Source organism: Pseudophryne corroboree, chromosome 5 (genome assembly GCF_028390025.1).
Source record: "Pseudophryne corroboree isolate aPseCor3 chromosome 5, aPseCor3.hap2, whole genome shotgun sequence".
NCBI classification, from domain to species: Eukaryota; Metazoa; Chordata; class Amphibia; order Anura; family Myobatrachidae; genus Pseudophryne; species Pseudophryne corroboree.
In genome coordinates, this window is record NC_086448.1 from 319,408,549 (window position 1) to 319,696,906 (window position 288,358).

General features: G+C 46.9%; 1 protein-coding gene and 3 long non-coding RNA genes across 10 annotated transcripts in view; 3 read left to right on the forward strand and 1 right to left on the reverse strand.

The window, feature by feature from the left end:
• Window positions 1–11,528: 11,528 nt before the first annotated feature.
• Window positions 11,529–13,737, reverse strand: LOC134929020 (uncharacterized). Of its 3 annotated transcripts, none has more exons than XR_010178213.1 (5): window positions 13,689–13,737; window positions 13,433–13,537; window positions 12,806–12,909; window positions 11,917–12,012; window positions 11,529–11,807 (listed from the first exon to the last, which is right to left on the reverse strand). It is a non-coding gene; the product is annotated as an uncharacterized LOC134929020 (long non-coding RNA). The 3 variants fall into 3 exon arrangements; XR_010178214.1 differs by lacking the exons at window positions 13,433–13,537; window positions 13,689–13,737 and adding exons at window positions 12,334–12,394; window positions 13,061–13,095; XR_010178212.1 differs by lacking the exons at window positions 13,433–13,537; window positions 13,689–13,737 and adding an exon at window positions 13,061–13,095.
• A 3,988-nt stretch (window positions 13,738–17,725) lies between these two features.
• LOC134929021 (uncharacterized) lies at window positions 17,726–19,721 on the forward strand. Of its 3 annotated transcripts, none has more exons than XR_010178217.1 (5): window positions 17,726–17,805; window positions 18,329–18,432; window positions 18,844–18,905; window positions 19,227–19,322; window positions 19,432–19,721. It is a non-coding gene; the product is annotated as an uncharacterized LOC134929021 (long non-coding RNA). The 3 variants fall into 3 exon arrangements; XR_010178215.1 differs by lacking the exon at window positions 17,726–17,805 and adding an exon at window positions 18,143–18,177; XR_010178216.1 differs by lacking the exons at window positions 17,726–17,805; window positions 18,844–18,905 and adding an exon at window positions 18,143–18,177.
• A 7,003-nt stretch (window positions 19,722–26,724) lies between these two features.
• LOC134929022 (uncharacterized) lies at window positions 26,725–131,466 on the forward strand. The gene is made up of 3 exons (XR_010178218.1): window positions 26,725–26,794; window positions 86,003–86,153; window positions 130,704–131,466. It is a non-coding gene; the product is annotated as an uncharacterized LOC134929022 (long non-coding RNA).
• Window positions 131,467–216,979: 85,513 nt separating this feature from the next.
• Window positions 216,980–288,358, forward strand: part of SEPTIN7 (septin 7) — a 265,639-nt gene continuing 194,260 nt past the window's right edge. For 2 of the 3 annotated variants that reach the window (XM_063922500.1, XM_063922501.1), the window contains exons 1-2: window positions 225,526–225,572; window positions 268,756–268,858. In XM_063922500.1, coding sequence (XP_063778570.1) covers window positions 225,567–225,572; window positions 268,756–268,858 — 109 coding nt within the window. In that variant the 5' untranslated portion in view covers window positions 225,526–225,566. Of the gene's footprint in view, window positions 217,053–225,525; window positions 225,573–268,755; window positions 268,859–288,358 lie in introns of those variants that run through there. The other variant, XM_063922502.1, reaches the window with a different exon arrangement.

Here is a 288,358-nt window from a genome sequence, read left to right on the forward strand (position 1 = left end):
CCAAAGATGCAGTGGGCCGCCCAAGTCCCCCGGGTACGGAGGATAACAAGGGAGCCACCGCCGACACCACAGCAGCACAAATGGCGGACAAGACGGTGGCGTCAACCAAGGGTGCAGCCGCAGTGGCAGGCGAAGGAAGAACAGACCCGCCACGCGAGTCGCGCGCCCCGCCGGAGGTACGCAAACCTCCCGTCGGGAGCAAGGACCCGGAGGATCCATCACTATCGGGAATCATGGCACAACCGTCCTGCTGCGCTAAACCGCGGCCAAACCGCCAGCGCCGCGACCGTCTACTAACCCGAGCGTTGGCCACAGGAGGAGAAATCAGAGAGTCGTCACTACTAGAAGGGGGCAGCGCGACGTCGGACTGAGAGCTGACCGCAGTAGCGTCGGCAGGAGACGCCTGGACGCGGGGAGATGGAGATGGTTCGTGAGCCATATGCGAACGCCGCCCCCTTATGGAGTGAGTGACCGGCAGCCGAGACCCCGGCCGGGGTCCGGCAGGAGCCGCGCGGCCACGGGCAGCGGCGGCAGAACTACCAGTCAAACGTGACGCCATGGAAGGGACCAGCGCCCCGGACCCATTGACAGCCAGAGAGATCGGGCGGGCCACCCCACCGCGGACAGACGCGGCACGCCCCCGCATGACAGGCCCGTACTAACAGTAACCGGTAAGGCCCCCCCGCAGCCGCGGAGCGGGGGCGACGCCCCACCCCGACGCGGGAGGGCGCTGACAGAACAGACAATGGTAAGGGAGGGATCACAGAGGGGGTAGGCCTCATCTGGGCCCCCCTGCTGTGAGGTTGATCTGCAGCACGCGCGCGCTGCCCAGACTGCCTGCATCCGGCAGCCGCGCGACCCCCCACCCGCCCACTGCTGACAGCCAGTTGAACTCCCAGGCCGCCATCCACCACAAGACTGTCCCCCCTGGCGGGGGAGATCTGCCGGGCCGCAGGGCAGGAGCTCCGTCTCCGCCCCACGTGACTCGTGCGGTCATCCGCCGCACCAAGCAGCGGGGTCAGGGACGGCAGAACGCCGTCCCTGGCAGGCAGCCTAAGATGCCCCCGCTCCCTGGCGCTCCATCCACCGCCGCTGACAGCAGCGGGGATGGAGACGGAGAGCGCGAACGCGGGGGAGCGCAGGCGAGCGGCCGAGCCCGGCCGCGCACGGCCCTCGTCTCCCGAACGGCAGCCGCAGCAGGGCTACCCCGGGCCGACAGGAGAGTAGAGGAGTCCAAAAGCTGGGTGGGGAGGCCAGCGCTGCGGGTAGGACGGGAACGGGCCGCCATAACACACAAGGGAGTGGGGCTAAGGGGTTAGCAGCACAGAATAAGACACAGAGGAGAGGAGAGGCACAGTAGGAATAAAAGTTAGGAATAGGAGAGTGAATGCAGCAGTAGTAATAGGAAAGTAGAAGTGGTAGAAAGAGAAAGGAAATGAAACTGTGAATTACTGAATTGGAATGGGAATACTTGCAGCCTCACGTGAAGAACTGAAAGAGACAGGAAGTACTAGGTCAGCAACTTATATGCATGGTAGTACAGCCCCTATCCACAATCCAGCCAATAGCCTCCCGGTCCTTCCATCTACGTACCTCCCACCACAAAACGTTAACCCCTTCCAAGCCAAGGTGATGCCTCGAGAGGCGCTCCGGAAGCCCAGACGGTGCGTTTATGCTGCTATGGTCACATTATATTCCCTACGCAGTCTTTCATGTAGTTACAAGACACCCATATAATTAATCAGGAATACTGTACACATTTAAATCTGCTACATCTGCACTACACTTCTTCAGTTGATATCAAACTTATTGCATGCACTCACAGGGCCTGAACAATTCGTCTTAATTGCTCCTGCATTGTGTGCACAAAACTAAGGAGGTAATTCAGACTGGGAGCGATCGCAGTCTGAATTACTATGCGCAGTGCAGCCAGTGAGATGCTATCAGCATCTCACTGGTGCGATCGCTTCTGCCTGCTTGACAGGCAGAGGCGATTGCGGGGCGGGAGGGGGCATACCAACGGTGTTAGAACGCCGTTGGCGGGGTGTGGTTCGGACAATGGAGGCGTGGCAGGACCATTGGGGGTCGCAGCATCTGCGTGTGACGTGCCGCAACCCGGGATGCGACAAGTAGCTCCCTGTTTTTTGGATTTTACATGCTCTCTACTATGACATTGAGCATCGGCCTTGGCAGACGACGTTGATGGCATTTCATCGTCTCGGCCATGACTAGTGGCAGCAGCTTCAGCACGAGGTGGAAGTGGATCTTGATCTTTCCCTATTTTAACCTCCACATTTTTGTTCTCCATTTTTTAAGGTGTGGAATTATATGCCAGTATCAATAGCAATGGCCTACTACTATATATATTGCGCACAACTGAAATGCACCACAGGTATGGATGGATAGTATACTTGACGAATGACGACACAGAGGTAGGTAGAGCAGTGGCCTACTGTACCGTAATGCTATATATTATATACTGGTGGTCAGCAAACTGTGCAAAACTTAAATGCACCACAGGTATGGATGGATTGTATACTTAACGACACAGAGGTAGGTACAGCAGTGGCCTACTGTACCATAATGCTATATATTATATACTGGTGGTCAGCAAACTGTGCAAAACTTAAATGCACCACAGGTATGGATGGATAGTATACTTGACGACACAGAGGTAGGTACAGCAGTGGCCTACTGTACCATAATGCTATATATTATATACTGGTGGTCAGTAAACTGTGCAAAACTGAAATGCACCACAGGTATGGATGGATAGTATACTTGACGACACAGAGGTAGGTACAGCAGTGGCCTACTGTACCGTAATGCTATATATTATATACTGGTGGTCAGCAAACTGTGCAAAACTTAAATGCACCACAGGTATGGATGGATAGTATACTTGACGACACAGAGGTAGGTACAGCAGTGGCCTTCTGTACCGTACTCCTATATATTATATACTGGTGGTCAGCAAAATTATGCACTGTACTCCTACTATATACTACAATGCAGCACAGATATGGAGTGTTTTTCAGGCAGACAACGTATACTGGTGGTCACTGGTCAGCAAAACTCTGCACTGTACTCCTCCTATATAATATACTGGTGGTCCCCAGTCCCCACAATAAAGCAGTGTGAGCACAGATATATGCAGCACACTGAGCACAGATATGGAGTGTTTTTCAGGCAGACAACGTATACTGGTGGTCACTGTCAGCAAAACTCTGCACTGTACTCCTCCTATATAATACAGCTGCTCCCCAGTCCCCACAATTAAGCAGTGTGAGCACAGATATATGAGGCACACTGAGCACAGATATGGAGTGTTTTTCAGGCAGACAACGTATACTGGTGGTCACTGTCAGCAAAACTCTGCACTGTACTCCTCCTATATAATATACTGGTGGTCCCCAGTCCCCACAATAAAGCAGTGTGAGCACAGATATATGCAGCACACTGAGCACAGATATGGAGTGTTTTTCAGGCAGACAACGTATACTGGTGGTCACTGTCAGCAAAACTCTGCACTGTACTCCTCCTATATAATACAGCTGCTCCCCAGTCCCCACAATTAAGCAGTGTGAGCACAGATATATGCAGCACACTGAGCACAGATAAGGAGCATTTTTTTTCAGGCAGAGAACGGATAAAACTGGTGGTCACTGATCAGCAAAACTCTGCACTGTACTCCTCCTATATTATTAATATACAGCTGCTCCCTAGTCCCCACAATTAAGCAATAAGCAAGCACAAATATTTGCATCAACAATACACGGAGAGGACACCAGCCACATCCTCTCACTAACATTTCCAATGCACGAGTGAAAATGGCGGCGACGCGCGGCTGCTTATATAGAATCCGAATCTCGCGAGAATCCGACAGCGGGATGATGACGTTCGGGCGCGCTCGGGTTAACCGAGCCATACGGGAGAATCCGAGTATGCCTCTGACCCGTGCTAAATGGGTGAAGTTCGGGGGGGTTCGGTTTCCGAGGAACCGAACCCGCTCATCACTATAACAGACGCCCGCGAAATCCCGTCGGAGTACAAAACCCAAATGTAGTCTAAAAGTAAATCATGGGAGGTCTTACCACACTGGCCTCTCTCCAGGAGGAAGCGACTCCACCGCTCCCAGGCGGCCCGACAGGCCGCAAAAGTTGCAGGGGGCAATGACCTGTGGGCTAATTCCTCCAATCCGGGTGGATGACCTGCCACACATAAGCAGGACATGATTCCCCATGGATTAGAGCTGCAGGAGCCAAGTGCCTAAACCGCTGAAAATCGCCGCGAGACAGGGCATCTGCAATTCCGTTACGCACGCCAGGGACATGCTTGGCTCGCAACGTAATGTTGTTCACCAAACATAGCTGGACTATCTGCGCAATGACCCGCAGGACCGGTAAGGACGTGGATTTTTGGCGGTTTATGGCAAAAACCACGCCCAAATTGTCGCACCAGAAGACAACATGTTTGTTACGCAGGGAATCGCACCATAATTCCAAAGCGACCAGAATAGGAAAAATTTCCAGCAACAGCATGTTCGTAGTGAGACCCTTGCTAAGCCAGGCACGCGGCCAAGGAGACGCGCACCAACGGCCTGCGAAATAAGCTCCGAACCCGAAAGCGCCAGAGGCGTCCGTGAAAAGCTCCAGGGACGGGCTAGACACGACCACCTCCTGCCAAATACGGATGCCGTTGAAACGAACAAGAAAGTCGTCCCAAATACGTAAATCCCGTCGGATTTCGAGGGACAACCTAAGGAAATGGTGCGGGCGTCTAACCCCCACGGTAGCCCGTTCCAATTTTCTACAGAAAACCCTGCCCATGGGGATCACCTTGCAAGCAAAGTTAAACAGGCCCAATAAGGATTGAGCCTGCTTGAGAGTGAGCTTGCCCGCAGCCAGCGCATATAGGATACCGTCATGTAAACGCAACACCTTGTCCGCAGGGAGCCTACATAGACCACCGACCGTATCAATCTGAATCCCGAGCTAAACCAGGGAGGCGGAGGGACCCTCCGTCTTTTCTGGTGCAACCGGAACCCCAAAGCATGCAAAGAGGGCCAGAGCTCCCTGCAGCAAGTTGACGCAGCGAGGTGAGTCTGAGGGGCCGATAAAAAGAAAATCGTCCAAGTAGTGCGAAATTCCCCTTTCGCCCGTTGCTTGCTCGAGACACCAGTGGAGAAAAGAACTGAATCTCTCGAAGTAGGCGCAAGAGATAGAACAGCCCATAGGGAGGCACCGATCGATGTAATAGCCCTCGTCCAACTTAAAACCCATAAACCGGAAGGCGGAAGGGTGCAGCGGAAGGAGACGAAACGCTGACTGGATGTCCAATTTACACATCACTGCCCCCGGGCCAAAAGACCGGATGGTGTCTATGGCCGAATCAAAGGATAGGTAAACAACCCTACACTGGTCAGAAGGGATAGCATCATTAACTGAGGACCCCAGAGGACAGGAAAGATGTTGGATGAGGCAAAATTTGCCCACGGTCTTTTTGGGGACTATGCCTACGGGGGACAAGACCAAATCTGGCAAGGGGGGTTCACGGAAAGGGCCTATCATTCTCCCTAACGCCACCTCTGCCTCCACCTTCTGCCGGAGCACGTCCGGAAACTCCCGAGCCGAGCGTAGGTTCGTACCCGCCCCGGGACCCACCCGTCCATGTATCGGCAAGGGGAAACCCGACGCGAAACCTGAGTGTAAAAATTGGGCGTCCACCGGCCGCGGGTACCGTCGCAGCCAGGGAATGAGCGCCTGAAGTCTAATTGGGGTGGGGGCTGTGGCCAACGCCGGTGGCCGCGGGAGCGCGACTCTGCCGGGTCTGCGAGCCAGAAGCTCCATGGGCTGGGGCAGTCCTTAATCCCGTGGCCCCCGCCACATCTGATACAGGAGTGACAAAAACGACACCGCCCCCCCAAGTCGCATTGGGCATTATTAAAAGCGAAGCATTTTCCATGCCCCGCGCGCCCTGCACCGCCGCGACAGCCGGCAGAACGAGAGACAGGTCGTTTTGCCCATCGTCTTGCCGTGCCGCCTTCATCAGTGCCGGCCAAACCCTGGGTCAGTTCAGAGCACAATTCCACATCTTTTTTACCGAAGTTATAGATCAGCCGCTCATGTTGTTTGCGGCGGAAATCCTCGTCATAACGCCGCCAGGCCGACCCTTTGTACTTATGGTACAAAACGTGTATGAGAAATTGATAGCGCACCACGTTCATGTGTTCGTCCGGGCGCGTCTCTAGGTAACACGCCGCAAAGATCAACATGCAGCGTACCCAATTCGGGTAGGACCGCAAAGCGTCCTCGCTACCGTGCCCCTTTTTCTTAGCTGAAAGCAAGGCTTTACGATCGTCGCTAGTAAGAGCAAAAATATTGACATATTGGCCCTTACGAATACGGTCCCGGACCCGGGGCCTGAGTCCACGTTGCACAGCCGTATTAGCGCAGTGAACGGTGTCCGATTCCACCGATACTTGGGAGGCGCACGAGGTGGAATACCGACGCTCGCGCCGTCTGCGACGCTTAACCCTGTGCAAGCCACCATCCGAGGAGGACAGATCCTCCGAGGACGTGGAGGAGAGGGAAGAATCCGTGCCGCGACGCCTGCGCCTGCTGCGCTTGCCGGAAATCCCACCCGCACTGCTGCCTATGCTAGAGGAGCTGGAGCGAGTACCCGAACCCAAGCTGCTAAGAGGTGTAACCGCGCTCCCCCTGGACCAGTCGGGGTCCGAGGAAGACTCACCTGCACGAGAGGGAACACCGTCCGTCCCACCGGCCACCGGACGACTCGTGGATGCACCAGCTGACTCCATTGCTGACCCGACGTCCGCGGCTGGGGAGACAAAAGAGACATTGTTCCCCTGCTCCACCACCGGACCCGCAGCCGCCGGGAGCGGGGCAGGAGGGGGGACCGTCGCGCCAGAGGACAGAAGCGGGATAAGAGATTGCGCGATGCTATCCGCCAAAGATGCAGTGGGTACGGAGGAAAACAAGGGAGCCACCGCCGACACCACAGCGGCACAAATGGCGGACAAGACGGTGGCGTCCACCAAGGGTGCAGCCGCAGTGGCAGGCGAAGGAAGAACAGACCTGCCACGCGAGTCGCGCGCCCCGCCGGATGTACGCAAACCTCCCGTCGGGAGCAAGGACCCGGAGGATCCATCACTATCGGGAATCACGGCACAACCGTCCTGCTGCGCTAAACCGCTGCCAAACCGCCGGCGCCGCGACCGTCTACTAACCCGAGCGTCGGCCACAGGAGGAGAAATCAGAGAGTCGTCACTACTAGAAGGGGGCAGCGCGACGTCGGACTGAGAGCTGACCGCAGAAGCGTCGGCAGGAGACGCCCGGACGCGGGGAGATGGAGATGGTTCGTGAGCCATATGCGAACGCCGCCCCCTTATGGAGTGAGTGACCGGCAGCCGAGACCCCGGCCGGGGTCCGGCAGGAGCCGCGCGGCCACGGGCGGCGGCGGCAGAACTACCAGGCAAGCGTGGCACCATGGAAGGGACCGGCGCCCCGGGCCCATTCACGGCAGGAGAGATCGGGCGGGCCGCCCCACCGCGGCGGACGCGGCATGCCCCCGCATGACAGGCCCGCACTAACAGTAACCGGTAAGGCCCCCTTCCGCAGCCGCGGAGCGGGGGCGACGCTCCACCCCGACGCGGGAGGGCGCTGACAGAACAGACAATGGTAAGGGAGGGATCACAGAGGGGGTAGGCCTCATCTGGGCCCCCCTGCTGTGAGGTTGATCTGCGGCACGCGCGCGCTGCCCAGACTGCCTGCGTCCGGCAGCCGCGCGACCCCCCACCCGCCCACTGCTGACAGCCGGTTGAACTCCCAGGCCGCCATCCACCACAAGACTGTCCTCCTTGGCGGGGGAGAGCTGCCGGGCCGCAGGGCAGGAGCTCCGTCCCCGCCCCACGTGACTCGTACGGCCATCCGCCACACCAAGCGGCGGGGTCAGGGACGGCAGAACGCCGTCTCTGGCAGGCAGCCTAAGACGCCCCCGGCTCCCTGGCGCTCCATCCACCGCCGCGGGGATGGAGACGGAGAGCGCGAACGCGGGGGAGCGCGGGCGGCCGAGCGCGGGCGGCCGAGCCCGGCCGCGCACGGCCCTCGTCTCCCGAACGGCAGCCGCAGCAGGGCTACCCCGGGCCGGCAGGAGAGTAGAGGAGTCCAAAAGCCGGGCGGGGAGGCCATCGCTGCGGGTAGGACGGGAACGGGCCGCCATAACACACAAGGGAGGGGGGCTAAGGGGTTAGCAGCACAGAATAAGACACAGAGGAGAGGAGAGGCACAGTACGAATAAAAGTTAGGAATAGGAGAGTGAATGCAGCAGTAGTAATAGGAAAGTAGAAGTGGTAGAAAGAGAAAGGAAATGAAACTGTGAATTACTGAATTGGAATGGGAATACTTGCAGCCTCACGTGAAGAACTGAAAGAGACAGGAAGTACTAGGTCAGCAACTTATATGCATGGCAGTACAGCCCCTAGCCACAATCCAGCCAATAGCCTCCCGGTCCTTCCATCTACGTTCCTCCCACCACAAAACGTTAACCCCTTCCAAGCCAAGGTGATGCCTCGAGAGGCGCTCCGGAAGCCCAGACTGCGTTTATGCTGCTATGGTCACATTATATTCCCTACGCAGTCTTTCATGCAGTTATAAGACACCCATATAATTAATCAGGAATACTGTACACATTTAAATCTGCTACATCTGCACTACACTTCTTCAGTTGATATCAAACTTATTGCATGCACTCACAGGGCCTGAACAATTCATCTTAATTGCTCCTGCATTGTGTGCACAAAACTAAGGAGGTAATTCAGACTGGGAGCGATCGCAGTCTGAATTACTATGCGCAGTGCAGCCAGTGAGGTGCTATCAGCATCTCACTGGTGCGATCGCTTCTGCCTGCTTGACAGGCAGAGGCGATTGCGGGGCGGGAGGGGGCATACCAACAGTGTTAGAACGCCGTTGGCGGGGCGTGGTTCGGACAATGGAGGCGTGGCAGGACCATTGGGGGTTGCAGCATCTGCGTGTGACGTGCCGCGACTCGGGATGCGACAAGTAGCTCCCTGCCAGCGTGCAGAAGCTGCGCAGGTAGGGAGCTACTTGTCCGTACAAAAGCATCGCCGCTGTGCGATGCTTTTGTACTTCTGGCGGGGAAGGTGGTGGTGGTGGGGGGGGTTTAGGGCCTGACATGCATGTCAGAATAAATGATCGTAGATGTGCTAAATTTAGCACATCTACGATCAACTCTGAATTACCCCCTAAGAGCCTGATTCAGGTTTGTAAGTAAAGCATTAAAGCAAGCAACTGGGCAAAACCACGTTGCACTGCAGGTTGGGCAGATGTAACATGTACAGAGAGATTTAGATTTGGGTGGGGTGTGTTCAAACTGAAATCTAAACTGCAGTGTAAAAATAAAGCTAACACTTGTGAGCTACATGCAAAAGCAGCCCGTATTTACTCTGCACAGAAAAAAATATAAATGCATTGCTCCTCTTGCATGGCAACATGGGGCCCTATTCAGACCTGATTGCTGCTGTGCGTTTTCGCACAGCGGGCGATTATCAAACTACTGTGCACGCGTATGCACTGCAATGCGCACGTACGTTGCCAAACAGTGACAGGATGGTGCAAAAATGTTGATCACACGGCTGTTCGCAAGGTGATTGACAAGAAGAGGACATTTGTGGGTGGTAACTGACTGTTTTCTGGGAGTGTCAGGAAAAATGTAGGCATTCCCAAGTGTTTTCAGGGCGGGTGTGTGACGTCAGTTCCGGACCCGATCAGCCTGATTTCTTTGCACTGGAAGAGTAAGTATTGAGCTGCGCACAGACTGCACACATTGCACAGAATGGGGAAAACATTTGATGGTGAGTGTGATGCGAATGGTTTTGCAGCTGTCCGCTGACTGAGGGGAATTTTTGTACAGCGTAGACATGTATTCGCACACTTGCACGAAGCGAATTTTCACTCCCCCTTGGGCTACGACAGTCTGATCACAGGGCAGTGTAATTTGCAGCCCAGCGATCAGGTCTGAATTAGGTCCATGGTTTGTTCCAGAAACAAAGTTACTTGCTTTTTTGCTTTACTTACAAATATGACTTAGACCTTAAATGCATTTATTTACCCATATGCAGAGTTGTACGTGCCAATGTGGTGCATCCGCATCCTATCCGTATAATAAGCCTGATATTTGTCATTATCTTCAGGGCGCACTTCCACCAGCCTATACTTGGTACAAATATTATGCTTGGAACCTCCAATGTCCAACTCTACATAGTCTGTAATTCTGTCAACATACCCTTAACAAGCCTTGCCTATGTAAGAGTATCCCAGAGCCATAACTAAACTATTTGGGGCCCTACCCCCATTTTTCCAATAGGGACATAAGGTGCATGTCTTGTGGGGAAGGAACATGGCAAACTTGATCCCAGAGAAAGCCCGTGCTATAATGCCCCTTACCACACACACACACACACACACACACACACACACACACACACACACGTACAGCAAGGAAAGCGGCACTCAGAGACAATATTAGTAGCAAAAGAGAAGATGTATTATCAAATATCAGTCAACATTTCGGGGCGCGTAGCCCCGTTGTCAGGACTTCACAACAAACAGGTACCTAATATTGTCTCCGAGTGCCGCTTTCCTTGCTGGACGTGTATAACTTTTTCATAGCGAGCACCGGAGCAAGCTGGATTTTGTGTGAGTGCCGGCTGCTGCTGGAAGGATATATATATATATATATATATATATATATATATATATACACAGAGGCAGAACTCTGGGAGGCAACGGCGTCATCTGCCGCCGGGCTCCTGCTCTGAAGGGGGGCACTTCTCCTCCCATTGAATTAAGTTAATTGATAGCTGCCGCTGTCTTTTCAGTGGCCAACTTCCTCACTGGTCCCTGCACCTTACAGATCACACCCTCTTTATTATACTGTAGATACACATTTTACAAGTGTCATACCAAGGATTAGAACCCACGACCTATTACACAGGAAGCAGACACCTTACTGATGAACCTGTATAGGAAATATGAGAATTCTAACTATATGAAGTTACTTCTCTGACAATTACATGTAACTTCATATAGTTAGAATTCTCATGCTTCCTGTACAGGAGTAAATAGCTCCATCAGTAAAGTGTCTGCTATCAGTGTAACAGGTCATGGGTCCTAATCCTGGGTATGACTGCTCAGAAATGTGTGATTTAAAATAAACACTACACACACACATACATGTATATTTATCTTAATATAGGAAATAGGGGGGCACCAATATTTATCTTGCCTCCGGGCAACTGGGACGAACTTACGCCACTGTATGTGTGTATATATATATATATATATATATATATTACAAAACAAAAAATCAACCCTAATATCTTGCGCTATACCTCTAGTCTCAAACCAACAAGAAATACCCTCTGTCAGATAAGGTATTAAAAGTAGATTACAAATAGAAATGAATTCTCGTGGGAGCCAATATGCCTTTTGTATGACAATAATTAAAAGTTTTTATTGTACAGAAACAAACGATATTTATCCTAAGCGTTCGTTATTGACACAACCTTCTAAAAATTCATATAAAACAATATTACAATCTTATACATAAATTACAGTTGGATGTGAGGATTTTACAGCCAGGTGATCACAGTCAGAACTCGAAATGGATGTATCTCCAACCAGATGCTTGTGATAAGGACTTTGTTAACCAGACGTTGCAAAACCCAACGCGTTTCGTCCGTTAGGACTTCATCACGGGTTTGGAATCTGGATAGTTACAAATGGAAATATATAAATCATATAGTCTTCATTAATAAGACATATTATTATCCAGGTAAGTATTCCATTGAAATCTATTGTGGATTAACATACATACCAGTTCTTATAGTAGGAGTGATTACCATTGATTAGAAAGGTTTAGAATATCCAATGATTACATCCAATCACATATTCAATTCGATAAATATAATATCTGAAACATTATCGTTATAATAATCAATAAACATTATCCTTATACAAATGATAAAAGGAAGAGGGAGGGAGAGTCAAAAGAAGGGAAAAGGGAGGGAAAGTCGAAAGAATATTACGAATGTCAATATAAATCAAATAGCTCCGTATTTATCCACATAATCAACATCAATTCAGCTGATGGAAATGATACAAAGGGCAGGGTCTACAAGTATCAGAAACTACCAATAGTTATAGAACACCCCAATTAAAGTCCACATAAAACTTCAAATTCACAATATACACACAATTATATCCACATTACAACTCATTGTACAATACATACCTAGATAGACTTAAAAAAAAATATATATAAATTTGGTTGAAATTAGATGATGTTACGTTCCCTAAAAGGGATAAAGATAAAATAGTTTTTTGTCACTCAAATGATTGTTAATAGGAAATGTTCCTGTAACATCCTGTTTACCATTAAAATAACATAGATGCTACCAACAAATCAGAGAAGATATAACAACAACTTCCTCAATTGATTATAAGAAACCATGCTGATGTCAGTATTTAATGTAAGGTATTTAAGGTGATTCAAATAGAAGAACTTTTTTATCACAAACTAATTAATAAATGATGTCTTTAATCTAACATGCAATGGGGAGTGGTATATTCAATCAATCATTAGAGAGCCAATTAAGTTCACAGCTGTAATTTATAACCAGCAAGAAGAACTTTTTAACATCTGAAATACTAATCTTAACATCATATGGTATTTAATATTTGCACTAAATTAGTCTGGTTCTTACCTATTTTCAATCAAGAATGGTGGAACCTTATAGTATACCTCTGTTTATACATGTCACCAAACAGAGAACTTAGGAAAATTTCAAATCCTGAACGAAACTATTCCCTGTGGACAAGTGAATCTAAATCAGTATATTACAATCATACTAAAATTAAGTAGTTACTCTTAAATTAAGGAATCCATTCATCTAATAAATTTTCAAAAAGACCATCCAATAACTAAGTTCCAAATATACAATTATAGTACTCAAACTTACTTTTTACAGGAACAAGTGCAACCTCACTGAATCCCAACTACAGAATGAGAGGCAATATAAGGACATCCCTTTATAGCTCCCTTGATATTACATCACTTCCTGCTGGCTGATTAATTAATTTATTATTAGTTAGTGATGTGTTAAGACCTCATAGTACTATGTGGAATGCCATTCTTACTGGTTACCTAACAGATCCCCTAAATGATGTCTTTAATCTAACATGCAATGGGGAGTGGTATATTCAATCAATCATTAGAGAGCCAATTAAGTTCACAGCTGTAATTTATAACCAGCAAGAAGAACTTTTTAACATCTGAAATACTTAACCTCATATGGTATTCAATATTTGCACTAAATTAGTCTGGTTCTTACCTATTTTCAATCAAGAATGGTGGAACCTTATAGTCTACCTCTGTTTATACATGTCACCAAAAAGAGGACTTAGGAAAAATTTCAAATCCTGAATGATACTATTCCCTGTGGACAAGTAAATCTAAATCAGTATAGTACAATCATATTAAAATTAAGTAGTTACTCTTCAATTAAGGAATCCATTCATCTAATAAATTTTCAAAAAGACCATCCAATAACTAAGTTCCAAAAATACCAATATAGTACTCAAACTTACTTTTTACAGGAACAAGTGCAACCTCACTGAATACCAACTACAGAATGAGAGGCAATATAGGGGCATCCCTTTATAGCTCCCTTGATATTACATCACTTCCTGCTGGCTGATTAATTAATTTATTATTAGTTAGTAATGTGTTAAGACCTCATAGTACTATGTGGAATGCCATTCTTACTGGTTAACTAACATCAATTCTGCTTCCTGACATTATAAAAATAAGAGGGGACAAAATCTGAACGCTACATGCGTTCCACTCTCGCGTGCGTGTCAACGCACCGCACTTCCGGTTCAGGCGGAAGTACGCACCGCGTGCGTGTCACAGTCATGCACTTCCGGCGGAAGTACATCACATGCGAGTCACGATCGCTGTTTGCGTGCCATGGTCCCGTAGTTCGATGGAGATGTGTCAGCGGATGTTAAATTTTGTGGTTAGCTTTAGGGATTCTTTCTATGATGAATAAAGATTAAACAAAAATTCTTTATAAGGTCTACTATTAAAGAGTTCTTTGGTCATTAAAGTCAAACTCTTTTTTCACAGTTAGAATTGTAACATTAATATTGAATTCTAAATAGTAATAAAGTGCTGTTATCTCATCAATTAAATAAAGGTATTAATAGTGCTATTTATTAAATAAGTGTTAATCAATATAAGTGACCAATTTGTGATAAATAATATTAATTATAAACTATTTGATAAAAAATATACTTAAAGTGACTTATTGCAATAATAACTAATAGTATTGATACGACATGTTTCAAATTTAAAGTTTAGTGTTTAATTGTCGGGTTCAAATTACACCGACAATATTAATATAACCAACATCAACATGATTTCCCATTTACAGAAAGATTCACCACATATTACATTTCATAAGAGTTATATATTGATAGACCATGAACATACTATATATACTTAAATCATCCCTAAGTTGTATATTCCTTTTATCAAACTTAAACTAAAAAAACTATAAACATAGGGGGAGGGGGGGGGGAACTGTAAGATGGCCGGACTAATAATAGGAATGGTTAAATACTATTCACTTCTCTTTTATTATGAAGACTATTATAGGAAAGACACAATATCAATATCTTCGTTTAAGCCACCAGGAGTGAGAGTGTTCAAAGAGTAGATCCAAAATGTCTCCTGTTTGGATAAAGTTAGATCTCTACTTTTTCCTCTAGGATCTGATGGAATGTATTCGAGAATGGTAAAGGAGAAATTCTCCTTAGTCACAACTGAATTGTGTTTATCCATAAAGTGTCTGGGGAGACTATGGGACGTCAGTTTGTTTTTCACGTTCCTCATATGTTCTTGTACTCTGATTTTAATCATTCTCTTAGTTTTGCCTATATACGATAGGCCACAGCTGCAAGTGATCCGATAGATAACATATTCAGTGTTACAGTTCACAAGGTGTCCTAATTTGTACCATTTCCCTGTTTCCATTTTAATATTAATGGATTTACGTTCCATAAATTTACAACAGATACACTTTGAACATGGATAACAACCCTTTGTAGGTATAATGGAGTCTGGACAGCTTCTGTGTTGCACTAAGTCAGATAGTCTACTTGGTGCTATTATACTTTTCAGATTGGTGGATTTCTGGAAGACCAGGTTAGGTTTATTTGGAAGCGTAGGGTCCAAAATTGGGTCCTTCAAAAGTAAACCCCAATGGCGTTCCAGAATTTTTCTAATTGAATGATTTTCACGGTTAAATTGTGTAATAAAAGGTCTTAACTGTTGTCTTGCTGGTTCAATCTTATCCTTAGGGAGAAACATCTTATCTCTTTCTTGTAGAGATGCTTTTATTTTGACCTTAGAGATCATATCAACAGTATAGCCCCTTTCTTCAAATCTCTTTTGTATGACTGCTGCCTGATCCCAGTAGTCTTCAATGCTGGTACAATTACGTCTTAAACTGAGAAATTGAGCGTATGGCACATTGTACCAGCATTGAAGACTACTGGGATCAGGCAGCAGTCATACAAAAGAGATTTGAAGAAAGGGGCTATACTGTTGATATGATCTCTAAGGTCAAAATAAAAGCATCTCTACAAGAAAGAGATAAGATGTTACTCCCTAAGGATAAGATTGAACCAGCAAGACAACAGTTAAGACCTTTTATTACACAATTTAACCGTGAAAATCATTCAATTAGAAAAATTCTGGAACGCCATTGGGGTTTACTTTTGAAGGACCCAATTTTGGGCCCTACGCTTCCAAATAAACCTAACCTGGTCTTCCAGAAATCCACCAATCTGAAAAGTATAATAGCACCAAGTAGACTATCTGATTTAGTGCAACACAGAAGCTGTCCAGACTCCATTATACCTACAAAGGGTTGTTATCCATGTTCAAAGTGTATCTGTTGTAAATTTATGGAACGTAAATCCATTAATATTAAAATGGAAACAGGGAAATGGTACAAATTAGGACACCTTGTGAACTGTAACACTGAATATGTTATCTATCGGATCACTTGCAGCTGTGGCCTATCGTATATAGGCAAAACTAAGAGAATGATTAAAATCAGAGTACAAGAACATATGAGGAACGTGAAAAACAAACTGACGTCCCATAGTCTCCCCAGACACTTTATGGATAAACACAATTCAGTTGTGACTAAGGAGAATTTCTCCTTTACCATTCTCGAATACATTCCATCAGATCCTAGAGGAAAAAGTAGAGATCTAACTTTATCCAAACAGGAGACATTTTGGATCTACTCTTTGAACACTCTCACTCCTGGTGGCTTAAACGAAGATATTGATATTGTGTCTTTCCTATAATAGTCTTCATAATAAAAGAGAAGTGAATAGTATTTAACCATTCCTATTATTAGTCCGGCCATCTTACAGTTCCCCCCCCCTCCCCCTATGTTTATAGTTTTTTTAGTTTAAGTTTGATAAAAGGAATATACAACTTAGGGATGATTTAAGTATATATAGTATGTTCATGGTCTATCAATATATAACTCTTATGAAATGTAATATGTGGTGAATCTTTCTGTAAATGGGAAATCATGTTGATGTTGGATATATTAATATTGTCGGTGTAATTTGAACCCGACAATTAAACACTAAACTTTAAATTTAAAACTTGTCGTATCAATACTATTAGTTATTATTGCAATAAGTCACTTTAAGTATATTTTTTATCAAATAGTTTATAATTAATATTATTTATCACAAATTGGTCACTTATATTGATTAACACTTATTTAATAAATAGCACTATTAATACCTTTATTTAATTGATGAGATAACAGCACTTTATTACTATTTAGAATTCAATATTAATGTTACAATTCTAACTGTGAAAAAAGAGTTTGACTTTAATGACCAAAGAACTCTTTAATAGTAGACCTTATAAAGAATTTTTGTTTAATCTTTATTCATCATAGAAAGAATCCCTAAAGCTAACCACAAAATTTAACATCCGCTGACACATCTCCATCGAACTACGGGACCATGGCACGCAAACAGCGATCGTGACTCGCATGTGATGTACTTCCGCCGGAAGTGCATGACTGTGACACGCACGCGGTGCGTACTTCCGCCTGAACCGGAAGTGCGGTGCGTTGACACGCACGCGAGAGTGGAACGCATGTAGCGTTCAGATTTTGTCCCCTCTTATTTTTATAATGTCAGGAAGCAGAATTGATGTTAGTTAACCAGTAAGAATGGCATTCCACATAGTACTATGAGGTCTTAACACATTACTAACTAATAATAAATTAATTAATCAGCCAGCAGGAAGTGATGTAATATCAAGGGAGCTATAAAGGGATGCCCCTATATTGCCTCTCATTCTGTAGTTGGTATTCAGTGAGGTTGCACTTGTTCCTGTAAAAAGTAAGTTTGAGTACTATATTGGTATTTTTGGAACTTAGTTATTGGATGGTCTTTTTGAAAATTTATTAGATGAATGGATTCCTTAATTGAAGAGTAACTACTTAATTTTAATATGATTGTAATATACTGATTTAGATTTACTTGTCCACAGGGAATAGTATCATTCAGGATTTAAAATTTTTCCTAAGTCCTCTTTTTGGTGACATGTATAAACAGAGGTAGACTATAAGGTTCCACCATTCTTGATTGAAAATAGGTAAGAACCAGACTAATTTAGTGCAAATATTGAATACCATATGAGGTTAAGTATTTCAGATGTTAAAAAGTTCTTCTTGCTGGTTATAAATTACAGCTGTGAACTTAATTGGCTCTCTAATGATTGATTGAATATACCACTCCCCATTGCATGTTAGATTAAAGACATCATTTAGGGGATCTGTTAGGTAACCAGTAAGAATGGCATTCCACATAGTACTATGAGGTCTTAACACATCACTAACTAATAATAAATTAATTAATCAGCCAGCAGGAAGTGATGTAATATCAAGGGAGCTATAAAGGGATGTCCTTATATTGCCTCTCATTCTGTAGTTGGGATTCAGTGAGGTTGCACTTGTTCCTGTAAAAAGTAAGTTTGAGTACTATAATTGTATATTTGGAACTTAGTTATTGGATGGTCTTTTTGAAAATTTATTAGATGAATGGATTCCTTAATTTAAGAGTAACTACTTAATTTTAGTATGATTGTAATATACTGATTTAGATTCACTTGTCCACAGGGAATAGTTTCGTTCAGGATTTGAAATTTTCCTAAGTTCTCTGTTTGGTGACATGTATAAACAGAGGTATACTATAAGGTTCCACCATTCTTGATTGAAAATAGGTAAGAACCAGACTAATTTAGTGCAAATATTAAATACCATATGATGTTAAGATTAGTATTTCAGATGTTAAAAAGTTCTTCTTGCTGGTTATAAATTACAGCTGTGAACTAAATTGGCTCTCTAATGATTGATTGAATATACCACTCCCCATTGCATGTTAGATTAAAGACATCATTTATTAATTAGTTTGTGATAAAAAAGTTCTTCTATTTGAATCACCTTAAATACCTTACATTAAATACTGACATCAGCATGGTTTCTTATAATCAATTGAGGAAGTTGTTGTTATATCTTCTCTGATTTGTTGGTAGCATCTATGTTATTTTAATGGTAAACAGGATGTTACAGGAACATTTCCTATTAACAATCATTTGAGTGACAAAAAACTATTTTATCTTTATCCCTTTTAGGGAACGTAACATCATCTAATTACAACCAAATTTATATTTATTTTTTTTTGAAGTCTATCTAGGTATGTATTGTACAATGAGTTGTAATGTGGATATAATTGTGTGTATATTGTGAATTTGAAGTTTTATGTGGACTTTAATTGGGGTGTTCTATAACTATTGGTAGTTTCTGATACTTGTAGACCCTGCCCTTTGTATCATTTCCATCAGCTAAATTGATGTTGATTATGTGGATAAATACGGAGCTATTTGATTTATATTGACATTCATAATATTCTTTCGACTTTCCCTCCCTTTTCCCTTCTTTTGACTCTCCCTCCCTCTTCCTTTTATCATTTGTATAAGGATAATGTTTATTGATTATTATAACGATAATGTTTCAGATATTATATTTATCGAATTGAATATGTGATTGGATGTAATCATTGGATATTCTAAACCTTTCTAATCAATGGTAATCACTCCTACTATAAGAACTGGTATGTATGTTAATCCACAATAGATTTCAATGGAATACTTACCTGGATAATAATATGTCTTATTAATGAAGACTATATGATTTATATATTTCCATTTGTAACTATCCAGATTCCAAACCCGTGATGAAGTCCTAACGGACGAAACGCGTTTGGTTTTGCAACGTCTGGTTAACAAAGTCCTTATCACAAGCATCTGGTTGGAGATACATCCATTTCGAGTTCTGACTGTGATCACCTGGCTGTAAAATCCTCACATCCAACTGTAATTTATGTATAAGATTGTAATATTGTTTTATATGAATTTTTAGAAGGTTGTGTCAATAACGAACGCTTAGGATAAATATCGTTTGTTTCTGTACAATAAAAACTTTTAATTATTGTCATACAAAAGGCATATTGGCTCCCACGAGAATCCATTTCTATTTGTGATATATATATATATATATATATATATATATATATATATATATATATATATTCATAGTAGTGATGTGCACCGGAAATTTTTCGCGTTTTGTGTTTTGGGTTCGGTTCCGCGGCCCTGTTTTGGATTCGGACGCGTTTTGGCAAAACCTCACCGAAAAAATTTTGTCGGATTCGGGTGTGTTTTGGATTTGGGTGTTTTTTTCAAAAAACCCTAAAAAACAGCTTAAATCATAGAATTTGGGGGTCATTTTGATCCCATAGTATTATTAACCTCAATAACCATAATTTCCACTCATTTCCAGTCTATTCTGAACACCTCACAATATTATTTTTAGTCCTAAAATTTGCACCGAGGTCGCTGGATGGCTAAGCTAAGCGACACAAGTGGCCGACACAAACACCTGGCCCATCTAGGTGTGGCACTGCAGTGTTTGGCAGGATGGCCTTTCAAAAAAATAGTCCCCAAACAGCACATGATGCAAAGAAAAAAAGAGGCGCACCAAGGTAGCTGTGTGACTAAGCTAAGCGACACAAGTGGCCGACACAAACACCTGGCCCATCTAGGAGTGGCACTGCAGTGTCAATCAAGACAGGATGGCCCTTCCAAAAAATTGTCCCCAAACAGCACATGATGCAAAGAAAAAAAGAGGCGCACCAAGGTGGCTGTGTGACTAAGCTAAGCGACACAAGTGGCCGACACAAACACCTGGCCCATCTAGGAGTGGCACTGCAGTGTCAGGCAGGATGGCCCTTCCAAAAAATTGTCCCCAAACAGCACATGATGCAAAGAAAAATGAAAGAAAAAAGAGGTGCAAGATGGAATTGTCCTTGGGCCCTCCCACCCACCCTTATGTTGTATAAACAGGACATGCACACTTTAACGAACCCATCATTTCAGTGACAGGGTCTGCCACACGACTGTGACTGAAATGACTGGTTGGTTTGGGCCCCCACCAAAAAAGAAGCAATCAATCTCTCCTTGCACAAACTGGCTCTACAGAGGCAAGATGTCCACCTCATCATCATCCTCCGATTCCTCACCCCTTTCACTGTGTACATCCCCCTCCTCACAGATTATTAATTCGTCCCCACTGGAATCCACCATCTCAGGTCCCCGTGTACTTTCTGGAGGCAATTGCTGCTGGTGAATGTCTCCACGGAGGAATTGATTATAATTCATTTTAATGAACATCATCTTCTCCACATTTTCTGGAAGTAACCTCGTACGCCGATTGCTGACAAGGTGAGCGGCTGCACTAAACACTCTTTCGGAGTACACACTGGAAGGAGGGCAACTTAGGTAGAATAAAGCCAGTTTCTGCAAGGGCCCTCAAATTGCCTCTTTTTCTTGGATGCGGTCACTCATATAATCCTCCACCATTCTTTCAATGGTGACAGAATCATATGCAGTGACAGTAGACGACATGTCAGTAATCGTTGCCAGGTCCTTCAGTCCGGACCAGATGTCAGCACTCGCTCCAGACTGCCCTGCATCACCGCCAGCGGGTGGGCTCGGAATTCTTAGCCTTTTCCTCGCACCCCCAGTTGCGGGAGAATGTGAAGGAGGAGATGGTGACGGGTCACGTTCCGCTTGACTTGACAATTTTCTCACCAGCAGGTCTTTGAACCTCTGCAGACTTGTGTCTGCCGGAAAGAGAGATACAACGTAGGTTTTAAATCTAGGATCGAGCACGGTGGCCAAAATGTAGTGCTCTGATTTCAACAGATTGACCACCCGTGAATCCTGGTTAAGCGAATTAAGGGCTCCATCCACAAGTCCCACATGCCTAGCGGAATCGCTCTGTTTTAGCTCCTCCTTCAATGTCTCCAGCTTCTTCTGCAAAAGCCTGATGAGGGGAATGACCTGACTCAGGCTGGCAGTGTCTGAACTGACTTCACGTGTGGCAAGTTCAAAGGGTTGCAGAACCTTGCACAACGTTGAAATCATTGCGCTTGAGTCAGGTGCATTCCACCTCCTTTGCCTATATCGTGGCCAGATGTATAGGCTTGAATGGCCTTTTGCTGCTCCTCCATCCTCTGAAGCATATAGAGGGTTGAATTCCACCTCGTTACCACCTCTTGCTTCAGATGATGGCAGGGCAGGTTCAGGAATGTTTGGTGGTGCTCCAGTCTTCTGTACGCGGTGCCTGAATGCCGAAAGTGGCCCGCAATTCTTCGGGCCACCGACAGCATCTCTTGCACGCCCCTGTCGTTTTTTAAATAATTCTGCACCACCAAATTCAAGGTATATTGCTGGCATTGTCAGATGTCACAAATCCCCAGGAGAGTCCAATTGGGGTAAGCCATTCTGCGATGATCTTCCTCAGTTGCCGTAAGAGGTTTTCAGCTGTGTGCCTATTCTGGAAAGCGGTGATACAAAGCGTAGCCTGCCTAGGAACGAGTTGGCGTTTGCGAGATGCTGCTACTGGTGCCGCTGCTGCTGTTCTTGCTGCAGGAGGCAATACATCTACCCAGTGGGCTGTCACAGTCATATAGTCCTGAGTCTGCCCTGCTCCACTTGTCCACATGTCCGTGGTTAAGTGGACATTGGGTACAACTGCATTTTTTAGGACACTGGTGAGTCTTTTTCTGAGGTCTGTGTACATTTTCGGTATCACCTGCCTAGAGAAATGGAACCTAGATGGTATTTGGTACCGGGGACACAGTACCTCAATCAAGTCTCTAGTTGGCTCTGAATTAACGATGGATACCGGAACCACGTTTCTCACCGCCCAGGCTGCCAAGGCCTCAGTTATCCGCTTTGCAGCAGGATGACTGCTGTGATATTTAATCTTCCTCGCAAAGGACTGTTGGACAGTCAATTGCTTACTGGAAGTAGTACAAGTGGTCTTCCGACTTCCCCTCTGGGATGACGATCGACTCCCAGCAGCAGCAACAACAGCAGCGCCAGCAGCAGTAGGCGTTACACTCAAGGATGCATCGGAGGAATCCCAGGCAGGAGAGGACTCGTCAGACTTGACAGTGACATGGCCTGCAGGACTATTGGCTTTCCTGGGTAAGGAGGAAATTGACACTGAGGGAGTTGGTGGTGTGGTTTGCAGGAGCTTGGTTACAAGAGGAAGGGATTTAGTGGTCAGTGGACTGCTTCCGCTGTCACCCAAAGTTTTTGAACTTGTCACTGACTTATGATGAATGCGCTGCAGGTGACGTATAAGGGAGGATGTTCCGAGGTGGTTAACGTCCTTACCCCTACTTATTACAGCTTGACAAAGGCAACACACGGCTTGACACCTGTTGTCCGCATTTGTGTTGAAATAATTCCACACCGAAGAGCTGATTTTTTTTGTATTTTGACCAGGCATGTCAAGGGACATATTCCTCCCACGGACAACAGGTGTCTCCCCAGGTGCCTGACTTAAACAAACCACCTCACCATCAGAATCCTCCTTGTCAATTTCCTCCCCAGCGCCAGCAACACCCATATCCTCATCCTGGTGTACTTCAACAGTGACATCTTCAATTTGACTATCAGGAACTGGACTGCAGGTGCTCCTTCCAGCACTTGCAGGGGGCGTGCAAATGGTGGAAGGCGCAAGCTCTTCCCGTCCAGTGTTGGGAAGGTCAGGCATCGCAACCGACACAATTGGACTCTCCTTGGGGATTTGTGATTTAGAAGAACGCACAGTTCTTTGCTGTGCTTTTGCCAGCTTAAGTCTTTTCATTTTTCTAGCGAGAGGATGAGTGCTTCCATCCTCATTTGAAGCTGAACCACTAGCAATGAACATAGGCCAGGGCCTCAGCCGTTCCTTGCCACTCCATGTCGTAAATGGCATATTGGCAAGTTTACGCTTCTCCTCAGACGCTTTTAATTTAGATTTTTGGGTCATTTTACTGAACTTTTGTTTTTTGGATTTTACATGCTCTCTACTATGACATTGGGCATCGGCCTTGGCAGACGACGTTGATGGCATTTCATCGTCTCGGCCATGACTAGTGGCAGCAGCTTCAGCACGAGGTGGAAGTGGATCTTGATCTTTCCCTTTAACCTCCACATTTTTGTTCTCCATTTTTTAATGTGTGGAATTATATGCCAGTATCAATAGCAATGGCCTACTACTATATTTACTGCGCAAAACTAAAATGCACCACAGGTATAGAATGTAGATGGATAGTATACTTAATGGATGACGAGTGACGACACAGAGGGACGGCCATGTTCTCTGGCCAGGAGATAGCAGGGTAGAGGGGAAGGGGGCGGGTCATGGGAATGAAGGGAATGGGTCTGGTCTAATGAATATGTTTCAGTGCCAGGGATGGTCATAAGATTCCTGTCATCCCCAGCAGCAAGAGCAGGACCGCCTGCCCCTTAATGGCAACAGTAACTCAAGAGGCAGAGAGGAGAAGCCAGGGAGAAATAAGTGGAGGGCCCCCATGCCCCTCCCTCTCCTCCGGCCAGACCACATTCGCATCCTCTTTGTCACTACCCACGGGGCAGTGCCATGGTCATGGCGGCATAGAAATGAGTCAGTATGACTCATTATAATGCAGATGGCTGTGGGCCACATCATAGCGGCGGGCAAAAGTGCAATGCATCGGCTACACTGCTGCAAGGTCCAACTCTGGTTTGAACTACATAACAGTATGAGAGAAATTATGCTACAGTGTGCATTCAAATCAATGTCGTTAGTGATGTTGCCACAGTTTATATGCTCAATGCTAATCTTCAATAGAATCTTTCTAAATCTGCTATATTTTACAATTTCCCATAGTTACCAGTGCCAGGTGATATCTTTAGAATTATTTTACACTGATGAGTTTACGGTGTGCATAGAGATTTAGCGGTAAATTTACTAAGGTGGGAGGTTTTTTTAGAACTGGTGATGTTGCTCATAGCAACCAATCAGATTCTACTTAACATTTATCTAAATGCCTTTAGAAGATAATAGATAGAATCTGATTGCATCAAAAGTTCTAAAAAAAAACTCCCACCCTAGTAAATTTACCCCTAGATTTCAATGAGGTGTGTCCAAACTTAAATCTACATTGCAGTGTAAAAATAAATCTGTCTTAACATTTGTGGGCTAAATGTAAAATCAGACAGTATTTACCCTGCGCAGAAAAAAATATAAATGTATTCACTCTACTTCACATTGCAAGATAGTTTGTTACCGATACAAAGTGAATTGCTTTTGTTGCTTTGTTCCAAAACAGAATCAGGCCCTCAGTCACAATGGCCAGTCAGCAGAAAACAAATTATACAGTACATGAATACTCAATATTTTAATTAAGCAAGCAGATGTGGGTGATATTTAAGTAAAAACTATAGACTCAACTTTTTTTATATTTCTTTCAGACTTTTCTTATGTCGTTTCCTTTGGTCTTGTTCTGTCCTAAGATACTAACTGCATGCTATAATCACTGCTTATTCCTCTAACCAATTCAGTGTCAACAAAATGTGGACTAGTCTGGACAGGTCATTTCCTTTCTAAAACGTTTTATTTCCTTCTACACACTGACCCATTTCCTTTCTCTATGTTTACCTAATTAACTTTTACATGCCAATTACTCATGTATGTACAACTTCTTTATCTGCTTCCTGCTTAGGTCATTGATCAGTGTATAATGCACAGAAATAGTTCAGTAATGACCTCTTAAAACAAAAATATGATCATTACTGAAAAAACAAACTTAGTTGTAAGATAAGACATCATTTTTAAAAGGTCAAATTTAATTAAGTTTCAAATTGTACACTAGTGGTCTCATTTAGAGTTAGGCACAAATTCAGGTCTTAGATGTAAAATTCCACTTTGTTTTATTGTTGTGCAATAAACCAACGCAAAAGACTCTAGCTCCATCTTGCTGGACCCGACGCTGTCCCTTCATCTACTGTGGTGCTCCGGCTGGCCACTACAGTGTACATAAACATATTTAGTATGGTTAGCCACTGGTGATTTGGACATATTCCTGGGTTTTGCATTGCATGGGAGCCGCCATGTTGGATTGATCAGCTGACTCCAGTTTCTTCCAATCACAGAGGAGCTAGCCGGTCTGCTAACCTATTTGACGATCGGTAAGTACATACACACTTACCAATTGTAGGCCCAATGTGTTGTGTCTGATGTCACAACTGGGCGAGCAATTATACGTGAATGCCCAGTTGTGCTGCCGGTCACTGGCTGCCTCTGCCGCAAGTGTGTGGGCGGTCTGCAGACCACCCGTACACATAGCACGATGCACCGATATACTGTATCTGCAGATATATCGTCAATTGGCTATGCTTAAATGCTGATGTGATATGTCTGTGAATGACGTTGTTCACTGATATACTGGGGGTACACATCTGCCGACACGTCCATATTATATCGGACAATCAATTGAACGGCCGCTATATCAGCCAGAATGTACCCAGCATAAGACTAGGTCCTGTGATATTACTTTTACGAGGAAGAACATAACGCCTCCTATAATTCACTCATTCATTCACTGTAGCCCTGACCAGTCTTACCCAATGTTCCTAGTTCAGAACCCAAACATGAAACAGATCCTGATCCCACCGGTCAGTATACCGACGCTGGAATCCTGACCGCTGGAAATCCCAACAGTCAGCATGCCGACTAACAGGAACTATTTGTCCACATGGTGAATGCAGCAAGGGGCTTCGTTGCGCTCAAACCCCCCCCCCCCCCCTCCTTCCCCCGGCGGCAGTCTGGTGGCCGTGATCCCAGTGTTGGTATGCTGACCGCCGGGCTCCCGACCGCCAGTCACCCGATCCCAACCAATTATATTAGTAGTCCCCCATGACTGGAGATGGATTGGGGGAGCACAACTAGGTATATTTCAGTGGTTAATAAATGACTGACTCAACAGAGGGGATTTCAGATGCTGCATCCAATTAGACGCAAGTTGCTCTGACTGGCTAGCCATGGACTGGCCTCCTCTCATTTATTTATATTGCTGCTTCGCTAGACGCTAGTCTTGCATCAATTCACAGTGTGTTAATCTTTTCCAGTTGGATTCATCATGGACTACTATATCAGTACAGAAGATAAGAATTAACCAATGGATTTAGGAATGCCATGAAGATGGTAAATAGGGATTTGGGGAGTGCTTATTTATAATAAATTATATTTTCTATGGGGTCACTGCCTTTATTTATTATTTAGTTTTCTGATCTAACAGTCATCAGCATACTGACACTTGTAGTTCTAAGCCCAACCACATATTACCACAGCAAACTAATATTTTCTACATTTAACATATTACCCCACTCCTCTATTCATAACACAATTCACGCTGCCCAGTCTGAGGTTATCTCTCACTATGGGGGTCATTCCGAGTTGATCGCTCGCTAGCTGTTTTTAGCAGCCGTGCGAACGCATAGTCGCTGCCCACAGGGGAGTGTATTTTAGCTGTGCAAGTGTACGAACGCTTGTGCAGCCGAGTAGTAAAAAATAGTTTGTGCAGTTTCTGAGTAGGTCGGAACTTAATCAGCCGCTGTGATCACTTCAGCCTGTCAGGTCCCAAAATTGACGTCAGACACCCGCCCTGCAAACGCTTGGACACGGATTGGCCCACCATGACACCATGACAGATTCCGATGGGCTTGGCCCATATCCCCCTCAGTCAGGCCGATTCACACTCAGGCTGGGCTGGCTCACACTGCTTCTAGTACTTGAGGTTCATTGGAATGTAATCCGGAAGTTAGGCTAGTGGGCACTTCCAGGTGCCGCTAGCCGTGAAAAGTGGTGATGCTGTTCTACCAATGGGGGACCTTGAGAAAGTTAACCAGCCCAGCAGCATCCTCTTCCTGGCCCTAGGTCTCTTCAATGAGCCCGGCCCAGAAGCAGCAGCAAAGCGATGGTCGGAGCCGTGTTCACTATACCCGCTGCCACCGCAGCTCCCGCACTCTCACTGAACTGGCCAGAGCAGTGACTGAGCACTGAAGGGGACCCGGCAGAGAGGTTATTTTTAATTACATTATTTGCATTATCATGTTAGTGTAAGGGTTAGGGCGTCCCTGGTCACAGTGTATGGTTTGGGGACTGGACAGGAGCAGGATGTACTTTGTTCTCAGGATGCCAGCTGACCAGGCAGCACTCACAGCCAGCCCTGAGACAATCTCTAATGCAATGTCCTTCAGCCCTATAGCTGACCAATGTCTGTCCATGATGATGGGCCTATTTATGCGGTGTCTACGTATGTAATGCAGTGGCTATATATGTAATGCGGTGGCTATGTATATAATGTGGTGCTAGTCATATAATGCGGTGCTATATGTGTAGTGCGGTGCTATACCTGTAATGTTGATCTATTCGTGTTATGTGTGCTATTTGTGTAATGCAGTGCTATACGTGTAGTGCTATACGTGTAATGCGGTGCTATACGTGTAATGTGGTGCTATACGTGTAATGCAGTGCTATACGTGTAGTGCTATACGTGTAATGCGGTGCTATACGTGTAATGTGGTGCTATACGTGTAATGCGGTGCTATTTGTGTAATGTGGTGCTATTCATGTAATAATGTGGTGGCTATGTATGTAATATGGTGGCTATTATGTAATCAGGGGCGGATTGGCCACTGGGACAGATTCTGCTGCGCTGGTCCCCTGTGTCTGTGTTTCACTACTTGTGTGTGCTCCCAGGGCCGGTGCAAGGTTTCTCAGCACCCTAGGCTAATCGACAGCACAACCCCCCCCCCTCCCCCACCAAAATACTAAGCCCCTCAGCTGAAAATGTTTATCACATATATAAAATTTGGACCCATCCTACACGCCACATTATTGGTTCCCCAAATGACATAGAGAGCAGTCAGGTGTGTTTCAGGGACATAGGCAGTAGTCCGAGGCATAGGGAGTAGTCAGGGGTGTATCAGGGACATAGGAGCAGTCAGGGGCATAGGGAGCAGTCAGGGGTGTATCAGGGACATAGGGAACAGTCAGGGGCATAGGGAGTAGTCAGGGGTGTATCAGGGACATAGGGAGCAGTCAGGGGCATAGGGAGTAGTCAGGTGTGTTTCAGGGACATAGGGAGCAGTCAGGGGCATAGGGAGTAGTCAGGTGTGTTTCAGGGACATATGGAGCAGTCAGGGGCATAGGGAGTAGTCAGGGGTGTATCAGGGACATAGGAGCAGTCAGGGACATAGAGAGCAGTCAGGGGTGTATCAGGGACATAGGAGCAGTCAGGGACATAGAGAGCAGTCAGGGGTGTATCAGGGACATAGGGAGCAGTCAGGGGCATAGGGAGTAGTCAGGTGTGTTTCAGGGACATAGGGAGCAGTCAGGGGCATAGGGAGTAAGGTGTGTTTCAGGGACATAGGGAGCAGTCAGGGGCATAGGGAGTACTCAGGGGTGTATCAGGGACATAGGAGCAGTCATGGACATAGAGAGCAGTCAGGTGTGTTTCAGGGACATAGGGAGCAGTCAGGGGCATAGGGAGTAGTCAGGGGTGTATCAGGGACATAGGAGCAGTCAGGGACATAGAGAGCAGTCAGGTGTGTTTCAGGGACATAGGAGCAGTCAGTGACATAGAGAGCAGTCAGGTGTGTTTCAGGGACATAGGGAGCAGTCAGGGGCATAGGGAGTAGTCAGGGGTGTATCAGTGACATAGGAGCAGTCAGGGGCATAGGGAGTAGTCAGGGGTGTATCAGGGACATAGGGAGCAGTCAGGGGCATAGGGAGTAGTCAGGTGTGTTTCAGGGACATAGGGAGCAGTCAGGGGCATAGGGAGTAGTCAGGGGTGTATCAGGGACATAGGAGCAGTCAGGGACATAGAGAGCAGTCAGGTGTGTTTCAGGGACATAGGGAGCAGTCAGGGGCATAGGGAGTAGTCAGGGGTGTATCAGGGACATAGGAGCAGTCAGGGACATATAGAGCAGTCAGGTGTGTTTCAGGGACATAGGAGCAGTCAGGGACATAGAGAGCAGTCAGGTGTGTTTCAGGGACATAGGGAGCAGTCAGGGGCATAGGGAGTAGTCAGGGGTGTATCAGTGACATAGGAGCAGTCAGGGGCATAGGGAGCAGTCAGGGGTGTATCAGGGACATAGGGAGCAGTCAGGGGCATAGGGAGTACTCAGGGGTGTATCAGGGACATAGGGAGCAGTCAGGGACATAGGGAGCAGTCAGGGGCATAGGGAGTAGTCAGGGGTGTATCAGGGACATAGGGAACAGTCAGCGGTGTAACAGGGACATAGGGAGCAGTCAGCGATGTATCAGGGACATAGGGAGCAGTCAGCGTTCTATCAGGGACATAGGGAGCAGTCAGCGGTCTATCAGGGACATAGGGAGCAGTCAGCGGTCTATCAGGGACATAGGGGGCAGTCAGCGGTCTATCGGGGACATAGGGAGCAGTCAGCGGTGTATCAGGGGCATCGGGAGCAGTCAGGGGCATAGGGAGTAGTCAGCGGTGTATCAAGGACATAGGGTGCAGTAAGGGGCATAGAGAGCAGTCAGCAGTGTATCAGGGGCATAGGGAGCAGTCGGCGGTGTATCCGGGACATAGGGAACACTCAGGGGCATAGGGACCAGTCAAGGGCGTATCCGGGGCATAGGGAACACTCAGGGACATAGGCAGCAGTCAGGGGTGTATCAGGTGCATAGGGAGAAGTAAGGGGCATAGGGAGCAGTCACGGGTGTATCAGGTGCATAGGGAGCAGTAAGGGGCATAGGGAGCAATCAGGGGTGTATCAGGTGCATAGGGAGCAGTAAGGGGCATAGGGAGCAGTCAGGGGTGCAGAATGCTGTAGGACATGGGGCTGTACTAGTGAACTGCTGCGAGTGTACATCAGGCAAGCAGAGTCAGTGACAGTCACTGACTGACCTGAAGTAGCAGCTCCAGTCCCGGTGTCCTGGCCTCCTGTGTCCAATGCTGAGGCTCCTGTAATGTCCACTCCCTGTGGATGGTCCTGACTTCCGCACCAACCTCGGATGATCAGGGTCAGAGGAGCTTTATCATAGAGGCGGCCACTGGTTCCTGGGGAGGGGTCAGCCAGCGACCCGGATGTGCATTGTAAGCTTAGCCGGCCCCAGCGATGTGCACTCACTGGAGCTGGCTTAGAGTCAGGAGCACCCTGCCTGCGCATCAGCCTCTAAGAAAAGTTCCGTCTCTGGATGCTGGGGGCTCCTACAGGCGGGTGCTGGGCGGCAAATAAATACGTTTCTATACACCACTGGCACCCGGCTTCCAGCAGCGCTGTGGCCGGATTGTGGTTCCACCGGAGGGAGAAAATCTAAAAATCTACATTGTCGTCGGGTGGGGGAGGGAGAGTGGGGGGAGTGAGCGAGCAACGACGGAGGGGCAAGTGGCTCTAACCCAGCTAATCTGACACCGGGTTAGCAGGGAACGGGTCCCCCTCACATCCCTCATGTCGAGCAGAGTCACTTACTTAATTTTTTTTTTTTTTTGCATCAGCGCCGCCCTTCAAGTGCCGGCGCCCATAGGCAGCTGCCTAAAGCTGCCTAATGGTAGCGCCGGCTCTGTGTGCTCCCTCCCTGTACTGTGCTGTATGTAGTGTGTGTACTCCCTCCTTGTACTGTGCTGTATGTAGTGTGTGTGCTCCCTCCCTGTACTGTGCTGTATGTAGTGTGTGCTCCTCCTCCCTGTACTGTGCTGTATGTAGTGTGCGCTCCCTCCATGTACTGTGCTGTATGTAGTGTGTGCTCCCCCTCCCTGTACTGTGCTGTATGTAGTGTGCGCTCCCTCCATGTACTGTGCTGTATGTAGTGTGTGCTCCCTCCCTGTACTGTGCTGTATGTAGTGTGTGCTCCCTCCCTGTACTGTGCTGTATGTAGTGTGTGCTCCCTCCCTGTACTGTGCTGTATGTAGTGTGTGCTCCCTCCCTGTACTGTGCTGTATGTAGTGTGTGCTCCTCCTCCCTGTACTGTGCTGTATGTAGTGTGCGCTCCCTCCATGTACTGTGCTGTATGTAGTGTGTGCTCCCTCCCTGTACTGTGCTGTATGTAGTGTGTGCTCCCTCCATGTACTGTGCTGTATGTAGTGTGTGCTCCCTCCCTGTACTGTGCTGTATGTAGTGTGTGCTCCCTCCCTGTACTGTGCTGTATGTAGTGTGTGCTCCCTCCCTGTACTGTGCTGTATGTAGTGTGTGCTCCCTCCCTGTACTGTGCTGTATGTAGTGTGTGCTCCCTCCCTGTACTGTGCTGTATGTAGTGTGTGCTCCCTCCCTGTACTGTGCTGTATGTAGTGTGTGCTCCCTCCCTGTACTGTGTTGTATGTAGTGTGTGCTCCCTCCCTGTACTGTGCTGTATGTAGTGTGTGCTCCCTCCCAGTACTGTGCTGTATGTAGTGTGTGCTCCTCCTCCCTGTACTGTGCTGTATGTAGTGTGTGCTCCCTCCCTGTACTGTGCTGTATGTAGTGTGTACTCCCTCTCTGTACTGTGCTGTATGTAGTGTGTGCTCCCTCCCTGTACTGTGCTGTATGTAGTGTGTGCTCCTCCTCCCTGTACTTTGAAGCATATAAGGTAAAAAAAAGGGGTTTGTAGAATGAAAAATCAATAAAATCAGAAGTAGATTAAAGGCATGACTGCAGTGTCAGTAGACACTGGAAGTGGGCATATCAGTCCTTGTATATTCAGACGTACAGATGTGCATCAGGGAAGAGCATTGTAGCAGCATATGCATAAAGGGGGTCATTCCAAGTTGATCGCTGCCGATTTTCGCAGCGATGCGATCAGGTAAAAAATGGCAAAACTGCGCATGCGTATGCGCCGCAATGCGCATGTGCATCGTACGGGTGCAAAGAACATTGTTGTTGTGCAATGCTATTAGCGACTAATCCATTGCCCAAGGAGATTGACAGGAAGAGGGCGTTTGTGGGTGGCAACTGACCGTTTTCTGGGAGTGTTTGGAAAAACGCAGGCGTGTCCAGGCATTTGCAGGGCGGGTATCTGATGTCAATTCCGGGACCTCCGTCACTAGAATCATCGCACAGGATTAGTAACGACAGGACTGGTCTTGTTTTGCACAAAATGTGTTCGTGTCGCTCGGTTGCAAATGCGATCGCACACTTGCAAACTGAAAATACATTCCCCCGTGGGTGGCGACAATGCATTTGCACGGCTGCTAAAAGTAGCTAGCGAGCGATCAACTCGGAATAAGGGCCACAGTAACAGGTAAACATTAGCATAACGTAAAGCAAAGGAGGCCCCAACTGTGTCTATCCCAGAATCAGGACCTCTGAGGAGTGACCCCGCCCTCTTGACAGGCCCCTCCTCCTCAATAGACTCCGCCCCCATTAGGGCTGATTCCATAAATTTCCCGGGCTGGTGTTCGATCCTAATCCGCCCCTGGCAGTTACTATGGGGCCCAGAGCTGAGAGAGGCCACCTTCCCTGTCACTGTTACATGTGTTATATATATAGGGGTATAGCTACCATAGGTACTGTGACTGCCTACCAGTGCAATGCCTCACCTACTGGTGTGATCTCCACCTCCTATGACACAACCCTCCTGCTGGTGCTGTGACTGCCTACCAGTGTAATGCCTCACCTACTGGTGTGATCTCCACCTCCTGTGACACGATCCTCCTGCTGGTGCTGTGACTGCCTACCAGTGTAATGCCTCACCTACTGGTGTGATCTCCACCTCCTGTGACAAGATCCTCCTGTTGGTGATGTGACTGCCTACCAGTACAATGCCTCAGCTACTGGTGTAATCTCCACCTCCTGTGACTTGATTCTCCTGCAGGTGATGTGACTGCCTACCATGCTGCATTAGCCTTGCTTACTACCACTGTGGGTAATGCTAACAATTTGCTTAAGCCCAATTTGTGTTGGGCCCCGCTTATAGCTGACTTACTCCAACCTACATGAGGCCACTTTTCATATATTTCCAGGGCCACTTTACGTTCCCAATCCGCCCCTGTCTGGCATGGAAGAAATGTGAATGATAAATTAATGTAAATGTACCAGGAGGTATTGACAAGCCTTTATAACATTATCTTATACTGTGAATTTCTTACCCTGTTTTCAAGCCAAATAATTAATTTAACTTGTTAATTAAGTGAAAGGAAGACATGATATTTTCCGGGAGATGTATCAAGCCGTGAAGAGAGATAAAGTTGTGTATTTGCCCAAATCAAATGAAGCTTCTAACTACAGGTATCATTTCATGTACTGTGCTAGATAAGTGACAGAAGATGATTGGGTGGTTTGGACATCTGCACTTTATCTCTTTCCAAGGCTTGATACATCTCCCCAAGAGTGCTGTATATAAAATATATGTCTGGCTGCTATACAGCAGGCCAGGAGCACCAGCAGGACAGTAGAGTAACAGTCATATCAGTAATAATTTGCGGACCCTGTGAAATTAGCATTCAGTAAAGACAGGAGACTCCGTCAATGAATACAGAATTTTTTTAGTTTATGTTAAAATATAAAAAGTTTATTAAGTGGAATATTTAATAAATAATATTTGCGAAGCATCTCCAAAAACAGTCGGTTTTGGGGGCTGCCCACAAATATTAACCAGCCCCTGAATGTACAGTATGTATTGGGGACTGCAATGGATATTTGAGATATCTATTGCGTTCTTCCTATTTTGAACACAAAAGCAGCCACCAGAAGTTTCTACGGCAGATGGTAAACTGTGAAACTCACCGAGCTCCAGAATGAAAGCATTTCTGAGCTTGGCCCGGCAGCTAATGCCATTTCTAAATGGCTTTTGTAGCCTGTGGGCTACATTTTGCAATAAATCCCCGGAGAAGGATCCTTGGGATCCCTCTGCATTACTGTCTGCTCTCACATACGCAGTCTGACGATGGGTTCACTACGATCTGCCGGCGGCCGGCCTCCTGGCGACCAGCATACCGGCGCCGGGAGGCCGGCCGCCGGCTTACCGACAGTGTGGCGAGCGCAAATGAGCCCCTTGCGGGCTCGCTGCGCTCGCCACGGGCACGGTGGCGCGCTACGCACGCCACACTATTTTATTCTCCCTCCAGGGGGGTCGTGGACCCCCACGAGGGAGAATAAGTGTTGGTATGCCGGCTGTCGGGCACCCGGCGCCGGTATGCTGGTCGCCGGGAGCCCGACCGCCGGCATACTGAAGACCACCCCTGACGATAGCACATGTGAACTAGCGCAGCCGGGGTCTAAACCCAGAAGTAAAGTGATCGCATTAGCAATTATTTTAATTCTTATACACTGCAGGGACGGGCATGAAATTGGTACTCATTATGGCATAAAAGCTACACCTCTGGACTCATGAAGAGTCATCCTTCAGCACTCAGGAGAGGAAAAACCCCTTGGGGGGAAACCTCTGGGGAACCATGGCCTCAGGATTGCCCTTCCCTCTGGGCATTAAGAGGTGTACTAATAGAGGGGTCAGTATGCTATCCCAGCGCATGGGATCCCGGTGGTTGTCATACCGATGCCTAGATCCCAGTACAGAAAAGACCTACAGGGGTGAGTAAGGGGTGTTCTCCCTTCTCCCCACCCCCTAACCCTGCATGTCTGCAGTCTAACCCTAACTTCCCCCCTTTGTGCCTAACCCTCCCGCAGAGGTGCCTAATCCTAACCACTGTCCCTGCTGCCTAAACCTAACCCTCCCTTCCCCACAGCCTAGCCACTCCCGGAGGTGCCTAACCCACCCTACCCACAGCCTAACCCTAACTTATCCCAACACACAGCCTAACCCTATCCTCCCCCTACCCGCAGCCTAATCCTAACCCCCAACCTGATGCCTAAACCTTACCCCCCGCCTGATGCCTAAACCTAACCCTCCCTTCCCCGCAGCCTAACCAGTCCCGGGGGTGTCTAACCCACCCTACCCACAGCCTAACCCTAACTTATCCCAACACACAGCCTAACCCTATCCTCCCCCTACCCGCAGCCTAAACCTAACCCCCCCACCTGATGCCTAAACCTAACCCTCCCTTCCCCGCAGCCTAAACACCCCCGGGGGTGCCTAACCCTAACCAACCCTACCCGCTGCCTAACCCTAACCTCCCCCCACCCATAGCCTAAACCTAACCCCCGCCTGATGCCTAAACCTAATCTCCCCACCTGATGCTAAACCTAACCCTCCCTCCCCTGCAGCCTATCTACCCCCGGGGGTCCTTAACCCTAACCCACACTACCCGCAGCCTAACCCTATCCTCCCCCCACCCACAGCCTAACCCCTCTGCCTGATGCCTAACCCTCTCCCACTCCCCACCCCCCTAATCCTGCCTGTCCGCAGTCTAACCCTAACCTCCTCCTTTGGGCCTAACCCTCCCGCAGAGGTGTCTAATCCTAACCTCCATCCCTGCTGCCTAAACCTAACCCTCCCACTCCTGCAGCCTAACCACCTCCCCCTCCATCCCTGCTGCCTAAACCTAACCCTCCCCCCTTGAAGCCTAACCACTCCCGGGGATGCCTAACCCTAACCCACCCTACCCGCAGCCTAATGCTAACCTCCCCCCACACGCAGCCTAAACCTAACCCAGCACCTGACACCTAAACCTAACCCCCGCCTGATGCCTAAACCTAACCCTCCCACCCCCGCTGCCTAACCACCCCCGGGGGTGCCTAACCCACCCTCGCCTGACGGCTAAACCTAAACCTCTCTCCCCCACAGCCTAACCACCCCCCCTCCCCCCGTGCCTGATGCCTAAACCTAACCCTCCTTGCCCAGTCCTAAACCTATGATCGTGGGGATACGGGCGTCGGTATCCTTGCCCATTTGGAGTTCCAACGTCGGGATTCTGAAGAGTGTCGGGATCCCAGTGTCAGTATTCTGACTGCCGTAAACCTGACAGCCGACATCTTTACCGCATCTCCTACTAGGTAATACATATGTCCCAACATTTGGAGCATGTGTCCGCAGCTCTCCTCCCAGGGCAGCTATTCAGGGATCACCCACTGCGTGTAGATGAAGAGGAAGAGATGAAAAATCATTGTTAGTGGATGAACAAGCAGAGAGACAAACTGCAAACAGTGGTGTGGTTGTGTAGAGAGAAAAATCTCTCTATGTAAATATGTTACTCTAACTACTAAGGACATGGAAAATACCTAAAATAAGGACAATTATCCGAAAGGGCCAATTGTTTTTATACAATACACACATTGGGGGGAATAAGTTCTCTCTTATAGTAATTAGTGGGTACCTTCAGAAAAGAAATTTGACCAGTAAATAATAAAAACTATATATTGCTAATATTTAGGGGTCAATCCAATTAGGTACGAGCTACCATTCCTGCGATGCTTCAACAGCATCCAAACGCACACCCTTCGTGGCCAGATTCAGCCTATGGGGCTACCGTAAAGTGCGGCTGTTGTAAGACAAACTCGCACCTAATTAAACTGACCCCTTAGTTGTTAAATGTGATAAAATAGTAAAATATAATGGTGTAATTGTGGGCCTGATTCAGTTGTGGTTGTTGAAGCGGTCGCTGCTGCAATCTTGCCGCTTACAATTGCATCGTGAGTCTGAGCAGTCGTAGGCTGAGCAAGTCTCCTAGACACAGGGGGCTCTCCAGCAGCAACACAGGTCGCAATGGGTAATTTATGCACACACATTGAATGGCATTTGAACGGACCTGACACGCCTGTATACAGTTAGCCACCCCAGTTACCACCTCAAGCGCTGACTTCCTGTCAATCACTTTGAGATGAGATCCTCTATGTGAGCTTGATTTCATTTTGTGCGCAGTGCAGCTTACACGCATGCACAGTGAAAAAGCATTCATCCACTTGGTGCAACAGCAGCTCTGCGTCCGCATCCGCATTAGGCCCCCTGAGCGTTAAAGAGAAGGACTCTAGGGAAAGGACTATGTCACCTTTATTATATGTAAACATAGGGAAACAGTCACTTGTTACAGCTCCAATTCACATCATTTATACCATTCTGTACCATTTCATCATTTGGTTATTCTATGGGGGAGATGTATTAAGCCCTGCAGAGTGATAAAGTGGAGAGAGGTAAAGTACCATCCAGTCAGCTCCTAACTGCCATGTTACCGGCTGTGTTTGAAAAATGACAACTAGGAGCTGATTGGTTATTAGTTTATCTCTCTCCACTTTATCACTCTCCCAGGCTTTGTACACCTGCCCCCAGTTCATTGCTATACTGTAAATGTCAGCCATTTCACTATCTCCCCCGATCTGTATTGTTCTTCCCCCGATCTGTATGTTCTGTATCATGCTCTACCCACCCTTCCTGTTTTTCTGTATTACAGTATGTTCTACATCTCGCAACCCCCAAAAGTGTATGTCCTTCCTCTATATGTCCTATAGCAGAGGTTCTCAAACTCAGTCCTCGGGAGCCCACACAGTGCATGTTTTGCAGGTAACCCAGCAAGTGCACAGGTGTATTAATTACTCACTGACACATTTTAAAAGGTCCACAGGTGGAGCTAATTATTTTACTTGTGATTCTGTGAGGAGACCTGCAAAACATGCACTGTGTGGGCCCCCGAGGACCGAATTTGAGAACCTCTGTCCTATAGAGTACGCCACAATTTCTATGTTTTTGTATTGTGCCCCCACACCATCTGTATGTGCTATACCAAGTTGCCCCCTTCTGCATGTTTTGTATTGTCCGTTCTCCCCCACCATAGATCCTATGTTTTGTACTGTGCTCTTAATACCCCCCACCACACACACAATTACACAAGTATGGTAACTTACCTCCTGCATGCTATTCTCCAGTCACTAATTCCTCTGCGACCCCTCCCGTCGTCTTCAACTGACACTTTGCAGATCTCTTTGCCAGTCACCCGACACTCTGCAAATCGCTTTGCCAGAACTTTGCCAAATGATGATCTAAATAACCAGAATTTCCTGGTCAAACATACTATGCGTATAATTATTCTACTACATATTGTTACGTACTTTCATTTTTATTCATTTGCAATTTATCTAATTTATTGACTTTTTATCCAAAATGCAAGATCCTTTCTCATAGAGACCCAAGTTATCTGCTCTAGGTCTTCCATAGTGCTAGGACCATGGGGGTAATTCCAAGTTGATCGCAGCAGGAATTCTGTTAGCAATTGGGCAAAACCATGTGCACTGCAGGGGAGGCAGATATAACATGTGCAGAGAGAGTTAGATTTGGGTGGGTTATTTTATTTCTGTGCAGGGTAAACACTGGCTGCTTTATTTTTACACTGCAAATTAGATTGCAGATTGAACACACCACACCCAAATTGAACTCTCTCTGCACATGTTAAATCTGCCTCCCCTGCAGTGCACATGGTTTTGCCCAACTGCTAAAAAAATTCCTGCTGCGATCAACTTGGAATTACCCCCCATGTTAGTATCATACACTGGGCCTAATTCAGACCTGATTGCAGCAGCAAATTTGTTCTCTAATGGACAATACCATATGCACTGCAGGTGGGGCAGATGTAACATGTGAAGAGAGAGTATGGTAACTTACCTCCTTCATGTTATACTCCAGTCGTTGCTACCTCTGCGACCCCTCCCGTCGTCTTCAACTGACACTTTGCAGATCTCTTTGCCGGTCACCCGACGCTCTACAAATCTCTTTGCCAGATAATCTAAAAAACAAAAAAGACTATCATTAAGCATAGTAATAGTTTAAGTACAATAACATTTCCATGAGTCAACCAGTTTCCCAATTTTCTTTGAACCAAACAAGATACTTTCAAAGTTATCCCATTTATCTATTTTATTATCTTTTTCATCCCAAAGCCACGATCCTGCCTCATAGAGACCCAGGTTATCTGCATCCCCTGTATGTGTGCTTATCCTCCATACTGCCCTCTTTATTCCTGTAATGCTACATTTTTATTCCTAAATATGTCGTTCCTTCCTGCGCTCCTCCTATTTATGTGTCCTTGTACCTGTATTCCATGTTCTGTCTATCTTGTCTTGCCTTTCAGCTGACTGTACTGCACTCTGTCTTCCTTACCCCTCTCCATCATACCCTGCTATGTAAGACTCACCTACTCCTACCTGTCTTCCTGCATGGAAGCTGGAAACGTCAGCAGCTGTAGATAGGAATTTACAGGAAGAAGCATTGTGATGTCACGGGCTAGTGATGTCACAGGCTAGGTGTGATGTCACAGTAACCAGCAGCAAAGCTACAGAGTTACAGCTATCTTACATATTCATTTTCTACATCAATTACAACTGGATATAGACTAGTGTAGAAAATGAAGTACAAGGAAATAAAGCTCTTTATCTAAAAGGCTGAATTAATCATTGTGTGTGTGTGTGTGTGTGTGTGTGTGTGTGTGTGTGTGTGTGTGTGTGTGTATTGTGTATATATATATATATATATATAGAGAGAGAGAGAGAGAGAGAGCTACTATCACATTAAACCAGGAAACTCACGAATTATACAGTTTCTGTGGCTGGCTGACCTCAAGTCTGCATTTCACCTGGTTTAATCAGCCACAGAACCTGTGTAACCCATGAGTGCATAAAGAGGAGAAGAAATAAGAGTTGTCTTTTTTGTGGTGCACTAGAAATGTATTATTCAACACCAGCGTATATAAAACGATAAGGTGGGCCCACAAGGTGATATTCACAGGGAATAGGTAATGACATCCACTCGACTTGTTCACACCCGCTGGATGTGTTGGAAAGAGGTTGAGTGGACAGTGAGTGCGGCTGTGCTCTGTGGCACCACGTGGCACCATTGTACCGACTGCTGAAATCGGAACCCGGAGGGTACATAACTTTTTGGTTTTCATTTCATCTCATGACACTACACCCAAAGCTAATCTTCTGGTTATCCTATCAACTAGGACAACAATGAAGGTGACTCCATAACATTTCTTCCATTTTTTTTCCATGTCACAGAAACATTGCATGTGTGTTACAGGTGACCATCCTAATCATCTCTCCTTCACTTCACAGTAATGTCATTGTTAAGGCCAGTACTCACTGGCCGATGCGGGAGAGATGTGTGCTGAGCGAACCGCTCAGCACACATCTCTCCCGCCGCTCAGCATAGCGCGTTGTGTGCTGAGCGTGCGGGGGAGACATGGGGCCGCTCATTTCACCCAGCGGGTGAAATGAGCGACCTGCTAGATTGGCCTGCATGCAGGCCAATCTAGCACTATCACTGTGAGGGGTACACACGGAGCGATCGTGCTTAAAATCTAAGCAATCTAGTCAGATTGCTTAGATTTTATGCAGCGATCGCTCCGTGAGTACCCACATTTAGTGATACATTATTTGGATCAAGCATCAAAAGGAAACTTAGGTATAAGAGTCTGGCCGACATATCACGTATTGCATGACGACCTTGTACCTGCGCTGTACTGTATGTAGACAGAGCATTTGATTTTGCTAATGACTTACATAGACTCCATAAGAGGGCATGCCGAGATAGCATATTGTTGAATGTTAACATGTATGATCTAAACTCCATCTATAAATGTTCTGTTGCGAGACTTCCAATATGCTCAGAATATTGCTACTGTGACAGATGATTTAGTATATACTAGCTGGAGTACCCGGCGTTACCCCGGATTTTAAGAATGTCTGTTTACAAAAATAAATGGACATATTAACCACACAGTATAAATAACGTTGTAGATAGCTGAATACTCATGCTTTGGTACGGGATGAGGATGGTAAATTAGAATGATAGTTTGTTAATTTACGTTGATTGGAGATCTAGTGCATACCCTCCAACATTTTACACATAAAAATCAGTACAAAGTAGGAAAGGGGGCGTAGCCACGTGTAAAGGGGGCGTGGTCACACCCCTTTTCCTATACTTTTAATGGAAGTTTGGAGAGCCAAAAATCGGTACAGACCATAAAAAAAGGCACTGTACCTGACAAAAAGGTACAGTTGGAGGGTATGCTAGTATATAGGAATATCTTGCTTCCCTGATACACTTTGTGTAGTAGCTGCACCCCTTTTTGGTCCCCCAAGGGACCCTGTTCTTCCCACTATACAACTCTCAGTCTGTGGCTTCCTGCTGCCTCCATTCCCCTCCTCACATCATGTCACTGGACCTGTCACATGCAGCCCTGTCATCACTGAGATATCATGCATGTCCTGATATAGTGTGTGCTGCTAGCCCACCCCTAGGGGTGCTAGTGGTGTGTTACCCTCAGTGTTTGTTCCCAGAGTGTAAGCATATGTGTAGCAAGTTTGGTGTAAATTGCTCCAGGCATTCCAGAGTTATGGTGACTGCTGAAAAACTCTGTGCTGCTGCCTCACTCCTAGGGGTGCTAAGGGGTGTCTTACCCCAACAGTGTGTGTTCCCAGCTCGCAAGTTATATGTGAACCAAATTTGTTGTAAATTGGTCCAGGCATTCAGGAGTTATGCTGTCTCCTGACATACTCTGTGCTGCTGTCCCACCCCCAGGGGTGTCTAACCCCCACAGAGTTTGTTTGCAGATTGTAAGTCAGATGTGTGCCAAGTTTGGTGCAAATTGCTCCAGGCCTTCCACAGTTATGTTGTCTGCTGACATACTCTGTGCTGCTGTCCCACCCCTAGGGGTGCTAGGGGTGTCTAACCCCCACAGAGTTTGTTTGCAGATTGTAAGTCAGATGTGTGCCAAGTTTGGTGCAAATTGCTCCAGGCCTTCCACAGTTATGTTGTCTGCTGACATACTCTGTGCTGCTGCCTCACCCCTAGGAGTGCTAAGGGTGTCTTCCTCCCACAGTGTTTTTTCTCAGATTGTAAGGCATATGTGTACCAAGTTTTGAGTACATTGCTCCAGCAATTCCGGAGTTATGCTGTCTCCTGATATACTCTGTGCTGCTGTCTGCCCCCCTAGGGGTGCTCTGGATTTCTAATTGTTTTAGTTGCCTCCGCTGTGTTTTAATATGCTCGTATGTAACATTTCACGATCGTCACTTGTAAACTGTGGATTTGTATAGAAAGACAGAAGGACGGATTTTTGCTTTTATATAGTAGATACACTTAGAGTTTACTTTAATATGTGACTGTCATACTTGGCAACATTTTATAACAAGTTCCAGGGATGCTTGGTGGCTGAGCCCAGTGCATGGTGGAATGTCATGTGCGGATCTGTCTAGGAGGACCTTTGTGCACTACAACTCCCATCGTATCATGTTTACTGGACTTCATTATAATGTGATGATTTGTTTTTAATTCATGTTAATTACTCATGTTCCATACATTTTCATTTATACCACTTAATGTGCACATAACACAGTGTTTATAGGGCCTAATTCAGACCTAGCGTTTTTTGCAGCGCTGCCATCAGGTCAGAACTGCGCATGCGTATGCACCGCAATGTGCAGGTACGTGGCACAGGTACAAAGCGGTTTGTTGCTCTGCGATGGGTTTGTGCAAAGAATCCATTCGCATAGGCGATCGCAAGGAGATTGACAGGAAGAAGGCATTTGTGGGTGTCAACTGACCGTTTTCTGGGAGTGGTTGGAAAAACGCAGGCGTTCCCAAGCGTTTGCAGGGCAGGTGTCTGACGTGAATTCTGGTCCCGGACAGGTTGAAGTGATCGCAGCGGCTGAGTAAGTCCTGGGCTACTCAGAAACTGCACAAAATCTTTTTGTACCGCTCGGCTGCACATGCGATCGCACACTTGCTCAGCTAAAATACACTCCCCGGTGGGCGGTGACTATGTGAACGCAGGACTGCAAAATACAGCTAGCGAGCGATCAGGTCTGAATTGACCCCATAGATCCTCCAGAAACCCCATGGGGCTGTTTTACTGGTCCATGTCAGGTTTGGCCATCCAAGTGTGAGGTCGAATTGATGAATAATCCTGGGCCGCAGCTCCAGAGGCAGGATGGGCCTGTGTGTGGCCAGCTGTACAGTGGAGACATCGGATAACAGCCCATGTCCTCTCATGCTTTACAGTGTTTAGTTGCAAAATTGGTGGTGGTGGGTGTTTGGTAGGCTAAAGCACTGGGGCTCGTTACAAATACTGGAGTCTATTTACTAAGCCTTGGAGAGAGATAAAGTGGACAGAGGTAAGTACCAGCCAATCAGCTGCTGTCCTATTATAGGCTGGGTTTGAAAAATGACAGGAGCTGATTGGCTGGTACTTTATCTCCATCAACTTTATCTCTCTCCAAGGCTTAGTACATAGACCCCATTGTATGCAGTGGAAGTGGGGGTGATGAAATGGTTAAAAAATAGATACTTTTTTGCTGGTGAGCTACAGGGCCCAGATATCACACACTTACCAAGTTCTTGGCTGCCAGTTGGGAGGGGTATAACGTAACCATGTGGGCAGTGCAGGGGCATGATAGCAGAATCGCATCATCAAGGCACAGTATATAAAGCCACAATTACATCATTGTAAAGCGGGGGAAGGGGCCATGATGATGGGATTCAGCAGGAATAGCGTCATCAGCACGCCTGGACTGGTCACTTCACACGGGAAGTGGGCATCAGCGTGTGGAACTGAGGTGTTACTGAAGATATGCCTACACCTTGGTGCCTGCTATCCTGGAGTCTCCAAGACATTGCGGGAGAATAGACAAGTACCATATGCTCTATCATGCGTTGGGATCGTGTAACCGCCGGTTGGGATCCCAGCAGTCAGCATCCTGATGCCATAGGTGCAGGGAGTGCAGCTGCTATGGGACCCAGAGCTGAGATGGGCCACCTTCCCTGTCACAGTTACATATGTTATATACAGGGTGTAGCTAGGGGTGGATTGGCCCACCATGACACCATGACATGGTGTAGCCGGCTGGTCCCATATCCCCCTCAGTCAGGCCGATTCACACTCAGGCTGGGCTGGCTCACACTGCTTCCAGTACTTGTGGTTCATTGGAATGTAATCCGGAAGTTAGGCTAGTGGGCACTTCCAGGTGCCGCTAGCCGTGAAAAGTGGTGAAGCTGTTCTACCAATGGGGGGACCTTGAGAAAGTTAACCAGCCCAGCAGCATCCTCTCCCTGGCCCTGGCCAAAGGTCTCTTCAACGAGCCTGGCTCAGGAGCAGCAGCAAAGCGATGGTCGGAGCTGGGTTCACTATACCCGCTGCCACCCCAGCTCCCGCACTCTCACTGAACTGGCCAGAGCGGTGACTGAGCACTGAAGGGGACCCGGCAGAGAGATTATTTTTAATTACATTATTTGCATCATGTTAGTGTAAGGGTTAGGGCATCCCCGGTCACAGTGTATGGTTTGGGGACTGGATAGGAGCAGGATGTACTTTGTTCTCATGATGCCAGCTGACGAGGCAGCACCCACAGCCAGCCCTGGGACAATCTCTAATGCAACGTCCTTCAGCCCTATAGCTGCCCAATGTCTTTCCATGATGATGGGCCTATTTATGCGGTATCTACGTATGTAATGCAGTGGCTACGTATGTAATGCGGTGGCTATGTATGTGATGCGGTGGCTATGTATGTAATGTGGTGCTAGTCATATAATGCGGTGCTATATGTGTAGTGCGGTGCTATATCTGTAATGTTGGTCTATTCGTGTTATGTGGTGCTATTTGTGTAATGCAGTGCTATACGTGTAGTGCTATACATGTAAAGCCAGAGCCGGCCCTAGGCATAGGCAAACTAGGCAAATGTCTAGGGCATTTGGTATTCCCAGGGGCATAAGCAGATTCTGCTGATTAAAATGATATGCAGCATGCCTATATTCTGTGTGTGACTGCAGCTGTATCTGCATACAAAATGCTACATTACAGTGTATTCCTGGAAACCACTTTAACGCAGTCACACACAGAATATAGACATGCTGCATATCATTTTAATCAGCAAAAGCTGCTTGTGCAGTACATCCTAGCCACATAGTGATGGAAATAAGACGCATTTTCATCCAAAAAAGGTGCCTGACGTTAGCAGATCTGCCAGCTGACTCACACCAGGCATCTCCTGTTGCATGGTGTATTGAGGCAAGATGTGTGAGGACACGTCTGTATCCAAGCAGAGGCAGAGGTCACAGTGTTAGCAGCCATGTGAGTGCTGTGTGCGGGTGGGTTGGTTGTGCAATAGTGTTCGGGATATATGTAAGGGGCATTATGTGTGTCATGTGTGTAAATGCATTAATAATATGCAGCAAATGTGTAAGGGACATTATGTGTGTCATTATGTGTATAAGGGCATTAATAATGTGCGGCAAACATGTAAGAAGCACTATTTGTGTCATTATGTGTAATAATGTGCAGCATATGTGTATAAGGTGCACTACTGTGGCATGACGTATAGAAAGGGCATACTGTGTGGTCTAATGTGAATAAAGAGCAATATGGTGTGGTGTAATGTAAATAAAGAGCAATTCAGTGTGATGTAATGTGAATAAGGGGCACTACGGTGAGGAGTAACGTTTAAAAGGTAAAGTGGTACTACTGTGTGATGTAACATGAATAAGAGACACTATCGTATGATAAAATGTAAATAAAGTTGCACTACTGTGCGGCGTAATTTGAATTGGGTGTACTATTGTGTGACCATGTCCCTTCCCAGCAAGAAAAAAACCCATTTTGAGGGGTTTGTAGAATGAAAAATCAATAAAATCAGAAGTAGATTAAAGGCATGACTGCAGTGTCAGTAGACACTGGAAGTGGGCATATCAGTCCTTGTATATTCAGACGTACAGATGTGCATCAGGGAAGAGCATTGTAGCAGCATATGCATAAAGGGGGTCATTCCAAGTTGATCGTTCGCTGCTGATTTTCACAGCGATGCGATCAGGTAAAAAAATGCGCACGTGCGTCGTACAGGTACAAAGAACATTGTTGTTGTGCAATGCTTTTAGCGACTAATCTATTTGCACAGCCTATCCCAAGGAGATTGACAGAAAGAGGGCATTTGTGGGTAGCAACTGACCGTTTTCTGGGAGTGTTTGGGGAAAAGCAGGCGTGTCCGGGCATTTGCAGGGCGGGTATCTGACGTCAATTCCGGGATCACCGTCGCTAGAATCATCCCACAGGATAAGTAACGACAGGGCTGATCTTGTTTTGCACAAAATGTGTTCGTGTCGCTCAGCTGCAAATGCGATCGCACACTTGCAAACTGAAAATACACTCCCCCGTGGGTGGCGACAATGCATATGCACGGCTGCTAAAAGTAGCTAGCGAGCGATCAACTCGGAATGAGGGCCACAGTAACAGGTAAACATTAGCATAACATAAAGCAAAGGAGGCCCCAGCTGTGTCTATCTCAGAATCAGGACCTCTGAGGAGTGACCCCGCCCTCTTAACAGGCCCCTCCCCCTCAATAGACTCTGCCTCCATTAGAGCTGCTTCCATAAATTTCCCGGGCTGGTGTTCGATCCCAATCCGCCCCTGGACACACCTGCATTTTTGCAAACACTCCCAGAAAACGGTCAGTTGACACCCATAAACGCCTTCTTCCTGTCAATCTCCTTGCGATTCTTCGTGCAATCCATCGCCCAGCAACGATCCGCTTTGTACCCCTGCAACTCGCCTACGCATTGTGGTGCATACGCATGCGCAGTAGTGACCTGATCACTGCGCTGCTAAAAATGGCAGCGTACGATCACGTCGGAATGACCCCCTATAATAGCAGGACCGGGGACCGCAGCTTTCCCTGTTATAGAGTCAGCTGCCCAGGCAGCCATCATGATCAAATTGCTGAAGGCAATTCATTTTGTTTGTTTCTACAATATATGGACTTGGTTTCTGCAAGGGAAAGCACCAAAGGGTGCTTATTAGGATATAATATAGATATATTTATTAAGACAGAATTATAGCAAACCCCTTGCTCTATAATACAGCTCTCTTTTTCAGTCTTCTATGTCAATTTTTCATTCACAATTGCCAGCATAATGCCTACTTCAATACTGTACTAGATTAGTCGACAATTTAGCTATAACAAACCCACCAATGGGCATTAAACATAAAAATATAGGGAAGATACATCAGGATCTCTAAGGTGTAAAATGTACTTTAATGTAATTGCTGTAGTGGAAAATATCTATGGAACATATTATTATGGTTGCAATACAATGCATCCTACTCTGGTTGCAGTTGCTGATTTGAATGTGGCCGAATGTTGCCAGATGTTCTGAGAATTGATAATATGTTGCTGTTGTGCTAGGATTTCATAACTGCGGATGTCTGCAGTGAGAGTTATGTAAACTATTTTATGTGACCCCTCTCCTACTGAAGAGTAGAGTCTTCAGATTCAGCCTAGTACTGTAACCAATGAAAACATTCAGCAAGGAACTACTTTGGGTCTGAAATGTCACAGGTCAACAAAACTGGGTGTATTCTTCTGGAACCCAGACCGTCAGACCGGACCAGTTCCCTGCAACAAACTCCATAATTCTGGAACTTGTAGTGCTTGTCCACGTAAGGCCAGTGTCCCATCTGTGGGAGTGCCTAGGACAGCTGTCACCGGGGAGGCAGGAAGGGAGAGATTACAGCCTCACCATATGGTCTGGGGATGGAGTGATAACTGGAACTGTCCAGACCATACTGGGAGGCTGTAATCTCTCCCTCTCCACCACCTAGGTGACAGCTGTCACAGGGGAGGCGGGGAGAGAGAGATTACAACCTCCCCATATGGTCTGGGGATGGGGTAATAACGGGAACTGTCCGGACCATATTGGGAGGCTGTAATCTCTCCCTCTCCACCACCTAGATGACAGCTGTCACAGGGGAGGGAAAGATTACAGTATCCCCATATGCAGAGCCAGATTAAGAGAGGGGCCCCGGGGGTAAGTACCCCGGTCCCCCTTTTTCCAATGGGCGCCCTGCCGCAGATCAGATCTCTGGTCTGATCTGCGGTGCAGCGTTTCCAGCACAGCTGCTTCACACGCAGGGCAGCAGCTGAGCTATGTCCCCCGGTGGCTTACGGTTCACCAAAGCATTAAAATGCCGGCGCCGCACACAGGGAGTGTGAACAGGAAGGACAGCTGAGCGACGGCTCAGCTGTCCAATAATCTGTGGAGCAGCATTCTGCGGCTCAGTCATTGGCTGGGCACGCAGGCTATCGGGATCAAGGAGGATGGTGTGTGGACTGTGGAGCCAGCCTGTGCCCAGCCAGCATTCTTATTGTACAGTAGAGCCGACCAGTAGCAGAGTGAGAAAGAAAAAAAAAACAGTAAGGCCAGCTGTATTAGGTTCTAGGTTATCTCATTCATATATGTGTGTGTATGTATGTATGTATGTATATGTATATATATATATATATATATATATATATATATATATATATATATATACATACAGTGCTCAAAGTGGGCCGGTATAAGCCGGTATGGCATACCGCCACTTCGAGGGCAGATTTGATATTGCGGCGGTCGGGCAGACCAGAGCCGCCCCAAAGGCCACCACATAATGTGAATTTTGGCTCATTCCATGTGGCATAATGTGAATTTTGGCTCATTCCATGTGAATTTTGGTTCATAATGTGTGGAGAAATGTGAATTTCGTCTCATTCTATGTGAATTTTGACTCATTCCATGTTGCATAATGTGAATTTTGGCTCATTCTGTGTGAATTTTGGCTCATTCCATGTGGCATAATGTGTGTTTTTGCTCATTCCATGAGAATTTTGGCTCATTCCATGTGGCATAATCTGTAATGTGTAAGGAGCACAATTACTAGATAGTATAAGGGGTCCTACTATTGTGGTGCATAATGTGTATAAGGGGTATATGGTGTGGTACACTACACTTAAGGACACACCCCTTTTGAGTGGCCACACCCCCTTTTCATAGTGCAGATCATTCCGGTTTTTACCTAATCCCTCATGACATCAATGAGACGTGAATAAAATGAACTTGTGCTATTAGAACATTCAGGCAGTCCAACCTCTACTTATTTAAATGCGAGTAATACTACTAAAATGTATTTGTCATGTCCTTTGTTGTAAATCCGAACCACATAACAGTATGCTGAGACATGATGCTACTATGCACATCCACATCTCAAGTGGTAATGCCACTGCTTATGTACGCAATACTTGTTTACATTAGAATATCTTTAAATCTGCTATACTGTATTTTACAGGTTCTCATAGTTATCAGTGCCATGCGACATCTGTACAAACATTTTCCACTAATGTTTATGATTATTACGCTTTCTTCTAATGAAATGCTTTTTAAGTATTTTGGTTTGACTTGACTGGTTGACGTAACAACCCATAGATTTCATGAGTTGTTTGTAGGTGGGTGTTTGTAAGGGTCCTGATGATACCCTTTCATACATGAAATGTGTAGATTGGCTACATTGCTACAAGTAACCTATTGGATTATAAATACCAAGATGTGTGTGCTCCTGCTCTTCTCTTGTACACCTTTTTAAATCAGCACATGAATATTTTGTGACTTTGGGGGACATGTACTAAGCAGTGCTAAAAGTGGAGAAGTGAGCCAGTGGAGAAGTTGCCCATGGCAACCAATCAGCACTGATGTAACATTTATAATTTGCATACTATAAACATATACAGAGCAGCTGACTGGTTGCCATGGGCAGCTTCTCCACTGGCTCACTTCACTTTTATCACTGCTTAGTACATGTCCCCCTCAGAGTGCGATGAGATACATTTTTCATTTACATTTTCTAAACCAACACCTCACTGTGGAATACATCTCTAATGACAGAAATACAACATATCCATTGAAAACTATTAGACATACATACGGTTTCAACTGACATGGTATACATGGCAAATAGAGAAAGCATAGGAAGGATTCCTGCTAGAACATGGGTGCTGATTCAGCCCTGGACGCAGTCCCAATTTCATCCCAATTGACCGATAGTTTCTGGACTGCGCATGTGCTTGAGATGTAGTGTACACGTCCTGAGATGGTACTGTTGCTTCAGCCACAGTGCCTTGTTAGCTGCTGCCTGATGGACAGGCTGCAGATGTGTCGGGGCAATGACAGGGAGCATTGCAAAAAATGTGGGGGGGGGGGCGACGGTCCCGTTTTCTGGGCCTGTCGAAGCCTATAGCCCAGGTAGCATCATTTTGGAGTAATCTGAGGGTTACTCAGAGGTCTGATGCTGAAACAGATGGTTGTGACGTTGATCTGATGCTGCGTCTCTGAATGCAGCTGCGGATCAGAGAAGCCGGCAGTGGGCAACGTTTTACAGAAGATTTATGTCCACCTCTGAATCAGGCCCATAGATGCTACATGTGTTTTTTTGCTCTACATGCACATACCTTAAAGCCAGAAGCAGATTAATGACCCCCTTATGCCAATGTCACAAAAGACCCTTGATATTGGTAACAAAGCAACCAGACGTAGATGTCCACCTAGAAATCAGAATTTTGACTTCTTATACAATCTACAACCTGCTTGTACCAATCATGGGCATGTTACAGTATTCCTGGAAGACCAACAGATTTTAGTTGTGCTGGGCAGTCTGACCTGTATTAAGGAAGTGCAATTTCTTTATGTAATCCAGGCATCTTTGAGGGTTGAAAACCTAAAATGACTAGGAGAGGAGATTATGAAGTACACAGTGCACGATCTAAGCTACAGGAAGACGAGAAAGCCATTTGTCCTTTAAAGAAGAGCTGAAGCAATGGAGGTGTTGTTCTATGTTACAAGTGTTCTAAAAACAGAAGCACAGGTGTGCGCAGTCACAGGGTAAAAAGGGTGCCAAGGTACACTGTATTATTAGATAACAGTGTGTAAGTCAACTCAATGCAGTAAGTTGTACATGTACTAAATAAATATATTGTTCAGCTCTATTTGGCATAATAAGAATTGGGGACACTAGTGTGGGCATAATAAGGTTATGTGTAAGTGAAGTGATGGAGTTGGGGTATTGATTGGGTATATTATGAATTGGGGGGGAGGTAGATGAGACATGATAGTGTTTGTGGAGGGGGGTGGGGGGAGTTGGGGATGCATGATAATGAGAGGGGGATTCTAGATTTCCTTAGGTGCATACCCCAAAGAAATGTGTTGCGCAAGCCAATTATCAGAGGGAAAATTCTACTTCTTAGCACGGGCAGTTAAACAAATTAGGATTACAAGAAATAACTAAGGAGAAGTGTTGTTAAGAATGTCAACACAATAGTCATATGACATCATTAAAAATACATAAAGTAAATCCTGCAATATGTTCCAGCTCAGTAACAGGAAGACTACTGCCTGGGGATCTAGTTATATCCCTTTCAGACCGCAAATGGCGAGTTGCACCCGGGACCCGTATGCGGTGCTTCCCGGGTGCGACCCACCTCGGCTCCTTTCACAGTGGCATTCCCAGCCTGGCATATTGGAGCGTGGTGACACGCGCGGAGGCGGTGCTTGGAGATCAGATGATCTTCAAGCACCGCCAGTCCATACAGTGTGAACAGGAAACAGGTTGCATCGACCCGGCAACCCATTCTCACAGCACAGCGACCAGGGTTGAAACCGTGTTCAACCTTGGTTGCTACCAGGGTTGAAATACTGCATCGCTCGACCCAGGATATTTCCCTGGGCCCTTTCAGACTGCACAGCAACCCGGGTTATGCGCGCTCAGGGGCAATAACCTGGGTTACAAGCTGGTAGTCTGAAAGGGGTATATCTCTATCTTTGGAACCCACATTCAGCCAGAGGAGGTGATAAGGTCCCCCAACAGAATCCTGGAAGTTTGGAGGGATCACCTTCCAGGCACTCAGGAGCAACCACTTCCCATTGTCAGTTATGAACAGTGTTAAATGTCTAAGCTAAGGGCCTTATTTGGGTTGCATTGCGCAATTTAAGCGAAGGCGCCACGTACACATGCACAGGTCTCATCCTGCACATGCGCCTGCAGTTAATGCAGTCAGCCCACATTAACTGCGAATGCCTCTGCCTGATTGACAAGCAGAGTCATTCACGGGGTACAGCGATCGAGCATTTTTGTGGCGGCGTTAGGGAAACAGGGGCGTGTCAGCAGCATTTTCGGGTGGCTGTGTGTCGTCACGTGCAGCCGCTCCGATCAAAGAAATGGTTGCAGGACTTCTGCCGTCGCAGCCAGGTACACGACTCGCTAATGAGACCAGGGCGGGTGTACCCCCTGTGGTATTGTGCATTTGAACTAAATAATAAGTGGCTCCTGAGGAGTGTACATCTGTATACTGTGTATACTTATTTGAGGCTTTATTAACGACTACCTGATTCGATGCTGGCACCTACTGTACTTACATCCTGTGACCACCTGATTAGCACAAAATGTTATTCCTTTCTACGGCTGTACTGGGCTGAGCCCAGTGTCTTACAGCTCAAGCACTCTGCCTGCTACCTGTCAGGATTCATACGGGATTTTTCCTGTATAGACATACTCACAGGAAACAACTTATATTCAAGGTGCAACAGCTGGTTTATTTCATACAGGGCAATGCAGTATTCAGGTGACAAACGACACCAGGGATCAAAGTCCAGTCACAAATATGGTATAAGTCCAAATACAGTATCTTACAGATTATGCATTGAAATACCACAGTCTGAAGACACTGACTAATAAACAGGTGTAAGAAATAATGGTGGTCATTCCGAGTTGATCGGTCGTTATTTTTTTTTCACAACGGAGCGATTAGTTGCTAATGCGCATGCGCAATGTCCGCAGTGCGACTGTGCCAAGTAAATTTGCTATGCAGTTAGGTATTTCACTCACGGCATTACGAGGTTTTTTCTTCGGTCTGGTGATCGTAATGTGATTGACATGAAGTGGGTGTTTCTGGGCGGAAACAGGCCGTTTTATGGGTGTGTTTGAAAAAATGCTGCCGTTTCTGGGAAAAACGCGGGAGTGTCTGAAGAAACGGCGGAGTGTCTGGGCGAACGCTGGGAGTGTTTGTGACGTCAAACCAGGAACGAAACTGACTGAACTGATCGCAGTGGCAGAGTAAGTCTGGAGCTACTCAGAAACTGCTAAGAAGTGTCTATTCGCAATTGTGCTAATCTTTCGTTCGCAATTTTACTATGCTAAGATTCACTCCCAGTAGGCGGCGGCTTAGCGTGTGCAAAGCTGCTAAAAGCAGCTTGCGAGCGAACAACTCGGAATGACCACCATTGTGCAGGAGATTACTTAGAAGACAGGATACTTGATAAATGTGGTTAAAGAACACAGTGGAATGGATGCTTGATAAAAGTGGCTGAAGTACACTGAAGAATGAACACTTGATTAACAATATCCAGATAGAACTGAGAAGTGAAGGTTTTAGGCAGTAAAAATAAGATTTTAAACCTACCGGTAAATCTTTTTCTTGTAGTCCGTAGAGGATGCTGGGGACTCCGTAAGGACCATGGGGATAGACGGGCTCCGCAGGAGACATGGGCACTTTAAGAAAGACTTTAGGTATGGGTGTGCACTGGCTCCTCCCTGTATGCCCCTCCTCCAGACCTCAGTTAGAGAAACTGTGCACAGAGGAGACGGACAGTACGAGGAAAGGATTTTTTTTTTTTTAAACCAAGGTCAAGATTCATACCAGCCCACACCATTCACACTGTATAACTTGTGTATAAACTAACCAGTTAACAGTATGAAAAAACAACATAGCATCAGTCGGAGACAGATGAAAACTATAACATAACCCTTATGTAAGCAAAACTATATACAAGTCTTGCAGAAGTAGTCCGCACTTGGGACGGGCGCCCAGCATCCTCTACGGACTACGAGAAAAAGATATACCGGTAAGTTTTAAATCTTATTTTCTCTTACGTCCTAGAGGATGCTGGGGACTCCGTAAGGACCATGGGGATTATACCAAAGCTCCCAAACTGGCGGGAGAGTGCGGATGACTCTGCAGCACCGATTGAGCAAACAGGAGGTCCTCCTCAGCCAGGGTATCAAACTTATAGAACTTTGCAAATGTGTTTGAACCCGGCCAAGTAGCAGCTCGGTACAGCTGTAGTGCCGAGACCCCTCGGGCAGCCGCCCAAGACGAGCCCACCTTCCTAGTGGAATGGGCCTTGACCAATTTTGGTAACGGCAATCCAGCCGTCGCATGTGCCTGCTGAATCGTGTTACAGATCCAGCGAGCAATAGTCTGCTTTGAAGCAGGAGCGCCAACCTTGTTGGCTGCATACAGGACAAACAGTGCTTCTGTTTTTCTGACTCTAGCCATTCTGGCCACGTAAATTTTCTAAGCCCTGACCACATCAAAGGACTCGGAATCCTCCAAGTCTCGTGTAGCCACAGGCACCACAATAGGTTGGTTCATATGAAAAGACGACACCACCTTAGGCAAAAATTGAGGACGGGTCCGCAATTCCGCTCTATCCATATGGAAAACTAGATAGGGGCTTTTATGAGACAAAGCCGCCAATTCCGACACTCGCCTAGCCGAAGCCAAGGCTAACAACATGACCACTTTCCAAGTGAGATATTTTAACTCCACTGTTTTAAGTGGTTCAAACCAGTGCGACTTAAGGAAACTCAACACCACGTTAAGGTCCCAAGGCGCCACCGGAGGTACAAAAGGAGGCTGAATATGCAGCACTCCCTTCACAAAAGTCTATACTTCTGGGAGAGAAGCCAATTCTTTTTGAAAGAAAATGGATAAGGCCGAAATCTGAACCTTAATAGAGCCTAATTTTAGGCCCAAATTCACTCCAGTTTGTAGGAAGTGAAGGAAACGGCCCAGATGGAATTCTTCCGTAGGAGCATTCCTGGCCTCACACCAAGAAACATATTTTCGCCATATACAGTGATAATGTTTAGCTGTCACGTCCTTCCTAGCCTTTATCAGAGTAGGAATGACCTCATCCGGAATGCCCTTTTCCGCTAGGATCCGGCGTTCAACCGCCATGCCGTCAAACGCAGCCGCGGTAAGTCTTGGAACAGACAGGGCCCCTGTTGCAAAAAGTCCTGTCATAGAGGAAGAGGCCACGGATCTTCCGTGAGCATCTCCCTCAGATCCGGATACCAGGCCCTTCGTGTCCAATCTGGAACAATGAGAATTGTCTGTACTCCTCTTTTTCTTATTATTCTCAACACCTTTGGGATGAGAGGAAGAGGAGGAAACACATAGACCGACTGGAACACCCATGGTGTCACTAGGGCGTCCCCAGCTACCGCCTGAGGGTCTCTTGACCTGGCGCAATACCTCTACAGCTTTTTGTTGAGGCGGGACGCCATCATGTCTATCTGGGCAGTCCCCACTGACTTGCAATCTGTGCGAAGACTTCGTGATGAAGTCCCCACTCTCCTGGATGCAGGTCGTGTCTGCTGAGGAAATCTGCTTCCCAGTTGTCCACTCCCGGAATGAACACTGCTGACAGTGCGCTTACATGATTTTCCGCCCAGCGAAGAATCCTGGTGGCTTCCGCCATTGCCATTCTGCTCCTTGTGCCGCCCCGGCGGTGTACATGAGCCACTGCGGTGATGTTGTCTGACTGGATCAGAACTGGTAAGTCGCGAAGCAAGGTCTCCGCTTGACGAAGGGCGTTGTATATGGCCCTCAGCTCCAGGACGTTGATGTGAAGACAAGTCTCTTGACTTGACCAAAGACCCTGGAAGTTTCTTCCTTGTGTGACTGCTCCCCAACCTCGGAGGCTCGCGTCCGTGGTCACCAGAACCGAGTCCTGAATGCCGAACCTGCGGCCCTCTAGAAGGTGAGCACTCTGCAGCCACCACCGGAGAGATACCCTGGCCCTGGGGGACAGTGTGATCAACTGATGCATCTGTAGATGTGACCTGGACCACTTGTGCAGTAGGTCCCATTGGAAGGTCCTCGCATGGAACCTGCCGAACGGAATGGCCTCGTAAGATGCCACCATCTTTCCCAGGACTCGAGTGCAGTGATGCACTGACACCTGTTTTGGTTTCAATTGGTCCCTGACCAGAGTCATGAGTTCTTGAGCCTTTTCCGTTGGAAAATAAACCCTTTTCTGGTCCGTATCCAGAATCATGCCCAAGAAGATCAGATGAGTCGTAGGAACCAGCTGTGACTTCGGGATATTGAGAATCCAGCCGTGTTGCTGTAACACCTTCAGTGAAAGTGACACGCTGTTCAGTAACTGCTCTCGTGATCTCGCTTTTATGAGGAGATCGTCCAAGTACGGGATAATTGTGACACCCTGCTTGCGCAGGAGCACCATCATTTCCGCCATTACCTTGGTGAAAATTCTCGGGGCCGTGGAAAGCCCAAACGGCAACGTCTGAAATTGGTAATGACAATCCTGTACCGCAAATCTCAGGTACGCCTGATGAGGTGGATATATGGGAACATGAAGGTACGCATCCTTTATGTCCAGAGATACCATAAAATCCCCCCTCTTCCAGGCTGGCGATGACCGCCCTGAGCGATTCCATCTTGAACTTGAACCTTTTCAAGTATAGGTTCAGGGATTTTAAATTTAAAATGGGTCTGACCGAACCGTCCGGTTTCGGGACTACAAACAGGGTTGAGTAATATCCCCTCCCTTGTTGAAGTAGGGAAACCTTGACCACCACCTGTTGAAGATACCATTTGTGAATTGCATTTACCACTATCTCCCTTTCTGGGGAAGAAGTCAGCAGGGCCGATTTGAAAAACCGGCGAGGAGGCACCTCTTTGAATTCCAGCTTGTAACCCTGAGAAACAATTTCTATTGCCCAGGGATCCACCTGTGAGTGAACCCAGATGTGGCTGAAAATTCGAAGACGTGCCCCCACTGGGGCGGACTCCCTTAGCAGAGCCCCAGCGTCATGCGGTGGATTTTGTAGAGGCCGGGGAGGACTTCTGTTCCTGGGAACTAGCTGTGTTGTGCAGCTTTTTCCCTCTGCCCTTACCTCTGGCAAGAAAGAACGCACCTCATACTCTCTTGTTTCTTGTGACAGAAAGGACTACATTTGATAATGTGGTGCTTTCTTAGGCTGTGAGGGAATATAAAGCAAAAATTTTGATTTACCAGCTGTAGCTGTGGAGACCAGGTCCGAGAGACCTTCCCCAAACAATTCCTCACACTTGTAAGGTAAAACCTCCATATGCCTCTTTGAGTCGGCATCACCTGTCCATTGCCGGGTCCATAGGACTCGTCTAGCAAAAATCGACATAGCGTTGATTCTAGAACCCAGTAGGCCAATGTCTCTTTGAGCATCTCTCATATATAAGACAGCATCGTTAATATGACCCCGGGTCAATAAAATGCTACCCTTATCCAGGGTATCAATTTCCGTCGATAAGGTACCTATCCACGCTGCTACAGCGCTACAAACTCCAGCCGACACTATTGCCGGTCTGAGTAAGGTACTAGAATGTGTGTAAATGGACTTTAAGGTAGCCTGCTGTTTGTGATCAGCAGGATCCCTGAGGGTAGCCATATCTTAGGATGGCAGCTTACTCTTTTGGATAAGCGTGGGGAAGATTCTCACCGTATCCTGTCCTTAGTCGGGAAAGGATACACCCTAAGAATCCTTTTGGGAATCTGCAGTTTCTTGTCTGGAGATTCCCAAGCCTTTTCAATAACTCGTTCATGAGATGGGGGAAAGGTTACCTCAGGTTTCTTTACCCTATACATGTGTACCCTCGTGTCAGGGACACGGGGTTTCTCTGTGATATGCAAAACATCTTTTATTACAATAATCATATATTGAATACTATTTGCCAATTCTGGCTGTAACTTTGCATCATCGTAGTCGACACTGGAGTCAGAATCCGCGTCGGCGTCGGTGTCTACTATTTTGGATAGTGGGCGCTTTTGAGACCCCAGAGGTCCCTGTGACATACGGGAAAGGCAGGGTTTGACGCCTGTACATTCCCTAGACTCAGTGCAATAAATTCACATTAGCACTAAAACATTCCACATATCCAACCAGTCAGGTGTCGGTGTTGCCGATGGAGACACCACAGTCATTAACTCCACCTCCTCCCTATGAGAGCCTTTTACCTCAGACATGCCGACACACGCGTACCGACACACCACACACTCAGGGAATCCTCTTATCTGAAGACAGTTCCCCCACAAGGCCCTTTGGACAGAGAGAGAGTATGCCAGCACACACCCAGCGCTATATGACCCAGGAAAAAAACCACACACTATGTTTACCCAGATAGCGCTGTAATCTTTATTTTTGCGCCAAATTATGTGGCCCCCCTTCTTTAATACCCTCTTCACTGTGGATAAGCAGGGGAGGGTCCGGGGAGCTTCCTCTCAGCGCTGTGCTGTGGAGAAAATGGCGCTGGTAAGTGCTGAGGAAGAAGCCCCGCTCCCTCAGCGGCGGGCTTCTGTCCCGCTAAAATATATAAAAAACTGGCGGGGGCTCTTTATATATACAGTGCCTAGCTGTATATATCTACTTTTGCCAGAAAATGAGGTTTTATTGCTGCCCAGGGCGCCCCCCCCCCCCCCCCCCCCACACCCTTACAGTGACTGCCATTTGTGTGTGCTGTGTGGGAGCAATGGCGCACAGCTTAACTGCTGTGCGTTACCTCAGTGAAGATCTGGAGTCTTCTGCCGCCTCTGAAGTCTTCTTTCTTCTCATACTGATAAAGCTGATTATCTTTACAGGAATGAAAGCTATACCTTAAACACACCTTAAATACACTTTAAACCTTTAGCCGCTGTGGCCGCTATACTTAATACACACTACGCACCTTTTACGCTATTAGCGTAAAAGGGTTCCTTAGTGTACGGACTTTGCATACACACGCCGCGCTGACGGTACAAAGTACTCGCAGCGCATACACACCCAGAGATACACTTTAAACCTTCTACAGCAATGCTATGCAATAATAGTAATAATACACTTTAAACCTTAGCAGGGCAATGAGCACACAACACCAATTGTGATTAACCGCTGGGTTCCGACACCACAGTGGATTATTTCTGAAAGGGGGTTTACAATACAAATTATACACTACAATACAAGACAATATATATAACAGAATAATGGCTACAGTCAATGTACATATGTGAGAAAATTCGCGTGCGCTTCCTGGTCCAGTCCTCCGTAATGAAATAGATAACGTTGTGAGTCTTGTGACTGGCCGCTCTGCAGCAGGCTTTATTTATACAAGTCTTCCAAAAGCAATACAATGGATACTGTAATCCCTTTGTCCATTGGACACAGGGATGCACCGTTACAGTACAGGAGAGGTCATAGGTTGATTTGAAAAGGTAGGCGATGTCTTTCTCAACTGTTCTTGTGGGTGGTCTCCTCTGGATTCCCGCCGCATACATAATATACAGTACATACAATTTATATATATATATTCTGCTTCTGCACATAACTATCCGCAGGAACATGCGATATTCCGCAGACCACTACCGGAATGTTACCCTTAAAATACCCTACAGCTGGATACCAAATATCACCTTATAACCTTAGTCTGTCCCCTCCTATCCTGTAAAGGTGAATCCCCCCTGTTCTGCAACCATTTAAACAGCTATAACTTTCTGATGTGGTGTAAGGAGACTATGTGTACATTGTGCACTATTTGGATTAAATATGTAATGTGTTTTGATGGCTCTCTATGCGTACACAAACTCTGCCGTAAATACCCATACCAAGCGCCGATGCGCAGGTCACGCGGGAGCGACCATACGCAAATTGCAGATATGTGCACCCACGGCAGAACAAGTGCACGCGCAGTGGGCATGTGTGTGTAGTTTATACGTGCTGTGTGTTCTTCAATATTTTTCGACTTTGACAATACTCACCCGGCTTCTATCTTCCGGCTCTGTGAGGAGGACGGCGGCGCGGCTCCGGGACGAACTCCACGGTGAGACCTGTGTTCCGACTCCCTCTGGAGCTAATAGTGTTCAGTAGCCTAAGAAGCAGAGCCTTGAAACTCACAGAAGTAGGTCTGCTTCTCTCTCCTCAGTCCCACGATGCAGGGAGTCTGTTGCCAGTAGGCTCCCTGAAAATAAAAAACCTAACAAAATACTTTCTTTCAGGAAACTCAGGAGAGCTCCCTGTAATGCACCCAGTCTCCTCTGGGCACAGAAGTAAACTGAGGTCTGGAGGAGGGGCATAGAGGGAGGAGCCAGTGCACACCCATACCTAAAGTCTTTCTTAAAGTGCCCATGTCTCCTGCGGAGCCCGTCTATCCCCATGGTCCTTACGGAGTCCCCATCATCCTCTAGGACGTAAGAGAAATAAACATGTAGCAAATCCAGGTAGTTAAAGGCAATAATAACAATAAAGCATTCCCAAATAGTAAGTACATGCAGAAAGTGATTGTCACGAACCGATCACTCACCACTGCGGGTTCTGGGGTCCGTCCGTTGCTGGCGCGGTTGCTTGCGGTGCTGTGTGGGGATGTGGCGTGGTCAGCGGCAGAGGTGATGCAGGTTCTGGGAGCCAGGAGTGCGGGGACCAAATGGCCGAAGACACAGCTGTGTATCTGCAGTATAGAAGGCCCTGCTGGAGACTAAATGAGCACCTGTGAGCACTTGTGAAACACCTGTGGGTAAGTGTTAGCCAATCCCGTACTTGTGCTGCCTTTTAAGTAGGCTGGGATTATGTTATTCTGAGCCAGTGCTTAATTGTATCTACTCTATGCCCTAGCTCTGTGCTGTCTCCGTCATATCCTGTGTAGTTCCAGTGGTCCTGATATCGCCTCACCTCCGAAGGGTCTGCCTGCAGCCTTCACCATAAGAGATCCACCAGCTCCCTGCTGTGCTGTCAGTTAATCGCGCTCCAAGTGGCAAACAAGTGGATTCCCGGAGTCCTGTGAGCGTTTTCTTTGTTCAGTGACTGTCTGCTGTAATCACACAGCCTGTGGAGGCTTCTATTTAATCCTGGTTCTTGTTCTTCATCATCCAGTTTAACTCATTCTTCACCATTGTTGTCTGCTGCAGATACACAGTGCTTCAAGTGTTATCTTAAATCTGCAAGTATTTATTGTATCTTCATTGTTGCTTCATTTAAGGACAATTCATCACAGCCTTCCAGTTTAACCTTTAAGCTTCAGTACAAGTCTCTACAGTTATTCATTTTTGTCTACAATATACAGTTAACACTCCTTACCATTTGGCACCAATCACTGCTTCATTTGGACAATTCTTTATTCATTCTCAAGCCTGCTAAAACTCAGTTGTATGAACATTTCTTCAATGCATCTATAATACTGTTCCTGCTTCTGCTTATAATTATGCCATTCATTGCAGTACGTCAGTTTACATACGGTGACTAATGATTGTAATTTAACTCATTATTGGAATTGTCGTCCTCCCTGTTTTCACCATACTCCAGCACCTACACCTTCGGTTGGTCCATGGTTAACGGATTCCCAAAAACAGTCGGCCCTGACAGTAAGCACTGGCCCCATTGTCAGGTCCGGGTGTTTTTGTGAATCCGTTAACCCAGGACCAACCACAGGTGTAGGTGCTGGGGTATGAAGAAAGCAGGGAGGACGAAGAAAGTTCCGTTTCATATATTTATTAAAAATAACAATTCAGTAAAGAGTTAAATGACAAGTTGTTAATCATCATATTATACTGAAGTATTGCAGGAATGGTAGAAATAATATGCAGGATAAATCTCAAAAACAAATAAAAGAAATGTTCATGGAACTGTATATAAAACAAGCTGATGAATAAATGTTGAATTGTCCAAATATAAACAAGCTTTGATGCTGAACTGCAGAATGTGTTAACTGGGTAATGCAGACATGAAGAAATAACTGTAAGGATTTGCAATGAAGTTTTGAGAGTTAACTGAGAGGCTGTGAAGAATTATCCTTGTTATGGTAACAGAGAAAATAATAGTACTGAATTGGGTTACTTGCGGGTTCCGGAGATCACTGTGAAAACTGTAGCAGATGACAAGGTGATGAACGGGTTAAATGCAGAGTAGAACAAACGAACAGGTGAGGGTAGTGGAATCTTCCAAACTTTGCATGGTTGAAGGCAGGCAGACAAGGTAACCTCATGCAAGACTCTGGGAATCCAACTGTTTCCAGTAGGTGTGCAATTAACTGACAGCACAGCGGAGAGCCGGGGGATCTTTAGCAGTGAAGGCTGCAGACGGACCTCTGGGAACGGAGGCGATACCTGGACCATGGGAATCACACAGGAATGCACGGAGAGAGCTCAGAGCTAGAGCACAGCGTTGATACAACAAAGCACTGGCCCAGAGTAACATAATCCCAGCCTACTTAAAGGCAGCACAAGCACGGGATTGGCTTACACCTGCCCACAGGTGTTTTCACAAGTGCTCTGTATTACCTATTTGGTCTCCAATATGGCCGCCTCCTATACAGCAGACACACCACAGTGCCTTAGGCCATTTGGTCCCCGCACTCCCAGTTCCCAAACTCTGCATTACCTGTGCCACTGATCACGCCGCGTCCCCACAGGGGCGCACAGCACCGCGAGCAACCGCACTGGCAACGGACGAACCCCAGAACCCGCAGAGGTGAGAGGCCGGTTCGTGACAGTACCCCCTCTTCTAAGGGTGGTCTCCGAACACCTTTGAACCTTATCAGGATTTTTGGAGAAGTATTTCTGTACCTGTCTAGGAGCATGAACATCTTCAGAAAAAACCCAGGATCTCTCCTCCGGACCGTAACCCTTCCAGTTGACCAAAAACTGTAAACGTCCATATCGGGAACGTGAGTCCACAATCTCTTTAACTTCAAATTCCTCATCTTGCAAAGAGTGAACTTTAGGAGATTTGGACTGGGTAGTACGGAATTTATTGAGAATCAAAGGTTTCAATAAAGATGTATGAAAGGCGTTAGGAATTCTCAAAGACGGTGGCAACTTGACTTTGTATGACACAGGATTGAGTACCTTTACAATGGGAAATGGACCAATAAACTTGGGAGCAAATTTCTTAGAAGGAACTTTGAACCTGAGATTGCGCGTAGAAATCCAAACTTGGTCTCCCACCTTGTAATTCGGTACAGCTTTACGTTTTCTATCTGCAAAAGATTTATAACGAGCGGAAGTTTTGACCAACGACTTACGCACACAACTCCAGATTCTAGATAGACGTTGAAGCTCTTGATCTGCTGCTGGAACCTCTAGGGCTGGCAATGGATGGAACTCTGGCTCACGAGGATGAAAGCCGAAGTTAATATAAAAGGGCGTAGATTCTGAAGACGAATGGAAGAGATTATTATGAGCAAATTCTGCCAATGGAAGGTAGTCAACCCAGTCATCCTGTGAGGACGATATATATAGCCGGAGAAATGTTTCAAGGTCTTGGTTTACTCTCTCAGTTTGTCCATCTGTCTTAGGATGATATGCAGAAGAAAAATTCAACTTGACATTTAAAGATGAACAAAGCGACCTCCAGAACTTGGCCACAAACTGTGTTCCCCGATCAGAGATGATCTCTCGAGGAAGGCCATGCAACTTGAAGATTTCAGAGATGAACAATCTGGCTAGTAAAGGGGCTGATGGTAATCCAGTTAATGGAATGAAATGTGTCATTTTCGAAAATCGATCCACTATCACCCAAATGGTATTTCGCCCTTTTGATGGAGGTAGATCGGTCACGAAATCCATTGAGATATGAGTCCATGGTTGTTTGGGTATGGATAATGGATGTAATAAACCTGGTGGAGAACTTCTTGGACTCTTATGTTGGGCACATTTAGGACATGCTGCTATAAACTCTTGGACATCGGCTTTGAGACGTGGCCACCAATAAGACTGTTGAATAAATTTGAGAGTCTTTAGAACCCCAGGATGACCCATGAAGGAAGAGGAGTAAGCCCAGGTAAGCAGCCGTTTTCAAAGATTTGTGGCGACAAAGGTCTTGCCAGGCGGAGGAACTGGAGAGGTTCGAGTCATTAAAAAGGACGTAGGATTCACAATGGCTTGATTCGTGGTAGCATCATTTAAATCAGAAGAAGCAAAAGACCGAGAAAGGGCATCTGCCTTTTTGTTCTGAGACCCTGGTCGATAGGTGAGCTTGAAATTGAATCGTGTGAAGAAAAGCGCCCATCTAGCTTGTCGTGGATTCAAGCACTGAGCTGACTGCAGATATAGAAGATTCTTATGATCAGTATAAACTGTAATGCGATGTTGTGCTCCATCTAGAAGGTATCTCCACTCCTCAAATGCCAACTTGATGGCAAGCAATTCTTGCTCACCGATTGCATAATTACGTTCGGCCGGGAGGAACTTACGGGAGAAATATCCGCAGGGATGGACCTTTTTATCTTCAAAGACTTGTGACAACACAGCTCCTACTGCTTCTGTAGATGCATCCACCTCTAGTAGAAAGGGACGATTCAAATCAGGCTGTCGAAGAATGGGGGCTGACACAAAGGCTTGATTTAAATCAGAGAAGGCTTTGATTGCTTCAGAAGACCAGTTCGTAGGATTTGCTCCCTTGCGAGTTAGGGCTGTAATGGGAGCAGCTAACGTAGAATAATTCTTAATGAATCTCCTATAGAAATTAGCAAAGCCAAGAAATCGCTGAATCCCCTTGAGAGTTGTAGGAGTGGACCAATCTCGGATAGCTTGTACCTTACCGGGATCCATACATAGCTCTGATCCAGAAATGATGTAACCAAGGAACGGTATGGAAGATACTTCAAAAGTGCACTTCTCTAACTTACAATAAAGTTGATTTTTCCTCAGACGTGTCAGTACCTCTTTAACTTGGTGACGGTGAGACTTTAGATCCTTAGAGAATATTAGGATATCATCCAGGTACACTACTAGACACTTGTAGAGAAGATCACGAAAAAGTTCATTCACATAGCTTTGAAAAACTGCAGGTGCATTACAAAGACCAAAAGGCATTACAAGGTATTCGTAATGCCCACCCCGGGTATTAAAAGCAGTCTTCCACTCGTCCCCTGCCCGGATGCGGATTAAATTGTAGGCCCCTCGGAGATCCAATTTTGTAAACACAGTAGCTCCCTTTACCCGATCAAATAATTCTGGAATTAAGGGTAATGGGTACTTGTTTTTCACAGTGATCTCATTGAGTCCACGGTAATCTATGCATGGTCGTAACCCACCGTCCTTCTTCTTAACGAAAAAGAATCCGGCTCCTGCAGGTGAAGAAGATGGTCTGATAAATCCTTTGGTTAGATTTTCCTGTATATAATCAGACATAGCTTGCGTCTCTGGGATGGATAGCGGATAAATTCGTCCCCTAGGAGGGGTTTTGCCCGGAACAGGACGATTGGGCAGTCCCATTCGCGATGAGGAGGTAGAGAGTCTGCTGCTTGTTTACTGAAAACATCCGCAAAGGATTGATACACCGGAGGTAGGTCGGGAAGGCTAATTGACCGGAGAGGTACAATTGAGGCTAAACAGTCCTTGGTACAAGATTTACCCCACGAAAGGACTTCCATGGTTTGCCAATTAAGTTGAGGATTATGTTTCTGCAGCCAAGGTAAACCAAGTATCACATCTTGAGAGGCTTTGGGAATCACGTAGAAGGAGATGTATTCGGAATGGAGCACACCAACTTTCATCTTGAGACATACGGTTCGATGAGTAATTATACCATCTGGAATTCAACTTCCATCCACTGCTGTAACAGCAACTGCTGCTTCCAGAGGCATAGTTTGAACTTTAAACCGTAAGACAAAGGCTGAGGAGATGAAGTTCTCGGCTGCCCCGGAATCTAGGAGAGCTGAAACTTTCACTGTAGAACTTGGAACTTCTAATTGAATAGACAAGGTTGGCTCTTTCCCAGAACGTGATTCTAAAGTAACTCCTAGCTTAACCTCTCTTGAATAAGCTAGGAGCGAGAGTTTCCCGGTCGGAGTTTGCAGAATTTAACTAAATGTTCGGAGGACCCACAGTACATGCAGAGGTTACCCTGTCGATGACGAAGTCGTTCCTCCTCTGTGAGGCGAGAGCGCCCAATCTGCATAGGCTCTTCTGTAGTTACCGGAGACTGTGATGAAGAATCTTGTCGAGGCCTAGGATGATAACGTGGACTGGATCGCTCTGCCCTGGATTTCTCTAAACATCGCTCCCTGTAGCGTAGGTCAAGTTTGTTACAGAGAGAAATCAATTCATCCAGTTTAGTTGGCACATCCCGGATAGTTAAATCATCCTTGAGTCTCTCTGAAAGTCCATTCCAAAACGCAGCGATCAGGGCCTCCTCATTCCAGTTTAACTCTGAAGACAACGTGCGAAACTGAATAATATATTGACTGACAGGACGTAAACCTTGACGTAGACGGAGAATCTCCAAAGATGCTGAGGTGGTCCTGCCTGGTTCGTCAAAGATTCTCCGGAAGGATGATACGAACTCCTTGTAATTAGAGAGGATAGGATCACCTCTTTCCCATAATGGTGATGCCCACTCCAGAGCCTGACCGGAGAGGAGGGCAATAATATATGCAACCTTAGAACGAGCTGATGGGAAACTGGCGGACAACAGTTCGAACTGGATCTCGCATTGATTCAGGAATCCTCTGCAAAGTTTTGGAGTTCCGTCAAACTTACTCGGAGAGGGTAACTGCAAGCGGGACGTAGGCAGCGTCACAGGAGAAGCTGTAGTGGTAACTGGGACAACCGGAGTTGGAATCTGGACTTGAGACGTTTTAATAGCCATATGAAGAGTCTCTAAATGGTCTGCCATAGTTTGCATAAACTGCACTAATTGTGTCTGTATAGACTCCTGGTTTTCCAGACGGGAAAGGATATCTGACGTAGCACCGCCTCCTGCGAATTGGTCACTTGACGGATCCATGTGGCCAGTGCTTACTGTCAGGTCCGGGTGTTTTTGTGAATCCGTTAACCCGGGACCAACCACAGGTGTAGGTGCTGGGGTATGAAGAAAGCAGGGAGGACGAAGAAAGTTCCGTTTCATATATTTATTAAAAATAACAATTCAGTAAAGAGTTAAATGACAAGTTGTTAATCATCATATTATACTGAAGTATTTCAGGAATGGCAGAAATAATATGCAGGATAAATCTCAAAAACATAAGAAATGTTCATGGAACTGTATATAAAACAAGCTGATGAATAAATGTTGAATTGTCCAAATATAAAACAAGCTTTGATGCTGAACTGCAGAATGTGTTTAACTGGGTAATGCAGACATGAAGAAATAACTGTAAGGATTTGCAATGAAGTTTTGAGAGTTAACTGAGAGGCTGTGAAGAATTATCCTTGTTATGGTAACATAGAAAATAATAGTACTGAATTGGGTTACTTGCGGGTTCCGGAGATCACTGTGAAAACTGTAGCAGATGACAAGGTGATGAACGGGTTAAATGCAGAGTAGAACAAACGAACAGGTGAGGGTAGTGGAATCCTCCAAACTTTGTATGGTTGAAGGCAGGCAGACAAGGTAACCTCATGCAAGACTCTGGGAATCCAACTGTTTCCAGTAGGTGTGCAATTAACTGACAGCACAGCGGAGAGCCGGTGGATCTTTAGCAGTGAAGGCTGCAGACGGACCTCTGGGAACGGAGGCGATATCTGGACCACGGGAATCACACAGGAATGCACGGAGAGAGCTCAGAGCTAGAGCACAGCGTTGATACAACAAAGCACTGGCCCAGAGTAACATAATCCCAGCCTACTTAAAGGCAGCACAAGCACGGGATTGGCTTACACCTGCCCACAGGTGTTTTCACAAGTGCTCTGTATTACCTATTTGGTCTCCAATATGGCCGCCTCCTATACAGCAGACACACCGCAGTGCCTTAGGCCATTTGGTCCCCGCACTCCCAGTTCCCAGACTCTGCATTACCTGTGCCACTGATCACGCCGCGTCCCCACACGGGCGCACAGCACCGCGAGCAACCGCACTGGCAACGGACGAACCCCAGAACCCGCAGAGGTGAGAGGCCGGTTCGTGACACCCATGGATCCATCGGGTGACCAATTTGCAGGAGGCGGTGCTACAGCAAACATCCTTTCCCGTCTGGAAAATCAGGATTCCATGTAGACACAAAGTTCAGTTTATGCAAACTATGGCAGATCATTTGGAGGTTCCTCATACGGCTATAAAGACACCACAAGTTCAAGTTCCAGCTCCGGTGGTCTCGGCATCCACAGTGGTTTCTCCAGTGACGGTGCCTATGTCTCGTTTGCAGTTACCTACGCCAAGTAAGTTTGACAGGACCCCAAAGCTTTGCAGAGGATTTCTGAACCAATGCGAGATCCAGTTCGAACTGTTGTCTGCTAGTTTTCCATCAGCCCGTTCTTGGAGTGGGCGTCACCACTGTGGGAGAGGGGAGATCCTATTCTCTCTACTTATAAAGAGTTCATATCATTCTTCCGGAAAATCTTCAATAAAACAGGTAGAACCACCTCTGCATCTTTGGAGATTCTTCATCTACGTCAAGGTTTACGTCCTCTTAGTCAATATATTATTCAGTTTTGCACGTTGTCTTCAGAGTTAAACTGGAATGAGGAGGCCCTGGTCGCGGCATTTTGGAATGGACTCTCAGAAAGAATCAAGGATGATTTAACCATTTGTGATGTGCCAACTAAGATGGATGGATTAATTTCCATCTGGAATAAACTTTATCTACGCTACAGAGAGTGATGTTTAGAGAAATCCAAGGCCAAGCGATCTAGTCTGCGCTATCGTCCCAGACCTCGACAAGATTCTTCTTTATCTCAGTCTCCTGTGACGACAGAAGAGCCTATGCATATTGGGTGCTCTTGCCTCACGGAGGAGGAACAAATTTGTCGTCGACAGGGTAACCTCTGCATGTACTGCGGGTCCTCCGAACATTTCATTAAGGCTTGCAAACTCTGTCCGGGAAACTCCCAATCCTAGATTATTCAAGAGAGGTTAAGCTAGGAGTTACCTTGGAATCACATTCCTGGAAGGAGCCAACTTTGCCTATTCATTTAGAAGTTTTAAGTTCTACAGTTAAAGTTTCTGCTCTCCTAGATTCTGGTGCAACCGAGAACTTCATCACCTCAGCATTTGTCATACAATGTAAAGTTCAAACCGTGCCTCTAAAAGGAGCAGTTTCTGTTACTGCAGTAGATGGAAGTCGAATTCCAGACGGCATAATTACTCATCGGACCGTATGTCTCAAGATGAAAGTTGGTGTGCTCCATTCCAAATATATTTCCTTCCTCGTGATTCCCAAAGTCTCTCATGATGTGTTACTTTGATTACCTTGGCTGCAGAAACATAATCCACAATTCAACTGGCAAACCATGGAAATTCTTTTGTGGGGTGAATCTTGTACCAAGGACTGTTTAGCTGCAGTTAAACCCCTCCGGTCAGTCGGTCTTCCTGAGTTACCTTCAGTCTATCAATCCTTTGTGGATGTCTTCAGTAAACAAGCGGCTGGCTCCTTGCCCCCTCATCGCGAATGGGACTGCCCAATCGATTTGGTGCCGGGCAAAACACCTCCTAGGGGGCGAATTTATCCGCTGTCCATTCCAGAGACTTAAACTATGTCTGATTATATACAAGAGAATTTATCCAAAGGAGTTATTAGACCATCTTCTTCACCTGCAGGGGCCGGATTCTTCTTCGTTAAGAAGACAGTGTCTTACGACCATGCATAGATTATCGCGGACTTAATGAGATCACTGTGAAGAACAGGTACCCACTGCCGTTAATTCCAGAATTATTCGACCGGGAAAAGGGAGCTACAGTGTTTACGAAATTAGATCTTCGTGGAGCCTACAATTGAATTCGTATCCGTGCAGGGGATGAATGGAGGACTGTCTTTAATACCCGGGATGGGCATTACGAATATCCTGTAATGCCTTTTGGTCTTTGTAATGCTCCTGCAGTTTTCCAGAGCTATGTGAATGAACTTTTTTAACATCTTCTCTACAAGTGTTTAGTAGTGTACTTGGATGTCCTAATATTTTCCAAAGATCTAAAGTCTCACCGCCTCTAAGTTACAGAAGTACTGACCCGTCTGAGGAAAAATCGACTATATTGTAAGTTGGAGAAGTGTACATTTGAAGTATCTTCTATACCATTCCTTGGATACATCATTTCCGGATCCTGTAAAGGTACAAGCTATCAGAGACTGGTCCACTCCTACGACTCTCAAGGGGATTCAGCGATTTCTTGGCTTTGCTAATTTTTATAGGAAATTCATTAAGAATTACTCTACGTTGGCCGCTCCCATCACAGCCCTGACTCGTAAGGGAGCAAATCCTACAAACTGGTCTTCCGATGCAATCAAAGCCCTCTCCGATTTGAATCAAGCTTTTGTGTCAGCTCCCATTCTTCGACAGCCAGATTTGAACCGTCCCTTTCTAGTGGAAGTAGACGCATCTACGGAAGCAGTGGGAGCTGTGTTGTCAGTCACAAGTCTTTGAAGATAAAAAAAGTCCATCCATGCGGATATTTCTCCCATAAGTTTCTACCAGCTGAACGTAATTATGCTATTGGGGAGCAGGAATTACTTGCCATCAAATGAGTGGAGATACCTTCTAGAAGGAGCACAACACCCCATCACAGTATATACTGATCGTATGAATCTTCTTTATCTGCAGTCGGCTCAGTGTTTGAATCCACGACAAGTTCGATGGGTTCTTTTCTTCACCCGATTTAATTTTAAGCTCACCTATCGTCCAGGGTCTCAAAACAAAAAGCAGATGCCCTTTCTCAGTCCTTCAATTCTTCCAAATCAAATGATGCTACCACGAATCAAGCCATTGTGAGTCCTACGTCCTTTTTAACGACTCAAACTTCTCCGGTTCCTCCACCTGGTAAAACCTTTGTCGCCACAAATCTTTGAAAACGACTACTTACTTGGGCTCACTCTTCATCCTTCATGGGTCATCCTGGGGTCCTAAAGATTCTCAAATTTATTCAACAGTCTTACTGGTGGCCACGTCTTAAAGCCGATGTTGAAGAGTTTATAGCAGCATGTCCTAAATGTGCCCAACATAAGAGTCCAAGGAGTTCTCCCCCAGGTTTGTTACATCCGTTATCTATACCCAAACAACCATGGACTCATATCTCAATGGATTTCGTAACCGATTTACCTCCATCAAAAGGGTGCAATACCATTTGGGTGATAGTGGATCGATTTTCGAAAATGGCGCATTTCATTCCGTTAACTTGATTACCATCAGCCCCTTCACTAGCCATATTATTCATTGCTGAGATCTTTAAGTTGCATGGCCTTCCTCAAGAGATCATCTCTGATCGGGGAACACAGTTTGTAGCCAAGTTTTGGAGGTCAATTTGTTCATCTTTAAACTTTAAGTTGAATTTTTCTTTGGCATATCATCCCCAGACAGATGGGCAAACTGAGAGTAAATCAAGATCTTGAAACCGATCTCCAGTTATACATATCTATCTCACAGGATGATTGGATTGACTACCTTCCATTGGCAGAATTCGCTCATAATAATCTCTTTCATTCATCTTCAGAATCTACGCTGTTTTATACTAACTTTGGTTATCATCATCGTGTGCCAGAGTTCCATCCGTTGCCAGCTCAAGAGGTTCCAGCAGCAGATCAAGTGCTTCAACGTTTGTCTAAAATCTGGAGTTGAGTGCACAAGCCGTTGATTAAATCTTCTGCTCATTATAAATCTTTTGCAGATAGAAAACGTAAGGTTGTACCAAACTATAAGGTAGGAAACCAAGTTTGGATTTCTACTCGCAATATTAAGTTCAAAGTTCCTTCTAAGACGTTTGCTCCCAAGTTTATTGGTCCATTTCCTATAGAAAAGGTACTCAGTCCCGTGGCATACAAAGTCAAGTTGCCACCTTCTTTTAAAATTCCTAACGCTTTTCATACATCGTTGTTGAAACCTTTAATTCTCAATAAGTTTTGTACTGCCCTGTCCAAACCTCCTAAAGTTCACTCTTTGCAGGATGAGGAATTTGATGTTAAGGAGATATGGACGTCTGCAGTTTCTTGTTGATTGGAAGGGGTATGGTCCGGATTAGAGGTCCTGGGTTTTTGCTGAAGATGTTCATGCTCCAAGACTGGTGCAAAAATTCTACTCCAAGAATCCTGACAAAGCTCAAAGGTGTCCGGAGTCCACCCTTAACGGGAAAGGTACTGTCACGAACCGATCACTCACCACTGCGGGTTCTAGGGTCCATCCATTGCTGGTGCGCTTGCTTGTGGTCCTGTGTGGCCGTGCGGGGATGCGGCGTGGTCAGCGGCAGAGGTGATGCAGGTTCTGGGGACCCGGGAGTGCGGGGACCAAATGGCCAAAGGCACCGCTGTGTCTGCAGTATAGCAGGCCATGTTGGAGACCAAATGAGCACCTGTGAAACACCTGTGGGCAAGTGTTAGCCAATCCCATGCTTGTGTTGCCTTTAAGTAGGCTGGGATTATGTTATTCTGAGCCAGTGCTTAGTTGTATCTACTCTATGTCCTAGCTCTGTGCTCTCTCCGTGATATTCTGTGTGGTTCTAGTCGTCCTGATATCGCCTCCACTACCAGGGATCTGCCTGCAGCCTTCACCATAAGAGATCCACCATATCCCTGCTGTGCTGTCAGTTAATCGCGCTCCAAGTGGCAAACAAGTGGATTCCCGGAGTTCTGTAAAAGGTTTCTCTGTTCAGTGACTGCTGTAATCACACAGCCTGTGGAGGCTTCTACTTAACCCTGGTTCTCATTCTCTCATCATCCAGTTTAACTCATTCTACACCACTGTTGTCTGCTGCAGCTACACAGTGCTTCAAGTGTTATCTTCAATCTGCAAGTATTATTGTATCTTCATTGTTGCTTCATTTAAGGACAATACATCACAACCTTCCAGTTTAACCTTTAAGCTTCAGTACAAGTCTCTACAGTTATTCATTTTTGTCCACAATATCCAGTTAACACTCCTTACAATTTGGCACCAATCATTGCTTCATTTGGACAATTCTTTATTCATTCTCAAGCCTGCTTAAACTCAGTTGTATGAACATTTCTTCAATGCATCTATAATACTGTTCCTGCTTATCATAATGCCATTCATTGCAGTACGTCAGTTTACATATGCTGACTAATGATTGTCATTTAACTCATTATTGGAATTGTTGTCCTTAATAAATATATGAAACTGAACTTTCTTTGTCCTCCCTGTTTTCACCATACCCCAGCACCTACACCTTTGGTTGGTCCAGGGTTAACGGATTCACAAAAACAGTCGGCCCTGACAGTGATTACTGGTAGCAAGGTCCAGACAAACTAATATAAACTTACATGACGATGAATGAAGTCCCAAATATCAAAAAATAAGATTTTACTTACCGATAAATCTATTTCTCGTAGTCCGTAGTGGATGCTGGGACTCCGTCAGGACCATGGAGAATAGCGGCTCCGCAGGAGACAGGGCACAAAATTTAAAAGTTTGACCACTAGTTGGTGTGTACTGGCTCCTCCCCCCATGACCCTCCTCCAAGCCTCAGTTAGGATACTGTGCCCGGACGAGCGTACACAATAAGGAAGGATTTTGAATCCCGGGTAAGACTCATACCAGCCACACCAATCACACCGTACAACCAGGGCCGGCGCTTCCATTAGGCAGCTTTAGGCAGCTGCCTATGGGCGCCAGGACCTGAGGGGGCGGTATGCTGAGGCTGTCAGGAGCCCTGGTCGTTTTGACTGTTAGCCGCCAACCCGCTCTCCCCCCTTCGCCCTTTACTAGCCCCCATGAAATAGCAGCAGCAAGGCACCCGGCGGCATGGATTGGAGACACATAGCAGCGCTGCGGGTAGTCCTGCAACGATGCTAAGCTGACTGACAGGCAGCTAGACAATTTACTGCCGCACCGCTATGCAGTGGGAGCAGAGAGTTGGTTTCCCCCTCGGCCAGTCCCGTGTCCCCCACCTGCCGGGCCGGCTCCATAGCCTGCTGCTTGATGGGGTTTTTTTGGTGGGTTTTTTTTTATAAAAGGGGCGTGGCCACACCTCCGTGATTAGGCCACGCCCCCCGAGTATGCTAGGTCCTCGGCGGTCTTTCTATGGCTCTGCTGCCTGTTCTTTCAGACTTGCTCCTGTGATATACTGTAAGCTGGAGGTAACTACTGTGTGTGTGTGTGTGTGTGTGTGTGTGTGTGTGTGTGTGTGTGTGTGTGTCTCTCAGTATCAGTGTGTGTGTGTGTGTGTGCCTCAGTATCAGTGTGTGCCTCAGTATGAGTTTGTCGTCTCAGTATGTGTCTCAGTATGAGTGTGTGTGTGTCTCAGTATCAGTGTGTGTCTCAGTATGAGTGTGTCTCAGTATCAGTGTGTGTGTGTGTCTCTGACTTAGTATTAGTGTCATCATACGCAGATTCAGGGGGGGGGGGGGGGCACCAAGGCACGTGCTCCCCCTGTCATTTAGGAGGTGTTTTTTTTTTTAATGCTGCACTGCACAATGAGGCCGCCGGCTGTCGGTCCCTCCTTCCTGTAGCAGCTTACCTAGGAACGAGCCCAGCTCCGCCTCCTGCATTCTGATTCGCGGGCTGGGCCTAATTCGGACTTTAGTGTCACCCTCTCCCTGGCTGCACTGGTACACGGGGGAGGAGGGGCTCCGCGGTACGCTGATTGCGGGGGAGTGAGAGCCGTCAATGCCGCCACCTGTTAGATGGAGCAAGCTGCCGCCTGATGGAGCCAGCCGGACCCGCCACCAGGAGACAGATCCCTGCACAGAGTTGGCAGTGCAGGGGTGATTGAGGTGAGCTGGGGACCGAGGAAGCAGGTAGGGTGCAGGGACACGGGAAGGGCTACTGAGTGAGTGTGCGGTGCTGCACTCGCATGTGCAGGGCCAGACAGAAACAGTGCTCTCTCAGTGTCTGCCCCCTTCTCCAGCCTGGTGCCCCCACCTTTACTGCCCCTAGCCCCAGTGTCTCCCATCCTGCCAGCCCAATGTTTCCCCTTCCCTCCCCAACCAGCCCACTGTTCCCATCTCACTGCTCTCCCATTTAGAACCCCCCAGTGAGTCTAGACATACTGATCCCTCCTCACCAGCCCAGTGTTACCCCTTTCACTGTCCCTTCCCATCCTGCCAAGTGCCTCCCCACTCATAGTGCCCTGGGCCCCCCAATCCAGCCCAGTGTCCCCCACCATCTCACTAACTCCCTTATCCCAGTATCTACCACCCTGTCTGCCCAGTGTCTCCCCTCTCCCAGCCCCCTGCCCCCATCTCACTGCCCCTCAGCAAGGACATCCCCTCATTCAGCCCAGTGTATCCCCTTCTACAGCCTAGTGTTTCCCCCTCCCACCACCATCTCTCTGCCCCATTTCCATCTAGGCCGGTGTCCCATATATAGATCCCACTGCCTGTCACCTACTGCCTTTCTGACTCCAGCTATCTCTCCCCATCACTTTTCTCCCGTTACCCATTGCCTTCTACTCTCTACCTGACATCACCCACTGCCTCTCCCCGTCACATTCTCCCTGTCACCTACTGCCTTTCTGTCTCCAACTATCTCTCCCCATCACTTTTCTCTCCTATCACCCATTGCCTTTTACTCTCTACCTGACATCACCCACTACCTCTCCCCGTCACATTCTCCCTGTCACCCACTGCCTTTCTTTCACCCACTATTTCACCCCATCACTTCTCCCTCCTGTCTGCCTCTCCCTGTCACCCACTATCTCTCCCCGTCATCCACTATGTCACAAACAATCTCACATTCTGTGGCGTCACCCACTGCCTCATGGATATGGCATTCTCTTTGAAGCCACAACCATTGTTGCAAGGCCAAACCCACTTTTCTGGAGCACGTGCGTCTTATGTGCGCACTAAAGTACCTCCCCCTCATTTCCTCTGTCATGGTGCCCCCCCGTCATTTTGTTCTGGATCCGCCCCTGAGTGTCATTGTGTTTCTCAGTATGAGTGTACATGTGCCTCTACCTCAGTATGAGTGTCAGTGTGTGTGTCTCAGTGTGAGTGTCACTGTGTGTCTCAGTATGAGTGCCACTGTGTGTCCGTCCCAGTATGAGTGTCAGTGTGTGTGTGTCTCAGTATGAGTGTCACTGTGTGTGTGTCTCAGTATGAGTGTCAGTGTGTGTGTGTGTGTGTGTGTCTCAGTATGAGTGTGTGTGGGCCTCAGTGTGAGTAGTTGTGTATGTGTTACAGGGCTCACTGGGAAACATGCAGTACCTGTAATGCTATACCTCACACTCTGTTAAAGGTGTGGCATTTGATATGCCGGCTGTCGGGATCCCAGCGCTCAGCATACCGACGCCGGAATCCCGACAGCCGGCATACCGACAACTATTTTCCCTCTTGGGGTGTCCACGATCCCCCTGGAGGGAGAATAACAAGCGCCACTGTGCCCGCAAGGGGCTCTTTTGTGCTCGCCCCACTGCCGGTATACCAGCGGTCAGGATCCCAGCGACGGTATGCTGGGCGCTGGGATCCCTAGCACTGTCATACCGTAGTACACCCAGTTAAAGAAGTTCCCTGCACACATACTGTATCACAAAAGGCCTGCAGTTGCTGAGAGTATAGGCAGATTCAGTGGCAGCACCGAGCACTGAGCCCCCCCCACCCCACCCCCCCACCCCTCACAGCAACAGGCGTGCTGCACTGGAGGGAGGGGGGGGGGATATGCCCCAGGCCGCTCCGTCATTTATGTCCTGGTCCGCCTCATCTGCAGAAAGTGGACCAGTGGTTTATGCATCTGCAGCCTGATCCAACTGTCACTGTGGGACCAGCACCAGCATGTGATACTACTATAGACTTTTTTTTACTTTGTCCTACAGACCTACGGAAGACCTGTAGGTCCATAGGCTGTGATGGATGCCGACTGATTGCTTCTCCGTCTGACGGTTTCTCCTCCTTGCAAGTAAGTAGTGGAGTTTTTTTTCCATGCGTCAGCTGTAGCTGGTTTGAAACTACATTGTCCAGTATGCCCTGCTTCTTTTTTGGCAGGATATGCTGGGACTTGCAGTTCCACATTGGCTGGGGGTGCCACATTTCACCTATATTTGCAACATAAAAACTGTCAATGAACCAACATAGTATATCACAAGATATATAGTGTATGGCTGAACAAGACATCCGTACCTGCTGCTCAGAAAACGTATTTGTCAGTTTGTCGTGTTCTATTTTTTTTACCATTTATTAGTACTGAAATCTAACTGCACACACTAAAAATAAGCTGCCCAACAACGATCAGAATCCCGATGCCGGAATCCCAAGAGTCAGCATACTGAATGTAAGTATGCCGGGGAGGGTTACAGTTAGGCTGTGGGGGGAGGGGGTTAGGGTTAGGCACCAGGGTAGGGTTAGGTTGCAGGGGGGGGAATTAAAGTTAGACTGCAGGAAGGGAGGGTTAGGCGGCAGGTAGGGGAGGGAAGGGGGTTAGCATACTTTCCTACGAGGGGTTGGGATTATGGGGGTCATTCCGAGTTGATCGCTAGATTAAAATGTTCACTGCGCTGCGATTAAGTGAAAAAACAGCACTTCTGCGCATGCGTATGCACAAAGTACTTTCACAATGGCCGATGTAGTTTCACACAAGGTCTAGCGTTGCTTTTCAGTCGCAATGGCGGCCTCAGAGTGATTGACATGAAGTGGGCGTTTCTGGGTGTCAACTGACTGTTTCCAGGTAGTGTTCAAAAAAACGCAGGCGTTCCAGGAAAAACGCAGGCGTGGCTGGGAGAACGCAGGGTGTGTTTGTGACGTCAAATCCGGAACTGAATGGTCTGAAGTGATCGCAAGCGCTGAGTAGGTCTGAAGCTACTCTGAAACTGCACAATTTGTTTTTGCTGCCGCTCTGCGATCCTTTAGTTCGCACTTCTGCTAAGCTAAAATACACTCCCAGTGGGCGGCGGCATAGCGTTTGCACGGCTGCTAAAAACTGCTAGCGAGCGATCAACTCGGAATGACCACCTATAAGCAGCAGGATGCTGCTGTCATTCTTCTGACTACCGGCATCCTAAGCGTCAGGATCCCTTTCCCAAACTGCTGTAGGGTGTATTCTCCATACAGCCTGCAACATTTTTGATACGTTATTATCCAATTGGCGGAACAGTAGCATAGGGTAAGCATTACTGCCTCACAGCACTCAGGTCATGAGTTCAATTCCTGGTCATGGCCTGTCTGTGTAGAGTTTGCATGTTCTTTTTATGTTTCTATGGGTTTCCTCTGGGTATTCCTGTTTCCTCCCACACTCCAAAAACATATGGTCAGGTTATGTGGATTTGTCTGTGTGTGTTTGCATTTTAGAGAGTATCACTCCCATTCCAGTGGAACAGGGAGAGATATGAATTCTGATGTTCTGTGTACAAATTAGTGGCACTATATAAGTAAATAATAATAATAATTTTGATACTAAGATAGGGCCTTGCACATATGTTGGAGAAGCCATCACGTTTTCCCTTTGTACTTAGCAGGAGCACATTAATTTGCTGTTCTGACAATAATAAAGGGCTATATGCAAGTTATGTACTGGGGAGCATTGTGTTTTGGTTTTTCCTGTCAGGGCAAATGTGTGTTTCTTTTACCCTGTGGAAGCCAATGTGTTTTTTTCTTTTTTTCCTGAAAGGGGTCATTGTGTTTGTTATTATTTGTTCCTGTGGATGCCAATGTGTTTTATTTTATCCTGTGGTGGCTGATAGGTGTGATGGTGGGGGGAGGCTGAAGTCTTGCCTAGGGTGCCGAGAAACCTTGCACCGGCCCTGCGTACAACTTGTGATCTGAACCCAGTTAACAGTATGACAAACGTAGGAGCCTCTGAACAGACGGCTCACAACAATAACAACCCGATTTTTTTGTAACAATAACTATGTACAAGTATTGCAGACAATCCGCACTTGGGATGGGCGCCCAGCATCCACTACGGACTACGAGAAATAGATTTATCGGTAAGTAAAATCTTATTTTCTCTGACGTCCTAGTGGATGCTGGGACTCCGTCAGGACCATGGGGATTATACCAAAGCTCCCAAACGGGCGGGAGAGTGCGGATGACTCTGCAGCACCGAATGAGAGAACTCCAGGTCCTCCTTAGCCAGGGTATCAAATTTGTAGAATTTTACAAACGTGTTCTCCCCTGACCACGTAGCTGCTCGGCAGAGTTGTAATGCCGAGACCCCTCGGGCAGCCGCCCAAGATGAGCCCACCTTCCTTGTGGAATGGGCCTTGACAGATTTAGGCTGTGGCAGGCCTGCCACAGAATGTGCAAGTTGAATTGTGCTACAAATCCAACGAGCAATCGTCTGCTTAGAAGCAGGAGCACCCAGCTTGTTGGGTGCATACAGTATAAACAGCGAGTCAGATTTTCTGACTCCAGCCGTCCTTGAAATATATATTTTCAATGCTCTGACAACGTCCAGCAACTTGGAATCCTCCAAATCGCTAGTAGCCGCAGGCACCACAATAGGCTGGTTCAGGTGAAACGCTGAAACCACCTTAGGCAGAAAGTGAGGACGCGTCCGCAGTTCTGCCCTGTCCGAATGGAAAATCAGATATGGGCTTTTATACGATAAAGCCGCCAATTCTGACACTCTCCTGGCTGAAGCCAGGGCCAGTAGCATGGTTACTTTCCATGTAAGATATTTCAAATCCACCGATTTGAGTGGCTCAAACCAATGGGATTTGAGAAAATCCAAAACTACATTAAGATCCCACGGTGCCACTGGGGGCACAACCGGGGGCTGTATATGTAGTACTCCTTTTACAAAAGTCTGGACTTCAGGAACTGAAGCCAATTCTTTCTGGAAGAAAATCGACAGGGCCGAAATTTGAACCTTAATGGACCCTAATTTGAGGCCCATAGACAATCCTGTTTGCAGGAAATGTAGGAATCGACCCAGTTGAAATTCCTCCGTCGGGGCCTTCCTGGCCTCACACCACGCAACATATTTTCTCCAAATGCGGTGATAATGTTGTGCAGTCACCTCCTTCCTGGCTTTTACCAGGGTAGGGATGACCTCTTCCGGAATGCCTTTTTCCCTTAGGATTCGGCGTTCAACCGCCATGCCGTCAAACGCAGCCGCGGTAAGTCTTGGAATAGACACGGTCCCTGCTGAAGCAGGTCCCGTCTTAGAGGTAGAGGCCACGGATCTTCCGTGAGCATCTCCTGAAGTTCCGGGTACCAAGTTCTTCTTGGCCAATCCGGAGCCACGAGTATCGTTCTTACTCCCCTTTGCTGTATAATTCTCAGTACTTTTGGTATGAGAGGCAGAGGAGGAAACACATACACTGACTGGTACACCCATGGTGTTACCAGAGCGTCTACAGCTATTGCCTGAGGGTCTCTTGACCTGGCGCAATACCTGTCCAGTTTTTTGTTGAGGCGGGACGCCATCATGTCCACCATTGGTCTTTCCCAATGGACCACAATCATGTGGAAAACTTCTGGATGAAGTCCCCACTCTCCCGGGTGCAGATCGTGTCTGCTGAGGAAGTCTGCTTCCCAGTTGTCCACTCCCGGGATGAACACAGCTGACAGTGCTAACACATGATTTTCTGCCCAGCGGAGAATCCTTGCAGCTTCTGCCATTGCCCTCCTGCTTCTTGTGCCGCCCTGTCTGTTTACGTGGGCGACTGCCGTGATGTTGTCCGACTGAATCAACACCGGCTGACCCTGAAGCAGAGGTTTTGCCAGGCTTAGAGCATTGTAGATTGCTCTTAGCTCCAGTATATTTATGTGAAGAGACGTCTCCAGGCTTGACCACGCCCTGGAAGTTTCTTCCCTGTGTGACCGCTCCCCAGCCTCTCAGGCTGGCATCCGTGGTCACTAGGACCCAGTTCTGTATGCCGAATCTGCGGCCCTCTAACAGATGAGCACTCTGCAACCACCATAGCAGAGACACTCTTGTCCTTGTGGACAATTTTATCCGCTGATGCATCTGCAGATGCGATCCGGACCATTTGTCCAGCAGATCCCACTGAAAAGTTCGTGCATGGAATCTGCCGAATGGAATCGCTTCGTAAGAAGCTACCATTTTTCCCAGGACTCTTGTGCATTGATGCACAGATACTTTTCCTGGTTTTAGGAGGTTCCTGACTAGATCGGATAACTCCCTGGCTTTCTCCTCCGGAAGAAATACCTTTTTCTGAACAGTGTCCAGAATCATCCCTAGGAACAACAGACGTGTCGTCTGGATCAGTTGGGATTTTGGAAAATTCAGAATCCACCCGTGTTGTTGGAGCACTACTTGGGTTAGTGCTACTCCGACCTCCAGCTGTTCTCTGGATCTTGCCCTTATCAGGAGATCGTCCAAGTAAGGGATAATTAAGACGCCTTCTCTTCGAAGAAGGATCATCATTTCGGCCATTACCTTGGTAAAGACCCGGGGTGCCGTGGACAATCCAAACGGCAGCGTCTGAAACTGATAATGACAGTTTTGGACCACGAACCTGAGGTACCCTTGGTGTGAAGGACAAATTGGAACATGAAGGTAAGCATCCTTGATGTCCAAGGACACCATAAAATCCCCTTCTTCCAGATTCGCTATCACTGCTCTGAGTGACTCCATCTTGAACTTGAATTTTTGTATGTACAGGTTCAGAGATTTTAGATTTAGAATCGGTCTTACCGAGCCGTCCGGCTTCGGTACCACAAATAGCGTGGAGTAATACCCCTGTCCCTGTTGTAGGAGGGGTACCTTGACTATCACCTGCTGAGAATACAGCTTGTGAATGGCCTCCAATACCGTCGCCCTGTCGGAGGGAGACGTTGGCAAAGCAGACTTTAGGAAACGGCGAGGAGGGGACTTCTCGAATTCCAACCTGTAACCCTGAGATACTACCTGCAGGATCCAGGGGTCCACCTGCGAGTGAGCCCACTGTGCGCTGAAATGTTTGAGGCGACCCCCCACCGCCCCTGAGTCTGCTTGTAAGGTCCCAGCGTCATGCTGACGCCTTTGTAGAAGCCGGGGAGGGCTTCTGCTCCTGGGAAGGAGCTGCTTGTTGCAGTCTCTTACCCTTTCCTTTGCCTCGGGGCAAATAGGAATGTCCTTTTGCTCGTTTGTTCTTATAGGAACGAAAGGACTGCGGCTTTTTCTGCTGGGAGGTGACCTGGGGTAAAAAGGTGGATTTTCCGGCCGTTGCCGTGGCCACCAGATCCGATAGACCGACCCCAAATAATTCCTCCCCCTTATACGGCAATACTTCCATATGTCGTTTGGAATCCGCATCACCTGACCACTGGCGCGTCCATAAACTTCTTCTAGCAGATATGGACATCGCACTTACTCTTGATGCCAGAGTGCAAATATCTCTCTGTGCATCTCGCATATAAAGAAATGCATCCTTTAACTGCTCTATAGTCAGTAAAATACTGTCCCTATCCAGGGTATCAATATTTTCAGACAGTGACTCCGACCAAGCCACGCCAGCACTGCACATCCAGGCTGAGGCGATTGCTGGTCTCAGTATAACACCCGTATGTGTGTATATACTTTTTAATGTATTCTCCAGCCTCCTATCAGCTGGATCCTTGAGGGCGGCCGTATCAGGAGACGGTAACGCCACTTGCTTTGATAAGCGTGTGAGCGCCTTATCCACCCTAGGAGGTGTTTCCCAGCGCGCCCTAACCTCTGGCGGGAAAGGGTATAATGCCAATAACTTCTTTGAAATTAGCAGTTTTCTATCTGGGGTAACCCACGCTTCATCACACACTTCATTCAGTTCCTCTGATTCAGGAAAAACTATCGGTAGTTTTTTCACACCCCACATAATACCCCTTTTTGTGGTACTTGCAGTATCAGAGATATGCAAAGCCTCCTTCATTGCCGTGATCTTATAACGTGTGGCCCTACTGGAAAATACGTTTGTTTCTTCACCGTCGACACTGGATTCAGTGTCAGTGTCTGGGTCTGTGTCGACCGACTGAGGTAAAGGGCGTTTTACAGCCCCTGACGGTGTCTGAGACGCCTGGACAGGTACTAACTGGTTTGCCGGCTGTCTCATGTCGTCAACCGACTTTTGTAGCGTGCTGACACTATCCCGTAATTCCATAAACAAAGCCATCCATTCTGGTGTCGACTCCCTAGGGGGTGACATCACCATTACAGGCAATTGCTCCGCCCCCACGCCAACATCGTCCTCATACATGTCGACACACACGTACCGACACACAGCAGACACACAGGGAATGCTCTGATAGAAGACAGGACCCCACTAGCCCTTTGGGGAGACAGAGGGAGAGTTTGCCAGCACACACCCAAGCGCTATAAATATATATAGGGACAACCTTAATAAGTGTGTTCCCTTTATAGCAGCTCAAATATTATAAATATCGCCAATAAGTGCCCCCCCTCTCTGTTTTTACCCTGTTTCTGTAGTGCAGTGCAGGGGAGAGTCCTGGGAGCCTTCCTCGCAGCGGAGCTGGGCAGGAAAATGGCGCTGTGTGCTGAGGAGAATAGGCCCCGCCCCCTTTTCGGCGGGCTTCTTCTCCCGTTTTTTTTGGAACCTGGCAGGGGTTAAATACATCCATATAGCCCCAGGGGCTATATGTGATATATTTTAGCCAGAATAGGTATATTACATTGCTGCCCAGGGCGCCCCCCCCAGCGCCCTGCACCCTCAGTGATTGCTGGTGTGAAGTGTGCGGAGAGCAATGGCGCACAGCTGCAGTGCTGTGCGCTACCTCATGAAGACTGAGACGTCTTCTGCCGCCGGTTTCTGGACCTCTTCTCTATTCGGCATCTGCAAGGGGGTCGGCGGCGCGGCTCCGGTGACCCATCCAGGCTGTACCTGTGATCGTCCCTCTGGAGCTAGTGTCCAGTAGCCTAAGAAGCAAATCCATCCTGCACGCAGGTGAGTTCACTTCTTCTCCCCTAAGTCCCTCGTTGCAGTGAGCCTGTTGCCAGCAGGACTCACTGAAAATAAAAAACCTAACAAACTTTTTCTAAGCAGCTCTTTAGGAGAGCCACCTAGATTGCACCCTGCTCGGACGGGCACAAAAACCTAACTGAGGCTTGGAGGAGGGTCATGGGGGGAGGAGCCAGTACACACCACCTAGTGGTCAAACTTTTAAATTTTGTGCCCTGTCTCCTGCGGAGCCGCTATTCTCCATGGTCCTGACGGAGTCCCAGCATCCACTAGGACGTCAGAGAAATACGACATGCAATGGTTAGCAGGATACTGGAAGTGAATACTAATGGCAAGGTAAAAGTCCAGGCAAACATAGACTTGTGCGAAGGCAATGAACAAAGTCCCAATTAGCGAATATAATACACACCGAGTAGTGACCAAGATATCTCCTATGAGGAGCATGAGGATAGCAGGCTGCAGAAGACCAGGACCTAGAGTTATCCAGAAAGCACAGGTATAGTAACTAGTAGCATGATCCAAAGTACAGACTCTGAGGCAGACGGTAACAGCTAATTACCAAGCTACAGATACTCAGGCCAGAGTGCTGAAGAACCAGAGCAGAGAGCGACACCCCAGGCACGGAAGATAAACTGCACGGATTATGACACTACCAAAAGTAGACTTGTGGACTAGTAGGAATTAGCGGGCAACCAGGAGATGATGCAGAAGCATGACTACACATACCCAGAAATAAGCGGTTTCGGGCGCCACTGTAGGAGCCTGGGTGGAACAAATTGTTCCAAGTGTCAAAGCCTGGTGTTGGCAGTGAAGTACCCCCTCATGATGCAGTGGGAGGAGTCAATTACAGGTCATTATTGATGGTAAGAAGGAATCACTAGGAGTAGTGAGGTGAGCCCAATCAGGTTGTTCAAGGATGAGTAACCTCTTCTACCTACAAGAAATCTGTGACTAACTGGCGGAGTGGGGTCATCAGCTCACAACTGAATTCTTTTAAGTAATTTTTTTTAAATGTGTTGCCAGGAAAAAAAAATATATAAAATGTCATTCCGAAGAGCAGTGATGAAAACCATTCCGTTTTCCTATAAACACATGTAAAATATCAACATTTATCTGGTAAAAGTAGAGCAAATTCAAATAATCCTTATTCTAGAAACAATACGTGTTTCTAATAATCTTGATTAAAACAATTGTTCATATACTTAGATAAAGTTCTTGGTGTGCACTGCATCTATGTCTTTCATATTAGAAATCATGGATCCCATGCCACAGTGTTAACTGAATAGACACCATGGTTGTATACAGTATGATATTTCTATAGTACATGACTGAAAGCTGTTCCTAGTAACAAAGCCTGAGGTAAAGCGTTGACGATAAATACAGTAATTGTAGTATTTTCAGGTGTGTAAAGCACTATAAGGTCAGATGTCTGTAGGTGCTGTAACAGAATTCCTGTAAGCTGCTGTCCCTAGGGGCATAGATATAAGTTATTTATGCATATCGTATGACACGATTACGACAGGAATGTTTGTGATTTATTTTTTTATGGCATACAATTTGGTAAAGCAAAGTTCCCTTTAATTCCCTTACAGATTTTTTTTTTATGTAAACAATTATAACCAAGAAAATAAAAATGCTAAAATAATTGTAAACATATCTCCATGGGTATATAATTCTATGTGATTTGGAACATCGCAACTTTATTTGGTAAAATGTGATCAAATTATGTAAAATACTCAAACCCATTACAACTGATTTTGAATATAACATAGGAAGTTTATTTAATGTGTAAACCATCTTAATTGCAAAAAAAAGTAGTGCTATCCCTGAGCTGTCAATGTATTACTATTATTTTTATTGTTTACTTGCGTGGATGTCTGTTATTGCTCAGCGGAACTAATTTTATAAAACAATAGTGCCAGCTAATATTGTGATGTATATTTTATATTGTACACATTGATCACCAAATTTCTTTGTAAACAATATTTGTTTTCCTTCAGGGATTAACACAAAAGATGCTTGGGGCTACTAACTCATAAGTAAGCCACGTAACGCTGACCATGGGAGAAACAGCTGGTCCCGAGATTTACACCTGCAGCCGTGATTGCCCCTTCGACTTTGAGCATCATAGCGAAGTGCTGGTGATAAGGGGTATATGTGGCATAAACACAGTCTCACCTGCACCACATCCCATTAGAAACTCTGCGTCAATTAGGTTCCTCTGCAAAGCAGCCACTATAAGTCAGGTTCTGTTCCAAAACTTGGACGGAGTCAAGTTCTGCAGAAGCATAAACATCAACTTTCAGTGTGCTAAGCGTCTGCTTTTTCCTTTATTGTTCTTCTCCCTGAGTTCAGATAGAGATCATACACAGCTCAGTTTTTTTTATAGGTCACTAAGCTACATAACAGTGAAAAGGCAATCCAAATTCATCCAGTAGCGTTTGCGTGATGTTGGAACAGACAGAGGGACAAAAATTCTTTTTTTTTCTCGTCTCCATAGCAAACAATCCCTAGAAGTACATAACCCTTACATTTTTATTATATGTATAGATTTAGAAGGTGACAAACTTAATTAAGAACTGTAGCAAAGTACATAAAACAAAGTTAAACTAGGAAAATACAGAACATTCAAGACACATACATCCAATGATATCAAAAAGTAAGCATTATTTAGGGTGTTATAGGGGGTTGGGTATGGTATTCCAGCAGTTAGGATGCTGGTGGTCAGAATCCTGACCCTGGCATTCCGACTGGCTGAAATCCCGTCAGGGGAGCTTAGGTAAGGGAACCCTAACCCTCCCGCAGCCTAAACGTAACCTCCCTGGGATACTTACGTTCGGGATCCCACCTGTCAGGAGGTCGGCGTCAGCATTCTGACAGGTGTAGGGATTCCGGTGCCAGCATTCTCACCGGCAGGATGCCTAACATTGGGATCCCAACTACATACCGTTATAGGTAATGTAATAAAAAAGCATTAAGCCTAGCACAGAATATATAAAAGGCATAAAACAAGGGCACACAGGTGGAAGAGGTGGGAGTGGACAATGATGTAGGAGAGAGGAACTTTCTGAGATCTTACAATCTAATGTATTGCTATTGAATTATGCTTACCACACATTCCACTTGACATATATATAATATACAGAACCAAGGGGGTAGATGCTACAAGCTGCAACTATGAGTAACTTTCTCCACTCTTTAGAACTCTTCATACATTTCCCCCTAAATCATGGCTGCCATCACCTATTATGGATTTACTACACATCAGAAAATACGTCACTGTGTAAATATAACATTCCTGTGACTAAACCAAGATGCCAGAGAAAAAGGTTCTTTTCCAATGTTTTATATGTAAAGGATGACAGAAAATTAAATTAATTCTTTGTGAACTTCTGGAGGAGCACCCATTTTCTGCAATTGCTGAAATGCACATATGAGCATTTGCCCAAATGCTGAGTTGCATGAATCTCTGTGGCAGGAACACACCTGTCCATATGCTTGGTTTCATAGCCTGAAAACAGACTAATTAAGCAGCAGCCATTTTCCAAGTGATTTGTGCCTGCACTGCAGGGCCGCTGCGGGACTCCAGAGGGGTAAGCATACTGTATGGGTGCAGGATGTGCCGTGTGGGCTGCTGGCATGCCCCCAGTTCCTCCCATCTCCCATGAATAGAATTATAATGTGGACAAACCTATAGGGATACTGTGATTTGCCATGACAAAGTCAATTAAAGTTTGTTTCTTGCGGTCTGGTCAAAAAGCGGTCGGACAAATACCGACATAGGGCCTGATTCAGGTTTGTTAGCAAACCAAAACAAATCATGTGTAACATGTGCAGAGAGAGTTAGATTTGGGTGGGATGTGTTCAAACTGAAATCTAAATTGCAGTGTAAAATAAAGCAGCCAGTATTTACCCTGCACAGAAATATAACCCACCCAAATCTAAATCTCTCTGCACATGTTACATCTTCCCCACCTGCAGTGCAACATGGTTTTGCCCAGTTGTGTGCTTTTTTCCTTTGCTAACAAACCTGAATCAGGCCCACTGTTCTGTTATCTTATTTGCCAGTATTTTGTTATTTTGGGGTTCAAGATGATCTCTCCATCGCACACTGCAGAAAAAACATGCAACATCCACAACTTGCTGTTTCCAGTTGAACTGGAAGGAAATCAGGAGCGTGCTTCATGAAATAGATACCTTCCAATATGACCGATTACATTAGGTACAAAATGCTCTGTTTCTGGACTTCTTTGCCAGTGGCAGTTACAGAGGTGGGGCTGCAGCACAGTCCAAAATTCAACTAGGGGAGCCACACCAACTGCCAGACTTTACCGGCCACGACTCAATGGCAGTTGGTGTGGCGCCCCTATTTGAATTTTGGACTGTGGTGCAGCCCCACCTCTGTAACTGCCACTGGCAAAGAAGTCCAGGAACAGAGCATTTTGTACCTAATGGAACAGGTCATTTTGGAGGGTATGTGAAATATCCCATGAAATACATGTAAGATTATTCAGCAAACACAGGACATGGAATTGAATCAGCCCCATGGTGACTGTTATATAAGTAATATGATACCAGATGATATCATCTGCAAACAAGTGCATTAAATCTTTGACAACAGAAAACAGTAATAACACCACTTTAAATATAAGGATGACTCAACAAGTGTTCCATGCTTTGGGAATTTGCATATTACATAACAATAAGGAGGCAGACAATTGCCAATGGCAGACAAACCTCAATCACAACATGTCCAGCAATCTCGTCTAGACTAAATGTAAATTAAAATCTGAAATAAATTTTGGAAAGGAAGCTTGGATACAATTTAATCTGAATTAGATTGGTGGTAACACATTTACCATAACATTCATTAAAATATATTCATTCTTTATTGTACTGGGGGGTAAATATTGATTTTTAGATATTTCAAATCTTGTAGGAGCTGGAGGGTATACGGATGACAGGCAAACAGTACTAAGGTCGACAGTCAATAGGTCAACTACTACTGGTCAAATTGGACAAAAGGATGACATGGCAATGGCCGAAACAGCATTTAATCGACTTGAGTTTTTTACAATTTTTTTATTTTTGACTTTTTCGTACTTCACTAGGACTAGGAATAATAACCCATGCAAGGGGACGCAGTGCAGTAATTGTGGTTCCTGGTCATTTTACGGAATAAATACCACCAACCAATAGAAAAAAACAAAACCCCACGTTGACCTTTTGTGTATATCAACCTTTTCCCCATGTTTTCAGGCCGAGCGAATGAGGGCTGGGCAACAAGATGCAGATGATGATGGCAGTCACTACAGATGGAGTCTCCATTATCATTGCTCCGTGTGACTAAGCGCGCCCGCCTGGGCGCACCTACTCACTGTGAGCTCAGAGATGCTTACAATTAGGAGCAGCTCTGTGCACTCCCGGCGTGACTAGGCGGACGGATCGCCTAGTCACGCCGGGAGTGCACGCCTGCGACTAGGCAGGCATAGATAACAGAAGCTCCATCTGTAGTTAGCAGCTTCTGATTGCCAAATGACCCCTCAAGCTGGTATGACTTCATCGATTAGAATGGCTGCTATTTATATGAAGCCTGGCCATTAGTTTGCTTTACTTTATTGATATCTCCATCTGGACTACGTCATGAAAGAAGATTGACAAAGGAAAATTGCAAATGTTTGTATTTAAATGTTTTTAACATATCTTTGTACAGATGGAGCCTCGGACGGAGACGCTCTCCATTCAAGTGAATGGGGAGCATCTCCGTATGGGTGCACGTGCCCGTCCAGACTGAGACACTCACAGTGTCTAGTTTCACTTACACTTACCCCATGACGGGTAAAAAAGGATTCAAAACAGGTATACCAAAGGGTATCAACACAGCACGGAGGTCTGGCTACAAAGCCACGATATGGCTCTCTTGCATGTGTTCGTTAAAGTCCCTTTCACATCTCCAATGCTGGATCCCACCCAGGAATTGGAAACGGGTCCTTCCCGAATGGGACCCGGCGTTGGACCCCAACAGCAGGCTTCCCTTGCCGGGTCAGTTGCCATAGCGGTGGGGGGGGGGGGGGGGGGGGGGGGCGGAGCCGGCGCTGGGAGATAAGGTAATTTCCACGCCACCTGTCCCTATGTAGTGAATGGATCCTGAACCCATTTACACTGCCACTGACACAGTATTCAGCCTGGGAATAACCCTTCTTATAACTTGGGTTCAATTACCGGGTCAGGCGACCCGGGAATTCTCCATGGCTCCTTTTACATCGCACACTGACCCACAATATGCCCAGATCGTTACCGGGTTATTATTTGCGATGTGAAAGGGGTGTTAGTAGCCAAACTGACACTCAGAAATGCTCATTCCACAACAGCATCTCTGCATATCTCCTCCGTCATGGTGAGGCGCATGTGAAGTTTGCGTAAAAACCACTAGATGCATTCACTTTTGAAGTTGCATGCAACTCAGAACAGGGCCAGCGTGAGACAACAGCATAAAGAGGAAAGGTTCTGCAAACACAGGATTGTGGCTATGACTACAGCAGTAGCAATGTCTGTGCCTGTGACTTACAATGGTTGGCTCCAAACCAAAGCATTAAGGCCCTCATTCCGAGTTCATCGCTCGCTGCCGTTTTTCGCAGCGCAGTGATCAGGTTACTACTGCACATGCACCGCATTGTGGGGGTCATCGCGAGTTGTTCGCTGGTTGCCGATTTTCGCTATACTGCGATTAGTTGCTTACTACGCATGCGCAAGGTTCGCAGTGTGCATGCGCTTAGTTATTTTACACAAAAGTTAGGTATTTTACTCACGGCATAAAGAAGCTTTTTCATCGCTGTGCTGATCGTAGTGTGATTGACAGGAAGTGGGTGTTTCTGGGCGGAAACTAGCCGTTTTATGGGAGTGTGCGGAAAAACGCAGGCGTTCGAGTTGCAAAACGCAGGAGTGGCTGGAGAAACGGGGGAGTGGTTGGGTAAACGCTGGGTGTGTTTGTGACGTCAAACCAGGAACGAAAAGGACTGAGCTGGTCGCAATGGCTGAGTAAGTCTGGAGCAACTCAGAAACTGCTAAGAAATTTCTATTCGTAATTCTGCTAATCTTTCGTTCGCAATTCTGCTAAGCTAAGATACACTCCCAGAGGGCGGCGACTTAGCGTGTGCAATGCTGCTAAAAGCAGCTAGCGAGCGAACAACTCGGAATCACCCCCTGTGCACGCACGTCGTACGGGTACACAGAGAATTGTTGCTGTGCAATGTTTCTAGCGACAAATCCATTCGCACAACCGATTGCAAGGAGATTGACAGGAAGAAGGCGTTTATGGGTGTCAACTGACCGTTTTCTGGAAGTGGTAGGGAAAACGCAGGCGTGTCCAGGCATTTGCAGGGCGGGTACATATATTGGTAGATGCTCAATTAGCTTAGTGATATCATTCAGGTGCTCGAAAGGGAGGGGTATTTCTAAGCAAGAAAAAAAGCCATTTGTTTCCCCCAGCACCCTGAATCATAACCATAACCAGATATAAATTCCACATGATAACAGAATTCAGAGATCTTCGTTACACATATTTGCGCAGATGTGTGAATAAGCCCCAAAGCCGCATCAAGGCGTCTCTGTATATTTGGGGTCCCTAGCGCTATATCTAGGTGCATGGTGTGGCACCCCAAAACACCAGCATAAGCCAGAAAGCCCAGCGTGGCATACCAGTGAAAAAACTATAGTGTTAATAAATTAGTATTTAGGAAGCCGAAGCTATAGAGAAAGTGATACAAAATGAAATGCAATTAAAATAGAGAAATAGTGTTGAGAAATTAATAAGTGAAAAGTGTTAAAAGAATGTAAAGGTATGCCACACTAAGGCCATCCAGCTCAGCCAGTCCAGAGGCACCACACCTCACACCTCCATTACCCCAATCTGGGTCTAAGATTAACCAGCAAGGAGCCACATGATAATGGCTCCTTACTACAATATGTCTAAGCTAAGAGCTACCTACCTTGGAGCAACCCCATAATGCTCCCTGTGGCATGTCAGGGCCTGCACCTCCTCCTAATGCAGGAACCTCTCTGCCTCTCACAACAAACACATATATTGGTAGATGCTCAATTAGCTTAGTGATATCATTCAGGTGCTCGAAAGGGAGGGGTATTTCTAAGCAAGAAAAAAAGCCATTTGTTTCCCCCAGCACCCTGAATCATAACCGTAACCAGATATAAATTCCACATGATAACAGAATTCAGAGATCTTCGTTACACATATTTGCGCAAATGTGTGAATAAGCCCCAAAGCCGCATCAAGGCGTCTCTGTATATTTGGGGTCCCTAGCGCTATATCTAGGGTGTCTGACGTCAATTCCGGGACCGGACAGGCTGAAGTGATCGCAGCGGCTGAGTAAGTTCAGACCTACTCAAACTGCAAAAAAACGTTTTCGTACCGCTCGGCTGCACATGCGATCGCACACTGGCAAAGCGAAAATACACTCCCCCGTGGGTGGTGACTATACGTTTGCACGGCTGCAAAAAGTAGCTAGGGAGCAATCAACTCGGAATGAGGGCCAAAGTTGCTTAACATAAGTCTGTGGGCACTGCGTATTTGTGTGGTGACAGGCATGGGGTACTCTGTATGCAGTGGTACACACTACCATACTATGTATTTAGTGAAAAAATAAGATTTTACTTACCGATAAATCTATTTCTCGTAGTCCGTAGTGGATGCTGGGACTCCGTCAGGACCATGGGGAATAGCGGCTCCGCAGGAGACAGGGCACAAAATTTAAAAGTTTGACCACTAGGTGGTGTGTACTGGCTCCTCCCCCTATGACCCTCCTCCAAGCCTCAGTTAGGATACTGTGCCCGGACGAGCGTACACAATAAGGAAGGATTTTGAATCCCGGGTAAGACTCATACCAGCCACACCAATCACACCGTACAACTTGTGATCTGAACCCAGTTAACAGTATGACAAACGTAGGAGCCTCTGAACAGACGGCTCACAACAATAACAACCCGATTTTTTTGTAACAATAACTATGTACAAGTATTGCAGACAATCCGCACTTGGGATAGGCGCCCAGCATCCACTACGGACTACGAGAAATAGATTTATCGGTAAGTAAAATCTTATTTTCTCTGACGTCCTAGTGGATGCTGGGACTCCGTCAGGACCATGGGGATTATACCAAAGCTCCCAAACGGGCGGGAGAGTGCGGATGACTCTGCAGCACCGAATGAGAGAACTCCAGGTCCTCCTTAGCCAGGGTATCAAATTTGTAGAATTTTACAAACGTGTTCTCCCCTGACCACGTAGCTGCTCGGCAGAGTTGTAATGCCGAGACCCCTCGGGCAGCCGCCCAAGATGAGCCCACCTTCCTTGTGGAATGGGCCTTGACAGATTTAGGCTGTGGCAGGCCTGCCACAGAATGTGCAAGTTGAATTGTGCTACAAATCCAACGAGCAATCGTCTGCTTAGAAGCAGGAGCACCCAGCTTGTTGGGTGCATACAGTATAAACAGCGAGTCAGATTTTCTGACTCCAGCCGTCCTTGAAATATATATTTTCAATGCTCTGACAACGTCCAGCAACTTGGAATCCTCCAAATCGCTAGTAGCCGCAGGCACCACAATAGGCTGGTTCAGGTGAAACGCTGAAACCACCTTAGGCAGAAAGTGAGGACGCGTCCGCAGTTCTGCCCTGTCCGAATGGAAAATCAGATATGGGCTTTTATACGATAAAGCCGCCAATTCTGACACTCTCCTGGCTGAAGCCAGGGCCAGTAGCATGGTTACTTTCCATGTAAGATATTTCAAATCCACCGATTTGAGTGGCTCAAACCAATGGGATTTGAGAAAATCCAAAACTACATTAAGATCCCACGGTGCCACTGGGGGCACAACCGGGGGCTGTATATGTAGTACTCCTTTTACAAAAGTCTGGACTTCAGGAACTGAAGCCAATTCTTTCTGGAAGAAAATCGACAGGGCCGAAATTTGAACCTTAATGGACCCTAATTTGAGGCCCATAGACAATCCTGTTTGCAGGAAATGTAGGAATCGACCCAGTTGAAATTCCTCCGTCGGGGCCTTCCTGGCCTCACACCACGCAACATATTTTCTCCAAATGCGGTGATAATGTTGTGCAGTCACCTCCTTCCTGGCTTTTACCAGGGTAGGGATGACCTCTTCCGGAATGCCTTTTTCCCTTAGGATTCGGGGTTCAACCGCCATGCTGTCAAACGCAGCCGCGGTAAGTCTTGGAATAGACACGGTCCCTGCTGAAGCAGGTCCCGTCTTAGAGGTAGAGGCCACGGATCTTCCGTGAGCATCTCCTGAAGTTCCGGGTACCAAGTTCTTCTTGGCCAATCCGGAGCCACAAGTATCGTTCTTACTCCCCTTTGCCGTATAATTCTCAGTACTTTTGGTATGAGAGGCAGAGGAGGAAACACATACACTGACTGGTACACCCATGGTGTCACCAGAGCGTCTACAGCTATTGCCTGAGGGTCTCTTGACCTGGCGCAATACCTGTCCAGTTTTTTGTTGAGGCGGGACGCCATCATGTCCACCATTGGTCTTTCCCAATGGACCACAATCATGTGGAAGACTTCTGGATGAAGTCCCCACTCTCCCGGGTGCAGATCGTGTCTGCTGAGGAAGTCTGCTTCCCAGTTGTCCACTCCCGGGATGAACACAGCTGACAGTGCTAACACATGATTTTCTGCCCAGCGGAGAATCCTTGCAGCTTCTGCCATTGCCCTCCTGCTTCTTGTGCCGCCCTGTCTGTTTACGTGGGCGACTGCCGTGATGTTGTCCGACTGAATCAACACCGGCTGACCCTGAAGCAGAGGTTTTGCCAGGCTTAGAGCATTGTAGATTGCTCTTAGCTCCAGTATATTTATGTGAAGAGACGTCTCCAGGCTTGACCACACGCCCTGGAAGTTTCTTCCCTGTGTGACCGCTCCTCAGACTCTCAGGCTGGCATCCGTGGTCACTAGGACCCAGTTCTGTATGCCGAATCTGCGGCCCTCTACCAGATGAGCACTCTGCAACCACCATAGCAGAGACACTCTTGTCCTTGTGGACAATTTTATCCGCTGATGCATCTGCAGATGCGATCCGGACCATTTGTCCAGCAGATCCCACTGAAAAGTTCGTGCATGGAATCTGCCGAATGGAATCGCTTCGTAAGAAGCTACCATTTTTCCCAGGACTCTTGTGCATTGATGCACAGATACTTTTCCTGGTTTTAGGAGGTTCCTGACTAGATCGGATAACTCCCTGGCTTTCTCCTCCGGAAGAAATACCTTTTTCTGAACAGTGTCCAGAATCATCCCTAGGAACAACAGACGTGTCGTCGGGATCAGTTGGGATTTTGGAAAATTCAGAATCCACCCGTGTTGTTGGAGCACTACTTGGGTTAGTGCTACTCCGACCTCCAGCTGTTCTCTGGATCTTGCCCTTATCAGGAGATCGTCCAAGTAAGGGATAATTAAGACGCCTTCTCTTCGAAGAAGGATCATCATTTCGGCCATTACCTTGGTAAAGACCCGGGGTGCCGTGGACAATCCAAACGGCAGCGTCTGAAACTGATAATGACAGTTTTGGACCACGAACCTGAGGTACCCTTGGTGTGAAGGACAAATTGGAACATGAAGGTAAGCATCCTTGATGTCCAAGAACACCATAAAATCCCCTTCTTCCAGATTCGCTATCACTGCTCTGAGTGACTCCATCTTGAACTTGAATTTTTGTATGTACAGGTTCAGAGATTTTAGATTTAGAATCGGTCTTACCGAGCCGTCCGGCTTCGGTACCACAAATAGCGTGGAGTAATACCCCTGTCCCTGTTGTAGGAGGGGTACCTTGACTATCACCTGCTGAGAATACAGCTTGTGAATGGCCTCCAATACCGTCGCCCTGTCGGAGGGAGACGTTGGCAAAGCAGACTTTAGGAAACGGCAAGGAGGGGACTTCTCGAATTCCAACCTGTAACCCTGAGATACTACATGCAGGATCCAGGGGTCCACCTGCGAGTGAGCCCACTGTGCGTCTATAGTCAGTAAAATACTGTCCCTATCCAGGGTATCAATATTTTCAGACAGTGACTCCGACCAAGCCACGCCAGCACTGCACATCCAGGCTGAGGCGATTGCTGGTCTCAGTATAACACCCGTATGTGTGTATATACTTTTTAATGTATTCTCCAGCCTCCTATCAGCTGGATCCTTGAAGGCGGCCGTATCAGGAGACGGTAACGCCACTTGCTTTGATAAGCGTGTGAGCGCCTTATCCACCCTAGGAGGTGTTTCCCAGCGCGCCCTAACCTCTGGCGGGAAAGGGTATAATGCCAATAACTTCTTTGAAATTAGCAGTTTTCTATCTGGGGTAACCCACGCTTCATCACACACTTCATTCAGTTCCTCTGATTCAGGAAAAACTATCGGTAGTTTTTTCACACCCCACATAATACCCCTTTTTGTGGTACTTGCAGTATCAGAGATATGCAAAGCCTCCTTCATTGCCGTGATCATATAACGTGTGGCCCTACTGGAAAATACGTTTGTTTCTTCACCGTCGACACTGGATTCAGTGTCAGTGTCTGGGTCTGTGTCGACCGACTGAGGTAAAGGGCGTTTTACAGCCCCTGACGGTGTCTGAGACGCCTGAACAGGTACTAACTGGTTTGCCGGCTGTCTCATGTCGTCAACCGACTTTTGTAGCGTGCTGACACTATCCCGTAATTCCATAAACAAAGCCATCCATTCTGGTGTCGACTCCCTAGGGGGTGACATCACCATTACAGGCAATTGCTCCGCCTCCACGCCAACATCGTCCTCATACATGTCGACACACACGTACCGACACACAGCAGACACACAGGGAATGCTCTGATAGAAGACAGGACCCCACTAGCCCTTTGGGGAGACAGAGGGAGAGTTTGCCAGCACACACCCAAGCGCTATAAATATATATAGGGACAACCTTAATAAGTGTGTTCCCTTTATAGCAGCTCAAATATTATAAATATCGCCAATAAGTGCCCCCCCTCTCTGTTTTTACCCTGTTTCTGTAGTGCAGTGCAGGGGAGAGTCCTGGGAGCATTCCTCGCAGCGGAGCTGGGCAGGAAAATGGCGCTGTGTGCTGAGGAGAATAGGCCCCGCCCCCTTTTCGGCGGGCTTCTTCTCCCGGTTTTTTTGGAACCTGGCAGGGGTTAAATACATCCATATAGCCCCAGGGGCTATATGTGATATATTTTAGCCAGAATAGGTATATTACATTGCTGCCCAGTGCGCCCCCCCCAGCGCCCTGCACCCTCAGTGACCGCTGGTGTGAAGTGTGCGGAGAGCAATGGTGCACAGCTGCAGTGCTGTGCGCTACCTCATGAAGACTGAGACGTCTTCTGCCGCCGGTTTCTGGACCTCTTCTCTATTCGGCATCTGCAAGGGGGTCGGCGGCGCGGCTCCGGTGACCCATCCAGGCTGTACCTGTGATCGTCCCTCTGGAGCTAGTGTCCAGTAGCCTAAGAAGCAAATCCATCCTGCACGCAGGTGAGTTCACTTCTTCTCACCTAAGTCCCTCGTTGCAGTGAGCCTGTTGCCAGCAGGACTCACTGAAAATAAAAAACCTAACAAACTTTTTCTAAGCAGCTCTTTAGGAGAGCCACCTAGATTGCACCCTGCTCGGACGGGCACAAAAACCTAACTGAGGCTTGGAGGAGGGTCATAGGGGGAGGAGCCAGTACACACCACCTAGTGGTCAAACTTTTAAATTTTGTGCCCTGTCTCCTGCGGAGCCGCTATTCCCCATGGTCCTGACGGAGTCCCAGCATCCACTAGGACGTCAGAGAAACATGGCTGGTACGCTGTGTGTTGGGTGATCATGGCAGCGTATTGTCTGTAGCCGCACATTAACATACAGTACTGTGGGCCTAAATCCGAGTCAGACTCTATTGGCTGTATTTATGCTAAGGCGAGAATCCATAGGGCTTCTAGTGGGAACCAGCAGTGATTACTGTTTTTCATTAGTATCGGCACTTGTGCCTGACCTATGCTAGGTGCAAGAGATCCGTCAGAAACAGGCTTTCCTTCTCTGTGTGCACACCTCAGAATAGGGATGTAGTTATGATCCCGGCAGTCAGCAAACATACGCCGGGATCCCGGCCGCCAGAATGCCGGCAGGGGACCCAGGACTAATCCCACTCGTGGATGTCCATGACACCCATAGAGTGGGAATAGAACCTGTGGTGAGCGCAGCGAGACTGCAAGGGGCTTCGTTGTACTCACCCGCCTGTCTGCATTCTGGCGGCCTAGATCCCATACCTAACCCCTCAGAATAATCCAGACGTAAAGCTACACGCTTACGACACACCCATGCAGTACCGCGCATATATCACTTGTGCGCAGCATGCTATTATTCGCTATTTCTGCATTCCTATCGAGCTGCGTAGTGTACAGGTTTTTAAACGTTAGGTTATGCTATGCATAGAATTACTATCAGTTTTATCATGTATATTTTGTGGGATAGGAAGCTGATCATTGTTTGCTAGAAATCTGTTCCCCACTCTGGGCCATAATTGCTCATCTTGGGGCTCACGATGTGTTGGCAGCAAAATGGTTGTAAGTTACAAAAAAAGTTCACACAAAACTAACATATTTCCATACACGTAGTGAGATGTACATGCCTCTGCAGCTTACAAGTCATCATCCGTGTGTACTGTTTTTCTTCTCTTTTTAGGATCACGATTTTATACCACTCTTGCAAACGTCTGACCCACTTGGAGCAGTAACCCAATCTGTGTCAGGGCCTGAATCATGTTTTTGCAGCTGAACAATTATCTAAGTCGCACTGCACACATGCAGTAATGATCTTGCGACGGCAGCCTTCGCACATTGATTGACAGTCAGGCACCATTTGGGGGAAGTAACTGGGAGTTGGTGGCAAAAATAAGATTTTACTTACCGGTAAATCTATTTCTCGTAGTCCGTAGTGGATGCTGGGGACTGCGTAAGTATCATGGGGAATAGACGGGCTCCGCAGGAGACAGGGCACTTTAAGAAAGAATTTAGATTCTGGTGTGCTCTGGCTCCTCCCTCTATGTCCCTCCTCCAGACCTCAGTTAGAGAAACTGTGCCCGGAAGAGCTGACAGTACAAGGAAAGGATTTTGGGAATCCAGGGTAAGACTCATACCAGCCACACCAATCACACCGTATAACTTGTGATAACTTTACCCAGTTAACAGTATGAACAATCACAGAGCATCAGATAAACTCTGATGTAACTATAACATAACCCTTATTTAAGCAATAACTATATACAAACATTGCAGAAGAAGTCCGCACATGGGACGGGCGCCCAGCATCCACTACGGACTACGAGAAATAGATTTACCGGTAAGTAAAATCTTATTTTCTCTAACGTCCTAGTGGATGCTGGGGACTCCGTAAGGACCATGGGGATTATACCAAAGCTCCCAAACGGGCGGGAGAGTGCGGATGACTCTGCAGCACCGAATGAGCAAACACAAGGTCCTCCTCAGCCAGGGTATCAAACTTGTAGAACTTTGCAAAGGTGTTTGAACCTGACCAAGTAGCCGCTCGGCAAAGCTGTAATGCCGAGACCCCTCGGGCAGCCGCCCAAAAAGAGCCCACCTTCCTTGTGGAATGGGCCTTAACTGATTTAGGCAGCGGCAACCCAGCCGCAGAATGAGCCTGCTGAATCGTGTTACAGATCCAGCGAGCAATAGTTTGTTTTGAAGCAGGCGCCCCAAGCTTGTTGGAAGCATACAGGATAAACAAAGATTCTGTTTTCCTGACCCTAGCCGTTCTGGCTACATAAACCTTCAAAGCCCCGACCACATCCAGTGACTCGGAATCCTCCAAGTCAGTAGTAGCCACAGGCACCACAATAGGTTGGTTTATATGAAAGGATGAAACCACTTTCGGCAGAAATTGTGGGCGGGTCCGCAATTCTGCTCTATCCACATGGAAAACCAGATAAGGGCTTTTATGTGACAAAGCCGCCAATTCTGACACACGCCTAGCCGAAGCCAAGGCTAATAGCATGACCACCTTCCACGTGAGATATTTTACTTCCACCGTTTTGAGTGGTTCAAACCAGTGTGATTTCAGGAAACTCAACACCACGTTAAGATCCCAAGGTGCCACTGGAGGCACAAAAGGGGCTGAATATGCTGCACTCCCTTTACAAACGTCTGAACTTCAGGCAGAGAAGCCAGTTCTTTTTTAAAGAAAATGGATAAGGCCGAAATCTGAACCTTAATGGAACCCAATTTAAGGCCCACAGTCACTCCCGACTGTAGGAAGTGAAGGAAACGGCCCAGCTGGAATTCCTCCGTAGGGGCCTTCCTGGCCTCACACCAAGCCACATATTTTCGCCATATACGGTGATAATGTTGAGCCGTCACATCCTTCCTAGCCTCTATCAGCGTAGGAATGACCTCATCCGGAATGCGTTTTTCTGCTAGGATCCGGCGTTCAACCGCCATGCCGTCAAACGCAGCCGCGGTAAGTCTTGGAACAGACAGGGCCCCTGTTGCACAAGTCCTGTCTTAGAGGCAGAGGCCACGGGTCCTCTGTGAGCATTTCTTGCAGATCTGGATACCAAGTCCTTCTTGGCCAATCCGGAACAATGAGTATTGTTCTCACTCCTCTTTTTCTTATGATTCTCAGCACCTTGGGTATGAGAGGAAGAGGAGGAAACACATAGACCGACTGGAACACCCACGGTGTCACCAGTGCGTCCACAGCTATCGCCTGAGGGTCTCTTGACCTGGCGCAATATCTCTGCAGCTTTTTGTTGAGGCGGGATGCCATCATGTCCACCTGTGGCAGTTCCCACCGACTTGCAATCTGCGTGAAGACTTCTTGATGAAGTCCCCACTCTCCCGGGTGGAGGTCGTGCCTGCTGAGGAAGTCTGCTTCCCAATTGTCCACTCCCTGAATGAACACTGCTGACAGTGCGCTTACGTGATTCTCCGCCCAGCGAAGAATTCTGGTGGCTTCTACCATCGCCACCCTGCTCCTTGTGCCGCCTTGGCGGTTTACATGAGCCACTGCGGTGATGTTGTCTGACTGAATCAGAACCGGTTGGTCGCGAAGCAGGGACTCCGCTTGACGTAGGGCATTGTATATGGCCCTTAGTTCCAGGATGTTGATGTGAAGGCAAGTCTCCTGACTTGACCATAGCCCTTGGAAATTTCTTCCCTGTGTGACTGCCCCCCACCCTCGGAGGCTTGCATCCGTGGTCACCAGGACCCAGTCCTGAATGCCGAATCTGCGACCTTCGAGAAGATGAGCACTCTGCAGCCACCACAGGAGAGACACCCTGGCCCTGGGGGATAGGGTGATTAACCGATGCATCTGAAGATGTGATCCGGACCACTTGTCCAGTAAGTCCCATTGGAAGGTCCTCGCATGGAACCTGCCGAAGGGAATGGCCTCGTATGATGCCACCATCCTTCCCAGGACTCGAGTGCAGTGATGCACTAACACCTGTTTTGGTTTTAATAGATTCCTGACCAGTGTCATGAGCTCCTGAGCTCTCTCTATCGGGAGATAAACCCTTTTCTGGTCTGTGTCTAGGATCATGCCTAGGAGAGGCAGATGAGCTGTAGGAACCAACTGCGACTTTGGAATATATAGAATCCTGCCGTGTTGCCGTTACACTTCCAGAGAAAGTGATACGCTGTTCAGCAACTGCTCTCTTGATCTCGCTTTTATGAGGAGATCGTCCAAGTACGTGATAATAGTGACACCTTGCTTCCGCAGGAGCACCATCATTTCCGCCATTACCTTGGTGAATATTCTCGGGGCCGTGGAGAGACCTAACGGCAACGTCTGAAATTGGTAATGACAATCCCGTACCGCAATTCTGAGGTACGCCTGATGAGGTGGATAAATGGGGACATGAAGTCACCATAAAATCTCCCCCTTTCAGGCTTGCAATGACCGCTCTTAGCGATTCCATCTTGAAATTGAACATTTTCAGGTATATGTTCAGGGATTTTAAATTCAATATGGGTCTGACCGAACCGTCTGGTTTCGGGACTACAACATGGTCGAATAATAACCCCCTCCTTGTTGAAGGAGGGGAACCTTGACCACCACCTGTTGAAGATACAATTTGTGAATTGCAGTTAACACTGTTTCCCTCTCGTGGGGGGAAGCCGGAAGGGCCGTCGGTGAGGGGGCATCTCCTCAAATTCCAGCTTGTATCCCTGAGACACAATATCTATTGCCCAGGGATCTAACAGGGAGTGAACCCACTTGCTGAACTTACGAAGGCGTGCCCCCACCGGGCCTAGCTCCGCCTGTGGAGCCCCAGCGACATGCGGTGGATTTTGTAGAGGCCGGGGAGGACTTCTGTTCCTGGGAACTAGCTGTGTTGTGCAGCTTCTTTCCTCTGCCCCCGCCTCTGGCAAGAAAGGATGCACCTCGGACTTTCTTGTTTCTTTGTTCGAAAGGCTGCATTTGATAATGTCGTGCTTTCCTAGGCTGTGCAGGAATAGAAGGCAAATTATCAGAATTACCAGCTATAGCTGTGGAGACCAGGGGGGTAATTCCAAGATGATCGCAGCAGGATTTTTGATAGCAATTGGGCAAAACCATGTGCACTGCAGGGGGGGCAGATATAACATGTGCAGAGAGAGTTAGATTTGGTTGGGTTATATTGTTTCTGTGCAGGGTAAATACTGGCTGCTTTATTTTTACACTGCAAATTAGATTGCAGATTGAACATACCCACCCAAATCTAACTCTCTCTGCACATGTTATATCTGCCTCCCCTGCAGTGCACATGCTTTTGCCCAATTGCTAACAAAAATCCTGCTGCGATCAACTTGGAATTACCCCTCAGGTCCGAGTACACTTCTCCACACAATCCTCAGCCTTCCATATGCCTCTTAAGTCGGCATCATCTGTCCATTGCATATTCTACAGGACACGTCAAGCAGAAATCGACATAGCTTTGACTCTAGGACCCAGTATACTCATGTCTCTTTGGGCATGTTTTATATATCTTAAGACAGCATTTTTAATATATATATATATATATATATATATATATATATATATATATATACACACACACACACATACATACATACTAGGGTCTCAATCTCTGCTGATAAGGTACCTGTCCACGCTGTCACAGTGCTATAAACCCATGCCGACACAATCGCCGGTCTGAGTAGTGTAACCGGAATGTGCACGCTATCTGCAGGATCCCTGAGAATAGCTGTTACGTCAGGGCTACCTTTTGGGCAAACGTGACACCCTAGGGGAAGATTCCCATCGTATCCTGGCCCTAGTGGGGAAAGGATACTCCCTGAGAATACTTTGTGGGAAACTGCAGTCTCTTGTCTGGAGATTCCCGCTCTTTTTCATCATGAGAGGAGGGAAATTTACCTCAGCTTTCTTCCCCTTAAACATGTGTACCCTTGTGTCAGGGACAGATGAGTCATCAGTGATATGCAAATCATCTTGTGCAGCACGCCTTTCACCCATCTTCAAGGGGAACAAGAATACTAACTGAACAGTTTGGATGCTTCATCAAGAACTATTTAAACTAACAAAGGGGGGCAGTGAACCAAACAGGAATAAAGAAATCTGCTCCCCCAACACAGAGGTATTGTTTCTGCAGGCAAAGGGAATAGGAAGCATATCCACAGCAACAGAAGATAATTCAGATCAAAACCAAATAAAAATAGGCAGAGAGAAGAACATAGCTAGGAACAGAAAAAAGCACAAACAAAACTCTAAAAGCTATGTGTGCAAATGCTAGGAGCTAAGGAAATAAAATCCCAGAACTAACTGTAATAATGACAAGGGATGATCTAGACATTGTGGCAATTACAGAGTCATGGTACAATGAAAATCATGACTGGGACATAGCTATACCGGGATATACTTTATTTAGGAAGGACAGAATTGGAAAAATCGGAGGAGGGGTAGCAATGTATGTAAAAAATGCCATAAATACTACATTAATACAAAGTATTGAAGAAAAAACTGAGTCCCTTTGGGTGACCATAGAAACAGGGGAAAAGTTGATTATTCGTATTGGCGTGATATACAGGCCACCAGGTCAGGAAGAGAAACTTGACAAGAACCTATTGCAGGACATAACTAAAATGGCATTAAAAGGAGAGGTAATAATCATGGGAGACTTTAATCTTCCTGATGTAAACTGGGAGGTGTGTCTGTTGCTAGTTCCACCAGAAGTAGGAACATTTTAAATTCCCTTCAGGGAGCATCCCTCCACCAATTGGTGAGGGAGCCCACTCGGAAAGACGCAATATTAGACTTAATACTTACAAATGGAGACAGATTATCGGACGTAAAAGTGGGTGAAAACCTGGGATCCAGTGATCATCAAGCAGTATGGTTCAGCATTAAGACAGAGACTGACTCGTCCCATACAAAAACAAAGGTGTTGGATTTTAGGAAGGCTGATTTTGTAGGGATGGGAAAATGTGTAAGCGATTCTTTGGCAGAGTGGAGGAACTTGGAAACAGTGTAGGAGAGGTGGGAAACATTAAAATGTGCAATATTGAAGGCAACAGACCTTTGTATCAAAACTGTTAGGAAAAACACAAGGAAAAGGAAGCCAGTGTGGTTTGCAAAAGAAGTAGCAAATATTGTGAGAGCAAAAAAGATGGCTTTTAGGAAATATAAGCAGACACAAAATAATGAAGACAAAAAGATATATCTTGTTAGACAGAAGGAGACCAAGAAGGTAATCAGATGTGCAAAGGCACAAGCTGAGGAGAAAATGGCCCAGTCAGTGGGTAAAGGAGGCAAAACTTTTTTTAGGTATATAAGCGAAAGGTGAAAAACAAAAGGCGGAATTATAAAACTAAAGACGGACACTGGGGGGGAAATTTACTAAGCTCCCGATTTTGACCGAGATGCCGTTTTTTCATCAAAGTGTCATCTCGGTAATTTACTAAACACTAATCACGGCAGAGATGAGGGCATTCGTAATTTTTTGCAAGTCCAAGTAAAAAATTACGAATGAATACACCATCGGTCAAAACGCGGCTGTTTAAGTATGAATCTCGGTCATTTACTAAGAAGTGCAAAGCAAAAAACAAACAAACACTGCCGTGAAAAATTACAACTCGTAAAAAAGTGCTAAAAAAAAAACAGACCTTTTTTTTTTATTCGTGATTGGATAGGCATGCACGGATCCATGAGATCCGTGCATGTATATCAGTGGGAAGGGGTGGGAAAGTGCTTATTTTTTCAAAAAAAATTGCGTGGGGTCCCCCCTCCTAAGCATAACCAGCCTCGGGCTCTTTGAGCCGATCCTGGTTGCAGAAATATGGGAAAAAAAATGACAGGGGTTCCCCCATATTTAAGCAACCAGCATCGGGCTCTGCGCCTGGTCCTGGTCCCAAAAATACGGGGGACAAAAAGAGTAGGGGTCCCCCGTATTTTTAAAACCAGCACCGGGCTCCACTAGCTGGACAGATAATGCCACAGCCGGGGGTCACTTTTATATAGTGCCCTGCGGCCGTGGCATCAAAAATCCAACTAGTCACTCCTGGCCGGGGTACCCTGGGGGAGTGGGGACCCCTTCAATCAAGGGGTCCCCCCCCCCCAGCCACCCAAGGGCCAGGGGTGAAGCCCGAGGCTGTCCCCCCCCCATCCAATGGGCTGCGGATGGGGAGGCTGATAGCCTTTGTTGTAAAAGAAAAGATATTGTTTTTAGTAGCAGTACTACAAGGCCCAGCAAGCCTCCCCCGCATGCTGGTACTTGGAGAACCACAAGTACCAGCATGCGACGGAAAAACGGGCCCGCTGGTACCTGTAGTACTACTACTAAAAAAATACCCAAAAAAAGACAAGACACACACACCGTGAAAGTATAATTTTATTACATACATACACACATACATACATACTTACCTTAAGTTCCCACGCAGGTCGGTCCTCTTCTCCAGTAGAATCCAAGGGGTACCTGTTGAAGAAATTATACTCACGAGATCCAGGGGTCCAGGCTCCTCGGGAAATCCAGGGGTAATCCACGTACTTGAAAAAAATAACAAAACGGACACTCGAGCCACGCACTAAAAGGGGACCCATGTTTGCACATGGATCCCCTTTTCCCGACTGCCAGAAACCCAATCTGACTGATGTCTAAGTGGGTTTCTACAGCCAATCAGGGAGTGCCACGTTGTAGCACTCTCCTGATCAGCTGTGTGCTCCTGTCCTCACTGACAGGCAGCACACGGCAGTGTTACAATGTAGCGCCTATGCGCTACATTGTAACCAATGATGGGAACTTTCTGCCCTGCGGTTGACCTAAAGTGACGTCACCGCTGAGCAAGAAAGTTCCCATCATTGGTTACAATGTAGCGCATAGGCGCTACATTGTAACACTGCCGTGTGCTGCCTGTCAGTGAGGACAGGAGCACACAGCTGATCAGGAGAGTGCTACAACGTGGCACTCCCTGATTGGCTGTAGAAACCCACTTAGACATCAGTCAGATTGGGTTTCTGGCAGTCGGGAAAAGGGGATCCATGTGCAAACATGGGTCCCCTTTTAGTGCGTGGCTCGAGTGTCCGTTTTGTTATTTTTTTCAAGTACGTGGATTACCCCTGGATTTCCCGAGGAGCCTGGACCCCTGGATCTCGTGAGTATAATTTCTTCAACAGGTACCCCTTGGATTCTACTGGAGAAGAGGACCGACCTGCGTGGGAACTTAAGGTAAGTATGTATGTATGTGTGTATGTATGTAATAAAATTATACTTTCACGGTGTGTGTGTCTTGTGTTTTTTTGGGTATTTTTTTAGTAGTAGTACTACAGGTACCAGCGGGCCCGTTTTTCCGTCGCATGCTGGTACTTGTGGTTCTCCAAGTACCAGCATGCGGGGGAGGTTTGCTGGGCCTTGTAGTACTGCTACTAAAAACAATATCTTTTCGTTTACAACAAAGGCTATCAGCCTCCCCATCCGCAGCCCATTGGATGGGGGGGACAGCCTCGGGCTTCACCCCTGGCCCTTGGGTGGCTGGGGGGGGACGACCCCTTGATTGAAGGGGTCCCCACCCCCCAGGGTACCCCGGCCAGGAGTGACTAGTTGGATTTTTGATGCCACGGCCGCAGGGCACTATATAAAAGTGACCCCCGGCTGTGGCATTATCTGTCCAGCTAGTGGAGCCCGGTGCTGGTTTTAAAAATACGGGGGACCCCTACTCTTTTTGTCCCCCGTATTTTTGGGACCAGGACCAGGCGCAGAGCCCGATGCTGGTTGCTTAAATATGGGGGAACCCCTGTCATTTTTCCCCCCATATTTTTGCAACCAGGATCGGCTCAAAGAGCCCGAGGCTGGTTATGCTTAGGAGGGGGGACCCCACGCATTTTTTTTAATTATTTTACAGTGTTTAATTAAAAAAAAAAAATAATAAACCCCAGCACGGATCACACAGATCCGGCCGAGATTGATTGTAAAAAAAGTCGGCAGTGTTTTGCTAATCACTGCCGTAAAAATAGAAAAAAAACCACGAATGACATCGACATCGGAACAAAAGAAAAACCCGAATACGACAGCTTAGTAAATTAGTCGTAATCAATTCAAAAAGTTGCAGTTTTACACTTTCGATGTCATTCGTGATTGAACTTTGACCTGAAACGGGAAAATACGAATCTTAGTAAATTTCCCCCTGGGAGTCTTGTTGAAGGAGACAATTTAATAGCAGATCATCTTAATGATTATTTTTGCTCAGTATTTACTACTGAAAGAGAGGGGAAGGGGCCACAGTTAAGTTGCAGGGATATTCAGGAAAATGAAACAAGTACATTTACAGAGGAGAAGGTCCTAACAGAACTCTCAAAGCTGAAAGTGGACAAATCTATGGGGCCAGATGGGATACATCCAAGGATACTAAAAGAACTTAAAGAGGTGCTGGTAGCACCATTGACAGAATTATTCAACCAGTCATTAGCTACAGGAGTAATTCCAGGGGACTGGAAAAGAGCAAACGTAGTCCCACTGCACAAAAGTGGAAGCAAGGAAGAGGCAAACAACTACAGACCAGTGAGTCTTACATCAGTAGTAGGGAAATTGATGGAAACACTCTTAAAAGAAAGAGTTGTAGATTATCTCAAATCCGGCAATTTACTGGATCCCAAACAGCATGGATTCACTGGGGGGAGATCATGTCAAACAAATCTTATTGACTTTTTTTTTGATTGTGTGACTAAAGTGATGGATAAAGGTGGAGCCATGGATATAGCTTATCTAGACTTTAGTAAGGCTTTTGACACAGTTCCACATCGCAGACTGCTAAATAAACTTGAAAGTTTGGGATTGGATATTAGGATTATTGAATGGATAAGATCTTGGTTGAAGGATAGAAAACAGAGAGTTGTGGTAAATGGAGTGCATTCACAGGAGGGAAATGTTACCAGTGGAGTACCCCAGGGATCTGTACTTGGACCAGTGCTTTTTAATATCTTTATTGGTGACATTGCAAATGGCATTAAAGGGAAAGTATGCCTTTTTGCAGATGACACAAAAGGTATGCAACAGGGTAGACACACCAGGTGGGGTAAAACAAATGATTGAGGATCTAGGTAGACTAGAGGAATGGTCAAGAGTCTGGCAATCACAGTTTAATGCCAAAAAATGCAAAATCATGCACTTGGGTCTCAAAAATCCTAAAGCTAAATACAGTATTAATGGCACTATACTGGAAACTACTGAGGAGGAAAGGGATCTAGGAGTCACTATTTCAGATGACTTAAAGGCAGGTAAGCAATGTAACAAGGCAATGAGGAAGGCTAGTCAGATGCTTGGCTGCATTGGGAGAGGAATCAGCAGCAGAAAGAAAATAAGAATTTACTTACCGATAATTCTATTTCTCATAGTCCGTAGTGGATGCTGGGAACTCCGTAAGGACCATGGGGAATAGCGGCTCCGCAGGAGACTGGGCACAAATAGAAAGCTTTAGTACTACCTGGTGTGCACTGGCTCCTCCCCCCATGACCCTCCTCCAAGCCTCAGTTAGGATACTGTGCCCGGACGAGCGTACACAATAAGGAAGGATTTTGAATCCCGGGTAAGACTCATACCAGCCACACCAATCACACCGTATAACTTGTGATCTGAACCCAGTTAACAGTATGATAAACAGAGGAGCCTCTAGAAAAGATGGCTCACTACAACAATAACCCGATTTAGTTAACAATAACTATGTACAAGTATTGCAGACAATCCGCACTTGGGATGGGCGCCCAGCATCCACTACGGACTATGAGAAATAGAATTATCGGTAAGTAAATTCTTATTTTCTCTGACGTCCTAGTGGATGCTGGGAACTCCGTAAGGACCATGGGGATTATACCAAAGCTCCCAAACGGGCGGGAGAGTGCGGATGACTCTGCAGCACCGAATGAGAGAACTCCAGGTCCTCTTCAGCCAGGGTATCAAATTTGTAGAATTTAGCAAACGTGTTTGCCCCTGACCAAGTAGCTGCTCGGCAAAGTTGTAAAGCCGAGACCCCTCGGGCGGCCGCCCAAGATGAGCCCACTTTCCGTGTGGAATGGGCTTTTACAGATTTTGGCTGTGGCAGGCCTGCCACAGAATGTGCAAGTTGAATTGTACTACAAATCCAACGAGCAATAGTCTGCTTAGAAGCAGGAGCACCCAGCTTGTTGGGTGCATACAGGATAAACAGCGAGTCAGATTTTCTGACTCCAGCCGTCCTGGAAACGTATATTTTCAGGGCCCTGACTACGTCCAGCAACTTGGAGTCCTCCAAGTCCCTAGTAGCCGCAGGTACCACAATAGGTTGGTTCACATGAAAAAACTGCTACCACCTTAGGAAGGAATTGGGAACGAGTCCTCAATTCCGCCTTATCCATATAAAATACAGATAAGAGCTTTTGACAAAGCCGCCAATTCTGATTCACGCCTGGCCGACGCCAAGGCCCACAGCATGAACACTTTCCACGTGAGGTATTATAGCTCCATGGATTTAAGTGGCTCAACTCAATGCGACTTCAGGAAATCCAACACTACGTTGAGATCCCACGATGCCACTGGAGGCACAAACGGGGGCTGACTATGCAACACTCCCTTAACAAAAATCTGAACTTCAGGCAGTGAAGCCAGTTCTATTTTGGAAGAAATTCGATAGAGCCGAAATCAGGACCTTAATGGAACCCAATTTTAGGCCCATAGTCACCTCTGACTTGTAGGAAGTGCAGAAATTAACCTAGCTGAAATTCCTCCTTTGGGGCCGTACTGGCCTCACAGCACGCAACATATTTCCGCCATATGCGGTGATAATGGTTTGCGTTCACTTCTTTTCCCGCTTTAAATAGCGTAGGGATAACTTCCTCCGGAATGCCTTTTTCCTTCAGGATCCGGCGTTCAACCGCCATGCCGTCAAATGCAGCCGCGGTAAGTCTTGGAACAGACAGGGCCCCTGCTGCAGCAGGTCCTGTCTGAGCTGCAGAGGCCATGGGTCCTCTGAGATCATTTCTTGGAGTTCTGGGTACCAAGCTCTTCTGAGTATAGTTCTTATTCCTCTCCTTCTTATTATTCTCATTACCCTGGGTATGAGAGGCAGAGAAAGGAACACATACACCGACTGGTACACCCACGGTGTTACCAGAGCGTCCACAGCTATCGCCTGAGGGTCCCTTGACCTGGCGCAATATATTTGTAGCTTTTTGTTGAGGCGGGACGCCCTCCTGTCCACCTGTGGCCTTTCCCCACGGTGTACAATCATTTGGAAAACTTCTGGATGAAGTCCCCACTCTCCCGGGTGGAGGTTATATCTGCTGAGAAAGTCTGCTTCTCAGTTGTCCACTCCAGGAATGAACACTGCTGACAGTGCTAACACATGATTTTCCGCTCATCGGCGAATCCTTGTGGCTTCTGTCATCGCCATCCTGCTTCTTGTGCCGCCCTGTCGGTTTACATGAGCGACCGCCGTGATGTTGTCTGACTGGATCAGCACCGGCCGGTGTTGAAGCAGGGGTCTAGCCTGACTTATGGCATTGTAAATGGCCCATAGTTCCAGAACATTTATGTGTAGGGAAGTCTCCTGACTTTTCCATAGGCCTTGGAAGTTTCTTCCCTGTGTGACTGCCCCTTCTGCAGTCACCACCACAGCGATACCCTGGCCCTTGGAGACAGGGTTATCCGCCGATGCATCTGAGGATGCGACCCGGACCACTTGTCCAACAGATCCCTAGCATGGGAATTGACGAATGGAAATTCTTCGTAAGAAGCTACCATCTTTTCCAAGGCTCGCGTGCATTGATGCACCGATACCTGTATTTGTATTAGGAGGTCTCCGTCTAGAGACGCCAACTCCTTGGACTTCTCCTCCGGGAGAAACCCATTTTAACCTGTTCTGTGTGCAGAACCATATCCAGGAACAGTAGACGCGTCGTAGGAACCAGCTGCGACTTTGGAATATTCAGAATCCAGCCGTGCTGTTGTAGCACTTCCCGAGATAGTGCTATTCCGACGAACAACTGCTCCCTGGACCTCGCCTTTATAAAGGAGATCGTCCAAGTACGGAATAAGTACTTCGGCCATTACCTTGGTAAATACCCTCAGTGCCGGGGACAGACCAACGGCAACGTCTGGAATTGGTAATGACAATCCTGTACCACAATTTTGAGGTACACCTGGTGAAGAGGGTAAATAGGGACATGCAGGTAAGTATCCTTGATGTCCAGTGATACCCTGAAATTTTCCAGGCTTGCAATAATCGCCCTGAGCGATTCCATTTTGAACTTGAACCTTCGTATATAAGTGTTCAAGGATTTCAATTTTAGAATGGGTCTCACCGAACCGTCTGGTTTCGGTACCACAACATTTTGGAATAGTAACCCCGGCCTTGTTGAAGGAGGGGTACCTTGATTTCACCTGCTGGAAGTACAGCTTGTGAATTTCCGCCAGTACTACCTTTCCGAGGGCAGCAGGCAAGGCTGATGTGAAGGCAACGGCGAGGGGGAGTCGTCTCGAACTCCAGCCTGTATCCCTGTGATACTACTTGCAGAACCTAGGGATCCACCTGTGGGCAAGCCCACTGGTCCCTGCAGTTCCCGAGACGCGCCCCCACCGCACCTGTCTCCACCTGTGGAGCCCCAGCGTCATGCGGTGGACTCAGAGGAAGCGAGGGAAGAGATTTGATCCTGGGAACTGGCTGACTGGTGCAGCTTTTTCCTTCTTCCCTTGTCTCTGTGTAGAAAGGAAGCGCCTTTGACCCGCTTGCTTTTCTGACGCCGAAAGGACTGTACCTGAAAATACGGTGCTTTCTTAGGCTTTTGTGAGGAAACCTGAGGTAAAAATTTTTCTTCCCAGCTGTTGCTGTGGATACGAGGTCCCAGAGACCATCCCCAAACAATTCCTCGCCCTTATAAGGCAGAATCTCCATGTGCCTTTTAAATGCAGCATCACCTGTCGACTGTCAGGTTTCTAATACCCTCCTGGCAGAATGGACATTGCATTAATTTTGGATGCCAGCCGGCAAATATCCCTCTGTGCATCCTTTATATATATGACAACGTCTTAAATATGCTCAATGTTAGCAAAACATTATCCCTGTCTTAGCTATTATCTGACAGGGTATCAGACCACGTTGCAGCAGCACTATTTATGCTGAGGTAATAGCAGGCTTCAGTGTATAACCTGAGTGTGTAATTACAGACTTCAGGATCGCCTCCTGCTGTTTATCAGCAGGTTCCTTCAAGGTGGCCGTATCCTAAGACGGCAGTGCCACCTTTTGACAAACGTGTGAGCGCCTTATCCACCCCAAGGGATATCTCCCAACGTGACCTATCCTCTGGCGGGAAAGGGTACGCCATCAGTAACTTTTTAGAAATCACCAGTTTCTTATTGGGGGAAACCACGCTTCTTTACACACTTCATTCATTCATCTGATGGGGGAACAAAACACTGGCTGCTTTTTCTCCCCAAAAATAAAACCCTTTTTATGTGGTACTTGGGTTCATGTCAGAAAATGCGTAACACATTTTTAATTGCCGAAATCATGTAACGGATGTTCCTAGTGGATTGTGCATATGTCTCAACCTCGTCGACACTGGAGTCAGACTCCGTGTCGACATCTGTGTCTGCCATCTGAGGTAACGGGCGTTGTTTGAGCCCTTGATGGCCTTTGAGACGCCTGGGCAGGCGCGGACTGAGCAGCCGGCTGTCCCACAGCTGTTACGTCATCCAGCCTTTTATGTAAGGAGTTGACACTGTCGGTTAATATCTTCCACCTATCCATCCACTCTGGTGTCGGCCCCACAGGGGGCGACATCCCATTTATCGGCCTCCGCTCCGCCTCCACGTATCCAACATGTCGACACAGCCGTACCGACACACACCACACACACCGGGAATGCTCTGATAGAGGACAGGACCCCACTAGCCCTTTGGGGAGACAGAGGGAGAGTATGCCAGCACACACCAGAGCGCTATATATATATACAGGGATAACCTTATATAAGTGTTTTTCCCTTTATAGCTGCTGTATTGTTATACTGCGCCTAATTAGTGCCCCCCTCTCTTTTTTAACCCCTTTCTGTAGTGTAGTAACTGCAGGGGAGAGCCAGGGAGCTTCCCTCCAACGGAGCTGTGAGAGAAAATGGCGCCTGTGTGCTGAGGAGATAGGCTCCGCCCCCTTCTCGGCGGCCTTTCTCCCGCTTTTTGTGAAAATCTGGCAGGGGTTAAAATTCATCCATATAGCCCAGGAGCTATATGTGATGTATTTTTAGCCAGCCAAGGTGTTTCTATTGCTGCTCAGGGCGCCCCCCCCTAGCGCCCTGCACCCTCAGTGACCGGAGTGTGAAGTGTGCTGAGAAGCAATGGCGCACAGCTGCAGTGCTGTGCGCTACCTTGTGGAAGACAGGATGTCTTCTGCCGCCGATTTTGCCGGACTCTTCTTGCTTCTGGCTCTGTAAGGGGGCCGGCGGCGCGGCTCTGGGACCGAGCTCCAAGTCTGGGCCTGTGAGCGGTCCCTCTGGAGCTAATGGTGTCCAGCAGCCAAGAAGCCCAATCCACTCTGCACGCAGGTGAGTTCGCTTCTTCTCCCCTTAGTCCCTCGATGCAGTGAGCCTGTTGCCAGCAGGTCTCACTGAAAATAAAAAACCTAAACTAAAACTTTCACTAAGAAGCTCAGGAGAGCCCCTAGTGTGCACCCTTCTCGTTCGGGCACAAAAATCTAACTGAGGCTTGGAGGAGGGTCATGGGGGAGGAGCCAGTGCACACCAGGTAGTACTAAAGCTTTCTATTTGTGCCCAGTCTCCTGCGGAGCCGCTATTCCCCATGGTCCTTACGGAGTTCCCAGCATCCACTAGGACGTCAGAGAAAGAAGTAATAATGCCACTGTATAGGTCATTGGTACGGCCTCATCTAGAATACTGTGTGCAGTTCTGGAGGCCATATCTTCAAAAGGATACTGATACATTAGAGACTGTGCAAAGGAGGGCAACTAGGATGGTGCATGGCCTACATCACAAAACATACCCAGAAAGACTAAGAAATCTCAATATGTATAGTTTGGAGCAGAGAAGGGAAAGGGGGGACATGATAGAAACTTTCAAATATATCAAGGGTTTTAACAAAGTCCAGGAGGGAAACATTCTCCAAATGAAGAGAAGCAATAGGACACGAGGACATGCACTGAGACTGGAGGGGGGGAGGTTCAGGGGAAATTTGCGGAAAAATTATTTCACAGAAAGGGTAGTGGACAAGTGGAATAGCCTCCCATCAGAGGTGGTAGAGGCTAAGACAGTAGAGCAATTTAAACATGCATGGGATAGACATAAGGATATCCTTACAAAGACATAAGGATCAAATAAGGTTAGAGATAAAAATAATATAAAAAAAAAAAAAAAAGGGGCAGACTAGATGGGCCAAGTGGTTCCTATCTGCCGACAAATTCTATGTTTCTATGTTACAATAATCATATATTGAATACTTTTCTGCCATTTTGGCTGTAACTTTGCATTATCGTAGTCGACACTGGAGTCAGACTCCGTGTCGATATCAGTGTCTATTATTTTGGATAGTGATCATTGAGAGACTCTGAAGGTCTCTGCGCAATAGGGACAGACATGGGTAGATTTCCTGTCTGTTCTCTAATCTTTTGTGCAATAAATTCACCTTAGCACTTAATTACACATATCCAAACAGGTGTCGGCGTTGTCGACGGAGACACCCTCTCACACACATTTGCTCCATCTCCTCCTTAGGGGAGCCTTTTACCTCAGACATGTCGACACACACGTACCGACACACCACACACTCAGGGAATGCTCATCTGACGACAATTCCCCCATAAGGCCCTTTGGAGAGACAGAGAGAGAGAAAGTATGCCAGCACACTTTCGGCAGAAATTGCTGACGAGTTCTCAACTCCGCTCTATCTTCATGGAAGATCAAATAGGGGCTCTTGTGAGACAAAGCCGCTAATTCAGACACCCGCCTTGCAGAGGCCAAGGCCAACAGCATGATCACTTTCCAAGTGACGAATTTCAACTCTACCTTACGTAAAGGTTCAAACCAATGAGATTACAGGAACTGCAACACCACATTAAGATCCCATGGTGCCACCAGGGGCACAAAGGGAGGTTGGATGTGCAGCACGCCTTTCACGAAAGTCTGAACTTCCGGAAGGAAGGCCAATTCTTTTTGAAAGAAAATTGACAAGGCCGAAATTTGTACTTTAATTGAGCCTAATTTTAAGCCCGCATACACACCTGCTTGCAGAAAATTTAGAAAACGGCCCAGCTGAAATTCTTCCGTAGGAGCCTTCTTGGATTCACACCAAGACACATATTTTCTCCAAATACGGTGATAATGTTTCGCCGTTACTTCTATTCTAGCCTGAAGAAGTGTGGGAATGACTTCACTGGGAATACCCTTTCGGGCTAGGATCTGGCGTTCAACCTCCAAGCCATCAAACGAAGCAGCGGTAAGTCTTGGTACACGCAAGGCCCCTGCTGTAACAGATCCTCTTGTAGAGGAAGAGGCCAGGGATCTCCTACGAGCAATTCCTGAAGATCTGGATACCAGGCCCTCCTTGGCTAGTCTTGAATAATGAGGATTGCATGAACCCTTGTTCTTCTTATGATCTTTATCACTTTTGGAATGAGTGGAATCGGAGGGAACACATATACCGACTGAAACACCCACGGTGTCACTAGGGCGTCCAACGCTATTGCTTGAGGGTCCCTCGACCTGGAACAATATCTCGGAAGTTTATTGTTGAGGCGAGACGCCTATTTGAGGAATTCCCCAATGACTTGTCACTTCTGCAAAGACCTCTTGATGAAGACCCCACTCTCCTGGATGGAGATCGTGTCTGCTGAGGAAGTCTGTTTCCCAGTTGTCCACACCTGGAATGAAGAGTGCTGACAAAGCGCTTACATGCCTTTCCGCCCAGCGGAAAACTTTTGTGGCATCTGCCATTGCCACTCTGCTCTTCGTTCCGCCCTGGCAGTTTATGTACCTCACTGCTATGTTGTCCGACTGAATCAGGACGGGCAGATCGCGAAGAAGATGTTCCGCTTGTAGAAGACCGTTGTAAATGGCCCTTAATTACAGAATGTTTATGTGTAGACAAGTTTCCTGGCTTGACCTTTTTCCCTGGAAATTTTCCCCCTGTGTGACTGCACCCCAGCCTCGGAGACTCGCATCCGTGGTCACCAGGATCCAGTCCTGGATCCCGAACCTGCGTCCCCCTAGGAGATGAGAGCTGTGCAGCCACCACAGGAGTGAGATTCTGGTCTTGGGAGACAGGATTATCTGTCGGTGCATGTGCAGATGGGACCCGGACCACTTGTCCAACAGGTCCCACTGAAATACTCTGGCATGGAATCTGCCAAATTGAATGGCCTCGTAGGCCGCCACCATCTTCCCCGGCAACCAAGTGCATTGATGAATCGACACTCTTGCTGGTTTCAGAATCTGTTTGACCAGGTTCTGAATTTCTAGAGCCTTTTCTACTAGAAGAAAAACTCTCTGTAATTCCGTGTCCAGAATTATACCCAAGAACGACAGACGTATCGTTGGAACCAACTGCGATTTTGGCAAGTTTAGGAGCCAACCATGTTGTTGCAGAATTGTCAGGGAGAGCGTAATGTTCTGCAGTAATTGTTCCTTGGACCTCGCTTTTATCAGGAGATCGTCCAAGTACGGGATAATTGTGACTCCCTGCTTGCGCAGGAGAATCATAATTTCCGCCATTACTTTGGTGAAAATTCTCGGAGCCGTGGACAGACCAAACGGCAACGTCTGAAACTGATAATGGCAATCCTGCACTGCAAACCTCAGGTAAGCCTGATGTGGAGGAAAAATGGGAACATGCAAGTAGGCATCCTTTATGTCTACCGACACCATAAAATCCCCCTCCTCCAGACTGGATCTCACTGCCCGGAGAGATTCCATCCTGAATTTGAATTTCCATAGGTAGAAAATAAGATTTTAAACCTACCGGTAAAACTTTTTCTCCTAGTCCGTAGAGGATGCTGGGGACTCCGTAAGGACCATGGGGTATAGACAGGCTCCACAGAAGACATGGGCACTCTAAGACTTTAGAATGGGTGTGCACTGGCTCCTCCCTCTATGCCTCTCCTCCAGACCTCAGTTAAAGATCTGTGCCCAGAGGAGACGGACAGTACGAGGAAAGGATTTCTGTTAATCTAAGGGTGAGATACATACCGGCCCACACCATACAACCTGGCATACCCTAAACCAGTTAACAGCATGAACAAAACAGCATCAGCCAGAGACTGATCACAACTGTAACATAACCCGAATGTAAGCAACAACTATATACAAGCCTTACAGAAATAGTCCGCACTGGGACGGGCGCCCAGCATCCTCTACGGACTAGGAGAAAAAGATTTACCAGTAGGTTTAAAATCTTATTTTCTCTTACGTCCTAGAGGATGCTGGGGACTCCGTAAGGACCATGGGGATTATACCAAAGCTCCAGACCGGGCGGGAGAGTGCAGATGACTCTGCAGCACCGATTGAGCAAACATGAGGTCCTCATTAGCCAGGGTATCAAACTTGTAGAATTTTGCAAAAGTGTTTGAACTAGAGATGAGCGCCTGAAATTTTTCGGGTTTTGTGTTTTGGTTTTGGGTTCGGTTCCGCGGCCGTGTTTTGGGTTCGAACGCGTTTTGGCAAAACCTCACCGAATTTTTTTTGTCGGATTCGGGTGTGTTTTGGATTCGGGTGTTTTTTTCAAAAAACACTAAAAAACAGCTTAAATCATAGAATTTGGGGGTCATTTTGATCCCAAAGTATTATTAACCTCAAAAACCATAATTTACACTCATTTTCAGTCTATTCTGAATACCTCACACCTCACAATATTATTTTTAGTCCTAAAATTTGCACCGAGGTCGCTGTGTGAGTAAGATAAGCGACCCTAGTGGCCGACACAAACACCGGGCCCATCTAGGAGTGGCACTGCAGTGTCACGCAGGATGGCCCTTCCAAAAAACCCTCCCCAAACAGCACATGACGCAAAGAAAAAAAGAGGCGCAATGAGGTAGCTGTGTGAGTAAGATTAGCGACCCTAGTGGCCGACACAAACACCGGGCCCATCTAGGAGTGGCACTGCAGTGTCACGCAGGATGGCCCTTCCAAAAAACCCTCCCCAAACAGCACATGACGCAAAGAAAAAAAGAGGCGCAATGAGGTAGCTGTGTGAGTAAGATTAGCGACCCTAGTGGCCGACACAAACACCGGGCCCATCTAGGAGTGGCACTGCAGTGTCACGCAGGATGTCCCTTCCAAAAAACCCTCCCCAAACAGCACATGACGCAAAGAAAAAAAGAGGCTTTTTACTGATATTTGGTGTTTTGGATTTGACATGCTCTGTACTATGACATTGGGCATCGGCCTTGGCAGACGACGTTGCTGGCATTTCATCGTCTCGGCCATGACTAGTGGCAGCAGCTTCAGCACGAGGTGGAAGTGGATCTTGATCTTTCCCTAATTTTGGAACCTCAACATTTTTGTTCTCCATATTTTAATAGGCACAACTAAAAGGCACCTCAGGTAAACAATGGAGATGGATGGATTGGATACTAGTATACAATTATGGACGGGCTGCCGAGTGCCGACACAGAGGTAGCCACAGCCGTGAACTACCGCACTGTACTGTGTCTGCTGCTAATATATAGACTGGTTGATAAAGAGATAGTATACTCGTAACTAGTATGTATGTATAAAGAAAGAAAAAAAAACCACGGTTAGGTGGTATATACAATTATGGACGGGCTGCCGAGTGCCGACACAGAGGTAGCCACAGCCGTGAACTACCGCACTGTACTGTGTCTGCTGCTAATATAGACTGGTTGATAAAGAGATAGTATACTACTAATATTATATATACTGGTGGTCAGGTCACTGGTCACTAGTCACACTGGCAGTGGCACTCCTGCAGCAAAAGTGTGCACTGTTTAATTTTAATATAATATTATGTACTCCTGGCTCCTGCTATAACCTATAACTGGCACTGCAGTAGTGCTCCCCAGTCTCCCCCACAATTATAAGCTGTGTGAGCTGAGCAGTCAGACAGATATATATAATATTATATATAGATAATAGATGATGCAGCACACTGGCCTGAGCCTGAGCAGTGCACACAGATATGGTATGTGACTGAGTCACTGTGTGCTGTGTATCGCTTTTTTCAGGCAGAGAACGGATTATAAAGTAAACTGCACTGTCCTCACTAGTAAACTCTCTCCACTCAGTCTCTACACTTCTACAGTAACAGTACTCCTCCTAGTCAGCTCCAGTAAATCTCTCTCAGTCTCTTATAATCTAAATGGAGAGGACGCCAGCCACGTCCTCTCCCTATCAATCTCAATGCACGTGTGAAAATGGCGGCGACGCGCGGCTCCTTATATAGAATCCGAGTCTCGCGATAGAATCCGAGCCTCGCGAGAATCCGACAGCGTCATGATGACGTTCGGGCGCGCTCGGGTTAACCGAGCAAGGCGGGAAGATCCGAGTCGCTCGGACCCGTGAAAAAAAACATGAAGTTCTGGCGGGTTCGGATTCAGAGAAACCGAACCCGCTCATCTCTAGTTTGAACCCGACCAAGTAGCTGCCCGGCAAAGCTGTAATGCCGAGACGCCTCGGGCCGCCGTCCAAGAAGAGCCCACCTTCCTAGTGGAATGGGCCTTTACCGAATCAGGTAACGGCAATCCAGCCGTAGAATGAGCCTGCTGAATCGTGTTACAGATCCAGCGAGCAATAGTCTGCTTAGAAGCAGGAGCACCAACCTTGTTGGCCGCATATAGGACAAACAGGGCCTCTGTTTTCCTAACTCGAGCCGTCCTGGCTACATAAATTTTTAAGGCCCTGACTACATCAAGGGATTTGGAATCCTCCAAGTCACCCGTAGCCACAGGAACCACAATAGGTTGGTTCATGTGAAACGACGAAACCACCTTAGGTAGAAATTGAGGACGAGTTCTCTACTTCGCTCGATCCACATGGAAAATCAGATAGGGGCTCTTGTGAGACAAGGCCAATTCGGACACCCGCCTCGCAGATGCCAAGGCCAACAACATGACCACTTTCCAAGTGAGAAATTTTAATTCAACCGTTTGAAGAGGTTCAAACCAATGTGACTTAAGGAACTGTAACACCACGTTAAGGTCCAACAGTGCCACTGGGGGCACAAAAGGAGGTTGGATGTGCAGCACTCCCTTGACAAAAGTCTGGACTTCTGGGAGAGAAGCCAATTCCTTCTGAAAGAATATAGATAAGGCCGAAATCTGCACCTTAATGGAGCCTAACTTTAGGCCCATATCCACTCCTGTCTGAAGAAAGTGGAGAAAACGACCCAGCTGAAAATCTTCCGTCGGAACATTCTTGGCTTCACACCAAGACACATATTTCCTCCAGATACGGTGATAATGCCTCGCCGTTACCTCCTTCCTAGCTTTGATCAGAGTAGGGATGACTTCCCCTGGAATACCTTTCCTAGCTAGGATTTGTTGTTCAACCGCCATGCCGTCAAACGTAACCGCGGTAAGTCTTGGAACACACCGGGCCCCTGTTGCAACAGGTCCTCCCTGAGAGGAAGAGGCCATGAATCTTCTGCAATAATTTCCTGAAGATCTGAATACCAGGCCCTTCGAGGCCAATCTGGAACAATAACTATTGTCTGCACTCTTGTTCGTCTTATGATTCTTCATATTTTTGAGATGAGCGGAAGAGGAGGGAACACATATACCGACTGAAAAACCCATGGTGTCACCAGGGCGTCCACCGCTACTGCCTGAGGATCCCTCGACCTGGAACAATACATCCGAAGTTTCTTGTTGAGGCGTGACGCCATCATGTCTATTTGGGGAAGTCCCCAACGACTTGTTATCTTTGCGAAAACTTCTTGATGAAGACCCCACTCTCCTGGATGGAGATCGTGTCTGCTGAGAAAGTCTGCTTCCCAGTTGTCCACTCCCAGAATGAAGACTGCTGACAAGAGCGCTTACGTGATTTTCCGCTCAGCGAAGAATCCTGGTGGCTTCCGCCATTGCCACTCTGCTCCTTGTCCTGCCCTGGCGGTTTACATGCGCCACGGCTGCGACATTGTCTGACTGAATCAGAACGGGTAGGTCGCGAAGAAGATTCTCAGCTTGTCGTAGGCCGTTGTAAATGGCCCTTAATTCCAGCACGTTGATGTGTAGACAAGCCTCCTGGCTTGACCACAATCCCTGAAAATTTCTTCCTTGTGTGACTGCTCCCCATCCTCGGAGGCTCGCGTCCGTGGTCACTAGAACCCAGTCTTGAATGCCGAACCTGCGACCCTCTAGGAGGTGAGCACTCTGAAGCCACCACAGGAAAGAGAAAAACCCTCTTCATTTCCGCGTCCAGAATCATACCCAAAAATGATAGCCAAGTTGTCGGTAACAACTGAGACTTTGGTAGATTCAGGATCCAGCCGTGTTGCTGCAGCACTCTCAGGGAGAGCGACACGCTTTTCAGTAATTGATCTCTCGATCTCGCTTTTATCAGGAGATCGTCCAAGTATGGGATAACTGTGACTCCATGCCTGTGCAGGAGCACCATCATTTCCGCCATTACCTTGGTGAAAATCCTCGGGGCCGCGGAAAGCCCAAACGGCAACGTCTGAAACTGGTAATGACAATCCTGTACAGCGAATCGCAGGTACGCCTGATGAGGGGGATAAATGGGGACATGAAGGTATGCATCCTTTATGTCTAGTGATACCATAAAATCCCCCCCTTCCAGGCTGGAGATCACTGCACGGAGAGATTCCATCTTGAATATGAACCTTTTTAAATACAGGTTCAGGGATTTTAGATTCGGAATGGGTCTGACCGAGCCATCCGGCTTCGGGACCACAAACAGGGTTGAATAGTACCCTTTTCCCTGTTGCATTAGGGGAACTTTGATAATCACTTGCTGTTGACACAGCTTTTGAATGGCAGCTGAAACTATTTCCCTCTCTGGGGGAGAAGCTGGCAAAGCCGATTTTAAAAATCGGCGAGGAGGCACTTCTTTGAACTCCAGCTTGTAGCCTTGGGATACAATTTTGATCGCCCAAGGATCCAAATCCGACTGAACCCAGACCTGGCTGAAGAGTCGAAGACGTGCCCCCACCGGTGCGGTCTCCCTCAGCGGAGCCCCAGCGTCATGCGGTGGATTTTGTAGAGGTCGGGGAGGACTTTTGTTCCTGGGAACTAGCCGTAGCAGGCGTTCTTTTCCCTCTACCTTTACCTCTGGCGATGAAGGAAGAGCCCCGACCCTTTCTGAACTTATGCGACCGAAAGGACTGCATCTGATATTGAGGTGTTTTCTTTTGCTGTGGCGGAACATAAGGCAAAAAAGAAGATTACCCGCGGTAGCCGTGGAAACCAGGTCCGCGAGGCCCTCCCCAAATAAAACCTCACCTTTGTAAGGTAAAGTTTCCATATGTCTTTTTGAATCGGCATCACCCGTCCATTGGCGGGTCCACAGGGACCGTCTATCAGAAATTGCCATGGCATTGGCTCTTGAACCCAACAGCCCTCGCAGCCTCTCTCATATATAACGCTGCGTCTTTAATGTGACCCAAGGTCAATAAAATGCTATCCTTATCTAGGGTGTCAATGTAAGATGACAAGTTATCTGCCCATGCAGCAATTGCGCTACCCACCCATGCCGACGCTACTGCCGGTCTGACCAAGGCACCCGTATGCGTATAAATTGATTTTAAGGTAGTTTCCTGTCTGCGATCAGCAGGATCCTTGAGGGCTGCCGTGTCTGGAGAAGGTAGCGCCACCTTTTTGGACAAGCGCGTTAAAGCTTTGTCCACCGTGGGTGAGGATTCCCATCGTAACCTGTTCTGTGCGGGGAAAGGATACGCCATAATAATTCTCTTGGGAATCTGCAGTTTCTTGTCTGGAGTTTCCCAAGCTTTTTCAAATAAGGCGTTCAGCTCATGAGATGGGGGAAACGTTACCTCAGGTTTCTTTTCCTTAAACATGCAGACTCTTGTGTCAGGGACAGGGGGGTCCTCTGTGATATGCAAAACATCTTTTATTGCAATAATCATATAATGAATGCTCTTGGCCACCCTTGGGTGCAACCTCCCATCATCATAGTCGACAATGGAGTCAGAATCCGTGTCGGTATCAGTGTCTGCTATCACAGTCAAAGCCATGGATTGACTCCCAGCTTTTTCCCTGGACTCTGCTTTGTCCAATCTTTTATGTAATAAAGTCACATTTGCATTTAAAACATTCCACATATCCACCCAATCAGGTGTCAGCGGTGCCGACGGAGACACCACAATCATCTACTCTGCCTCTTCCCTAGACGAGCCTTCCGCTTCAGACATGCCGACACACAAGTACTGACACCCCCACACACACTGGGATATACAAAATATGGGGACAGCCCCCCAATAAGGCCCCTTGGAGAGACAGAGAGAGTAAGCCAGCACACACCCAGCGCCACTGGAACAAAGTCCCAGTCTGTACAGCGCTTTTATAGATACATAATACACTTACTGCGCCAATTGAATGTGCCCCCCCCCCCCTCGTTTTTGCCCTCTGTACTTGTGTTCAGCAGGGGAGAGTCCGGGGAGCAGCTTCTTTGCAGCTTGCTGTGGAGAAAATGGCGCTGGTTAGTGCCGGAGGATCAAGCTCCGCCCCCTCAACGGCGGGCTTCGGTCCCGCTCAAATTCTTTATACTGGCGGGGGTTTTGTAATATACTGCCTCCGCAGTATCTATTATGCTGGCCAGTGTCTGTCACTGACCTAGGTTGGGGGTGTTGTGAACTCGGGGGTTCTCCCGATGGTAGGGGAGAGGAACCACAGTTGGGTCGGAACAGGGATGGCTTGATATAGGTCTTCCTCATACAGGACTCGGACAGTAAAGCTTGGTGAAAATATTAAAGGGCTTTATTGCAGGAAGGGAGCAACACAATGTCACATAACAGAGAAGGAGCGTATGGAGAAATGTCCAGGAAGTACTTGTGAGTGATGGTAAAAGATACTGGTGACTGAAGAACTTGAGAGCGGTGGTTAAAGACACTGATGATTTGAAGAACTTGAGAGCGATGGTTAGACACTGATGATTTGAAGAACTTGAGAGCGGTGGTTAAAGACACTAATGATTTGAAGAACTTGAGAGCGGTGGTTAAAGACACTGATGATTGGAAGAACTTGAGAGCGGTGGTTAAAGACACTGATGATTGGAAGAACTTGAGAGCGATGGTTAAAGACACTGAGGATTTGTATAACTGGAGAGCGAGGGTTAAAGACACTGAGGACTTGTATAACTTGAGAGAGAGGGTTAAAGACACAGAGGACTTGTATAACTTGAGAGCGACGTTTAACCTGCAGCCCATGCTGACTCCAAGAAGCACTGGTGACTGGAGCGCAGTGGAACCCAGCAGCGGCTGGGAACGCTGGAAGCTGTGCAACGACTGACACCTGGAAATGCCGGAGACACTGGGGTATGCTGCAGAGAGATCCGCCGAGAACAGAAGCACTGGCATCCACTTCAGGGGAAAAGACGATACTCAGGCGCCGAGGCTCTGCCCGGCGTCTGCCTTTGAATCTCCCGCCTCCGCTGGATTGGCGGAACAGTCCGATGACGTCACCTGCTCCCCGCCCACGTGATGCCGGGTGTCATGGCGGCGCCCCTGCCCCGGGGAACCGCCGGGAGCCGCGCCAGCCAGACGCCGGAGCCCGTGGACCACCGAAGGCCGCAACACAGACCAGCAGGCACGCAGGGGTAAGCGCGGTGAACGCCGCCTATGGCGTGTGACAGTGTCCCTTGGGGTTATTATTGCTGCCCAGGGCGCCTCCCCAGCGCCCTGCACCCTTACAGTGCCTTATGTGTGTGTGAGTGTGGGAGCAATGGCGCGCAGCGTGACCGCTGCGCGGTACCTCAGTGAAGATCTGAAGTCTTCTGCAGCCTGTGAAGTCTTCTTTCTTCTTATACTCACCCGGCTTCTATCTTCCGGCTCTGTGAGGAGGACGGCGGCGCGGCTCCGGGACGAACAGCAAGGATGACACCTGTGTTCCGACCCTCTGGAGCTAATGGTGTCCAGTAGCCTAAGAAGCAGAGCCTATCATTTAAGTAGGTCTGCTTCTCTCCCCTCAGTCCCACGAGCAGGGAGCCTGTTGCCAGCAGTGATCCATGAAAATAAAAAACCTAACAAATGTCTTTTCAGAGAAACTCAGTAGAGCTCCCCTGCAGTGCATCCAGTCTCCTCTGGGCACAGGATCTAACTGAGGTCTGGAGGAGGGGCATAGAGGAGGAGCCAGTGCACACCCATTCTAAAGTCTTAAGAGTGCCCATGTCTCCTGCGGAGCCCCTCTATACCCTATGGTCCTTACGGAGTCCCCAGCATCCTCTAGGACATAAGAGAAATTGAGGGATTTGAGGTTCAGGATCTGTCTGACTGAGCCGTCTGGCTTCGGGACCACGAACAGGCTCGAATAGAAGCATTCTCCCTGTTGCGACAAAGGAACCCTGACAATGACTTGATTTTTTTTTTTTTTAACATCAATAATTTTTATTCAGATTTTTTGTTATGCAAAACAGGGATACAGAAAGAAGAAAAGAGGAGGGGGGGGGGGGGGGGGAAGGGGGAGAAGTAAATACATAGGAGAGACAATTTGTATACTTATACATACATTTCAAAATCGATCAAACATGTGTATCAGAAGGAGTACAATGGATGTAATGTAGTGAGGGGTACATAATTAAAGAAAAAGAAACTCCATCTAGGGGAAGGGTGTGAGAGTGAATGTCCGGGGAGGAGGATCGCCGTACTAAGTTGGCTCCCTCACCCTCCAAGGTAAAAAGCAACCAAGGCTTCCAGCGCACTAGAGGGGACTTGGCAGAAAGGGAGCAAGGCATATACTCTGTCTCCATCAAGAATTGCTTCTGAATTTTATGTATGACTTTCATTAAGGGGGAGGGGGTATGGATTGTTTCCAATTCTGAGCTAAGGCCGCACAGGCTGCAAGGCAAATATGACCTAAACATATTGTAAATTAGCACCTACGGTGCGCGGGTAGACATTTAGTAAAGCAATGAGGGGGGTGGGGGACAGAGTGAGTCCAAGTACTTTATTAATCAGCCCAAACACCTCGACCCAGTACAACTTAATAGAGGGGCAGGTCCAAAAAATATGTAAAAGATGGCCCACCTCACCGCAGAGACGCCAGCAAAACTTCAAGCATGCAGGCCAAATCGCGTGCAACCTATCGGGTGTGAGATATAATCTATGCAATAACTTGACGTGCATCTCGGAATGATTTAGGCATTTAGACATAGTAAAGGATGACATAAAAATGTGTTGCCGTTCGGTAAGGGTACAGCCAATATCCACCTCCCACCTGATTTGGGCTCTAGTTTTAGGAACGGGAACTAATGCTAGTAGTGTCTTGTACCAAAAGGAGATCTCACCTGCAGAAGCATCCTTAGAAAGACGACCCAGGACCTGAGACATAGTAGGGTGCAATGGGGAGGGGGTTAGGTGGAGGCTGTTCCACCAATGTTGTATTTGATAGTATCTGAGCCTCTCAGATTCAGGTAAAGCAAAGCGTTCTTGGATGGTAGAGAAGGAGCTAAGCATGGGCCCGTTGAACAGGTCTCCCAGTAGACCGATCCCCCTAGTACGCCAACCTGTCAAATTAAGATTAGGGATTAGGGCGGTTACTGTGCGAAGGGAAATTCGAGGCAAGGTATGAAAGGGAGAAGATGAGCCGATGGTCAGTTTATCCCAGACCTGTAGAGTGGCTCGGGTTGAAGGGAGAAGGCGTAGATCCGAAGGTCGCATAGATTTAGGTAGCCAAAAAAGATCCCTCAAGGGGAACCTGGGGCAGGTTAGTCCCTCCAAACACGTCCACTCCGAATGGGCATCGCTAGTAAGAGCTTTAATCTGAGCCCAGAGGCAAGCTTCTTGGTATAGAGAAAGGTTAGGCATGTCGAGGCCACCAACTCTCCTAGGTAATGACATCCTGGCGCGGGACAATTTAGGCGGTCGCAAAGACCAGACATATTTTGTGAGGATAGTAGTAGCCTTATCTAAATATTTCTTGGGGAAGACAAAGGGGATTGTGCGAAACAGAAACATTAATTTGGGAAGCAACAACATTTTAAAGGCGGCCAGGCGTCCCAGCCATGATATCTCATAATTGAGCCATGATTTGGTGGACAATTGTAGCGCAGTCAGTAAAGGGGGGAGGTTAACGTCAAATACAGAAGAGGAGGATGGGGGGATATGGATACCCAAATACTTTAACGAGGTTGCTTGCCAATTGTAGGGGTATTTAGTACGCAAAGGGGCCATGAAATGAGTGAGATTAATAGGCAGGGCGTCAGTTTTAGTTGTGTTTAATTTGTAGTAGGACGCTGCAGAGTACCTATCTAAAATATTGTGTAAATGAGGGAGTGAGGTGCAGGGGTCGATTACAAATAAAAGATCATCATCTGCAAATAAACATAGTTTATGGGGGACGGTGCCGAGTTGGAGTCCTGGAAACTGTGGGTCCGCCCGAATCTTAGCTGCCAAAGGTTCAATCGCCAGGACAAAAATGAGAGGGGAGAGGGGGCAGCCCTGATGCGTGCCATTGTAAATTGGGAAGGGGGAAGACAGAAAACCATTACTAAAGACCCGGGCCGAGGGCGAGCTATACAAGGCTAGTATGGATGACAGGATACGGTCGTGGAAGCCAAATTTCAATAATACTTCCCATATGTAGGTCCAGTTTATGCGGTCGAAAGCCTTCTCCGCATCTAAGGATAACAGGAGGAGGCCCTGTTCACGGGCTATGGAGTCTAAGAGGTTAAATACCCTACGAGTATTATCAGACGCTTGTCGACCAGGGATAAATCCGACCTGATCGGGGTGTATCAAGGAGGGAAGGAGGGCGTTCAGTCGGTAAGCTATTAATTTAGCATATATTTTATTGTCTCCGTTTAATAGCGTGATGGGGCGGTAGTTCTGGCAAGAAGTCAAGTTCTTACCTGGTTTAGGGATCGTGACAATGTGAGCCTCCAGCATCTCCGTTGGGAGAGTGCCCTGAGAAGTGATTTCATTATAAACTGTTACCAGGGATGGAGCCAGGAGGTCCTGGAGTGAAACATAAAAATCATTTATTAAGCCATCTGGGCCTGGCGCTTTATCTTTAGGGAGGGATTTAATCGCCCTTAACGTGTCCGTGGTGGACCAGGGGGCATTCAGCACTTTTAATTGGTCATCGGTAATGGAAGGAAGTTTCAAATCAGCGAGGAAGGAGTTGATAGAGGGGAGAGTGGGCTGAGGGGTAGAAGGATCAGTCGAGAGATTATAAAGTTGGGAATAGAAGTCAGCAAACTGATTTGATATCTCCAAAGGGTTAGATATTTTGGCGCCTGTTGGAGACATAATAAGCTTAATTCTATTCCTAGCTTGTTGCGCTCTAAGCTTACGAGCAAGCAATTTTCCCGGTCTATTCCCCGCCAGGTAAAATTTCTGACGCATCCTGTTTAATGAGGCCTGGGTGCGCACCATAAGCAATGTCTGAAGCTGGGACCTAATATCAGCTAACTCTTTCTGGAGGGATCTCGAGGGTCGAGCTTGGTTTTTCTCCTCCAGTTCCTTTAATTTACGCTCCAAATCATTCAAGCGTTGTTGATGTAGTTTCTTAAGGTGGGCTCCTGCCTGTATCGCCGCCCCTCTAGCAACGGCTTTCAGCGCGCACCAGAAGTTCAGAGTGGACGTGTCCGAAGGAGAATTAAATTCCAAGTAGGACATGATGCTGTCTACTATCATTTTTTTAGATACGGGGTTGGCCAGTAAGTAAGGGGAGAGTCTCCAAGGTCGGGGCATGCTGACTATTAAGATCTCATTTAAGAAACAGTGGGGCGTGATCTGACCAGGTTATTGGAAGGATATCCGCGGATCTAGTAAATTGGAGGGTCCATTTATCAGAAAACAAAAAATCAATGCGGGAATAGGAGTTGAGAACGGGAGAATAGTATGTGTACTCACGGCCCGTAGGGTTTTGCACTCGCCAAATATCGTAGAGGTCAAATTCAGCCAGGAGATTGCGGAAGGCTAAGCATGGGGCGTTAGAGGAGGCTAATGGGGAAGGGGAGGGCCTGGGAGACCTGTCCAACCTAGGGTCAAGGACCAGATTGAAGTCCCCCATGAGAAGGAGCGAGCCTGTATGGTTCCTTTGGATAACTAAACATAGTTTACGTAAAAAGGCCACTTGGTTTGAGTTAGGGGCATAAGCTGAAACCAAGGTAACCGGTGTGTCATTTAAAAGGCCACTCAAGATAAGATAGCGGCCATTTTTATCGGCAACCTGGTAGTGTAAAGTGAAGGAGACAGAGTTTTTAAACAATATAGCTACACCATTCCTCTTAAAAGGGCCGTTTGCAAAGTAACCGATAGGGAACCTGTGGTCTTTAAATGTAGGGGGGCGCTAAGGACGAAAAGTGCGTCTCCTGCAGCGCAATAACATCTGCCTTGTGCCTAGCAAAATAGTCCAATGCTAACCTTCGCTTATTACGGGAGTTTAACCCCTTAATGTTCATGGACAGAACCTGGAGCATCGAGACGGTCTAAAGCACGCCATGAGTGGTGAGATATTTCGGTATACATATAAGAAGTGGTTGTGTCTCATACAGTTAGTTAGAGTGTTGCGAGAGGGGGGGGGAGGGAATAACGGGGGAAGAAAGGGTAAGAACAAACCAAAACGACCCAGTGCATCGGGTCGGTATAACTACTGCAAGGAAAGCAAAAAAATGCAGTAGTACATTAACGGGGGGGAACATGTGGCCTAACGCCACCACCACCACCTATGAACCTAGATGAGGAGAAAAAAAAAAAAAAAAGAGAGACATGTACAGATACAAATATGCCTACCAACCATGTAAAGACAACAGAGAACATATACGCATGAACTAATGAACTAAACCATGAGCACGGAGCCGGGACTCCAGCAGTACAACTACTAACAGGGTGACTCACGTGACCGCGTCAAGACGAATAGCTAAGACCCATCCGTTAGAACGGTACAGCGTAAAAAAGTAACAATCAGAGTTCCATTCTTTCAACTCTCTAATTGACCTCATGTGTATTTTTAGAATAAACACACATTTATTTATTATGGTGTTTTATCTTTGCACTGTTGCCGTTTATTGATTGTTACTTTTTATGTTTAAGTTATTTAGGATTTATGGACATTGGAATATCAACTGTACTGTTTGTATGACGTCACCAGAAGTGACGTTACGCATCATCTGAAGCAGAATCCCAACTGTGTCTAATTATTAAATGGACCATTGGATACAGGGGTATACACAGCAGCCCTGATGGATAATGTGCAGCGGGTGTGTAACTTGAATGGAGTGACCTGAGGTGACGCGCTATACGGCGCCGATATATGTGGAGTCCGGGACACTGATCTTCATAACAATAGGACCGGAAGTGACGTCGCGCCGTAAGGGCGGACGAACAGGTAACCGCGGTAACGAGCCCGTCTGCACGAACCAGCCTCTGGCCAGGGATTGGAGTTACTATAGCAACACAGATGCCTCCAGCAGGAGTCATGGGACTTGTAGTGTGAAATTATGTATAGGATCCAGCTGGGCGTCCTGGACTTTCATCGGCACTTTCAGTATTCAAATAGCAGCACGATTGGAAGGGGCAGTATTCAGACTCCAAACCTTGACAAAGACCCCAGCTAGGGGTGGAAACGCGTAGGTTATTTTCCCGACAAGCCGGGGGACGGACTGAAGGACCAGTATCCAGTAAGAGCTATTGCCTGCATGGTGGTAATATCCGGAAATCCCTAATACCATCTTTCATGCGCTTTCAGAACTGTTTAGCCGCAGTTCTGAAGTATCTGGTAATTAGCCTGTCTTCCTATTGCTTAAAAGGGACTCGTGCAATATCTGATCATTCATTTTATTCTGTATTTTACTGTTGTGTGTGTTATATGTTTTACTATTAAAAATTGTATTTCACTATATGCACCTTTTATCTCTATCTATGTGAAACTCACTTGCAAGTGACGGAGTCTTGCGGGAAACGAGTACCGGCAGAAATTAAGAAGCGCTAGTTAAGTCTCAGTTTCCATTACTTTTTTCTTGTTGCACGTTTTATTGGTGAGGGGTGAAGGAAACCTCTAGGATTCTTTGAGACACTACCAGCTGCTTCATTGCGCACAAATTATTCCTATATTCTTGTTCAGTGTCGTATTGACTTTTCAAAAAGAGCGTTCAGTTCATGAGAGGGAGGAGACGTTACCTGAGGTTCTTTCCTTTAAACATACAGACCCTTGTATCAGGAACAACAGGGTCCTCCGTGATATGTAACACGTATTTTATCGCCACAATCATGTACTGAATGCTTTTAGCCAGTTTTGGATTTAATCTGGCATCACTATAGTCGACACTGGAGTCAGAATCCGTGTCGGTATCGTATCTGCTAACTGGGTAAATGAACGCTTTTGTGACCCCGAGGGGGTCTGAACTTGTGACAAAACATCCTCCACGGATTTTTTCCATGCCTGACTCTGAGACTCAGATTTATCTAATCTCTTATTTAACAAAGCCACATTCGCATTCAAAGCACTCAAAACATTTACCCAATCAGGAGTCGGCGGTGCCGACAGGGTCCCTACCACAGCCGTTTCTTTCCCTAATCCAGTCTCCTCCTGGGAAGAGCACTCAGCCTCAGACATGCCGACACACGTGTACCGACACCCACAAACACACTGGGCATATAGGGGACAGACCCACAGTAAAGCCTGTCAGAGAAACACAGAGGGAATTTGCCAGTTCACAACCCAGCGCTTATCCCGGTTCTGAAATCCCTTATATAAAGCCTCAGACCCGTTAGCGCTTTTATAATTACATATACAGCACCAAAATAACTGTGCCCCCCCAGTTTTGCACCCTGTTACTTGTACAGCAGTGTAGAGGAAGGACCAGCGTCTCTGCAGCTCTGTGAAGAGAAAATAAGATTTTAAACCTACCGCTAAATCTTTTTCTCCTAGTCCGTAGAGGATGCTGGGGACTCTGTAAGGACCATGTGGTATAGACGGGCTCCGAAGGAGACATGGGCACTCTAAAGACTTTAGAATGGGTGTGCACTGGCTCCTCCCTCTATGCCCCTCCTCCAGACCTCAGTTATGAGAACTGTGTCCAGAGGAGACGGACAGTACGAGGAAAGGATTTTTTGTTAACCCAAGGGCAAGATACATACCAGCCCACACCATCCACACCGTACAACTTGGAACATACGAACCAGTTAACAGTATGACACAAAACAGCATCAGCCAGAGACCGATCAAAACTGTAACATAACCCTTATGTAAGCAATACTATATACAAGTCTTGCAGAACTTCGTCCGCACTGGGACGGGCGCCCAGCATCCTCTACGGACTAGGAGAAAAAGATTTACCGGTAGGTTTAAAATCTTATTTTCTCTTACGCCCTAGAGGATGCTGGGTACTCCGTAAGGACCATGGGGATTATACCAAAGCTCCAGACCGGGCGGGAGAGTGCGGATGACTCTGCAGCACCGATTGAGCAAACATGAGTCCTCCTCAGCCAAGGTATCAAACTTGTAGAATTTAGCAAAAGTATTTGACACCGACCAAGTCGCCGCTCGGCAAAGCTGCAATGCCGAGACGCCTCGGGCAGCCGCCCAAGAAGAGCCCACCTTCCTAGTGGAATGGGCCTTTACCGAATTTGGTATCGGCAATCCAGCCGTAGAATGAGCCTGCTGAATCGTATTACAGATCCAGCGAGCAATAGTCTGTTTAGAAGCAGGAGCGCCAACCTTGTTGGCTGCATACAGGACAAACAGTGCCTCTATTTTCCTAACCCGAGCCTTCCTGGTTACATAAATTTTTAAGGCCCTGACTACATCAAGGGACTTGGAATCCTCCAAGTCACCCGTAGCCACAGTAACCACAATAGGTTGGTTCATATGAAAAGATGAAACCACCTTTGGCAAAAATTGACGAGTCCTCAATTCTGCTCTATCTACATGGAAAATCAGATAGGGGCTCTTGTGAGATAAAGCCGCCAATTCAGACACCCGCCTTGCAGTTGCCAAGGCCAACAACATGACCACCTTCCAAGTGAGAAATTTTAATTCAACTGTTTGAAGAGGCTCAAACCAATGAGATTTTAGGAACTGTAACACCACGTTAAGGTCCCATGGTGCCACTGGGGGCACAAAAGGAGGCTGGATATGCAGCACTCCCTTTACAAAAGTCTGGACTTCTGGGAGAGAAGCCAATTCCTTCTGAAAGAAAATTGATAGGGCCGAAATCTGTACCTTAATGGAGCCTAACTTTAGGCCCATATCCACTCCTGTTTGTAGAAAGTGGAGAAAACGGCCCAGATGGAAATCCTCAGTAGGAGCATTCTTTGCTTCACACCAAGATACATACTTCCTCCAGATGCGGTGTTAATGTTTCGCCGTCACCTCCTTCCTAGCCTTAATCAGAGTAGGGATGACTTCCTCCGGAATACCCTTCCTAGCTAGGATTTGGTGTTCAACCGCCATGCCGTCAAACGTAACCGCGGTAAGTCTTGGAACACGCAGGGCCCCTGCTGCAACAGGTCTTCCCTGAGAGGAAGAGGCCACGGATCTTCTGTGAGCATTTCCTGAAGATCTGAATACCAGGCCCTTCGAGGCCAATCTGGAACAATGAGTATTGTCTGCACTCTTTGTCGTCTTATGATTCTCAGTATTTTTGAGATAAGCGGAAGAGGAGGGAACACATAGACCGACTGGAACACCCATGGTGTCACCAGGGCGTCCACTGCTACTGCCTGAGGGTCCCTTGACCTGGCACAATACCTCCGAAGCTTCTTGTTGAGGCGTGACGCCATCATGTCTATTTGAGGAATTCCCCAAAGACTTGTTATCTCTGCAAAAACTTCTTGATGAAGTCCCCACTCTCCTGGATGGAGATCAAGTCTGCTTCCCAGTTGTCCTCTCCCGGAATGAAGACTGCTGACAGAGCGCTTACGTGATTTTCCGCCCAGCGAAGAATCCCAGTGGCTTCCGCCATTGCCACTCTGCTCCTTGTCCCGCCTTGGCGGTTTACATGAGTCACGGCTGTGACATTGTCTGATTGAATCAGAACCGGTAGGTCGTGAAGAAGATTCTCTGCTTGTCGTAGGCCGTTGTATATGGCCATTAATTCCAGTATGTTGATGTGTAGACAAGCCTCCTGGCTTGACCATAGTCCCTGAAAATTTCTTCCTTGCATGACTGCTCCCCATCTTCGGAGGCTCGCGTCCGTGGTCACCAGAATCTAGTTCTGAATGCCGAACCTGCGACCCTCTAGAAGGTGAGCACTCTGCAGCCACCACAGGAGAGACACCCTGGCCCTGGGGGACAGGCTTATTTTCTAATGTATTTGTAGATGGGACCCGGACCACTTGTCCAGAAGGTCCCACTGAAATGTCCTCGCATGAAACCTGCCGAATGGGATGGCCTCGTAGGCTGCCACCATTTTCCCCAGAAGTCGAGTGCATTGATGAACAGACACTCTTTTTGGTTTTAACAGGTCTCTGACCATGTTCTGGAGGTCCTGGGCTTTTTCCATCAGGAGAAAAACCCTCTACTGTTCCGTGTCCAGAATCATGCCTAGGAATGATAGTCGAGTCGTTGGAATTAATTGCGACTTTGGTAGATTTAGAATCCAACCGTGCTGTTCGAGTACTCTCAGGGAGAGCGACACGCTTTTCAGCAATTGATCTCTCGATCTCGCTTTTATCAGATCGTCCAAGTACGGGATAATTGTGACTCCCTGCCTGTGCAGGAGCACCATCATCTCCGCCATCACCTTGGTGAAAATCCTCGGGGCCGTGGAAAGCCCAAACGGCAACGTCTGAAACTGGTAATGACAGTCCTGTACAGCGAATCCTAGGTACTCCTGTTGAGGAGGATATATTGGAACATGAAGGTATGCATCCTTTATGTCTAGCGACACCATAAAATCCCCCCCCCTCTAGACTGGAGATCACTGCCCGGAGCGATTCCATCTTGAATTTGAACTTTTTCAAGTACTGGTTTAGGGATTTTAGATTTAAAATCGGTCTGACCGAGCCATCCGGCTTTGGGACCATGGACAGCGTTGAATAGTACCCTTTTCCCTGTTGGACTAGGGGAACCTTGATAATCACGTGCTGTTGACACAGCTTTTGAATTGCAGCTAACACTACTGCCCTCTCTGGGGAAGAAGCTGGCAAGGCCGACTTGAAAAATCGGCGAGGGGGCACCTCTTCGAATTCCAGTTTGTAGCCTTGGGATACAGTTTCTATCGCCCAAGGATCCACGTCTGATAGAGCCCAGACCTGGCTGAAGAGGCGAAAACGTGCCCCCACCGGTGCGGACTCCCCCAGTGGAGCCCCAGCGTCATGCGGTGGATTTTGTAGAAGTCGGGGAGGACTTCTGTTCCTGGGAACTAGCCGAAGCAGGCGTTCTTTTCCCTCTACCCTTACCTCTGGCGAGGAAGGATGAGCCCCAACCTCTTCTGGACTTATGCGACCGAAAGAACTGCATCTGATATTGTGGAGTTTTTTTTCCCTTAAAATCCCAGTTAGTACAAGCGCTTTTATATAAATATATCTAATTACACTCACTGCGCCAATTAAATGTGCCCCCCCTCCTTTTTTGCCCTCTGTAACCGTGTTCAGCAGGGGAGAGTCCAGGGAGCCAGCTTCTCTGCCGTGTGCCGTGGAGAAAATGGCGCTGGTTAGTGCTGGAGGATCAAGCTCCGCCCCCTCAGCGGCGGGCTTCGGTTCCGCTCAAATTATTTATACTGGCGGGGGGTTTATTAATATACCGCCTCCGCAGTATCTAATCAATATGCCAGTGTCCCTTGAGGTTAATAATGCTGCCCAGGTCGCCCCCCCCCCCTACGCCCTGCACCCTTACAGTGCCCGCTGTGTGTTTATGTGTGGGAGCAATGCAGGGCCGGCTCCAGGCCTACTAGCACCCTGAGCGAGAAAATGTAAAAGCGCCCCCCCCCCCCCCCCTATGCGCGCGCCGCAGGCGCGCGCTCTCGGAAAAGTGGGTGTGGCCTCTGGAAAAGTGGGCGTGGCCTCATAACTTCATATCATCAAACTATAAACACATTTTCACACAATTAGCCGCCTTACACATAGCCACAGTAGTGTTCCTTACACACAATGTCTCCAGTATAGTGCCAGATACACATAATGTGCAGTGCCAGATAGACATGACATGCCCCGCAGCAGTGCCAGCTACACATGACATGCCCCGCAGCAGTGCCAGCTAGCCAGCTACACATGACATGCCCCGCAGCAGTGCCAGCTAGCCAGCTACACATAACATGCCCCGCAGCAGTGCCAGCTACACATGACATGCCCCCCAGCAGTGCCAGCTACACATGATAGTGTTCACTTTTTAGGGCATGGTGCTGATCACAGGGAGGGCACTTTTTTAAGTTAGGAGGGCAAAATGATGTACATACTGCTTGTTGTTCCCATACCTATATGCCAAAGAATGGACAGTGCGCGCCGAAGGCGCGCAGCAAAAATTAAGGGGAGTTACTTCGTGGGGAAGGTACGTGGCCACATAATAGTGGCAATTTGCATTACACCACACAGTAGTGCAGCTAATACACACTGCACCAGGTAGAACCTCCTATACACTTTGCGTCAGGCACAGCACTGAGACACATTGCACCAGGGAGAGCACTGAGACACATTGCCTAGCCACAGACGCCTAGCGGGAACACTACATGACATGCCCCCCAGCAGTGCCAGCTACACGTGACATGCCCCCCAGCAGTGCCAGCTACACGTGACATGCCCCCAAGCAGTGCCAGCTACACGTGACATGCCCCCCAGCAGTGCCAGCTACATAAATGGCCACACAGTGCCAGATATGCACCCACAGTTCAGATACATAAATGCCCCCAAAGTGCCAGATACATAAATGCCTCCACAGTGTAGATATGGCCCCCACAGTGCCAGATACATAAGTGCCCCCACAGTGCCAGATACATAAATGCCCCCACAGTGCCAGATATAAAAATGCCCACACAGTGCCAGATATGTCCCCACAGTGCCATATATAAAATTGCCCCCACAGTGCCAGATATGCCCCCACAGGGCTAGATATGCCCCCAGTGCCAGATACATAAATGCCCACATTGCCAGATGCATAAGTGCCCCCACAGTGCCAGAAATGCCCCCACAGTTCCAGAAATGCCCCCACAGTGCCAGAAATGCCCCCACAGTGCCAGAAATGCCCCCACACAGGGCCAGATAAATGCCCCCACACAGGGCCAGATAAATGCCCCCACACAGGGCCAGATAAATGCCCCCACACAGGGCCAGATAAATGCCCCCACACAGGGCCAGATAAATGCCCCCACAGAGCCAGATATGCCCCCACACAGGGCCAGATAAATGCCCCCACAGAGCCAGATATGCCCCCACAGGGCTAGATATGCCCCCAGTGCCAGATACATAAATGCCCACATTGCCAGATGCATAAGTGCCCCCACAGTGCCAGAAATGCCCCCACAGTTCCAGAAATGCCCCCACAGTGCCAGAAATGCCCCCACAGTGCCAGAAATGCCCCCACAGTGCCAGAAATGCCCCCACACAGGGCCAGATAAATGCCCCCACACAGGGCCAGATAAATGCCCCCACACAGGGCCAGATAAATGCCCCCACACAGGGCCAGATAAATGCCCCCACACAGGGCCAGATAAATGCCCCCACACAGGGCCAGATATGCCCCCACACAGGGCCAGATATGCCCCCACACAGGGCCAGATATGCCCCCACACAGGGCCAGATAAATGCCCCCACAGAGCCAGATATGCCCCCACAGTGCCAGATATGCCCCCAGTGTGCCAGATAAATGCCCCCACACAGGGCCAGATAAATGCCCCCACACAGGGCCAGATATGCCCCCAGTGTGCCAGATATGCCCCCAGTGTGCCAGATATGCCCCCAGTGTGCCAGATATGCCCCCAGTGTGCCAGATATGCCCCCAGTGTGCCAGATATGCCCCCAGTGTGCCAGATATGTCCCCAGTGTGCCAGATATGCCCCCACACAGGGCCAGATAAATGCCCCCACAGAGCCAGATATGCCCCCAGTGTGCCAAATATGCCCCCAGTGTGCCAGATATGCCCCCAGTGTGCCAGAAATGCCCCCAGTGTGCCAGATAATCCCCCCCAGTGTGCCAGATAATCCCCCCAGTGTGCCAGATAATCCCCCCAGTGTGCCAGATAATCCCCCCAGTGTGCCAGATAATCCCCCCAGCGTGCCAGAAATGCCCCCACATTGCCAGAAATGCCCCCACATTGCCAGAAATGCCCCCACACAGGGCCAGATAAATGCCCCCACATAGCCAGATATGCCCCCAGTGTGCCAGATATGCCCCCAGTGTGCCAGATATGCCCCCAGTGTGCCAGATATGCCCCCAATGAGCCAGATATGCCCCCCACAGTGCCAGAAATGCCCCCAGTGTGCCAGATATGCCCCCAGTGTGCCAGATATGCCCCCAGTGTGCCAGATATGCCCCCAGTGTGCCAGATATGCCCCCAGTAGAGCCAGATATGCCCCCAGTAGAGCCAGATATGCCCCCAGTAGAGCCAGATATGCCCCCAGTGTGCCAGATATGCCCCCAGTGTGCCAGATATGCCCCCAGTGTGCCAGATATGCCCCCCACAGTGCCAGAAATGCCCCCACAGAGCCAGATATGCCCCCAGTGTGCCAGATATGCCCCCAGTGTGCCAGATATGCCCCCAGTGTGCCAGATATGCCCCCAGTGTGCCAGATATGCCCCCAGTGTGCCAGATAATCCCCCCAGTGTGCCAGATAATCCCCCCAGTGTGCCAGATATGCCCCCACGGTGCCAGAAATGCCCCCACATTGCCAGAAATGCCCCCACACAGGGCCAGATAAATGCCCCCACAGAGCCAGATATGCCCCCAGTGTGCCAGATATGCCCCCAGTGAGCCAGATATGCCCCCAATGAGCCAGATATGCCCCCCACAGTGCCAGAAATGCCCCCACAGAGCCAGATATGCCCCCAGTGTGCCAGATAAATGCCCCCACAGTGCGATCCATAAATGTTTGACCCCCCCCACCAAATACCTGAGGCGCTGAGTCTGAGAGAGGGAGGAGGAGTGCTGGCGTGAGTGCTGGCGGGCGGGAGAGTGAGGATCCGAGTGCGGGTGGGCGGGCGGCCACTTGTGTGCGCTATGCGCGGCGCCGGCGTCTGACGTTAGACACCGGCGCCGCGCAGCGCACGCCGCACACACGGACGGCGGGGACAACGCGCTGCACACACACACAGGGCCGGCTCGCTTCGAATATGGCGGCGCCAGCGCGCGGCGCCCATTAAGGGTGGCGCCCTGCGCGGCCGCTCTATTCGAACATGCCTAGAGCCGGCCCTGGAGCAATGCTCACCCGGCTTTCATCTTCCGGCTCTGTGAGGGACGAACGGCGAGGGTGAGACCTGCGTTCCGACCCTCTGGAGCTAATGGTGTCCAGTTGCCTAAGAAGCAGAGCCTATCATTTAAGTAGGTCTGCTTCTCTCCCCTCAGTCCCACGATGCAGGGAGCCTGTTGCCAGCAGTGCTCCCTGAAAACAAAAAACCTAACAAAAGTAATTTTCAGAGAAACTCAGGAGAGCTCCCCTGCAGTGCACCCAGTCTCCTCTGGGCACAGGATCTAACTGAGGTCTGGAGGAGGGGCATAGAGGGAGGAGCCAGTGCACACCCATTCTAAAGTCTTTAGCGTGCCCATGTCTCCTGCGGAGCCCGTCTATACCCCATGGTCCTTACGGAGTCCCCAGCATCCTCTAGGACGTAAGAGAAAATGGCGCTGATGTGAGCTGTGAGGGCTAAGCACCGCCCCCTTAATGGCGCGCTTCAGCCCCGCTATTTTTTTAAATATTTATACTGGCGGGGTTCGGATTTATTGCCTAGGCACTTAAAAACCACATTGCCAGTCCATATTGAGGATTTTTTTGCTGCCCAGGGCACCCCCCCCCCCCTGCGCCCTGTACTCTGTAGTGCCGTCTGTGTGTGGGAACATGGCGCGCAGCGTGGCCGCTGTGCGGTACCTCAAAGCAGTCATTGAAGTCTTCAGATCTTCTTCTACTCACCCGTCTTCTGACTTTTGGCTCTGTAACGGGGGTGACTGCGGGCTCTGGGAACGAGCATTTAGGCGTACCTAGCGTTCAGACCCTCAGGAGCTAATGGTGTCCTGTAGCCAAAGAAGCAGTGCCTTGAAACTCACTGAAGTAGGTCTGCTTCTCGCCCCCACAAAGCAGGGAGACTGTTGCCAGCAGTTCTCCCTGAAAATAATAAACCTAACAAAAGTATTTTTCAGAGAAACTCAGGAGAGCTACTCAGTGTGCATCCAGTCTCACTGGGCACAGAATCTAACTGGAGTCTGGAGGAGGGGCATAGAGGGAGGAGCCAGTTCACACCCCTTTTAAAGTCTTGGAGTGCCCATGTCTCCTGCGGATCCCGTCTATACCTCATGGTTCTTGAAGTGTCCCCAGCATCCTCTAGGACGTAGGAGAAAATAAGATTTTAAACCTACCGGTAAAGCTATTTGTCCTAGTCCGTAGAGGATGCTGGGGACTCCGTAAGGACCATGGGGGGTATAGACGGGCTCCGCAGGAGATAGGGCACCTAAAAAGAACTTTGACTATGGGTGTGCACTGGCTCCTCCCTCTATGCCCCTCCTCCAGGCCTCAGTTAGAGAACTGTGCCCAGAGGAGATGGACAATATAAGGCAGGATTTAGCAATCCAAGGGCAAGATTCATACCAGCCCACACCAATCATACCATGTAACCTGGAACATACATAACCAGTTAACAGTATGAACAAACGACAGTAACGGTCCAAGACCGATCAAAACTGTAACATAACCCTTATGTAAGCAACAACTATATACAAGTCTTGCAGAGTTTCCGCACTGGGACGGGCGCCCAGCATCCTCTACGGGCTAGGAGAAATAGATTTACCGGTAGGTTTAAAATCTTATTTTCTCTTACGTCCTAGAGGATGCTGGGGACTCCGTAAGGACCATGGGGTTTATACCAAAGCATCCAATCGGGCGGGAGAGTGCGTATGACTCTGCAGCACCGACTGAGCAAACGCTAGGTCCTCATCAGCCAGGGTATCAAACTTGTAGAATTTAGCAAAAGTGTTTGACCCCGACCAAGTCGCCGCTCGGCAAAGTTGTAATGCCGAGACGCCTCGGGCAGCCGCCCAAGAAGAGCCCACCTTCCTAGTGGAATGGGCCTTAACCGAATTTGGTACCGGCAATCCAGCCGTAGAGTGAGCCTGCTGAATCGTATTACAGATCCAGTGAGCAATAGTCTGCTTCGAAGCAGGAGCGCCAATCTTATTGGCCGCATACAGAACAAACAGAGCCTCTGTTTTCCTAATTCTAGCCGTCCTGGCTACATAAATTTTTAAGGCCCTGACTACGTCCAGGTCACTTGTAGCCACAGGCACCACAATAGGTTGATTCATATGGAACGAAGAAACCACTTTAGGCAAAAATTGCGGACGTGTCCTCAATTCAGCTCGATCCACATGAAAAATCAAGTAGGGGCTCTTGTGTGACAAAGCCGCCAATTCTGACACTCGCCTTGCTGATGCTAAGGCCAACAACATGACCACCTTCCAGGTAAGAAATTTCAACTCAACCTTGTCAAGCGGTTCAAACCAGTGTGATTTTAGGAACTGCAACACCACGTTCAGGTCCCATGGTGCCACTGGAGGCACAAAAGGGGGCTGGATGTGCAGTACTCCCTTTACAAACGTCTGGAATTCTGGAAGAGAAGCCAATTCCTTCTGAAAGAAAATCGAGAGGGCCGAAACCTGTACCTTAACAGAGCCTAATTTCAGGCCCATATCCACTCCTGTCTGTAGGAAGTGGAGAAGACGACCCAGATGAAAATCTTCCGTAGGTGCATTCTTGGTCTCACACCAAGACACATACTTTCGCCAGATACGGTGATAATGTTTTATCGTCACCTCCTTCCTAGCCTTTATTAAAGTAGGGATGACCTCTTCCGGAATCCCCTTTTTCGCTAGGATTCGGCGTTCAACCGCCATGCCGTCAAACGTAACCGCGGTAAGTCTTGAAATACACAGGGCCCCTGTTGCAACAGGTCTTCCCTCAGAGGAAGAGGCCAGGGAACTCCTGTGAGCATCTCTTATAGATCCGAGTACCAGGCCCTTCGAGGCCAGTCTGGGACAACGAGTATCGTCTGTACTCTTCTTCGTCATATGATCCTCAACACTTTTGTGATGAGAGGAAGAGGAGGAAACACGTAGACTGATTTGAACACCCACGGTGTTACCAGAGCGTCTACTGCTACTGCCTGAGGGTCCCGAGACCTGGCGCAATACCTCCGAAGTTTTTTGTTGAGGCGTGACGCCATCATGTCTATTTGAGGAGTTCCCCAAAGACGTGTTACGTCTGCAAAGACTTCTTGATGAAGTCCCCACTCTCCTGGATGGAGATCGTGTCTCCTGAGGAAGTCTGCTTCCCAGTTGTCCACTCCCGGAATGAAGACAGCCGACAGAGCGCTTACATGATTTTCCGCCCAGCGAAGGATCCTTGTGGCTTCCGCCATCGCGACTCTGCTTCTTGTCCCGCCTTGGCGGTTCACATGAGCCACTGCTGTGACATTGTCTGATTGAATCAGAACCGGTAGGTTTTGAAGAAAACTCTCCGCTTGTCGAAGGCAGTTGTAAATGGCCCTGAGTTCCAACACATTGATGTGTAGACAGGACTCCTGGTCTGACCAAAGACCCTGAAATTTTTTCCCCCTGTGTGACCGCTCCCCATCCTCAGAGGCTCGCGTCCGTGGTAACCAGGATCCAATCCTGAATTCCAAACTTGCGACCCTCCAGGAGGTGAGCACTTTGCAACCACCACAGGAGGGACACTCTGGTCCCTGGGGACAGAGTTATTTTTCGATGTAAGTGCAGATGGGACCCGGACCACTTGTCCAGAAGGTCCCATTGAAAAGTCCTTGCATGGAACCTTCCGAAAGGAATGGCCTCGTAGGCCGCCACCATTTTCCCCGGAACTCGAGTGCATTGGTGAACTGACACCCTTTTCGGTTTTAGCAGGTCTCTGACCATGTTCTGGATGTCTTGGGCTTTCTCTATTGGGAGGAAGACCTTCATTTGTTCCATATCCAGTATCATAACTAGGAACAGTAGTCGAGTTGTCGGAATCAACTGTGACTTCGGTAGATTTAGAATCCAACCGTGTTGCTGGAGCACTCTCAGAGAGAGCGCCACACTGCTCAGCAATTTCTCCCTTGATCTCGCTTTTATCAGGAGATCGTCCAAGTATGGGATAATTGTGACTCCATGCTTGCGCAGGACCACCATCATTTCCGCCATTATCTTGGTGAAAATCCTCGGGGCCGTGGAGAGTCCAAACGGCAACGTCTGAAATTGGTAATGACAATCCTGTAGAGCGAATCTCAGGTATTCCTGATGGGGGGCATATATGGGGACATGAAGGTACACATCCTTTATGTCCAGAGACACCATAAACTCCCCCTCCTCCATGTTGGCTATTATCGCTCTGAGAGATTCCATTTTGAATTTGAATCTTTTTATGTACAGGTTTAGGGATTTCAGATTCAAAATAGGTCTGACCGAACCGTCCGGTTTCGGGACCACAAATAGGGTTGAGTAGTAACCTCTTCCCTGCTGGTGCAGGGGAACCTTGATTATCACTTGCTGTATACACAGCGTTTGATTTGCAGCTAACACTATATCCCTTTCCGATGTGGAAGCTGGTAGGGCTGATTTGAAAAATCGGCGCGGGGGCACCTCCTCGAATTCCAATTTGTAAACCTGGGAAACTATTTCCAACACCCAGGGATTCAGGTCCGAACTGACCCAGGCCTGACTGAAAAGTCGAAGACGTGCCCCCACCGGTGCGGACTCCCTCAGGGGAGCCCCAGCGTCATGCTGTGGGTTTTGGAGTAGCCGGGGAGGACTTTTGTTCCTGGGCACCTGCCGAAGCAGGTGCTCTCTTGCCTCTGCCCTTACCTCTGGCGAGGAAAGACGGTCCCCGACCTCTTTTGGACTTGTGCGACCGAAAGGACTGCATCTGATAGGGTGTTACTTTCTTTTGCTGTTGGGGAATATATGGTAAAAAATTTGATTTACCTGCTGTAGCTGTATAAACCAGGTCCGTCAGCCCATCCCCAAACAATACATCACCCTTATAAGGTAGTACTTCCATATGTTTTTGGAATCCGCATCACCTGTCCATTGGCGAGTCCATAAGGATCTTCTCGCTGAGACAGACATGGCATTGGCCCTAGAAGCTAGCAATTCAATGTCCCTTTGAGCATCCCTCATAAATAAGACTGCGTCTTTAATATGGGCTAGAGTTAAGAATATAGTATCCTTATCCATATTATCAAATTGATCTGTCAGCTCATCTGTCCAAGCTGCAATTGCGCTACACACCCATGCCGACGCAATTGTCGGTCGTAGCACAGCCCCCGTATGAGAATAAATACACTTTAAGGTAGTTTCTTGCCTGCGATCTGCAGGGTCCTTAAGGGCTGCTATGTCAGGAGACGGTAGCGCCACTTTCTTGGACAAGCGCGTCAGGGCCTTGTCCACATTGGGGGGTGATTCTTTTGGGGATCTGCGGTCTCTTATCCGGAGTCTCCCAAGCTTATCCAAAGAATTCATTTAATTCATGAGATGTGGGAAAGTTAATAATCTGTTTTCTTTTCCTTAAACATGTGTACCCTTGTGTCGGGGACCGAGGGTTCATCCACAATATGCAACACATCCCTTATTGCCACAATCATACCCTGAATGGTTTTAGTCACCCTAGGGTGCAATTTAACTTCGTCATAGTCGACACTGGAATCAGAATCTGTGTCGGTAGTAGTGTCTTGTGTTAAGGGACGCTTTTGAGACCCCGACGGGCCCTGTGAGTCGGTCCAATCCGAGGATTGACCCCCTGATGTCCCCCCTAAATCAGCCTTATCAAGCCCTTTATGTAAAGATGCCACACTTGCATTCAACATATGCCACAAGTCCATCCAATCTGGAGTCGGCACAACCGACGGGGACACACCACTCATTTGCTCCACCTCCTCCTTGGAGAAGCCTTCCGCCTCAGACATGTCGACACACACGTACCGACACCCCACACACACAGGGATTAACCTGTAAGGGGACAAAACCCCAACCAGGTCCTAAGGAGAGACAGAGAGAGAGTATGCCAGCACACACCAGCGCTTAAAACCACTGGAAAAAATATGTCCAGATAGCGCTTTTTTATATATAATATGCCAATTCCCACTCACTGCGTCACTAATGTGCCCCCCTCCTCTTTTTCAAGCCTGTGAAGTTCAGCAGGGGAGAGACAAGGGAGCCAGCGTTTTCCTCATGCAGCTTCTGTGGAGAAAATGGCGCTGGTTAGTGCTGAGGATCAAGCCCCGCCCAACCGATGGCGGGCTTCGGTCCCAGTGATTTTTCAATAAAATGGCGGGGGGGGGATCATAGATTTACTGCCTCTGCAGCCTAATCAAACTGTTTTTAGCCAAAATGTGAGGTTTATTGCTACCCAGGGCACCCCCCCACCCCACCCCACGCCCTGCACCTTTCAGTGCTGCTCTGTGTGTGTGAGACTGGGAGCAATGGCTTACCTCATGAAGATCTGATGTCTTCTGCCTTCTCTATCCGGCTTCTATCTTCGGCATCTGAGGAGGACGGCGGCGCGGCTCCGGGACGAACCCCAGGTGAGAACTGTGTTCCGACTCCCTCTGGAGCTAATGGTGTCCAGTAGCCTTAGAAGCAGTGCCCAACTTGACAAGCCAGCTCTGCTTCTCTCTCCTCAGTCCCACGATGCAGGGATCCTGTTGCCAACAGGACTCCCTGAAAATAAAAAACCTAACAAAATTCTTTTTCCACAGAAAACTCTGGAGAGCTCTCTGCAGTGCACCCATTCTCCTCTGGGCACAAGATCTAACTGAGGTCTGGAGGAGGGGCATAGAGGGAGGAGCCAGTGCACACCCACAGTCAAAGTTCTTTTTAGGTGCCATATCTCCTGCGGAGCCCGTCTATACCCCCCATGGTCCTTACGGAGTCCCCAGCATTCTCTAGGACGTAAGAGAAATAATAAGAATTTACTCACCGGTAATTCTATTTCTCATAGTCCGTAGTGGATGCTGGGAACTCCGTAAGGACCATGGGGAATAGCGGGCTCCGAAGGAGGCTGGGCACTCTAGAAAGATTTCAGACTACCTGGTGTGCACTGGCTCCTCCCACTATGACCCTCCTCCAAGCCTCAGTTAGGATACTGTGCCCGGACGAGCGTACACAATAAGGAAGGATTTTGAATCCCGGGTAAGACTCATACCAGCCACACCAATCACACCGTACAACTCGTGATATGAAACCCAGTTAACAGTATGAAACAACTGAGCCTCTCAACAGATGGCTCAACAATAACCCGATTTAGTTAACAATAACTATGTACAAGTATTGCAGATAAACCGCACTTGGGATGGGCGCCCAGCATCCACTACGGACTATGAGAAATAGAATTACCGGTGAGTAAATTCTTATTTTCTCTGACGTCCTAGTGGATGCTGGGAACTCCGTAAGGACCATGGGGATTATACCAAAGCTCCCAAACGGGCGGGAGAGTGCGGATGACTCTGCAACACCGAATGAGAGAACTCCAGGTCCTCCTCAGCCAGGGTATCAAATTTATAGAATTTTGCAAACGTGTTTGCCCCTGACCAAGTAGCAGCTCGGCAAAGTTGTAAAGCCGAGACCCCCTCGGGCAGCCGCCCAAGATGAGCCCACCTTCCTTGTGGAATGGGCATTGACAGATTTTGGCTGTGGCAGGCCTGCCACAGAATGTGCAAGTTGAATTGTACTACAAATCCAACGAGCAATAGTCTGCTTAGAAGCAGGAGCACCCAGCTTGTTGGGTGCATATAAGATAAACAGCGAGTCAGATTTTCTGACTCCAGCCGTCCTGGAAACATATATTTTTAGGGCCCTGACCACGTCTAACAACTTGGAGTCCTCCAAGTCCCTAGTGGCCGCAGGCACCACAATAGGCTGGTTCAAATGAAACGCTGACACCACCTTAGGGAGAAACTGGGGACGAGTCCTCAATTCTGCCCTATCCATATGGAAAATCAGATAAGGGCTTTTATAAGACAAAGCCGCCAATTCTGATACTCGCCTGGCAGAAGCCAAGGCCAATAACATGACCACCTTCCACGTGAGATATTTCAGATCCACGGTTTTTAGTGGTTCAAACCAATGTGATTTTAAGAAACTCAACACCACGTTGAGATCCCAAGGTGCCACAGGAGGCACATATGGGGGCTGAATATGCAGCACTCCCTTTACAAATGTCTGAACTTCAGGTACTGAAGCTAGTTCTTTCTGAAAGAAAATCGATAGAGCCGAGATCTGTACCTTAATGGAACCCAGTTTTAGGCCCATATTCACTCCTGCTTGCAGGAAATGCAGAAATCGACCTAGTTGAAATTCCTCAGTTGGGGCCTTTTCGGCCTCACACCATGCAACATATTTCCGCCATATGCGGTGATAATGATTTGCTGTAACCTCTTTCCTGGCTTTAATAAGCGTAGGAATGACTTCCTCCGGAATGCCCTTTTCTTTCAGGATCCGGCGTTCAACCGCCATGCCGTCAAACGCAGCCGCGGTAAGTCTTGGAACAGACAGGGCCCCTGCTGTAGCAGGTCTTGTCTTAGCGGCAGAGGCCACGGGTCCTCTGAGATCATCTCTTGAAGTTCCGGGTACCATGTTCTTCTTGGCCAATCCGGAACCACGAGAATTGTGTTTACTCCTCGCTTTCTTATTATTCTCAATACCTTTGGTATGAGAGGCAGCGGAGGGAACACATAAACTGACTGGTACACCCACGGTGTCACCAGAGCGTCCACAGCTATCGCTTGAGGGTCTCTTGACCTGGCGCAATACCTCTCTAGTTTTTTGTTTAGGCGGGACGCCATCATGTCCACCTGTGGACGACCCCACTGATGTACAATCATTTGGAAGACTTCTGGATGAAGTCCCCACTCTCCCGGGTGGAGGTCGTGTCTGCTGAGGAAGTCTGCTTCCCAGTTGTCCACTCCCGGAATGAACACTGCTGACAGTGCTAGTACATGATTTTCCGCCCATCGGAGAATTCTTGTGGCTTCTGTCATTGCCATGCTGCTTCTTGTGCCGCCCTGTCGATTCACATGGGCGACTGCCGTGATGTTGTCTGACTGGATCAGCACCGGCTGGTGTAGGAGCAGGGATTTTGCTTGACTTAGGGCATTGTAGATGGCCCTTAGTTCCAGAATATTTATGTGAAGGGAAGTCTCCTGACTTGTCCATAGTCTTGGAAGTTTCTTCCCTTTGTGACTGCCCCCCAGCCTCGCAAGCTGGCGTCCGTGGTCACCAGGACCCAGTCCTGAATGCCGAATCTGTGACCCTCCAGAAGATGAGCACTCTGCAGCCACCACAGAAGAGACACCCTGGTTCTTGCAGACAGGGTTATCAAGCGATGCATCTGAAGATGCGATCCGGACCACTTGTCCAACAGGTCCCACTGAAAGATTCTGGCATGGAACCTGCCGAATGGAATTGCTTCGTAAGAAGCTACCATCTTTCCCAGGACCCGCGTGCAGTGATGCACCGATACCTGTTTTGGTTTCAGGAGGTCTCTGACTAGAGAAGACAACTCCCTGGCTTTCTCCTCCGGGAGAAACACTTTTTTCTGGACTGTGTCCAGAATCATCCCCAGGAACAGTAGACGTGTCGTCGGGACCAGCTGTGACTTTGGGATATTCAGAATCCAGCCGTGCTGGTTCAGCACTTCCTGAGATAGTGCTACTCCCACCAACAACTGTTCTTTGGACCGTGCCTTTATTAGGAGATCGTCCAAGTACGGGATAATTAAAACTCCCTTTCTTCGAAGGAGTATCATTTCCGCCATAACCTTGGTAAATACCCTTGGTGCCGTGGAGAGTCCAAACGGCAGCGTCTGGAATTGGTAATGGCAATCCTGTACCACAAATCTGAGGTACTCCTGGTGAGGATGGTAAATGGGGACATGCAGGTAAGCATCCTTGATGTCCAGGGAAACCATGTAATCCCCCTCGTCCAGGCTTGCAATAACCGCCCTGAGCGATTCCATCTTGAACTTGAATTTTTTTATGTACATGTTCAAGGACTTCAAATTTAAAATGGGTCTCACCGAACCGTCCGGCTTCGGTACCACAAATAGTGTGGAATAGTAACCCCGGCCTTGTTGAAGTAGGGGTACCTTGATCATCACCTGCTGGGAATACAGCTTGTGAATTGCCGCTAGCACCGCCTCCCTGTCTGAGGGAGCAATCGGCAAGGCAGATTTTAGGAACCGGTGGGGTGGAGCCGCCTCGAATTCCAGCATGTATCCCTGAGATACTACTTGAAGGATCCAGGGATCCACCTGTGAGCGAGCCCACTGATCGCTGAAATTTCTGAGGCGGGCCCCCACCGTACCTGGCTCCACCTGTGGAGCCCCACCGTCATGCGGCGGACTTGGAAGAGGAAGCGGGGGAGGACTTTTGTTCCTGGGAACCTGCTGTCTGTTGCAGCCTTTTTCCCCTACCTCTGCCTCTAGACAGAAAAGACCCTCCTTTTCCACGCTTGCTTTTCTGGGTCCGAAAGGACTGAACCTGATAAAAATGGCGCCTTCTTAGGCTGTGAGGGAACATGGGGTAAAAATGCTGACTTCCCAGACGTTGCTGTGGAAACTAGGTCGGAGAGACCATCCCCAAATAATTCCTCCCCTTTATAAGGCAAAACTTCCATGTGCCTCTTGGAATCTGCATCTCCCGTCCACTGACGAGTCCATAAGCATCTCCTAGCAGAGATAGACAATGCACTTACTTTAGATGGCAGCCGGCAAATTTCCCTCTGTGCATCTCTCATATATAAGACTGAATCTTTTATATGGTCAATCGTTAGCAGAATAGTGTCTCTGTCTAGTGTGTCAATATTTTCTGACAGTTTTTCTGACCATGCAGCGGCAGCACTGCACATCCAAGCTGACGCAATAGCTGGTCTAAGTATAATGCCTGAGTGTGTGTATACAGACTTCAGGATTGCCTCCTGCTTTCTATCAGCAGGCTCCTTAAGGGCGGCCGTATCCCGAGAGGGTAGTGCCACCTTTTTTGACAAACGTGTGAGCGCTTTATCCACCCTAGGTGGTGTTTCCCAACGTGACCTATCCTCTGGCGGGAAAGGGAACGCCATTAGTACCTTCTTAGGAATTACAAATTTTTTATCAGGGAAAAGCCACGCTTCTTCACACACTTCATTTAGTTCATCTGATGGGGGAAAAACTACGGGTAGTTTTTTCTCCCCAAACATAATACCCTTTTTTGTGGTACCTGGATGTAAATCAGAAATGTTTAACACCTCTTTCATTGCCTCAATCATGCAGTGAATGGCCCTGACAGGCATTAGGTTTGACTCATCGTCGTCGACACTGTTATCAGTATCCGTGTCGACATCCGGGTCTGCAAACTGAGGTAGCGGGCGTTTTAGAGCCCCTGACGACCCCTGAGGCACCTGGACAGGCACGAGCTGAGATCCCGGCTGTCCCACATTTGGCATGTCGTCAAATTTCTTATGTAAAGAATCTATACGTGCACTCATTTCTTTCCATAAGTTCATCCACTCGGGTGTCTGCCCCGCAGGGGGTGACGTCCCTTCAAAATGCATCTGCTCCGCCTCCACCTCATTATCCTCATCAAACATGTCGACACAGCCGTACCGACACACCCCACACACAGGGAATGCTCAACAGAGGACAGGACCCACAAAAAGCCCTTTGGGGGGACAGAGTGAGAGTATGCCAGCACACACCAGAGCGCTATATATATACACAGGGACTAACTGAGTTATGTCCCTAATAGCTGCTTTTCATATAATATATGTATATATACTGCCAAATTTAATGCCCCCCCTCTCTTTTCCCTCTTACTGTTACTGTATATTGCAGGGAAGAGCCAGGGAGCTTCCTTCCAGCCGAGCTGTGAGGGAAAAATGGCGCCAGTGTGCTGAGGAGATAGGCTCCGCCCCTTTTTCGCGGCCTATTCTCACACTTTTTATGGAATTCTGGCAGGGGTATTTACCTCATATATAGCCTCTGGGGTTATATATTGAGGTATTTTAGCCAGCCAAGGTGTTATTATTGCTGCCTCAGGGCGCCCCCCCCCAGCGCCCTGCACCCTCAGTGACCGGAGTGTGAAGTGTGAGAGGAGCAATGGCGCACAGCTGCAGTGCTGTGCGCTACCTTGGTGAAGACAGAGTCTTCATGCCGCCGATTTTCTGGACCATCTTCTTGCTTCTGGCTCTGTAAGGGGGACGGCGGCGCGGCTCCGGGACCGAACACCAAGGACTGGGCCTGCGGTCGATCCCTCTGGAGCTAATGGTGTCCAGTAGCCTAAGAAGCCCAATCCGGCTGCAAGCAGGCGAGTTCGCTTCTTCTCCCCTTAGTCCCTCGCTGCAGTGAGCCTGTTGCCAGCAGGTCTCACTGAAAATAAAAAACCTAAGTCTATTCTTTCTAAGAGCTCAAGAGAGCCCCTAGTGTGCATCCAACCTCGGCCGGGCACGAATTCTAACTGAGGCTTGGAGGAGGGTCATAGTGGGAGGAGCCAGTGCACACCAGGTAGTCTGAAATCTTTCTAGAGTGCCCAGCCTCCTTCGGAGCCCGCTATTCCCCATGGTCCTTACGGAGTTCCCAGCATCCACTAGGACGTCAGAGAAATGCTAACGCTGCAGCTACCTGAATGGAATGTGTAGTGAGACGCCCACCTGTGGTTTTGCTAGTCCCTGCCGCTGCGTCCACAGACACAGCGCCGGTCACCAGATCAGCCGCCTGCCTATACCGATGGCATGCACAGCTGCCTCCCTACACCTACGCCATGCACAGCCACCTACCTATACCTATGGCATGTACAGCCGCCTCCCTATACCTATTGCATGCCCAGCCACCTCCCCATACCTACTGTATGGCATGCACAGCCACCTCCCTATACCTACTGTATGGCATCCACAGTCACCTCCCCATACCTACTGTATGGCATGCACAGCAACCTCCCTATACCTACTGTATGGCAAGCACAGCCACCTCCCCATACCTACTGTATGGCAAACACAGCCACCTCCCCATACCTACTGTATGGCATGCACAGACGCCTCCCTATACCTACTGTATGGCAAGCACAGCCACCTCCCTATACCTACTGTATGGCATGCACAGCCACCTCCCAATACCTACTGTATGGCATGCACAGCCACCTCCCTATACCTACTGTATGGCATGCACAGCCACCTCCCAATACCTACTGTATGGCATGCACAGACGCCTCCCAATACCTACTGTATGGCATGCACAGACGCCTCCCTATACCTACTGTATGGCATGCACAGCCACCTCCCTATACCTACTGTATGGCATGCACAGCCACCTCCCCATACCTACTGTATGGCATGCACAGCCACCTCCCCATACCTACTGTATGGCATGCACAGCCACCTCCCTATACCTACTGTATGGCATGCACAGTCACCTCCCCATACCTACTGTATGGCATGCACAGTCACCGCCCCATACCTACTGTATGGCATGCACAGTCACCTCCCCATACCTACTGTATGACAAACACAGCCACCTCCCTATACCTACTGTATGGCATGCACAGACGCCTCCCCATACCTACTGTATGGCATGCACAGACGCCTCCCAATACCTACTGTATGGCATGCACAGACGCCTCCCAATACCTACTGTATGGCATGCACAGACGCCTCCCAATACCTACTGTATGGCATGCACAGCCACCTCCCTATACCTACTGTATGGGATGCACAGCCACCTCCCCATACCTACTGTATGGCATGCACAGCCACCTCCCCATACCTACTGTATGGCATGCACAGCCACCTCCCCATACCTACTGTATGGCATGCACAGCCACCTCCCCATACCTACATTATGCACAGCCGCCTCCCTATACCTACTAAATGGCATGCACAACCACCTCCCTATGCCTATGGCATGCACAGCCACCTCCCTATACCTACTGTATGACATGCACAGCCGCCTCCCTATACCTACTGTAAGGCATGCACAGCCACCTCCCCATACCTACTGTATGGCATGCACAGCCACCTCCCCATACCTACTGTATGGCATGCACAGCCACCTCCCCATACCTACATTATGCACAGCCGCCTCCCTATACCTACTAAATGGCATGCACAACCACCTCCCTATGCCTATGACATGCACAGCCACCTCCCTATACCTACTGTATGACATGCACAGCCGCCTCCCTATACCTACTGTATGGCATGCACAGCCACCTCCCCATACCTATGACATGCACAGCCGCCTCCCCATACCTACTGTATGGTATGCACAGCCACCTCCCCATACCTACTGTATGGCATGCACAGCCACCTCCCCATACCTACTGTATGGCATGCACAGCCACCTCCCCATACCTACTGTATGGCATGCACAGCCACCTCCCCATACCTACATTATGCACAGCCGCCTCCCTATACCTACTAAATGGCATGCACAACCACCTCTCTATGCCTATGACATGCACAGCCACCTCCCTATACCTACTGTATGACATGCACAGCCGCCTCCCTATACCTACTGTATGGCATGCACAGCCACCTCCCCATACCTATGACATGCACAGCCGCCTCCCCATACCTACTGTATGGCATGCACAGCCACCTCCCCATACCTACTGTATGGCATGCACAGCCACCTCCCCATACCTACATTATGCACAGCCGCCTCCCTATATCTACTAAATGGCATGCACAACCACCTCCCTATGCCTATGGCATGCACAGCCACCTCCCTATACCTACTGTATGACATGCACAGCCGCCTCCATATACCTACTGTATGGTATGCACAGCCGCTTCCCTATACCTACTGTATGGCAAACACAGCCGCCTCCCTATACCTACTGTATGGCAAACACAGCCACCTCCCTATAGGGCATGTGCATCCACCTATCTATACCTACTATATGGTATGCACAGCCTCCCCCCTATACCTACGGCATGTACATCCAGTTCCCTATACCTATGGCATACACAGCCACCTACTCTGACCTCTACATGCACTACTGCCTCCCTGGACCTATGGCGTGCACAGCCGCCTCCCTGGATGTGTGGCATGCACAGCCGCCTCTGGGGGCCTCGCTGGACCTACGGCGTAAAAAGCCACCTTCCTAGACCTATGCCGTATATAGCCGCTTCTACTAGCATCCCTGATCCTAAGGTGTGCACAGCCGTCTCCCTGAATCTATAGCAGGTAGAACCACCTTTATTAGTCTCTATGGTCAGAGGAATTGGCAACAAACTCCTCGGACACGACGGAGTGGGCGACACATTCCCTAAACTTATGGTGTAAACGGCAGCCACTAGTATCCTCCCTGGAACTGTGGCATGTGCAGGAGCCTCTAGTGACCCAAAGCGGTCATAGATCTACAGCAGCCACTACTATTCTCCCAGTCCTACAGCACGCACAGCAGCCACTACTATTCTCCCTGTCCTACAGCACGCACAGCAGCCACTACTATTCTCCCTGTCCTACAGCACGCACAGCAGCCACTACTAATCTCCCTGTCCTACAGCACGCACAGCAGCCACTACTATTCTCCCAGTCCTACAGCACGCACAGCAGCCACTACTATTCTCCCTGTCCTACAGCACGCACAGCAGCCACTACTATTCTCCCTGTCCTACAGCACGCACAGCAGCCACTACTATTCTCCCTGTCCTACAGCACGCACAGCAGCCACTACTATTCTCCCTGTCCTACAGCACGCACAGCAGCCACTACTATTCTCCCTGTCCTACAGCACGCACAGCAGCCACTACTAATCTCCCTGTCCTACAGCACGCACAGCAGCCACTACTATTCTCCCTGTCCTACAGCACGCACAGCAGCCACTACTATTCTCCCTGTCCTACAGCACGCACAGCAGCCACTACTATTCTCCCTGTCCTACAGCACGCACAGCAGCCACTACTAATCTCCCTGTCCTACAGCACGCACAGCAGCCACTACTATTCTCCCAGTCCTACAGCACGCACAGCAGCCACTACTATTCTCCCTGTCCTACAGCACGCACAGCAGCCACTACTATTCTCCCTGTCCTACAGCACGCACAGCAGCCACTACTATTCTCTCTGTCCTACAGCACGCACAGCAGCCACTACTATTCTCCCTGTCCTACAGCACGCACAGCAGCCACTACTATTCTCCCTGTCCTACAGCACGCACAGCAGCCACTACTATTCTCCCTGTCCTACAGCACGCACAGCAGCCACTACTATTCTCCCTGTCCTACAGCACGCACAGCAGCCACTACTATTCTCCCTGTCCTACAGCACGCACAGCAGCCACTACTATTCTCCCTGTCCTACAGCACGCACAGCAGCCACTACTATTCTCCCTGTCCTACAGCACGCACAGCAGCCACTACTATTCTCCCTGTCCTACAGCACGCACAGCAGCCACTACTATTCTCCCTGTCCTACAGCACGCACAGCAGCCACTACTATTCTCCCTGTCCTACAGCACGCACAGCAGCCACTACTAGTCTCCGTCCTACAGCACGCACAGCAGCCACTACCAGTCTCCCTAGTCTTACAATGCGCACAGCAGCCACTACCAGTCTCCCTAGTCTTACAGTGCGCACAGCAGCTACTACCAGTCTCCCTAGTCTTACAGTGCGCACAGCAGCTACTACTAGTCTCCCTAGTCTTACAGTGCGCACAGCAGCCACTACCAGTCTCCCTAGTCTTACAGCATGCACAGTGGGAAGCGGCTAAAATACCGCTAGTCGGGATCCCGGCGGTCACTGTGCCAATGCCGGAATCCTGACTACCGATGAAATACAGACGCTGAAATATTGGCGCCACAGGCTATTCTCCCTCTGTGGGTGTCCAGGACAGCGAGCCCGCAAGGGGCTTTCTATCGCTTGCCCCGCTGCCGGCATACTGGTGGATGGGATGCCGCTGTCGGTATACTGACGGCCGGCATCCCGCCCGCCAGTAATTGATACTGATCCCTGCAAAGCAGCAACTACTATTCTCTCTAGTCCTACAGCGCGCACAGCAGCCACTACTAGTTTCCCTAGTCCTATAGCACGCACAGCAGCCACTATAAGTATCCCTAGTCCTACAGCACACACAGCAGCAATTGATAGTCTGCCTGTACCTACAGCGTGCACAGCAGCCACTACTAGTCTCCCTAGTCCTACAGCGCACACAGCAGCCACTACCAGTCTCCTGTCCCTAGTCCTACAGTGCACACAGCAGCCACTACAAGTCTCCTGACCCTAGTCCTACAGCGCACACAGCAGCCACTACAAGTCTCCTGTCCCTAATCCTACAGCGCACACAGCAGCCACTACAAATCTCGTCCCTAGTCCTACAGCGCACACAGCAGCCACTACAAGTCTCTTGTCCTACAGCGCACACAATAGCCTCTGTAGTCCTAGAGCGCACAAAGCAGCCACTACTGGTCTCCCTAGTCCTACAGTGCATACAACAGCCACTATTGGTCTCCGTAGCCTACATCATGTACAGCAGCCACTACTAGGGGTTTATTCATGAAGCAGTGAAAAGTGTGGAGAAGTGAGCCATTGGCAAGCAATCAGCATTGAAGTAACATTTATAATTTGCATACTATACAATTGTACGGAGCAGCTGATTGGTTGCCATGGCAACTTCTCCACAGGCTCACTTCGCCACACTTTTCACTTCTTCATGAATAGACCCCTTAGTCCTACATCGCGCACAGCAGCCACTACTGGTCCCCGTTGTCCTACAGCGCACACAGCAGCAATTGCTAGCCTCCCTTGACAGTGCGTATTGCAGTCTCCCTAGTTCTACAGCTGGAGGGTACGGGAAGCATCCTGTCTTCTACATAAAGGCAAAGCACCATCTCCCGTCCACCATTCCCCGAACTGCGAACACTTAGCGCCTGTATGTCGGTTGAACTGTGAAGAACCTGCTATTTCAGTAGTTGCCCTGAGCACTACCACTGACTCTGTAACCAGCTGGAAAGCAGCACCATACAGGGCAGGCTGGGGTTTGTAGTTATACCATGATCTCGGAAAGAGCAGCAGTAACCACCAAACACGAATATATGCCACTGTAATCCGCAGGGAGCGCTCTCATCCTCAGGCTCCATGAGTGAAAACATGTTACCCGCCCTGTAAATGTACAGCATGAGCGGCAGGATGTGTCCACGTCACACGGCGCAGCCTCCACTTTGTTAGAGTCTGGAAGACTGTATGTTACCGCGTCTCGTGCGACGCTGCAGTGTGGGCGGAAGAGTCACGCCATCGCCTCTCCCTCTCTGAAAGTGAGGCGCGAGCACCCAGGGCCAGATCGCCACTCCCACAGCGTGACGTCAGAGTGTGGGCAGAAGCAACCGCTTCCTCCTGGCTGTCCGTAGACGTAGCGCGCACGGCAGCGTCCCGGGGCTGTGTCAGTGATACAGATAGAGAACACGGAGACGCGCACACAGCGAGGAACGGCTGCACAGTACCACAGGCAACATGGGTGAGTCTCACATCCAGCCCGAGCGGTGGCGGCTGCGCGCTGTGTGTACTAGCGGGGGGCAGAGACTGATGGACGGGGGCCCCGCGGAGTGAGAGGAGGGGGAGGCTGGGCACCAGCAGGGATGGCAGAGGGCTGCTGGGTGTGAGGGAGGCCGCACTGTATGAATGAGCGCTGCAGACTGTGTGCAGGATAGCTGGGCAGGGTGACAGTACTGGAGTATATAGGCTTTGCAGAGGAGTTATCAGGTTCCCCCCATAGTACTTCATATGTTATTCCATATGGGGAGGGCTATGGCAGCCCAGTGTGATGTATAATGGGGTTATGGCAGGGTTGGTTCTCAGTGTGATGTGTACATGAGTTTGAATGGCACATATGCTGGGAGGGTTGGCACTGCAGACTTGTCCTGGTGCATGCAACATACTTTGGGGGGGGGGGGATTCAATTGTTTGAAAAGTCAGTTGGCTGTCTGTTTTTTTTTCTTTTTCCTATCTAATAATAGACAGGAAAAAACAGACACCCAACAAACTTTTCAAACAATTGAAATCCCCCCAATGGGGTCAATTCTATTCGGCAACTTAAGAATAGCGCCGGGAATTAGCTCCCGACGCTATTCAATTCAGCTGCTAGTGACCCGCAATTGTCGGGAATTCTTCTCTCATCCCCGGTGGATGAGAGAAGAAACCCGACAAAAGTGCTGCCTCGCGGCCAGCGCGAGGCTGATTCTGTCGGGAATCAGCCTCGCGCCGGGGAGTTAAGTCGGAGAATGCCCGTTCTCCCGACAATTCAACCTGTTTAGTCGGCGAGAACAGGACATCGCCGACTTAACTGGAGCTGAATTGAATAGCGTCGGGAGCTAATTCCCGGCGCTATTCTTAAGTTGCCGAATAGAATTGACCCCATTGTGTGCTTACTCTTCCCAATACTTTTGAATTAAATAAGTACTGAACGTATGTAACAAAATAGCAGCTTTTTATACTTAGCTGTTACTTTAATGTGTTTCTGACACTATATATAGATGCAGGCACAAGGTGGTATGTTGTGTGCTAGTGACTTCTATATTTTTAGTGTGTGATGTTATTTTGTGGGTTGTTTAGCCGTCCAGTAAATGGTATTTTCATATTCTACACATTTCTGCAGTGTATTAAATAATATTTCTATCACTTTGTCTTGTGCAGAAAGAAAGCATTTCCAGAGTAAAATTATATTGTTTTGGACATGAACATAGTTAGACTCTAGTCTGGACCTAAAATGGTCCTTGTTGGTATTCTGATGCTGGACCAGTGGTTCACAAACTTTTTTGAATCACGGCGCCCTAGAGTATGAGATTTTTTTCCATGGCACCCCTAGGCCAAAAGTTTCTTACAGAGAAATGTAAAAGAAAAAAATGTAATGAAGTAAATTGTGTTGGTCATCCTTAGGTTCAGTTTTGTGGTAAGGGGCAGGATTTGTTTGTTTGTTCACATATTTTATGATTGGCAGCCACCAGCATTGGTTTTGCCTATTACAACATTTTTTAATTGCTTCTGGACCACCAATCCAAGGCACCCCTGCAAGTGTCCCGAGCCACCCCTTCAAGTGTCCCGAGTCACCCCATGGTGCCACAGCACACAGTTTGAGAACCCCTGTGCTGGACACTGTCTTGCAGTGCATAGGAGATGACCGCTCTGTAAGAATAGACCGTGTCAGACAAGCATCCTTACAGGATACTCAGGATTGTGAGGTTGTCTAACATAACCATGCTTGATTTAATGGCTAGTTGTAATAAACGCTGGTGTCTAGCAGTGTTGTTACCTGTTTTTAGGCTTATGGTTCACTTAGAGCCTAGGTTTTGTAAAGTGTATTTTATAGTTACAAATTATGATATGTACATTTACTCTTAGCATGAGAAAAGAATTGGACCTTATAGATTATTACACGCAATGAAGGTGGGTTAAAGCTATCTCTACACCTACAGTGATATGATCTTGCCGTGTGTTGCACTTATGTGATTGACAATTATGTGTGTTGCAATCCAAGTGAAATTAAGCCAATGTTTTTGGCCTCATGTACAGTACCTCTGGTGGCAACTTCCACAGCATGGTGGATGCAACTAGAATGTCTTTATCATGAATAAGTATATTTATATTTCTGGCCTGATGAAGAGTTGGAAGTAAATTGGATGTATACTATGGGCGATATTCTATTGTTTTGCGCGTCCTATCTCCCGTCTAAAGTGATATGAGATTGCAGGGCACAATTCAATATTTTTTTTCCGCACTGATTTCTTCTATAGAGGTCAGGATTAGCTGCGTAAAGCCAAAACAGGTAACTTTTTGCCCATTCCAGCTCACCACCCCCAGGTGGTGCGAGCTGAAATGCAGACACCATCTGCCATCGTGCCCGTAAGGAACCATGGGGTCAATTCAATTCGGCAACTTATGAATAGCGCCGGGAATTATCTCCCGACGCTATTCAATTCAGCTCCAGTTAAGTCGGCGATGTCCCGTTCTCGCCGGCTAAACAGGTTGAATTGTCGGGAGAACGGGCATTCTCCGACTTAACTCCCCGGCACGAGGCTGATTCCCGACAGAATCAGCCTCGCGCCGGCCGCGAGGCAGCACTTTTGTCGGGTTTCTTCTCTCATCCCCCGGGGATGAGAGAAGAATTCCCGACAATTGCGGGTAACTAGCAGCTGAATTGAATAGCGTCGGGAGCTAATTCCCGGCGCTATTCATAAGTTGCCGAATTGAATTGACCCCCCATGAGTGAATTGCTCTGTTGGGTGCCATCTAGTGGCTGCCGGTATGTCGCCTTATATTTTGCTCCCAAATGGCGTGTGCTCAAACTCCACATATGAGCTTTTGGCTCATATGTGGAGTTGTATGCATCTTGCCCTTTATGTATACACTTTGCTGCTAATCTCGATCATTAGTGCGTTTTTGTACTTATCCTATGTTAGGTTAAAAAGATACACCTGGAAAAAATGTTGTATACGTCCAACTCTGTATAGCCCACCGTTCTATCAAAGCTTAGTGTTCCTGCTAGGATGAGGGCAGGATGCAGTGGTGCGGGGACATTATCGCATTTGAAAAAGGGGCGTGGATCAGCTGCCATCATTATTGGGTGTGGTGTGGCCCTGTCAGTGTCACTAATTGGGGCGTGCCCAGCACAAGTTCTCATCTTAATGTGAATAAATGCTACGTGGAGGCAGCACGGCACTATGCAGGCTGTTTAGCTGGGCTCCGCTGAAAGGGCAGGGTGCATTTTGCGGTTTAAAAATCGGGCAGGGCGTGGTGCTCTGCTGAAGTAGCCCAGCGTAAAGATTGGCTAAGTGCCCGGGAGCTATTCTGTTGATTTTCACGATCAGACCTAAGGCTGCACTTACCACGGATTTCTATTCGCACCCTCTTGAAATCCACGTAAAGTAGGCTTAGGGGCTGTTTGTGAGTGCCGGGCGCATGGCATAACTGCAGCGTGTCTGGCACTTAACATGGGAGACGCAGTTGAACGCAAGTAATCCCTTACATTCTTGTATGCGAAAGGGGCCTTTGCCAGAATTAATTGAATAGCTCCTGAGCACTTAGCCTGGGAGCTAAATTCCTGACCAGCATCGCACGCTTTGTCTCCCTTTAGAATAATGCACGTTTTGGAAAATGCTATGGATGAGTGAAAAGTTAAGGGAAATGTACAAACGGGTTTGGGAAAATAATTTTTTTCCTTTTTTTTTTTTTTTTTATAAATTTCTCTGTGCTGGGCAGGATCTAGGGAAGAGGCTCCTCCTTAGCATTATCAGGGATGTCTGCTTCTGCAAAGGCTGCCAGAGACAGGCATTATCTAATTTATGTCCGGGGGGCCGGATAGCTGGTCTTCTGCCGGAAAGGCAGAAGAAGAGACCTTCGTGTGGAAGGAAATGGAAGAACAGGGTTTAGAAGGTGAACTTTTATTTTTTTCTCTCAATGAAATGTGATCGCTGTTTACGTTTGTGTAGTGTTCTTGTTTTGACTGCTTTTCAGTCTGTTTTTAATTTAAATAAGGTTTCATGTAATTACTGGTAGTAGAGAATAAATAAAACCATAATCTTTTCTTAGATGCGCTGTTAATATGCCTGGCTGTGAATTACATAGAAGTACCTTCATTCGCACTTTTTTTGTTGTTGCAATATTGGCTTTTGAAAACTGTTAGTGCTTTCACTTCGAATACGATGAAACTATGGCAACAAATTCCTGCAATAACCAAATGACTGCTAAAGGCAAGTTGTTCTGAAAGTGATGCAGACTTAGATGGCTGCAGATTATACAACTTTTTTTGTTGTTGTAATTTTACTTCTTTGAAGCAGTTTATTAGGTGGGTTTTATGTATTTGCAATAACAGTCTAAACTAGTAAAAACTTGAACGGAGTGATTGGTTTTTATGTAATGTTTAGCTGCATGATCTGAAGAGATTAATCTCAGGATGGCGGTCATATGTTTTGTAAGGTTTGTTCCTATGTACTCCCTACAGAAGTGTTTTCTAATGGATTTGTAGTTCATGATCTCCTGTACCACAGTTTTGTCACTTGCCTTGAGCTTCATATGATTGTTCTCCTCCAGAGTATAATGGGATGAACGATTAATTGGTGATTCTGCGCAGGAGATGCTTATTTAAATATAGCATACAAGAATGATAGTTTTCCCCATTGGGTGATACATGTCATAAAATCCTTTATGGTGGCATTGTGTCTTATTTAAAAGTTAATTTCTTTAGATTCAGTGGCCGAGACTGAAAAACGCTTAAACTTCAAAATACAGGTTGAGTATCCCATATCCATATATTCCGAAATACGGAATATTCCGAAATACGGACTTTTTTGAGTGAGACTGAGATAGTGAAACCTTTGTTTTTTGATGGCTCAATGTACACAAACTTTGTTTAATACACAAAGTTATTAATAATATTGTATTAAATGACCTTCAGGCTGTGTATATAAGGTGTATATGAAACATAAATGAATTGTGTGTATGTACACACACTTTGTTTAATGCACAAAGTTATAAAAAATATTGGCTAAAATTACCTTCAGGCTGTTTGTATAAGGTGTATATGTAACATAAATGCATTCTGTGCTTAGATTTAGGTCCCATCACCATGATATCTCATTATGGTATCTAATTATTTCAAAATACGGAAAAATCCCATATATTTAAAATACCTCTGGTCCCAAGCATTTTGGATAAGGGATACTCAACCTGTAATACACTTTTTGAATGATTTTGAAGAATACTTTTATATAAGAATTAGAGCTAAATTTACTAAGATACGAGTTCTATTTAAGATGGGATGTTGCCCATAGCAACCAGATTCTACTTCTCTTATCTAGCACCTTCTAGAAGATACCTGGAATCTGGTAGCTATGGGCAACATCCCATCCTAAATAGAATTCTCATTTTAGTAAATTTGTTCCTGAACATACACATATATATGTATGTGGGTAGGTGTGTGTGTGTGTATGTATGTATATATGTGTGTGTCTATCTATCTATCTCTATCTATCTATCTAAAATATATATATATATATATATATATATATATAAAAAAATCTCTATCAGAGGTATTGAAACATGCATAAGGATTGACCTTTAGGTAAATGGGCTTCAGAACTTGAGCAATCTAAATTGAATTATTGTAGGGAGTTCTCTCATAACCCGTTCACGCTGCCAATGCCGGATCCCACCTGGGAATTGGAAACGGGTCCTTCCCGGGTGGGATTCAGCATTGGCAGCTGCTTCAGGCTTCCCCGACCCGGCAATATGCAGGGTGGGTTGCCATAGCAGCGGGGGGCAGAGCCGGCAGCAGGGCGGAGGTGGAGGCGGCACTGGGAGATGAGATCATCTCCGCACCGCCTCTCCCTGCTGTAGTAAACAGGTCCCGGGACGCATCGACCCGGGAGACCGTTAAGGCAGCCACTGACCCGGTATTCAACCCGGGTATAACACTGCTTTATTCCCGGTTTGAATTGCCGGGTCAGGCGACCCGCGATTTTGGCTATGCCCCTTTCACACCGCACGCTGATCCGGCAATATGCCGGGTCGATGCCGGGTTATTTGTGCAGTGTGAAAGGGGTATCGGCTAAACTCCTCATTGCTAAATATGACTGACTGTATGTTAGATTCATCATAGTAAAACAGATGACTGCTCCCCTAATGTTATGGAAATAAAGTAAACGGAACAGCTAGACATGGAATCATATTGTTAATATTACAGCAAGACTTTTTACGCCTCACTCATTCACTATAGTGTGACACTCAGCTGCCTTGTTCTTTGACTATGTGCATTCGTTGAACAAGGAGCATTACAAGCAGGTCTGTTTTGAGCGTGGCTTATTACCTTCCTTTGTGTAACTGTCTCTTGTGACTGCATCTCTTTGTAGTGAACCATTAGAGGCCAAGCATCCCACAGCTGTCCTACATGGAGCATGACTTCCTAATGGAACCCACAGACTATAATAATTGGCATTTCCAAGTTTTGTATGTAGTTAAAAGCAATTATTCCTCCAGTATCAAAAGAAAAAATGCACTTGTGTCCTACAGATGCATCTATAAATGTATTTTAGGTTGTTTGTTGGACAGAAGTGTCCTGGAGTTGATACTAGGGTTATGTAAGTCGCCATGTACAGAACAGCAGTATTTCATTTCACTTTTCCTGTAGGAAATGGCTTTTTTGTTACATTGGTTCTTCCTATGAGTGGAGGAGGGAGCTCTTGTGCAGAAATACTGTAGCAGAAGCCTGTTTCTCTTCATGACTGCCCAGCCCTGAAACTTGAGTTGTTACTGATAGATGAGTTCATGTGATTCTCATGCATTCTTCCTCTCATCTTGGTCTGAAATAAAGGAGGCGGCCCGATTGTTCACACATCTGGGATAAATGAAAGCACCAGTGTACATTATGTTTGGATTTAACCATGTAATACTACACTTTCTTCCTCTGCTAGTTACCTGTGAAATTGTTCTCCGCTGTTACTATGTTACCATATTAGGCATTTTACATGCACATCACGTAGCAGGAAGTCTGCGTATCAACCACGGTAGCTTTCTTTCCACTAGTATTTAGTTATTAAGCAGCAGCTTTGAAATATGCAACTTTTGTATAGAACTGCATATATGGTTAGTCTGAAATTAGTTGTAAGATGAAATCTATTAAAGACCCATGTACAGTATGCTCTTTACTTGTGAGAATTCCTTTAGGAATGTTATGTTCTCACCTTTACTCAAATGTGTATGGTAGAGTACCGTGGTGTACAGTGCTACTTTTATTTAAGTATAGCACAGTACTGGTAATCATTTTACTATGCTTAATCCTATTCGCCACCCCCTCTAATCCCCTCTTCTCTGTATGTTAGGAGGGTGTCCAGTCATGCTTCTGGCATTTCCTATTTGATTTTCCTGTTTAACCATTCTTCTTTAGTCTGCACAGTGTCACCTACTCAGGTCTTCACATAGCACTGAAGACAAAAACTAGTTTCTGCTTTACCTCCCTTAAATCATGGGTGCAGAAACAGCCTTCAGAGGTGTGGTCTATCAGCCCACAAGCATGCTCTCTTAACTAGTTCCTTGCCAAGTTAGATTTAGTAGTATTTCCTGACTAATCTACTTCTTTTTAGTGACTAGAATTACTTGAGTTTAAGGGGATATCTTTTTACGTATGTATTTTTTCTCCTTTCAAATACAGAAATTGTGCGCTTTGTAAATATAGTTAATTCTGGTTTTTGAAACCACTCTTTGTGCTGGAGAAACAATCAGAGCTTGTTTTGCCAGATGTCCACATGCAGAGGAACCAGCACAGAGCTAGCTGGAGCTGTGTGACAAGCTAGTAACTGAGAGGGTGGGGGGAAAGGCATGCATTCCTTACATTTTATGGTATCCTGCTTCTATTAAAGAATGTATACATGTGTCTTGTAACACATGATTGTGAATGCTCTCACCGTGACATGGCTTGATGCAATTATGTCGCGTTGTTAGCTGCCTGATCCTGGCTTGAAGGGTGTTTCTTGTTTTTTTTCTGACTTGCATGTATATTCAGTTGTTGTGACTTTTGCTATGGACACGTTAGATGACTTGCAAAGGATGCAATGTCATCAACCATTTCTCCTGAACTCGGAGAGACGATACAGTGCATACACACTGTATAATCTTATAAAAGATATCGACAGTGGCCACATTCAGGAGTATGCTGTCATTAATGAGTGACAGATTTTTGTGTATGTACAAAAGCACTGAAGCTGCAACGAACGACGCTGTGGGAATCATCCAAATCATTAAAAATATTGTCTGTGTACCCAGCTTTAGGCCTCATACTGGCGCCCATTTCATGCATTATTCATGGATGAAAATGGTTTGAAAATAATAACCAATATTTGCAATTAATAACACTGCACACTACATTGCTTATGCCTGTGAATTTTGTGTAAAACTACCAAAAACATGCCAGGGACATTTTGTGTTTGCCATGTAGTGTGTGTGTTTTTTTTTTTTTTTTTAAATGCAAAACAAATGCTAGCAGGTATACTGTAGGTCCTTGGTAGTTAAAGAGCCTTGCAACTTGTTTAAATGTAGCAAAATCTGAGGTTACATCTAGAAATGTTGACCACAAAAATTAGGTTCTCACATGCCTGAGACTGCAAGCTGCTCTTATAGTGAAAATTGAGGTGTTTTTTTTTTTAAATGTTTCACTTTAATAATTTTATTATGTGAATATTTAAGCCAGAATTGTACACAATATAAGGACATGTTTGGGCTCATTTATCTTAACTGGTGCCCAGGAGAAAGGTTATGGTGCATAAAGCAACTAGTGACACCCTAACTTTGTGAAGTGCTGTAGACAGAGAACTGAGTTTGGTGGTTGTTTTACAGCTTACTCTTGAGCACCTTTTCATAGACACCCCAGACTAGGTGCATACACACTGATTTTCACCCCGGCCCAGCTATGTTCACGGGGGTGAACCACTTTCCACAGTAGGAGACTGTGGAAAGTGGTTCACTCGGCTTGTAAAACAAGCCGATGGACGGTGGCGACCAGAGATGATGCAGGAGCACGTATCACCGCTCATCGCCCGCCCATATACACTGGCTGAGTTTTAGGTCAAAATGTCATAAGTGAGCTCAAAATCGCCCAGTGTGTATGGGCCTTATATTGTAGAACACAGATCAGCATAAATCATACCTGGGGTTCTGATCCTTAGTGTGTCTCTAGTTAGAAGTGGGTTCTTTTTGTGCTTGCTTTTATAGCCTACAGTTACAGACTATCACAAGCTATCGTTTTTGAGTTACCACAGCCCATTTAGAAATTGATGAGATCGTAAGGTCTCATTACTGGTACTGGATATATATGTTCATGTAGTCCGTGTGCTTATCGTTAAGTGACTTTTAGTTGATTAGAAGCAAGTTTGCAATGATATAATGACTCCAAAGTGTCAGTAGTGTTACAATTTGCTAATGTAATGTCACAGGGCAGAAGACTGCCATATGAAATGATCACTGCCGCTTCTCTAGTATGTTAGACAATAGGCATAGTTATCAGAGTATGCATAATAACAGATTCAGTAAATTTTTTCTATTTATATAGAGCCATCATATCCCATTGCGATCTACAATTTGGATGCAACGTGTAGATTCTTTGTCATTCTCATTAATATTGATCACGTTGTTCCTGGTCAGCATATGCCCATATTAAACTAGAAGGCTTAAACAAAGAAAGAAAAAACACAAAGGGAAAAATACACTTGGGGAAGGGGGAATCAATTGTTCTAACAGCTGTGATAATTAATGGCCGCCCGACAGTGCAATTCAATTGTTCTGGGGGCCCCTTAATTATTGCGCTTGTCATGCCGTGTAGCTGCGTATAATGGCTAAACCCACAAAAAGTACTGGTCACAATGTGAAAACTGTTTGTGCATCCAAGCGGGATGCCTTTTGCACATTTCTGCTTGCCACCTCAGGAGACTGCGAGCATAAATGTTGGCACGGGCTGCTCTCGAGTCCTGAACTCAGAGCTGCTAATTGAATCGCCTCCTATGTGTCATGAACGTAGTGGTTTAGAATGCATAAACACTGGTGCTTTAGATGTAGTTTTCAGTGGTAGTAAATGTTCATAAATTATCCAGTGCTTCAGATTAAAAACTCATTGCAAAGCCCATTTAAGATCTTCAGTGGGGTTAAAAACTGATATTCATCATACCTGACCTTGATTTTGTTTGTATTAAGGTGCACTTCTTGTTATCAGATAGTTTAGTGTCAGATATGCAGATTTATTTGTAATATGCTCCACAGAAGCCCACAGTGTGTGTGTGTGCTACATACAAAATCCCCACTGACTTCAATAGGCTACATGTAGATTCCCAGGAATGAGAGGCACAAGGAGGATTCGTTTACCCTGCTAGAGTGGGAACCAGCCCAAGTTAGACGGTCTGGTCTGGCTCTCACTAATAATAAGGAAACACACGGCAACCCAGTGGACTAGTCTCTGTGACTAAAGCCTCTGGCTGAGGGTACTGCACAAAAACAGCTTTACAACCTCTCCCAAAGACAACCAGCAGTTCTCTGGAAAGTGCTAGGGCTTTGCCTGACACCACTGCTATAGTTTTCAAAATAATTGGGGAGCATTGAGAATTCTGAAATTGCAACTTTTAAATAAAACATTTTACAGAAACGTAAACTTTTACTGTCTGCTTCATTCATGTCAGTTGCCGATACACATGAATTAGTGTTTTTCCCACACACTACAGAAACATACTGATAGGTTAATTGGATTGTGGAAAAAGTATGTATGTGTTCTTGCATGTTTAATCATTTAGACCAGTGGTCAGGGAACAGGGGTATAATAACCCAAATGGGATAAAAATGACATACCGGGGGGTAATGGACGGTCGCACTGCCGAGACACAGCCCCGTCAAGCACCGTCCGGCTCACGATGTGACGTGCTGACGTCACACCGCGCTCCCTCCTTCCCACCCTGCGCTGTGCTCCTGGCCACCATATGCGGTGTTCCTGGCTGCGGTGTGGCGTGCTGACGTCACACCGCGCTCCCTCATGCCCGCTCGTCCTGCGCTGTCCTGTCCTCCCGCCCGCGGCCCAACAACCCACACACAGAACTTGAAGTGTTGTGTGGCTGACCGCTGACGGAGTTCCGCAGGATCAGACAGTGGCCCACATAACAGTGAGAAATTCCCACTGACATTACTGAGGTGAGGATGTGACCATCTAACTCCTAAAAGTCGTGTCCCCCCCCCTCACCATCATCCATCTTTCTTACATTAATTCTCGTGTTTTGGGGAGAAAGTGTTAATTAACACATTCATTGCCAAAACATAATTGGCAAAAATAAATATAAATATATTTTAGTCAGGTCCATAAATATTGGGACATTGACACAATTCTCATATTTTGGGCTCTATACACCACCACAATGCATTTGAAGTGAAACAGGATATGCTTTAACTGCAGACTTTCCGCTTTAATTTGAGGGTACTTACTGTACATCCAAATCAGGTGAACGGTGTAGGAATTACAACGGTTTCTATATGTGCCTCCCACTTTTTAAAGGACCAAAAGTAATGGGACAATCGACTCAAAATAAGATTTTAAACTTACCGGTAAATCTATTTCTCCTAGTCCGTAGAGGATGCTGGGAACTCCGTAAGGACCATGGGGTATAGACGGGCTCCGCAGGAGACATGGGCACCTAAAAGAACTTTTTCTATGGGTGTGCACTGGCTCCTCCCTCTATGCCCCTCCTCCAGACCTCAGTTAGAGAACTGTGCCCAGAGGAGATGGACAATACGAGGGCAGGATTTTATAAATCCAAGGGCAAGATTCCTACCAGCCCACACCAATCATACCATGTAACCCGGAACATACATAACCAGTTAACAGTATGAACAAACAACAGTAGCGGTCCAAGACCGATTCCAACTGTAACATAACCCTTATGTAAACAACAACTATATACAAGTCTTGCAGAGTTTCTGCACTGGGACGGGCGCCCATCATCCTCTACGGACTGTGAGAAATAGATTTACCGGTAGGTTTAAAATCTTATTTTCTCTTACGTCCTAGAGGATGCTGGGGACTCCGTAAGGACCATGGGGTTTATACCAAAGCTCCCAATCGGGTGGGAGAGTGCGTATGACTCTGCAGCACCGACTGCTAGGTCCTCCAGGGTATCAAACTTGTAGAATTTAGCAAAAGTGTTTGACCCCGACCAAGTTGCTGCTCGGCAAAGTTGTAATGCCGATACGCCTCGGGCAGCCGCCCAAGAAGAGTTCACCTTCCTAGTGGAATGGGCCTTAACCGAATGCGGTAACGGCAATCCTGCCGTTGAATGAGCCTGCTGAATCGTGTTACAGATCCAGCGAGCAATAGTCTGCTTCGAAGCAGGCGTGCCAATCTTGTTGGCAGCATACAGGACAAACAGAGCCTCTGTTTTCCTAATTCTAGCCATCCTGGCTACATAAATCCCCAAGGCCCTGACTACATCCAGGGACCTGGAATCCTCCAAGTCACTCGTAGCCACAGGCACCACAATGGGTTGGTTCAAATGGAATGAAGAAACCACCTTAGGCAAAAATTGAGGACGTGTCCTCAATTCCGCTCTATCAACATGAAAAATCAAGTAGGGGCTCTTGTGTGACAAGGCCGCCAATTTTGACCCTCGCCTTGCAGATGGTAAGGCCAACAACATGACCACCTTCCAGGTAAGACATTTCAACTCAACCTTGTTAAGTGGTTCAAACCAGTGTGATTTTAGGAACTGCAACACCACGTTCAGGTCCCATGGTGCCACTGGAGGCACAAAAGGAGGCTGGATGTGTAGCACTCCCTTTACAAAAGTCTGGACTTTGGGAAGAGAAGCCAATTCCTTCTGAAAGAATATCGAGAGGGACGAAATCTGTACCTTAACAGAGCCTAATTTCAGGCCCATATCCACTCCTGTCTGTAGAAAGTGGAGAAAACGACCCAAATGAAAATCTTCCGTAGGGGCGTTCTTGGTTTCACACATATTTTCGCCAGATACGGTGATAATGTTTTACCGTCACCTCCTTTCTAGCCTTTATTAGAGTAGGGATGACCTCCTCCGGAATCCCCTTCTCAGCTAGGATCCGGCGTTCAACCGCCATGCCGTCAAACGTAACCGCGGTAAGTCTTGGAACACGCAGGAACCCTGCTGCAACAGGTCCTCCCTTAGAGGAAGAGGCCAGGGATCTCCTGTGAGCATCTCCTGAAGATCTGAGTACCAGGCCCTTCGAGGCCAGTCTGGAACAATGAGTATTGTCTGTACTCTTTCGCCTTATGATCCTCAACACCTTTGTGATGAGAGGAAGAGGAGGAAACACGTAGACAGATTGGAACACCCATGGCGTTACCAGGGCATCTACTGCTACTGCCTGAGGGTCCCGGGACCTGGCACAATACCTCCGAAGCTTCTTGTTGAGGCGTGACACCATCATGTCTATTTGAGGAACTCCCCAAAGACCCGTTGTCACTGCAAAGACTTCTTGATGAAGTCCCCACTCTCCTGGATGGAGATCGTGTCTGCTGAGGAAGTCTGCTTCCCAGTTTCCACTCCCGGAATGAAGACAGCTGACAGAGCGCTTACGTGATTTTCCGCCCAGCGAAGGATCCTGGTTGCTTCTGCCATCGCGGCTCTGCTTCTTGTCCCGCCTAAGCGGTTCACATGAGCCACTGCTGTGACATTGTCTGATTGAATCAGAACCGGTAGGTTGCGAAGAAGACTCTCCGCTTGTCGAAGGCCGTTGTATATGGCTCTTAGCTCCAACACGTTGATGTGTAGACAGGACTCCTGGCTTGACCACAGTCCCTGAAAATTTCTTCCTTGGGTGACTGCTCCCCATCCTCGGAGGCTCGCGTCCGTGGTTACCAGGATCCAGTCCTGAATTCCGAACCTGCGACCCTCCAGAAGGTGAGCACTTTGCAGCCACCATAGAAGAGACACCCTGGTCCCGGGGGACAGTGTTATTTTCCGATAAATGTAGATGGGACCCGGACTATTTGTCCAGAAGGTCCCATTGAAACGTCCTTGCATGGAACTTGCCGAAGGGGATGGCCTCGTAGGCTGCCACCATTTTCCCCAGAACACGAGTGCATTGATGAACTGACACTCTTTTTGGCTTTAGCAGGTCTCTGACCATGTTCTAGATGTCCTGGGCTTTTTCCAACGGGAGAAAAGCCTTCTTTTGTTCCGTATCCAGTATCATACCTAGGAACGTTAGTCGAGTTGTCGGAATCAACTGTGACTTCGGTAGATTTAGAATCCAACCGTGTTGCTGGAGCACTCTCAGAGAGAGTGTCACATTGCTCAGTAATTGCTCTCTTGATCTCGCCTTTATCAGGAGATCGTCCAAGTATGGGATAATTGTGTCTCCATGCTTGCGCAGGACCACCATCATTTCCGCCATTATCTTGGTGAAAATCCTTGGGGCCGTGGAAAGCCCAAACGGCAACGTCTGAAATTGGTAATGACAATCCTGTACAGCGAATCTCAGGTACTCCTGATGGGAAGGATATATGGGGACATGAAGGTAAGCATCCTTTATGTCCAGTGACACCATAAACTCCCCCTCCTCCATGCTGGCTATTATCGCCATGAGCGATTCCATCTTGAATTTGAATCTTTTCATGTACAGGTTTAGGGATTTTAGATTCAAAATAGGTCTGACCGAACCATCCGGTTTCGGGACCACAAAGAGGGTTGAATAGTACCCTCTTCCCTGTTGGTTCAAGGGAACCCTGATAATTACTTGCTGTTGACACAGCGTTTGAATTGCAGCTAACACTACATCCCTGTCTGGGGTAGAAGCTGGTAAGGCCGACTTGAAAAATCGGCGTGGGGGCACCTCTTCGAATTCCAGTTTGTAGCCTTGGGAAACTATTTCCAACGCCCAAGGATTCAGGTCTGAGCTGACCCAGACCTGGCTGAAGAGTCGAAGACGAGCCCCCATCGGTGCGGACTCCCGCAGGGGAGCCCCAGCGTCATGCAGTGGGTTTTGTAGAAGCCGGGGAGGATGTCTGTTCCTGGGCACCAGCCGAAGCAGGTGTTCTTTTCCCTCTACCCTTACCTCTGGCAAGGAAGGAGGATCCCGACCTCTTCTGGACTTTTGTGACCGAAAGGACTGCATCTGATATGTTGGGGAATAAACGGTAAAAAGTTAGATTTACCTGCGGTAGCTGTGGAAACCAGGTCCGCCAGCCCATCCCCAAACAACACGTCTCCTCTATAGGGTAGAACCTCCATATGCTTTTTCAAATCCGCATCACCCATCCACTGGCGGGTCCATAAGGATCTTCCCGCTGAAATAGCCATGGCATTGGCTCTGGAAGCCAGTAATCCAATGTCCCTTTGAGCGTCTCTCATATACAAGACTGCGTCTTTGATATGGGCTAGAATTAACAAAACAGTATCTCTATCCATGGTATCAAGGTCAGCCGACAGGTTCTGTCCAGGCTGAAATTGCGCTACATACCCATGCCGACGCAATTGTCGGTCTTAGCAAAGCTCCAGTATGTGAATAAATAGACTTTAAAGTAGTCTCTTGCCTGCGATCCGCAGGATCCTTGAGGGCCGCTGTGTCTGGAGATGGTAGCGCCACTTTCTTTGTCAGGCGCGTTAAAGCCTTCTCCAAAGTGGGAGAGGATTCCCAATGTACCCTGTCCTGTGTAGGGAAGGGGTATGCCATATTAATTCTTTTGGGAATCTGCGGTCTCTTATCCGGAGTCTCCCAAGCTTTTTTAAAAAACTCATTTAGTTCATGAGATGGGGGAAAGTTTATTATCTGTTTCTTTCCCTTAAACATGTGTACCCTCGTTTCAGGAACAGAGGGTTCATCAGCAATATGCAACACACCTCTTATTGCTATAATCATACACTGAATGCTCTTTGTCACCTTAGGGTGCAATTTAGCTTCATCATAGTCGACACTGGAATCAGAGTCCGTGTCAGTAGTTGTGTCCACAATTTTTGCCAAGGGACGCTTTTGAGACCCAGACGGGCCCTGTGAGTCTGTCCAATCCGAGGATTGACCCCCTGACGCCTCCCCGAATTCAGCCTTATCTAGCCTCTTATGTAAAGATGTCACACTTGCATTCAACATATGCCACGTGTCCATCCATTCCTGAGTCGGCACTACTGACAGGGACACACCACTCATCTGCTCTACCTCCTCCTTGGAGAAGCCTTACGCTTCAGACATGTCGACACGCACGTACCGACCCCCCACACACACAGAGATATACCTATAAGGGGACAAAACCCCAACCAGGACCTTAGGAGAGACAGAGAGAGAGTTGCCAGCACACACCCAGCGCCCAAATGACACTGGAAAAACCAGATAGCGCTTTTATATATATATATATATATATATATATCTCCAATTTCCCACTCACTGCGCGCCAATGTGCCCCCCCCTTTCTTTTTTCCAACCTCTGAAGCGTTCAGCGGGGGAGAGTCCGGGGAGCCAGCGTTTCTCATGCAGCTCTGTGGAGAAAATGGCGCTGGTTAGTGCTGAGGGATCAAGCTCCGCCCCCCAGTGGCGGGCTTCGGTCCCTCTTCAATTTTCACAAAAATGGCGGGGGATCATCTATTTGCTGCCTCCGCAGCCTAATAGCACCTTATTGCCCAAAAACGAGGTTTATTGCTGCCCAGGGCGCCCCCCCTGCGCCCGGCACCCATTTGTGCTGTCTGTGTTGTGTATGGGAGCAATGGCGCGCAGCTTACCGCTGCGCGCCTTACCTCATGAAGATCTGAAGTCTTCTGCCGCCTGAGATGTCTAATTGTTTCTCATACTCACTTGGCTTCTATCTTCCGGCATCTGTGAGGAGGATGGCGGCGCGGCTCCGGGACGAACCCCAGGGTGAGACCTGTGTTCCGACTCCCTCTGGAGCTAATGGTGTCCAGTAGCCTAAGAAGCAGAGCCTATCAGTTAAGTATGTCTGCTTCTCTCCCCTCAGTCCCACGATGCAGGGAGTCTGTTGCCAACAGGACTCCCTGAAAATAAAAAACCTAACAAAATTATTTTTCCACAGAAAACTCAGGAGAGCTCTCTGCAGTGTACCCTTCTCCTCTGGGCACATAATCTAACTGAGGTCTGGAGGAGGGGCATAGAGGGAGGAGCCAGTGCACACCCATAGGAAAAGTTCTTTTAGGTGCCCATGTCTCCTGCGGAGCCCGTCTATACCCCATGGTCCTTACGGAGTCCCCAGCATCCTCTAGGACGTAAGAGAAAACCTATTTCATGGACAGGAGTGGGCTATTCTTTCGTTATTTCATCATCAATTAAGCAGGTAAAAGGTCTGGAGTAGATTCCAGGTGTGACATTTGCATTTGGAATCTCTGTTGCTGTCGACTCTCAATATGAGATGCAAAGAGCTGCCACTATCGGTGAAGCAAGCCATCATTAGGCTGAAAAATCAAAACAAACCCATCAGAGAGATAGCAAAAACATTAGGTGTGGCCAAATCAACTGTTTGGAACATTCTTAAAAAGAAAGAACACACCGGAGAGCTCAGCAACACCAAAAGACCCGGAAGACCACGGAAAACAACTGTGGTGGATGATAGAAGAATTATTTCCCTGGTGAAGAAAAACCCCTTCACAACAGTTGCCCAGATAAAGAACACTCTCCAGGAGGTAGGTGTATGTGTGTCAAAGTCAAAAATCAAGAGAAGACTTCCCAAGAGTGAATATAGAGGATTCATCACAAGATGTAAACCATTGGTGAGCCACAAAAAAAGGAAGACCAGATTAGAGTTTGCCAAACAACATCTAAAAAAGCCTTTTCTGGAACAACATCCTATGGACAGATGAGACAAAGATCAACTTGTACCAGAGTGATGGGAAGAGAAGAGTATGGAGAAGGAAAGAAACTGCTCATGATCCAAAACATACCACCTCACCACTGAAGCATGGTGGTGGTAGTGTGATGGCGTGGGCATGTATGGCTGCCAATGGAACTGGTTCCCTTGTATTTATTGATAATGTGACTGCTGACAAAAGCAGCAGGATGAATTCTGAAGTGTTTCGGGCAATATTATCTGCTCACATTCAGTCAAATGCTTTAGAACTCATTGGACGGTACTTCACAGTGCAGATGGACAATGACCCGAAGAATACTGTGAAAGCAACCAAAGAGTTTTTTAAGGCAAATAAGTGGAATGTTATGCAATGGCCAAGTCAATCACCTGACCTGAATCCGATTGCACATGCATTTCACTTGATGAAGACAAAACTGAAGGGAAAATGCCCCGAGAACAAGCAGGAACTGAAGACATTTTGCAGTAGAGGCCTCGCAGAAATGGGATGAAACCTACTAATTGACTGCAAAGGATTTGCAACAAAGTTTTAAAAAGTGAAAGTTTGATTTAGGATTGTTTAGTTTGTCCCATTAATTTTGGTCCCTTTAAAAAGTGGGAGGCACATATAGAAAACCGATGTAATGCCTACACCGTTCACCTGATTTGGATGTAAATACCCTCAAATTAAAGCAGAAAGTTTGCAGTTAAAGCATATCCTGTTTCATTTCAAATGCATTGTGGTGGTGTACAGACACCAAAATATGAGAATTGTGTCGGTGTCCCAATATTTATGGACCTGACACTGTGTGTGTATATGTATATATGAATGTGTGTATATGTGTGTGTATGTATGTATATATATATATATATATATATATATATATATATATAGGTAGAGGCACTCCTCAGATTTTGAAAAATATGTAAAAAAGTATTAATTTATTATACTGTACGTTACATAATCCACTTGAAAAGTGTCCTTAATGTATCCTCAAGCGCTTTCGGCCCATAGAGGGCCTTCCTCAGGAGGCTGTGTACAACAATTTCATCAGATCATAAGACCAAACAACAGGTCTACCCAGATATTCAGCAGTACGGAATCTGGGTAGACCTGTTTGGTCTTATGATCTGATGAAATTGTTGTACACAGCCTCCTGAGGAAGGCCCTCTATGGGCCGAAAGCGCTTGAGGATACATTAAGGACACTATTCAAGTGGATTATGTAACGTATAGTATAATAAATTAATACTTTTTTGCATATTTTTCAAAATCTGGAGAGTGCCTCTACCTTCCTTTCTATAATTAGAATGCTTTGCATTCGGAGTGATCACCCCAGTCGGTTTCTTCTGAAGATGTGAGTGCGACCATTATTGGATATATATATATATATATATATATATATATATATATATATATATATATATATATATATATATATATATATATATATATATATATATATATATATATATATATATATATATATATATATATATATAAAATAAAATCTCACACTCTGTCTCAGAAATGCCGTATAAACAGTTGCAACCAGTATATATGCACAATAATATATGATTTCCTTCCTTTCAAATCAAGGGGTTAACGTTGGTGTATCTAAATATATTTTGGGGTAAAAGGTAAAAAAGTTCCCTGACCCCTGATTTAGACTGTAAGCTCTGAGACGGGGATCTCTATGGAGGACTAAAGCCGGGTACACACTGGAGCGCTGTAAGGCCACTTTGCAATTTCATAACAACAAATAGCTTAGTGTCTAAAGATGGCCATCCACTACTCAGACTTGTCTGAACTGCAGATAGCATCAGATTTCTCTTGAACTCTCCCGGGAGCGTCCCGGGAATCAGATCAGACCCTGGCTTTAATTTTCATTACATTCACTTCAGATATATCTGATGCACACATGCTACATGTGATTGATCTGATGCTGCTGCTGCCGCTGTTCCCCCTCTTGGTGGGTGGGAGTGGTCAGGGAGATGCCAGTCAAGTGACGCTTCAGATGAATCTGATCAGATACATCTGAAGTAAAAAAAAAAAAAACAATCCGATGTGCACCTGTTTTCTTCAGATTCAGATAAATAGTTGGGGCAGCCTCAAAGATATGTAGTTCAGACATATCTGACACGGGAGTGAGCATTGGATCTGAAGAGCCATCCAATGTGACACTTTTCTTCAGATATGACTGTCAGATGCATCAAAATCTGAAGAAAACTGCCCAAATCTGACTAGTGGATGGGGGCCTTAAGGGTGATTGCCCTGTCTCTAGCGATGGACGCTAGGTTTGATGTGCTGCACATTAAACCTAGCGATATTGCTAGTGACCTTGTTTATGCTAATGAAGTACAGAACATGATAGTTCCATCCTTCATTAAACTCGTTCCAGTGTGTACTCTGTCTGGGCTCAAGGGCATTCATTCAGATGTCCCTCCCTCCACTGTTTACCCAGCTTAATAGTCTCTGTACAGTGGTGCATAAATTGGTGGTGCTGAATAAATAAACAATATTATACAGCATGACATTGTTTAACCCAGGGGTGGGGAACCTCCGGCCCGCGGGCCGTATACGGCCCGCGAAGCCGTTTGGTCCGGCCCACCAGGTTGTGTCAGTGAGACACGCTGCCGCTCAGTCGGGCGGCAGCGTGTCTCAGCTGTCAGAGCAGGGAGACGGAGGAGAGCGCGGCTGTAGAATGGGACCAGCGGCGTGTAGTACTTCAAACCAGCCGCCGGTCCGTGAGCCAATCAGAGCTCGCGGACCGGCAGCCAATCAGGAGCCGCGGCTGCCGGTCCGCGAGCTCTGATTGGCTCTCGAACCGGCGGCTGATTTGAAGTACTACACGCCGCCGCTATCACCCGACAGCCTCGCTCTCCTCCGTCGCGTCCACGGTAAGCAGCACGGAGGGGGGAGGGCATTTGTATACCTGGCACTGTGGGGGGTATTTGTATACCTGGCACTGTGGGGGGTATTTGTATACCTGGCACTGTGGGGGGCATTTGTATACCTGGCACTGTGGGGGTATTTGTATACCTGGCACTGTGGGGGGCATTTGTATACCTGGCACTGTGGGGGTATTTGTATACCTGGCACTGTGGGGGGCATTTGTATACCTGGCACTGTGGGGGGCATTTGTATACCTGGCACTGTGGGGGGCATCTGTATACCTGGCACTGTGGGGGCATCTGTATACCTGGCACTGTGGGGGCATCTGTATACCTGGCACTGTGAGGGGCATCTGTATACCTGGCACTGTGAGGGGCATCTGTATACCTGGCACTGTGAGGGGCATCTGTATACCTGGCACTGTGAGGGGCATCTGTATACCTGGCACTGTGAGGGGCATCTGTATACCTGGCACTGTGGGGGCATCTGTATACCTGGCACTGTGGGGGCATCTGTATACCTGGCACTGTGAGGGGCATCTGTATACCTGGCACTGTGAGGGGCATTTGTATACCTGGCACTGTGAGGGGCATTTGTATACCTGGCACTGTGAGGGGCATTTGTATACCTGGCACTGTGAGGGGCATTTGTATACCTGGCACTGTGAGGGGCATCTGTATACCTGGCACTGTGGGGGCATCTGTATACCTGGCACTGTGGGGGCATCTGTATACCTGGCACTGTGAGGGGCATTTGTATACCTGGCACTGTGAGGGGCATTTGTATACCTGGCACTGTGAGGGGCATTTGTATACCTGGCACTGTGAGGGGCATCTGTATACCTGGCACTGTGGGGACATCTGTATACCTGGCACTGTGGGGGGCATTTGTATACCTGGCACTGTGGGGGGCATTTGTATACCTGGCACTGTGGGGGCAATTGTGGATCTGGCACCGCACTATTGGGGGCATATGTGTATCACGTCCCATTTTAACTGGCCACACCCATTTTTTTGGCGCGTGCGCGCCTCCGGCGCGCACACACAGTAACTCTAAGGGGCAGACCTACTGGGGGGCAGGGTAATTTTTTAAGTTGAAAATTTTTGTATGGCCCCCGAAGGATTTTATAAATATCCAAATGGCCCTCGGTAGAAAAAAGGTTCCCCACCCCTGGTTTAACCCATTTGTGTTAACCCCTTCTGTGTGTACCCTGTGTGCTCCCATACAGCTCAGTGTGCTTTAAGTGCAGTGACATGCTTTAATGCATAGAAATGATATAAGCATGCAGCAAGTATAAACACAACTGGGTATCACACACCTTGAGTCATAGGTGTATGCACTGACGATATCAGATGTAGTGTAGATTTTTTTTTTTCCATTACTATGCATGCATCATCCTGATTGTGTCTGTACAGAGTCGCAGTTATCATCCCTGGTGCATGCAGGGCAAAGTGTGTTGAAAATGTAGTGGGTATTCCTGAGCGGTGACAGGGAGGTGTCTTGGCACATGCACGGATATGGTCCATCTTATAATCATGCTATGGAAGTGTCGTGGACATGTCTGAAAGTGGTTGCTTCTTAATATTGTAAGTCATCTCTACTCTTGAAGGGAGAGCGCGTATATTAAGAGGTCTCCATTATTTCCCTGTAGTGTCCATGAAATAACATCCTTATTTCATGTCACCCATTCAACTACCACCCTATTATTACCACCCTTTTATGCAAATAACATTCAGTTTTAAGGTGCGTACACACTGGGCATTCTTGGCCAGTGTGTATGCACAGCGATGTGAACATCGCTGGCAGGAAAATAGCTCAGTGCATGAGGGAGCGCGCATCTGTTCTCATCGCCCGCCCATACACACTTGCCGAGTTTGAGTTCAAAGTAGCTCAAAACACCAAAAGTAAGATACTTTGAGCTCAAAATCAGCTAGTGTGTATGGGCCTTTACACTATGGCCCTCATTCCGAGTTGTTCGCTCGGTATTTTTCATCGCATCGCAATGAAAATCCGCTTAGTACGCATGCGCAATGTTCGCACTGCGACTGCGCCAAGTAACTTTGCTATGTAGAAAGTAATTTTACTCACGGCTTTTTCATCGCTCCGGCGATCGTAATGTGATTGACAGGAAATGGGTGTTACTGGGCGGAAACACGGCGTTTCAGGGGCGTGTGGCTGAAAACGCTACCGTTTCCGGAAAAAACGCAGGAGTGGCCGGAGAAACGGTGGGAGTGCCTGGGCGAACGCTGGGTGTGTTTGTGACGTCAAACAGGAACGACAAGCACTGAACTGATCGCACAGGTAGAGTAAGTCTGAAGCTACTCTAAAACTGCTAAGTAGTTAGTAATCGCAATATTGCGAATACATCGGTCGCAATTTTAAGAAGCTAAGATACACTCCCAGTAGGCGGCGGCTTAGCGTGTGTAACTCTGCTAAATTCGCCTTGCGACCGATCAACTCGGAATGAGGGCCTATATTGCTTACACTAGTGAAAAACTTTGCTACTAGAGCACAGTACATTTTCTCTAACGTCCTAGTGGATGCTGGGGACTCCGAAAGGACCATGGGGAATAGCGGCTCCGCAGGAGACTGGGCACAAAAGTAAAAAGCTTTAGGACTACCTGGTGTGCACTGGCTCCTCCCCCCATGACCCTCCTCCAAGCCTCAGTTAGATTTTTGTGCCCGAACGAGATGGGTGCAGGCTAAGGGGCTCTCCTGAGCTGCTTAGTGTAAAAGTTTAAAGTAGGTTTTTTATTTTCAGTGAGACCTGCTGGCAACAGGCTCACTGCACCGAGGGACTAAGGGGAGAAGAAGCAAACTCACCTGCGTGCAGAGTGGATTGGGCTTCTTAGGCTACTTGACATTAGCTCCAGAGGGACGATCACAGGCCCAGCCATGGATGGGTCCCGGAGCCGCGCCGCCGGCCCCCTTACAGAGCCAGAAGAGTGAAGAGGTCCGGAAAATCGGCGGCAGAAGACGTTCCTGTCGTCAAATAAAGTAGCGCACAGCACTGCAGCTGTGCGCCATTGCTCTCAGCACACTTCACACTCCGGTCACTGAGGGTGCAGGGCGCTGGGGGGGAGCGCCCTGAGACGCAATAAAACACTATAAAAACCTTATATGGCTAAAGAAATGCATCACATATAGCTCCTGGGCTATATGGATGCATTTAACCCCTGCCAGTTTTCCTGAAAAAAGCGGGAGAAAAGGCCGCCGTGAAGGGGGCGGAGCCTTTCTCCTCAGCACACAAGCGCCATTTTCTTTCACAGCTCCGCTGGAAGGACGGCTCCCTGACTCTCCCCTGCAGTCCTGCTACAAGAATCAGGGTAAAACAAGAGAGGGGGGGCACTATTGGCAGCAAATATAAAACAGCAGCTATAAAGGGAGAAACACTTATATAAGGTTATCCCTGTGTATATATATAGCGCTCTGGTGTGTGCTGGCAAACTCTCCCTCTGTCTCCCCAAAGGGCTCGTGGGGTCCTGTCCTCTATCAGAGCATTCCCTGTGTGTGTGCTGGGTGTTGGTACGATTGTGTCGACATGTATGAGGAGGAAAATGATGTGGAAGCAGAGCAATTGCCTGTGTTAGTGATGTCACCCCCTAGGGAGTCGACACCTGATTGGATGGTCGTATTTAAAGAATTACGTGACAATGTCAGCACTTTGCAAAAAACTGTTGACGACATGAGACAGCCGGCAAACCAATTAGTGCCTGTTCAGGCGTCTCAGACTCCGTCAGGAGCGCTAAAACGCCCGTTACCTCAGATGGTCGACACAGACCCAGACACGGATACTGAATCCAGTGTCGACGGTGAGGAGACAAACGTAATGTCCAGTAGGGCCACACGTTACATGATCACGGCAATGAAGGAGGCATTGAACATTTCTGACACTACAAGTACCACAAAAAAGGGTATTATGTGGGGTGTGAAAAAACTACCAGTAGTTTTTCCTGAATCAGATGAATTAAATGAGGTGTGTGATAAAGCGTGGGTTTCCCCCGATAAAAAACTGCTGATTTCTAATAAATTATTGGCACTATACCCTTTCCCGCCAGAGGTTAGGGCACGTTGGGAAACACCCCCTAGGGTAGATAAGGCGCTCACACGCTTATCAAAACAAGTGGCGTTACCGTCTCCTGATACGGCCGCCCTCAAGGAACCAGCTGATAGAAGGCTGGAAAATATCCTAAAAGGTATATACACACATACCGGTGTTATACTGCGACCAGCAATCGCCTCAGCCTGGATGTGCAGCGCTGGAGTGGCTTGGTCGGATTCCCTGACTGAAAATATTGATACCCTGGATAGGGACAGTATATTATTAACTATAGAGCATTTAAAGGATGCATTACTATGTATGCGAGATGCACAGAGGGATATTTGCACCCTGGCATCTAGAGTGAGTGCGATGTCCATTTCTGCCAGAAGAACGTTATGGACGCGACAGTGGTCAGGTGATGCGGATTCCAAACGACATATGGAAGTATTGCCGTATAAAGGGGAGGAGTTATTTGGGGTCGGTCTATCGGACCTGGTGGCCACGGCAACGGCTGAAAAATCCACCTTTTTACCCCAGGTCACCTCTCAGCAGAAAAAGACACCGTCTTTTCAAACTCAGTCCTTTCGTCCCTATAAGGGCAAGCGGGAAAAAGGCCGCTCATTTCTGCCCCGGGGCAGAGGAAGGGGGAAAAGACTACACCAGGCAGCCTCTTCCCAGGAGCAGAAGCCCTCCCCCGCTTCTGCCAAGTCTTCAGTATGACGCTGGGGCTCTACATGCGGACTCAGGCACGGTGGGGGGGTCGTCTCAAGAAATTCAGCGCGCAGTGGGCTCACTCGCAAGTGGACCCCTGGATCCTGCAGGTAGTATCACAGGGGTACAAATTGGAATTCGAGACGTCTCCCCTCGCCGGTTCCTGAAGTCTGCTCTACCAACGTCTCCCTCCGACAGGGAGGCAGTATTGGAAGCTATTCACAAGCTGTATTCCCAGCAGGTGATAATCAAGGTACCCCTCCTACAACAGGGAAAGGGGTATTATTCCACGCTGTTTGTGGTACCGAAGCCGGACGGCTCGGTGAGACCAATTTTAAATCTAAAATCTTTGAACACTTACATAAAAAGGTTCAAATTCAAGATGGAGTCACTCAGAGCAGTGATAGCGAACCTGGAAGAAGGGGACTATATGGTATCTCTAGACATCAAAGATGCTTATCTCCATGTCCCAATCTACCCTTCTCACCAAGGGTACCTCAGGTTTGTGATACAAAACTGTCATTATCAGTTTCAGACGCTGCCGTTTGGATTGTCCACGGCACCACGGGTCTTTACCAAGGTAATGGCCGAAATGATGATTCTTCTTCGAAGAGAAGGCGTATTAATTATCCCTTACTTGGACGATCTCCTGATAAGGGCAAGGTCCAGGGAGCAGTTAGAGGTCGGAGTAGCACTATCTCAGGTAGTGCTACGTCAGCACGGGTGGATTCTAAATATCCCAAAATCACAGCTGATTCCAACAACACGTCTACTGTTCCTAGGGATGATTCTGGACATAGTCCAGAAAAAGGTTTTTCTCCCGGAGGAGAAGGCCAGGGAGTTATCCGAGCTAGTCAGGAACCTCCTAAAACCAGGACAAGTGTCAATGCATCAATGCACGAGAGTCCTGGGAAAAATGGTGGCTTCTTACGAAGCGATTCCATTCGGAAGATTCCATGCAAGAACTTTTCAGTGGGATCTGCTGGACAAATGTTCCGGATCGCATCTTCAAATGCATCAGCGGATAACCCTGTCTCCAAGGACAAGGGTGTCTCTCCTGTGGTGGTTACAGAGTGCTCATCTCCTAGAGGGCCGCAGATTCGGCATTCAGGATTGGGTCCTGGTGACCACGGATGCCAGCCTGAGAGGCTGGGGAGCAGTCACACAGGGAAGAAATTTCCAGGGCTTGTGGTCAAGCATGGAAACGTCACTTCACATAAATATCCTGGAACTAAGGGCCATTTACAATGCCCTAAGTCAGGCAAGACCTCTGCTTCAGGGTCAGCCGGTGTTGATCCAGTCGGACAACATCACGGCAGTCGCCCACGTAAACAGACAGGGCGGCACAAGAAGCAGGAGGGCAATGACGGAAGTGGCAAGGATTCTTCGCTGGGCGGAAAATCATGTGATAGCACTGTCAGCAGTGTTCATTCCGGGAGTGGACAACTGGGAAGCAGACTTCCTCAGCAGACACGATCTTCACCCGGGGGAGTGGGGACTTCACCCAGAAGTCTTCCACAAGATTGTGAACCGTTGGGAAAAACCAAAGGTGGACATCATGGCGTCCCGCCTCAACAAGAAACTGGACAGATATTGCGCCAGGTCAAGCGACCCTCAGGCAATAGCTGTGGACGCTCTGGTAACACCGTGGGTGTACCAGTCAGTGTATGTGTTCCCTCCTCTTCCTCTCATACCAAAAGTACTGAGAATCATAAGAAGGAGAGGAGTAAAGACTATACTCGTGGCTCCGGATTGGCCAAGAAGGAGTTGGTACCCGGAACTTCAAGAGATGCTCACGGAAGACCCGTGGCCTCTACCTCTAAGAAAGGACCTGCTCCAGCAGGGACCATGTCTGTTCCAAGACTTACCGCGGCTGCGTTTGACGGCATGGCGGTTGAACGCCGGATCCTGAAGGAAAAAGGCATTCCGGATGAAGTCATTCCTACCCTGATCAAAGCCAGGAAGGATGTAACTGTGCAACATTATCACCGTATTTGGCGTAAATATGTTGCGTGGTGTGAGGCCAGGAAGGCCCCTACAGAGGAATTTCAACTGGGTCGTTCCCTGCATTTCCTGCAAACAGGACTGTCTATGGGCCTAAAATTAGGGTCCATTAAGGTTCAAATTTCGGCCCTGTCAATATTCTTCCAAAAAGAACTAGCTTCTGTTCCTGAAGTTCAGACGTTTGTCAAGGGAGTACTGCATATACAGCCTCCTTTTGTGCCTCCAGTGGCACCTTGGGATCTCAATGTAGTTTTGGGATTCCTAAAATCACATTGGTTTGAACCACTCACCACTGTGGACTTAAAATATCTCACATGGAAAGTGGTAATGCTGTTAGCCCTGGCTTCAGCCAGGCGTGTTTCAGAATTGGCGGCTTTATCCTATAAAAGCCCTTACCTAATTTTTCATACGGACAGGGCAGAATTGAGGACTCGTCCTCAATTTCTCCCTAAGGTGGTTTCAGCATTTCACTTAAACCAGCCTATTGTGGTGCCTGCGGCTACTAGGGACTTGGAGGATTCCAAGTTGCTGGACGTAGTCAGGGCCCTGAAAATATATGTTTCCAGGACAGCTGGAGTCAGAAAATCTGACTCGCTGTTTATCCTGTATGCATCCAACAAGCTGGGTGCTCCTGCTTCTAAGCAGACGATTGCTCGTTGGATTTCTAGTACAATTCAGCTTGCACATTCTGTGGCAGGCCTGCCACAGCCAAAATCTGTAAAAGCCCATTCCACGCGGAAAGTGGGCTCATCTTGGGCGGCTGCCCGAGGGGTCTCGGCTTTACAACTTTGCTGAGCCGCTACTTGGTCAGGGGCAAACACGTTTGCTAAATTCTACAAATTTGATACCCTGGCTGAGGAGGACCTGGAGTTCTCTCATTCGGTGCTGCAGAGTCATCCGCACTCTCCCGCCCGTTTGGGAGCTTTGGTATAATCCCCATGGTCCTTTCGGAGTCCCCAGCATCCACTAGGACGTTAGAGAAAATAAGAATTTACTTACCGATAATTCTATTTCTCACAGTCCGTAGTGGATGCTGGGCGCCCATCCCAAGTGCGGATTGTCTGCATTACTTGTACATAGTTATTGTTACAAAAATCGGGTTTTTTGTTGTTGCGAGCCATCTTTTCAGAGGCTCCTTCTGTTATCATGCTGTTAACTGGGTTCAGATCACAGGTTGTACGGTGTGATTGGTGTGGCTGGTAAGAGTCTTACCCGGGATTCAAGATCCTTCCTTATTGTGTACGCTCGTCCGGGCACAGTATCCTAACTGAGGCTTGGAGGAGGGTCATGGGGGGAGGAGCCAGTGCACACCAGGTAGTCCTAAAGCTTTTTACTTTTGTGCCCAGTCTCCTGCGGAGCCGCTATTCCCCATGGTCCTTTCGGAGTCCCCAGCATCCACTACGGACTAGGAGAAATAGAATTATCGGTAAGTAAATTCTTATTTTTTTTATTTTTTTTATTTTTTTTCTCTTCCTAGCCAGTTTTTCCAAGCAAAGCTGGCTTGGAGGCTCCTATTCATTTAGTGTGGCTTTTGCCATGTATTTTTATGTATCACTGGCAGCAATTCATTCTGTTCTGTATAATTGACCCTAGTACCTTCATAGCCTATAGAATAAGTTTTTGGGGATTAAGCAGCAAGTGTTCAAGTGCTAGCTTATGTATTTATTTATTACTAGTTATTTATATAGCGCACACATATTCTGCAGCGCTTGACAGAGAATATTTGCTCATTCGCATCAGTCCCTGCCCCAGTGGAGCTTGTAATCTATATTTTAGTTTTCCAAATGGACTCGTGGGTGATTCAGTTGTAATTCATGGGTGCCCTACGGACCAATTCAGTAGTTTTGTGCATCCATTAATTATCAAGCACAATAAAGCACAAGATGGTTAAACCAGTCTAAATGTATGCACTTGACATATGGTTTTATGGTCACTTAAACTTTCCTGACCATTATATAGACTTTCCTGAGCATTGTATTATATTATTATATAGATTAGCTAGTTAATCTAGAACTCTCCCCACTGACTTTTTATTCAAAATTTTATGCGTGTCCCAAATGATAAGTTTTTACTTTCAATTTAAAATATTTCCTGAATGGGTGTCATGAGGGTGATTCGATTGTTTTCTCCCAGCAGCTGCCAATAGTGAATGTCTGATGGAGCAATTTAATTGTTGCTCTGTTCAGACGTGAGTGCCACGGGTGGAGACACTTTTGCTCACAGCATCCTGAGGTGCCGAGCAGAAATGTGCATAAACTTTTTCTTTTTGGTGCCCCAACCAGGAGTTTACAGATTTAACCAATATACGCTGCTTAACCCGATCTAATCAGGTGCGACAAGCACAATTATTAATGGGCACCCGAACAATTGAATTACTCCTTCGGAGTCGCATTAATTTGTGCTGCGTAAAAACCAAAAACAAACAAAAAAATAGAATTGCCCCCTATGAGTTCTTTCAGTGATACGCAAGATCCAATGGTGGAAATCCCACCTACCTTCCTAGATGGTGGTGCTACACTTCTGTTCATGTTTGGTTTTAAGTAAAAAAAATGATGTACATTATTTTAGATGTCGTATGCAGATTTTGAAAATTTCCTTAGCTCTTACGGTACATACACACGGTGCGATTTTCCTTGCGATATGGACTATATATTCCATATCACAGGAAAATATAGTGCATATTGCACTGTGTGTATACAGATTGCGATGTCGATGTGCAGCATCGTAAGAAAAAATAGACTGTGCAGGCAAGCCAACATTGACTATATTGGTGGTGCCGGGTAGCTGCCACATCTCATAGTCAGTGTCGGGCATTTCCTTCATCGCACCGTGTGTATGCATCTTTACTCTCCACTGAGGAATGGTGTAAATATTTCACCATATATTAACCAATGTACAGAACTGACCATATTCATTAGAGCACAGTTCAGAAGCATAGCATGAAACCAATGTGGCTAGGGGTAGATTTTCCTGGCTGAGAGAAAAATCTGTTCTTCTTTCAACTACTGCATATGAGAATTATTTTCCTTGGCCATTTATTTGCTGTCATTAAGTCCTAGTATCAAGTAGCGTTCTATGTACCTAAAGACTCCCCTCTTATTGGGTGTGAGGAATCTCCAGATCTTAAGGTTTTAGTGCTACACAGTGCTATTGTGAAACAGGTTGTTATAAGAGAAAAATGTGGTTTATATTTTAAAGTCTGTACAGCGCTGCGGAATATGTGTGCGCTATATAAAATAACTGGTAATAATAATAAAGTACACCTGTCAATTGTAGTAAATGGTAGTAGACACTTTGGGGTCAATTCAATGCAACATTCTACTTAACTGGAGTGCCACATTGCTTTTATCACAGGTAAGGCTCCAACTGTCCTGCACCATTCTCTGCTTCTCTACTAACTGTCACACCGCACAAATAAACGGTATCGGCCCGGCGTAGTGCCGGTTTGTTGTGCGGTGTGAAAGGGCCAAGGTCGAATTCCCAGGTTGCCTGACCCGGGAATAAAGCAGTGTTATTCCCGGGTTCAATACTGGGTCAATGGCAGCGTAAACAGGTTTCCGGGTCGATGGGACTCGTTCACTACATAGGGAGAGGTGGCGCAGAGATGAGCTCATCTCCCAGCGCTGCCTCTGACCCCCGCCGCTTTAGCAACCGACCTGGCAAATTGCTGGGTCGGGAAGCCTGCTGGTAGGTTCCAATGCCGGATCCCACCCGGGAAGAACCCGTTTCCAATTTCCGGGTGGGATCCGGCATTGGCAGTATGGATGGAGTAATGATTAGCATTACTGCCTCACAGCACTGAGGTCATGGGTTCGATTCCCACCATGGCCCTAACTGTGTAGTTTGTATATTCTCCCTGTACTTGCGTGGGTTTCCTCCGGGTACTCCGGTTTCCTCACACAATCCAAAAATATACTGGTAGGTTAATTGGTTCCCAACAAAATTAACCCTAGTGTGAATGTGTGTGTGTGAACATGTGGTAGGGAATATAGATTGTAAGCTCCACTGGGGCAGAGACTGATGTGAATGACCAAATATTTTCTGTAAAGCGCTGCGGAATATGTGTGCGCTATATAAATAACTGGTAATAAAAATAATAATAAAATTGGCGATGTGAAAGGGGTATAGGAGGTCTGGTTTAAAACAGAAATGAGCTATGTTGATTTTACCTCTCCCACCATTAAAGTAATATAGCATGCAGGTTTGCAACAAGTTGTAGTAACAGATGAGGGGCAGGACAGTTGTCTTCTGTGACTGATTTTGCCAGATCAGAGCCAATTTTACATCCCATATAATCACAGATACATTTTATTAACTGTGCCCAGCATTTGTAACATTTTTTCCTTGGCTTTCTTCTTCAGTCTGTTTTTATATCTGTTTGTCTCTTTAACTAGCGCAGGTAATTGCTACCCAAGTATTTAGGTCAGAATTCAATTAGCTGCGGTAATTTACCATGGGATAATTGAAGCAGTGGGGCTAATCAATTAGAGCCAAAGGTAGCCCGCAAGCTGTAGTTCAGAGTTTTATTTTCAAGCCTAAGCAGGCTCCAAAAGAAATCCATGTTAAAGAGTCTGCTTGCGGTTACTGCGACCGTGTTAACCCATAGTGGCATTCTATGGGTTAATGCGTATTAACAGGGATAATTTACCGGCTGAGAAAAAGGGGATGTAATTAAATGCCCCCGGACGTTAAAGCCAGAGGCGATTCCCTTTTTTCACCTGTAGTAAATTACCTCTGCTAATTGAATTCCCCCATTAATGTTCAGTTTAAAGTTAATTGTAAAATTGTGGTTGATTCAATTGTGCTCACTGTTTATAGTACCAGAAATGAGGTCCCGGAGATATTCAATTTAGCGCGCCAAGTCTGACTACAGGATTTCTCCTCGCACCCCTCCTGAGGTGTGAGCAAAAATCCGCCAAAACTCGTGCTGCGATACTGTTTTTACGGTGCAAAGAGCATCATGGCAGACACTTAAGTTGGAGAATGCCCGTTCTCGCGACTAAACACTCTGTTTAAGGCGCAAGTGCTGGCTTTCTCCAGCATAACAGCACGCTGAATTGAATACCTCCAGGACCTCCTACCCGGCACTCTTCACATCACCTGAATTGAATGGATTGTATGAATTAGACCTTTTTACTTAAACAGTGAATAAACTGACAAAAAAACTCAAATAACTAACCTAATTTGTCCAGCATGTTAGCTGTTGTAAAGCAGACATTTAATTCTGTGTTTAGGAGTGGAACTTCTCTGTCTTGAAACAAGTAAAATTAAAAGGGAGTTGACAAATAAAATGGCTTAGTGTTTGGGACTTAGGGGGATATGTACTAAGCAGTGATAAAAGTGGAGAAGTGAGCCAGTGAAGCTGCCCATGGCAACCAATCAGCATTGACGTAACATTTAAAATTTGCATACTGTAAAACTTATACAGAGCACCTGATTGGTTGCCATGGGCAACTTCTCCACTGGCTCACTTCTCCACTTTTATCACTGCTTAATACATGTCCCTCTTAAACTTTTAGTAGGGGCATCATTCATAGTTACTATAGTACCCACAATAAAATAATTGCAAGTATAGTAGTGCTCAAAACTTGAATAACAATTTTAGGGAAACATGGATAACAGTGGTAACTGTTATATAATGATCAAGACGTTTGTAAAGACACACATGAAGGCCAAAATAAACAAAGTGCGGGTTCCCGTAGGTGAAACAGTTGTGAGCTGGTGGTCCTGATGCTGCTGTCATTTGAAAGTTTTATGCTGCATCATTTAGAATAAATTGCTGCAGCTATAGAAGTTGGGAGGAGTCCCGTGATAATTTTCTCTTCTGTTTTAAAGTATTAATTACACAGAACATTCCTCTGGGTTCTTTACCTTCACTGCTGCAACACAGGAAACATTCATTTCCTGTTAATTATCATAGGATTGTTATGAACAGCTCGTAACTCCCATACTGTAAAATTCGGAGCTTGAGTATTTGGCAATATATTCATCCCAAATAAAGACAACCAGAGAGTACTAATAAATAATGCCTTCTATTAAATGTACATGCTACCTTGTAATTAAGTGAATATGAAATAGACTTTATTATGATATTCCGTATATGTTTTAGTGTGGCAGTGACAGGTTCACTTTGGGCAGAGTGCACACGGGCATTGAAAAGCTAAGCGGGATGATGGTTTTTTTTTTATTTCCACTTGAACAAAACATCTTTTGACAGACATATTCTTAAAGAATGCATACAAAAATGCAATGTATTTGTGCTTAAGATACAGTATGAAATGCATTGCAAATGGCTGAGTGTACATAGGGGTGATTCAGAGATGGATGCAGATCGCTGCATACGCGTTCATCTCCTCGCATGCTGGAGGCCGCCCAGCACAGAGCAAGGCCGTCCAGCATGTGTGACGGGTCGCCTCCCTATGCGTGCGCTGTTATAAGGTTGACCCCTGGCTGCGCTATCGGACGTTATTTTTTTAATCGCAGTGGCTGCGTGTGACGTCATGCAGCCGCTCCGGGCACAGCACGCCTACATTGGCTCACTCCCCAAATGCCTCACCGCATAAGCCAGCCGCTGTAATAGTCTTGCTGCTGCATCCTTCCTGAATGTGGCCGCAATGAGAAGGGACGCACACTCGCATAGTGGACAGTGCGCATGCGCAAGTCAGATGGATACGCCTACTTTGTATGGACGTGCGGCTGCGTCCATCTCTGAATCAGCCTCATAGCGTTAAACTTAAGCCTTATAAAGGTTTCCCTTATTTATTTATTTATTTATTTTTACTATATATTTTTTTTTCTATGTTGCAATAACATAATTTCTGACCTTTTTAGCTGAGGTTCAATTCAGGGGCTTTCCTGTCACTAGATTTAAGTTTTTTACTGCTATTTCAAGTCATCAACTCCAATCATTGCTTGATAAGTTTCCTCTGTCAATTGGTGTGACACGTGACATGAAGGATTACTGTAGAAAAGCGCATGCAGGCTTTCTTAGAGGATACAAGTAAAATAGCTTGTAGTCTATGTATTTTAGGTGCTAGTAGTTATTTCCCAAGTAAATTGGAGCATTCACAAAATGCTGGTTTCCAGTTTCAAATGGCTCCTTATGACATCACCTCCAGAATATGGCATTGTATGCAGTGGTTGGCTTTCAAAGGAGCAACCATGAAAAGGGGATATAAATCTCTTGCAATGATCAGCCTTTACAGCAACACGTTTTGTAATGAGTTTAGCAGTACATAATGGACTCACAAAATATAAGTTGCATTTTACAGGGTCATGTTCAGATGCTTTAAAGTCTGTGTACAACCTCCCTGCCAAGTTCCTTAAAAAACTGGGCGCAAGTGGACCTAGAAGAATTGATGCTGTTTTGACAGGAATGGGTGGTCACTCCAAATATTGACTTGATTTAGATTTCTGTTCATTCACTTTACATTTTGTTAATATACTATTAATACTTGTATTTTGAAAGCATTCTTCATTTGCAGCATTTTTTCCACACCTGCCTAAAACTTTTGCACAGTACTGTATGTATGTGCACTGTAAGAGATATACTGACTTACCAAAGTCCTGTGATACAGGGCTAATCAGTCTTCCAAAAAGTGTTTATATCCAAGTAAAGTATGTCAATACAGTTGACCTGGGCTAGGTGTATTACAACATATTTTGTTAGGATATAGTGAGGCTTTAAAGCCTGAAAATGACTAAGTGGACCAATCATAAGCCAGAAGGGGCTGTGAGAAAAACGAGAGACGCACCAAGAAAAGCCTCTGTGGCTGCAGCCAGTAGGGGGAAAGTGGGGGCCCTGATGCTAGGTGTCGAAACTGTCTCGTGTGTAAAAAATCCTATTTAGCAATACCTTCCTACACTAATATTAAACTACCAATAGATGTGTGTGGAAAGTAGAATAGGATATGATTAAGTTCACTGGCATGCCAAGTGTTAATCAGAATTTTCAAAATGCAAATAGATTGGCTTTATAAAATCCGTTCATCTATTGAAGAATACAATCATTGAGCTAGCCTTGTCTCTAAAGGTTAGTGATAGCCTTTAGCAAAAATCTTTACAAGGACAACTTTGCAGGCCTTATGTAATGGTAAAGTCCATTATGTCTGGGGATGGGGGTTGTGACAGTTCTTTCTGGGCACAGCTGTCTGTACATTTTATCAAGCAGCCAGGTTATTTCCATTTTTATCTAGAGGGTGTTTTTATTAAAGCCGCACCCCAACGTAGCATGAAATAAACAACCATGTTCCCCAGACCCCTGGAGGTTACCCAATCCATCGTATAGTGGTGAATGTAATTTTTTTTTCACTTGAGTTGTAGAACAGCTTTTAAGTTAAGCACATGAAAATGACATTTATAAATGGACAGAGAAGCATCATATTTGTGTATGTATAAAACTTTTTTCTCTGACGTCCTAGTGGATGCTGGGAACTCCGTAAGGACCATGGGGAATAGCGGCTCCGCAGGAGACTGGGCACAAAAGTAAAGCTTTAGGACTACCTGGTGTGCACTGGCTCCTCCCCCTATGACCCTCCTCCAAGCCTCAGTTAGATTTTTGTGCCCGGCCGAGAAGGGTGCACACTAGGGGCTCTCCTGAGCTTCTTAGTGAAAGTTTAGTTTTAGGTTTTTTATTTTCAGTGAGACCTGCTGGCAACAGGCTCACTGCATCGAGGGACTAAGGGGAGAAGAAGCGAACTCACCTGCGTGCAGAGTGGATTGGGCTTCTTAGGCTACTGGACACCATTAGCTCCAGAGGGACCGAACACAGGCCCAGCCTCGGAGCTCGGTCCCAGAGCCGCGCCGCTGGCCCCCTTACAGAGCCAGAAGCAAGAAGAGGTCCGGAAAATCGGCAGCAGAAGACATCCTGTCTTCACCAAGGTAGCGCACAGCACTGCAGCTGTGCGCCATTGCTCCTCAGCACACTTCACACTTCGGTCACTGAGGGTGCAGGGCGCTATGGGGGGGCGCCCTGAGCAGCAATAAAAACACCTTGGCTGGTGTAAATACATCACATATAGCCCCCAGGGCTATATGGATGTATTTTAACCCCTGCCAGATTCCACAGAAAAACGGGAGAAAAGGCTGCCGAGAAGGGGGCGGAGCCTATCTCCTCAGCACACTGGCGCCATTTTCTCTCACAGCTCCGTTGGAGGGAAGCTCCCTGGCTCTCCCCTGCAGTTACTACACTACAGAAAGGGGTTAAAAAAGAGAGGGGGGCACTAATTAGGCGCAGTATAACAATACAGCAGCCATAAGGGGAAAAACACTTATATAAGGTTATCCCTGTATATATATATATATATAGCGCTCTGGTGTGTGCTGGCATACTCTCCCTCTGTCTCCCCAAAGGGCTAGTGGGGTCCTGTCCTCTATCAGAGCATTCCCTGTGTGTGTGCTGTGTGTCGGTACGTTGTGTCGACATGTATGAGGAGGAAAATGAGGTGGAGGCGGAGCAATTGCCTGTAACAGAGATGTCACCCCCTAGGGAGTCGACATCTGAGTGGATGAGCTTATGGAAGGAATTATGTGAGTCAGCTCTTTACAAAAGATTGATGACATGAGACAGCCGGCGACTCAGCCTGTGCCTGTCCAGGTGTCTCAAAAGCCATCAGGGGCTCTAAAACGCCCGTTACCGCAGATGGCAGATACAGACGCCGACACGGATACTGACTCCAGTGTCGACGATTAAGAGACGAATGTGACTTCCAGTAGGGCCACACGTTACATGATTGAGGCTATGGAAAATGTTTTTACACATTTCTGATAATACCAGTACCACTAAAAAGGGTATTATGTTGGGTGAGAAAAAACTGCCTGTAGTTTTTCCTGCATCTGAGGAATTAAATGAAGTGTGTGATGATGCGTGGGTTTCCCCCGATAAAAACTGTTAATTCCTAAAAAGTTATTAGCATCATACCCCTTCCCGCCAGAGGATAGGGCACGTTGGGAAACACCCCCTAGGGTGAATAAAGCGCTCACACGCTTGTCTAAACAGGTGGCACTACCGTCCCCGGATACGGCCGCCCTTAAGGAACCTGCTGACAGAAAGCAGTAAAATATCCTAAAATGTATATACACTCACACGGGTGTGATACTGCGACCAGCAATCGCCTCAGCCTGGATGTGCAGTGCTGGGGTGGCTTGGTCGGATTCCCTGACTGACAATATTGATACCCTAGATAGGGACAGTATATTACTGACTATAGAGCATTTAAAAGATGCATTTCTATATATGCGTGATGCACAGAGGGATATTTGCCGACTGGCATCAAGAGTAAGTGCGCTGTCCATTTCTGCCAGAAGAGGGTTATGGACAACACAGTGGTCAGGTGATGCTGATTCCAAAAGGCATATGGAAGTATCGCCTTATAAAAGGGAGGAGTTATTTGGGGTAGGTCTAACAGACCTGGTGGCCACGGCAACGGCTGGAAAATCCACCTTTTTACCCCAGGTAGCCTCTCAACATAAGAAGACGCCGTATTATCAGGCGCAGTCCTTTGGGCCCCATAAGGGCAAGCTGGCAAAAGGCTCCTCATTTCTGCCCCGTGGCAGAGGGAGAGGAAAAAGGCTGCAGCAAACAGCCAGTTCCCAGGAACAGAAGCCTTCTCCCGTTTTCTGCCAAGTCCTCAGCATGACGCTGGGGCTTTACAAGCGGACTCAGGCACGGTGGGGTCCCGTCTCAAAAATTTCAGCGTGCAGTGGGCTCACTCACAGGGGACCCCTGGATCCTTCAGGTGGTATCTCACGGGTACAAATTGGAATTCGAGACGTCTCCCCTTCGCCGTTTTCCTAAAGTCTGCTTTACCGACGTCTCCCTCCGACAGGGAGGCGGTATGGGAAGCCATTCACAAGCTGTATTCCCAGCAGGTGATAATCAAGGTACCCCTCCTACAACAGGGAAAGGGGTATTATTCCACGCTGTTTGTGGTACCGAAGCCGGACGGCTCGGTGAGACCTAATTTAAATCTGAAATCCTTGAACACTTACATACAAAGGTTCAAATTCAAGATGGAGTCACTCAGAGCGGTGATGGCAAACCTGGAAGAAGGGGATTATATGGTGTCTCTGGACATCAAGGATGCTTATCTCCATGTACCAATTTACCCTTCTCACCAAGGGTACCTCAGGTTTGTGGTACAGAACTGTCACTATCAGTTTCAGACGCTGCCGTTTGGTTTGTCCACGGCACCCCGGGTCTTTACCAAAGTAATGGCCGAAATGATGATACTCCTTCGAAGGAAGGGAGTTTTAATTATCCCTTACTTGGACGATCTCCGGATAAGGGCAAGATCCAGGGAACGGTTGGTAGTCGGGGTAGCACTATCTCAAGTAGTGTTGCGGCAGCACGGTTGGATTCTTAATATTCCAAAATCGCAGCTGATCCCGACGACACGTCTTCTATTCCTAAGGATGATCCTGGACACAGTCCAGAAAAAGGTGTTTCTCCAGGAGGAGAAAGCCAGGGAGTTATCCGAACTAGTCAGAAACTTCCTAAAACCAGGCCAAGTGTCAGTGCAGCAGTGCACAAGGGTCCTGGGAAAAATGGTGGCTTCCTACGAAGCAATTCCATTCGGCAGATTCCACGCAAGAACTTTCCAGTGGGACCTGCTGGAAAAGTGGTCCAGATCGCATCTTCAGATGCATCAGCGGATAACCCTGTCACCAAAGACAAGGGTGTCTCTCCTGTGGTGGGTGCAGAGTGCTCATCTTCTAGAGGGCACAGATTCGGCATTCAGGACTGGGTCCTGGTGACCACGGATGCCAGCCTGCGAGGCTGGGGAGCAGTCACACAGGGAAGAAATTTCCAGGGCTTGTGGTCAAACCTGGAGACATCACTTCACATAAATATCTTGGAGCTAAGGGCCATTTACAATGCCCTAAGCCAAGCAAGACCTCTACTTCAAGGTCAGCCGGTGCTGATCCAGTCGGACAACATCACGGCAGTCACCCACGTAGAGAAGCTGCAAGGATTTTTCGCTGGGCGGAAAATCATGTGATAGCATTGTCAGCAGTGTTCATTCCGGGAGTGGACAACTGGGAAACAGACTTCCTCAGCAGAAGTCTTCCACATGATTGTAAACCGTTGGGAAAAACCAAAGGTGGACATGATGGCGTCCCGCCTAAACAAAAAATTGGACAGGTATTACGCCAGGTCAAGGGACCCTCAGGCAATAGCTGTGGACGCTCTGGTAACACCGTGGGTGTACCAGTCAGTGTATGGGTTCCCTCCTCTTCCTCTCTTACCAAAAGTATTGAGAATTATAAGACGGAGGGGAGGAAGAACTATACTCGTGGCTCCGGATTGGCCAAGAAGGACTTGGTACCCGGAACTTCAAGAGATGCTCACGGAGGACCCGTGGCCTCTACCTCTAAGAAGGGACCTACTCCATCAAGGACCCTATCTATTCCAAGACTTACCGCGGCTGCGTTTGACGGCAGGGCGGTTGAACGCCGGATCCTGAAGGAAAAAGGCATTCCGGATGAAGTCATCCCTACCCTGATCAAAGCCAGGAAGGATGTAACCGCAAAGCATTATCACCGCATTAGGCGAAAATGTTGCGTGGTGCGATGCCAGTAAGGCCCCGATGGAGGAATTTCAACTAGGTCGATTCCTGCATTTCCTGCAAACAGGAGTGTCTATGGGCCTAAAATTGGGGTCCATTAAGGTTCAAATTTCGGCCCTGTCAATTTTCTTCCAGAAAGAACTAGCTTCAGTTCCTGAAGTTCAGACGTTTGTAAAAGGGGTACTGCATATACAGTCTCCTTTTGTGCCTCCAGTGGCACCTTGGGATCTCAATGTAGTTTTGGGGTTCCTAAAGTCACAATGGTTTGAACCACTTGAATCTGTGGAGTTAAAATATCTCACATGGAAAGTGGTCATGCTGTTGGCCCTGGCCTAGGCCAGGCGCGTGTCAGAATTGGCGGCTTAATCCTGTAAAAGCCCTTATCTGATCTTCCATTCAGACAGGGCGGAATTGAGGACTCGTCCTCATTTTCTCCCTAAGGTGGTTTCAGCGTTTCATCTGGACCAACCTACTGTGGTACCTGCGGCTACTAGTGACTTGGAGGACTCCAAGTTGTTGGACATAGCCAGGGCCCTGAAAATATATGTTTCCAGGACGGCTAGAGTCAGAAAATCTGACTCGCTGTTTATCCTGTATGCACCCAACAAGCTGGGTGCTCCTGCTTCTAAGCAGACTATTGCTCGTTGGATTTGTAATACAATTCAGCTTGCACATTCTGTGGCAGGCCTGCCACAGCCAAAATCTGTAAAAGCCCATTCCACAAGGAAGGTGGGCTCATCTTGGGCGGCTGCCCGAGGGGTCTCGGCTTTACAACTTTGCCGAGCAGCTATTTGGTCAGGGGCAAACACGTTTGCTAAATTCTACAAATTTGATACCCTGGCTGAGGAGGACCTGGAGTTCTCTCATTCGGTGCTGCAGAGTCATCCGCGCACTCCCGCCCGTTTGGGAGCTTTGGTATAATCCCCATGGTCCTTACGGAGTTCCCAGCATCCACTAGGACGTCGGAGAAAATAAGAATTTACTTACCGATAATTCTATTTCTCGTAGTCCGTAGTGGATGCTGGGCGCCCATCCCAAGTGCGGATTGTCTGCAATACTTGTACATAGTTATTGTTAACTAAATCGGGTTATTGTTGTTGTGAGCCATCTATCCAGAGGCTCCTCTGTTATCATGCTGTTAACTGGGTTCAGATCACAGGTTGTACGGTGTGATTGGTGTGGCTGGTATGAGTCTTACCCGGGATTCATAAATCCTTCCTTATTGTGTACGCTCGTCCGGGCACAGTATCCTAACTGAGGCTTGGAGGAGGGTCATAGGGGGAGGAGCCAGTGCACACCAGGTAGTCCTAAAGCTTTACTTTTGTGCCCAGTCTCCTGCGGAGCCGCTATTCCCCATGGTCCTTACGGAGTTCCCAGCATCCACTACGGACTACGAGAAATAGAATTATCGGTAAGTAAATTCTTATTTTTTTTTTTGTAATGTTGATACAAATGTTATGGCATAACGTGTAGTACAAAATCTGATAATGTTCCATTCCAATAAAATGAGTCCCATACGTGACACTGTAAAAAAAAATAAAAAAAAATATCTGTAGCTGTGTATCTTCTGAGTTTTCAACATAGGTTGACAAGTTAAATTATAGCTCTGTCTCATAGAATTTTATAAATAACATTACACGGGCTCCTAATTTGGTGTTGACAGGATTTATCAAGTAGAAGTTTCCTTTACAAAACAGTGGTGATCCTGAATTGGTCAATACGTGACAAAAAACTTTTATGAAATAGAGTTGGGTGTAATGGGGAAAAGGTTTTTTTCTACCTAAAAATTCAGCTTAGTTTGGCATTTTGATATTACATCCATCTTATTTTAAAAAAACAAAAACAAACTAATCGCGTTAAGTTTTAACAAAAATTGATATGTTAAAACTTGTACGAATGTCCCTTATGTGACAGTGGAATGGCCCTAAAGCACAATCATTTCCCTATCTGTCATGGTGTTCTTGGGAAAGGCTTCATGTAGTTGCTGGAACTGCACAACTCTGTTGTGAATGTTTTGTTCCCAGCAACTTGGGCTTTTCCTACTAACCCTCACTAAAGTGGTTCTTGTTTGTATGTATGTATGTATGTATGTATGTATGTTTTGTAAGTTATTGAAAGGGTTGGTTATTTTTAATTCAAGTAAGAATCTTAAAAGGATAAATGAGACAATCACATACATTTATTTAATTTTATAAACCTTAAAGTACCCTATGAATAACTTGTTTCTCCAACTAAAGTTTTAACTAATGTGTGGCCATATAGATCAGCTTTGTGCTTAGTGCCCGATGCTACTTCATCCTCTACACCAGGGGTGTCAAACTCAAATTCATCGGGGGCCGCATCAGCAGTTTGGTCCCCATCAAAGGGCCGGTTGTATCTGTAGGTCTATCCAAAATTTACCGCTCCACCTGCCTTATATGTGCCCAGCCATCTGCCCCCTTTTATAGTGCCCAGCCATGTGCCCCCTTTTATAGTGCACAGGTCCCCATTTTACACATTGCGGCAGGCACAGGTCCCCATTTTACACATTGCGGCAGGCACAGGTCCCCATTTTACACATTGCGGCAGGCACAGGTCCCCATTTTACACATAGCGGCAGGTACAGGTCCCCATTTTACACATTGTGGCAGGCACAGGTCCCCATTTTACACATTGTGGCAGGCACAGGTCCCCATTTTACACATAGCGGCAGGTACAGGTCCCCATTTTACACATTGTGGCAGGCACAGGTCCCCATTTTACACATTGTGGCAGGCACAGGTCCCCATTTTACACATAGCGGCAGGTACAGGTCCCCATTTTACACATAGCGGCAGGTACAGGTCCCCATTTTACACATTGTGGCAGGCACAGGTCCCCATTTTACACATTGTGGCAGGCACAGGTCCCCATTTTACACATAGCGGCAGGTACAGGTCCCCATTTTACACATAGCGGCAGGTACAGGTCCCCATTTTACACATTGTGGCAGGTGGTGGAAGGAGGGAGAGAGAGAAAGAGAGGAAGGGAGAGGGGCTGACTTACATTTGAAGCGGTTCTCGCCGCTCTTCAGCCGCCTCTCCCTCCTCGTCTGCGCGGCTCCCTTCTCCCTCCTCCGACGGGGTTTCGTTGAATGACGCGTTTGCGCCGTGACGTCACGATGCAATCGCGTCATTCCGCGAAACCCCGCCCCCCCGAGCTGGGCACTCGGGAGAAGGGGGTTTCATGGCGGCGGCACCGCGGGCCATCAGACGAGGTCTGGCGGGCCGGATTTGGCCCGCGGGCCTTGTCTTTGACACCCTTGCTCTACACCTAAGTGTCACACTGGGTACCTTGCAACTTTCAGCCGGGGGGCATACACAAATAAGAGGTCCGAACTATCTACAGTGCATGCAACGGAAAATTGGGTGTGGCAAAAACATTGTAGGCGTGACTTTTCAAACGTGTGCTTTAAATAGCTAATGAAATTCATCACCTATCACCCCCATCGGACCATGCTGATGCTATTCTAGTGATCGATTAAACCATGAACGAACCATTCTAATGACCGGTTTACAATGCAGGAACCATTCCACTGCATATGTAAAAAATTCTAAAGTACACATTACTGACATGACAAACTTTTATTTCTCTAACGTCCTAGAGTATGCTGGGGACTCCGTAAGGACCATGGGGAATAGACGGGCTCCGCAGGAGACATGGGCACTAAAAAAGAACTTTAGATATGGGTGTGCACTGGCTCCTCCCTCTATGCCCCTCCTCCAGACCTCAGTTTGATACTGTGCCCAGAGGAGACTGGGTGCATTACAGGGAGCTCTCCTGAGTTTCCTGAAGAAAAGTATTTTGTTAGGTTTTTTATTTTCAGGGAGACCTGCTGGCAACAGGCTCCCTGCATCGTGGGACTGAGAGGAGAGAAGCAGACCTATTTAACTGCTAGGCTCTGCTTCTTAGGCTGCTGGACACCATTAGCTCTAGAGGGAGTCAGAACGCAGGTCTCCCCTAGCGGTTCGTCCCAGAGCCGCGCCGCCGTCGTCCTCGCAGAGCTGGAAAATAGAAGCCGGGTGAGTATAGGAAGGCAGAAGACTTCAGAGGCGGCAGAAGACTTCAGAGCTTCACCGAGGTAACCGTTGCGCGCCATTGCTCCCACACAACACACACAGCGCACACTGTTGGGTGCAGGGCGCAGGGGGGGCGTCCTGGGCAGCAATGTTATACATCTAGGACTGGCAATATATGTATACACTATATTTTGTGTTATTTAAGAGAATCCCCGCCAGTTTGTTTGAAAGAGCGGGACCGAAGCCCGCCACTGAGGGGGGCGTAGCTTGTCCCTCAGCACTTACCAGCGCCATTTTCTCCACAGCACACGCTGAGAAGCTGGGTCCCCGGACTCTCCCCTGCTGATCACCGGTGACAGAGGGTTTTAAAGAAGGGGGGGGGGGCACATATTTGGCGCAGTACATATATAATATAAAGAGCGCTATATCTGGGTAATTTTTTCCAGGGGTATTGGCACGGGGTGTGTGCTGGCATACTCTCTCTCTGTCTCTCCAAAGGGCCTTGTGGGGGATCTATCTCCAGATGAGAGATTTCCCTAAGTGTGTGCAGTGTCGGTACGTGTGTGTCGGCATGTCTGAAGCGGAATGCTCTCCTAGGGATGAGGTGGAGCGCATGAGTGTGGTGTCTCCGTCGGCAACGCCGACACATGACTGGTTGGATATGTGGAATGTTTTAAATGTAAATTTATTGCACAAACGTTTGGACAAAGCAGAGTCCAGGGAATGTACAGGGGGTCATGCTCTGCCTTTCCCTATGTCACAGGGGCCTTCTGGGTCTCAAAAACGCCCACTTTCTCCAGTAGTAGACATTGATACCGACACGGATTCTGAATCCAGTGTCGACTATGATGATGCGAGGTTGCAGCCAAAATTGGCAGAGTATTCATTATATGATTATTGCTATAAAGGATGTGCTGCATATTACAGATGACCCCGCTGTACCTAATCCAAGGGTCCACATGTTTAAAGAAAAGAAGCCTGAGGTTACTTTTCCCCCTTCTTATGAATTAAATGAGTTATTTGAAAGTGCTTGGGAAACTCCAGACAAATAACTGCAGATTCCCAAAAGATTCTTATGGCGTATCCTTTCCCGATCAAGGACAGGATACGATTGGAATCCTCCCCAAGGGGTGGACAAAGCGTTGACGCGCCTTTCCAAAAAGGTGGCGCTGCTGTCTCAGGATACCGCAACCCTCAGGGATCCTGCTGATCGCAAGCAGGAGACGACCTTGAAGTCAATTTACACACATACTGGTACATTACTCAGGCCGGCAATAGCGTTGGCTTGGGTTTGTAGCGCTGTAATAGCGTGGACCGATACCTTATCTGCTGATATGGATACGATGGTTAAGGAAACTATATTTTATTGACCCTGGGCCATATTAAGGATGCGGTCCTTTATATGAGAGAGGCTCAGAGGGATGTGGGCATACTGGGTGCCAGAGCGAACGCTATGGCGATTTCTGCCAGGTGAGCACTGTGGACCCGACCGTGGACGGGTGATGCTGACTCGAAACGGCATATGGAGGTTTTGCCTTACAAGGGTGAGGAATTGTTTGGGGAAGGTCTCACGGACCTAATTTCCACGGCTACTGCGGGTAAATCAACCTTTTTGCCTTATGTTTCCTCACAGCCTAAGAAAGCGCCACATTATCAGATACAGTCCTTTCGGTCGCATAAATCCAAGAGAGCTCGGATATCTTGCTTTCTTGTCAGAAGTAAGGGAAAGGGGAAAAAGCTGCCAGCTACAGCCAGTTCCCAGGAACAGAAGTCCTCCCCGGCTTCTACTAAATCCACTGCATGACGCTGGGGCTCCGCTGAGGGAGTCCGCTCCGGTGGGGGCACGTCTTCGACTTTTCAGCCAAATCTGGGCTCACTCTCAGGTGGATCCCTGGGCAATAGACATTGTTTCCCAGGGGTACAAGCTGGAATTCGAAGAGGTGCCTCCTCGCCGGTTTTTCAGATCGGCACTACCAGCTTCTTCCCCAGAGAGCGAGGTAGTTTTGGCAGCGATTCAAAAGTTGTGCCTTCAACAAGTGGTGGTCAAAGTTCCCCTGCTTCAGCAGGGGATGGGCTTTTACTCAACACTGTTTGTGGTCCCGAAACCGGACGGTTCGGTCAGACCCATTCTGAATTTAAAATCCTTAAACCTATACTTAAAGAGGTTCAAGATGGAATCGCTCAGAGCGATCATCGCAAGCCTGGAAGGGGGAGATTATATGGTGTCCCTAGACATAAAGGATGCATACCTTCATGTCCCCATATATCAACCTCATCAGGCGTTCCTGAGATTTGTTGTGCAGGATTGTCCTTACCAATTTCAGACGTTGCCGTTTGGGCTTTCCACGGCCCCGAGGATTTTTACCAAATTAATGGCAGAAATGATGGTGCTCCTGCGCAAGCAGGGTGTCACAATTATCCCATACTTGGACGATCTCCTGATAAAAGCGAGATCGAGAGAACAGTTGCTGGACAGCGTTTCACTCTCCCTGAGGGTGTTGCAACAGCACGGTTGGATTCTAATTCTACCGAAGTCACAGTTCCAACAACCCGATTGCCTTTCTTAGGCATGATTCTGGAACGGAACAAAAGAGGGTTTTAATCCCGATGGAAAAGGCCCAGGAACTTCAGAGCTTGGTCAGGGACCTGTTGAAGCCAGACAGGGTGTCGGTACATCGCTGCACTCGAATTCTGGGAAAAATGGTGGCGTCTTACGAGGCCATTCCTTTCGGCTGGTTCCATGCAAGGACTTTTCAGTGGGACCTTCTGGACAAGTGGTCCGAGTCACATCTACAGATTCATCAAATGATCCGCCTGTCCCCCAGGGCCAGGGTATCTCACCTGTGGTGGCAGCAGAGTGCTCACTTTCTGGAGGGTCGCAGGTTCGGCATTCAGGACTGGGTTCTGGTAACCACGGACGCGAGCCTCCGAGGTTGGGGAGCAGTCACGCAGGGAAGAAACTTCCAGGGTCTGTGGTCAAGTCAGGAAGCTTTTCGGCACATCAATGTGCTGGAATTAAGGGCCATTTACAACGGCCTTCGTCAAGCGGAGACCTTACTTCGAGGTCTACCGGTACTGATTCAGGCAGACAACATCACATCAGTGGCTCATGTAAACCGCCAAGGCGGCACAAGGAGCAGAGTGGCAATGGCAGAAGCCTCAAGGATTCATCGATGGGCGTAGTCATGTAAGCGCTCTGACAGCAGTCTTCATTCCGGGAGTGGACAACTGGGAAGCAGACTTCCTAAGCAGACACGATCTGCATCCAGGAGAGTGGGGACTTCATCAGGAAGTCTTCGCAGAGATTGCAAGTCAGTGGGGACTGCCTCAAATAGACATGATGGCTTCACGCCTCAACAAGAAACTTCCGAGATATTGCGCCAGGTCAAGGGACCCTCAGGCGGTTGCAGTGGATGCACTGGTGACACCGTGGGTGTTTCAGTCGGTCTATGTGTTCCCTCCTCTTCCTCTCATCTCAAAGATACTGAGAATCCTAAGACGAAGAGGGGGTTCAGACAATTCTCATTGTTCCAGATTGGCCTGGTATCCGGATCTGCAGGAAATGCTCACAGAAGATCCGTGGCCTCTTCCTCTCAGAGAAGTCCTGTTACAACAAGGGCCCTGTCTGTTCCAGGACTTACCGCGACTGCGTTTGACGGCATGGCGGTTAAACGCAGGATCCTAGCGGAGAAGGGCATTCCGGATGAGGTCATTCCTACTCTGCTGAAGGCTAGGAAGGAGGTGACAGCGAAACATTATCACCGTATCTGGAGGAAATATGTGTCTTGGTGTGAAGCCAAGACTGCTCCTCCGGAAGAATTCCATCTGGGCCGTTTTCTCCACTTCCTGCAAACTGGAGTGAATTTGGGCCTAAAATTAGGCTCCATTAAGGTTCAGATTTCGTCCCTATCCATTTTCTTTCAAAAGGAATTGCCTTCTCTTCCAGAAGTCCAGACTTTTGTGAAAGGGGTGCTGCATATCCAGCCTCCTTTTGTGCCTCCGGTGGCACCATGGGACCTTAACGTGGTGTTACGGTTTCTTAAGTCTCACTGGTTTGAACCTCTTCAAACAGTTGAATTGAAGTATCTCACTTGGAAAGGGGTCATGTTATTCGCCTTGGCTTCGGCACGGCGAGTGTCGGAGTTGGCGGCTTTGTCTCACAAAAGCCCTTATCTGATTTTCCATGTGGATAGAGCTGAGTTGCAGACTCGTCCTCAATTTTTGCCTAAGGTGGTTTCTTCTTTTCATATGAACCAACCTATTGTGGTGCCTGTGGCTACGAGGGATGTGGAGGATTCCTAGTCCCTGGATGTGGTCAGGGCATTGAAAATTTATGTGGCCAGAACGGCTCGGGTTAGGAAAACAGAGGCTCTGTTTGTCCTGTATGCAGCCAACAAGGTTGGCGCTCCTGCTTCTAAGCAGACTTGCTCGCTGGATCTGTAACACGATTAAGCAGGCTCATTCTACGGCTGGATTGCCGTTACCAAATTCTGTAAAGGCCCATTCCACTAGGTTTGATACCCTGGCTGAGGAGGACCTCATGTTTGCTCATTCGGTGCTGCAGAGTCATCCGCACTCTCCCGCCCGTTTTGGAGCTTTGGTATAATCCCCATGGTCCTTACGGAGTCCCCAGCATCCTCTAGGACGTAAGAGAAAATAAGATTTTAAACCTACCGGTAAATCTTTTTCTCCGAGTCCGTAGTGGATTCTGGGCGCCTGTCCCAGTGCGGACTAAATCTGCAAGACTTGTATATAGTTGTTGATTACATAAGGGTTATGTTTCAGTTGAATCAGTTTTGGACTGATACTGGTTTTGTTTCATACGGTTGACTGGTTCGTATATTCCATGTTATATGGTGTGAATGATGTGGCTGGTATGAATCTTGCCCTTGGATTTCCAAAATCCTTTCCTCGTACTGTCAGTCTCCTCTGGGCACAGTTTCTCTAACTGAGGTCTGGAGGAGTGGCATAGAGGGAGGAGCCAGTGCACACCCATACCTAAAGTTCTTTTTTAGTGCCCATGTCTCCTGCGGAGCCCGTCTATTCCCCATGGTCCTTACGGAGTTCCCAGCATCCTCTACGGACTAGGAGAAAAAGATTTACCGGTAGGTTTAAAATCTTATTTTTCACCAAAATCTACTAGATTTAAACCAAAAATTTGAGTATAAAATAGTGACAACTCTATAGTTGTGTAATGAATCCTAATTGATCATTACCTCTAGTTTTCTTTTATTTGAAATCTGCAAAATCTACGTGTCCCCCTAAGCACATCAGACCCCAGATCTGACACCCAGCCATCCCTCATTAAGAATGAGATCCTGAATCAGGATCCGCTGGCTTTCGTTAAAATTATACTCCAGATATAAATTTCCCAAAGAGCCTGTTAAAAAATACCGCATATCCCAGGTCTGGTCAAATAAACAGATTCTAGGAATGGAAATTCCAAAACGTCCCTAAAAATCCCTTCAGTAGACAAACTAGTGAACTACACTGCACATGAATGTTGATTATAATATAGTTTTTTTTTGTTTGTTTTTTTGTAACCCTGGCACCTACATATAAATCTAAATGGTAAGCCTCTAACTACATTATACTTACTACGTAGATATCTACATATAAACACCCATTTTAACAAGAATAACAAATAAACACACCCACACACACTCTCTGGAAGTTCGACATTAGAATAATGCAATTAGACATCCGCCCAGATGCCTTGGTAAATATAACAACATCCACTGTTGACACAAACCACAAATGCGACACTCTTAGGGATTTTTCAAATCAAATGCAATACAGGTTGAGTATCCCATATCCATATATTCTGAAATACGGACTTTTTTGAGTGAGAGTGAGATAGTGAAACCTTTGTTTTCTGATGGCTCAATGTACACAAACTTTGTTTAATACACAAAGTTATTAAAAATACTGTATTAAATGACCTTCAGGCTGTGTATATAAGGTGTATATGAAACATAAATGAATTGTGTGAATGTAGACACACTTTGTTTAATGCACAAAGTTATAAAAAATATTGGCTAAAATGACCCTCAGGCTGTGTGTATAAGGTGTATATGTAACATAAATGCATTTTGTGCTTAGATTTAGGTCCCATCACCATGATATCTCATTATGGTATACAATTATTCCAAAATACGGAAAAATCCGATATCCAAAATACCTCTGGTCCCAAGCATTTTGGATAAGGGATACTCAACCTGTATATTCAAAAACATTTTTCAATGTACGTCTTGCAAAGTAGCAAACACAGCTAGCTTAGACAGCCAAATGGCATCTCACCACAGTGGTGAGATGCCATTTTATCTAAACTGTATGATGAGCACTACACATAGTAAACTGAAACTGTCTTACCTTATATATACGCCATTAAGCCTGCCAGCATACACCAGTCTGCCAGAATCTATTTAACACGCCTTCGACAGTGTCGTGTCCCTCGTTGCTAGGTGATGCTGCAGACCACAACTTTACTCGAAGTATAAATTCATATAACCTATAATGCATTCTACTGATAATAATGTGTTTTGGTATATGTAGCACAGCGGTTACATTTACCTAGTCTGCCGCAGCATCTAATATAAAAATTGAACCTGCAGGAGTACCTCATAGGTGTTAGATATCTTACAGGGGCTAAGGCTGTTCGTCATTAGCTACCATGGGATAATAATAATAATAATAATTTTATTTATGTAGCGCTCAATCTCCCACAGAACTCAACACGCTTTACAGACATAAAAAAACAATGCACATAATACAGCGGATCTAAGTAATACAGCAATAGATAAGCCACACAGACATAAAAGAAAACCTTTAGCACACAGAAAGCATAATGCATGATTGGTATGGGCATTTTGGGTAATAACTTCCAAGGGTTGTGTATTCCACCCTCACAAGGTACCAGGTGCGGCAGCCATCTTGGGCGCACAGCATATGATTACCCAATGTGGAATAGTCTACCCCTAGAAGAGATGACCCAAAGTGGGGTGATTTCAGAGTCCTAAAGTTTCAGAGTAGGGTTCCAACAAAACCACCAGGTCTATGTATTTTTCATCCCATCCGCAAGCGTGCCAGATGAGGCACTTCGAAGGTTACACTGTGGGAGGTGAGCCATACAAGGGCCCAATGTATATATGGGAAATCTGACACTTGTGTAGTAGTATGATATACCCTGTATGTAGGGCGCAATGGCAGGGTGTGCAATCAGTGCAGGTAAACATTACAGGAAAAGCAATGTAATTATAAAAAAGCATCTATTACATATTACTGTGGAATGCAGTTCAGTTGCTGGCAATCGGGATCCCGGCGCTCAGGATACAGACGCCGGAATCCCGACTCACAGGGGCTATTCCCACTCGTGGGTGTCCCACTTGTGAGTGTCCATAGAGTGGGAATAGAACCTGTGGCGCTAGCACAGTGTGCGCTTTCCCTGCTGCCGGCATACTGACAGTCGGGATGCTGTTGTCTGTATATTGAGGGCCGGCATCCCGACCGTTGGTAAATCATACTGATCCCTACATGACACAAACATATGATGATCACAATATTAGTTATATCTGGTATGGGCCATGTAAATAATATGCCAAATACAGTAACCTGCAAACCCTTGATTATGATAGTATCAGTGCCTCAATATCTTTTCTAGCACAAACCGTAAATTTGCAGCGATTTTTCAAACAAGGTAAAATATATACAATCAGGAAATCTATGACCTATAACAGTATGAATTATTTTATCTGATAGAATGTGTGACCTACAGTATATAGCTAAGGAAAGGAGGGGCTGTGTAAAGGAGCTCGGTTCATAGGTGACTGGCCCCAGTGATGGGTGAAAGGGGCTGGCTAGTCTTGGATAGCAGAGCAGCTTTGCACTAGATCAGGAACCTGTGACCCGGACCCAGAACATCTGCCCATGAAATGCTGTAACTATAGCCGCACAATCACAAGCATACTCTACATTTCTCTTGGCTGCAATTTCTCTGCAAGCGCGGAGCGTCCTCAGCCCCCAAACAACAGTGTCCCGGGGGTGAGCAGGGCATGGACAGATACTACCCTGCCCCACAGCCCAGCCTGCCTCTGGTGTCACTGCTTAGTAAAGTCAATTGGTTGCTGAGCACGTGTTTAACAAAACGTTTTGTTAGAATGTGGTTGGATCCCTCAGATGTAGTTTAACCTTTGACAATGGATATGCATGCTTCAGAATAAAGATCTGTGGCTCTACCAAATAGGAACATTGGGAATTGAGACCAGCTCTAAAGTTATGAGTGCAGATATTGCTAAATACTTCTGGAGTTTTTTTTACAATATTAATCAACATTTTTTATTCCTGTTCTGCAAGGTGCCTTTGTAAATAGAGCTATGACCATAATAAATGCTTTAGTTAGACCAGTCAATGCAGCTGTACTATAACAATATTCTTTATATACCAAATGTAGATGACATGATTTGTGGAAACATTGGACACACAACTAACTTTGTTTTTCTTTCCTCCCTTCCATACATGTCCCTGTTTTTTTACATCTCATTGCTTCGGTTACCTGCACATTCTGAACATCCACTAATTCCTGGAAACCTCTAATGCCGAAAATGTGTTATCTACAAAGTAGCTGTAAGTAGTCTTTATAGATATATATTCTACTTCCATGCATATTTCGCTAAAATTGTTCTTTGCCTTTACAAGTATCATGAATCTCTAGTCTACCTATGACCGTAGTATACAGGTGTCATACTGCATTGTAAATGATGGTGGTTATTTGTATTATTGTTTAACATGTAGTATTTATATACCATGGTGGTTTAATAAGTATGGTAATAAGACCCCTCGTGTTTCCATTACTTGATGTTATCATCATACACCCTTTAGTTGCAGAAATCTGTTCGAACTAGACACCTCAATGTTTGACCATGTTTCTGCCAGCCCGCCATCTTACAACTGATGTTGGCACAGTATGACTGATATGAGGAGCAGTCTAATGGCTGAGGGAATGCAGTGGTCTACCTGCTCTGACCTGGTGGGAAATTAGAATAAAATGGAGAACATTACACGTGAGAGGTCTGGTTACCTTACTTATTGAACCACCCTATTTACGTGTAATGTTCACTGTTGTATTGTTCACTCAATGTAATGCAAATACTGTTGCTTACAATCTACTCTTGGTATGCAGTAACTATGTTAAATAAAGCGAATGGTAACATTCACATGCTACTTTTCCCCCTGATCATAAGCATATTATTTTACTTTGAGTTACACCATAGATGAAAGTTAGCTCTGTTCATTTAGGTCAAACTCGGACCCCTTATTTATTTCTCATTTCAATGGTAGTGCACATGTATTCTGAGTTTGTGTTGTCCTCAGAAGCAACATAGCTTGACCTATTAAGGCCGGCTTGTTCTTAGTTGTCCACACAAAATGTAAATATAGTTTGGAAACATGAACAAACCAATCAACCAACCATCCATTGTATTGTGTATGGGCTTCAAAGCAATTGCAATCAATTAAAATGTAATCATGGTGAATAGTTATTGTGGGTATCCAGATTAACGATGACGACCATCACTGTGTGTATAGTGCGTGCATTTCACATGTATATTTGGTAGGATGTCTCAGTGACTGCATCTGTGCATTCTGGCCAACCATATGTTTGGCCAAATTGTTTACTGAGTCACTTGCTTGGTGTACAGAATGACTAAATAGAAAAGTGTGTGCACCATTCATCTACCTCTGAATGTTGTACTTTGTGATGTCTGTCTTTTTCTTTCTTCTCTCTCTCTCTCTCATCTATTTTAGTTGTTATACCAGCTCATTGATCATATCACTGCAATACAGGAATTAAAGAACAATCTAGCACTGCAATGGCTACAGATGCTTGCAGTTTGTCATTTTAATAAAGCAGGATTATTACTGATATTGTTCATTGTTATGTAATTGACATACATACTGTACATATACATCCACACACTATGTTAAAATAACAGTTAGGCATTCTTAAGGCGCAGTGAGTGTATACATTGAAAAAATAAAATAAATATATATATATATATATATATATATATATATATATATATGCGCTATCTGGGTTGTATTCCATTTGGCGCTGGGTGTGTGCTGGCATACTCTCTCTCTGTCTCTCCAAAGGGCCTGGTTGGGGAATTGTCCCCTTATAGATATATCCCTGTGTGTGTGGGGGTGTCGGTACGTGCGTGTCGGCATGTCTGAAGCGGAAGGCTCGTCCAAGGAGGAGGTGGAGCAGATGAGTGGTGTGTCTCCGTCGGCAACGCCGACTCATGATTGGATGGACATGTGGCATATGTTAAATGCAAGTTTGCCTCATTACATAAGAGACTGGGCTTAGCAGAGTCCAGGGAGAAAGCAGGGAGTCAATCCACGGATTGGACTGGGTCACAGGCTCCTTCTGGGTCTCAAAAACGTCCCCTATCCCAAATAGTAGACACTGATACCGACACGGATTCTGATTCCAGTGTCGACTACGATGATGCAAAATTGCACCAAAGGGTGGCAAAAGGTTTTCAGTGTATGATTATTGCAATGAAAGAGGTTTTGCATATCACAGATGAACCCTCTGTCCCTGACACGAGGGTACGCATGTATAAGGAAAAGAAACCTGAGGTATCCTTTCCCCCATCTCATGAGCTTAACGAGTTGTTTGAAAAAGCTTGGGAAACTCCAGATAAAAAGCTACAGATTCCCAAAAGGGTTCTTATGGCGTATCCTTTCTCTGCACAGGACAGGGTGCGTTGGGAATCCTCTCCAAGGGTGGACAAAGCTTTAACACACCTGTCCAAGAAGGTGGCGCTACCGTCTCCGGACACTGCAGTCCTCAAGGATCCTGCTGATCGCAGACAGGAGACTACTTTAAAGTCTATTTATGTGCATACAGGTGCTTTGCTCAGACCGGCAATAGCATCGGCATGGGTATGTAGCACAGTGGCAGCATGGACAGATACCTTGTCAGCTGGCCTTGATACCCTAGACAGGGATACCATTTTATTAACCTTAGCCCACATTAAAGACGCAGTCTTATTTATGATGGACGCTCAAAGAGGCGTTGGGCTGCTGGGTTCTAGAGCCAATGCCATGGCTATTTCGGCCAGACGAGCTCTATGGACCCGCCAATGGACGGGTGATGCAGACTCCAAGAAACATATGGAGGTTTTACATTACAAGGGTGAAGTGTTGTTTGGGGAGGGGCTCGCGGACCTGGTTGCCACAGCTACCGCGGGTAAATCTACCTTTCTCTTACGTCCTAGAGGATGCTGGGGACTCCGTAAGGACCATGGGGTATAGACGGGCTCCGCAGGAGATAGGGCACCTAAAAATAACTTTGACTATGGATGTGCACTGGCTCCTCCCTATATGCCCCTCCTCCAGACCTCAGTTAGATCTTGTGCCCAGAGGAGAATGGGTGCACTGCAGAGAGCTCTCCAGAGTTTTCTGTGGAAAAATAATTTTGTTAGGTTTTTTATTTTCAGGGAGTCCTGTTGGCAACAGGCTCCCTGCATCGTGGGACCGAGGAGAGAGAAGCAGAGCTGGCTTGTCAAGTTGGGCTCTGTTTCTAAGGCTACTGGACACCATTAGCTCCAGAGGGAGTCGGAACACAGGTCTCACCTGGGGTTCGTCCCGGAGCTGCGCCGCCGTCCTCCTCACAGATGCCGAAGATAGAAGCCGGGTGAGTATGAGAAGGCAGACATCATAGGCGGCAGAAGACACCAGATCTTCATGAGGTAAGGTGCGCGCCATTGCTCCCATTCAAACACACAGAGCAGCACTGAAGGGTGCAGGGCGCAGGGGGGGCGGGGGGCCCCTGGGTAGCAATAAACCTCACATTTGGGCACTGACCAGGTAGATTAGGCTGCTGGGCAGTAATTCTATGATCCCCCGCCATTTTTTATAAAAAAATCACCGGGACCGAAACCCGCCGTCGGGGGGCGGAGCTTGATCCCCAGCACTAACCAGCGCCATTTTCTCCACAGAAGCTGCATGAGGAAAACGCTGGCTCCCTGGTCTCTCCCCTGCTGAACATTCAGGCTGGAAAAAAGAGGAGGGGGGCATTTTGAGCGCAGTGAGTGGGAATCTGGTCATTATATATATATATATATATATATATATATATATATATATATATATATATATATACATATACGCTAACTGGTCATATTTTTCCAGTGTTATTAAGCGCTGGGTGTGTGCTGGCATACTCTCTCTCTGTCTCTCCTAAGGGCCTGGTTGGGGTTTTGTCCCCTTAGAGGTTAATCCCTGTGTGTGTGTGTGTGTGGTGTCGACATGTCTGAAGTGGCAGGCTTTTCCAAGGAGGAGGTGGAGCAAATGAGTGGTGTGTCCCCGTCGGTTGTGCCGACTCCAGATTGGATGGACATGTGGCATATGTTGAATGCAAGTGTGGCATCTTTACATAAAAGGCTTGATAAGGCTGATTTAGGGGGGACATCAGGGGGTCAATCCTCAGATTGGACCGAATCACAGGGCCCGTCGGGGTCTCAAAAGCGTCCCTTAACACAAGACACTACTACCGACACGGATTCTGATTCCAGTGTCGACTATGACGAAGTAAAATTGCACCCTAGGGTGACTAAAACCATTCCGTGTATGATTGTGGCAATAAGGGATGTGTTGCATATTGTGGATGAACCCTCGGTCCCCGACACAAGGGTACACATGTTTAAGGAAAAGAAACAGATTATTAACTTTCCCACATCTCATGAATTAAATTAATTCTTTGGAAAAGCTTGGGAGACTCCGGATAAGAGACCGCAGATCCCCAAAAGAATTTATATGGCATACCCTTTCCCTAAGCAGGACAGGGAAATTTGGGAATCATCCCCCACTGTGGACAAAGCCCTGACGCGCTTGTCCAAGAAAGTGGCGCTACCATCTCCTGACACAGCAGCCCTTAAGGACCCTGCAGATCGCAGGCAAGAAACTACCTTAAAGTGTATTTATTCTCATACGGGTGCTGTGCTAAGACCGACAATTGCGTTGGCATGGGTGTGTAGCGCAATTGCAGCTTGGACAGATGAGCTGACAGATCAATTTGATAATATAGATAAGGATACTATATTCCTAACTCAACCCATATTAAAGACGCAGTCTTATTTATGAGGGATGCTCAAAGGGACATTGGATTGCTAGCTTCTAGGGCCAATGCCATGTCTGTCTCAGCGAGAAGATCCTTATGGACTCGCCAATGGACGGGTGATGCGGATTCCAAGAAACATATGGAAGTACTACCCTACAAGGGTGATGTATTGTTTGGGGATGGGCTGACGGACCTGGTTTCCACAGCCACAGCAGGTTAATCAAATTTCTCCTACACTACTTCATGGCAGCCCTTACTCTCGGGAATTGTATCCTAGTCCTAAACTTAGACAGGGAATCTTCTCAACACTTTAGGACCACCCACCTTGGGTATATAGCCCTGCTCCTCCCCTTCCCCCATTAGTCTTTTCTCTAACGTCCTAAATGGATGCTGGGGACTCTGTAAGGACCATGGGGATCAGCGGCTCCGCAGGAGACTGGGCACAACTATAAAGAAAGCTTTTAGACTACTGGTGTGCACTGGCTCCTCCCACCAAGACCCCCCTCCAGACCTCAGTTAGATTCTTGTGCCCGGCTGAGCTGGATGCACACTAGGGGCTCTCCTGAGCACCTAGAAAGAAAGTATATTTAGGTTTTTTTATTTTCAGTGAGATCTGCTGGCAACAGACTCACTGCAGCGAGGGACTAAGGGGAGAAGAAGCGAACCTACCTAACAGGTGGTAGTTTGGGCTTCTTAGGCTACTGGACACCATTAGCTCCAGAGGGATCGACCGCAGGACCCGACCTTGGTGTTCGTTCCCGGAGCCGCGCCGCCGTCCCCCTTACAGAGCCAGAAGCACGAAGAAGGTCCGGAAAATCGGCGGCAGAAGACTTCGGTCTTCACCAAGGTAGCGCACAGCACTGCAGCTGTGCGCCATTGCTTCTCATGTACACCTCACACTTCGGTCACTGATGGGTGCGGGGCGCTGGGGGGGGGCGCCCTGAGGGCAATAAATAACACCATGGCTGGCAAAATATACATCATATATAGTCCCAGAGGCTATATAGATTTAAAATTACCCCTGCCAGTATTACAGAAAAAGCGGGAGAAAGTCAGCCGAAAAGGGGGCGGGGCTTCTCCCTCAGCACACTGGCGCCATTTTCCCCTCACAGTTCCGCTGGAAGGAAGCTCCCTGGCTCTCCCCTGCAGTCTAAGAATACTACAGAAGGGTAAAAAAGAGAGGGGGGGCACTAAATTTAGGCGCAGTATAGATATATATATATATATATTAAGGCTCTGCATGTGTACTTTCACTTTGAGATGTTGACAGCAGTAGCAGAGTCTGTTTGATGCTGCAAGGAGTTTGAAATCTGCCTGTGCTACACTTCTTTCACACTGCGGGAGTGGGTTGCCAAGGGGAGAGCAGGGTTTGTTTACCCTGGTGATGTATTCCACATGACTGCAGGAACCAATCAAACAGCTGCTATGACGTGCTGTTTCTGGATGACGGGCTTCCTGATTGATATCCTCTGGCGCTCTTTGTTGCTATTTAAAGAGACTCCTGACAGTGTGACAGCTGCCCCTGACGAAAACCACGGAGAGTTGAAACGGCCGTCGGGCTGTAGTACTAGGATCATGTCCAGATGTTTTTTCTGTAAGGAATAAACCCCTTTTTTTCTTTTCATCATCAAAACGTGAGTGCTGGTCTTTTTTCTTTTCTCTTGCAAAAGTGAGTGTCTGTATAGATATATATATATATATATATATATATATATATATATATATATATATATATATATATATATAATGTATATGGGTCGCACTCACGTTTTGATCATAGTCCATCCGCTGGGTTGTCATCCAAAGAAGTTCTCACGAACATCCAATTGTATATAGAAAAAAATTGGAGCACTCACCAGTCTCAATACTCAAATATGCACCAGATTTATTTGTATTGACAGCATAATTCAGCTGTGCCTCACAGCCTATGTGGTAACAAGTGTACCTTCCAGCATACAGGGTATCTCAAACGTTTTCGGTCCTTGCAGACCATCATCAGGAGATATTCAATAATATTCAAGGAAAGCTGTCTTAACCATCCAATCATCCATCTGCAGCATATCTGGCCATGCCTCACCGGCTCCTTAAATACCCTAAAATTCAAAAATTCGCGCCAATACGGCGTCATAGTGACCTCATTGTGTGGGCGGAGCCACCCAAACCACACTAAACTGTCACCACTACGTATAAATCAAAATATATTAGACCTTACCCTTTATGCCCTACAGATAGCGTTTTCGCCAACATCTAGTCACATCACAATCAGGACACATATTACCCATTGTGTTTACCTTTACCTACGGGTGGATTTAACCCACCGCCGGAGACCGCATTGCTGCTTCCTGGGTTCCGTGAACCGCAACACGTGACAACAGGTCACGTGATAGCGGAAATGACGTTCCGCTCTCGGTTACTAGGTAACCGGAGGACGCTGTACTATTACAAAGGGCCTGTAAGTCGCTATGTATCACAGCTAAACACTTACTAACAGGAGTAACAAACTATAGTCAATTCCTAAGCAGCCACAAACGCAATTAATCCATCAAAGCTATAAATGTACAGGCATTAATGGTTGCTTAACAACCATATTGATGGATCATACCTAGATCTCACAGCACGTCACGTAATAACGGAAGTGACGAGCTACATTCAGCTGCTAAGCAACCATCAAAACAATATACCTGTCAGAGCTTAGGGTATACAGACACTATTGGTCACTTAGCAACCATACCAATAGATGCATTATAGCAACCTTGAAAAAGGCTACTATCAAATTGTGCGTATCTCTTATTCATTTATTAAAGGGGCAAAAACATAATTATTCAATAATTAAAAGGGCATATATTTTATTCATTTATTAAAGGGGCAAGGACATAATTATTTAATAATTAAAAGGGGAAAGGAGCCGGTGAAGCATCGCGGACAACATGACACACAAATACAAACAAATACTTAACCACTAAGCAAAATCTTAAGCTAAAGATTTATATCATCAGATGAAAGACTATATCTATCCACCTGTGGCTTATCCAAAGCCTAATATATATCTTTAGTTTAATACTATAGAAATTACATTAATATTTTTTCTTTATTTCATTTTATTACTTTTTTTCTTTTTTTCTTTTTTCTCAAAAAGTGTTATTTAAAATTATTATTTAGAAGTGCATTGGTCCTATAAAAATTATCTCAAGAACACCCCTAATGGGTTGTTTTCGTTAAGTCCATATAGGACCAATGCACTTCTAAATAATAATTTTAAATAACACTTTTTGAGAAAAAAGAAAAAAAGTAATAAAATGAAATAAAGAAAAAATATTAATGTAATTTCTATAGTATTAAACTAAAGATATATATTAGGCTTTGGATAAGCCACAGGTGGATAGATATAGTCTTTCATCTGATGATATAAATCTTTAGCTTAAGATTTTGCTTAGTGGTTAAGTATTTGTTTGTATTTGTGTGTCATGTTGTCCGCGATGCTTCACCGGCTCCTTTCCCCTTTTAATTATTAAATAATTATGTCCTTGCCCCTTTAATAAATGAATAAAATATATGCCCTTTTAATTATTGAATAATTATGTTTTTGCCCCTTTAATAAATGAATAAGATATACGTACAATTTGATAGTAGCCTTTTTCAAGGTTGCTATAATGCATCTATTGGTATGGTTGCTAAGTGACCAATAGTGTCTGTATACCCTAAGCTCTGACAGGTATATTGTTTTGATGGTTGCTTAGCAGCTGAATGTAGCTCGTCACTTCCGTTATTACGTGACGTGCTGTTAGATCTAGGTATGATCCATCAATATGGTTGTTAAGCAACCATTAATGCCTGTACATTTATAGCTTTGATGGATTAATTGCGTTTGTGGCTGCTTAGGAATTGACTATAGTTTGTTACTCCCGTTAGTAAGTGTTTAGCTGTGATACATAGCGACTTACAGGCCCTTTGTAATAGTACAGCGTCCTCCGGTTACCTAGTAACCGAGAGCGGAACGTCATTTCCGCTATCACGTGACCTGTTGTCACGTGTTGCGGTTCACGGGACCCAGGAAGCAGCAATGCGGTCTCCGGCGGTGGGTTAAATCCACCCGTAGGTAAAGGTAAACACAATGGGTAATATGTGTCCTGATTGTGATGTGACTAGATGTTGGCGAAAACGCTATCTGTAGGGCATAAAGGGTAAGGTCTAATATATTTTGATTTATACGTAGTGGTGACAGTTTAGTGTGGTTTGGGTGGCTCCGCCCACACAATGAGGTCACTATGACGCCGTATTGGCGCGAATTTTTGAATTTTAGGGTATTTAAGGAGCCGGTGAGGCATGGCCAGATATGCTGCAGATGGATGATTGGATGGTTAAGACAGCTTTCCTTGAATATTATTGAATATCTCCTGATGATGGTCTGCAAGGACCGAAAACGTTTGAGATACCCTGTATGCTGGAAGGTACACTTGTTACCACATAGGCTGTGAGGTACAGCTGAATTATGCTGTCAATACAAATAAATCTGGTGCATATTTGAGTATTGAGACTGGTGAGTGCTCCAATTTTTTTCTATATATATATATATATAGATATATAGATATATATTGTGACAAGAACACTGGGATAGTGTTTGAGGGCAGGTATATTTGTCCCAGGTTCTTGTCTTACATGTTTTAGAAAATGTTAACTTCTAGGAAAAATGCTTTTTGTTTTGTCTGAACCTTTTCAGTTTGCTGTAAAAGCTGGGTAAAGGCTCTGAGAGAGAGATAAGGCGAGTTCTAGACATTGGGCCCAGTTCGGGTCTTTGGCCTCACAGAGGGCTAATCAGGGTTTCAGCTGTGTAAGAGTGTTATAGTGCTTCTAACCTGATTAGTATGGGCAGACTGCCTGGGAAGGCTGGAGGATCTGTGTGTGAGAGACACGCTTTCTGATGCAAGTAAGCTATACAGTATGTACTGACGAACTCTGTGTTTTGTTTAGTGACAGTTAGGAATATCTTATGTTTAGTTAGTGCCGGACAGGCAAGGTATTTTTATTTTGGGGTTTGTTTTATTTTCTGTTTCAATAAAACTGGCCGGGGTCAGTTGTACCAGAAACTGGACTTGTGTTGTTCCTCAGCTGCTGCGTGCGGCCGTATTCCCCAGGAAAAGGCGCCTTGCACCCCTACAGTGTTACAACTTGGTGGAGAACGCGAGCACACCGTTCTGCGCATAAGTGAAAGCAGCAGCTTTGTGAGGCCTGCAGAAAACGGTGGTTTATGCAGATACAGCCCAGTGTGAAGTTACTGAGACTCACCCCTGAGGGTTTGATATATGTCTTGGGTGAAAGCAGCTACAAAGCCGCCTGAAAAATCTGTCGACATGGAGGATCTGCTTAAAGCCTTGCTGCAAGCTACAGCGGCTCAGCAGGAGGCCAACCGACAGCAGCAGGTGGCAATGGAGGAAAATAGGAGACAACAGCAGGAGGCAATGGAGGAAAATAGGAGACAACAGCAGGTGGCAATGGAGGAAAATTGGAGACTACAGCAGGAGGCCAGCAGACAGCAGCAGGTGGCAATGGAGGAAAATATAAGACAGCAGCAGGTGGCAATGGAGGAAAATAAGAGACAACAGCAGGCAGTTGTTGATGAACTTTACAGGCAACAGCGTCAGGATAGAGAGGCCTTAGCAGAAGTGGTGCAGAGACTTGCAGCTCGGGTTGGAGATGTGGCCGTCAGTGCTCCAACCAGCTCTAGTTCTATACGGGCCAGTCACTTCCTGCAGAAAATGACAGAGGCTGATGATGTGGAGGCCTATCTGACCACGTTTGAAAGGACTGCCGAGCGTGAGAACTGGCCGAAAGCACAGTGGGCCAGTCTGCTGGCACCTTTCCTGTCAGGTGAGCCCCAAAAAGCTTACTTTGATTTAAGCCCTGCTGAGGCTCGGGACTATGATAAACTAAAGACTGAGATCCTGACCCGCCTGGGAGTCACGCTGTCAGTACGAGCACAACGGGTGCACCGTTGGCTGTACGCCATGGAGAAGCCTCCGCGCTCCCAGATGCACGACCTTATTCAGCTAACAAAAAAATGGCTACAGCCAGAGACATTAACTGGTCCCCAGATGGTGGAAAGAGTCGTCATGGACCGCTACTTGAGATCTTTGCCCATGGTCCTGCGCAAGTGGGTGAGCCATGGAAACCCGGGTACTGCTGACCAATTAGTGGACATGGTAGAGAGGTATTTGGCAGCAGAGGAACTACTGATGACCACCCAGCAACCCATAGATCCTCGACAGCGCCCTTCAGTAAAGACTGGTAAGACTGTTCCGTGGGAAGACGTTGCTGGGCGGTTAAGAGAACGCAAGGCTGGAGAGACTGTAAACACTGGCCCTGGAGACAGGCCAATGGGGCTAGAACGGTCTATGCTGCCCAAACGGGTTGATAATCGTGTGGTTAAATGTTTTAGGTGTGGTATGCCAGGTCATGTTATTGCCAATTGCCCAGTCACGCAAGAACCCATGCAATGTGATGCTGCCTTTGAATGTCGCAGAATGTCTTTCTTTGCTAGGTTAGCCTGTACTGTGGTACCTTCACCTGAGCTGGAAAAACAAATGTGTGATGTGTTCTTAGAGGGTAACCGGGTAGAGGCCTTGCTAGATTCAGGAAGTTTAGTTACCCTCGTGAAAGCTGGGTTAGTGAACCCCTTAAAGGTCCAGCAAATACCTATTGGGGTAACTTGCATACATGGGGATACCCAACATTATGCCACTGCTGAGGTGAATATAGAAACTTGTTGTGGGTCAGCAATGGTTAAAGTGGGACTGGTCCCTACCTTGGTGCATGAGGCCATAATAGGGAGGGATTTTCCTCATTTTTGGAAACTGTGGGAATCACGGTTATCAACAGATGTGAGAAGTAAAAAGCCAGTTGATAATACCGGTGATTTTATGGATGTACGTGGGTCTTCGGAACTTTCTGGCCCTTTGCCTTTTGCTAGTTTGGCTGGGGAAGTGACAGATGGGGAGTCCAGTGAGGACCCTCTTGCCGGGAACAGAGACGTAGTAGTTAGAACTGAAAGCGTGCCTGACCTGGAGGTAAAGAAGGATCTGTTTGCGTCTGAACAGTTAAAGGATCCTACCTTAATAAAGGCTAGAGAGAATGTTAAGATTGTTAATGGAGAACCTGTGGTACCAGGTGACAGGGTTACGTATCCCCACATGGCCATCTGTAATGAGCTCTTGTACCACATTGTCAAAAGGGGTGAGGATGTGGTGGAACAGCTGGTAGTTCCCCAGCCTTATCGGAGAACGGTACTAGATTTAGCTCATAGTCACGTTACCGCAGGACATTTAGGGGCAGAAAAAAACACTGAGTGAGTTTTACAAAGGTTCTTTTGGCCAGGGGTTTATAAAGAAGTGTCTGAATATTGTTCTTCCTGTCCTGAATGCCAGTATCATGCCCCTAGACCCCATTTCAGGAGCCCACTAGTTCCCATGCCTATTATAGAGGTCCCGTTTGACAGAATAGCCATGGATCTCGTGGGGCCCTTGTTAAAGTCTGCTCGGGGCCATCAGTTTATCCTGGTAATTATGGACTATGCCACTCGATATCCTGAGGCTGTCCCTTTACGCACTATCACAACCAAGGCGATAGCTAGGGAGCTGGTGCAGGTATTTAGTAGAGTGGGAATACCAAAAGAAATTTTGACTGACCAAGGTACTCCATTTATGTCAAGGATCATGAAAGAGTTGTGCAAGTTATTTAAGGTCACTCACCTCAGGACGTCCATCTACCATCCCCAAACTGACGGGTTGGTGGAAAGGTTTAATAAAACATTAAAAAGTATGTTAAAAAAGGTTGTTGAGAGAGATGGGAAAAACTGGGATTGTTTGTTGCCCTACTTGTTAATGGCCATCAGAGAAGTTCCTCAGTCCTCTACGGGATTTTCTCCATTTGATTTGTTGTATGGTAGACACCCCAGAGGGCTGTTGGATATTGCCAAAGAGACGTGGGAAGGACAGCCCACTCCTTATAGAAGCGTTATTGAGCATGTAACACAAATGCAGGATAGGATTGCAGCCGTGGTACCTGTTGTCAGAGAGCACATGGAACAGGCCCAAAGTGCTCAACAGAGGGTCTATAACCGGAGTGCCAAGATACGGGAATTTGCTCCTGGAGATAGAGTTCTTGTTTTGGTACCCACTGTGGAAAGCAAATTCCTAGCTAAATGGCAGGGTCCATTTGAGATTAGGGAAAAAGTGAATGAGGTTAATTACAAAGTATACCAGCCGGGAAAGAGAAAACCCGAACAGATCTACCATGTTAACTTAATCAAACCCTGGAAAGATAGGTTGTCTCTGTCAGCGGAGCCTTGCCCTTCGGTGTCTTCACCCCGGTTGCTTCCCGCAGTGAAGGTGTCAGAGACATTATCAGCTGATCAGAACAATCAGGTTAAAGAATTTCTCATCCAAAATAGGGAGGTATTTTCAGAGCTGCCTGGCCGAACGACCATAATAAAACATGACATTGTCACAGAACCAGGGGTCAGGGTTCATTTAAAGCCATATAGGATTCCTGAAGCTCAGCGAGAAGCTATTTCTAAGGAAGTTAAAACCATGTTAGAACTGGGAGTCATAGAGGAGTCTAACAGTGAGTGGTCCAGTCCCATAGTGCTCATCCCGAAGCCCGACGGTAGCATACGCTTCTGTAATGACTTTCGTAAGTTAAATGAGGTGTCCAAGTTTGACGCATACCCCATGCCCCGTGTGGATGAGCTTGTAGAAAGGCTGGGAACAGCCAGGTTTCTCACCACATTGGACCTGACCAAAGGTTACTGGCAAATACCTTTATCTGATAGCGCCAAAGAAAAAACAGCCTTTTCGGTTCCGGAGGGGCTGTACCAGTATAAGATGTTACCCTTTGGGTTGCATGGGGCTCCAGCAACCTTTCAACGGGCGATGGATAAAATTTTGAGGCCCCATAGAAAATATGCAGCTGCCTATTTGGATGATGTGGTAATTCACAGTACAGACTGGGGGTCCCATTTGGTTAAAGTACAAGCAGTACTGGACTCAATCAGAGAGGCAGGGTTAACTGCTAACCCAAAGAAGTGCTGCCTCGCAATGGAGGAGGTCAAATACTTGGGCTTCACCATAGGCAGAGGTCTGATTAGGCCCCAATTGAATAAAGTTGATGCTATTCAAAACTGGCCTCGTCCAGTGAATAAAAAACAGGTAAGGGTTTTTTTGGGAATTACTGGGTACTATAGACGGTTTATTCCTAATTTTGCGACCACAGCGGTGCCGTTGTCAGACCTTACCAAAGGGAAGCAGTCAAATGTGGTGAAATGGAACCCTGATGCAGAAAAGGCGTTCCAAGCGTTAAAAGTGGCTTTGTGTTCACAACCGGTGTTGATAACACCAGATTTTTCAAAAGAATTTGTGGTACAGACAGATGCCTCAGAGGTAGGGATAGGTGCTGTGCTGTCCCAAACCAGAGATGGGGACGAACACCCTATCATTTATTTGAGTAGGAAACTCAATGAGCATGAAAAAAGGTATGCCATTGTGGAAAAGGAGGCTTTGGCCATTAAGTGGGCACTAGATACCTTGAGATATTACCTCTTGGGTAGACAATTCAGACTAGTGACAGACCATGCCCCTTTAAAATGGATGTATGTAAATAGAGGCAAGAATGCTCGTGTAACTAGATGGTTTCTAGCGTTGCAGGACTTTAAGTTTACTGTCGAACATAGACCGGGAACACAATTGGCCAACGCAGATGCATTGTCTCGCATCTTCTGTTTGGGGGCTACAAGTGTTCCGGCCCCTAGGTCGAAACAGGGGAGGGGGATATGTGACAAGAACACTGGGATAGTGTTTGAGGGCAGGTATATTTGTCCCAGGTTCTTGTCTTACATGTTTTAGAAAATGTTAACTTCTAGGAAAAATGCTTTTTGTTTTGTCTGAACCTTTTCAGTTTGCTGTAAAAGCTGGGTAAAGGCTCTGAGAGAGAGAGATAAGGCGAGTTCTAGACATTGGGCCCAGTTCGGGTCTTTGGCCTCACAGAGGGCTAATCAGGGTTTCAGCTGTGTAAGAGTGTTATAGTGCTTCTAACCTGATTAGTATGGGCAGACTGCCTGGGAAGGCTGGAGGATCTGTGTGTGAGAGACACGCTTTCTGATGCAAGTAAGCTATACAGTATGTACTGACGAACTCTGTGTTTTGTTTAGTGACAGTTAGGAATATCTTATGTTTAGTTAGTGCCGGACAGGCAAGGTATTTTTATTTTGGGGCTTGTTTTATTTTCTGTTTCAATAAAACTGGCCGGGGTCAGTTGTACCAGAAACTGGACTTGTGTTGTTCCTCAGCTGCTGCGTGCGGCCGTATTCCCCAGGAAAAGGCGCCTTGCACCCCTACAGTGTTACAACATATATATATATATATATATATATATATATATATATATATATATATATATATATCTATATATATATATCTATATATCTATCTATGTGTGTGTAATATATATATATATAAAAAAGCAGCTATAGGGAAAACACTCATTGATAGTGGGATCCCAGTGTTATATAGTGCTCTGGTGTGTGCTGGCATACTCTCTCTCTGTCTCCCCAAAGGGCTTTGTGGGGTCCTGTCCTCTGTCAGAGCATTCCCTGTGTGTTTGCGGTGTGTCGGTACGGCTGTGTCGACATGTTTGATGAGGAGGCTTATGTGGAGGCGGAGCAGATGCCTGTAAATGTGATGTCACCCCCTGCGGGGTCGACACCTGAGTGGATGGTGCTGTGGAAGGAATTACGTTATAGTGTCTACTCCTTACATAAAAGGTTTGACGACATACCTAATGTGGGACAGCCGGCTTCTCAGCCTGTGCCTGCCCAGGCGTCTCAAAAACCATCAGGGGCTCTAAAACGCCCGCTACCTCAGATGGTTGCCACAGATGTCGACACGGATACTGACTCCAGTGTCGACGACGAAGAGACTAATGTAACTTCCAGTAGGGCCACACGTTACATGATTGAGGCAATGAAAAATGTGTTGCACATTTCTGATGTTACCCCCGGTACCACAAAAAAGGGTATAATGTTTGGAGAGAAAAAACTACCAGTAGCTTTTCCTTCATCTGAAGAGTTAAATGAAGTGTGTGAAGAAGCGTGGGCTTCCCCTGATAAAAAGATGGTAATTTCTAAGAGGTTACTAATGGCGTACCCTTTCCCGCCAGAGGATAGGTCACGCTGGGAAACATCCCCTAGGGTGCATAAAGCGCTCACACGCTTGTCAAAGAAGGTGGCACTACCGTCTCCGGATACGGCCGCCCTGAAGGAATCTGCTGATAGAAAGCAGGAGGCTATCCTGAAATCTATATATACACACACAGGTGTGATACTGAGACCGGCTATAGCTTCAGCCTGGATGTGCAGCGCTGCTGCTGCGTGGTCAGATTCCCTGTCAGAAAATATAGATACCCTAGACAGGGACACTATTTTGCTAAACGTAGAGCATATAAAAGACGCACTTTTATACATGAGGGATGCACAGAGGGATATTTGCCGGCTGGCATCCAAAATTAGTGCAATGTCCATTTCTGCCAGGAGAGGGTTATGGACTCGGCAGTGGACAGGTGATGCAGATTCCAAACGACACATGGAAGTTCTGCCTTATAAGGGTGAGGAATTGTTCGGGGATGGTCTCTCGGACCTCGTTTCCACAGCAACAGCTGGGAAGTCTACATTTTTACCCCATGTTCCCTCACAACCAAAGAAAGCACCGTATTATCAGGTACAGTCCTTTCGGCCCAATAGGGGCAAGCGGGTTAAAGGCGCGTCCTTTCTGCCCAGAGGCAGAGGTAGAGGGAAAAAGCTGCAGCATACAGCCAGTTCCCAGGAGCAAAAGTCCTCCCCCGCTTCCTCTAAGTCCACAGCATGACGCTGGGGCTCCACAGGCGGAGCCAGGTACGGTGGGGGCCCGTCTCAAAAATTTCAGCAATCAGTGGGCTCGCTCACGGGTGGATCCCTGGATCCTTCAAGTAGTATCTCAGGGGTACAAACTGGAATTCGAGATTTCCCCTCCCCCCCCACCCCTGCCGTTTCCTCAAATCTGCCTTGCCAACCACTCCCTCAGGCAGGGAGGCAGTGTTACAGGCAATTCAAAAGCTGTATTCACAACAAGTGATAGTAAAGGTGCCCCTACTTCAACAAGGAAGGGGTTACTATTCCACAATGTTTGTGGTACCGAAACCGGACGGTTCGGTGAGACCCATTTTAAATTTGAAATCCTTGAACACATATATAAAAAAATTCAAGTTCAAGATGGAATCGCTCAAGGCGGTTATTGCAAGCCTGGACGAGGGAGATTACATGGTATCGCTGGACATCAAGGATGCTTACCTACATGTCCCCATTTACCATCCTCACCAGGAGTACCTCAGGTTTGTGGTACAAGATTGTCATTACCAATTCCAGACGTTGCCGTTCGGTCTCTCCACGGCTCCGAGGGTCTTTATCAAGGTAATGGCGGAAATGATGATACTCCTTCGAAGGAAGGGAGTTTTAATTATCCCGTACTTGGACGATCTCCTGATAAAGGCGAGGTCCAGAGAGCAGTTGTTGGTAGGGGTAGCACTATCTCGGGAAGTGCTACAACAGCACGGCTGGATTCTAAACATTACAGTCACAGCTGGTCCCTACGACACGCCTGCTGTTCCTAGGGATGGTTCTTGATACAGAACAGAGAAAAGTGTTCCTCCCGGAGGAAAAGGCCAAGGAGCTGTCATCTCTAGTCAAAGGCCTCTTAAAACCAAAACAGGTGTCGGTGCATTATTGCACGCGGATCCTGGGAAAAATGGTAGCTTCCTACGAAGCGATTCCATTCGGCAGGTTTCATGCAAGAACCTTTCAGTGGGACCTGTTGGACAAGTGGTCCGGATCGCATCTTCAGATGCATCGTCTGATAACCCTGTCTCCGAGGGCAAGGGTGTCTCTGCTGTGGTGGCTGCAGAGTGCTCATCTTCAAGAGGGCCGCAGATTCGGCATACAGGACTGGGTCCTGGTGACCACGGATGCCAGCCTTCGAGGCTGGGGAGCAGTTACACAGGGAAGAAACTTCCAAGGACTATGGTCAAGTCAGGAGACTTCCCTGCACATAAATATTCTGGAACTGAGGGCCATTTACAATGCCCTAAGTCAGGCAAAACCCCTGCTTCAAAACCAGCCGGTACTGATCCAGTCAGACAACATCACGGCGGTCGCCCATGTAAATCGACAGGGCGGCACGAGAAGCAGGACGGCGATGGCAGAAGCCACAAGGATTCTCCGATGGGCGGAAAATCACGTGTTAGCACGGTCAGCAGTGTTCATTCCGGGAGTGGACAACTGGGAAGCAGACTTCCTCAGCAGGCACGACCTCCACCCGGGAGAGTGGGGACTTCATCCAGAAGTCTTTCAAATGATTGTAAACCAGTGGGAAAAACCACAGGTGGACATGATGGCGTCCCGCCTAAACAAAAAGCGAGAAAAATATTGCGCCAGGTGGAGAGACCCGCAGGCGATAGCTGTGGACGCTCTGGTAACACCGTGGGTGTACCGATCGGTTTATGTGTTCCCTCCTCTTCCTCTCATACCAAAGGTACTGAGGATAATAAGGAGAAGAGGAGTAAGAACTATACTCATTGTTCCGGATTGGCCAAGAAGAGCGTGGTATCCGGAACTTCAAGAAATGATGTCAGAGGACCCATGGCCTCTACCGCTCAGACAGGACCTGCTGCAGCAGGGGCCCTGTCTGTTCCAAGACTTACCGCGGCTGCGTTTGACGGCATGGCGGTTGAACGCCGGATCCTGAAGGAAAAGGGCATTCCGGAGGAAGTTATTCCTACGCTGATAAAAGCTAGGAAAGAAGTAACCGCAAACCATTATCAACGCATATGGCGAAAATATGTTGCGTGGTGTGAGGCCAGGAAGCCCCCAACGGAAGAATTTCAGCTGGGCCGGTTCCTGCACTTCCTACAGTCAGGGGTGACTATGGGCCTAAAATTGGGTTCCATTAAGGTCCAGATTTCGGCTCTATCGATTTTCTTCCAGAGAGAATTGGCTTCACTACCTGAAGTTCAGACTTTTGTTAAGGGAGTGCCGCATAGTCAGCCCCTTTTGTGCTTCCAGTGGCACCTTGGGATCTCAACGTGGTGTTGAATTTCCTAAAGTCACATTGATTTGAGCCACTGAAAACCGTGGATTTGAAATATCTCACGTGGAAAGTGGTCATGTTGTTGGCCTTGGCTTCGGCCAGGCGTGTTTCAGAATTGGCGGCTTTGTCATGTAAAAGCCCTTATCTGATTTTCCATATGGATAGGGCAGAATTGAGGACTCGTCCCCAGTTTCTACCCAAAGTGGTATCATCTTTTCATCTGAACCAACCTATCGTGGTGCCTGCGGCTACAAATGACTTGGAGGCTTCCAAGTTGTTGGATGTAGTCAGGGCCCTAAAAATTTATGTTTCCAGGACAGCTGGAGTCAGGAAGACTGACTCGCTCTTTATCCTGTATGCGCCCAACAAGTTGGGTGCACCTGCTTCTAAGCAGACTATTGCTCGCTGGATCTGTAGTACGATTCAGCTTGCACATTCTGCGGCTGGACTGCCGCATCCTAAATCAGTGAAAGCCCATTCCACGAGGAAAGTGGGCTCTTCTTGGGCGGCTGCCCGAGGGGTCTCGGCTCTTCAAATTTGCCGAGCTGCTACTTGGTCAGGGGCAAACACGTTTGCAAAATTCTACAAATTTGATACCCTGGCTGAGGAGGACCTTGAGTTCTCTCATTCGGTGCTGCAGAGTTATCCGCACTCTCCCGCCCGTTTGGGAGCTTTGGTATAATCCCCATGGTCCTTACGGAGTCCCCAGCATCCACTTAGGACGTTAGAGAAAATAAGAATTTACTCACCGGTAATTCTATTTCTCATAGTCCGTAGTGGATGCTGGGCGCCCATCCCAAGTGCGGATTGTCTGCAATACTTGTATATAGTTATTGCTTAACTAAAGGGTTATTGTTGAGCTATCTGTTGAGAGGCTCAGTTGTTATCATGCTGTTAACTGGGTATTGTATCACGAGTTATACGGTGTGATTGGTGTGGCTGATATGAGTCTTACCCGGGATTCAAAATCCTTCCTAATTGTGTCAGCTCTTCCGGGCACAGTATCCTAACTGAGGTCTGGAGGGGGGTCTTGGTGGGAGGAGCCAGTGCACACCAGTAGTCTAAAAGCTTTCTTTATAGTTGTGCCCAGTCTCCTGCGGAGCCGCTGATCCCCATGGTCCTTACGGAGTCCCCAGCATCCACTACGGACTATGAGAAATAGAATTACCGGTGAGTAAATTCTTATTTTTCCTATCTCTTAGCTTGACAGGGGATGATGTGTTTGTTACTAGAACATTTACCTCTATTCCCAGTAATACGCCTCTGTGTAGCCGTACTGGAAGAGGGTGGCTCCTTGGAGAAGGCAGAGTGTGCTTGGGGCGGTTGTAAGTCCCCGCTGTTCAGCTTAAGGTGTCCGCCCGCTGGTATTTGCTGCTGGTCCCTCTCCCTCACGCCGCTGTCTGAAGCCGTCTCCCCGGGTGCAGCTTTGCTCCGCTAGCCGCAGCACCTGTATCTCCGGCGGGACCGGAGGTGCGGGTGGCCGGAAGGGCAGCGGGGCGAAGGGGAAGTGCGGCTGGCGGGCGGAAGCGCTGTGAGAGACAGCGTGCGGCGGTTGGCGGGCGGAAGTGCTGGAGCGGCCGTCCTATAGGCTGGGACGGTCTGCTCAGCGCCGCTCTCTATGGTTTTTTGGGATTTAAATAATGGCGCTGCACACTAGGAGTGAGACACTCCTATAAGCTGGGCAGGTTGTATGCTTACCAGCAGGATGGATAGAGAGCCTTCTCCCCATAAGCCAATGAGTGCCCGGAAGAGGTAAGTCCTCATAAAGGACATGTTCTTTTCTCAGGTTTTGATTTTCCTGCGTAGTTAGGATTTTAATTTAGTGCTACTGCTGTTCATTTCTCTGACGTCCTAGTGGATGCTGGGAACTCCGTAAGGACCATGGGGAATAGCGGCTCCGCAGGAGACTGGGCACAAAAGTAAAGCTTTAGGACTACCTGGTGTGCACTGGCTCCTCCCCCTATGACCCTCCTCCAAGCCTCAGTTAGATTTTTGTGCCCGAACGAGAAGGGTGCACACTAGGGGCTCTCCTGAGCTGCTTAGTGAAAAGTTTAGTTTTAGGTTTTTTATTTTCAGTGAGACCTGCTGGCAACAGGCTCACTGCATCGAGGGACTAAGGGGAGAAGAAGCGAACTCACCTGCGTGCAGAGTGGATTGGGCTTCTTAGGCTACTGGACACCATTAGCTCCAGAGGGATCGAACACAGGCCCAGCCATGGAGTCCGGTCCCAGAGCCGCGCCGCCGGCCCCCTTACAGAGCCAGAAGCAAGAAGAGGTCCGGAAAATCGGCGGCAGAAGACATCCTGTCTTCACCAAGGTAGCGCACAGCACTGCAGCTGTGCGCCATTGCTCCTCAGCACACTTCACACTTCGGTCACTGAGGGTGCAGGGCGCTAGGGGGGGGCGCCCTGAGCAGCAATAAAAACACCTTGGCTGGCGAAAATACATCACATATAGCCCCCAGGGCTATATGGATGAATTTTAACCCCTGCCAGATTACACTGAAAAACGGGAGAAAAGGCCGCCGAGAAAGGGGCGGAGCCTATCTCCTCAGCACACTGGCGCCATTTTCCCTCACAGCTCCGTTGGAGGGAAGCTCCCTGGCTCTCCCCTGCAGTCACTACACTACAGAAAGGGTTAAAAAAGAGAGGGGGGCACTAATTAGGCGCAGTATAAACAATACAGCAGCTATAAGGGGAAAAACACTTATATAAGGTTATCCCTGTATATATATATATATATATAGCGCTCTGGTGTGTGCTGGCAAACTCTCCCTCTGTCTCCCCAAAGGGCTAGTGGGGTCCTGTCCTCTATCAGAGCATTCCCTGTGTGTGTGCTGTGTGTCGGTACGTTTGTGTCGACATGTATGAGGAGGAAAATGATGTGGAGGCGGAGCAAATTGCCCTTAATAGGGATGTCACCCCCTAGGGGGTCGACACCTGAGTGGATGAACTGCTGGAAGGAATTACATGACAGTGTCAGCTCTTTACAAAAGACAGTGATTGACATGAGACAGCCGGCTACTCAGCTTGTGCCTGTCCAGACGTCTCATAGGCCGTCAGGGGCTCTAAAGCGCCCGTTACCTCAGATGGCAAATACAGACGCCGACACGGATACTGACTCCAGTGTCGACGGTGAAGAGACAAATATGACTTCCAGTAGGGCCACACGTTACATGATTGAGGCAATGAAAAATGTTTTACACATTTCTGATAATACGAGTACCACCAATAGGGGTATTATGTTCGGTGAGGAAAAACTACCTGTAGTTTTCCTGAATCTGAGAAATTAAATGAGGTGTGTGATGAAGCGTGGGTTTCCCCCGATAAAAAAACTGATAATTTCTAAACAGTTATTGGCATTATATCCTTTCCCGCCAGAGGTTAGGGTGCGTTGGGAAACACCCCCTAGGGTGGATAAAGCGCTCACACGCTTGTCAAAACAGGGGCTCTACCCTCTCCTGAGATGGCCGCCCTTAAGGATCCTGCTGATAGAAAGCAGGAGGGTATCCTAAAATGTATTTACACAACATACTGGTGTTATACTGCGACCAGCAATCGCCTCAGCCTGGATGTGCAGTGCTGGGTTGGCGTGGTCGGATTCCCTGACTGAAAATATTGATACCCTAGATAGGGACAGTATATTATTGCCTATAGAGCATTTAAAAGATGCATTTCTATATATGTGTGATGCACAGCGGGATATTTGCCGACTGGCATCAAGAGTAAGTGCGCTGTCCATTTCTGCCAGAAGAGGGTTATGGACACGACAGTGGTCAGGTGATGCGGATTCCAAATGGCATATGGAAGTATTGCCTTATAAAGGGGAGGAGTTATTTGGGGTCGGTCTTTCAGACCTGGTGGCCACGGCAACAGCTGGGAAATCCACGTTTTTACCCCAGGTCGCCTCTCAACATAAGAAGACGCCGTATTATCAGGCGCAGTCCTTTCGTTCCCATAAGGGCAAGTGGGCAAAAGGTTCCTCATTTCTGCCCCGTGACAGAGGGAGAGGAAAAAGGCTGCAGAAATCAGCCAGTTCCCAGGAACAGAAGCCCTCTCCCGCCTCTGCCAAGCCCTCAGCATGACGCTGGGGCTTTACAAGCAGACAGGGAGGCAGTTTTGGAAGCCATTCACAAGCTGTATTCCCAGCAGGTGATAATCAAGGTACCCCTCCTGCAACAGGGAAAGGGGTATTATTCCACATTGTTGTGGTACCGAAGCCGGACGGCTCGGTGAGACCGATTTTAAATCTAAAATCTTTGAACACTTACATACAGAGGTTCAAATTCAAGAGAAGGGGACTTCATGGTGTCTCTGGACATCAAGGATGCTTACCTTCATGTCCCAATTTACCCTTCTCACCAAGGGTACCTCAGGTTTGTGGTACAGAACTGTCACTATCAGTTTCAGACGCTGCCGTTGGATGGTCCACGGCACCCCGGGTCTTTACCAAGGTAATGGCCGAAATGATGATACTCCTTCGAAGGAAGGGAGTTTTAGTTATCCCTTACTTGGACGATCTCCTGATAAGGGTAAGATCCAGGGAACAGTTGGAGGTCGGTGTAGCACTATCTCAGGTAGTGTTGCGACAGCACGGTTGGATTCTCAATATTCCAAAATCGCAGCTGGTTCCGACGACTCGTCTTCTGTTCCTAGGGATGATTCTGGACACAGTCCAGAAAAAGGTGTTTCTCCCGGAGGAGAAAGCCAGGGAGTTATCCGAGCTAGTCAGGAACCTCCTAAAACCGAGCCAAGTCTCAGTGCATCAATGCACAAGGGTTCTGGGAAAAATGGTGGCTTCCTACGAAGCAAGCCCATTCGGCAGATTCCACGCAAGAACTTTCCAGTGGGACCTGCTGGACAAATGGTCGGGGTTGCATCTTCAGATGCATCAGCGGATAACCCGGTCACCAAGGACAAGGGTGTCCCTCCTGTGGTGGTTGCAGAGTGCTCATCTTCTAGAGGGCCGCAGATTCGGCATTCAGGACTGGGTCCTGGTGACCACGGATGCCAGCCTGCGAGGCTGGGGAGCAGTCACACAGGGAAGAAATTTCCAGGGCTTATGGTCAAGCCTGGAGACATCACTTCACATAAATATCCTGGTGCTAAGAGCCATTTACAATGCTCTAAGCTTAGCAAGACCTCTGCTTCAAGGTCAGCCGGGTTGATCCAGTCGGACAACATCACGGCAGTCACCCACGTAAACAGACAGGGTGGCACAAGAAGCAGTCAATGGCAGAAGCTGCAAGGATTCTTCGCTGGGCGGAAAATCATGTGATAGCACTGTCAGCAGTATTCATTCCGGGAGTGGACAACTGGGAAGCAGACTTCCTCAGCAGACACGACCTCCACCTGGGAGAATGGGGACTTCACCCAGAAGTCTTCCACATGATTATAAACCGTTGGGAAAAACCAAAGGTGGACATGATGGCGTCCCGCCATCAACAAAAAACTCGACCGGTATTGCGCCAGGTCAAGGGACCCTCAGGCAATAGCTGTAGACGCTCTGGTAACACAGTGGGTGTACCAGTCAGTGTATGTGTTCCCTCCTCTGCCTCTCATACCCAAGGTACTGAGAATTATAAGATGGAGAGGAGTAAGCACTATATTCGTGGCTCCGGATTGGCCAAGAAGGACTTGGTACCCGGAACTTCAAGAGAGGCTCACGGAGGATCCGTGGCCTCTACCTCTAAGAAGGGACCTGCTCCAGCAAGGACCCTGTCTGTTCCAAACAGGAGTGACTATGGGCCTGAAATTGGGATCCATTAAGGTTAAAATTTCGGCCCTGTCAATTTCTTCCAGAAAGAACTAGCTTCAGTCCCTGAAGTGCAGACGTTTGTAAAAGGGGTACTGCATATACAGCCTCCTTTTGTGCCTCCAGTGGCACCTTGGGATCTCAATGTAGTTTTTTTGGGTTCCAAAAGTCACATTGGTTTGAACCACTTAAAGATGTTGGCCCTGGCCTGGGCCAGGCGCGTGTCAGAATTGGTGGCTTTATTCTGTAAAAGCCCTTATCTGATTTTCCATACGGACAGGGCGGAATTGAGGACTCGTCCTCGGTTTCTCCCTAAGGTGGTTTCAGCGTTTCACCTGAACCAACCTATTGTGGTGCCTGCGGCTACTAGGGACTTGGAGGACTCCAAGTTGCTAGACGTTGTCAGGGCCCTGAAAATATATGTTTCCAGGACGGCTGGAGTCAGAAAATCTGACTCGCTGTTTATCCTGTATGCACCCAACAAGCTGGGTGCTCCTGCTTCTAAGCAGACTATTGCTCGTTGGATTTGTAGTACAATTCAGCTTGCACATTTTGTGGCAGGCCTGCCACAGCCAAAATCTGTAAAAGCCCATTCCACACGGAAAGTGGGCTCATCTGGGGCGGCTGCCCGAGGGGTCTCTGCTTTACAACTTTGCCGAGCAGCTACTTGGTCAGGGGCAAACACGTTTGCTAAATTCTACAAATTTGATACCCTGGCTGAGGAGGACCTGGAGTTCTCTCATTCGGTGCTGCAGAGTCATCCGCACTCTCCCGCCCGTTTGGGAGCTTTGGTATAATCCCCATGGTCCTTACGGAGTTCCCAGCATCCACTAGGACGTCAGAGAAAATAAGAATTTACTTACCGATAATTCTATTTCTCGTAGTCCGTAGTGGATGCTGGGCGCCCATCCCAAGTGCGGATTGTCTGCAATACTTGTACATAGTGATTGTTAACTAAATCGGGTTATTGTTGTAGTGAGCCATCTTTTCTAGAGGCTCCTCTGTTATCATACTGTTAACTGGGTTTAGATCACAAGTTATACGGTGTGATTGGTGTGGCTGGTATGAGTCTTACCCGAGATTCAAAATCCTTCCTTATTGTGTACGCTCGTCCGGGCACTGTATCCTAACTGAGGCTTGGAGGAGGGTCATAGGGTAAGGAGCCAGTGCACACCAGGTAGTCCTAAAGCTTTACTTTTGTGCCCAGTCTCCTGCGGAGCCGCTATTCCCCATGGTCCTTACGGAGTTCCCAGCATCCACTACGGACTACAAGAAATAGAATTATCGGTAAGTAAATTCTTATTTTTTTTAGTGTGTCTCCTCCTAAGAAGAGACTATGCAAGAAGAGGCATATGGATATACAGTGTGCAGCATGTGATAAGATTTTTTTCTTCTACTGAGAATGTGAAGTTCTGTGAGGACTGTATACAGAGTGACATTCAGCAGGCCAGTCAGTCCAGTCAGATTCAGGAATTGAAGGACTGGATGAAGAGGTCTTTTGTTACGAAAGAACAGCTGGCTGATTTGCAGGGAAATAAGAGATCTAGATCCCTGGCTAGTATTGAGACTCAGGACGAGTCAGCTTCTTTGTATGCTGATTATCAAGCTTCCTCTAGTTCTGGGTCAGAAGAGAAGGAGGAAGTTAGAGAGTTTAATTTGGATCTTGTTGACAATCTCTTAAAGAATATATTTAAGACCATGAACTATAGGCAAAAGGATAAAGGAGATGAAGATAAGGATGTTTTGTTTGGAGATAAATCCAAAAGGAGCAGATGTTTTCCGGTTCACAGAGCATTGAAGGATGTAGTGTCTAAGGAGTGGCAGAACATCGATAAGAGACTTGGAAGTATTAAACGAGTGGATCGGATGTTTCCGGTAGAAGATGAGCAATTTCTGAGCTGGCGCACAGTGCCTAAGATTGATGCGGCGGTGGCAGAAATGGTGTCTAAAACTACGATTCTGTTAGAGGACGGTGCTGTCCTTAAGGATGGCATGGATAAGCGTATGGAGAGTGCGCTGAAGAAATTACATATGTCCTCGGCAGTATCCTTAAGGTCTGGTGTGGCTGTGGCGTCTGTTTCCAGAGCATCGAGAGTTTGGGGATCAGTGTTGTCCACAGATGTTGAAGAGAAAATCTCAAGGCAATATTTACAGAGAAGCCTGGGTATCATGCTCAAGGGCATAGAGTATCTGTGCGAAGCTTCTTTGGATGTGTTAGATTTCGCAGCAAAATCCATGGCGGCAGGGGTTATGGCTAGAAGAGCTTTATGGCTTAGATCATGGTCGGCGGATATGCATTTCAAGAACCGGTTGGTGTCATTGCCGTATGAGGGTTCCCTATTATTTGGAAATAAGCTTGAGGCTATTATACAAAAGATGTCATGGGGTAAGTCAGCGAGGTTGCCTCAGGACAAGAGAAATACATTTCCGTTTCCTTCTTCTAAGCAACAATTTAAAGTAGCAAGAAGTTATAGGCCGGGGCGAGCTTATATGGGAAGGTATTCCTCAGGGACGAATAGGCAGTCCTTTCGCCAGGCTTATAGGAGAGGTGGACGAAGACAATGACTGTCGCAAAGTTCCGGTATCATTTCCGGTGGGAGCCAGGCTCCAGAAGTTTGCCAGTCTCTGGCAGTATTCAATTCAGGACACTTGGGTACTGGATGTGATATCTCAAGGATACCGGATAGAGTTCTCCGAAGTTCCAAAGAGGGACAAATTTGTAAGTTCAAGAAGCCCAGCTGCGAGTCTGGAAGTAAAAGCTCTGGAAGACAGTTTGGAAAAGTTGATCCAGGTGAATGCAGTAGATCCTGTCCCGCCTTCAGAAAGAAAGAGGGGATTTTATTCCAGAATTTTTCTGATAAGAAAGGCGTCGGGAGATTTCAGAACGATACTAGATCTCAGACAGCTCAACAATTATGTAAAGACGATAAAGTTTCGTATGGAGACGATGAAATCTATTCTGTCAGGGGTAAGGAAAGAGGATTTCTTGTCGTCCATAGACCTAAAGGATGCTTACTTTCATGTGCCGGTACACACACCGCACAGAAAATACCTAAGGTTTTTTTGTCATGGGCAAGCATTTTCAATTTACATGCCTCCCTTTCGGTCTGAAGTCGTCTCCAAGGATATTTACCACGGTGCTGTCGGCACTGGTGACCGTAATAAGAGGTCAAAGAATAGCAATTTGGGCATATCTAGACGATCTACTGGTGTGCGGAGAGTCAAAGCAGGAAGTAAAGATGGCATTAGAAGTGACGCTGCAGATCCTACAGGGACATGGCTGGTTAATAAATTGGGAGAAAAGTCAACTAGAACCAAGGCAAGAAATTCAGTTTCTCGGAGTACAGGTGGATACTGCCAATTATACAATAGGTCTTTCAGAAGAAAGATGCTCAAGGATTCGGTGTCTGGCTTCTTTGCTAAGGGAATGCAACAGTGTGACTCTGCGTCAGGGGATGAGTCTTTTAGGTATGATGGCCTCCTCCATAGACGTGGTCCCGTGGGCGAGATGGCGGATGAGGGACCTTCAGCTAGAGATCCTAGGTTATTGTCGGAGACGTTATTCCCTGAATCATCGCATAAAGTTAGGCCAAGGGGCAAAACATTCCCTAGACTGGTGGATGGAAACAGAACTGGTCGACAGGAAGACAGCTTTGTCGGATCGTCACTTCCTCATTTTAACAACAGATGCAAGTGCAGTTGGTTGGGGGGCGCACCTGTTGCAACAGAACTGCCAAGGAAGGTGGAACCACCAGGAGAGAAGATTATCCTCAAACCACAGGGAAATGAGAGCTGTGTAGAAGGCGATTAAATATTTCCAGAAGCAGTTACAGGGGAAACATCTCAGGATATTTTCAGACAACGTAGCAGTGGTAGCCTATCTCAATCGGCAAGGAGGCACCAGAAGTCATGTATTAATGGAAGAGGTATCAAACATACTGCATTGGGCGGAAGGTCATCTCGAATCCCTATCAGCGCTACATGTTCCTGGAGTAGACAATTCTGTGGCAGATTTCTTCAGCAGACAAGAAGTGCTACCAGGAGAGTGGGAATTGAACGACAGTGTTCAATCAGATTGTACAGAGGTTCGGCCAGCCACAGGTGGATCTGATGGCCACACACATCAATGCGAAGGTTCCTCTGTTCTTCTCCCGATATCTCCCAGGATCAAGCGGGGTGGATGTCTTCTCTCTCCCATGGGGGTTCAGACTAGCATATGTTTTTCCTCCGTTTCCAATGATTGCACGTATTCTAAGGAAGATCAGAGAAGAGAGGGCGCAGGTCATAATAGTTCTTCCATATTGGCCGAAGAGAGCGTGGTTTCCTTCAGTACTGAGGATGACAGCAGGGGAACCTTGGACGTTGCCGCTGATAATGGACCTGATTCATCAGGGTCCATTGCTGCACCCGAATTTGCAACAACTTCATTTGACGGCATGGAAATTGAACGGCAATTATTGAGAGATAAGGGGTTGTCTGAGCAAGCTGTTAATTTGCTGATTCAGTCGAGAAAGAAGGTATCCTCTAAGGTCTACTATAGAGTCTGGAAGACTTTCATTTCCTGGTCCGGCTCAAGATTTAACCCACAGAAAGCTGAGACATCGCAGGTCCTCCAATTCTTGTTTGATGGGTTTGAGAAGGGGCTGGCGGTATCTACTATCAAGGTCCAGATAGCAGCACTGAGTGTCCTATTGGAGCGAAGATTATCTGATGAGAGCTTAGTGAGGAAGTTCTGTCAGGCAATTAAAAGGATAAGACCTCGCTTCAGGTCGGTTGTCGCTCCGTGGGATCTGAATTTAGTTTTAAATTCATTAATGTTGTCTCCGTTTGAGCCATTGCAGGACGTCTCGGTTAAATTTCTAACTTGGAAAGTAGTGTTCCTGGTAGCCATTACATCAGCCAGAAGAGTTGGAGAGCTACAGGCCCTGTGGTCGGAGGAGCCCTACCTTAATTTCTCTAACGTCCTAGTGGATGCTGGGGACTCCGAAAGGACCATGGGGAATAGCGGCTCCGCAGGAGACTGGGCACAAAAGTAAAAAGCTTTAGGACTACCTGGTGTGCACTGGCTCCTCCCCCTATGACCCTCCTCCAAGCCTCAGTTAGATTTTTGTGCCCGAACGAGACGGGTGCAGGCTAAGGGGCTCTCCTGAGCTGCTTAGTGTAAAAGTTTAAAGTAGGTTTTTTATTTTCAGTGAGACCTGCTGGCAACAGGCTCACTGCACCGAGGGACTAAGGGGAGAAGAAGCGAACTCACCTGCGTGCAGAGTGGATTGGGCTTCTTAGGCTACTGGACATTAGCTCCAGAGGGACGATCACAGGCCCAGCCATGGATGGGTCCCAGAGCCGCGCCGCCGGCCCCCTTACAGAGCCAGAAGACTGAAGAGGTCCGGAAAATCGGCGGCAGAAGACGTCCTGTCTTCAATAAGGTAGCGCACAGCACCGCAGCTGTGCGCCATTGCTCTCAGCACACTTCACACTCCGGTCACTGAGGGTGCAGGGCGCTGGGGGGGGGCGCCCTGAGACGCAATAAAACACCTTTTTTTGGCAAAAAATACATCACATATAGCTCCTGGGCTATATGGATGCATTTAACCCCTGCCAATTTTTCCATAAAAAAGCGGGAGAAAGGCCGCCGAGAAGGGGGCGGAGCCTATCTCCTCAGCACACTGGCGCCATTTTTTCCTCACAGCTCCGTTGGAGGAAGGCTCCCTGACTCTCCCCTGCAGTCCTGCACTACAGAAACAGGGTAAACAAGAGAGGGGGGGCACTAAATTGGCATATAAATATATACAGCAGCTATATTAGGGAAAAACACTTATATAAGGTTATCCCTATATATATATATATATATATAGCGCTCTGGTGTGTGCTGGCAAACTCTCCCTCTGTCTCCCCAAAGGGCTAGTGGGGTCCTGTCCTCTATCAGAGCATTCCCTGTGTGTGTGCTGTGTGTCGGTACGTTGTGTCGACATGTATGAGGAGGAAAATGGTGTGGAGGCGGAGCAATTGCCTGTGTTAGTGATGTCACCCCCTAGGGAGTCGACACCTGACTGGATGGTCTTATGGAAAGAATTACGTGATAGTGTCGGCACTTTACAAAAGACTGTTGACGACATGAGACAGCCGGCAAATCAGTTAATACCTGTACAGGCGTCTCAAACACCGTCAGGGGCTATAAAACGCCCGTTACCTCAGGTCGATACAGACACTGACACGGACACTGACTCCAGTGTCGACGGTGAGGAAACAAACGTATTTTCCAGTAGGGCCACACGTTACATGATCACAGCAATGAAGGAGGTTTTGAACATTTCTGATACTACAAGTACCACAAAAAAGGGTATTATGTGGGGTGTGAAAACTACCCGTAGTTTTTCCTGAATCAGATGAATTAAATGAGGTGTGTGATGAAGCGTGGGTTTCCCCCGATAAAAAACTGCTAATTTCTAAAAAATTATTGGCATTATACCCTTTCCCGCCAGAGGTTAGGGCGCGTTGGGAAACACCCCCTAGAGTGGATAAGGCGCTCACACGCTTATCAAAACAAGTGGCGTTACCGTCTCCTGATACGGCCGCCCTCAAGGAACCAGCTGATAGGAAGCTGGAAAATATCCTAAAAAGTATATACACACATACTGGTATTATACTGCGACCGGCAATCGCCTCAGCCTGGATGTGCAGTGCTGGGGTGGCTTGGTCGGATTCCCTGACTGAAAATATTGATACCCTGGACAGGGACAATATATTATTGACTATAGAGCATTTAAAGGATGCATTTCTATATATGCGTGATGCACAGAGGGATATTTGCACTCTGGCATCAAGAGTAAGTGCGATGTCCATTTCTGCCAGAAGAGGGTTATGGACGCGACAGTGGTCAGGTGATGCGGATTCCAAACGGCATATGGAAGTATTGCCGTATAAAGGGGAGGAGTTATTTGGGGTCGGTCTATCGGACCTGGTGGCCACGGCAACGGCTGGGAAATCCACCTTTTTACCCCAAGTCACCTCGCAGCAGAAAAAGATACCGTCTTTTCAGGCTCAGTCCTTTCGTCCCCATAAGGGCAAGCGGGCAAAAGGCCACTCATATCTGCCCGGGGCAGAGGAAGGGGAAAAAGACTGCAGCAGACAGCCTCTTCCCACGAACAGAAGCCCTCCCCCGCTTCTGCCAAGTCCTCAGCATGACGCTGGGGCCTTACAAGCGGACTCAGGCACGGTGGGGGCCCGTCTCAAGAATTTCAGCGCGCAGTGGGCTCACTCGCAAGTGGACCCCTGGATCCTGCAGGTAGTATCTCAGGGGTACAAATTGGAATTCGAGACGTCTCCCCCTCGCCGGTTCCTGAAGTCTGCTTTACCAACGTCTCCCCCCGACAGGGAGGCGGTATTGGAAGCCATTCACAAGCTGTATTCCCAGCAAGTGATAATCAAGGTACCCCTCCTACAACAGGGAAAGGGGTATTATTCCACGCTGTTTGTGGTACCGAAGCCGGACGGCTCGGTGAGACCCATTTTAAATCTGAAATCCTTGAACACTTACATAAAAAGGTTCAAGTTCAAGATGGAGTCACTCAGAGCAGTGATAGCGAACCTGGAAGAAGGGGACTATATGGTGTCTCTGGACATCAAGGATGCTTACCTCCATGTCACAATTTGCCCTTCTCACCAAGGGTACCTCAGGTTTGTGGTACAGAACTGTCACTATCAGTTTCAGACGCTGCCGTTTGGATTGTCCACGGCACCCAGGGTCTTTACCAAGGTAATGGCCGAAATGATGATTCTTCTTCGAAGAAAAGGCGTCTTAATTATCCCTTACTTGGACGATCTCCTGATAAGGGCAAGGTCCAGAGAACCGTTAGAGGTCGGAGTAGCACTATCTCAAGTAGTACTACGACAGCACGGATGGATTCTAAATATTCCAAAATCGCAGCTGATTCCGACGACACGTCTGCTGTTCCTAGGAATGATTCTGGACACAGTACAGAAAAAGGTGTTTCTCCCGGAAGAGAAAGCGAGGGAGTTATCCGACCTAGTCAGGAACCTCCTAAGACCAGGCCAAGTGTCAGTACATCAATGCACAAGGGTCCTGGGAAAGATGGTAGCTTCTTACGAAGCGATTCCATTCGGCAGATTCCACGCAAGAACTTTTCAGTGGGATCTGCTGGACAAATGGTCCGGATCGCATCTTCAAATGCATCAGCGGATAACCCTGTCTCCAAGGACAAGGGTGTCTCTCCTGTGGTGGTTACAGAGTGCTCATCTCCTAGAGGGCCGCAGATTCGGCATTCAGGATTGGGTCCTGGTGACCACGGATGCCAGCCTGAGAGGCTGGGGAGCAGTCACACAGGGAAGAAATTTCCAGGGCTTGTGGTCAAGCATGGAAACGTCACTTCACATAAATATCCTGGAACTAAGGGCCATTTACAATGCCCTAAGTCAGGCAAGACCTCTGCTTCAGGGTCAGCCGGTGTTGATCCAGTCGGACAACATCACGGCAGTCGCCCACGTAAACAGACAGGGCGGCACAAGAAGCAGGAGGGCAATGACGGAAGTGGCAAGGATTCTTCGCTGGGCGGAAAATCATGTGATAGCACTGTCAGCAGTGTTCATTCCGGGAGTGGACAACTGGGAAGCAGACTTCCTCAGCAGACACGATCTTCACCCGGGGGAGTGGGGACTTCACCCAGAAGTCTTCCACATGATTGTGAACCGTTGGGAAAAACCAAAGGTGGACATGATGGCGTCCCGCCTCAACAAAAAACTAGACAGATATTGCGCCAGGTCAAGGGACCCTCAGGCAATAGCTGTGGACGCTCTGGTAACACCGTGGGTGTACCAGTCAGTGTATGTGTTCCCTCCTCTTCCTCTCATACCAAAAGTACTGAGAATCATAAGAAGGAGAGGAGTAAAGACTATACTCGTGGCTCCGGATTGGCCAAGAAGGACTTGGTACCCGGAAATTCAAGAGATGCTCACGGAAGACCCGTGGCCTCTACCTCTAAGAAAGGACCTGCTCCAGCAGGGACCATGTCTGTTCCAAGACTTACCGCGGCTGCGTTTGACGGCATGGCGGTTGAACGCCGGATCCTGAAGGAAAAAGGCATTCCGGATGAAGTCATCCCTACCCTGATCAAAGCCAGGAAGGATGTAACCGTACAACATTATCACCGTATTTGGCGTAAATATGTTGCGTGGTGCGAGGCCAGGAAGGCCCCTACAGAGGAATTTCAACTGGGTCGATTCCTGCATTTCCTGCAAACAGGACTGTCTATGGGCCTCAAATTAGGGTCCATTAAGGTTCAAATTTCGGCCCTGTCAATATTCTTCCAAAAAGAACTAGCTTCTGTTCCTGAAGTTCAGACGTTTGTCAAGGGGTACTGCATATACAGCCTCCTTTTGTGCCTCCAGTGGCACCTTGGGATCTCAATGTAGTTTTGGGATTCCTAAAATCTCATTGGTTTGAACCACTCACCACTGTGGACTTAAAATATCTCACATGGAAAGTGGTGATGCTGTTAGCCCTGGCTTCAGCCAGGCGCGTCTCAGAATTGGCGGCTTTATCCTATAAAAGCCCTTACCTAATTTTTCATACGGACAGGGCAGAATTGAGAACTCGTCCTCAATTTCTCCCTAAGGTGGTTTCAGCATTTCACTTAAACCAGCCTATTGTGGTGCCTGCGGCTACTAGGGACTTGGAGGATTCCAAGTTGCTGGACGTAGTCAGGGCCCTGAAAATATGTTTTCCTCTCGGGTAGACTTGTGTTAAGGACTAATCCAGATTTTCTGCCCAAGGTAGTGTCAGATTTCCATTTGAATCAGGACATCGTGTTACCATCATTCTACCCACATCCGCAGAATGAGGAGGAGGAGAGAATGCATAGTTTGGATTTAATCAGAGCAATTTCAGTGTATCTGGACAGAGTGAAAGAGTTCAGTAAGACGAAACACCTGTTTGTGTTATATTCAGGGGCAAGGAAGGGTGAGAAACCTACGAAACAGACCATCTCCAGATGGATCACAGAACTCCTGGCGTTTATTTACAAACAGAAAGGTCAGGAGGTTCCGGAGCAGCTAAAGGCACACTCTACCAGGGCCATGGCAGCTTCCTGGGCTAAGAAGGCAAGGCTCTCGGCGAAGGACATATGAGCAGCAGCCACATGGTCTTCTATTCATACATTCTCCAGTCATTATGCGGTAGATGTTATTGATGCACACTTTGGAAAACGTGTCTTTGATGCAGCATTGAATTAAACAAATTATAATTTTCAGCATTGACAAGATGTCTGTGGTATTTTTTATTGCCCTCTCTATATTGAGTGTTGGTATATCCCAAGAGTAAGGGCTGCCATGAAGTAGTGTAGGAGAAAAAAGCAAATTATACTTACCGATAATTTCATTTCTCCGAGATACTTCATGGCAGCCTACAATATACCCGCCCTTAGTGGAGTATGGATATAGCCTGGTCATAGGAGACACTCAAAGACTAATGGGGGAAGGGGAGGAGCAGGGCTATATACCCAAGGTGGGTGGTCCTAAAGTGTTGAGAAGATTCCCTGTCTAAGTTTAGGGATAGGATACAATTCCCGAGAGTAAGGGCTGCCATGAAGTATCTCGGAGAAATGAAATTATCGGTAAGTATAATTTGCTTTTTTTTTACCATATATTCCCCAACAGCAAAAGAAAGTAACACCCTATCAGATGCAGTCCTTTCGGTCGCACAAGTCCAAAAGAGGTCGGGGATCCTCTTTCCTCGCCAGAGGTAAGGGCAGAGGCAAGAGAGCACCTGCTTCGGCAGGTGCCCAGGAACCAAAGTCCTACATGGCTGCTCCAAAACCCACAGCATGACGCTGGGGCTCCCCTGAGGGAGTCCGCACCGGTGGGGGCACGTCTTCGACTTTTCAGTCAGGCCTGGGTCAGTTCGGACCTGAATCCCTGGGTGTTGGAAATAGTTTCCCAGGGTTACAAATTGGAATTCGAGGAGGTGCCCCCGCGCCGATTTTTCAAATCGGCCCTACCAGCTTCCACATCGGAAAGGGATGTAGTGTTAGCTGCAATTCAAACGCTGTGTATACAGCAAGTGATAATCAAGGTTCCCCTGCACCAGCAGGGAAGAGGTTACTACTAAACCCTATTTGTGGTCCCGAAACCGGACGGTTTGTTCAGACCTATTTTGAATCTGAAATCCCTAAACCTGTACATAAGAAAATTCAAAATGGAATCTCTCAGAGCGATAATAGCCAACATGGAGGAGGGGGAGTTTATGGTGTCTCTGGACATAAAGGATGCGTACCTTCATGTCCCCATATATGCCCCCCATCAGGAATACCTGAGATTCACTGTACAGGATTGTCATTACCAATTTCAGACGTTGCCGTTTGGACTCTCCACGGCCCCGAGGATTTTCACCAAGATAATGGCGGAAATGATGGTGGTCCTGCGCAAGCATGGAGTCACAATTATCCCATACTTGGACGATCTCCTGATAAAAGCGAGATCAAGGGAGAAATTGCTGAACAGTGTGGTGCTCTCGTTGAGAGTGCCCCAGCAACACGGTTGGATTCTAAATCTACCAAAGTCACAGTTGATTCCGACAACTCGACTACCGTTCCTAGGTATGATACTGGATACGGAACAAATGAAGGTCTTCCTCCCAATAGAGAAAGCCCAAGACATACAGAACATGGTCAGAGACCTGCTAAAACCGAAAAGGGTGTCAGTTCACCAATGCACTCGAGTTCTGTGGAAAATGGTGGCGGCCTACGAGGCCATTCCCTTCGGCAGGTTCCATGCAAGGACTTTTCAATGGGACCTTCTGGACAAGTGGTCCGGGTCCCATCTGCACTTACATCGGAAAATAACTCTGTCCCCAGGGACCAGAGTGTCCCTCCTGTGGTGGTTGCAAAGTGCTCACCTCCTGGAGGGTCGCAGGTTCGGAATTCAGGATTGGATCCTGGTTACCACAGACGCGAGCCTCCGAGGATGGGGAGCGGTCACACAGGGAAAACTTTTTCAGGGTCTTTGGTCATACCAGGAGTCCTGTCTACACATCAATGTGTTGGAACTCAGGGCCATTTACAACAGCCTTCGACAAGCGGAGAGTTTTCTTCGAAACCTACCGGTACTGATTCAATCAGACAATGTCACAGCAGTGGCTCATGTGAACCGCCAAGGCGGGACAAAAAGCAGAGTCGCGATGGTGGAAGCAACAAGGATCCTTCGCTGGGCGGAAAATCATGTAAGCGCTCTGTCAGCTATCTTCATTCCGGGAGTGGACAACTGGGAAGCAGACTTCCTCAGCAGACACGATCTCCATCCAGGAGAGTGGGGACTTCATCAAGAAGTCTTTGCAGACGTAGCACGTCTTTGGGGAACTCCTCAAATAGACATGATGGCGTCACGCCTCAACAAAAAACTTCAGAGGTACTGCGCCAGGTCTCTGGACCCTCAGGCAATAGCAGTGGATGCTCTGGTACCACCGTGGGTGTTCAAATCGGTCTACGTGTTTCCTCCTCTTCCTCTCATCACAAAAGTGTTGAGGATCATAAGACGAAGAAGAGTACGAACGATACTCGTTGTCCCAGACTGGCCTCGAAGGGCCTGGTACTCGGATCTACAAGAGATGCTCACAGGAGATCCCTGGCCTCTTCCTCTGAGGGAAGACCTGTTGCAGCAGGGCCCCTGTGTATTTCAAGACTTACTGCGGTTGCGTTTGACGGCATGGCGGTTGAAGTGAACAACATTGGTTATCTATGAATAAGAATTGAAATCAAGTTGAAAGGCACTAAGTTATAACTTAGTTCCTTTTAACTTGATTTCAATTCTTGTTCATTGTGCATCTATGTGGAGGGAAACCTTCTGAAAGTATTGTTTAGGCAGCTTTGTTTTCTATTACTTGCACAATTTTAATAATTTTTCCTGCAACATTGATTATCTAGTTACAATGGCATCTCTATGGGAAGATGGCAATGTAATGCTCTGAGCAATGTTCTACTGTGAAACCTTGGGTACTGGCCATCATGTGGATGTTACTTTGATACATACCACCTACCTAAACATTTATGGTAGACTAAGTACAATTCTTCATCGAAACAATATTCCACGATGGCAGTGGTTTCTTTCAGCAGGTTATTGTGCTTTGCCACACTGCAAACTTTGTTCAGGAATGACTTAAGGAATATGACAAGTTCAAAGTGTTCACTTGGTCTCCAAATTCCCATGATTTCAATCCGATCGAGCATCTGTGGGACGTGCTGGAAAAATAAGTCTGAGCCATGGAGGCCCCACCTCACAACTTACAGGATTTAACGATACTGCTGCTAAAGTCTTGGCGCAAGATACCACAGGATACCTTCAGAGGGCTTGTGGAGTCCAAGTTGCGATGGGTCCGATCTTTTTTGGCAGGACGAGGGCACCTACACAGTATTAGGCAGGTGATTTTAATGTTATGGCTAATAGTTGTTGTGGCCGGAGACCCATCGCATGTGATAAACTTGTGGCATGTTCACCATTATCTAAATGGACGAATCTGCTAAAGATGCTATGTACTGTTAATGTATGTTTAATGCTATGTTTAATATGTTATATGTAGTATTCTGTGCTTGGTTGTAGAATGGCATGTTTAAAATGCATTCTCACATAGGAGGTCATATGCTAATGAACCTTATAGTGTGATAACAAGATCTTTTGATGCTGGTCAGTGCATTCTAGTGGGATGTCCTGGATCTTGGCAGTATCCTGTTGAAAGGTGTTAATGAAAGCTTTCTGTCTCTCTCTTTGTAAAAGTGTCAAGTAGATTTAAAATCCGTGTTTTCCTTTACATTTGTTTCAGATATAAGGGGAGAAAGGAAAGTGGGTTGCCCCTTAATGTAATCTGAATTTCTCTTACGTCCTAGAGGATGCTGGGGTCCACATTAGTACCATGGGGTATAGACGGGTTGACTAGGAGCTAATTGTCGCTTTAAGTGTTTGAGAGTGTGGGCTGGCTCCGCCCTCTATACCCCTCCTACCAGACTCCGTTTACAAAATGTGCCCGGAGGAGCCGGTTACAGCTAGGGGAGCTCTACAGAGTTTCTCTAGTAAAGTTTATTATTTTACAGGGAGGCTGCTGGCAACAGCCTCCCTGCTTCGAGGGACTAAGGGGGGGGGGGGGGGGGAGTAGTGTCCGCCCTGCGGGGTCTGAGCCACTATCTCCGCTGATGGAACACTGAGCTCCTGAGGGGATCGAACGTTCTCCGCCACAGGGGATCGCTCACCCCGGCAGCACGATGCTGCCACCCCCTTACAGAGCCAGAAGATCAGAAGATGGCGAGATATGGGGGCACAAGGGTAGGAGCGCAGCGCTGGGTGACTGCGCTCCGGGAAGGCTCAGCGGCACACAGTGTTGGCGCTATGAGAGGCGTCCTGAGCCAGCGTCTTAATACCCTACACTGGTCACGGATGCTAACCGGAGTCTGAATCCCCAGGCTAGCGGCAGAATCCGCGGTACACAGACGCTAACCGGAGCCCCGGCTAGCGACTGAATACTCAGGCCAGTATAAAAAATTTGTGTGGGGAGACGCGCCATCTTCAGGAGGCGGAACTTCTCCTCAGAGCGGACCCAGCAGCGTTCAGCGCCATTTCCCTGCCTGCAGTACCGGTTCACTCCAAGCAACTCCAGCTTTCCTGAGCGGTACCAGGGGGTTGTAGATGTGTGTGTGTGTGTGTGTGGGTGTGGGGGGGGGGGGGGTTGCTGTGTAAAATCTGTGTAGTCTATTAAGGTACACAGATGGCGATGGTAGTTGTATTTGTTCTACCTCAGTAAGCGCTGTGTGGGGGTTGGCTGCAATCTCCGTGTCTCTCTCTGCCATGCTTGGGCGGGGGGGGGGGGGGGGAGCTGTGACTGACATTCCCTGTGTATGTGGGTGTTTCATACCTTCCATAGCCATGTATAGGGACTCTGTGTCATATGCTGCTGAAGTGGTTTCCTCTCAGGAGGAATCTATTTCATGTACACAGAAATTAAATCACGCTGCTGAGCCAGCATCTAAATACCCTAACTGGTCACAGACGCTAACCAGAGACTGTATCCCCAGGCTAGTGACAGAATCCTCAGTACACAGACGCTAACCGGGGATATAATTCCTGGGCTAGCGATGGATTCCTATGGCCAGTATATAGACTGTGCTCGGGAAGACGTGCCATCTTCGGAGGGCAGGGCTTCATCTCAGCGCGCACCCAGCTCCCGTGGGGGGGGGGGTTTGGGGTTTACTTCACTGGCAATAAGAAAGCCTCGCTAACCTTCCCTGCGTCTAAAGTATTAAACGCTATTTGCAAAATCCTGAGTGTAAGGATTCCAGATCCTCAAAAGGGTTTTGGTTACTTTCCCCTTCCCTGAGGAGGATAGAAAAATGTGGGAAAAACCCACCCATAGTTGATGCATCTGTGTCCAAACTGTCAAAGAGAAGGTGGTTTTACCTGTCCCGGGATCTGCTGCGTTGAAAGAACCGGCTGATTGCAAGATCGAAACTACGCTCAGATCCATATACACGGCTTCGGCGGCGATACTACGGCCTACCATTGCCTCGGTATGGATCTCTAAAGCTATAGTAAGTGGTCTGGCACGTTACTTGGAAAAATTGGTTACAATGGAAAGAAGTAACGTTGAATTGTTCTTGCGTAACGTACAGGATTCTGCGGGATTTACGGTGGAATCCATGAAAGACCTTGGTTTGATGGCTGCAGGAATATCTTTCATGTCAACTAATAGAGGACTCTGGCTGCGCCAAAGGTCTACTGACACAGAATCCAGGAGAGGTGTGGAGACCCTACCCTACACAGGTCAGGCTCTCTTTGGGGAAGCGGATGCGTGGATTTTCACGGCTACAGCGGGTAAGTCTCTGTTTCTTCCCTCAGCTGCACCTGCCACAAAGAGACCCTTTTCTTCAGCTGCATCACAGTAATTTCGGACTGCCAAGCCAAGTAAGGCCAAACTGTCCAATACCTTCTTTAGGGGAGGTCGGACAAAATAGAAGAAACTGCTGCTGCGGGTTCCCAGGAACAGAAATCTGCTTCAGATACGCCAAGGTCCTCAACATGACGGTGGACCGCGCGGCCTGGAAGTGGGGCGGTGAGAGCAAGACTCAGACATTTCAGTCACGTCTGGGTGTCGTCTGGCCTGGATCCCTGGGTGCAAGATATGGTGTCCCAGAGGCACAGGCTGGAATGTCAAGATCTCCCTCCTCACCGGTTCTTCGAATCTGGCTTGTCAGCTTTGCTGGCATACAGGGCTTTCCTACGGGAAGCCATCCAGAAGTTGGTGGAGGCACAGGTTACTGTACCAGTCCCACCCCATATGCAAGACAAAGGTTACTAATCAAACCTTTTCGTGGTACCGAAAGCGGATGGCTTAGTCAGACCCATTCTGAACCTAATATTGCTAAACCCCTTCCTAATAGAGTTCAAGTTCAAAATGGAGTCTCTAGGGTCTGGAGAAGGGGGAAATTCCTGGTATCCCTGGATATCAAGTATGCGTACCTCCACATTCCGATTTGGCCGCCGCATCAAGCTCATCTCCGAGGTCCTACCATTTGGCCTCTCCACAGGACTGAGGGCATTCACCAAGGTGATGGTGGGGATGACTGTTCTCCTCCGCAGACGGGGGGTGAACATACTTTCATATCTGGACGATCTGCTGATAAAGGAATCGTCCAAGGAGAAGCTGTCCATTGTTCTCAATCTACTCAGAGAACACAGTTGGATCCTGAATCTTCCAAAATCATGTTTGGAACCAACCAGTAGGCTGTCCTTTCTGGGAATGATCCTTGCCACGGAAGTGCAGATGGTGTTTCTTCCAGGGGGAAAAAAAGTGTTGGTGATACAAACAATGTCCTGAAGCCAGCCCGGGTGTCAGTTCAACAGTGCATTGTCCTTCTGGGAAAGATGGTGGCCTCTTTACGAGGCTCTGCAGTACGGGAGGTTTCCTGCTCGATCCTTCCAACTGGATCTCCTGGACAAGTGGTCGGGATCCCATCTACACATGCACCAGAGATTACGTCTGTCACCAAGGGCCAGGATTTCATTCCTCTGGTGGCTGCAATTACCTCACCTTCTAGAGGGCCGCAGGTTCAGGATTCAGGATTGGATCCTTCTAACCACGGATGCAAGTCTCTGGGGCTGGGGCGCAGTCACTCAATGGGAAAACCTTTCAAGGAAGGTGGTCAAGTCTGGAAGCCGGCCTGCAAGTAAGAATTCTGGAACTAAGAGCCGTATACAACGGTCTTCTCCAAGCGGCTCCTCTTCTGACAATGGACAATGTAAAGACAGTGGCTTACATAAACCGACAAGGCGGAACGAAGAGCAGAGCTGCAATGTCAGAGCTAACAAGAATCATCCTCTGGGCATTAAAACACGAGTTGGCGCTGTCAGCAATTTTCATTCCGGGAGTAGACAACTGGGAAGCAGACTTTCTCAGCAGACACAATCTCCATCCAGGGGAGTGGGGTCTCCATCCGGAGGTGTTTAAGGAGGTAACAGATCTTTGGGGCGTTCCCCAAATCGACATGATGGCCTCTCGTTTCGACAAGAAGTTTTAGCGGTATTGTTCCAGGTCGAGGGACCCGTAAGCAGTGGCGGTGGACGCCCTAGTGACTCCATGGGTGTACCAGTCTGTGTACGTGTTTCCTCCACTTCCACTCAGTTCTCAAACTTATAAGGAGAACAGGAGTTCAGGCAATCCTCATTGCTCCGGACTGGCCAAGAAGGGCTTGGTACGCGGATCTTCTGGATCTACTGCTAGAAGAGCCGAGGCCTCTTCGGGAGGACCTGCTGCAGCAGGGGCCATTTCGCCTATCAAGACTTACCACGGCTACGTTTGACGGCATGGAGGTTGAACGCCAGATACTAGCTCGGAAGGGTATTCCGAACAAGGTTATTCCTACCCTGATACAGGTTAGGAAAGGAGTAACGTCTAAACATTACCATCGTATTTGGGGAAAAAATATGTCTTGGTGCGAGTCCAAGAAGTTTCCTATGGTGGAGTTTCAACTGGGACGGTTTCTCCTCTTCCTGCAAGCAGGTGTGGATATGGTCCAGAGATCCATAAAGGTCCAGATTTCAACCCTATCCATTTTCTTCCAGAAATAGTTTGCTGCCCTCCCTGAGGTTCAGACTTTTTGAAGGGAGTTCTGCACATCCAGCCTCCCTTTGTACCGCCTACGGCGCCCTGGGATCTTAACGTGATCCTGCAGTTCCTCCAGGTGGACTGTTTTGAACGTCTACAGGAGGTTGAGGTCAAGTTTCTCACGTGGAAGGCTGTCACTTTGTTGGCCCTATCTTGTGCTAGACGTGTGTCGGAGTTAGGGCCTTTGTCATGTAAAAGCCCATACTTGGATCTTCTATGTAGATAGGGCTGAACTTCGGACACGTCAGCAGTTTCTGCCGAAAGTTGTCGGTATTTCATATCAACCAACCTATTGTGGTGCCAGTTGTGACTGACTCCTCAATTTCATCAAAGTCCTTAGCTGTTGTAAGGGCTCTAAAAAATCTATGTGAGGAGGACTGCTCGTCACAGAAAATCGGACTCTGTTTGTTTGTCCTGTATGATCCCAAGAAAATTGGGTGTCCTGCTTCTAAGCAGACGATCTGTTGCTGGATTAGGTTTACTATCCAGCATGCGTATTCTACGGCAGGCTTGCCGTGTCCTACGTCTGTTAAGGCCCACTCTTTTTGTAAGGTGGGTTCTTCCTGGGCGGCTCTCCGGGGGTGTCTCTGCATAGAGGGAGGAGCCAGCCGACACTCTCAAACTCTTAAAGTGCCAATGGCTCCTAGTGGACCCGTCTATACCCCATGGTACTAATGTGGACCCTAGCATCCTCTACGGACTACGAGAAAAGGATTTACCGGTAGGTAATTTTAAAATCCTCTTATTTGTGTTGTAAGGTGTCGGGTCTTATTTTGAGATGTGTGTGTACTTCTCTGAATCAGATGTGTACTTCTCTGAATCGGTTCTTTTGTCCACGAACAGTTTAAAAACTGCTCTAATGTATCCTAAGAAAACACCCCCTACGCCAGTGACGTGCGGTAAGGTCAATGGCTGGGGAGGCACCCAGCAATTTAACCAAGCAGTGCCCCTATTTTAGCCACAAAAAAAAAGACACCCACTGCCAGCCGAGACTCACTGGAGCTGCCTGCTCTTGTGCCCTGTGTGCTGTATCTCATAACGTGTAGATGCTAGACTAGGAAGGACACATCTGTACATAGAATAATAGAATATTTTACTATGGGGAAATAAGTTTGGGATAACTTCAGTAGGCAGTTCTATTTTATCTGTTAAGATCTTTAAAATTATATGAAGTAGAATTTGATGCAAGTATCTATACCCTAGATTTGTATAACTACACAATGCTTTGATTTGTAGAAATTAGAGACAAAAAAAACAAACGGAAAAAACATCAAGTAATTGTGTTCTAGAGGGCAGGGTCCTTGGAGTGCGGGCTTCCGCCGCTAGGTGACTGTTTGTGGAACCCTTCTGAGCCAGTATCCCCACTGATGTTGTGGGGGAAGGTAGCGGTTGACTGCTGTGATTTTTATTCACTTTTGTTATTTGTGTGCTGGCTGATTTACACGAACAACGTGCTGCTGTGAAGTTTTATTTCCTTATGGGAAAAATGTTGCTACAAGCAGCTACAATGTTTTTATTTGGAAGTTTTGAAAACGTTGCGTCACTGTTTGAGAAAAAAACGTCCCGATTTTGAGGTGAGCACGTAACTGGTTCTTCCATCATGACAACACACCTGCCCACACAGAACTGAGTGTTGAGCAATTTTTAACCAAAAATGACAGGACACCTTTGCCTCACCCACCGTATTCACCCGTTCTCGCCCCCCGTGCAGCACTTTTTTTATTCCTTGGATGAAAAGAGACAAAAATCGTTTTTTGCTGATTTTGAAGAGGTGAATCAAAAAAAGGCAGAAGTACTAAAAGTTATCAACGAAGAGTTTAAAAAATGTTTTGAGCAATGGAAAAAACATTTAGACAAATGTATTGTTTTAAGTGGAGAGTACTTTGTTGGGGACTAAAGTTTTAAAATGTACAAATAAATAATCATTAATTCCTGTTTCTTCTGGGTACAGTCTTGTATTCCTTCATTAAATAGTGCTCCACTCAGGATTACTTTTTCTCTTACATCCTAGAGCAGTGATGGCTAACCTTGACACTCCAGCTGTTGTTGAACTACACATCCCAGCATGCCCTGCATCAGTTTTAGCATGGCCAAATAGCAAAACTGTAGCAGGCCATGCTGGGATGTGTAGTTTAACAACAGCTGGAGTGTCAAGGTTAGCCATCACTGTCCTAGAGGATACTGGGGATCCATTGAGTACCATGGGATATAGACGGGTCCACTTAGAGCCATGGGCAAGTTAAGAATTTGATAGTGTGGGCTGGCTCCTCCCTCTATGCCCCTCCTACCAGACTCAGTTTAGAAAATGTTCCCAGAGGAGCCGATCACACTTTATGGAAGCTCCTGAAGAGTTTTCTGCATTTATTTTTCAGTTTGTTATTTTCAGGCAGGACTGGTTGGCACCAGCCTGCCTGCTTCGTGGGACTTGGGGGGGGGGGGGGGGGGAATGGCCCAACCTCTTGAAGGGTTATTGGTCCCGTTCCCCACTGACAGGACACTAGCTCCTGAGGGAACTATTCGCAAGCCCCACCACGGCGAGTGTACATTCCCACAGCATGCCACCACCCCTAACAGAGCCAGAAGAAAGAAGACTGGTGAATACTAAGCTGGCGTCCTGGCTAGCGGGTCGCCGACCATTATGGTGGCATGAGGGTACGGAGACGCACGGTTTCTAACCGGGGCGTATTGCGTCTCCAGTACACAACTGCGTCTCAGTACACAGTACCCAAACTGGCAAACACAGCCTTAAAACGGTTCTCCTCCATTTTAAGCACACAAATTTCCTCAGCCAGTATAAAAAAAGCGGGAAGACCGCGCGCCATTGAAGGGTTGGGGCTTCACTATGAGAGGATCCAGCAGCTCACCAGCGCCATTTTTCCTCTGCAGTGGACACAGACGCTGACTGACAGGGACGCACAGCTCCTCCGGGTGTGACTCCAGATTACTTCAGCGGTACCAGGCAGTCATAGCAGGGGGGAGAGCAATATTAGTGTACTAAGTCCCCAATCTGGGTACTTAGTCTGCGACCCGGCTAAGCTTGGCATTAGCGAAAAGGGCGCTGTGGGCTGGCTCCAAAATACTCTGTGCCTCCTTGGAAGGGCTCTTTGTGGGTTAATTGTGCTTTTAACCTTTCCTGTGTGTGTGTGTGTGTGTGTGTGTGTGTGTGCTCTGTCACATTTACATTATGTCAGGCAAAGTGTGTGTTTCATGTACGGCGGAGTGTTCCTCTTCCCCAGGGAGCTCACTACTATGTACTCAGTGTAGTGTACCTTCTCAGGTTAGCGGGGCTGAACCAGTGTGGCTGGATTCCCTCAAGGGAATGATTTCAAATGTCTCTAATAAATTGTCCCGCAATGAGAAAGCAACGCCAATACTTAAGACAGTCTGTGGATGAGATTATGAACAGAGACTCAGTCCCCAAACAAGCATCTCAGTCCCTTGCCATTTGTCCACAAAAACGAACTCTGGCCCATATCCTGCAGTCTGACTCTGACGCTGAGGGCTCAGACATGGAGGAGGGGGAGGTGGATTCAGAAGGTGGGGACGCTTCCTCTGATGAAACGACCAGTGCCTACGGTCGAGAAACGCGTTAGGTTGAACGGCTTTGGAGTGATCCACTGTTACATACCATCTCTCTGTCATTTGGAGACGAACGGAGATCACCGACAGCCCTAATCCGCCCTAAACCGCCACAGATATTTCCATCTATTACATCCCAGCCCAAGGATTACCCAGCTGCGCTGTCGGAGGAGCATCCAGGCAGCGCAGCACAGAACGGCTTGTGGATTGGAAACGGCGGAGGTCCGGTGAATATCCGGTCGGTCGGGCGGCTACAGCATTCACTGGCACGGGTGAGATTGCTACAAGTGAGACGGCTTCTGCATTCACTGGTACGGGTGAGATTGCTACGAGTGAGACGACTACTGCATTCACTGGCACGGGTGAGATTGCTACGAGTGAGACGGGGTCTCATTTATTTATACACTATCCCGTCATTTTAGCCACCTACACCTATGGCCTCACTAGGCTAGGGGCTATTTGAGCGATTTGGGACTTTGTTTTAGTATCTCATTTTATATATTTTTTTATATATATTAATCATCTAAAATACGGGACTATAATTCTACGGCATTGGCTGCCCACACTAACGGCTGCTTAAGGATAGGTGCCTTTATCGAGACTTTTCAATAATATTGGTTAAAAGGACGGGACTGTTTTCTATTCATTTGCTCAAACATTTATTATTCACATCAGCAGCCGTACGAGGTTAAGAGCTAATGAGCCATACGAGACTTTTGGATACATATATAACGGCTAACCACTACCAGTTTAGATCGTTATTGGAAGAACTCTGAGTTTTTATTTTTTATTTTTATTTTTATATGCAATTTTATGATATCCTACAGGCAATACATCTTCCATTTGTATATTTCATTGATTTTTGATACATTTTTGTGCACAATTTATTAAATATTAATTAAGGCTGGCCAGCCAGTGTTTTTCAGGGTTCTATATATTTGTATCCATTATTGGTTTCCTGGAATACTAAACCATATACGAGAAATTTACTAGATGGGTATATATTTCATGATTGTGTTATTTTATTCATTTTAATATTATTTTCAATATCCTATTGTGGTCACTCTAAGGAATACATTTATAATTAATTTATTTGGTAATAATTGCAAATAAATAATATTTAATAAAAATAAAAATAATAAATAATTAATCTAAATAATTTTTGATTGGCTCTTCCTTTTGCGCACGTTTTGGTTCTTTTTTCTTGTTATTGCTATTTTTTGGGGGTTGACAGCTTCCCCATCTTTCCATATTGTGCGGCATCAGGAAGTTCATCTAGGTTGTAAGTCACGGGCGCCTCTTTTTCTTTTCCTGAGGGAACTATTCGCAAGCCCCACCACGGCGAGTGTACATTCCCACAGCATGCCACCACCCCTAACAGAGCCAGAAGAAAGAAGACTGGTGAATACTAAGCTGGCGTCCTGGCTAGCGGGTCGCCGACCATTATGGTGGCATGAGGGTACGGAGACGCACGGTTTCTAACCGGGGCGTATTGCGTCTCCAGTACACAACTGCGTCTCAGTACACAGTACCCAAACTGGCAAACACAGCCTTAAAACGGTTCTCCTCCATTTTAAGCACACAAATTTCCTCAGCCAGTATAAAAAAAAGCGGGAAGACCGCGCGCCATTGAAGGGTTGGGGCTTCACTATGAGAGGATCCAGCAGCTCACCAGCGCCATTTTTCCTCTGCAGTGGACACAGACGCTGACTGACAGGGACGCACAGCTCCTCCGGGTGTGACTCCAGATTACTTCAGCGGTACCAGGCAGTCATAGCAGGGGGGAGAGCAATATTAGTGTACTAAGTCCCCAATCTGGGTACTTAGTCTGCGACCCGGCTAAGCTTGGCATTAGCGAAAAGGGCGCTGTGGGCTGGCTCCAAAATACTCTGTGCCTCCTTGGAAGGGCTCTTTGTGGGTTAATTGTGCTTTTAACCTTTCCTGTGTGTGTGTGTGTGTGTGTGTGTGTGTGTGCTGTCACATTTACATTATGTCAGGCAAAGTGTGTGTTTCATGTACGGCGGAGTGTTCCTCTTCCCCAGGGAGCTCACTACTATGTACTCAGTGTAGTGTACCTTCTCAGGTTAGCGGGGCTGAACCAGTGTGGCTGGATTCCCTCAAGGGAATGATTTCAAATGTCTCTAATAAATTGTCCCGCAATGAGAAAGCAACGCCAATACTTAAGACAGTCTGTGGATGAGATTATGAACAGAGACTCAGTCCCCAAACAAGCATCTCAGTCCCTTGCCATTTGTCCACAAAAACGAACTCTGGCCCATATCCTGCAGTCTGACTCTGAGGGCTCCGACATGGAGGAGGGGGAGGTGGATTCAGAAGGTGGGGACGCTGCTCTGTCACAGGGAATACAGGCTCTTATAGAGGCTATCAGAGGTGTGCCACAAATTCCTGATAAGGTGATAGAGAAGTGTGAGGAATCTTATTTTAATGTAAAAAAGAAGTCCTCAGTCACTTTTCCTGTGTCAAAGGATTGGAATACCCTGTTTAAAGAACCGTGGGTAAATCCTGATAAGAAATTTCAAATCCCTAAAAGGTTACTCTTATCTTTTTTTTTCTTTTCCTTTTCCTCCTGAGGATAGGAAAAAATGGCAAAGTCCACCGATAGTGGATGCATCTGTGTCCAGGTTGTCACAGAAGATTGTGTTACCCATCCCTGGTGCAGCCTCCCTGAAGGACGCTGCTGATCGTAAGATTGAGACTACACTCAAATCCTTGTACACAGCGGCTGAGGTGGCTCAGAGATCCACTATAGCATGTGCCTGGATAACTAAAGCCATTACTAAATGGTCGGGTAATCTTATTGAAGGGTTGGATTCCTTACCTAGGGGGGAGATTGTGTTACTCCTGCAACATATACAGGACTTTATGGTGGGAGCCATAAAAGAAGTAGGTTTGCTTAATGCACGCACCACTGCTATGGCAGTGTCGGCACGCAGGGGCTTGTGGTTACGCCCGTGGACTGCGGACGAGGACTGCAGGAAAGGAGTGGAAGGCCTACACTGCACAGGAGAAGCCTTATTTGGAGATGAACTGGACAAATGGATCTCCAAAGCTACTGCGGGTAAGTCTACATATCTTCCTTCTGCAGCCCCCCCCAACCAGGAAGACCTACTCAGGACCTACCCTACAGTCCTTTCGGACTGCCAAGTCAGAGGATCTTCTACTGCCACCATAGGTGCTAGAGGTAAACCACGCAAACCAGCAGCTGCCGGTTCTCGGGAACAGAGCTCCAGTTCTGCTTCCTCCAAAGCCTTCTGCATGATGATGGACCATGTGGCCTGGAAGACTGGCAGATGGGAGCCCGACTAAAGAATTTCAGTCACATCTGGACAAGATCTTGCCAGGATCCCTGGGTCATGGATCTTATTGCCCAGGGATACAGACTGGAGTTTCAGGAGCTCCCACCTCACAATTTTTTCAAATCAGGCTTACCAGCTACACAAGAGGCAAGTATCACCTTACAGGATGCCATTCAAAAACTGGTACAGACTCAGGTCACTGTTCCAGTTCCACCTCATCTACGCAACAAGGGGTATTATTCCAACTTGTTTGTGGTACCGAAACCGGACGATTCGGTAAGACCGATTTTTGAATCTAAAATCGTTGAACCTGTACTTATGGGTGTTCAAATTCAAGATGGAGTCTCTGAGAGCGCTGATCTCCGGTTTAGAGGAGGGGGAATTCCTAGTGTGTCTTGATATCAAGGATGCGTACCTTCACATTCCGATCTGGCCGCCTCACCAAGCTTATCTACGGTTTGCACTACGGGACTGTCACTACCAGTTCCAGGCCCTGCCATTTTGGTCTCTCCACAGCACCGAGGGTGTTCACCAAGGTGATGGCAGAGATGATAATTCTCCTTCACAAGCAGAAAGTGAACATTATTCCGTACCTGGACGATCTTCTGATATAGGCACCGTCCAGGGAAAGGTTGTTGGACAGCATTGGTCTCACAACCAGACTACTCCTGGATCACGGGTGGATTCTATATGTTCCAAAATCTCATTTAGAACCAACTCCAGATGCTCCCATTTCTGGGAATGATACTGGACACACAGTCGCAGAAAGTTTTTCTTCCGTTGGAAAAGGCATTGGTAATCCAGTCGATGGTTCGGGATGTCCTGAAGCCAACCCGGATATCTGTGCATCTATGCATTCGCCTTCTGGGGAAAATGGTGGCCTCTTACGAGGCGCTTCAGTATGGAAGGTCTCATGTGAGGCCCTTCAAGTTGGATCTGTTGGACAAATGGCCCGGATCACATCTTCACATGCACCAGAGGATCCGTCTGTCGCCAAAGGCTAGGAACTCCCTTCTGTTGTGGCTACAGACTACTCACCTAATCGAGGTCCGAAGGTTCGGGATTCAAAATTGGATACTGCTAAGCACAGACGCAAGCCTCAGAGGTTGAGGTTGGGGAGCAGTCACCCAGGGGGTGCAGTTTCAAGGAAGAAGGTCAGGATGTCGTCCTTCCAATCAACATTCTGGAACTCAGGGCTGTATACAATGCCCTTCTGCAGGCTTCATATCTTCTTCAAGATCGGGCCATTCAGGTTCAGTCAGACAATGTGACAGCATTAACGTACATAAACCGGCAGGGAGGAACGAAGAGCAGAGCAGCAATGTCAGAGGTATCAAGAATTCTCCTCTGGACAGAAAAACACACTGTGGTTGTCGGTGGTCTTCATTCCGGGAGTAGACAACTGGGAAGCAGACTTCCTCAGCAGACACGACCTGCACCCAGGGGAGTGGGGCCTTCACCAGGAGGTGTTCAGGTGCTTGACACGTCGATGGGGATGTCCACAAATCGACATGATGGCCTCTCGTCTCAACAAGAAGCTCAAGCGGTATCGTTCCAGGTCGAGAGACCCACAGGCAGTGGCGGTGGACGCTCTGACAACTCCATGGGTTTATCAGATGGTGTACGTGTTCTCTCCACTTCCGCTGATGCCAAGTATTTTGAAAAGAATAAAAAGGGAAAAAGTTCAAGCAATCCTCATTGCTCCGGATTGGCCAAGAAGGGCCTGGTACGCGAACCTTCTGGAGATGCTCCAGGAAGATCCGTGGATTTTACCTCTTTGCGAGGATCTCCTGCAACAGGGGCCGTTCATCTATCAAGACTTGACACGGCTTCGTTTGACGCATGGAGGTTGAACGGCTGATTCTAGCCAGGAGAGGGATTCCTGACAAGGTCATCCCGACTATGATCCAAGCCAGAAAGGGGTAATGTCTAAACATTACCACCGTATTTGGAAGAAATGTGTCTCTTGGTGTTAGAGCAGAAAATATTCTGCTGTGGCATTTCATCTGGGACGTTTCCTGCTTTTTCTACAGTCTGGTGTGGATGTGGGCCTACGTCATGGCTCCTTTAAAAGTCCAGATTTCGGCCTTGTCCATTTTTTCCCCCCAGAAACAATTGGCGTCTCTTCCTGAGGTCCAGACGTTCTTGAAAGGGGTTCTGCACATCCAGCCTCCCTTTGTGCCTCCCACGGCACCTTGGGATCTCAATTTGGTGCTGCAGTTCCTCCAGTCAGACTTGTTTGAACCTTTACAGGAGGTCGACGTAAAATATCTTAGTTGAAAACAGTCACACTGTTGGCCTTGGCTTCTGCAAGACGTGTGTTGGAACTGGGGATGTTGTCTCACAAGAAGACATGAAGACAGAGCTTAACTCGGGACTTTTCAGCAATTTCTTCCTAAGGTGGTGTCTGTGTTTCACATAAACCAACCAATTGTGGCTCTGGTTGTGACCGACGCCTCTGTTACTTCAAAGTTTTTGGATGTTGTGAGGGCTTTGAAGGTGTATTTGAAGAGAACGTCTTGTCACAGGAAATCTTACTCGCTGTTTGTTCTTTACGATCCCAATAAGATTGGGTGTCCTGTTTCAAAGCAGTCTATTGCACGCTGGATCAGGTTCACTATCCAGTATGCTTATTCCACGGCATGCTTGCCGGTTCCAAAATCTGTACAGGCCCACTCTACTAGGTCGGTGGGTTCTTCTTGGACGGCTGCCCGGGGTGTCTTGGCTTTACAGCTCTGCTGAGCAGCTACTTTGTCAGGTTCGAACACGTTTGCAAAGTTTTGCAAGTTCGATACCTTGGCCTCTGTGGACCTTCAGTTTGGTCATTCAGTTCTGCAGGACTCTCGGCACTCTCCCACCCGGTTTGGGAGCTTTGGTACTTCACCATGGTACTAAATGGATCCCCAGTATCCTCTAGGACGTAAGATAAAATAGGATTTTAATTACCTACTGGTAAATCCTTTTCTCGTAGTCCGTAGAGTGCTTCGTTCGTCCTGCACTGTTACTTGGTTAAGTATTGTTGTTTGGTTCAGCCGTTGCTGTTCCTGTTCAAAGTTTGGTTAGCATGGCTTTCCTCTTCTTTGTGTGTGCTGGTTCTGAATCTCACCACTATCCTTTTATAGCCTTCTTTCAAAGTATGTCTGTCTCCTCTGGCACAGTTTCCTAGACTGTCTGGTAGGAGGGGCATAGAGGGAGGAGCCAGCCCACACTATCAAATTATTAAAGTGCCCATGGCTCCTAGTGGACCCGTCTATACCCCATGGTACTAAATGGATCCCCAGTATCCTCTACAGACTACGAGAAAAGGATTTACCGGTAGGTAATTAAAATCCTACTTTTCTCCGTATTTTTTTCAGTAAAATGATTTTAACGCTACAGTATATACATATCTCTAGCTACACGTTTTGCAGGAATATCTCCTAGATCTGAGGCGCAAATGGGAAGAAGATATTGATCAAGTAACAGATGAAGAATGAGATCTTATTTATTATTGCGCCCATGTATTCCACATCGCTTTACAGAGAATATTTCGCCATTCACATCAGTCCCTGACACACACACACACACACACACACACACACACACACACACACACACACACACGTTAATTTTGTTGGGAGCCAGTTAACCTACCAGTATATTTTTGAATTGTGGGAGAAACTGGAGCACCCGGAGGTAACCCACGAAATCACAGTGAGAATATACAAACTCAACACTGTTAAGGTCATGGTGGTAATCAAACCCATGACCTCAGTCCAATGAGGCAGTAATGCTAACCATTACACCGTCTGTGCTGCACACCAGGTGTAGTATATTCTGCGTGAGTTTTCAACAAATTACATTTAGTAGGGTATTCAATTAGTGCAGTGTTTTCGACCAGTCAAAAAAACTGCACTTTTCGCCCGTTTTTAGGTTGAATTGACAATCGACCTATTCAATGCCTGTGCGGTTTTTTTAAACTGTCCGAAAAATCTGCACAGGTGAAAACCGTGTGGATCGGTGAATTTGCTGTAGATCCACGTATTTTGTCGAATTTGCTGACATTTTTGCCAATTTTTGGGTTCGTTTTTGCCCATGCTGATTCGACAAAATAAAAACAAATGAAAAGGCATGGGCGAAAACGGATTAAAAAAAGGTCGAAAATGTCCGCTATTGAATACACCCACGTCGAATTAGTGCCGACTTTCCGACCTGTCTGAAAACTTGCCACTAATTGAATATACCCCATAGTATAGTTCACGCCTTTGATTGTATAATATAGGAAGAAGAAAAAAAAATTACTTGTGCTGTCCAAAGTATGGAAAAGCATGTAATATGTATGTATGGAAATACTGTATACACGTAAACTAATAAAATACATTTTCTTTGGTTTAAATAAATATATCCTGCAAACTGTAGTGTCCAGCCTGTGTAGGATCTATGGCTGCATGTTATGTTATGGTTGAGTGTTTGCATATGTAGTACCATTATTATGTAGTTTGTGCACTTTATTAATGGTACCTCAGTATGGCCTGTAGTTGACAAAAAAGCTAATTTTGTGCGGTAAATTAGCGCCGGCAATTCGATAATGCTCAAAGTACATCTCAAAAGGACTGAAGGTTTGAAATAAACATGAAGGAGATTAAACCAAGAGGTGTTTCTCTGTGTATTGCCTCTTTAATGTGGAGAGGGTTACAGTTACTTGTGATATTGTCATGGTAAATTCCTGTTCTACCGCAATGTTTTTTTTTCCCTGGGTAATTCAATTACCCCTTTTTTTTCCACAGGCTTTTTTGCGTGAAAATGTTAACTCCGGGGTATCAATTAGTCACTGTCATTTACTGTGTCAAATAAGAATGTTAGTTTTGGTTTTCTCCTGTCTTGTATGATTGTTAGGGGAGGAGTTTGTTGAGTCTTAGCTTATGCTGGGCAGATTTATTACATATCTGATCTGGTTCAGCCTCCCACCCTCCCTATATCGTTTGTGTGTGTGTGTGTATATGTATGTATTTATTGTTAAGTTTGATTAACTTTCAGGAAGAAAAAGCAATACCTTAAATGTATATCTGTTCAGGCCGCTGTGATCGCTGAGCGTGTGTGTGTGAAACCACTAACCGATACGTACACATTGCGTAAGCAAGCCGTCACGCTGTAAGCACAGAGTAGCTACACGTGAGGCTGAATACACTTTGTGACCCCTAGCAGGAAAGGAATACAACACCAATTGTATTTAAAATGTTGGGATCCAACCCACCAACAGTTATTTACTCAAAAGGGGGTTACAACAATAATACAATCACATAAGAGAAGAGGCTACTATCAATGGATACATACGTTTGTTCGCCAGTGCCACCCGGTTCCGGTCCTCAGTCAATCTGGGTAGATGACCTTCAGAGAATGTGTCTGACCGGCCAGGAGGCATGGCTTTTATACATTTGCCCAAATAATGAAACAATGGGAACTGTAATCTCTTCACCCATAGGTCAAAGGGCTGGTCATTTACAGTACAGGAGGGGTCATTGGTTGGTTTGAATAGGTGGGCGTCCTGATGCCTGGTCCAGATGCACTTGCAGATGTTATCCACTGGGTTCCCGCCGAATATCAACAGTACAGTAAATACAGTGTAATAATATTCTGTTCCTGCGCATAGATATGCGCAGGAGCGTGCTATCTTCTGCAAACTGCTACCGGAATATTGCTCTTAAAATACTGTACAGCTGGATACCAAACATCACCTCCTAACCTAATTCTGTCCCCTCATATCCTGTAAAGTCGTATCCCTCTGTTGTACCTTTTTAAACAAATGAAACTCGCTGGTGTGGTGCGTGTAGACTATGTGTAAATTATGTGCTATGTGAATTTAATATGAGATGTCTTTGTGGCTTTTCCGTGCGAATGCATATGCTACCGTAATTACTCATACCACGCGCTAACGATTATACGTAGCTTGCGAGTATGCGCACGCATGGCAGAACAAGCACCCGCACGGAGGCCATCTGTGTGGTGTTTGTACGTGATGCGTGTGGCTATAATATTTTCGACTTCTACAGTATTTACTGCATTGGTTCAGCTCACTCAAATGAAGACCACAAGCAACAAGGGGCCTGATTCATACCTGATTGCTGCTGTGCGTTTTACGCACAGCGGGTGATCAGGCACTAACTGCGCATGCCTGTGTACCGCAATCCTCACGCGCGTCGGACAACAACAAAGTGCATTGCCGGTCAGCGACAGGATGGTGCGAAAAATCCGATCGCATGGCTGTTTGCAAGGTGATTGACAGTATGAGGCAGTTTGTGGGTGGTAACTGAGCATTTATTGGGAGTGTCCGGAGAAATCCAAGCGTTCCCAAGCATTTTTAGGGAAGGGTGTCTGACGTTAGTTCTGGCCCCGATCAGCCTCAGTCACAGCATAATTAAAAAAAATTAAAAAATTTTTTTTTACTTTGAACCAGCCATCCCTGAATCCTAAAATTCTAAAAAAATCCTTAGAATGGGTCCCATACTTAATGACTAATTCTAGAGAGGACAAGAATTGATTGAGGTGCAGCATTATATAGTATGATAAGTATCTTATCTAATTGAGGATTTTGTTATTGTCGCTAGATGCCTTTCTCATATTGAATCAAGTTGTAATTTTGGTTTGTGCCCTTTTTATAGAGAAATAAAGTATATAGAGTTTATTGTCCCTTTATGGAAATGTTTTATCAGCAGCATGGCCGTCTCTTGCGATGTTACCGATCGGACCAGCATGCAGGTCTGACGAAGGATGTCATGGATGATGCACGGGAGTGCGCATAATCAGCGATATAGTGCATACACACTGGATGAGATCGTGAACGATGTGTCCGAATTGGGCACATTGTCAACAATATAGTCTAGTGCAGACGCGTCAAACTCACGGCCCATGGGTCATATGCTGCCCACAATTTATACTACGATCAGGCAGCATTCATTGTTCTGCATATCATACTTTCCGATATTCTGGCTGCCCCATGAGGGAGGGGGAAGCCAGATTGGCATGAAGAGGGGTGCGTAGTAGAGGAGAAGGGACCGCACAGTGATATGAGGGGGAAAAACACTGCTTCCAGCTCACACTGATATGTAGTATTATTAATATATAGAGGAGAGGGGAAAATTAAAGTTGTTTTTTCCCCGATACTTGACATCTCTTTGATTATGCTTTATTGTTGGTTTTTCAAATAACCCTTTCAGAATTGCATATAAGACTTTTTCTTGCTGCCCACACAAGACTTAGACCTTTTATTTGTGTCCCAGTTGGGATTTTGAGTTTGACATGCCTTAAGAGCAGGTTGTCAAAGCCGTCACTCAATGACTGCTTTAACCAATGGATTATGTCTAGCCTAAGCAAGTTTAAGTTGTTCTAATGTATTAGTCTCTACCACCTCTGATTGGAGGCTATTCCACTCATCCCTTCCCCTCCTTTTCTGTGAAGTAATTTTTCCTAAAGTTTACCTTTGAACCTACATCCCTCCAGTTTCAGTGCATGTCATCATGTTCCAATACTTTTCTTCCTGTGACAGATGTTTCCCTCCTGTATCTTAATACCCTTGATATATGTGAAAGTTGAATCTGTAGATCCACGAGGGTGATCAGAAGCCATCTATTTGAAAACTGTATTATCTTGTGTAGGAGCCCATTTTTTTTGTGTTATTTTAAAAGATAAGTTTATCCCAAATAAGAGGTCACAAAGGGTTGTGCTTAACTTTCACACCATTACTTCATTTTTTTTTCCCCTGCCCTGTGACCCATGTACTTGACATTTTGGGCTCACATACACCGCAGTATAAAGGTGTCTGCATTCCGGTGGCCACATGATTGACAGAGCCTTCCCGACAGCAGACAGGGTAAATATTTTTACAGTCCCCCACACTAAACCTAACACTCGGGGAGGGGGGCGGGTGTCTAAGGCTAACCTTCTGCCCCCACCCTTAGTGCCTAACATTAACCCTCTTCTCCCCCACGGGCCTTGACCTTAACACTGAACCCCCGATACTCCGCTTTGGGATGTCGGGTGTCTGTGTTCCAGAGCTGGTCTCCTGAGTGTTGTTGGGATTCTGGCGTTGGTCACATGACCACCCGCATCCTGAACGCCATGATGCTGAACGCATCCCATATAAAGACACACTGGTCTTTAGTGACCAGAATAGCGGTGTTACTGTTTATGGGTAGCTCTAGTTTGCTGTAGGAGTATGGTGTAGGAACACTGGTCTGCACACAGTAACTCCCAAGTTGATGAAACTAAAATCATAGACCTTGACATTTTTATGTCACATAGGACAGAGGTGTGCTTTTTATTTACTTTGAAATAATTGTTTTTTCAAGTTCATTGAAATACACTTTGCTAATAGTTTATCTCTCTATTGATTGCAGCAACAGAAGAACCTCGAAGGATATGTGGGATTTGCCAATCTGCCAAATCAAGTGTACCGAAAGTCTGTGAAGAGAGGCTTTGAATTCACACTTATGGTAGTAGGTAAGAAACCACATCTTTAATATAAAAATGTATCTATAGTAATGTTAGTTTCAAATAGGATGTGCTTTGCTTAGTCTTTACATTCTGAATGCCGTTCCTGGTGGTTGTTTTAGATCTAATAAAGCGGACATGATAACTCGGTAGGTTAGTTCTACTCCTTTTACTCCTGCTTTACACGTGCAGACTAGGATTACACTCATGCCTACCTATGTAACTGTGCTTTCCTGGAAAGCAGCTTTTACACTTACCCCAAAATCACACAAAAAAGGTTAGTATGTCTTATAGCAAAATCTGTCAGTAAAGAAAATGCCACTGGATAGTTTCCTTCTAAGGGGTATATTCAATTGAAGTCGAAAACTGCCGTCTGTCGAAAAGACGGCAGTTTTCTCCTTTTTTTTAGGTCGGAACGGGTTCCAACCTATTCAATATTTTTGACAAGTTGAAAAATTCGACTTGTCGAAAAGCACGTGGATTGGCGGTATAGCTGCCGATCCACGTGCTTGTGTAGAAAACGGGGCCAAAACCGACAGCTTTTGGCCCCCTTTTCGACCATCTCAGTCCGACATCAAAAAATGTCGGACTGAGATGCGGACCCAGAGGAGGAGAGGGGGGAGAGCCGCAGAGAGACGGGGGCCTGCCGCCGGCAGCCAGAGGAGATCAGCGCTACAGCACAGCGCTGCAACAGGATGTCTCACAGCCGCGTCACTCACGGCAGCGTCCACCCGCCTCCAGCAAGCTTGCCGGAGCCGGGTGGACACTGCCGTGAGGTCGGGCGGCTGTGTGACATCCTTTTGCAGCGCTACTGTAGCGCTGATCTCCTCTGGCTGCCGGCGGCTGTCCCCTGCTGGTCTCCCCACGGCTCCGCCTCCCCCCCCCCCAGCCTCTCCTCCTCTGGGTTCCTCATCTCAATTCGACTTGAAAACGTCGAATTGAGATGGGATAGAAATAGGGGTTGTCGGATCCATTCCTGACAAATGCATGTCGGAATGGATCCGACACCAGTTGTATATACCCCTAACAATTTTTGTCAACTGCTCTATTTAAAGCTATATAGTAGAATAAAAGTTTATATTAAACACAGATGGTTTTTATGTTTGTACATAATTCTCCATAAGGCAAACCTGTCCCAGGTCCCCTGGTAGTGTTTTCTCTCCCATCACCACATAACTAGTGCTATGCTTGAACATTCTGAAATGTTTACACATATGCATTGTGATAGACCTTCATAACTTTTCACGTGCACTTCCCACAAGTACAGTCACCTTTCTAAATACATAGACAGGACAGAAATTTAAGTCTATTCTGCAGTAACTCAGGGCATCTTTGTGGTAAGGCTTCAGTCATTAAATCTGATTGTGTGTGCTTTGCTTTCTCCACACAGTAATTAGGTAATATCCCATTGGGTAATACCAGACTATACAGGGATTGCTTGTTGATTAGAGGAATTAATTGCCATGAGAAATATGTATAACACTTCTGCTGTTTGCTTTACAAGACCGGCTTAACATGCCGACCTGCTGCAACTTTGGTGTTGCCGAATATCTCATTTGATAGGTGTGAAGCTGCAATGCATCCTGAAGCCAAATCTACTGTGGACATGGTTATGAAGTATTTTCCACCTTTCCACTTTGGAGTTAAACTATTCCCCATCCTAGGTGTTACATTAAGGACTTGTTTGATGACAATAAATGGCGCTTATGAGGTGCCGCCATTTCTTCAACTTGGCCAGTAACCAACAAATACTGTACTTGGTTTTAGTTTCTGCTCCTCTGATTAGATCATCTTCTATTATGAACAATGTAGCTATTAAAGCAACGTGATAGAAATTTCTGTGATCCTCTTTAGAATATCCTGTATATAGAAATAAGTCCAGATATTTGTATTAATAAGCGTTAAGAACTGTCCAATTAGCACATACAGACAATACATTTACTTGGATCGTTACGGCTTTCTGAACCATTGTGTAACAATATCTATTGTATTTGGTGTATTTTTGCTAAATATTGCATGCAGTTTGTGTAATAAGAGTTGTTATAGACCATCCATGTTTAATTTGTGGACTGGCAGAGGAAATATACATGGCAACTCTAGTTTGCACTGTTAATATTCCTGTGTTTAGAGAATACTTGTTTCATGTAAGTAAAACATGATAGTAGTGATTGTGCTTTCTATATATATATATATATATATATATATATATATATATTATTATGTTTAATTCTGTGTGAATTTCATACAGCTCTGTTTGACTTCTTTTACGTAAAAAATTAAGATTATGCTTAAATATACCTTACTTGTACTATACTAGGGTGCTAGTATATAGTACACAGGAAGATAAATAGATTACTCTACTTCCAAATGTGCCCAAGCCTCTGACATAAAACCAATTACAGGTGTGTTATTGATTTAGAGAGAGTCAGGAGCTTATTTAACAGCTAGCATCTAGCTTAGGTAATGATTTATGTGGCAGACTTTAAAAAATAAAAGTACTTCAATGAATTCTTCACACTATTCCATGGTACTTTTGCATTGTCTTGAGAGATACGAGTCCATTTAAGTAAAGTAGTCCAAAGGTTGGTTTATTTTTAAGTTCTTAAATTGACCCAGATTTCTGTTAATAAATTGGTTCATTGTTTTATTTTCTCCCTCTGAAGGAAAAATGTTTTTAATAGAATAAGTAATTAGGTAACTTGCTTTTTTAGCCTACAAAAGTGGTCGCAATGGCTGCATATGCTATCAGTGGGAACTGTAAAGAGTTATAATACAGTTTCTGGAGCCTGCGTGGAAGTACTGTGTAGACTGCAATAGCAAATTCGTTCCACCAAGCACAGGGCATGTATTCCCTGAACCCTAAAAGATGGTTAGTTTTGTTTTTTTGTTTTTTTTTGAAAATTGAAGAATACAAGTTGTGTAACAGGTTTGTGTTCTAGGTGCAGGAAAGCTCTAGCTAGAATATATTTTCAGTAATAGTAATTGAGCCTAGCACAAGTGTTTTGGAGGATTGCTACAGAGATGTTTAATAAGTCTGTGAAGTACAATTGGTGGGTTAAAAATAACAGCTTTTTGCTGGAGGACTGAAAAACCTTGAAATGAAACAATATTTGAATAGTTCACCCCATAGCCCCCTAATTTTCATGATCTGTTAATAAAACACAAGTGTGTATAGATATAGGGTAATCCTTTTTCTCTTTGTTTTTTTACTGAATACATGTAAGAATGTTTATACCATTCACATTCCTTCCTCTGCTTATACTGTAATATAAGGACTTGTGAGTCAAAATGGAAGCTGCTGTATTACAGTATGTCACCCTCCCAGATAAAGCGCTCTTCCAAAAGACTGTCTGTATGTGATGCCCTTCCCCCTTCATACCATGTGTTAGAAAAACAAGTCTAGATTTAAATGGCGTTGGCAAACAGAGTTCCATATGGTTCAGCTAGTGGACCCCCCCTCCTTTCCCCACATCCGTTCATAAACTGTAGTAGAGAACTGCATTACAAATTTGACTCTACGGAGTGAGAAACAGAACTCATGTTGTCTCTTTATAAAAATATAGTTGATGTGGAGATGCTGCTCAAAAAATTAGCTGCATTGATTATTTTATTCTTTACTTCCTCATGTTTTTACAATGTGGTTGTATAGGTCAACACCTGATACTGGTCCTGGAGTATGTGTATGTATGTAAGTATGTATGTATGTATGTGTGTGTGTATATGTATGTGTGTGTGTATATGTATGTATGTGCGTGTGTATATGTATGTATGTGTGTGTGTATATATATATATATATATATATATATATATATATATATATATATATATATATATATCTATCAGGGCCCAACAAGTCCCAAGGGGCTGGTCGTCGCGGCCCCTAGATTTTGCTGCCTGGCTACCAGACTATGCAGGGAAGAAGGAGACAGATCCTCTTCAGCTCCAGCAGCCCCAGCGGAGATTCTTGGGCGTGTCTGTACTGTTGCACAGGTGTGCATATGCTAAGTGTCCATCCCGGCCTGCGCTGACTACTCTGCCTGTCCATCCCAGCCTGAGCTCTCCAGTAAGAGTGTCTAGGCATGGACAGGGATTGTGGCAGGGTGTAGTGATGAGACGACAGGGCAAGGGGATTGTTTCCCCGGGGTGACTAAGGAGAGTTGGAATATGAATAGCTGTGCATATAAAGCTGTGTATTACCAAGCTGAATAACTGACATCAAACATTGGGAATCCTAGCTGGTTCTGCCTTCCATGCTTTTTCACTGTAATGCAGCATGTCGTGAGTGTGGGCATCTCTAGCTAAATTAATGGCGATGTCATGGCAAGCCTACTTTTATGGATGCAGTTTGGAGATGTTGATTATAATACAATAGCAACTCCATTTAGACTTTTTGGCCTCTGTCAGATGCCAATCAAGACACTGTCCTAAAGCTGTGGGAAGAATTGCAGCTGTCTACAAGAGAAACTATGCAGGCTATACTATATTAGCAGATCTACAGTAGACAACTGAACAATATAATTTACCCGGATTCGTTCAGTTTGCCAGCTGTCGGGATCCCAGTGGTCAGGATACAGATGCCGGAATCCTGACAGACAGCAATGCCGCCAGCTGGAATCCCAGCAAAGCAGGACTATTCCCACTCGTGGGTGTCCACGACACCTATAGAGTAGGAATAGATCCTGTGGCGAGTGCAGCAAGCCCACAAGGGTCTCTTTGCACTCGCCACACTGCCGGCATTTTGGCGGGCAGGATACCGCTGTCGGAATATGGACAGCCGGCATCCCGCCCACTGGCAAAGCATACTGAATCCACTTTACTATCCTGGTCCATGTTTTATATTACAGAGGTTAGTAGTTTTTTAAACATTCCATATAGTACTTATGAGTAAGAAATATAGGAATTGTCCCAAATAAATGTCCATAAAGACTAAATTTAATGATTATTTACCCTAAAACAAAAAACAACCATGTGCTGTTTGTGGGCAGTACATAGGGAAATGGTGGGTTTCGCAATTTGCTATTGCTGTTCCGTTTAATTTCAACTTGATATTTAGTATTATGTTTATTTGAGGCCTGTGTTTGTTTAAATTTTTATTTATTTATAATCAATATAAGAAATTATATATGTATGCTAACTAATCGGATGAGCTCCAATTGTTCAGTACTCCAAACAGCAATTGGATTACTTCAGTTTTGATATTACTGGTGATGTAGTAACCTTGCGTCATAACCCACAATGGGACAGATGTATTAACCTGGAGAAGGCATAAGGAAGTGATAAACCGGTGATAAGTGCAAGGTGATAAACTCACCAGCCAATCAGCTCTAATATGCAAATTGACAGTTATGAGCTGACTAGCTGGTGCGTTTATCACCTTGCACTTATCACTGGTTAATACATCTGCCTCAATTATTTTTTTTGTTTATGAAAATTTTAGCATTTGTAAAGTTGGCATTACTTTTCACATCTGCTTGTTTACCAATATGTGCTGTAATTCAGGTGGTAGGGTGACGGTTCAAAGGGCGACAATCAGTAGCTCGACACATATGGTCGATGCAAATTTATTTATTTATTTTTAATTTTTGAGACTTTTATACTTTACCATCCACATGGACTACGATTGGGAATAGTTGCCTGTGATGAGCAAAGTGGAGCGAGGCACCTTGCCTGAAGCAAGGTGACGCGAGGAGATGCTGTGCATCAATTGGGGGTCTACGTGCTAGAAGGGAAATTTTAACACTAAAAAAAAATCGCCCAAAACTCTACCTTTTCTTGTGTTGACCTTCTCAGTGTCGACCTTGTTTATGTTGACCATTTGGTGTCAACCTTTTGATTGTCGACACATTGATCCATAACCCATTCAGTTTTAGATCTGTCGCTTAATGCAGATACAGTATTGCGATTATTTCTTTAGACCATTTGTTTAAAAGGATTAACAAATTATAAAAACTTTACTTTTTTTGTTTGTTTGAAGCGTGACTTTCCAAAGATGAACTCAAGTGTTTGTAAAGATGCAGAACATGTAATTTAGGCTTTGGATAGAAAATTACTAGAACAAAGTTACCTTGGTCTGATAAGCACCTAACCACTAATCCTGTACTGCATTCTCTTCTTTATCTTGTCTGGGTCACTTGAATGGAAAACCTCATGGTAGATGGGCACTGACAATGCTGCTTTTGAGAGATTATTCCACTGAACTATTAAACATTTGTACAAACCATGCAGATTGGGATAATACCAGACTAGGGGGTATCCTATTACCCGCGCTAATTTACCGCATGGCAAAAATGGACATTTAACGCATTTTTTGCCCAATGGTCTATCCATTTATAGCATTTATGGTCTATCCATTTTTACCGTGTGGTACTGTAAATGAATGACCCCTATACTCACTGTATAGAAACACATAGTCTGCTTATCAATGCTTTCGATTTGTTTGAATTTCCATGGATACATCCTGGAGAGGGCCGAAGGCTCTGCTACTGAGAAATTTCTGGAGGGCAGGCTGACTCGGCTGTTAAATCATCATGTACCTTCCCAACCTCCTCCTCGTGGTGTCCTGACCAGGGCTTTTATTGCTCGCTTCCTACATTTTAAGGATCGGGAAACTCTCCTGCATGTGGCCTGCTCTGTAGGTCCACTGAAGTTTTAGAATCATTCTGTAACTTGACATGTAAAGGTCCCGTTCCCAATTTAAACATGTTAAATGGAAGCTTCAGGATCTCCATATTCAGTACTCCATGTTTTTCCCTTCTTTGCTGCAGGTGGAGCATGACTGCTTCACTCACTTCTTTAATAACCCAAAAGTTGTAGATGACTGGGTTGTGTAGCAGCCTCGTGCCCCTTGCTGAAAGCAGGCTTCTCCGTTGACTGCTTTTATAATGTGTCTGTCCTTGCCTGGTTTAGGGTTAATGTAGCCAGTTTGTACCTCTCCGACTGAGAACATCAAGTCTGCTCCTGGGCCTAACCCTCAAGATGAGCAGGCAACTGTGGGGGGAGAGCACCAGGACCAGGCTCTGCAGGGACATCTTCATTGCTCCTGAGTGTGCTCCCCACATCCTCATACCCACCCGTACTATGATCTTATCAAAATAATGTTTTCCTTCTGCCACTGGTTACCTGCTATTGTTTATCTCCGCACCCCCCTCCGTGTTTCTTTTTTTCTCTTCTACCCCACCGTGTGCTTTTCTTGTAATGTGTACCTCCACTGATTGCACACCCTGCCATTGCGCCCTACATACAGGGTACATCATACTACTACACAAGTGTCTGTTTTCCCATATATGCACTGGGCCCTTGTATGGCTCACCTCCCACAGTGTAACCTTCGAATTGCGCCCAACATGGCTGCCCCATATGGTACACTTGTGGATGGGATGAAAAATGCATGGGCCTGGTGGTTTTGATGGAACCCTACTCTGAACTGTAGGACTCTGAAATCACCCCCATTTTGTGTAATCTCGTCTAGGGGGAAGACTATTCCACCCTGGATAATCCTACGTTGTGCACCCAAGATGGCTGCCGCACCTGGTACCTTGTGAGGGTGGAATACACAACCCTTGGAAATTATTACCCAAAATGCCTTCACGAATCCTGCATTGTGCTTTCTGTGTGCTTAAGGTTTTCTTTTATGTCTGTGTGCCTTGTGTATTGCAGTATTACTCAAATCCTCTGTATTATGTGCAATGTTTTTGATATCTGTAAAGCGCCTCGAGTCCTGTTGGAGAAAGAGCGCTATATAAATAATATTCTTCTTCTTGTACACACCAATTTGTCCGTCTAGCATACACTTTTACATATGTTCTTTTTTTTCCACCAGGAATGTTTACATATTATGGGAGTTTTATGCTGGAAATAGCCTTTTTCCCTAAACTCTCAATAGGGTGGGTGATTTATTTTGGTAGGTTGGGGGTTTAATTGTTTGGTTATAGTTTTTCCCTGGAGTAGGGGATCCAGGTATACCATAGTTTAGATGGATACACCAGGTGGACGAGAGTTGGGCCTTTTTTATGTTTTTGTTTTAATTTTTTGGCAGTTTGTCATCTGGTTGCGCTACAGGTGCTATTGTATTGTTTTCTGGTGTTGTGCTGGCATGCTTCTCCACTTAAGTCATTTCCTGGGGTTCAGATGCTCCTCTTCTGGTGCTTTTCCCCTTTCCCTTCTATTATCTTTCCTGTCCTACTGGATCTATGCCTGGGAAGAGTAAGTGGCTCCTCCTCAGTGTTCGCAAAAACGCGCTATAGCGAGTTTTTTACCCGGTATTGATGTTCAGGGACTCACTTTTCCAACATGTGCGAGTCCTCTGGGACGCGCTCCGCTGCAGCCAATCCCTAGCCTGGCAGATTGATTGGCGTGACGGCACGGCGCCGGCGGCAGGCTTTAAAACAGGAGGTGGAGCCTTGCCGCCAGTCAGGACATGATAGAGCAGCTCCGTGGCAGCGATCCTCTGTGACAGTGGGTAACAGTCGGCTGGGGAGGGGGTTTGGCTTCTGAGTGCTGCCAGTGGTCCGTGGCCAGGGAGAGAGGGGTCGGGTGCTCCGCAATCTCATGGTAGAGATTAGCTTTAAGCGGTTACAAGTGGCGTGGGAGAGGGGGGCTGTCTGTTCCCGCGGTGGGGGCTGGTTCAGGGACGGCATTACAATGAGTCTCACTGACTCATTAAATGCCGCGACCAGCGCTGCGCCTGTTCGCCCGCCCACCACCAGTGCCCCAGAGCCCGTGTGTTAAGACGGCCACTGCACAGCCAGTCACTCGTGTCCTGTCTCCCGACCAGTAAAAGGTCCGCTCTCCTCCTCCCACTCAAATGCTGCCTGCGTTTTACTAATCTTAACTCCCCCTCTATTGTGCTGACACGGACACCGGGCTGGAAGGGGAGGACAGGGGCCGCTCTCTCAGCCCTTGCCTACTTCTATTACACCCCTGCATACCTCCCAACTTTTAAGGAATCAAAGGATTGCCAAGAGGGACTTCGGCGCCCAGCGCCGAAAAGGGGGCTTGTCTACATAAAATAGGCGTGGCTTTGCATAAAGGGGCGTGGCCTCGCGGCAATTCCGCGATCGCGAGCCACGGCCCCCGTTCTGGTTACTATGGCCCATGGTGGCATGGCCAGCGCTCAGTGAGCTGCTGGCATGCCCCCAGTACCTCTGTCTCCATGAATAGACGCTGTGTGCGCATGCGCACAGCGTCTATTCACTCTGCTCTGCTGTGAGTGCAAGAGCCTCCCAACTGTCCCTCCCCCCCACCGTGGGACACTGCTGCCCACAGGTGGGACAGCGGGACCATCTCGCGAAAATCGGGACAGTTGGGAGGTATGCCCCTGTCCTGACCGTCCCCAGCGCCAAAAGTCCGTCGGAGGAATGTGCAGAGGCACTGGCAGCCATGTCCATGTACATTAACAGCCCCAGATTATATACACCACTGACTTCAAGCAATGTGACAGTAGTAGAAGCCCCTCTCTCAATCACTCCCTTTCCTCTGCCTCCATCTATCCCCTCTCTCGATCTCCCCCCTTTCTCTCTGTCCGTCTCGTTCTCTCTCTGTCCGTCTCGTTCTCTCTCTGTCCGTCTCGTTCTCTCTCTGTCCGTCTCGTTCTCTCTCTGCTCGTCTCCTCGTTCCCTCTCTCTCTGTCCGTCTCCTCGTTCCCTCTCTCTCTGTCCATCTCCTCGTTCCCTCTCTCTCTCTCTCTGTCCGTCTCCTCGTTCCCTCTCTCTCTGTCCGTCTCCTCGTTCCCTCTCTCTCTCTCTCTCTCTGTCCGTCTCCTCGTTCCCTCTCTCTCTCTCTCTGTCCGTCTCCTCGTTCCCTCTCTGTCCGTCTCCTCGTTCCCTCTCTCTCTCTCTCTCTCTCTGTCCGTCTCCTCGTTCCCTCTCTCTCTCTCTCTCTGTCCGTCTCCTCGTTCCCTCTCTCTGTCCGTCTCCTCGTTCCCTCTCTCTCTCCGTCTCCTCGTTCCCTCTCTCTTTCTCTCTCTCTCTCTGTCCGTCTCCTCGTTCCCTCTCTCTCTCTCTATCCGTCTCCTCGTTCCCTCTCTCTATCCGTCTCCTCGTTCCCTCTCTCTATCCGTCTCCTCGTTCCCTCTCTCTCTCTGTCCGTCTCGTTCTCTCTCTGTCCGTCTCCTCGTTCCCTCTCTGTCCGTCTCCTCGTTCCCTCTCTCTCTCTCTGTCCGTCTCCTCGTTCCCTCTCTCTCTCTCTCTGTCCGTCTCCTCGTTCCCTCTCTCTCTCTCTCTCTCTGTCCGTCTCCTCGTTCCCTCTCTCTGTCCGTCTCCTCGTTCCCTCTCTCTGTCCGTCTCCTCGTTCCCTCTCTCTCTGTCCGTCTCCTCGTTCCCTCTCTCTCTGTCCGTCTCCTCGTTCCCTCTCTCTCTCTCTCTGTCCGTCTCCTCGTTCCCTCTCTCTCTCTCTCTCTCTCTGTCCGTCTCCTCGTTCCCCCTCTCTCTCTCTGTCCGTCTCCTCGTTCCCCCTCTCTCTCTCTGTCCGTCTCCTCGTTCCCTCTCTCTCTCTCTCTGTCCGTCTCCTCGTTCCCTCTCTCTCTCTCTCTCTGTCCGTCTCCTCGTTCCCTCTCTCTCTCTCTCTCTGTCCGTCTCCTCGTTCCCTCTCTCTCTCTCTCTCTCTGACCGTCTCCTCGTTCCCTCACTCTCTCTCTCTCTCTGTCCGTCTCCTCGTTCCCTCTCTCTCTCTCTCTCTGTCCGTCTCCTCGTTCCCTCTCTGTCCGTCTCGTTCTCTCTCTGTCCGTCTCGTTCTCTCTCTGTCCGTCTCGTTCTCTCTCTGTCCGTCTCGTTCTCTCTCTGTCCGTCTCGTTCTCTCTCTGTCCGTCTCGTTCTCTCTCTGTCCGTCTCGTTCTCTCTCTGTCCGTCTCGTTCTCTCTCTGTCCGTCTCGTTCTCTCTCTGTCTGTCTCCTCGTTCCCTCTCTCTCTCTGTCCGTCTCCTCGTTCCCTCTCTCTCTCTGTCCGTCTCCTCGTTCCCTCTCTCTCTCTGTCCGTCTCCTCGTTCCCTCTCTCTCTCTGTCCGTCTCCTCGTTCCCTCTCTCTCTCTGTCCGTCTCCTCGTTCCCTCTCTCTCTCTGTCCGTCTCCTCGTTCCCTCTCTCTCTCTGTCCGTCTCCTCGTTCCCTCTCTCTCTCTGTCCGTCTCCTCGTTCCCTCTCTCTCTCTGTCCGTCTCCTCGTTCCCTCTCTCTCTCTGTCCGTCTCCTCGTTCCCTCTCTCTCTCTGTCCGTCTCCTCGTTCCCTCTCTCTCTCTGTCCGTCTCCTCGTTCCCTCTCTCTCTCTGTCCGTCTCCTCGTTCCCTCTCTCATTCCCTCTGTCTGTCTGGTTCCCTCTGTCTCCCCACCTCTCTCTCTCTGTCCCGCCCCCTCTCTCTGTCCGTCTCTCTTCTCTGTCACCACACTGTCAGTCTCCCCCCTCTCAGTCAGTTTCTCTCTTCCCCCTACACCCACCTCACTCTCTTCCCACTACACCCACTGATTGCAAAATATGCGCTATAGCACGTTTTACGCACTACAAGCGGAGAGGTCTCTAAGTGACCAGTGCGTCTCTGCTAATAATACTGTTTCAATGCCTCTCTTGCCGTCAAATCACCACTGGTAGCTTCTCCCCATTCAATCGCGCTGCCCGCATCTTCTCCCCATTTAAAGTGTATAACGTGCTCTGCCTGGCTCAGTGTGTGTATAGGTGGTTCTACCTGTTGAAATGTATATAACGTGCTCTGCCTGGCGCAATGTATATAACGTGCTCTGCCTGGCGCAATGTATATAACATGCTCTGCCTGGCGCAATGTATATAACGTGCTCTGCCTGGCGCAATGTGTATAGCTGGTTATACCTGGCGCAAAGTGTATTATGCGCTTTGCCTGGCGCAAAGTGTATAACGTGCTCTGCCTGGCACAATGTGTATAACGTGCTCTGCCTGGCACAATGTGTATAGGTGGTTCTGCTTGGTGCAATGTGTATAATGTGCTCTACCTGGTGCAATGTGTATAACGTGCTCTGCCTGGCACAATGTGTATAACGTGCTCTGCCTGGCACAATGTGTATAACGTGCTCTGCCTGGCACAATGTGTATAACGTGCTCTGCCTGGCACAATGTGTATAACGTGCTCTGCCTTGCACAATGTGTATAACGTGCTCTGCCTGGCACAATGTGTATAACGTGCTCTGCCTGGCACAATGTGTGTAGGTGGTTCTGCTTGGTGCAATGTGTATAATGTGCTCTACCTGGTGCAATGTGTGTAATGTGCTCTGCCTGGCGCAGTGTGTGTATAGGAGGTTCTACCTTGTGCAATGTGTAGAAGCGGCACTACTGTGTGGTGTAATGTAAATTGGCACTATTATGTGGCCAAGCCCCTTCCCCACAAAGCCAGACGCCTACGTTTTTGTTTTGTTGTTGTGTTTTTATATTTGAATCATTAATAAGATTAATAAGAACCTTCATTCCGATGGGACCCACAAAAGGACAGTTAGGACCCCAATTTTTAAAGGTGAGGGGTCCCTGGGACCCACTTTTTTTTCGTCTCAGCGCGATCACTGCTCCTGCTTGCCTGGAATGTTCAGGGCCGGAATGACGAGATTAAGGGCTTTCTATATTGTATGTCTCTGACTCACTTGACTGGGTGTAGGGAGTTGGCCCTTAAAATACCATGGGTATCATGAAATTTCAATAAAAAGAATTTGCAAAAAAAAAAAAAATATATACCATGGGTGTGTTGTATATATTCCACTTTTTCATACAGCGCTAGGGGGGTTTCTATTTAAGTTTGAAAAAATTAGTTAATTTTCACCTTGAATTTATAATCATGTGAACTTTAATGGTAGATATGTATTTCTTCGACCTAATGTTAATCACACTTAGCTTCATATAATAATTATATTCCACCCCCATATAGTAACAAGTTTCTCCGTCTGGTAGCCTCTTTCGTTGCCCTCTATCTGGCCGCTCATTTTTCATTTGTCTGGGGGATTTCATTAACGTTTTGTACCCCACTTTGGTTCGCTGGAGGCAATCCTTTGGCTCTATTCCTCCTCCTCCTTCCGTGGGCTTTTATAGGCCATTATCTGTGGTTGGAGGCTCAGAGGGAGTGGTCAGACTACCTCTTTGATAAATCCAAACATTTGCTGCTGTTCTCTCGACATACGCAATATACTTAAGGCGAGATAGTGATTAATTATCTGGCATTTTTAGTTAAGAAGTTGCTGGTAGCTGTAACATTCCAGTGATTGTTAATCCCCAGGGACAACCATGTCATTCCGGGTCGGCTATTATGGTTGTATTTTACTATTATTATTATTCTATGTACACCTCTAGGGTCTCCTGTACTACTCTGCAGCTTCAAGAGTATCTAGCACAGGTTACCTTGCATCTATATCAGGGCGCTTTCGACTTCCTAGAGGCTCCTTTCACACTGGAGAAAGTGGAGGCTGTGGTCTCTTCATTCCCAGCCTCTAAGGTTCCTGGTTGTGATGGGATTCCTGTGGACTATTAGACTGACTATTTATTTCGCCGAAAAACCTCTCCGTAATGGTCTGGTTTTTTTAATGAGTGAATTAGGTGAAGAACACATGAATTTAACCCTATCCCAAATGATGGCGGGGGGGGGGGGGGGGGGGGGGGGGGGTGCAAAGGAGGCATTTTCGACTGGGGCTATCTGTGAGGTGCTCCGTAAATTTGCCTTTGGTCCTCTTTTTATCCGGTGGATTCAATTGCTGTGTTCTTCCCCAGAGTTTAAGTTAATGGTTATAATCCGGTCCTGTTTCACCTTGCTGGAGGGATCCGTCAGAGTAGTCTTCTGTCCCAGCCCTCTTCACTTTTGACATTGAGCCCATGGCCTTTTGCACACTGATCCTGACGTTAACCACCCCAGCTCTGAGACCATGAACGATGTAGTGTGATATGCTGATGACTTACTCTTATTAGCAGATTCTGATGACTCTCTGGAGTCAGTATTGATCATTGTGAAGGCCTATTGGGTTTTCTGTGGTTAACTTATTAATTGGGATAAGTCCAATTTTTTCCTGTATTAGGCAGTTTACCAGATATTGCGCAATCCCTTTGTACTTTACAGTGGACATTACGGTTTAAGTACTGGGGGTTTGGATTACACCTTAAACCTCGGATTACATGACTCAAAATATAGGTCCTATTACGTCTTAATTTAAAGTGCGAGACCATACATGGAAGATACTATGGTTGTAGGTCGCATTTAACCTGTTTAAAATGCCCATCCAAACTAAATACTTATATCTCCTGCAGCACACTCCAGTTTACATTCCTAAAAAAGTGTTTTCGGTTATTGGCCGTATACGGTCTTCCTTTATTTGGGGGAATAATCCAGCTAGGGTGGCCATCAAAACCTTGTACAAGTCTAAGGCGTCGGGTGATTAAGGCCTCCCCAATCTCGGATTACATTAAATTTCCACACAATTGTGTTTTTTAAGTCATTTTTACAGCTGCGGAGCAAATTTGATATATGTAATACAGGTTGAATCTCCCTTATCCAAAATGCTTGGGATCAGAGGTATTTTGGATATCGGATTTTTCCGTATTTTGGAATAATTGCATACTATAATGAGATATCATGGTGATGGGACCTAAAGCTAAGCACAGGATGCATTTATGTTACATATACACCTTATACACACACAGCCTAAAGGTAATTTTAGCCAATATTTTTTATAACTTTGTGCATTAAACAAAGTGTGTGTACATTCACACAATTCATTTATGTTTCATATACACCTTATACACAAAGCCTGAAGGTCATTTAATACAATATTTTTAATAACTTTGTGTTTTAAACAAAGTTTGTGTACATTGAGTCATCAGAAAACAAAGGTTTCACTATCTCACTCTCACTCAAAAAAGTCAGTATTTCGGAATATTCCGTATTTCGGAATATTTGGATATGGGATACTCAACCTGTACAGCCTTTTTCAGATACTTACAACTGCGGTCATGCGGTGCAGGCTCAATTTGGGTGTACTCCTCACACTCTGCCACACTCCCCAGTTTAATTATTAATTAGGAGCTTGGTCTGTAGGTGTCCAGCTTTCCACAGTTTATGCTACACTCAATGCCAGACTGTTCCTAGGCCGCCTTGATCCCACACAATCTGACTAGATAGCTGAGAAGTTAAGCACAGATCTCTCCGTGTGTAGGCCCCACTGCAGTAGCGATGCACGTCCGCGCGCGTTGCTATTGCCAGTGCTAGATTGGCATGCATGCAGGCGCAATCTAGCACATCGCTCATTTCACCGCTGGGTGAAATGAGCAGCCCCCCTTCACCCCCCCTCACTTAACATACATCGCACTGTGCTGAGCAGTCTGTGCTAGATCGCTCAGCACGCATCTCTGATCACATCTCCTCGAGTGTACTGGCCATTAAATGGGAGACTGATATAGGTACGCTCTCTAATGAGCACTGGGTACAAATCCTGTGTTCTATTAAATATACCACTCCCTGTGTTAGATACCAGCAGGTGTAGTTTTATATTCTCCACAGGGTATACCTTACACCAATATATCTTTACGAGCTGGCCTGCAGTCTAATGCTGGGGCCACACATTGCGTTTTAGCGGGTCTCGTTCAGCAGGACCCGCTTGGCAGGAAGGAGGCTGCGCATATGATACATACTCATCTTGCATACTCCTCTTGAAGCATCACCTTTAGATGCTCGGTGTATGAGGACACCTCTGTATGGCTGTTATCTCAGCTTGAATGTTAAGCTATTCCTAAATATTTAAATCTCCTTTAACACAACTTGGTGGGTCCTGTATGAGCTGCTGTCCTGTTTGCTCAACTTTGAAAACTTGGAGCATTGTGGTATGTAGATGACAACTCCCCATTGGAGTTTTCAGTAACTGTACTGTACCACTGCTATGCAAACTAGTGCTAATGTTGCATTTCCTACCTTCCCCAATGTGCTAGTTATTTTAAGGATTGTGAAAAGCGCAAGATTAACTAATTGCTGTAATTTTATGTAGCGCTGCTCATTTGTTCTTTATTCTATAATGAAAAATAACACTGCAACCTCTGTGATTTGGGAGTTTGCTAAGTTTGAAATAAAGTAATTGGAGCACAATTAAAGCGTAATCCGACAAGTAAAGGTTAAAAACGATTTGTTTCTTGGTGTAACTCGTTCCCCATCCCCCAAGCTCCTTTTAGTTTGGTCTGCGAAGCTTCCTGTGTTTTTCATTCAAACAGCTACAGCTTGGTGCCAAGGAACTGAAGTTCTGTGTTTTAGTTGTTTCGAGTATTGGAATTCTAATTTCTTGGGCTTTCTACAAAGAAGCTCCGAAGTCATGCCAAGCTGGGCATTACCTGCTTGGATTAGGTCATCTTTTGAAATGAAGCAGCAGTAGAATCTTTTGTACATTAGTTTACTTGGAAATACAGTTTGAAATGGTTTCATTTTGTGTAAGGTTTGGGGGGAGGTGCTTCATAAGCAGTTTTCCCTGCTAGCCTGCCAGGTCCCTAAGACTTTCGCCCACTTCCTAATGACACATATGCCCAGTAATTTATTTATGCCCAAATTACATTTATCAGTAAGTCTGACCGTTAAATGGGGAACTAAAGTGCCAGAATAAAGTGAAGTGATGCCTGCTGTGTAGTAGTTTGAGATATTTTTTTTTCGGGAGGGGTGGAGGGTTTGGCTCTGCAATATGTCATACTTTATTGGTGAATATTCAGTAATCAAAATAGACTACAATATTTCAGTGATGGGACTATTAATCACAAATGTGAAATTTTAAGCTAAAATGTTACTTATGCTGACACACGCTTATTATGATTGTTTTAATAAAGTGTCAACACCTTTCGTAACATTTGAACCAAATATTTAGGCTACTAGCATTAGTATGGTAAATAGTGAATGCAGAAAAAAATGTTGTTTGTCAAATATTGGGGCAGATGTATTAACCTGGAGAAGGCATAAGGAAGTGATAAACCAGTGATATGTGCAAGGTGATAAAGGCACCAGCCAATCAGATCCTAACTGTTAATTTACATATTGGAACTGATTGGCTGGTACCTTTATCACCTTGCACATATCACTAGTTTATCACTTCCTTATGCCTTCTCCAGGTTAATACATTTGCCCCATTGTCTGTAGTAGCTCTAATAGGCCCTACACACTGGGTGATATTCGTGAAAGATATGAACGATCCCGTTCATTAATGAGCGAGGTACCGTTCATATCTTTCAGTGTGGAGGCACCAGCGATGAACAATGCGCGGCCCCGCGCTCGTTCATCGCTGGTGCCCCGTCGCTTGTGCATGCAGGCCAATATGGACGATCTCGTCCAAATTTGTCTGCACTGCTATGGTGACGGGGGGAGTGAAGAAACTTCACTCCCCCCGTCACTAACCCCCCCCTCCCACTGCCGGGTCACCCGTCGTCCGTATCCGCCGTCAGGCAGCTCGGCGGCGGATCGCGCAGTGTGTAGGACCTCTAAATGTTGCTGTAGAATAAATCACTTATCTTAATCTGCGGAGACAATAATTTTAGGGGAGGCATTCATTTTGCCCGCTGTGGGATCCCGGCTGTCAGGATACAGATGCCGGATTCCCGACACCCGGTGAAATACCGGCGGTCGGAATCCCCACTGGGGTGGTGGTCCACTCCACCACCCGAGTGGGGATATAGTCGCCACGAGGCCTGAAGCGTGGTGAACTTAGCAAACCCGCGAGTGGACATACAGCGCTCGTCGCTGGTGTTCCGATTGTTGTGATCCCTGCTTCGGCCTCCTGTAACTAGCAATGAAGAAAAAAGTGGAGAAGTTGCCCGTAGCAACTAATCAGAATCGACCTTGTGGAATGTATTTCATAAAATGCTTCCTCGAAGTTTCTTGCTGTGGGCAACGTCTCCACTGTTTTCATTGTGGGATGCATAAACCCTCATTTTAGTAGAATCTTAACACTTTTCATCTAAGTACCATTGCTAGCTAATAATTGCTGACACTCAAAACCCAGAAAAACTTTATATTGAAGCTTGCCTGTTAATGGTCATGCCTGTAGATTGTACTAACTAGAATACCATGGATCTATCTAATGAGCACCACTGCCCTTCCTCATCAGCAGCTGTTTGTTCCTGCATTAATGTCATATTTTTGTTTCCAGCTCTCTGCTTTTTGCTTCCCTGTTATGACTGGCATTCTCTAAGCATTGCCTGAATGAGCCACACCTAAAGTTGAAATGAAAGTAATCCTTAATTATGTGCCAAGGAAATATTCTCCCTTTGGAAATATTTCCATTCTTCTAATCTGTGGTGAAACTGAAACCATTTGTTTGATGAACTTTTGGGAATCAACATGTGGTTTAGATTAATTTGAGAACATTCCAAAAGAATAACTAGCATACATCCTTCATTTTGATTTATGCCCATTGTGTATTCTAGTAATCCATATATAGATCCACACTGATTTCTATATGCATGCATTTATAAAAGGATTTGTTTGTTGGGTTTTTTTTTTCTTGAAATTTTAATATAACCATATTGTAGTAGTACGAGTAGTTAGATTTGTCTCTTGTAGCCCGTAACATGCACATCTTGCTATAATGCTTTTTGTTCAAATTTGGTCAGGCTGTTCCGTATTATAGTTTCCATTTTTTTTCTTCTTATATTGGTTACAGGACAAATTATATCAAGAGCAATTGTACATTGAATGCCAAAGGGGTCGATCCAGTGGCCACACTTTTTACGGTAGTCCGAATACGCATCAGACATGCTTGCCACTCCATAGAAGTCTATGCAATTTTGTTCGAATTAAAGCTGATTTCAGCCCATGATAGATGCGAAACGCCACAGCAACGGCACATCGCACCCGTTGCGGCTAATTGAATCGACCCCTTAGTATATGTACACCTAGCTGTTTTGTAAACAATTTGATTCTAATGTAAATATTTTTCTGCACTGTTAATTGCTATGAAAAAATAATCTGAGTGCATTCACAATTATTTTTGGGGGAGATTTTTATTTCTTTGTGCAAATATCTGGAAAACCCATTAAGAAATGCAGCAAAAGCCTTGGCTATTGCAAGAGTATGCAAAGCAACCTGGGATTTTGAAAGCAAACTACCAGAGACTAGTACCAGGTTCCTAACCCTGCTCTTTACCAGATGTTATAAAGAGAGTATTCTTTTTTTTTTTTAACTTCAAGAATCTTTATTGAGAAAAAGTATAAATTTTTATGGGGTACAGAAAAGAAAAAAGGGGATGAGTAGTACATCATACAACATAGTATATAGGTATACAATAAAACATAAATAAAACAGAGGGGTACAGGAGGGGAGGGAGGGTAGGGAGCATCCAGTGAGACCAGAGCGCTTGTACTCACACAGGCTAGAGAGGAATCTAGAGAACCTTCTCGAGAAATAGAGGGACAGCGTACACCCAACAGTTATAGATGTAATACTAGAGGTCCTAAAACTATGATACGAGGAGGAAGAGAGTGCCAGTAGTGTTACAAAGGAAGACCTAGTTTCCAGCACAGTGAATGGAGGCTGTTGAAGAGAAATAAAGAGGAGGAGGGAATATA